Source organism: Kogia breviceps, chromosome 14 (assembly GCF_026419965.1).
Source record: "Kogia breviceps isolate mKogBre1 chromosome 14, mKogBre1 haplotype 1, whole genome shotgun sequence".
Taxonomy (NCBI): Eukaryota; Metazoa; Chordata; class Mammalia; order Artiodactyla; family Physeteridae; genus Kogia; species Kogia breviceps.
In genome coordinates this window covers 22,923,888-23,156,316 of record NC_081323.1, presented here as the reverse complement: position 1 = coordinate 23,156,316, position 232,429 = coordinate 22,923,888, and the positions used below count along the sequence as shown (strand labels likewise).

The 232,429-nt window shown below is 43.4% G+C and overlaps 3 protein-coding genes and 2 non-coding genes across 28 annotated transcripts; 2 read left to right on the top strand and 3 right to left on the bottom strand.

Moving 5' to 3' along the window:
* Positions 1 to 18,990: 18,990 nt before the first annotated feature.
* Positions 18,991 to 19,097, bottom strand: LOC131741938 (U6 spliceosomal RNA). Its single transcript, XR_009331290.1, has one exon. It is a non-coding gene; the product is annotated as a U6 spliceosomal RNA (small nuclear RNA).
* Positions 19,098 to 20,572: 1,475 nt separating this feature from the next.
* PHF20 (PHD finger protein 20) lies at positions 20,573 to 155,466 on the top strand. Of its 20 annotated transcripts, XM_067013653.1 has the most exons (21): positions 20,667 to 20,736; positions 24,726 to 24,809; positions 42,444 to 42,559; positions 60,883 to 61,054; positions 61,926 to 62,010; positions 78,167 to 78,246; positions 81,994 to 82,381; positions 86,892 to 87,005; positions 87,935 to 88,123; positions 89,031 to 89,210; positions 94,158 to 94,186; positions 94,501 to 94,570; positions 110,652 to 110,930; positions 128,730 to 128,828; positions 129,490 to 129,654; positions 130,636 to 130,814; positions 137,769 to 137,868; positions 140,795 to 140,990; positions 145,853 to 146,258; positions 148,025 to 148,208; positions 152,925 to 155,466. In XM_067013653.1, the coding sequence occupies exons 3-21, from the start codon at positions 42,477 to 42,479 to the stop codon at positions 153,065 to 153,067; spliced, it is 3,141 nt and encodes a 1,046-aa protein (XP_066869754.1). In that variant the 5' UTR covers positions 20,667 to 20,736; positions 24,726 to 24,809; positions 42,444 to 42,476; the 3' UTR covers positions 153,068 to 155,466. The 20 variants fall into 20 exon arrangements, with proteins under 20 accessions (XP_058893960.1, XP_066869767.1, XP_058893961.1 ...); XM_067013656.1 differs by lacking the exon at positions 24,726 to 24,809 and having other exon boundaries at positions 20,647 to 20,736; positions 130,639 to 130,814; XM_067013652.1 differs by lacking the exon at positions 24,726 to 24,809 and having other exon boundaries at positions 20,647 to 20,736.
* On the bottom strand, positions 138,272 to 138,378 carry LOC131741939 (U6 spliceosomal RNA). Its single transcript, XR_009331291.1, has one exon. It is a non-coding gene; the product is annotated as a U6 spliceosomal RNA (small nuclear RNA).
* Positions 155,467 to 156,929: 1,463 nt separating the features above from the next.
* On the bottom strand, positions 156,930 to 157,720 carry SCAND1 (SCAN domain containing 1). The gene has a single exon (XM_059038119.2). It carries the CDS (start codon positions 157,718 to 157,720, stop codon positions 157,181 to 157,183), a length of 540 nt encoding a protein of 179 aa, XP_058894102.1. The 3' UTR covers positions 156,930 to 157,180.
* Positions 157,721 to 157,766: 46 nt separating this feature from the next.
* Positions 157,767 to 220,927, top strand: CNBD2 (cyclic nucleotide binding domain containing 2). Of its 5 annotated transcripts, none has more exons than XM_059038020.2 (13): positions 157,767 to 158,192; positions 160,530 to 160,583; positions 174,031 to 174,168; positions 176,542 to 176,595; positions 181,339 to 181,502; positions 184,901 to 185,057; positions 185,568 to 185,719; positions 187,605 to 187,743; positions 197,950 to 198,064; positions 204,169 to 204,346; positions 206,544 to 206,664; positions 214,738 to 214,901; positions 220,582 to 220,927. In XM_059038020.2, exons 1-13 carry the CDS (start codon positions 158,055 to 158,057, stop codon positions 220,898 to 220,900), a joined length of 1,893 nt encoding a protein of 630 aa, XP_058894003.1. In that variant the 5' UTR covers positions 157,767 to 158,054; the 3' UTR covers positions 220,901 to 220,927. The 5 variants fall into 5 exon arrangements, with proteins under 5 accessions (XP_058894003.1, XP_066868623.1, XP_058894005.1 ...); XM_067012522.1 differs by having other exon boundaries at positions 174,031 to 174,072; positions 220,582 to 220,921; XM_059038022.2 differs by lacking the exon at positions 220,582 to 220,927 and adding an exon at positions 216,062 to 216,365.
* Positions 220,928 to 232,429: the final 11,502 nt, after the last annotated feature.

Genomic DNA, 232,429 nt, shown 5'->3' with positions numbered 1-232,429 from the left:
TAACCTTAATATGAAAGTTTTAAAACTTTAAACTTATCTGTATAAAAAGGACACTTAAAAGGGTTTTACTATTTTTGAGTTTAACATTCCAAGAGAATTCAGATATTATCTTAGCGGACCAAGGTTCCTGATGGGCCAGTTTCTGACCTGGACCAAACACTGTGTTTGCATGGTTTTCCCAGACAGATTCCAGCAATTCTTGAGCCACAGAGGGCACAGTGAGCTTCCCCCCAACCCTTAAGTCTCCATAACAATGAGAATCTCAATCCCATTTCATAGTAATGGAGGTAATTTTGCCACCCATATGACTTTTGTCTGATTTGAGCTGATCAAATCATGCCCCTCCCTACCCCCACTTTGTACTTGATTTTCCAATAAATCTACTTAGACATTGAATTTGGCATTTGTTTCAAATACTTGCCTGTCTACTGGCCATAATGTCAGTGGCATTGTAATGACATATCCAAAAGGAATTTGCATACATTTGTAAATGGTTAGACATTGAAAGATGAGCCGTTGCAGGGTTACATCACCAGCCACTTATTTGTCCCCCTGTCCATCCGATGAACAGAAGGATTGTGCAAGGGGCTTCCCTGGTGGCTCAGTGGTTAAGAATCTGCCTGCCAATGCAGGGGACACGGGTTTGGGCCCTGATCTGGGAAGATCCCACATTCCGTGGAGCAACTAAGCCCATGTGCCACAACTACTGAGCCTGTGCTCTAGAGCCCTCAAACCACAACTACGAGTGCATGCGCTGCAACCACTGAAGCCTGCACGCCTAGAGCCTGTGCTCCGCAACAAGAGAAGCCACTGCAACAAGAAGCCCGCGCACCATGATAAAGAGTAACCCCCACTCACTGCAACTGGAGAAATAACGTAGCAACAAAGACCCAATGCAGCCATAAATAAGTAAACACTTTTATTTATTTTTTGGCTGCACCAGGTGGCTTGCAGGATCTCAGTCTCCCAACCAGGGACTGAACCTGGGCCATGGCAGTGAAAGCCCGGAATCCTAACTACTAGGCCACGAGGGAACTCCTGCAAAATACTATTTTATTTATTTATTTATTTATTCATTCATTTATTTTTGGCTGCATTGGGTCTTTATTGCTGAACATGGGCTTTCTCTAGTTGTGGCAAGCAGGGACTACTCTTTGTTGTGGTGTGTGGGCTTCTCGTTGCGGTGGCTTCTCTTGTTGTGGAGCACAGACTGTAGGCATGCAGGCTTCAGTAGTTGTGGCTCGCGGGCTTAGTTGTTCCGCGACATATGGAATCTTCCCAGACCAGGGATCAAACCCTTGTCCCCTGCATTGGCAGGTGGATTCTTAACCACTGTGCCACCAGGGAAGTACCACAAAACACTATTTTAGATTGAAAATAAAAATAACAAAAATTCAATAAAGTATAACTTAAAATTTGAAGTACCCTTATCTGCCTGCTAATGCAGGGAACATGGGTTTGAGCCCTGGTCTGGGAAGATCCCACATGCCACGGAGCAGCTAGGCCTGTGAGCCACAACTACTGAGCCTGCATGTCTGGAGCCTGTGCTCCGCAACAAGAGAGGCTGCGATAGTGAGAGGCCCGCGCACCGCGATGAAGAGTGGCCCCCGCTTGCCACAACTAGAGAAAGCTGTTGCACAGAAACGAAGACCCAACACAGCCAAAAAAATAAATAAATAAACAAATGTGGGGTTTAAAAAAAAAGAATTTAAAATTAATCAATACAATCATAAATAGCATGTAGGTCAAATAATAAAGCATAATTAAAATTAGAAAATATTTTTAAAATAAAAGAATAAAAATAAAATACTCTTAGAGGTTTGTAGGGTTTTTTTTTTGATTGAGGTATAGTTGATTGATAATACTATATTAGTTCCACATGTTCTACATATTGATTCAAAATTTTTATAGATTATACTCCATTTATAGTTATAAAATGTTGGCTATATTTCCTGTTCTGTACAATATATCCCTGTAGCTTATTTGTTTTATACATAATAATTTGTACCTCTTAATACCCTACTCCTATCTTGCCCCTCCCCTCTTCTTTTAGAGTTCGATCTGTGAAATGTGCCATTTACTGATTCATTCTCTGTTTATTTAGTACCTGCTGAATTTTTGGCACTCAGTGGACAATTTGTGAGTACCAAATAAATAAAAAACACAGTCTCTTTCCTTCAAAAGTTTCTAGATTCGTTAGAGAACTCTTGAAGGAACAAAATTATGTTCAGGATAGTGTTTTGTATTAAGATTTTATGCAAGCTCAATGCTTTGACCATCATAGAACTAATAATAACATGTTTATATAGCTCTTCACAGTGTATAAACCATTTTTATACATTATCCCATTTATCCTCTAAATTTTGTTTGTTTACTTGAATTGGATGAAATAAATTGATGGGATCAGACTATGGTGGAAGTGATCACAGAATTTTCTGCAAAGAGCTGATTGACATAGGTCATCAGAGCAGTTAAGGAGGTTTGCTTTTTTTTTACATTTTACTATGAAAATTATCAGAGAGGTTGAGAGAATAGAACGTATGCCTACCAATTATTTTAAATTTAACATTTTTCAATATTTGCTTTACCACGTATCTATTCATCTACCTATCCCTCTTTCCATCCTTCTATCCAGCTTAATTTTTTAATTCTTTTCAAAATTACAGACATCAGTACACATCATCCCTAAACTCTTCAGCATTGCATATTTTAAACTGAGTTTAGTAGTTCACAATTCTTTTTTTTTCTTTAATGAGGTAAATTTTACCTACAGTGAAATGCAAAAATCTTAATTTTACCAATATATGAGTTTTGACAAATGCATACAAATTGGGTAATAGTAATTTTATTTAAAGTGAAGGAATGGCAGAAGCAAACTTAGAGGACCAGAGAAAGCAATATATTTTATTCCAAAATATTATGATTCGACAACCAGAGACGTGGATAAAACGTTGCAAATTAGGAGGCAGAGTATTGTTTTAAAACATCTGCCAATGGGGGCTTCCCTGGTGGCGCAATGGTTGAGAGTCTGCCTGCTAATGCTAGGGGACACGGGTTCGAGCCCTGGTCTGGGAAGATCCCACATGCCGCGGAGCAACTAGGACTGTCAGCCACAACTACTGAACCTGCGCGTCTGGAGCCTGTGCTCTGCAACAAGAGAGGCCGCAAGAGTGATAGGCCTGCGCATGGTGAGTGGCCCCTACTTGCCACAACTAGAGAAAGCCCTCGCATAGAAACAGAGAACCAACACAGCCAAAAATTAATTAATTTTTTAAAAAAAATCTGCTAACGGAAGCAAGAAGAAAGGTAATCAAACATAACATTGCAAAAGTTTTTGAATTTAAGCAAATTTAGCAATGGAGTGGAAGATCCTGCTCACAAGGCATCACAAGATGGAGATCTACCTTGAAAATGACGGATGACAAACAAAAGAAGCATCAACCCTCGGTGATTTTGAATGAAAAGCATGTGATTCTGTGATACGAGTGAATGAAAATGAATAGCCCAGAAAGGCAGCATCTCTGAAAGTGTGTCTCTAACAGACTCAAAAAGATTTTTTTTTTTTTTTGTATCAGGAAAGAACGTTCCTTAACAATCATTTTCTGGAGGAGGCCCAAAGAGACATGACTTGCACAAACATCTCCAAATAACCAGGTCCTAACTCAAGATAGAAATGAAGCATCAGAGTTGGAATATGTGCAGTATGAACATGACTTGTGTGCAGTGGTTGTAAAGGAAGCAAGAGATTTTGGTAAGAATATGGAGAAAGTGGAACCCTTAGACATTGCTAGTGGGAATGTAAAATGGTACAACTGTTGTGGAAAATAGTTTGGCAGTTCCTCAAAAAGTTAAGTATGGGGACTTCCCTGGTGGTGCAGTGGTTAAAAATATGCCTGCCAATGCAGGGGACACGGGTTTGGGCCCTGGTCTGGGAAGATCCCACATGTCACGGAGCAGCTAGGCCCATGTGCCACAACTACTGAGCCTGTGCTCTGGAGCCCACGGCCACAACTACTGAGCCTATGCACCACATCTACTGAAGCCCATGCGCCTAGAGCCCATGCTCCGCAACAAGGGAAGCCACTGCAATGAGAAGCCCTTGCACCACAATGAAGAGTAGCCCCTGCTCGCCGCAACTGGAGAAAGCCCACGGACAGCCACGAAGACCCAACATAGCCAAAAATAAAATTTAAAAAAATTTTTTTTAGAATTTTTATAGAATTAACCATATGACCCAGCAATTCCACTCCTAGGTATAAGCACAAAAGAATTGAAAATATATTTTCAGACAAATATCTGTAAACAAATGTTCATAGCAGTACTATCTATGATAGCCAAAAATGAACACAACCCAAATGTCCATCAAGTGATAAATATATAAGCTGATTGTGGTATATCCATACAATAGAATATTGGTCAGGCATGAAAAAGAATGAAGTACTGATATATGCTACAAAATAGATGAACCTCAAAAGCATTATACTAAATGAAAGAAGCCAGACACAAAATGTCACATATAATTCCATGTATAATGAAACATTCAGAATAGATAAATCCATAGAGACAGAAAGCAGACTAGTGGTTTCCAGGGGTTAGGGGGAGGCAGCAATGGGAAATGACTACTTAATGAATATGAGATTTCCTTTTGGAATAATGAAAATGTTCTGGAACTAGCTAGTGGCGATGGTTACACAACATTGTGAATGCAGGAAATGACAAAAACTGGATAGTTTAGCATGACTAATTGTTAATTTTCTTTTGTGTTATATGAATTTTACCTCAGTTTAAAAAAGAATAGAAGGAAAGAAGGAAGGAAGGAAGGGGAAAGGAGAAAGAGAGTGGTCTTCTAAGGACCTCCAGAATCTAGAGCAAGATGCTACAAGGAGATAAAAGCCCCCCAAATCCCTGCTTTCTAGAACACATCTCATGTTTCACTATTTTCAGAATATTGAAATAATTTTAAACAAATGTATATTGAATTTCTATTATGTGTCAGTCACTGAAGTAGGCACTGGGAAAACAATGGAGTGCAAAACCAGTCATGGTCCCTGTCCTCCTGAACCTTACATTCTAGCTGGAGGAGGCAGGCTTTGATCAAAAGACTGTATCAGTAAATGAAGATGTACAACTGTGACAAGTGCTACAAGAGAGGTGTCTGGTGTTATGAAAGTATATTTAGTGTGAGAAAGAGCATTTAATAGGTGGAACATTCTAGTCAAAGAATAAAATCTGCAGAAGTCCTTGTAGCAACCGGGAGTATGTATGGTGTCTTTAAGGACCTGCCAGAGGCCATGTGGCTATAGCAAAGAAGCTTGTGAAGATCCAGACCATGCAAAGCCACCTTTTAATTTTTCTTTCAGTTGTATTGAGATATAACTGACATACAGCACTGTGTAAGTTTAAGTTATACAACATAACGATTTGACTTACATACATCATGAAATGATTAGCACAGTAAGTTGAGTGAACACCTATCATCTCATATAGATACAAAGTTAAAGAAGTAAAAAAAATTTTTTCCTTGTGAGAGGATCTCGTAGGATTTGCTCTCCTAACAACTTTCATATATAACACACAACAGTGTTGATTATATTTATTATGTTATACGTTACATCCCCAGTTCTTATCTTTTTTTTTTTTTTTTTTTGGCGGTATGTGGGCCTCTCACTGTTGGGGCCCCTCCCTTTGCGGAGCGCAGGCTCGGGACCCGCAGGCTCAGCGACCATGGCTCACGGGCCCAGCCGCTCGCCGTGGCATGTGGGATCTTCCCAGACCGGGGCACGAACCCATGTCCCCTGCATCAGCAGGCGGACTCTCAACCACTGTGCCACCAGGGAAGCCCCTCCAGTTCTTATCTTTTAACTGGAGGTTTGTACCTTTTCACTGCTTTCATCCAATTCCCCTTCCCCCGAACTCCTCACCTCTGGTGACCACAAATCTGATCTCATTTCCTATGTTTGTTTGCTTGCTTGTTGTTGATGCATAATTGACCTACAACACTATGTTAGTTCCTGTTACACAATATAGTGATTCAATATTTCAATGCATTTCAAAATGTTCACCATGATAAGTCTAGTTATTACATGTTACCATACAAAGATATTACATAATTATTGACTATATCCCCCACACTGTATATTTCATACCCATGACATTTATTTTGCAACTGAAAGTTTGTACCTCTCGACCTCCTTCACTTATTTCTCTCCACCCCTGATCTCCTTCCCCTCTGGCAACCTCCTGTTTGTTCTCAGAATCTATGACTCTGTTTCTACTTTGTTATGTTTGTTCATTTGATTTTTAGATTCCATATATAAGTGAAATTATACAGGATTTGTCTTTCTCTGTCTGACTTATTTAACTTAACATAATACCCTCTAGGTCCATCCTTGTTGTTGCAAATAACATGAATTCATTCTTTTTTGTGGCTAATATCCCATTGTATATATATATACCACATCTTCTTTATCCATCTTTTTATTTATTTATTTAGGCTGCACCGGGTCTTAGTTGCAGCATGGGGGATCTTTTACTTGCAGCATATGGGCTTCTTAGTTGCAGCATGCATGTGGGATCTAGCTCCCCAACCAGGGATCAAACCCAGACCCCCTGCATTGGGAGCATGGAGTCTTAGCCAGTGGACCACCAGGGAAGTCCCTCCATTAATCTGTTGATGGGCACTTTGGTTGCTTCCATATAGCTTAGCTATTATAGATAATGCTGCAAAGAACATAGGGGTGCATGTCTCTTTTTTTTTCTTTTGGCTGCATTGTGTCTTCGTTGCTGTGCACAGGCTTTCTCTAGTTGCGGCGAGCGAGGACTACTCTCCCTTGCGGTGCACATGCTTCTCACTGAAGTGGCTTCTCTTGTTGCGGGGCATGGGCTCTAGGCATGTGGGCTTCAGTAGTTGTGGCACGTGGGCTTAGTTGCTCCACAGCATGTGGGATCTTCCCAAAACAGGGCTTAAACCTGTGTCCCCTGCATTGGCAGGAGGATTCTTAACCACTGAGCCACCAGGGAAGTCTGCATGTATCTTTTTGAATTAGTATTTTTGTTTTCTTTGTATGAGTACCCAGGAGTGGAATTGTTGGATCTGGTAGTTCTATTTTTAGTTTTTTGAGGAATCTCCACACTGTTTTCCATAGTAGTGGACCAATTTACATTCCCACCAACAGTGAACAAGTGTTCTCTTTTCTCTACATCTTTGCCAACATTTGTTGTCTTTTTATTTATTTATTTATTTATTTATTTATTTTTGGCTGAGTTGGGTCTTTGTTGCTGGGCACGGGCTTTCTCTAGTTGCAGCGAGTGGGGGCTGCTCTTCGTTGCGGTGCACAGGCTTCTCACTGCGGTGGCTTCTCTTGTTGCCAAGCACGGGCTCTACACGCATGGGCTCCAGTAGTTGTGGCTTGTGGGCTCTAGAGCGCGAGCTCAGTAGTTGTGGCACACGGGCTTAGTTGCTCCGCGGCATGTGGGATATTCCTGGACGAGGGTTCGAACCCGTGTCCCCTGCGTTGGCAGGTGGATTCTTAACCACTGCGCCACCAGGGAAGTCCCACATGTTGTCTTTTTGATGATAGCCATTCTGACAGATGTGAGGTGATATCTCATTGTCGTTTTGATTTACATTTCCATGATGATTAATGATGTTGAGCATTTTCTCATGTTCCTGTTGGCCATCTGTATGCCTTCTTTGAAAAAATGCCTTTTCAGATCCTCTACCTAGTTTTTAATCGGGGTTTTTTTTTTTGATGTTGAGTTGTATGAGTTCTTTGTATTTTAACCCCTATGGGATATATCATTTGCAAATATCTTTTCCCATTCTGTAGGTGGCCTTTTCATTTTGTTGATGGTTTCCTTCACTCTGCAAAAGCTTTTTAGTTTGATGTAGTCCCATTTGTTTGTTTTGCTTTTGTTTCCCTTGCCTGAGGAAACATATCCAAAAAAATATTACTATGACCGATGTCAAAGAGCGCACTGCCTTTGTTTTCTTCTAGAAGTTTCATGGTTTCAGGTCTTACATGTAAGTCTTTAAATATAAACAGTTTAAAAATTTTGAATTTATTTTTGAACATGGTGTGAGAGAGTAGTCCAGTTTGATTCTTTTACATGTGATTGTCCAGTTTTCCTATGCAAAGCCTTCTAAACCAGGTAAGGTGAGTCAGTTATTAGCTATTGTCTCAGCTCCAAATTCACCCTTCTGCTCTATGATTTCAGGGCTGAGACTCTGCAAACAATATTTCTCCTTTATATGCTGGCTCTCTGTTAAGCTCTTCCTTAGAGACTGCTAGAGTGATATTGCAAAGCTGGAGGAGGAAGGATAGAAGCCTCCTTCTTACTTGCTTCCTATTTCTATCCATTGCATCCCAGCAAAGTGTCATAATTCCGGCAGTGGCAGTTCCCTCCCATTACAACAGCTGAATCAGTTTGCAGTTTTTCCAGCACTTCCAGAATCAGTATAGTTAGCACTGACTGCCCAGTGCCTCCTTCACACAGGTCTTGGTCCCAGCACCTCTGAGTTCAGAAACACAAGCACCCACCAAGCTGTGCCTCCTCTTCAGAGGTCTGTTTCAGTTCTGTTTGGCACCTCCTCTAAGTTTATGTGTTTTAATAATTTCAACCTCTTCCTTTTGTTCTCTCAGCCCTAAGGGTTGTAGATGTTCCTACAATTACTACTTTCATGATAGCTCAGATTTCTCCTTTTACTTTTCAGTTATGTGGTTGACAACCCATTGTATCAAATTGTTTCTCTTCAAATAACATGTGGTCTCTACCACCCTACATGACCTTGACTGATATATAAGCATCTGATATTTACTCTTCAAGGTCCAATTCAAGTGCTACCTTCTTTGTGTGTCTTTTCCCATTATCCTCAGTTAAAATTATCCTTCCAGTTAATTCTTAATGCCTTTCTTAAGGTCTATAGGTTTTTGTTTTCATAATCATATGCCAAGTCACACACATACGCCTAATAACACCCCTCTGTGGCCCTACAATTACACTGATACATCTTCACTCAGATTAATCCTGTGGATCGAACAAATTCACTTACCAAATCTAATAGGGAAGGGTAGGTGATAGAGCAGGTGGGAACAGACACAGGCTCTCATCTGTTCCCCTACATATTATAATTCTGTGCAATTTACTTATACTCACAGTTAAGTTTGTTTCTCTAGCCTCACAGACTGCTCTGAGGGCTAAGTAAAATAATATGGGGAAGATTAAGTAAGATAATGTATGTGGAGCACTTAGCACAGTGTCTGACTCACAGGAAACATTCAATAAACATGAGCTATATTTTTGCTATTAGTTTATGATTTATCCAGCTATGTCTACCAAGACCTTCTTTTTAAGTAAAAAAAATAATGCCTAATTGCAGTTATCACACTCTCCTTTGCAGATTCCCCCTTTCTCTGTCTGTTCCAGTTAACTGGCCTCTTTGCTGTCCCTTAAGTACCTAAGGTATGTCTGTGCTTCTTAGAGCCTTGACACTCCCCTCCAAGAGAGATGCAGGTCTTGCTTCTTCCTATTTCCTTAAGGTAATAATCAGATGTTACCTTCTCAGTGAGGCCTTCCCTGACCATCCTATTTAACATGGTAGCGTGGAGGGACTTCCCTAGTGGTCCAGTGGGTAAGACTCTGCGCTCCCAATGTAGGGGGCCTGGGTTTGATCCCTGGTGGGGAAACTGGATCCCACATGCATGCCACAATTAAGAGTTTGCATGCCGCAACTAAGAAACCCACATGCCACAACGAAGATCCCGCTTGCTGCAACTAAGACCTGGCGCAGCCAAAATAAATTTTAAAATAAAATAAAATAAAATAAAATGGTAGTGGCTTCCCTGGTGGCACAGTGGTTAAGAATCCACCTGCCAATGCAGGGGATACAGGTTTGAGCCCTGGTCTGGGAAAATCCCACAGCCCATGGAGCAACTAAGCCTGTAGACCACAACTACTGAGCCTGTGCTCTAGAGCCCACGAGCCACAACTACTGAAGCCGGCGCACCTAGAGCCCATGCTCCGCAGCAAGAGAAGCCACCGCAATGAGAAGTCCATGCACCGCAACTAGAGAAAGCCCGAGTGCAGCAATGAAGACGCAACACAGCCAAAAATAAAATAAATAAATTTATTTTAAAAATTAAAATGGTAGCGTGGAGACTTCCCTGGCAGTCCAGTGGTTAAGACTCCAGGCTTCAAATGCAGGGAGTGCGGCAGGTTCCATCCCTGGTCGGGGAACTGGGATCCTGCATGCTGAGCGGTGCAGCCAAAAATAAATAAATAAATAAATAATAAAAAATAAAATGGTAGCATGCCATATTTTACTTTTCTCCATAGGACTTGTCATCATCTGACATACCATATATTTTATTTATTTATTTGTTCATTGTCTATCTCCCACCATTAGACTATTTAATTACATTAGACTATTTGAATTACAATTTCATTGTAATTCAAACTTCATGAAGTCTGAGATTTTTGTTTATTTTGTTTATTATTATATCCCCAGGGCCTGGAATAGTACCTAAGACTACCGATGGTGTGCTGGTAAATTTGCTCTTAAAAAAAAAGAAAAAGAGGGACTTCCCTGGTGGTGCCAAGGTTAAGAATCTGCCTGCCAATGTAGGGGACATGGGTTCAAGCCCTCCTCCGGGAAGATCCTGCATGCTGCAGAGCAACTAAGCCCGTGCACCACAACTACTGAGTCTGCGCTCTAGAGCCTGTGAGCCACAACTACTGAGCCCACCGCATGCCACAACTACTGAAGCCCATGTATCTAGAGCCCGTGCTCCCACAGCAAGAGAAGCCACGGCAATGAGAAGCCCATGCTCCGCAATGAAGAGTAGCCCCACTCGCCACAACTAGAGAAAGCCCGCGCGCAGCAACAGAGACCCAACGCAGCCAAAAATAAGTAAAATAAATAAATAAATTTTTTTTAGAAAAGAAGCCTGATGTATAGAGTTTGCCAATGTTCATAGTGTAAATATTTCCACTATGGCCTATTTTAATCTAGCAACTGTATATTTAATAATCAGCTCTTGCAAGCCAGTACAGGCTGGCTCCAGCATTCAGCTGTATGTCTGTGACATTGAGTGGGTTATTTAACCTGTCTTAAGTCTCAGTTTTCTCAGTGAAATATCTGTGGGATAATAATAGAACCTGCTTATAAAACTGTGGCAAAATTAAATGAGTTAATACAAGTAAAACATATAAATCAGTGCCTGACACATAGTTTAATTTTATAATTTTTATTATAATTATATTTTTATTATGTGTACTTTTCTCCATATCCCACCAACAATGCTTTTTGCTATATTTTCCAATGTTTCTAACTGATTGAACAGGTCTATCAAGTTCTATGACATTTTTTGATCCATGGCCACCTAGTTTATTGGCTATGATTTGCTGATAACCAACAAGTATAAGATTTTTGGCAACCATTTCTCAAGATGTTGACTTATTATTGTATTTCCCCCGTGTTTGTGACTATTCATTGATTTTGACCACTTGCCCATTGGCAATTCTCCTATAATGGAGTGGAATAGAGTTTCCCACTGAGGGTTTGGGGAGCAAAGAGGGGTCCAGGAAGCCTAATTGTGTATTCTACAGCACCTTCTCAATCTGTTCCAGAACTCTCAAATTGCCTGTATCTCCCTGCCTTGAAAATGTTTGTCTGTAAAGATGTTTGTGTTTTATTTCCTTTAGGAAGTTGGTCTTGATCCTGCTCACCCTTGTTAGACTAAATCAATCCCTCATTATTGCTCCTCTTAGACTATAATTCAACTTCATTGCTTATGCATTTGCCTTCACTACCAGATTGTGAGCTACTCTGTGAATATCAACTGCTTCTCCTTTATCTCTACCCCCCAGCTCCTAACATCCTGCGTGGAATGTGCTGGTCGTGTAACTACTGTTTGTTGAATTAGTTGGTGTTGCTTTGAAGATGCATGAGTACAGAGCCAAAGTGAGGAAGGATAAAAGAACTTCTCAGAAATAAAGTACATTGCCCAATGACAATTAAGTATAGAACAAGCAGGGCATGTTCTTACACAGACAGGAATTCTTCATGATTTGAAAGTGGGCTGTGTGGGCAAGTTGGAGAGTCAGAGGAGATTCCATTGGAAAGATTGATAAAGGCTAATTTGTGAAGAGGTTTCCATGCTCTGCTAAGAATAGTAGCAGTGGTGTGCTGCAGCAGACTCATACCAGCTTATGAGTAAATTAATAAGTGTCCAGGAATTTTGTGAGCCAGTTGATCTCATATTAGTAGTCTTAAATCAGCCACAGTTTGATTATTTATACTACAGATATCACAAACGTTACAAATCAAACTTTTCTTTTTTTCTCCGAGAGCTAGTTGTTCATAGGCCACTGAAAAGTTTTGGACATCACATCAAAAAGATGTTAAATCTCATAAGATTGTTATAAAGATTAAATGAGAAAATGCATATGTAAAGTACTTAGGATGCCTGGTGTAATGGAAGCACTCCAAAAATATTATTTAGCATTATCATTCATGCAAAATATTAAGCACCAGTTTTATGCTGGGTAGCATTCCATGCGCTGGGGATATAGCAATAAAGAAGACAAAGTCTCTGCACTCAAGAATTTCAAATTCTAAAGATATGAAACAGATTATTAACAGAAAAATAAATATGTAATATACTGCGTGGTGATAAGTGCTTTGAAGAAAAATAAATGAGATTAAGGGAGATAGAGAAAGACAGGATACTGTTTTATTTAGGGTGGTAGGGAAAGCTTCTATGATAAAATGATGCTTGAACAGAGATCAGAAGGAAATGAGGTGCTCAGTCTTATGGGTATCTGGGGCTAGATTTTTCCAGGCAGAGGGAACAGCAAGTATAAAACCCCAGGGAGACGTGAGATTAGTGTGTTCAAGAAAAAGCAAGGATGCTAGTGCAACTGGAGTGAGCAAAGCAGAGAGAACAGAATTTGACGTCAGAGAGTGGGAGAACACAAGAGGCAGATCAAGAATGGCTGGTAGGTAAGGATTTTGAATTTACTTTCAGTTAGAGTGGGGACAACATTATAAGGGTTTGTGCAGAGGAGTGGATGATTTGACATGTTTTTAAAGGGTCACTTTGCTTATCATTAGTATTATGTTAGAATGGCAACTTGAATAGTTTGTAGAATTGGCCAGATTGGAGAGAGTTTGAGAAAAGGGGAACTAGAGGAGTCTCAACTGAGAATTTGGTGAGTTCAGGATGAATAAGCATGAGAACTGGAGTTAAACTGTCTGTGTTTAAATTATTCTTAGCAATGTGACCTTAGATGAATAACTGAACTTCTCTGGGCCTCCATTTCTTCAACTGCAAAATGATGATAATACATAGGACCTCTCTTCATGGGTTATTGTCAATATTAAATGAAATAATTCATGTAAACGGCTTAGCACAGTGCCTGGCAAACAGTGAATGTTCAATAGATATTGTCATTATTTTTTTTTTCCAAAAGGGATAAAAATTTGAAGTAGAATAGGAAGGGGATACAGGCAAAGGTGAGTGTGGTGTGCAGGGGTAAAAGGAAAATTTGGAAACTCTATAGGAAATATATAACTTATTTCTCCATCTGGCCTTTGAAAAGTCAGAGGTTTTACCCCTGTCTTCACTGGTGGGAAGACACAGGCTCTCTAGGGCAGGGAGATTTCAAAGTGTGTAGGATCCAGCTCTGTATGTATTCATAAGATTTCAACATTTCGGGTTTTACGGCACCTTTAGTTTCTACTTTAGCCAAGTTTCTGTCTCTATTTTACCTCCTACAATTGTAGGAGTGGGAAGAGGAAGGGTGATGATTCAGCATGTAGGGTAAATAAATCTTCGAAAAGCATAAAGGCCTTAAAAATGCTTATGAAGTAGCAAGGAAAAAAAAAACACAGTGATATAGGCAAGGAAAGCAAGGGAAGTGGAATAAGGTGTGAGCGTACCTGTGATTACCCGTTTTTCCATAATTGTCATCCAATGAGTTTTTTGGAGGTACTATTTAGAGCGCGGAATTTGGAATCTAGTTTGGACTTCAGTGACTTTTTTTAGGCCCAGGGGAACTGTGAGCTGGGTTGGGTAGGGTGATGTCAAGGAGTTTTAGATTTCAAACTCACAAATGTGTAACAACTGAGAAGCAGGGGAGAGATTTTGGGTCTTCGTGAGTCAATAAGCAGGCAAGAAGGAGTCCAGAGGGGTGCGAGGGGCAGAGCATCAATTATCAATGTTCTATGGGCTTCCCTGGTGGCGCATTGGTTGAGAGTCCGCCTGCCGATGCAGGGGACACGGGTTCGTGCCCAGGTCCAGGAGGATCCCACGTGCCGAGAAGCGGCTGGGCCCGTGAGCCACGGCTGCTGAGCCTGTGCGTCCGGAGCCTGTGCTCGGCAACGGGAGAGGCCGCAGCAGTGAGAGGCCCGCATACCACAAAAAAAAAAAAAAAAAAAAAAAAAACAATTATCAATGTTCTTCACACCCCCCTACCTTTTTCAACCTCAAATGCACATAATTGTACTAATACATTCAATCACACATTTGCTTCTTGGCACAAAATTTCCATTAAGCAAGACAGCCCCACATTTTCCTCTCTTTTTTCTTTTTTGAATGTACAAGGCTGTTTATTGAAGTATTGTCTGTAAGCAACTGGAAACATTGTGAATGATCGTCAGTAAGGGAATTGTTTATTGCAACATTGTTTATAAACATTGGAAACAAAGTGAATGGTCCCTCTTTGAGTTATTCTTCCTTAGCCTCCATTCCCTGTCTCATTTCTCTATAGTCCTGAGACCATCAGACGCATAGTGGGAATTCCCTGGTGGTCCAGTGGTTAGGACTCAGCGCTCTCACTGCTGGGCCCTGGGTTCAATATCTGGTCCTGCAATAAGATCCTGCAAGCTGTATGGTGGGGCAAAAAAAAAAAAAGACACATGGTGATGACATGTGTGACATACATGGTTGTGGAAGTGGGTTGTACACATTCCTAGCTGGATAACTGGAACGTCACTCATTTCACTATCAAGAATGCATGTAAGTGAAAATAACATTATGGGAATAATCTTGAAAGCATTTCTATTTCTTAAGCTATAAATATATTGCAGATTTTAAGTGTTACAAGTAAAGATGACTTGTAACACATCTTGCAACTGTGGAGTTATATTTTGGGGGAATCTATAGTGGGTAACTTGCAATCTCTATCAAAATTATAAACGCATATACCCCTGTGGCTCAGTTTTCCCATATCAGAGAAGAGACTACAGTTCTGTCTGCACACATGTGTTGAACTATTTCTAAGTGGAACATAGTTTTTAAATTGCCAGCTGGGAACATATGTATATGTATAACTGATTCACTTTGTTGTAAAGCAGAAACTAACACACCATTGTAAAACAGTTATACTCCAATAAAGATGTTAAAAAAATAAAAAATAGGGCTTCCCTGGTGGCGCAGTGGTTGCGAGTCCGCCTGCCGATGCAGGGGACACGGGTTCGTGCCCCGGTCCGGGAGGATCCCACATGCCGTGGAGCGGCTGGGCCTGTGAGCCACGGCTTTTGAGTGTGCGCGTCCGGAGCCTCCGGAGCCTGTGCTCCGTAACGGGAGAGGCCACAATAGTGAGAGGCCCGCGTACCACAAAAAAAAAATAAAAATAAAAAAATAAAAATAAAAAAATAAATTGCCAGGGATTGGAAACAACCCAAATGTCCTTAAATAGGGGACTGATTAAGCAAGTTATAGTATATCCACACAAGAAATACTATGTAGCAGTAAAATAAAACAAGATAATGAGAAAGTTATTTTTATACCATTGTACAAAATGTACAAGGTGTCCAAAGTGTGTTTAGTGACAAAATTAAGGTGGAGAACACCATGTATCAATGCTTTCTTTTGCGTAAAAAGTTCAAAATATATTTGAACTTATATTCAGCTTTGCTTATACTCATAAAGAAATACTGAAAGGATTCATAAGAAAGTAACAGTTGGTGGTGCAGTGGTTAGGACCCAGTGCTTCTACAGCAGGGGGCATGGGTTCGATCTCTGGTGCGGGAGCGAAGGGTGAAGATCTCACATGCCGCGTGGCGTGGCAACGAGAAAAAAAAAAAAAAGGAGCGGTTACCAATGGAAACAAGATAAATGAGGAACAAAAATTTGAGGGAGACTTTGTATTGTATACCTTTTATATAATTTCTGGCATTCGAATCATGGGACAGCATGACTATTTAAAATTAAATTACAAGAAATCTGGGGAGTGAACTGGAGTCTAGCAGATTTTTAGAGACTGTTTCTTTAATTGACTTCTTTATAGCTTCCATTCCAGTAGTCCCTGGGGCTAAACTCCTCCCCCTTTCTCTTTATCTCTAAACTGGAAAAAGTTTCAACCCACAAGAAGCAAGTATTAAGTATGCTTAAATTATAGGGAACAGTGCTAGGTACTGGGACTCCCAAGGGACAAAGGAGAACAGAACATAGTCCCTGCCCTTGAAGTGGTCCAGGTGGATTTTATCACTCTCTTTAGTGGCTATAACAAGAATAAAAAACGTCCATCTCTCCCTGCTCCTACCCCCACCTTATAATCTTGCAAAATTCTGGAAACATATTGGAATTCCTACTTAATTCTCCTCCCCCTCACTTGGAGGGCAGTAAGGCTTGAGGAGCTCAGGAACTTTCCATCAGGCCCAGATTGGAGAGACCTCAGACCAGGGCAAAGACTCAACCCACTTCCCTTGGGCCCCTGGTGCCTTGTGGAGCGTCTTGGACCTCAGATGCTGCTGTGACTGTGGTTTCCGACTTCCTGAGTTCTCACACTCAGCTTGGTGCTGCAGATGTCATACCCCTGTTCCTGCTTTGGAGACTGACATGCTCAGGCTTGGTGATACTCTGAGTACATGGGATCTGTGGGTGTGAGTCACAGCCAAGGGGCTTGCTTTTCTGTTTTAGTTTTCCCCTTTTCCCTTGACAGACTGATTGTAAATGCCTTGGGGTTGCATAAGGGCCGAGTATAAAGGTTTGCTGGGTAGAGCTTGAGAAAGATCAGTTTTCTAATTGAATATCCTATCTCAGTTCTTTAATTCTGCTTTTCTTTAGCTAGGGATATTGAATACTGTAGACAATGAATCTAGTAAGAAGGCAATTGGAAAATCATATAGAACTATGCAGTTTACAGTACACTCTCACATATTATTTAACTTAATCGTGACAATTCTGTGAATGAGGGTAAATATCATTCCATTTTACAGTTGAAGAAAAGTGATGCTTAGGGAGAGAAAGGACACTTCCATGCAGGTATTGAATATCTCTGGTGCTACAGTATATTCTCGTGTGTATGTAGGGTTACATTGTGGAGCTGTCATCTTATGTGCTAGTACCACAGTTCTGAAATGGTTGGAGAGATTCTACTCTCTGGAATTGAGGCTGCTGTACATTCATTCTATCACTTGTTCACTCAATCATAACTATTAATTGAATGCCTATCTAGACAAAGAAAGGTTCTAGGTAAGAAAGAATTGGGAGGTTGAGACCAACTACTAGTGAGATGCTGGGGAGGACCTTAAGGCAGAATGATGGAAGCTGCTAAAGAGGCAGTGGTGAGACCTGGAGTTTAGACCAGAACTTTTCAAACTGGGGTTCTGTGACTAGCAGCCCAGGACTGTTCAGTTCAGAAGCAAGCAAGCCAGGTTTCCGCAGGTTTGTTTTTTTTTTAATTTGTTTATTTTATTTATTTATTTTTGGCTCCGTTGCATCTTCGTTGCTCCACGGAGGCTTTCTCTGGTTGTGGTGAGCAGGGGCTACTCTTCTTTATAATGCGCAGGCTTCTCATTGCGGTGGCTTCTCCTGTTGTGCAGCATGGGCTCTGGGCACACAGGCTTCAGTAGTTGTGGCACTCGGGCTTAGTAGTTGTGGCTCGCGGGCTCTAGAGTGCAGGCTCAGTAGTTGTGGCGCACGGGCTTAGTTGCTCTGTGGCATGTGTGATCTTCCTGGACCAGGGCTCGAACCCATGTTCCCTGCATTGGCAGGCGGATTCTTAACCACTGCGCCACCAGGGCAGCCCTCCACAGGTTTTTTAATCAGGAAAAGCTTAACTCCCAAGGTATTTTATTCATACTTGTATGAAGTTATTTTTGTCTGGCCAGCATCAGTCCTCCCCCCTCTCTTTTCATTTGGGGGGATATCCTTAGGGGCAAATCGTTTCTCTCTTCCCCTGGCAGCCTAGACTAATCCATGTGACCTGAGATTGACCAATCAACATCAGCTCCCCGCCAAGACTTTGCCTCTTGAGTGAGTGACTCAAAGACAAAGGATGTTAGGATTGAATCCCAGCTGTGATGTGTGGTGCTGCTGGCTGCAGAAGCTGCTGTTTCTTGCTTCTTGCTGGAGCTGCTCTGTGCCGCTTATTTTCCAAGGCTGCCCTCCTGTGCATGCTCTTGGGCCCCCAAACATCCTTGTAATACATGTTTCTTTTGTTTGTACTTGCAACAGTGTCCATGTTTGTACTTGCAACAGACAAAAAGAATTTTAACTTACAAATTGTGATGATTTCTTTACCAGGATGTAAACTCCTTGAGAGCAGGGCCTAAATCTCATTCTGTTCTGTGTCTTTTTTTTTTTTCTGCACTGCCAGCACATGGGATCCCATCCACCAGGGATCAAACCCGTTCCCCCTGCAGTGGAAGCACGGAGTCTTAACCACTGGACTGCCAATGAAGTCCCCTGCTCTGTGTCTTTGATGCTCAGCTCAAGCCTGGGTCTCGATATGTGCAGGTTGAATAAGTAAAGAAACATGTTATATTTGTTTGGGGCTATGGATTCGTGGCATGACTTCGGTCGCGGGGCAAAAAAATTCTCTATATGCTACAACAGCCACTAAAATCTGAGAAATTTCATGTTAGTAAACATAAACCCAGAGGATCCTGGGAAGGTCCTTTCTTCCTGTATCTGAGCCCTTAGCTGAGTTCATGTAGGTAGTTTTGGTCCTCAAATTCCAGAAGGTGTTTTTAATTTTTTAAAAAATATGGAACACTTCATTAATTTGCATGTTATCCTTGGGCAGAGGCCACACTAATCTTCTCTGTATGGTTACAACTTTTGTATATGTGTTGTCAAAGTGTGTACAGCTGAACCTTTTGTCCCTGGTTTCCTAGAAGCTCTCCCTAAGCACCGCCCTCTGCCCTGACTACATCAGCTCAGGAAATCCTCTCTTCAGCCTCCAGTCCAGATTTGAAAAGACCACTCCTATGGAGCCAGGTCATTAAAGAAGAATGTACTTATTATTTTCAATTATCATTTTTCCCCCAAATATTCTCTTTCCTTTCATTCCTACCACAGATACATAATGAGCATCCACTATTTGTCAGGTTCTGACAATTCGGTAGATACAAGATAGTTCCTAACTCTAATTTGGGGAAAAAGACAAATAAAACCAAGAGAACAAACAAATTAAATAATTACAAACTATGTTAAGTGCTCTGATGAAAATGAACAGTGATAAGGTAGAGCAATTGCCCTGTACCAGGCAGGAGATCAAGGGGAGCACTTTCTAGCTAATGTAGTCAAAGAGGACCTCACCGAAGAGATGACAAACTGAAACTTGTTAAAGGGTTAGTTTTGCAAAAAGCAACAGCCTAGTCAATGGCCCAGTGCCTGGACAGAGCTTGGAGAGAACCATAGAAATGATAGCAAGTCAATGTGGCCAGAGAAATCGCAAGGGTGATTGGAGGATGTGATTGGAGAGATTGGTTGCTTGCTCTAAGCAGAGCAGTGACATGATGACATTTACATTTAAAAAGTGCAATCTAGCTGCCCTGTTTTTCCAAAGTAAAATAAAGTCATTATTGCCTTCCTAAATAACAAATGTTAAGCATTCCTCTTTGGAACTTCCCAAGTCCCACTGGGAAAACATCTCAGACCCTTGGGGGGTGCAACTCCAACCTGGTCCCCTGAGGCAGAATACTGCTCCTCTCCACACCAGCAATTGGAATCCTTTCCTAGGAGCTAATGAAGTGAAGCGGAGTGGGGGGTGGGGGGAAATGAGTGCAAAGGCCCTGAGGCGGAAAGGAACCTGGCTTGTTTGAGGACTTGAAAGATGCTGAGAACTGAGAATGTGGGGGAGCTGAATGCGTGCCAACGTGAGAGGAAAGTTAGGTACAGACTCTGAAGAGCCTGGCACACAGTGAAGATTTAGATCTTAATCTGAAGAACAGTGGGCAACGGGCTTTGAGCAGGGGATGGCTGTGAATATAGTTGCGTTTTGAAAAGCTCCCGCTGTCTGAGTGTGAATGGATTGTAAGGGGAAAGAGTAATTGGGTGGAGAGGACAACCATCATCTAGGAGAGAGGTGATGGTGGACTAGACTGGAGTGCTGGCAACAGGATGGAGAGAAGTAGGAGGCTTCGAGATGCATTCAGGAGGCAAAATTAACAGGTGATGGATAGTATCCAGTCCTGGCCTTCGTGTGATCACAATGGATACGAGTGAGAGGGGACTTCGTGCTCCGGACCCGGGAGAAGGCCTGTTCCCGCGCGTCAGGGCAGTGGGCGTGTCCCGCCCGAGCCGTCGCCACGGTGATCGGGTGGGGCGGGGCCGAAGGCGGGGCAGCTGAGGCGCTGCGTCACTTGGTGGAGTCGATGGTGCGTGTGTGTGTGTGGGGGGCGGGGGATACGCTGGGCGCGTCCCCGGGGTCACGTGGTGCGCAGCACGCAGAGTCCTTCAGTCGGTTGGACCCGGAGCGGAGCAGCCGGAGCGGGGCTGTGAGGTGAGCTCGCGGCAAGGCGCGGCGAGGTGAAGCCGGCTGGCTGGGGCAGGGTCGGGCTGGGCCCGCGTCGCGCGCGCGCCGTACGGGCGGGGACGATGACGGACGCCACCGCTGCTCCGGTCTACTACCCGGCCCCGCTCCCCTCCTGGCCCGGCTCGCCCAGCCCGGAGGGAGGCCCGGGGACCGCTGCTGAGAGCGTGGCGGGCGTGCGAGCGGCGCCCAATCCCTAGGGCTGCCCGTAGGAGTGACGGTGGCTGCGGCCAATCAGCGACTCCCGAGGGGGCTGGGCCGCGGGGTGCGGGGCCCGGGGCGCGGAGCTGGCCGTGTTGGGGGTGGGGTGTAAGAGCTAGGGCCGGAGCCTGAGCTGTGTGGCCTTCGAGAGCTCCACCAGCAACCCCTGCCGTTGCCTTGTGCTTTGGGAACGCGTTTTCTTTTATTGACTCTTTTATATTATTCTGGGGAGCACACCTCTTTCTCAAGCGCCAGACTATGGGAGTGTCCCCTTTCTCTATAGTTTTTAGAAAATGTGGTCGGTGCACCCCCTTTCTTAAGCTCCAGCCCTGGGATGTTCTCTAAATTTCCAAAGCCTGCCCAGCTGAGGATGTATCCCTTGACCCACGACCCCCAAACTGGGAGGACACTCCCTTTTCGAGCCTCCAGTCTGAGTAAGCATCCCCTTTCAAATTTTGGGTTTCTTCCCATTAGCGAGTCTTAAATCTGGGGTCCAATAACCAAAGTTTTGGGGGTACTTATATTACGACAAAATCGAGGAAGAATTCCCTTTTCCAGGCCCCAAATCTGGCAACGTGCTTTCCAGAATTTCTTAAATTTAGGGGCCACTTCCTTTCCCTGCTCCTTCAAAATCTGGGAGTGCACCTCATTTCCAGAGTCTACCGAAAATGAGATCCAAATCCTGAAATTTTAGGATACATATTTGTATTTACACAAGGGAATTCACTGCTTTTCCAGTCACTCTATTCTTGGGGTTGCACCGTTTTTCATGAGTTCTCTAAATCCGACCACCTTATTTCCTGGGGGAGACTTTTCATATCTGAAAGAGTAGTTGTTTCCTGTGCCCTCCAGATGTACAGCATGCACTACTTTTGGTTACACAATTCTCAGGGTGCAGCAGCCTTCCTGGTGCTTGTTAAATCTGGGACGGCGCACCTTTTTTCAGAGTTCGTTCATTTCCATACGATGGTCCATGGTTCTTGAGCTTTTCTGCCATCCAAGATATTTTCTTTCCTCAGCTTCCTTCCCTCTTTGGAACCCCGTTTCCCTTTAGGTGCTCTCCCTGTCAGGGCAGTGCACCTATTTCCTCTTCCTTCCTCTAGTGAATATATCTTCAGCACCACACATTCTCTGCTTCTGTGGCCTTTTTTCTGCGCACACTTCCTAGTCTTACCTCCTGAAGTCCCCTCCCCCTAGGGGAGGATTTCCCCGCCCATCCTAAAGGGGTTGCCTGCTTGTTGTCTCCCATGTCTACTTTATCTTTTACTTTTCTGCTAACAGGAGCTCTTTTCTCTTGGCTTGCCCTATCCCCGGGCATTTTTCTGGTTTCTTTCTTTCTTTGGACACTGCTCTGCTTATTGGTGGCTGTAAAGATTTTCCCTTTTCCTCCCCTTGCTCTGGAAGTGGCTTCAAGTCCTGGGCTGCCTGACTCCCCAGCGCTGGATTTAAACTGGAAAGAATCCCTTTGCATTTCTTTGGTTATTCACAGGGCTCTTCATCCTCCTGGTGGTTTGCTTCCTATAAGATTCTGGTTAGATGGGTACTGTTTTCTCCTTTGCTTTATTTCCCTTCGTTGGAAAAAAACAAAACCAAAAAACCCTCAAGAGATTCTTTAGTCTTGCTTCCAACTCATACGCTTCCTCCCTACAGTGGCTTTTTTCCTTCCTTTTATCAAGAAAGGAGGTCATTTGGAGGAATCTCTTGGTCACTCTTTTTTTTTTTGTTGTTGTTGTTCCTGGGGGAGAAGTGGGAGATGGATATTTACCTCTCCCCGTAATCCTCTCACTTATCTGCCAAGCCTTGCCCCTAACCCCCTCCTTAAAATCTGCAAATGTCTGAGACCTCTCCTCTCCTAAGAGCCTCTCAGTAGGTTCTTTCTTTTGTATTTCCCTCTGTCTTTCCAGATCTTACTCAGGGCTTCTCAGCGGGAACGAACCAGATTAATTTCTCCACAGCTGGAATCTCAAGTGCTTATGGGATAATGACACCTCTGACCTTTCTCCCTTTCGGGAAGTACTTGAGTGTGCAGCTGTATGAGGCCTCAGTGCTGGAGAGAGTTTGAGCCCAAGAAGCTACCCTGGCAGGACAAGGCAGAAAAATACTGCATTTTCAGGACTACGTCCTTCTGAATCTCATTTGAAGATTGGATGTTTGCCAAGCACCTGCTTCTTAGGGATGCTGGGGGATTTAATGATGCTCCCAGGAACCTGTAGAAATGGGCTTGTGGTGAAGTGCTCTGAACTTGGTGTTGGAACTTGAATAAAATGAATCATTATTGTATTTTCAGAACAACTAAGCTGTTTTAAATTTCATGTGCATGAAAACGCTAGAGCTGTGTTATTTCAGGAAGTGAAGTGGATCCCACATTTATATCATGTGGTCATTAGTAAGTACCAAATTCATTAAAAAGCATTGGAGGTCTGTCTGAGCAGTACCTAATAAAATATGGTATACAGAAAGTGAACAGGTACTTTGTCTCTTATTTGCCTGTTTGGTACTCTATCTGTGTAGTGCTATATATAGTCCACCCTTAAAGTATTCTGCACCAGTGCTGCTCAAACTTGAATGTGCAAATAAATCACCTGGGGTGGGGAGTGTCTTGCTAAAATGCTGATTCTAATCCAGTAGGTTTAGGGTGGGGCCTGAGTATATTCTTTTCTAACTCCCAGGTGATGTTAATATTACTGAACTACACTTTGAGTAGTTAGGTTCTGTGTACAAAGTTAAAGATTTCTCTTTGAAAATAGGAAGGTGGTGGTTAGCTTTAAGCTGGGGCATTATTTTCTATTCTCTCTTTATCTAGACGCACACTCCTTAGAGTTTGTACAAGTCCCCTTTGGAGGACTACTATTTATATTCATTTGTAGTTATTCTAGCATTTAACTTTTAAAATCATGGCTGGAACTTCTCCAGGAGTTTGATTCCTATGTATTTTGTCAAATTTAAATGCTTAACTATTTCTTGGGACTTCCCTGGTGGTGCAGTGGTTAAGAATCTGCCTGCCAATGCAGGGGACATGGGTTCGCGCCCTGGTCTGGGAAGATCCCACATGCCGCGGAGCAACTAAACCTGTGTGGCACAACTACTGAGCCTGTGTGGCACAACTACTGAGCCTGCGTGCCACAACTACTGAGCCCATGTGCCACAACTACTGAAGCCTGCATGCCTAGAGCCCATGCTCTGTGTCAAGAGAAGCCACTGCAATGAAAAGTAGCCCCTGCACGCTGCAACTAGAGAAAGCCTGTGTGCAGCAACGAAGATCCAATGCAGCCAAAAAAAAAAAATAAACAAATCTATGTAATAAATAAATAAATAAATAAATGCGTAACTATTTCTTTTTTTTTCTTTTCTTTTTTTTTTTTTTTTTTTTGTGGTACGCGGGCCTTTCACTGTCGTGGCCTCTTCCGTTGCGGAGCACAGGCTCCGGACACGCACGCTCAGCGGCCATGGCTCACGGGCCCAGCCGCTCCGCGGCATGTGGGATCTTCCCGGACGGGGGCATGAACCCATGACCCCTGCATTGGCAGGCGGATTCTCAACCACTGCGCCACCAGGGAAGCCCTTTAACTATTTCTTGATTGAAGGTAAACATAACTCTTGACATAAAAATCATTCTAGTAAATCCCATGTAGTAATCAGCCAGCTTGCCTCTCTGGTTCCTCATCTATTACCCTACCATGGGTAGTGATTGTGAAATACTCCAAGTCAACAGGGTCACAGGTATTGGAATTTCCAAGGAGTCCTTCTTGATTTTCTAGGTCCTGGAAATGGGCCTGGGAGACGCAGGTGCCTGGACCCTGAATGGAAGCTACTGACTTGTCTTTGTATGGAGCTTCACAAAGGTGAATGCTGGTGGGAATATGACATTATTCTTTGGTGGGAATCATGGCTTATGATGCTCTCTCTCCTTTTGTATCCACATCTATTTTTAAGTCTTAGTGGGTTTTTCCTTTTTAAGTGTCTTAGGTCATCTGTACCTATTTCCCTGGCTATCACCTGTTGTGGCCTTTTTCTAACATGATCCTATTCTGGGCCCTAATCAGGACAAACCTGAATGACTAGACTATTTTGTGTCCTGGTCCTCTCCCTTCCCCCCATCCCTCACATGAGTGTCAGATAGATCCTCTTCAGTAACGGATTTGATCTGGATTTGGCTCTAGTCCCAGCTCTTCCACTCACTGTGAGACCTCAGGCAAGTTACTTAATACTACTGGACCTCATTCTCCCCATTTGTAAAGTGAGGGGCTGATTTTCTCCAAGGTCTGCCCTGCTCTGAGCCTTTGTCCGTACCTTGCTTAGAAACTCAGTGTCTGTGGGAGCTTGTAGCAGATCTGATTTCCTTCACATGCTCTTTTGGGCATGCTGCCAATCATTTCCATGTCCGAGTCACTTCTGCCACTGCCCCTTTTCTAGCCGAGGCAGCCACCTTGTCTTCACACCCAGCTTCAGCATTCTTCTGTCTCCGTGTCCTCTGCCATTTCCATGCTTTATTTCATTCAAAACCGTTTAAGCTTCTCAAAGAAGTTTTCCTTGAGTTCTCCATTCAATGTTAGCTACTTCCCTGAATCACTAAGAGGGAGTCCATAGTTGACATGCAGTTTTGTTTATTTGGAAGTTCTCTTATCTGATGTGTTTTTTTTTTTTTTTTTCCCGGTATGCAGGCCTCTCACTGTTGTGGCCTCTCCCGTTGCGGAGCACACTCCGGAGCGCAGGGTCAGTGGCCATGGCTTATGGGCCCAGCTGCTCCGCGGCATGTGGGATCCTCCCAGACCAGGGCACAAACCCCTGTCCCCTGCATCGGCAGGCGGACTCTCAACCACTGTGCCACCAGGGAAGCCCCCTCTGATGTGTATTTTAAAAATGTTTTTCCCTCCTCACCCCAGCTTTCTTTTTTGCTTTGAATTAATTTGCTTTGAAATCAATTTAATCAATTTAAAAATGAAGCAGGTAGTTTGCCTTTTGCTGGAGTTGGGGAAAGTGAATGTAATGCTTTTAGCCATCTTCTCTCAAGGTCTCAATGAAATCAGCTAGCTGGTTCTTCATCCTGGATTTTAAAGATGCTTAAACACCCTATCAAATTTGAAAGTGTATCCTAAGTTCAAACTTCATTTTTTTTTAACAAATTTATTTATTTTATTTATTTATTTTTGGCTGCCTTGGGTCTTCGTTGCTGTGTGTGGGCTTTCTCTAGTTGCGGCAAGCAGGGGCTACTCTTCCCTGCGGTGTGTGTGCTTCTTGTTGCGGTGGCTTCTCTTGCTGCGGAGCACAGGCTCTAGGCATGCAGGCTTCAGTAGTTGTGGCTCGTGGGCTCTAGAGCGCAGGCTCAGTAGTTGTGGAGCATGGGCCCAGTTGCCCTGCAGCATGTGGGATCTTCCCGGACCAGGGATCGAACCTGTGTCCCCTGCATTGGCAGGCGGATTCTTAACCACTGCGCCACCAGGGAAGTCCCCAAACTTCATTTAAAAATTACTTATAAATGCTCTTCCTTCTAGGAACACACTCAGCCACAAAACCTGACAAGAAGTTGCTAAGGACAATGATAAGAAATTTAAAGTTTAAATAACTTCATCAGTGAGTAAAGCTAACAGTTCTTTGAGAGCACCTGATTATTCTCAAGGGCAGCTGCTGATGTTGCCTGGAATCAGGGATCAAAGATGTATATAACCTCCTAATCCCCCTTCCTCATCTTTCTAGGAAGTGATGGGATGTTTACATGTTTCTTGATAAACTTTCTGTTTTTTTTTTAAATAAATATTTGTGTATTTTATTTTTGGTTGTGTTGGGTCTTCGTTGCTGTGTGCGGGCTTTCTCTAGTTGCGGCGAGCAGGGGCTACACTTCATTGCGGTGCGCAGGCTTCTCATTGCGGTGGCTTCTCTTGTTGCAGAGCACGGGCTCTAGGCTTACGGGCTTCAGTAGCTGTGGCTCAAAGGCTCTAGAGCACAGGCTCAGTAGTTGCAGAGCATGGGCTTAGTTGCTTTGCGGCATGTGGGATCTTCCCAGACCGGGGCTCGAACCCGTGTCCCCTGCATTGGCAGGCAGATTCTTAACCACTGCGCCACCAGGGAAGCCTTTTTTTTTTTTTTTTTTTGATAAACATACTTTAAACCAAAATGTGTGTTTAGTCAGAGCCTCCTTGGTTAGATTGTAAGCTTGGAGAGGGAGGATGCTGTACCTGTCTTATTCATCTCAGCAACTGACCTTTACAGGTTGTTGATTAGCTTTGGGGTAACCTGTTGAAAATTGAAACCTTGATTTGTAATAATGCTGTGACAACTTTACTAGATCTTGTGCTAGGTATCAACTTGTCCTTTGCTTTCTTTGGCCAAATAACGGAAGAGGTGAGCTTGTAGAAATCCCGTAAAATTTTAGCAGCTGGGTATGAGTCAACAAACATAAATAGGGCAGTTGTATGAAAGGGAGGTGGTTCTTGAATCAGTGGACTTAGGGGAAGGAAGAAGAGGAGGGGCCTGGGAAAGGATTTTAAATGATGGTTTTATTTGATAAGAGCTTTTCCCTTGTCAGGAACATAATCCTAAGATTTTAAAGACTGACTCCCAGGCATCTTAGATGATGTAAGAGGTCTCATCTTGTCCTAGTAGAGACCTGATTTTCAAGAGGTCTCTCTTTTTTTTTTTTAAATGATAGAGGTTTATTTATTTATTTATTTATTTATTTATGCTGTGTTGGGTCTTCGTTTCTGTACGAGGGCTTTCTCTAGTTGTGGCAAGCGGGGGCCACTCTTCATCGCGGTGCGTGGGCCTCTTACTATCGTGGCCTCTCTTGTTTGAGGAGCACAAGCTCCAGACACGCAGGCTCAGTAATTGTGGCTCAAGGGCCTAGTTGCTCCGCGGCATGTGGGATCTTCCCGGACCAGGGCTCGAACCCGTGTCCCCTGCATTAGCAGGCAGATTCTCAACCACTGCGCCACCAGGGAAGCCCCAAGAGGTCTCCTTTTCCTGTGGAAAAGGCACATGGCTAGGTGGATTGACATGCCTTCCTTGCTTATACAGGTGCTGGGATTTATAGGTTGTGGAACCCTAGCCTGGAAATGTGGGCATTTTAGTTAGCATTGTTTGGAGCACTCTATTAGGTCTTATTGAATCTTTACAATTTATCCATTATCCTCATCTAATAGACAGGAAAACTGAGATTAAGTAATTTATTTGTCCAAGGTCATTTGGCTAATGACCCAGGTTGCTTTGCCTGCAAGCCTGGTGCTTTTACATCCTCCTCTCTACAGCTGTCTTACGGTTCTCCCTCAAGGTTTGAATAAGTCACATTAGTCACAGTATCAAACAGGTGGCAGCCTGGAATGCAGGACTGAGGCACTGTTGAGAGAAGAGGTGGCCTTGCCACCTCATCTCAGATTCTGTTCCTGACCATGTAAACATCTCTTAATTGTAAAAGCCAAACTCTCCCAGCTGAGGCTGCATTTCTCCCCATCTTGAGGCCCCGGTGTGTGGCTGGTTTGGTCTGCTTGACAGTCTCTAAGTCTCATGGAGTGGTGAATGCTGTCCAAAGTGCTTTGATGAGTATGACGTCGGTCATGCTGTGACCTATTTGAGAATTATACATCTGCAATTCAGAAAGGCAAGATAGTTTAAGAGGCCACCTTTCATGTCCAGGCTGCGTGGTGTGTGGTGGTGAAGGACCAGAATTTGGAGGCAGAATGCCCGAGTTTGCGTTCTAGCATCTGCCACTCTGTTGTGGCTACATGTCACTTGGGTGCGGGGCTCAAACGTCTTGGGACCCTCCCTGTAGCACAGACATTGGACGCAGGCTTCCAGCATGGCAAGTTTCTAACATATCTGGAGCTCTGTTTTCTTTCTCAAGTATCATAACTACCTCACATCTATCATTGTAAGTATCAGTAAATGTTACCCTTTTCTCTCCATTTCCTAATCTGTAAAATGGGAATAAGAAAATCTAATTTATAAGATTATTTAAACTTGGTGAGCTGTGAAGAGTTGAGTATATGTTACCATTATTTTGTTTTATTCCTCTTACAAAATGTTTGTAAATCCCCTATGTTAACTGTGGTTTTTTATAATTGAAGTATAGTTGATTTACAATGTTGTGTTAATTTCTTCTGTACAGCAGTGATTCAGTTATACATATATATACATTTTTAAATATTATTTTCCATTATGGTTTATCGTAGACTACTGAATATAGTTCTCTGTGCTATACAGTAGGACCTTGTTGTTCAAAGGCCTTATTTTTTTCAATTTTCTAATTTTTTTGGCCGCGTCTTGTGGGATCTTAGTTCCCGGATCAGGGATCAAACCCGGGGCCCCCTAACCACTGACTGCCAGGGAATTCCCTCAAAGGCCTTACTTTTTTTTTTTTTTTTTTTTGTGGTACGCGGGCCTCTCACGGTTGTGGCCTCTCCCGTTGCGGAGCACAGGCTCCGGACGCGCAGGCTCAGTGGCCATGGCTCACGGGCCCAGCTGCTCCGCGGCGTGTGGGATCTTCCCAGACTGGGGCACGAACCCATGTCCCCTGCATCGGTAGGCGGATTCTCAACCACTCCGCCACCAGGGAAGCCCAAATGCCTTACTTTTAAACGCGGTATAAGTACAGTGGGTTTTGGAGGAGGTCCTGCTTCTCAAATCTCAGCTCTTCCTCCTAGCCAGGTCACCATCGGCAAGTTATTTGCTTTAAGCCTCCTTTCCCTCCTCTGTAAAATGGGATAATCCTGCCAACTTCTCTGCATTGTTGGGAATGAGATATTTGTCAAGGATTTAGCCTGTGGTGAAAACTCAGTAAAAGTTAGCCACTTTCTGGTGTTAATAATAAAGACCAGGAACAAAAGTTAATACTTAAAGAATAAGGTAATTAATTGACTTAAATAATTTTTATTTATCTTTAAAGCCCCATGGGCAGTGAATCAGTTGTAATTTAGGAAAATGTCTTTGGAGGTCCCATGGGGTATTGACTTTATCTCCAAATTGTTTTCCTTTGTAATATAGTGATGCCTCAATTAAGGAATCCTGTAAGAACAGTTTAGTCAGGTATATTTTAAAAAAGATTCCCTTCCCTAAAATGAACCCACACAAACCCCCTCCAGAGCTGCCTTCCGCCATTTATAGACTGGAGCCCTCCCTGTGACTGAAAACGGAGTACAGCTTTTCTTAGATTCCAGGGGCGGAATTGTGGTCTGTCTTCAGGGACCTCGTTCCCTGTGCTTTGCCTTCCTCCCCCTTCCCCGTGGAGTGATAACAGTTCCTACATTTACCTGTGGATAGCACTTTTCAAAGAGCCTCCATATGATTGTCTCCTTGAATCCCTACATCCCTTAAGGTGGGTGATACAGGTCTCTTTCCTATCTTCCTGTTTTGACAATGAGGAAGCTGAGGTTATCTCATTTAACAAGCATCTAACTGCCAAGTAAGGGTGCTGCTTGTTAGTTGCTGGGGATGCGTATGAGGAGTTAAATGCCTGAGGAGAGATAGGCTCAGAAACAGGCAATTTCAATGTAGGGTGCTGGGTTGTGGTCCAGATGGCAGGCAAGGCTGCCATGGGCGAATAATGGAGTGGGCCCTGGCCCAGTGCCCTTGGCAAGGTGCTGATGGCTGAGCCCAGTCTGAAGGACCAGGCAGAGGAAGCAGCACTGCAAGGAGTCTTGGTGTGTGGGCGGCATGAGAGCTTATTGTGTGCTAGGCTCTGTGCTAAGTAATTTTTATCTTCACAGCACCTGTATGAAGGTATGAAGTAGGTACTGGTACTATCCCCATTTTATAGATAAGGAGCCTGAGGCTCAGAAAGGAAATGACTTGTGCAAGGTTATCTGGAAAATGGTGGAGCTGGGGTCCAAACCCAGGCAGTCTCATTTTGGAGTTCTGGCTCATAACCACCATATGCCGCTGGCCCTCTGCTGAGCTTGTCTGCTCCTCTCCTTGTAAGCTCCCGTTTCTAACAACCCCCGGTTTGGTTTGGTCATAATGGATAGCTTACTGATGGCCTTGATGCTGCACTAGTAGTTTGAAGTCTGTTCTGTAGGGGAACTACTGAGCTTTTTTTTTTTTTTCTTCATTTGAGATATAATTGACATATAACCTGAAGTGTTTTAAACAGAGGAGTCTTACGATCAGATTTGTGCTTTAGAAATATTACTGTAGCAGCATTGATGAAGAGTAGCCACAGTCCAGTAATTGGCTAGTCAGATTACCTGGGTTCAGCTCCTTGTCCCAATACTTGGTAGCTTTGTCATTTGGGCAGCTTACTTTCTGAACCTTAGTTTTTGCACCTCTGAAACAGGAATAATAGTAATCCTCATTACAAACCTATGAGGTAGATGCTAAATGAGAAGATGTATATGTAAATCACTTAGAATACTGTATGTCATAAAATAAGCACTCAGAAGTCAGTTTGTAAGACAATATTGATTTGGATCTGGGGAGGGTGTGGCTGGAGGTTTTGAGCTTGAGAGTTGTTGCAGTAATCGGATTAGAACTGATGGGGACCTGAACTGGGCAACCACTGGGCAATGGGAGAAACCTAGAAGTAGGTGTGACAAAATGGTGACTGAGAGTGAGATGCAAGGGTGATGCCCATGTTTCTAGCTTGGCACATTGGCCAGTCTTGGAGTCTTAAACTGTGATGGGGAGAGAAGGAGAAGGAACTTGTGAGGATAAGATGATTAGCTCAGTGAAGTTGAGTAATGTGCCAAAGGTCATTTAGCAAATATATTCTGGAGTCAAGCCTGGGCACTAGGCCCTTTCCATTGTTTCTGGGAAGATCCACTGATTTAACCAATTCATTCTCAGTAATTCAGAATGAACCTGTTTGCTGTCTGTCTGAATTTTAATTGTGGAAGGAAAAGGTTGGCTCTTAGAGAAAGTATTTCAAGTATCTGGGAAGAGGGTAAGGGAATTTTTTGGGGGGGCCTTTTTCTTTCTTCCTGCCTCCTTACTTTCTTCCCCCTTCCCTTTGTTTCCTTCCTTACCCTCTCAAGTGTAAGAGGCTAATTCAGCTCGTTTAGTGTGACTTGGGCAAGGGCCTGAAGAGTGGTAATGGTTGGCTTTAGACCCAGTCTTCTTTCTGTGTTGTTGAGGAGAGGATAGTGTCGGAGGGGCCTTGCTCCTACTTGAGCCAACTTGTCACTTCCCTAGGACTAAAGATATGCTCTTTTATGCTCTTTGTATTGGATACTATTTGTTAATACTGCATAATAATATTGACTGTAATCCTTTGTGTCTGATGTCCTTTTTGCTAGTGCTGCTACTATTACACAGCCATTTTATCACCAGTATTGAATATTTAGTGTGTACTGTGCTAAGCACTTGACATCCGTTAGCTCGCTTATCCTCAGAATCCCAGGACGTAGGGGTTATTAATCTGCTTTTATAGATGGGCAAACAGAGGGAGGCTCAGTGATTTTTCTCATCTTCACTTAGCCAGCATTAGTGGAGCCAGGATTCACCAGGATCTGAGTCTGAAACCTGTCTGCTCCCATCCCTAAGTACTCCCTGGCCTTCCTCCAAGACAGAACTTTGGCAGAGTCCCCTTGGAAGCTTCTTCCTGTGAGATGTAGGTGTCACTGGACCTGCTGGTATTGTTTATGCTTTTCTGTAACAGTGGTGAGGGCTGCAGGGAGCATCTCTGCCTCCTGGGCTCAGGGCTGTGAGGGGAGGGGAGCTCATTCCTTCCTGAGGCACCTTGTCTCTAGGACTTCCCCTCTACCTAGAATTCTCTTCCTCTGGATCTTCACATGGTTGTCTCCTTGTCATGTATTTATTTTAAAGGTAGATTATCTACTTGTCATTTATTTATTTATTTTAAAGGTAGATTTATTTATTTGTTTATTTATTTATGGCTGCAGTGGGTCTTCACGGGCTTTCTCTAGTTGCTGCAAGCGGGGGAGTACTCTTCGTTGCCGTGCGCGGGCTCCTCATTGCGGTGGCTTCTCTTGTTGCGGAGCACGGGCTGTAGGTGCGCCGGCTTCAGTAGTTGTGGCTCGCGGACTCTAGAGTGCAGGCTCAGTAGTTGTGGCGCATGGGCTTAGTTGCTCTGAGGCATGTGGTATCTTCCCGGACCAGGGATTGAAGCTGTGTCCCCTGCATTGGCAGGCGGATTCTTAACCACTGTGCCACCAGGGAAGCCCCTCTCCTTGTCATTTAGCTCTCTGCTCAGACCTCAGCTCCTCAGAGTTCTAACAGCCTTATCTAAAGTGGTTCTGCCGTGTCACTGGCTCACATTGTTTTGTTGGGTTTTCCCCCACAGAACTTAGCCTCCCAGAAATGATCTTATTTGTATTTGTGTTTATCATGTTCCTGCCTTCCCCACTAGAGAACAGGGCCGGGTGTGTCTCATCCTCCCAGTGTCTATCTCCAGCACCTGGCACATAGCAGGCACTCAGTAAATATTTATTGAATGAAGGAGGCATAAAGATGTTTTTTTTAAAACATTTAAAAAAATTATTTATTTATTTTTGGCTGCGTTGGGTCTTTGTTGCTGCGCGTGGGCTTTCTCTACTTGTGTTCCCTAGTTGCGGCGAGCAGGGGCTACTCTTCGTCGCGGTGCGTGGGCTTCTCATTGCGATGGCTTCTCTTGTTGCGGAGCATGGTCTCTAGGCTCATGGACTTCAGTAGTTGTGGCTCGCGGGCTCTAGAGTGCAGGCTTAGTAGTCGTGGTGCACGGGCTTAGTTGCTCCGCGGCATGTGGGATCTTCCCGGACCAGGACTCGAATCCCTGTCCCCTGCATAGGCAGGAGGATTCTTAACCACTGTGCTACCAGTGAAGCCTGAGGCATAAAGATTTAAGCTGGTCTTTCACTTGCAGTGTTCCTCAGTTTGAAAGGGCACCATCACCCTTTAATGGAGGTTGAATTTCAAGCCTGGTGTAAGCACTGTTAGATTATTGTAAAGCCTGTTCTGTAGTTTCTGGTGGTTGACATTCTTTCTAGAGTTTATTTTCCCTTAACTCTGTCTAGAGCCGACTCATTGAAAGATCTTGTTCCATGCCCACCTATCACAAATTCTTTGTTACTTTGAGCCCTCAGTACCTGTCCCCGAGTACAATGCAGTTGCTGAGACAGGACCTCCAGTTACCATGGCTACAGTACTCTTAAACCTCTCCCAAATAAAATCCAGAGTCCATGTCAGTACAACATTAAATATAAATGCATTATGAATTCAGAAAATTCTGCTCCCATTTTTTGAGTACCTACTTTGTGCTAGACATATAGGGGCTTTGCAAATCTTTCTTTCTTTCTTTTTTTGGCTACTCTGCGCAGCTTGTGGGATCTTAGTTCCCTGACCAGGAATCAAACCCACACTCCCTGCAGTGGAAGTGCGGTCTTAACCCCTGGACCGCTACAGAAGTTCTGCAAATCTTTTCCTTTTAGCACCCGGGATAGGGGCCATTAATCCTCATTTGATGAGTTAAGAAAGAGAATCCAAAGATGTAGCTCATAGACTAATGTGTGGTAGTGGTTAAGAATCTGGAGCTAGGGCTTCCCTGGTGGCACAGTGGTTGAAAGTCCGCCTGCCAATGCAGAGTACGCGGGTTCGTGCCCCGGTCCGGGAAGATCCCACGTGCCGCGGAGCTGCTGGGCCTGTGAGCCATGGCCGCTGAGCCTGCGTGTCCGGAGCCTGTGCTCCGCAACGAGAGAGGCCACAACAGTGAGAGGCCCAAGTAACGCAAAAAAAGGAAAAAAAAAAAAAAAAAAAAAAAGAATGTGGAGCTGCAGGGTCTAGATTCAAATCCTGGCCCAGCCCCTTTCTATATGGGTGTCCTAGGGTGTCCCTCACTTTTCCCTGTTCCTCTCTGTTTTATCTTTACAACGAAGATAAATAATAGTACTTATCTCTGTGGTGGTTGTAAGGATTACATGACTTAACATTTGTAGAATTAGTTATTATTACTATTGTCAGTGTTTCTTATGTAGGTCTTGTTCTGCTCTCCTTTTGTAAGGTTGGTTCACATCTTCATCATTTTAGTAGCTGAGTAACATTCTTTATTTCATTTATTAGGCCTCTGTTGAGTATCAGTCATTCCTTTCCCTAATGGAGCTTAAAGTGTAGTCCTACTACATTAGGTTTTATTTAAATATTCTCTTACTATTATTATTTTTAATTTTTTTTTTTTTTTTTGGCGGTACGCGGGCCTCTCACTGTTGTGGCCTCTCCTGTTGCGGAGCACAGGCTCCGGACGCGCAGGCTCAGCGGCCATGGCTCACGGGCCCAGCCGCTCCGCAGCACGTGGGATCTTCCCGGACCAGGGATTGAACCTGTGTCCCCTGTGTTGGCAGGCGGATTCTTAACCACTGTGCCACCAGGGAAGTCCCTCTCTTATCATTAAACATGTAAGTTATATCTGGCTTCCCCAGCATCGTATGTAAAGAGCTATTGTTTTTTTCTCGTTTTCACAAATGATTTATTTTTATCCTGGACTGTATCCTTCTGATTGAAATTACTGACTCCAAGTGTAGAAGCAGTTTTACAGCTTGTTCCTTTTTTCCAGATTGAGATATAAAAAGATGGCCATGGTCAGGGCCTCAGGCAGTGGTTCAGGTTTTCCAGTTTTCTCACAGCTGGGCCATTCTTAGGTGTTGTCCTTGCTGAAAGGTTAAATATTTCTGCTTGCTATATAATGGTGTAATAATTTTGTCACAACATTTGAAAAGCACCCAATTGCTTCATCTTCCTGTATTCAAACTATGTTTATGTCTAAAGGCATGAGTATAAGCATAGCATGGACTTTGGTAAGGGAAAGAGGAAGGGCCTTCAAGAAGTGGTTTGTCTACCTCTGGGAAAATCCTGTTACCTGTGATAAGAGATATGTCTCCTGCCTTGGAGGACCTTGAAAGCAGTTAACCCCTCTGCACCTCGGTTTCCTTTCTGTACAATGGGAATATCACATTTAGTCCTAACTACTTCATTTGGCAGTTGTGTAGGTCCAGAAAATAGTGTTAAGGATGAAGGCCTTTTACATATTTAAATAATCTATTTTTAAAAAATATGAAGAAATATAAAGAAGTAATTCAAAATTAAAATCTTACCAACTAGATAATCCCTGCTGACAATTAAAGTAAAAACAAAGAAGTACATTCTTTTTTAAAATGTATTTTATTTATTTATTTATTTATGGCTGAATTGGGTCTTTGTTGCTGCGCACGGGCTTTCTCTAGTTGCGGTGAGTGGGCTTCTCATTGTGGTGGCTTCTTTTTGTTGTGGAGCACAGGCTCTAGGTGTGTGGGCTTCAGTAGTTGTGACGTGTGGACTCTAGAGCGCAGGCTCAGTAGTTGTGGCTCATGAGCTTAGTTTCTCTGTCGCATGTGAGATCTTCCTGGATCAGGGCTCGAACCCGTGTCCCTAGCGTTGGCAGGCAGATTCTTAACCACTGAGCCACCAGGGAAGCCCCAGAAGTACATTCTTAAGGTTAAAAAATTCTAACAACACAGAAGGGTAAAAAATGAGAAGTTAAATTTTCATGCTCTATTCCTTTCATTAAGGGAACTACTTAAAACAGTTATTTTCTTGCTTCCAAGAAATAATTTTATGCATATACTATAACAGATCTGTTTGCATTAAAGAGATAATACCAGACACAGGCCTCTACACCATGCCTGTTTTATTTGACAGTGTATCTTGTAGATGGCTCCATATCAGCATCTACAGATTACCATTTTTAAACAATTTAATTAATTAATTAATTAATTTTTATCTGTGTTGGGTCTTAGTTGCTGTGCGCAGGCTTTCTCTAGTTGCGGTGAGCAGGGGCTAGTCTTTCGTTGCGGTGTGCAGACTTCTTATTGCGGTGGCTTCTCTTGTCACAGAGCATGGGCTCTAGGTAACACGGGTTTTGGTAGTTGTGGCTCACGGGCTCTAGAGCGCAGGCTCAGTAGTTGTGGCGCATGGGCCTAGTTGCTCTGTGGCATGTGGGATCTTCCCGGACCAGGGCTTGAACCCATGACCCCTGCATTGGCAGGCGGATTCTTAACCACTGCACCACCAGAGAAGCCCAGCCATTTTTCCTTTTAATAGATGTACAACATTCCATTGTATATAGATGGCCATAATTCATTTAACTAGCTGTCTTTTTTGATGGACATTTTAGCTGCAGAAATTATGAAACTATATTGTTCATCCTTACAGGTAATTTGGCAGACTTTGGGGGATGTATCTTTCGGATAAGTTACTGGCAATGGGGACTGCTGGGTTGCAGGTATTTGCTTTTTGCTTTTTTTTTTTTTTCCTGTATGCGGGCCTCTCACTGTTGTGGCCTCTCCCGTTGCAGAGCACAGGCTCCGGATGCGCAGGCTCAGCAGCCATGGCTCACGGGCCCAGCCGCTCCGCGGCATGTGGGATCTTCCCAGACCGGGGCACGAACCCGTGTCCCCTGCACCGGCAGGCGGACTCTCAACCACTGCGCCATCAGGGAAGCCCTGCATTTTTGTAGATAGTGCCAAGTTGCTTCTAGAAAAGATTTTCCAACTTACGCTTTTACCAACAGTGTATAAGCATCTTTTTTTCCTCATCCCTGAAGACACTGGGTATTTTACCTTGAAATTTTTAGTCTGAGAATTGAAAAGTTGTTATTTTGATTTGCATTTCCTTTAATTTAGGGTGAGGTTATGTGGATAATATAATATCACATGCTTATTAGAGCTTTATATTATTCCCCCCTCCCCAAAACCTCCCCCTTCCCTGGAAACCTGCCAGTTCTTACACTTTGCCCATTTAAAAAAAAAAAAAATTTATTTATTTATTTTTTGCTGCGTCGAGTCTTCATTGCTGCACGCGGGCTTTCTCTAGTTGCGGCAAGCGGGGGCTACTCTTCGTAGTGGTGCGCAGGCTTCTCATTGTGATGACTTCTCTTGTTGAGGAGCACAGGCTCTAGGTGCACAGGCTGCAGTAGTTGTAGCACGCCGACTCAGTAGTTGTGGCTTGCGGGCTCTAGAGCACAGGCTCAGTAGTTGTGGTGCACAGGCTCAGGTCCTCCATGGCAAGTGGGATATTCCTGGACCAGGGATCGAACCCATGTCCCCTGCATTGGCAGGCGGATTCTTAACCACAGCACTACCAGGGAAGCCCATACGCTTTGCCCATAAGTGAGTTGTTTAACTTTTTTCGTTCTTGGTTTGTATGCGCTCTTTGTTAATAAAGGAAGTTAGCCCTTTGGTCATGTGTTGCAGTTATTTTCTTCCAGTTTGTTGTTTGTGAAAGTGCCCTTTAAACTGTATTACACAGTGTACATTGAAAGTTTTCATTGTCATTGATACAGGGGCATTGACTGCAAATACTGTATTTAAGGAAATAAACTGGGCTGTCTGTCTCCTGTGTAGCAGTGCGCACACATTGTAGGAAAACTTGTTTAAAAAAAAAATATTTTTTTGCCATGCTCCATGGCTTGTGGGATCTTAGTTCCCTACAGGGATCGAACCCATGCCCCATGCAGTGGAAGTGTGGAGTCCTAACCACTGGACCACCAGGGAATTCCCTGTAGGGAAATTTGAATGTAAAGGAGTAGTTTGAAGTTGTGCCAAGGTCTTTAAGTGGAATCATTTGTGAGTACAGATTGCATCAGATTTTTTCTCATAGTTTTTCTGGATGTCCTTACTAAACATATTTCCTTTTCCTATTCTGGAAGCTAGAGCTTTTTGGTAGAAAAAAACTAAGGTAACTAAGTAACTAGAAAAAACTAAGGTAAGTTAAAAGCTACAGAATCTTAGCCCTCTTGCCTCTTGAGAAAAATTTGTGTTTAAAACTAAATGTGAAAAAAAAAAAAAAAACAAAACTAAATGTGAAGCCATGAAGACCCAATGCAGCCAAAAATAAATAAATAAATAACATAAAGAAAAAAAATTTAAAAAAACCCCTAAATGTTAGGAGTAAAAATGTACTTCTTATGTAATCTTTTAACTTCCTGCTTCTGTCTTGAACTCTTTTTTATTCTTTAGTAGATTTGCCAAATTAAACTGAGACTTGGGCTTCCCTGGTGGCTCAGTGGTTGAGAATCCGCCTACCGATGCAGGGGACACGGGTTCGTGCCCCGGTCTGGGAAGAGCCCACATGCCGTGGAGCGGCTAGGCCTGTGAGCCATGGCTGCTGAGCCTGCGCATCCGGAGCCCGTGCTCCGCAACGGGAGAGGCCACAACAGTGAGAGGCCCTTGTACCGCCAAAAAAATAAAAAATAAAAAAAAATAAACTGAGACTTTGCAGTGATTGTCCCTCACCTTACCCTTTGTTAGAGCTCCTTCATCTCTTCTCATATTTGTGTTTGTCTTCCTGGGTGGACTGGAGCTGCAACTGAGTTGGATTTCTGATTCCTGATTTCCAGCACAGTGCCTTACTGACGGTGCTCACTAATGGTTTGTTGAATGAATTAATGTGAAATTTAAAAACAAACTCTGCCATCCCCAGAGTGGAGGGAAGATTTGGGCATGGGTCATAAAAGCCAGATTAGTCCTTAGTCTTGTTCTGTGTGATAACAGAGAGTGAAGCTTCAAATAAGTGGCTCAGGGACTTCCTGGTGGCCCAGTGGTTAAGAATGTGCCTGCCAATCCAGGGGACGCAGGTTTGATCCCTGGTCTGGGAAGATCCCGCATGCTGCGGAGCAACTAAGCCTGTGCACCACAGCTACTGAGCCTGTGCTCTGGAGCCAGCATGCCACGACTACTGAGCCTGCATCCTGAAACTACTGAAGCCCGTGTGCCTAACATGCTCTGCAACAAGAGAAGCCACCGTATGAGACGCCCGCGCACCGCAACGAAGAGTAGTCCCCGCTCGCCGCACATACATACATACATGCATAAATATATACATACATAAAAACAAATAAGTGGGTCAGAGTTACAGTGAAACAGTTTCAGTTCATGATAAGGAAGACCTTCAACAATTAGCCTCAAGAGGAATTGGTTTTCTTGAGCCATTAAGAATAATTTGCTCATTTTCATTCACTGCCTTGTTCCCACACTCCTGTATTTTAATGGAAGGTATCCTAGGGAAATTGTGTGGTAAAAGAATTGATTCAGAAATCAAGCAGACCTGGGCTTTTGTTCTGGTGCTGGTCACTTAGCACCTGAACCTTAGCCCAATTATTTTAAACCTAATTTCTTCCTTTGTGATAATAGAATTATTAGTAGCTACAAACTATTTAGTCCTTACTTTGTACCTTAAATGGATTAAGTGTTCCTTAAATGGATTATCTCATTTAGTTTTCACAACCACTGCCTGGAGATAGGTACTATTTTCACCATCCCCATTTTAGGGAGGGGAAACAAATTCAGAGGGATTAAGTAATTTACCCAAATTCATTCAGCTAACAAAGGGTGGGGCTGAGGATTAAAGGCCAAGCATTTAATCCTATTACATTACACTATATTACATGACATCTATAAAAGGGAGCTGTGTCCCTGCATGAAGTCTGATAAATACTATCTGCTCTGGTGAGTTTTCTTTTTTTTTATTGAATGAAAAAAAATATTTATTTATTTATTTTTGGCTGCATTGGGTCTTCGTTGCTTCACGTGGGCTTTTCTCTACTTGTGGCGAGCAGGGGCTACTCTTCATTGCAGTGTGCGGGCTTCTCATTGCGGTGGCTTCTCTTGTTGTGGAGCACGGGCTCTAGGTGCAGGGGCTTCAGTAGTTGTGGCACGGGGGCTCCGTAGTTGTGGTGCATGGGCTTAGTTGCTCCACAGCATGTGGGATCTTCCCCTACCAGGGCTCTAACCCGCGTCCCCTGCATTGGCAGGCGGGTTCCTAACCACTGCGCCACCAGGGAAGCCCTACTCTGGTGAGTTTTCATTGCCACTCTGTCTTAATTCTTGTCTGGCTTCACCTTTTCATATAATCTGAGAGGTGAGACTATTACTTGGTATACATGAAGTCAAAAATAAAAAGATAATTTGAGGTGGTGTTTCTCCTAAGTCAAAGTGAAGACTCTTCTACTGATTGTATTTACTTAATCAGATTTATATCTCATTTTCCTGGGGAATGTGAAGTATAGCCAGTCAAACCTCTGACTCTGCCTTTGCTAGGGTCCATATAATCCAAATACTCTTATTTGACGTAGCTTTTCAGTTTATTAGGTTTCAGATTCTTTAGTTACAGCTGTCAACCATTCCTTTCTTGGTCTGATTTGCTTTGTGTGTTCTCCAGTATCAGCCCTTCAGAGTGAGTTGTTTAGTGTAATGGATAGCTCATCCTTTACATTACATATATTTTTTCTTATGGAAAATTTTCATTATGGAAAACAATAAATTTAGGAAACTGTTTAAGAGGAAAAGATCATTTACAACCTTTTTTTTCTTCTTGTCTTTTTCTTTTAAATGCACATGAATTTTTATTTGAGCTCAAAGGGGTGTAATTTTACATCCTGGTTTTTCATGTAATATATTGCAAGAAAATGTGATGGTATTACACATTAGATATGAGGACCCACTTTTTTTTTTTTCCATTTTTAATTTTTTTGACCACACTGCACGGCTTGCGGGATCTTCATTTAAACCCGGGCCCAGGGCAGTGAAAGAAAGCTCCGAATCCTAACAACTGGATGGCCAGGGAATTCCCATGAGGTCCCACTTTTGTGATTATTCCTCATTCATCCATTGCAAAGATTGCCCTCCTGGTATGAGGCAGATACTGCCCTGGCAGTGCAGGCTGTTGGGTTCCAAAGTTCAGTGGGAGAGAATTTGCTCAGGGATATCCTTGCTCTATGGAGGTTGCCTGCTCAAGTGCCCCAAGAACTCAGAGTGGCTACATCTCCATCAGAACCACCACTAGCCCCTAAAGATAAATTTTACTCATATAGAAAATGACCACCAGTTCCAGTACCAAAAGGCTCGATAAAGAATTGGGAAAATATACCAATAAATTGTCAGAATGTACTCAAGAATGGGTAGAAATATAAATAAATAAATAAATATATAAATAGATCAAAGAATGAATAAATAGATCTTTCTTGTCCAGCCTTCCAAAAGTAGGGCCAGAAATCAGCATTCAGATTTTGTTCGCTTCCTTTGTAGCACTTAAAATTCATAGCAGTTACAGCTTGCAGTTAAGTCATTTGTCTGTTTACTGGCTACATTTTTGTTTTCCCCCAGTAGACTGGAGGCTTTGTGAGGCCAGGAACTGCGTCTCTTTTGGTCTTGATGACTGTTTTCTCAAATAATCTCTCAGCAGGTATTTGTTGCATACTTCAGCAAATGATTAAATTTAGTTCTGAGAGTGATTGTTTTTTTGGTGTTCTGAGAGGTGCCCCTTATAAGTGAATTCTTGGTAAGTAGTGTTGAGGAAGGGTCTCCTTACAGTTCCAGAGGCTACAGGATATGCTGCATAATAGAGAAGGAGGAACCAGTGGAGGACACACCTGTGTTAGGATGAGGGCAGGAGTAAAGGAGGGCGCTGACAGGGTTTCCTGGAGCTTTGTGTTTTGAATAATGCCTGTTTGTCTTTTCTGTGTAGTGAGTGTTACTCCATTCTGGGCAGACTTTGCCTAAGTTTCATAAATATTTAATTGGCTTTTTCAGGAGAATAAAGGCAGCCCCCGTTGATGACTGAAAATGACAAAGCATCCACCTAACAGACGAGGAATCAGCTTTGAAGTGGGAGCCCAGTTGGAAGCCCGGGACCGATTAAAAAACTGGTACTTTTACATTTTTCTGTTAATTAAATCCCTTCAGTAAAGGACTTTTGCCAGCACTGATAGAGGGGTAGCCAGGGCTTTTCTATAGTGTTTTCCTGCTCCCTGACTCTTGGAAGGTGAAAGGAGACTTAAGTCTAGAGCTGTGGAATGTCCTTTGTCTTTGGTGCTGGGATCCTGGTGTCAAAGGGACCATCCTGTTATATTTGTTTCCCTTCTCTGCCTGTTCATCTGAAGGAGTTATGGGAAGAAGAAGCAGGAGTGGCTGCAGAGAAGGGAAGATTAATAGTGGCAGCTCTCTTGCTCTTGGCTGCCTGTCTGAAAGATCAGGGATGGAAGAATAAAGAAAAGGGGTTAGATTGGAACAGCTTGTGTGTTATGAACAATTCCTGTTTTCTGGGTGTGTTGTTGTACCGTTGAAACTCAGTCATCACATTTTAGGGGTGATTAGATTCAGAGGCTGAGAGGTTGTAGTCCCGAATTTGTCATTGACTTGTGACCTCTGACTGGTAATTAACCACTCTGAGCATCAGCTTCCTCTATAACTGTAGGTACTAGTAATATTGACCTCACAGACTTTTTTCTGAGAATCAAATAATAGGATATGTTAGAAAAGGCCTTATAAACTGTAAAATGATGGTTGTTGTTGAGGATATCCTAGAATTTAGTCATTTGTTAATGTTTAAGGTGAAAGTGGGAGTTTCAGAACTCAAACCTTTCTGTGAATTTTCATAAGGAAGAGTATAGTGTTCTTGAGGGTTATCTCAAAATAGGCTGACCAGCTCCTGGGGTGTAGGAAGAGAAGATGGGAAGGGAAGCAGGGGAAATGCCTGGGGTAGAAAGTGTCTCTGTTGCCTTTTGGGGCTGGGAGATTTGATATAAAAATTAGAGACACTTTGAACACCTAGTTGTTTTTAGGCTGTTTGTATTTCTATAATTATTTCCCTTTTTTGGTTTCCCTCAGTAATTTTTTAAGGTAGCTTAATCAAGAGAAAGAATTGTTTTTAAATTTGGGGGAAAAAAATAAAATATAGAACAAGTTTAAAAGTACAGCTAACTATAAAATAATCTGTGTACTTATCACTCGGAATTACTGAATATTAACACTTTTATTTTACTTATATTTTAAAAAATAAACGACCTAAAACATTTCTGGTATAATGGAAGTACCTTCTCTACCCTCCCAATTCAATTCTCCTCCTTCATTCTCCTCCTTCATTCCTTAGCGGCAACGAGCGTCCTGTAGTTAGTTCTGTCCTTTCTGTCCATGTTTTACATTTTTACTGTATGTATCCATAAATAATACTAGTTAGCATCACTTTGGGTATTTAAAAAAAATTCCTATAAGTGGGCTCATTGTTTCTCTCCTGTATTTCATGTTTTTGTTATTTACCCATATTGATATGACATATTCATCCTAATTTCTTATTTATTTATTTATTTATTTTTGGCTGCGTTGGGTCTTCATTGCTGCATGAGGGCTTTCTCTAGTTGCGGAGAGGCTACTCTTCATTGCAGTGTGGTGCAGGGCTTCTCATTGCTGTGGCTTCCCTTGTGGAGCACGGGCTCTAGGCGTGTGGGCTCAGTAGTTGTGGCTCGCGGGCTCTAGAGTGCAGGCTCATTAGTCGTGGCACATGGGCTTAGTTGCGCCGTGGCATGTGCGATCTTCCCGGACCAGGGCTCAAACCTGTGTCCCCTGCATTGGCAGGTGGATTCTTAACCACTGCACCACCAGGGAGGTCCTGTGTGCAAGTTTCTATGTGGGCATAACTTTTCAACTCATTTGGGTAAATATTAAAGAGTGTGATTACTCGATCATATGGTAAGAGTATGTTTAATTCTGCAAGAAACTACCAAATTGTCTTTCAAAGTGGCTGTACCATTTAGCAATTTTACCACCTAGGAATGAGAGTTCCTGTTGTTCCACATCCTTGCCAGTATTTGGTGTTGTCAGTGTTTTGGGTTTTGGCCATTAAAATAGGTATATAGTGGTATCTCATTGTTATTTGAATTTGCGATTCTCTATTGAAATATGTCGAATATATTTTCATATACTTATTTGCCATCTGTATATTTTTTTGGTGGTGTCTGTTAAGGTCTTTTGTCCATCTTTTAATTTGTTGGTTGTTGCTTTTCTTTTTTTGTTGGTTGTATTCTTATCGTTGAGTTTTAAGAGTTCTTTGTATATTTTGGATAACAGTTCTTTATCAGATGTTTCTTTTGTAAGTATATGGGATTTAAGGCCATGAGACTGGATGAGCTTTCTAGGGCTGCACTGTCCAAAAAAGTGTCCACTAGCCACATGTAGCTATTTACATAAAATTAATTCAGTTCCTTAGTCACCCTAGGCACATTTCCAGCACTCCGTGGCTAGTGGCTACCGTATTGGAGAATGGAGACATAGAAAATTTCCACTGAGAAGGTTCCATTGGACAGTGCTAATTTAGAGAGTCAATATAGATAAAAAGGAGGATTGAGCCCTGGTGCCTTCCAGTGTCTAGATGTTAGCAGATGAAGAGGAACCAGCAAAAGAAACTGGGAAGGAGAGACAGTTGAGGCAGGAGGAAATCCATGGAGGTATCTAGAGCAGCGGTCCCCAACCTTTTTGGCACCAGGGACTGGTTTCGTGGCAGACAGTTTTTCCACAGACCCGGGTGGGGGAGGGGGCGATGGTTCAGGTGGTAATGGGAGCAATGGGGAGCGGCAGATAAAGCTTCACTCGCCAGTCCGCCACTCACCTCCTGCTGTGCAGCCCCGTTCCTAACAGGCCCTAACAGGCTGCTGACGGTAACGGGGCTGGGGAGGGGTGGGGGGGACGTGACCCCTCCTCTAGAGGACAAGTGGAAAAAGTGTTTCAAGAAGCAGGGAGTAATCACTTCAATCTTGTGGTGCTGGTAGGTCACATAAAATGAGGATTGAGTGACTGTTGACTTGGTTACATCAAGGTTGCAGATGACCTTGACAAGAATTGTTTTAATGGAGCAGTGGGGAAAAAACCCTGATTGGCATGGGTTCAAGGAAAACAGGAGAGAAGGAACTGTAGTGTGATGCAAAGTGGGAGGAAAAGTGGGAGGAATTGGCCATTGATAGGAGCAGATAGTTCATTTATTATAAGGGGAAGAGGGAAACTGGGTATATAGGTAGAGATGAAGCTTTACTTGTAGAGTTGGTGATGGGAGCCTGTGTTTTTTTTTTTTTGTATTTTTAAATTGAGGTATAATTTACAAACAGTAAAATTCACTCTTTTTAGTGTACAATTCCATGAAGTTTGCCAAACTCATACAGTCATTCATGCATGCACCACCATAATCAAAATGTAGCATTTTTATCACCCCACAAAATTGACTTGTGTTCCTTTGTAGTCAACCTCTCCTGCAGCCTCCAGCCCTTGCTACCTACTGATCCGTCCATTGTCCATTATAGTTTTGCCTTTTCCAGAATGTCGTATAAATGGAGTCATGCAATATGTAGCCTTTTAAGTTTGGCTTCTTTCACTTACAATGCATTTGAGATTCATCAATATTTTTGTATGAATCAGTAGTTCCTTTTATTGCTGAGTAGAATTAAATCGTATGGATGTACAGTTTATCTATTTACCTGTTTGAAGAAATGAATTGTTTCCAGTTTTTGGTGAATATGAATGAACATGAGTACAGGTTTTGTGAGAACATAAGTTTTCATTTCTCTTGGATAAATATCAAGATGTGATTGCTGGGTCATATGTTAAGTGTGTGTTTGACTTGATGAGAAACTGCTGAACTGTTTTCCAGTGTGGCTGTTCCATTTTGCATTTCCACCAGCAATGAATGAGAGTCTCAGTTGCTCTGTATCTTTGCCAGCCCTTAGGGATTCTTTTCTTTCCCTCTTTTTTAGTTTTTATTTTTAAAATTGAGATATAATTTACATACCATTCACTTTTTTTTTGTGGTACATGGGCCTCTCACTGCTGTGGCCTCTCCTGCTGCAGAGCATAGGCTCCGGACGCACGGGCCCAGCAGCCGTGGCTCACGGGCCCAGCCGCTCCGCGGCACGTGGGATACCCCCAGACCGGGGCATGAACCCACATCCCCTGCATTGACAGGCGGACCCCCAACCACTGTGCCACCAGGGAAGCCCCCATTCACTCTTTTAAAGGATACAAATCAGTGGTTTGTAGTATATTCACAAAGTTGTATAACCATCACCACTCTCTGATTCCAGAACATTTTCATCACCCCAAATAGAAACCTCATATCTATTAGCAGTCACTTCCCTTAGTTCTCTCCAGCCCTAGGCAACCACTAATATACTTTCTGTCTCTGTAGATTTGCCTATTTTGGGCGTTTCATAGAAACCAAATCAAATATACGTGTTCCTTTGTGACTAGCTTCTTTCACTTAACATGGTATTTTCAACATTCATTTGTGTTATAGCATATATCAACATTCTTTCTCATGGATGAATAATATTCCATTATATGGATATACCATATTTTGTTTATCCATTCATCAGTTGATAAATATTTGTATCATTTTCGCTTTTTGGCTATTGTGAATAATGCTGTTATGAGCATTTGTGTATGAATTTTAGTGTGGACCTATGTTTTCATATCTCTTGGATATCTACCTAAGAGTGAAATTGATGGGTCATAGGGTAATTAGCCTGTTTAAGCTTATGAGGAACTTGCAAACTGTTTACCACAGCAGGGAATTCTTTTTTGTTTTTTAAGTGAAATAAGTAAAATCTTCAGCTGAGATCTTGGTCTTGGGTTTGAGGAAAGAAGATAAGGTATACAATACCATTTAGAAGAGTGAAGAGGGATAGGATGTGAGAAATGTGGTAGGATTGCTGGTGCCATCAAGTGCCACTAAGGTCCACTGGAAGTTGATGGTCATGAAGTTTTTCTGATAAGCTTCAGTAAGCTTTTTACTTTAGAATAGTTTTAGATTTACAGAAAAATTCCAAAGAAAATACAGAGTTCCCATCTGTATGTGCACCCAGTATTTTTATTTTTTCTTTCTTTTTTTCTTTCTTTCCTTCCTTCCTTTCTTTCTTCTCTCTTCTCTCTCTCTGTCCGCCTCCCTCCCCACCTCTCCCTCCCTCCCTCCCCACCTCTCCCTCCCTCCCTCCCCACCTCTCCCTCCCTCCCTCCCTTCCTTCCTTCCTTTCTGGCTGCATTGGGTCTTTGTTGCTGCATGCAGGCTTTTCTCTAGTTGCAGTGAGTGGGGGCTACTCCTTGTTGCGGTGCGCGGACTTCTGATTGCAGTGGCTTCTCTTGTTGCGGAGCACGGGCTCTAGGGGCACAGGCTTCAGTAGTTGTGGCACACGGGCTCAGTAGCTGTGGCTCATGGGCTCTAGAGCACAGGCTCAGTAGTTGTGGCACACAGGCTTAGTTGCTCCGTGGCATGTAGGATCTTCCCAGACCAGGGCTTGAACCCGTGTCCCCTGCATCGGCAGGCGGATTCTTAACCACTGTGCCACCAGGGAAGTCCTGTATTAGTTTTTAGATTTTCCTTGTTTTTGATGATTTTATTTATATCAGTATGGACTCAGACATTTATTTTAGACTTTGGGTATAATCCAGTACTACTTTATTTATTTTGTTGCTCCTGTTTTTATATTAGGAGCTCGTTCATTTGGCTCTTTTGTCCTTTTGACGTACTCCCATCATAATTTTGTGTTTAACACTTCCGTATTTCTGGCACTGCAAAATATCCCAGGCTCATCTTGTGTATATTTCCTGCCCTAGTCTGAGAATCAGCTGTTTCTCCAAAGAGCCTTGGTTTCTTTTATTGGAAAATGGTATTAGCTGCTGAGATCTGGGCTCTAGATATGTCCCTTGCTACTGAGGGGTCACTTCTTCTAGGTTCTGGATGATGATGATTTTGAGTAAAAGATAAAAACAGACAAGTTATACAGAACCCAACAAGCAAAAACCTTTAGAGGCCCCTTGGAGCCTCCTTGGCTCCTCTCTTCCACTCCATCACCTAGGACATCAGCTCATCCTGTCAGATCCACCTGCAGAATCTATCCTGACTCCGACACTGGCTGCCACCTTCACCCTATTACTGTGGCCCAGGCTCCCATTCTGGATCTTGTGAGCCCCGGCAGTGGCTGCCTAACTGGTCTCCTGCATCCTTCTGGACTCCTCCTCCTCAGGCTCTTTTCCACTCAGCAGCTGGTGGTAGGCCCTGGAATTTTAAAAAAATTTTTTGATAATGATTTTTATGGCAGTTTACAGTTGTAAGACATTGAATTAAGAAGAGAGAAAAGATGCTACTCCTTAAAAATGTTTATTTTTTATTTTTTAAAATATTTCTTTCTTTAGGCTGTGCTGGGTCTTAGTTGTGTCACGTGAGATGGCATGCATGAGGAATCAAGTTCCCTGACCAGGGATCGAACCCAGGCCCCCCGCATTGGGAGCCTGGAGTCTTACCCACTGGGCCACCAGGGAAGTCCCCCAAATGTTTATTTTTAAAGAACTTTTGTAGAGCTATAGTTTATATTAGAGTACACATTTTATGTGTGTAGCTTGATGAACTTTTATACATGGATATACCTGTGTAATCACCCAGATTAAGAAATAGACATTCTGGGCACCTCAGAAGACCTTTTTTCTCATACCCAGTCACACAGCCCCCCTCACCCCCAGGGGAACCACTATTTGTGGCCATGCATTTAAAGTGAGACCCATCAGGGACTTCTCTGGTGGTCCAGCGGTTAAGACTCTGCGCTTCCAATGCAGGGGGCTTGGGTTCCATCCCTGGTCGGGGAACTAAGATCCCACATGCCGCACGGGGCTGCCAAAAAAAAAAGAAAAAGGAAAATAAAGTGAGACCCATCAGTGTGTGTGTATTCTCCAGCATAATCAGCTGCCTGGGTGCAGGAGTGGAGACTGTGGAGATTCTGATTTACCTACAGTTGGGGTTTTTCCAGGCAGGTATGATGTAGGGCCAGAGGGGCCAGGGAGTTGAGGGGTATATGCAAGGAAGTGAGATTAAAGGATAAGATTTCCAGGATGAGACTGAAACATGAGAGCAGGCAGAAGGGACAGCGTGAGCAAAAGTATTGAGAGTTCAAAGAATATGGTGTGTTCTCAGAGTCTGGAGAGGGGTCAGATCAGGAGTGGTGGGAGACTGGGCTAAAAAGGAAGATTTTAAGCAGGAGAGAGACATGGTCAGATCCCTTGTAGGAACAGAAAAGTGGTGGTATTTATTCAGTCACCAAACATTTATTGAGTGTCTCTGTATCTGGTCCTTTGCCAGTACTGGTAGAGGGGTATAGGAGTTAACCTGGATGTACTGACTATTCAATTGTGAGAAATGATCAGCTTAGAGAGGAGAGATGAATTCAAGATATTTCCTGAGTTAGAAGCGCCCGATGTTGATTAATGGAAGTGCTGAAGGGGTAGGAAAAGAGTTAAGGCATCCAAAACAGCACAGTTTTTCTGCAGCTTAATAGTCAGCCCTTTGTTTTACACTAAATACAATTTCCATCTCCATCCTCTCTCCACAAAGGCTGGAGATGGCTTATAATGTTACTTTTGTGCATAGAAGTCGTTTGCTTCTGGTGTGTGCCCTGAGCCAGGAATAGAGAGGTACATTCTGATTCTTTTTTTTTTTTTTTTTTTTTTTTTCTTGCGGTACGCGGGCCTCTCACTGTTGTGGCCTCTCCCGTTGCGGAGCATAGGCTCCGGACGCGCAGGCTCAGCCGCTCCGCGGCATGTGGGATCTTCCCAGACCGGAGCACGAACCCGCGTCCCCTGCATCGGCAGGCGGACTCTTAACCACTGCGCCACCAGAGAAGCCCATACACTCTGATTCTTGAAGTAAATGATTGCTGTATGTTTGCAGAAAGGCTCTTTACATAGGGAAGAATCTGGAAGCAGCCTGAATGTCCAACCCTTGGGGGAAAGTTTAGGCAAATTATGGGCTACAACCAGGTAGACCATTAGGTAGGTAACACAAAAGATACCTCTGTGGACCCGTGTTACTACAAGCATGTTTGCATGTGAAGTCAGATTAAGAGCAGAAGGCTCTTCACTGGGTTTAGTGAGAAGATTTGGTTACTGATCTTGGTTACACCTCTTCCTAGTCGCTCTCTTTGAGCCTCCATTTCCAGAAATGTAAAATGGGTGCAGTGATAATAACAGTTCCTTAAGCCCTCATGGGATGGTGGTAAAGATCCTGTGAGATGCCTTATGTAAAGGCAGCTTATAACCCCTAGAGTAAACTACACACATTGGTTATTAGTAGCCATGTGAGTGAATGCTGACTGGTTGGAGTAGGAAATCAGAGGGAAATTGTTATCCTTTCTGTTCCTCTTTTTCCCCCTGTAACATTTCTTCAGTTTGTATTTTTGGTGTGTATGTGGGGGGACCAAACAGATTTCTGCTAGGCACTGTCTAGCTGCTCTAACTTAAGCATGTGCACAGTGTGCGGTGTTGGGCAGCTTAATTTTGCACAGAAGCAGCCAAGACTCTGAGCAGCGAGCCTTCCTGGGACTTGAGGTCATATATTTTGGACAAGCCAACGTTGTATTTCTGTGTCAGACCTGGACTATTCTTTGCCTTTCTGGACATGCAGTTGGAGTTATTCCCTTTTATTTGGTGTGGGTTTCACTGTCCCACAGCCCTCTCCTTTCCTTGGTGGAGCCCTATAGGAGACTGGCTTATCTGGTAGTTTATAGAGTTGTGTGTCTCAAACTCAAAAAAACATAGGGACTGGTGCCTCCAACCTATGTACTATCTGTGGATCCCACTTTTAGCAGCATTGGGGCAAAATGCTACTATATTAGTTATTTATTGCTGTGTAACAATTTTTCTCAAAATTTAGTGGCCTAAAACAACACCAAATATTATCCTTTCAGTATGTGGATCAGGAATTCAGGAGCAGCCTAATGGAGGGTTCTAGGTCGAAGTCTTATGGTTGTCTTAAGCTGGTGCTAGTCGCTGGTGGGAGACTTCTGGTTGCACATGGACCTCTCCATAGGGCATCTAAAATGTTCTCGTGACACCGCACCTGGCTTCCCCTAGAGTGGGGAACCCAAGAAGCAGCAGTGTTTTGTGTGTGTGTTAAAATATACATAACATAAGGTTTACCATTTTAACCATTTTAAGTGTATAGTTCAGTGCATTCATATTGTTGTATAACCGTCACCATCACCCATCTCCAGAACTAGGTATGTATGTATGTATTTAAAGTGTAGTTGATGTACAGTATTATATGTTACAGGTGTACAATATAGTGATTCACAATTTTTAAAGGTTATGGTCCATTTGCAGTTATTATAAAATATTGGCTATATTCCCTATGTTGTCAGAACTTTTTCATCTTCCCAAATGGCAACTCTGTACATATTAAACCGTAACTCTTCATTCTCTTCCCCCTTCATTCTCTTCCCCCACAAGCCCCTAGCAACCACCATCCTACTTTTTGTTTCTATGAATTTGACTACTCTAAATCATGCAGTATTTGTCCTTTTGTGATTATTTCATTAGTATAATGTTTTCAAGGTTCATCTGTGTTTTAGGGCATATATAAGAATTTTATACTTTTTAAAGGCTGAATAATATTCCATTGTGTGAACATATCACATTTTGTTTATCCATTCATCTGTCAATGGACACTTGGATTGCTTCCACTTTTTGGCTGTTACGGATAATGCTGCTATGAACATTGATATACAGATAACTGTTTGAGTCCCTGCTTTCAATTCTTTTGGGTGTTTGCCCAGAAATGTAGAATTGCAGCACTTTTAAAATTTTTATTTGTTTTATTTTTATTTTTGCAGTACGCGGGCCTCTCACTGTTGTGGCCTCTCCCGTTGTGGAGCACAGGTTCTGGATGCGCAGGGCCAGCGGCCATGGCTCACGGGCCCAGCCGCTCCGCGGCATGTGGGATCCTCCCAGACCGGGGCACGAATCCATGCCCCCTGCATTGGCAGGCGGGCTCCTAACCACTGCGCCACCAGGGAAGCCCTGCAGCACTTTTTATAACCCAGACTTGAAGCCCTCTACCATCACTTCTGCCACATTCTATTTGTTAGAAATGAGGCCACATTCAAGGGGAGGATAATTCGTCTCTACCTTTGGAGGGAAGGAGTGTCAAATTTGCAGATGTATTTTAAAACCACTACAGCTACCTTTTGAGAGTGATCATATAATGCCAGGTTAATAGCAAACACACACTGAAATTCTTTAGTAGTACTTGATTATGTGGTGGTCATCTTGATCAGTGCATCTCAGCCTTTTTCATGTTGTTGCTCACCTGTAATCCATTTGTGGCATCTCAGCTGGGAAGCTCTAATAAAGATGGTTTAGATTATGGAAAAGCACAATAAAACATTCCTCAAGGAGACCTTGTGGACCACCAGCTGTGTGTTCACTAACACCCAGTGGTCCGTGGATTGCTATTGGGGGAATAGTCACTTAGGGCCCAGCTGCCCATCTGTACAATAGGTGTGGAATCCATAAGGTTCCTGCATAGTTCTCTACACAGAGTTGCTGTTTCTTTTCTCACCTTCAGTTTCCTGTACTTCCTTATCTTCCTTTATGCTTCTCTTCCTCTGTACCTATGCTGATTTACTTATATTATACCCTCTCCCAGAAACACTCTTCAGTCTCATTGCCTCCTTCATCACCTGGAAAATGCCTGTTCATCTTTCAAGATTGAGTCAGGTGTCTCCTTTTCACTAGTTGACTTGGCCCTCCTTCCTCAGCCTCCTTCCTCTCCCCCTCTGCCTTAGAACTAGGCTTTTGCTCCTTGGTACCCTATTCTACCTTAAGTAGTCTTCTGTAGTTGCATCTGTGATGCTTTATTACAATTATTTGTGTGTATAGTTATAGATTTATTCCTCCTGAGGATACTGCAGTAAGAGATAGATGTCTTTAGGGGTGTCTATAATATCCTGGGGAAGCAGGCCATATAAACAAGTAAACAGGAACAAATGAAATAATTACAGATTGGGTCAAATTTATTTATGAAGGAAGCAAGCAGGAAACACACAGATTGGAAGGAGAAAGGGGCTACTTGAGATAGTCAGGGATTCTGAGGCTGCAGGAGGGTAAGGCTGTTACCTGGAAAGAGTGGGCAGGGGAAAGTGAACAGACCCGGTATGGGAAGGTAGTGTATGTCTGAGGAAATGAAAGGCCCCACGTGCCTTGTAACATTGTCTTCCTGCCTCTGTTGGCTGTGTGATCACATGACTTTATAGATTTTGCTCTGTATTTCCAAACCCTGGTACACTTCCTGGCCCAGAGTAGTACTCAGAAAATGTCAGGGGAATTGATGAATTTCTCTTTCTCTAATTTTTGTCATTCTCCTTGTGTCTTTACATTTGATTGGCTACGCTGCCCTTCTGTGGCTTCTTGGTTTAGTGACCAGTTATACCACTTGCTTAAGATAAGGTCACCATAGTAACCTAATTTACTATGAAGTTTAGGTTATCTGACCTTTCCAAGTTGAATTTTATTTTATTTATTTATTTTTTGGCTGTGCTGCATGTCTTGCGGGATCTTAGTTCCCCAACCAGGGATTGAACCCAGGACATGGCAGTGAAAGCACCAAATCCTAACCACTAGACCACCAGGGAACTCCCCCAGGTTGAATTTTATTTTTATTTATTTATTTTAATTTTTTTTTTCTGCAAGTTTTTTAGTTTTTTTTAAAAGAATTAATTTATTTTATTTATTTATTTTTGGTTGCATTGGGTCTTTGTTGCTGTGCCCGGGCTTTCTCTAGTTGTGGCGAGCGGGGGCTACTCTTCGTTGTGGTGCACAGGCTTCTCATTGTGGTGGCTTCTCTTGTTGCGGAGCATGGGCTTTGGAGCGCAGGCTTAGTAGTTGTGGCACACAGGGTTAGTTGCTCTGTGGCATGTGGGATCTACCCTGACCAGGGCTTGAACCCATGTCCCCTGCATTGGCAGGTGGCTTCTTAACCACTGCATCACCAGGGAAGTCCAGTGTTTCTTTATTTACTATTTCAGCAAAAGCAAATATACTGTATATTCTTATTTTCCTCTTTTGTAACACAAAAGGTATAAGATATGCATGATTTTATAGCTTGACTTTTTAAAATTTGGAAATCTTTGTCAATTCATAGTTTGTTCTCATTTTTTTTTACAGCTGCATAATATTCTGTTTTGTGGATGTGCCAAGCAGCATATAAATCCAAGAACCATGAAGCTACTGGTTGATATCAGCCCATTAAATATTTTTCAAAACTTTTAATTTAAAAGTATTTATTTTTGCTTACACAGGTATTTCGTGACTAAATCCTTGTAAAAATTAAAAGCACAAGCAAAAGTCTCTTGGCTATTCCCAATCCCTCTCTCCTCCCCAGAGCTAAGTTTTGTTTCAGTTTGGTTTTTAATGTCTGCTCCTTTCTGGCTAGTATTTCCATTAGAAATGTGACTCCCAGCTGCAATGTTAGTTTGGAAACTAGAGTCTCATCAGTAGCTGTTAGTTACATGTTGAAGCTGGAAATTCTCTCTCCACTTTTCTGTCTATACAGATTCCATTCACATCTCCTCTTTTGTTAACGTTGTGCATCTTCTCCAGCTTCCTTTATGGTTGTTCCAGTATTTGGGTTGAACCAGTTAAAATTACTATTTTTGTCAGTAAAAAGCTGTTGATTATCAGCTGTTGCACGTGGTTCCACCATGTAGTTTTTTTTTTTAATGTAGTTTTTGTTTTTTTCTTAATTTTATTGGAGTATAGTTGATTTACAATGTTGTGTTGGTTTCAGGTGTACAGCAAAGTGATTCAGTTTTTCGTATACATATATTCATTCTTTTTTGGATTCCTTTCTCATATAGGTTATCACAGAATATTGAGTAGAGTTCCCTGGGCTATGCAGTAGGTCCTTGTTGGTTCTAGTAGTTTTTTTTAATAAAAAATTTTTATACAGTTTTTAAAGGTTATTTTCCATTTTTATTATTACAGAATATTGGTTATATTCACTGTGTTGTACAGTACATCCTTGAGCCTATCTTACACCTGGTAGTTTGTGCCTCCCACTCTCCCATCCCTGTATTTCCCCTCCCATGACCCATATCACTAGTTTGTTCGCTGTATTTGTGAGTCTGCTTCGTTTTTATTATATTCACTACTTTGTTGTATTTTTTAGATTCCACATGTAAGTGATATCATGCAGTATTTTTCTGTCTCTGTCTGACTTATTTCACTTAGCATAATGCCCTCCAAGTCCATCCGTGTTGCTGCAGATGGCAAACTTTCATTCCTTTTTTCTTTTTAAAATAAATTTACGTATTTATTTATTTATTTTTGGCTGCATTGAGTCTTCATTGCTGCACACAGGCTTTCTCTAGTTGCGGTTAGCGGGGGCTACTTTTTGTTGCAGTGCACGGGCTTCTCGTTGCAGTGGCCTCTCTTGTTGCGGAGCACGGGCTTCTAGGCATGCAGGCTTTAGTAGTTGTGGCACACAGGCTCAGTAGTTGTGGCACGCGGTCTCTAGCGTGCACTCTCAGTAGTTGTGGCGCACAAGCTTAGCTGCTCCACAGCTTGTGGGATCTTCCCGGACCAGGGCTTGAACTCGTGTCCCCTGCATTGGCAGGTGGATTCTTAAACACTGTGACACCAGGGAAGTCCCTCATTCCTTTTTTATGGTGAGTAGTAATGCATTGTATATATATATATATATACACCACATATATTCTTTATCCATTCATCTGTTTTTTTTTTTTTTTTTTTTTTCTGGTACGCGGGCCTCTCACTGCTGTGGCCTCTCCCGTTGTGGAGCACAGGCTCCAGACGCGCAGGCTCAGCGGCCATGGCTCACGGGCCCAGCCGCTCCGTTGCATGTGGGATCCTCCTGGACCAGGGCATGAACCTGTGTTCCCTGCATTGGCAGGTGAACTCTCAACCACTGCACCACCAGGGAAGCCTATAATTTTTTTAAAAAATATTTATTTATATATTTAGGTTGCACCAGGTCTTAGTTGCAGCAGGAGTGCTCCTTAGTTGTGGCATGTGAACTCTTAGTTGCGGCATGCATATGGGGTCTAGTTCCCAGACCAGGGATTGAACCCAGACCCCCTGCATTGGGAGCGTGGAATCTTACCCACTGTACCACCAGGGAAGTCCCTTTTTTTTTTTTTTTTTTTGTGGTACGCAGGCCTCTCACTGTTGCAGCCTCTCCTGTTGCAGAGCACAGGCTCCAGACTCGCAGGCTCAGCGGCCATGGCTCACGGGCCTAGCTGCTCCGCGGCATGTGGGATCTTCCTGGACCGGGGCACGAACCTGTGTCCCCTGCATCGGCAGGCGGACTCTCAACCACTGCGCCACCAGGGAAGCCCCCTCATCTATTTTTTAAAAATTAATATTTTATTTATTTATTTATTCTTTTTTTTGACTGTGCTGTGCGGCTTGCTGGATCTTAGTTCCCACACCAGGGATTGAACCTGGGGCACGGCATTGAAAGCGCTGAGTCTTAACCATTGGACTGCCAGGGAACTCCCTCCATTCCTCTGTTGATGAACACTTAGATTGCTTCAATACCTTGGCAATTGTAAATAATGCTGCTGTGAACATTGGGGTACATGTATCTTTTTGAATTAGTGTTTTTTTTTTTTTTTTTTTTTTTTTTTTTTAGATATATATGCAGTAGTGGAATCGCTGGGTCATGTGGTAGTTCCGTTTTTAATATTTTGAGAAACCTCCATACTGTTTTCCACAGTGGCTGCACCAATTTACATTCCCAGCATTAGTGTACAAGGGTTCTCTTTTCTCTACATCCTCGCTGACATTTGTTATTTGTGTTCTTTTTGATGATAGCCATTCTGACAGGTGTGAGGTGATAGCTCATTGTTATTTTGATTGGCATTTACTTGATGATTAGCCATGCTGAGCATCTTTTCATGTGCCTGTTGCCCATCTGCATTTCCTCTTTGCGAGAATGTCTATTCAGAGTAGTTTTAAAACTTAGTTGGAAAAAAAAAACAACAACGAAAAACTTAGCTGGTGTCTGCTTCTTCTCAAGGGCAGGGGCCAGAACCACATACATTTTATAATTTCTTCCAAGACCTGGAATTGACTGGCCAGATCAAAGTCACTTAACGTTCTGTTGGCTGATGAATCTGAGCTGTCCCCAAGGCAGCTGTGCAGTTGTGAGCCACCAAGCCTTACTAGGTTGATCTCTAAGATCAACTGCTTGTCTTTTCTGTGCAATGGCAGTTGGGTTTCCCCATCCACCATGAGTGACTTGTATCCTTGTCACACTTTAGAGAAGTAGGGAGAACAACCTTTTTCTTAGGAAAACTTACTGACCCCTTGGTTATTCTTAATCCTCCTGGAGAGATTTGTGTAGTCTGCAGACAGTGGGATGCCTGTGCCCTGTGAAGTTTTTGAGCAAGGGAGTAGCTTTTGGCTAGCTAAGGGCCCAGAGGTCCTTCATATTCTGAGTGTGCTCAGTGGAGTTACTAGCCTAGGATTTTGCAGTTATTTCTGTGGATCCAGACTTACCAGACTTTTAGAAGGCACTGACCAAGTGCAAATTCAAAAGAATTTGGGGTTGTACTGAGGTGCCAACTTTTTATTTTGCCAAATAAGGATATTTAAAATAAATATCTAATTATATTTTTTATATTTAATACATGCTCATGGTACAACATTCAAAACAAACAAAAGGATATATATTGAATAAAATAAGTCTCATACTTCCTCTCCAGTTCCTTAACTATCCAGTTCCCCTCCCAAGAGGCAAACCGGGTTGCTTGATCATCCTTCCAGAGATAGCCCACGCATTTAAAAACAGGTACGAATGTATTGGCTCTCTCCCCTCCCCCAAATGAATGGTAGTGCATTCAATACCCTTTCACATCTTGAGTTGTTCCCCCCGCCCCCGACTTTTCTTAGAGATCTTTAAAAATCAGTACATAGAGAGCTGCCTTATTCTTTTTAATGGCTGCATAATGTTAGTTAGTAAGGATTAAAAACAATTACCATTGTTTTAATTTCAAAAGTATATTTAAGCACCAAAAAATTAGAAAGAATGTGATCTTAGTATAAAGGAAAGTTCTATAAATAAATTTAGTTCTGTGAAAAATTAATTCTGCACATTGGTCCAAAGACCTGTTTGAAAACTATTGCTAGAGATAGTAAACCACTAAAGAAAGGGCTTTGAATAGGAGTGAGTTAGGGAGGCTTACTAGTCTCTGGTAGGCTGACTGAATGAGAGGACAAGAGGAATGCAGTTGAGATATCCATGTCCTTCTCCTCATTTTATAGGGAAGAATAGACTTAGAGAAGCCTCTTTTATGTCCTACCATCCTCTCAGTTCACGAGATCGTACAATTAGCTAGTCTGTTGTCAAGACAGCTTATATTTATGGCAGCTGTGTGTAAGTTGGATTGGAGTAGGGGGACTAGTTTCAGGGCTGTTTATTCCTTTTGTTAATATTTTTTGAGCAATTAATGTATGCATAATACCATTAGGAATTTTGAAAAGCATACCCTGTCAGTCCTGTGTGAGAAATACCCACGTGAAGTGATTGGGGCCTGAACTTGGAGAGTGACTGAAATTAGAATGGGTGGCTGAAGTCTGAGAGCTTTGGGTTTGAAGAATTGACAAGACACTAGACCTTTGGGAAGAATAGGGAGAATAGAATTCATTTGCTGAATGTTTATTGAATACCCAGTATCTGCAACCTTCTGTGGTTAGTTAACTCCAAGTGTACTGCCTTAGCAGATACTAGTGTAGGGTTGAAGAGGACACAGTGTACAGATGACACAAGGAAGCAGGCCTTTTCATTTAGGTAGCACATATTTATTAGGACAGTAGGGTACTAAGTGTTAGATGTAAGAAGAAGGAAATGGTGCATGTCCAAGTTGTAGGGAGAAAATACGAATAGGTAGAATGTGAACTTTCTCAATCTAGAATAGCATTCTGATTAATACAAGTGTATTTAAGAGAACAATTACATACTTATTTTTCTTTATTTTTAACCATTTATTTTTGGAATGAGCAATACATTTATATGGTTGAAAAATGAAAAAAGTATTAAAAGGTATACTGCAAAAGGTCTCCATCCCACTTTTGCCCCTCCCTGCCGCTATACCCAGTTCCCCTCTTGTATCAGTCAGGTTTAATGCTGGAAACAGAAACCATTCTGGGTACTTGAACCACAAAAGGATTTAACACAAAAATTGGCTACTTACAAAACTGTTGGAAGAGTTGAAGGAGTGGGACCCAAGGGGGCTGCCCTTAGAGTATAAATTTTAAGGACCCACCACTGGAGCTGTGATTTGGAAGTCAGGAATTCACTACTGCTACTGCCACCCCCACCATTGCTGCTTGACACTCAGGAAACCAGTGACTAGATATTAGACCCTTGCCACTGTAGACCAGCATGTCAGTATCACCTGGGAACTTGTTTAAAGCTCTTAGACCTTAGCTCCACCGACTGAATCAGAATCTGCATTTTAACAGGATCCTCTGGTGATTTGCATTGCATGAAAGTTTGAGAGGTCCTGCACTGGAGCACTGGGTCTGGCCGCTACAGTTGCTTCCAAATCCACAGGTCTCCATGACCTTGATTGCCAATTGTAAGGGAGTCAAGCAAATGCAGTTGTTGGTTTTCCCAACTCTCAATCTAGAAGAGTGGATTGGAGATTGAAAGAGCCCATCTAGTGAACTGACCATACTTCCACAAGTAACCAGTGTTAGTTTCTTGTGTATTCTTCTAGATGTTTTATGCATATTTAAGCGTGTATGAATATATATATTCTTTTTCATCTTGTTAAAAAAATAAGCAGTAGCTTACTTACCATACACAGTGTTCTGCACCTTGCTCTTTTCATTTAATAGTTCATCTTGGGAGAGCTTTCCATATCATGACATAGAGCCATCTTTTTAACAACTTCATAGTATTCCAATATATAGATAACAAAATTCTTAAAATTCTTAAAATTGAGACTAACACAGTCTGGGCTTGCATGGTCATTTGAATTTTTTACACATGTAAAATATAATCTGGTTGTTAAATGTTTGCTTCCTGCCTCCTTTGTGCTTGGGTCTTGTGTATATGTCATCTTGTTTAACTTGCACTACAACACAGTGTGTTGGGTATCCTTCTTCCACTTTACATGAAGGAACTCAGCCTCTGAAAGGTTAATTTAATCACAGACTAAGGAATATCCTGGATGGGATTTGAACCCCTGTTAGCCTTCATAATTTTCAATTTGACGCAATGACACAGAAGCTCTAAATGATAGGCTTTATTTAGTACTTTGAGACCTGCTCCTTTGGGAAGAGGTTTGGAAGGGTATCATTTTGATTATTTTGGGTGGGTATTAAAGGCATTTAATTTTCTTTTTTTTTCCTGACTCAGGTATCCAGCTCACATAGAAGATATTGATTACGAAGAAGGGAAAGTACTCATCCATTTCAAGCGTTGGAACCATCGTTATGATGAATGGTTCTGCTGGGACAGTCCTTATTTACGCCCTTTAGAGAAAATACAGCTGAGGAAAGAGGGCTTACATGAAGAGGAAGGATCATCTGTGAGTAACCAATCTGGGCAGTTCAGTACTGAGTGGGGTCAGCCATTAGGTACTTTATGTTCCAGCCTTAGATGTTCAGAGTGAAAGTCTATAGCAACTGGGGACCATCCTTATTTAGGCTTGTAGTGCAACTCTGAGATCCATGGCCCCTGGGGGAGGTTGTTGAAGAATCTCAGCTGTCATCTGTTTGAATGACGTGATTGATTTGACAGCTCATAAACTAACTTGGTTGAGACTGCATTGATGATGAATGGGGACTTTCTCTCTTTTACACCACTGGGTCCCTTTAGATCATTTAGTAAGCTCATCTGCCGTCTGATCATTTATTAAGCAATCATTCCATGTGGAGCATTGTGCTAGCCTCATATTAAGGTCTTTTATAAGACCTTGAAGAATATTCATTCTTCAAAATGTAGCAATGCAAACTGTGTGCTGGGAAAACAGTATGAAATATTAATGGTGAATGAGTGCCTCCTTTGTCAAAAGACCCTTTAAAAGTGTGGATGGCATTCGGTGGCATGAATGCTGCTTCCCTTAAGATGAAGTAGCCTCTCTCCTTTCAGCTTGTGTACTTGGTGTGTTCCCTGGTGGTCCTGGGCTCTTAGACTCACTTTCAGGGACAGGATAGGATTATCATTGGTGCTGTGCTATGGCTGTCCAGAGCTCTTAAAATGGAAAAAGTCTGTGTCAAGCCCTTTTGTTTTGGCTCCCAATGCTGACTGAACAGCGGAAACATCTTCCTCCATCCCAGTAACCATCTCCCCTTCCTGCCCTTGTCAATTTCAGCTTCTTTTATGAATTCTGTTACTATGTATGTCCTATGAAATTGGATTGGTAACAGGATCTTTTTTTGTTTTTTAATATCTTTTAGGAATTTCAAATAAATGAGCAGGTCCTTGCTTGCTGGTCTGATTGTCGTTTTTACCCAGCCAAAGTCACTGCTGTTAACAAGGATGGTAAGGCATTTGAGTTGTAATTGTTTTTACTCTTGACTTAGGGGTGAGTTTGTAATATTGGAGTTTGAGAGTATATTTTCAGTATGTATTTATTGCCTAGGAATCGTCTCTCTTTAAGTTAATTACTCTGTCAGGAGTTAGGAAGAAATTATAAATGGAGAGAAAGGTAGGTTAAAGAGGGGGAGTTTGGTTCTTTGCCTTCTAAAACAGTCATGGTTCATCTGTCACTCTGCTGGGAAGTGTATAGGTTCTTGCTGTCTAGGAGTTCCTAATATAATAGATGAAATAAGTCCCTAATATTCCTTTTAGTTATTTGTGAACAGCCTAGAAATGAAGCAAACAGCAAACTTTTCTTAAAAATGTGCTTTGTGGATGCAAGGTGATTGAGAGTGGTCTGTAGTATCAGTTACTAGTTGAAATTGGGGTACTGGGATTTAGAGCACTGAGCTGGAATGCCTTTGCGAGAGTTTAGAACATGTGAGGAGTCAGGACCGGGAACATGTCCCAAAGAGGCTCATTTTGCTAATACAAAGGCAAGAGAAGAGGAGGGTTATGAAGGTAATATGTGTGGTCAGCATCCTGACACACAGAGAACACACTGGTGGTTCAAGTGATACCTTTTTTCCTTTTTTTAACATTTTCTACCAAGATGTTTGTGGTATGTCCATGATTCCTTCAGTGAATGTTTAGGGCAAACAGACCTCTTAGTACCGGTGTTAGGGGTGACACTAAGGCCACATTGATTTTTCATTCAATGAAATTATTCAAGTATTTATTCAGCACTCTGCTGGACTTTGGGGTGACCAAGAAATTTTGTCTGAGAATGGGTTGAAATGGTCAAAAATGAACATACATTTGCATGTAGCAGAAATTTTAGTTCCCCTCTTGCTACATTCACCCCACCCCCAGTCCCGGCAGCTATTAGACCAGTGTGGGTTGACAAATGCAGGTTATCCTTAAACCACAGTTCTTTTACCACAGGCCTCCAAAGCAAGGTTGTATCTTGTAAGTTGTCTAGACAGTTACTGATCCTCCTGTTCATGGTTGATTAAGTCTTTTTGGATAGTCCCTTGTTTCCCTAAGTTACTTTATAAGCCAGTGTTCAAAATAAAATCCTGTTACTATTTTTCATATGTATCACTTTGACCTAAAAATTTATTTTAAAGGAAAGCTTACATGTTATTAAACTGCTTTAAATCCTTTTAGTAAAAGACATAGTTTATTATATCAAACACTCATTAAATACAATTTATAGGTCCATTTTTATTAAAATGGTGACTGATCTCACTTAATATGGGGAAAATCAAGTCAAACTCATAGAAGAAAAAGCTACAGGGATATACTGTACAGCACAGGTAATATAGCCAATATTTTTTAAAAATAAATTTATTTAATTTATTTATTTTTGGTTGCATTGGGTCTTCATTGCTGCATGTGGGCTTTCTCTAGTTGTGGCGAGTGGGGGCCACTCTTCGTTGTGGTACGTGGGCTTCTCATCATGGTGGCTTCTCCTGTTGCAGAGCACGGGCTCTAGGGGTGTGGACTTAAGTAGTTGTAGAATGTGGGCTCAGTAGTTGTGGCTTGCGGGCTCTACATGGTAGGCTCAGCAGCTGTGGCGCACAGGCTTTGTTGCTCTGCGGCGTGTGGGATCTTCCCGGACCGGGGCTTGAACCCATGTCTCCTGCACTGGCAGGTGGATTCTTAACCACTTTGCCACCAGGGAAGCCCTGGGTTTGAAATCTTTTGAAGTGATCGTTTAAGGACTAAAAGTCATTGGCCGAATTATTGGCCGTAGTTAATTAAGTTTTTTAAATGCCTGATTTTGAGATGAAATAGTAACTCTTAGGTGCTGCCTTTGGGTTAGGTTTAATCCAGGGGAGCTGGCAGTTTCTAGCTCATGATTTATTCTAGTAATTCAATTGCACGATTGGGAGGGACAATGCTGGACTCTAATTTCACTCTTTCCCTGGTGTTTTCTGCCCTGCCTCCATCCCGTCTGTAGCAGGGGCCACCATGGCTTAATGGTGCTGTGAGAAGAACCTCTGCAGGCAAGGTGGTGCCTTTATTTCCTGTAAAAGTTATTCTGTCTTTTTGGTGCTGCTAGGAGGAGGCTGGGGATATAGTGAAGTCACTTTCTATAGCTTCATCTTGGGAAGGCTTGGTCTGATTTTTCTGCCATTCTTAACCTCTTTGATGGTTTTGCTGAGGCTGAGCATTGACTGAGCAGGCTGCTGGGTAGTGGCCCTAGCCAGAGTGGAGAGCACTGGCTGCTGGTACTGGGAATCTGGCATGACTGAATCACAACCAGATAGCAACTTTTATTTTTTTATTTTTAATTTTATTTAATTATTTATTTGCAGCAATAAACTTGACATGTTCATTAATTAAACTATTACTTAAATTTAAAAAATGCATAGAAAATAAACATGTTTAAAAACTTTTTTTTTTACAACTATGTACACTTTTTACTTTTACATTCAGTCTTTCGTTGACAGCTTTCAGCACTATTATTTTTTGCACTATTAAAGTATTTTCCTTCATCCCTGTCACAGGGCGTTAACACTGATGGACTTTAGACACGTTTTTTTCTTTTATTTCTCTTTTTCTCTAAGCAGAAGCTTGGAAGAACACAAGGAAAAAAAACCCCAAAAGATCTGTTTTACATGAATAAGTTGTCAAGAAATGTCTTATTTCTAGAAAAGAAGCTTGTCATCTGTTGAGTTTTTTTTTTTGTTCGTTTGTTTGTTTGTTTGTTTGTTTTGTTTTGCGGTACATGGGCCTCTCATTGCCGTGGCCTCTCCTGTTGCGGAGCACAGGCTCCAGACGCGCAGGCTCAGCGGCCATGGCTCACGGGCCTAGCCGCTCCGCGGCATGTGGGATCCTCCCGGACCGGGGCATGAACCCGTGTCTCCTGTATAGGCAGGTGGACTCTCAACCACTGCGCCACCAGGGAAGCCGCATCTGTTGAGTTTTTCATAGCAACTTTTAGAGTTTCTTAAGGGAGTTATTTAGCACTTGGAAACTGGGGAGAGCAATGCCATGTTATTTAGCCCTTTTCATCTGTAATGATTCCTTGGTGAAGGCAGCCACACCTGGTAGCCTTGTTAGATCCTTGGTCTGTGTTAGAGAAAAGAAGGGATTCTACTTCCAGGGAATCTTTGTTTGGAAGCCATCTCTGGTGAGTTGACCTCACCTCTGCTCAGCTCCCCTTTTTTATGCCTGAGGATGTCAGAGCAGCTTGTCTGTCAGGGGGTTTGTGCCCCTGCTCTGCAAGGCATTCTTCCTGGGGGAAGCTGAAAGTAGGTTCACATTTACAACAAAATGAGGAATCATTCCTTCCTGTTGATCTGTGGTTAACTTGAGTGCGCAGGAGAATCAGGTCCCTCTTCTTTAAAATTATGCATATCCTTGGGTCACGTGCCCCCCTTGTCCCCTCCTTGTACCCCAGTTCAATCTCTTTGTTCATTGCCTAAAGTCTGCATTTAAACTGGGAGATTTTATGGAAATGGTCTTATTTCTAGAGTCTCTGGTTGAAGCAGTTACTATTTTTTGTTTTCTTCATGCTGTAACTGAACCTTCATTTGAAATGTGGGAACACTGGGACTATGAGCAGCTTTGAATAGAGAGAAAAGGACAATTTAGGCCCATACATGCAGCTGCTAGCTTGGCTCCTATCTTCTATGGGAGGAAGGAGGTTGTCTTTCAAAGTGACTTGGTAGATGATGGTAATTAGAACCACATTTTTTTTTTTTTTTTTTTTTTTTTTGTAGTACATGGGCCTCTCACTGTTGTGGCCTCTCCCTTGCGGAGCACAGACTCTGGCCGCGCAGGCTCAGCGGCCATGGCTCACGGGCCCAGCCGCTCCGCGGCATGTGGGATCTTCCCGGACCGGGGCACGAACCCATGATCCCTGCATCGGCAGGCGGACTCTCAACCACTGCGCCACCAAGGAAGCCCTAGAACCACATATTGATCCCTTGCTCTGTGACAGTCCCTTTGCTAAGCAATTTCCATATCTGATCTTATTTAGTCTTCACACAAACATGGAAAGGTTGTTGCCATCAACCCCATTCCCATTTTACAGATGAGGAACTGAGCTCACAGGAGAAACTGCTTGAAGTTACAGAGCATATAGATAAATGGTAGCCTGAGGTCTGCATGGAGGTCTGTGGTGGTACTCCAAGTTTCCTGAAACTGCAGTTCCTACAGTACCAGGCTGCTTCTCTGGAGCAGGGTTTTCCTTACACAGCAGAAGTCGTCAGGGCCAGATGCTCGCTGGCGGAGTGTGTGTGTGTACGTGCACCTGATGCGGTAGGGTGAGTGTAGATGGTCTGTACTTCCTGGAGCCCGGTGGTGTCTTGAGAGCCCTGATTGGAGACAGGCCCCGTCCCAGTCCCTGCTTGATGATTATAAGCAGTTCACTCTCCTTGCTCTGGACTCATCTGAGCAGTTAGAAATAGGAGAAGGAATTGGACTAGATGAGCATTTTTGGAAATTGTTGACTACAGAGCCTAAGCCCATTATGTAAAACTCCTAAGAGGAAGAGACTTCGGGGGAGGTTTGCCTGCAACATGCAGTTACCCATCCCTCTGCCCACCCCCTTAGGCACATCTGTGGGAGGCTCAGGACTTTGAGAAACCATGTTTGAAAACTCCTATCCATGATACTATGGAATTCTCTGACTCCTGGAGAATGAGTGGGGTAAAAAGGGCCCTGAGTCACAGTTATGGTAGATTTCAAGAGCAACAGAAATCTGTCCTTTCTAGAGTCACCTGTTTCCTTGGTCCCTGTTTCCTTGGTCCTAGAGAAGATGAGCTTTCTACACGTCTCTAGTTTTGTTCTTACTTCACTGACTTCTGTAAGGTTGTCTGATATGCTGAGTTCTTAACCCCCAGAGGGCAAAGCCAGGAAGCTTTGTTTCATCTGGTAAAGACAGGAGCTTCTTAAGGGAGCCTGAGGCAGGTGGCCTTTGTGTCAAGAATGTTCTTATTTTGGATTTTGTCATTTACATGTTTTTTGTTAGATGTTGGTTGTGGCCATGGGAGAGCTCTGTTGCCAGCCACCCTTGGGAGGATTCCGTGGGAAGACATTCTTTAAGTTATACGTGAAACCATTAAAGTAGATTTGGGGCCTCTCTCCAGAAGTGGGTCTAGACCACTGTTGTCTGTGGGATGTGTTGTTTTGTTCCCTCTGATTTATTGAAGCCCAGGTTAGACTATGTGCATGATCAAGGGAGAAAATTTCAAGATGATCCCTTGTAGTTCTTTGGAAGTAAAAAGGGTCAGGGCCAGGATATTGTTATCTAAGGACAGTGGGCCCTGAGCACTTTTGGCCATAGTTTGGGTCATTTCAGAGTGGCCAGTGGTGCTCTGGGTTTGTGGTTTGGAATTGAGGCTGAGGGACTTGGGGAATAGGCAGTGTGGGGTGGTGGGAGAAGAATTAGTCAGAGGTCAGCAGACAGGCTTGGGTTCTGCTTCTAGCTCTGTTGTAGACTTCCATGGAGGTCGGGGTCCATCCTTTCATCTGAGGCCTCCATTCTGAGCCTGCTGTCAGGAGTAAGCTTCAAAACTGACTTCAGGGCTTCCCTGGTGGCGCAGTGGTTGAGAATCCGCCTGCCGATGCAGGGGACATGGGTTCGTGCCCCGGTCCGGGAAGATCCCACATGCCACGGAGCGGCTGGGCCCGTGAGCCATGGCCGCTGAGCCTGTGCGTCCGGAGCCTGTGCTCCACAACGGGAGAGGCCACAACAGTGAGAGGCCCGCATACCACAAAAAAAAAAAAAAAAAAAAATTGACTTAAAGTAGCTGAAAATGTTGGACTTCTGGGTAGCATTTTGTCCTTCTGGATGTTTGAAATGTCTGTAAAAATGGACAGTTTTCATTTTGATGTAATTGATGATGAACTTTGTTGATAAGATAGTTGAAAGTATATAGGCTTGGGTGGCTTGTTAGCATGCTTAATATTTAAGATTTCTTGAGAATTGGGTTCTTAAGGCCCCCACCGCCAAACCCCCATCCTTAGACTGGCCAGAGCTTTGCCATGGTTGCTTGAAAAGAGACTGTTTAGAGTTCCACAGCCTTGCTTATCATCATTGCTCCTTTGCTTGCCAACACCCTCACAATAGAGGCAGGAAGACAGGAACCCAGGCCTTTGCTGCAAGTATTCATCAATCATTGCTGACGTGCCTTATGTAGAATCCTTATCATAGCCTGTCATCTCATTGCTTGCTTTAACCAACCAACTATATATACCTGTATAAGTATTATTTATATATATCTATATCTACGTGTGTGTGTATATATATATATATGTAAAACCAACTGTGTGTCCTTGTGTCTGTCTTGTTTGCTAGCTAGCTACTTTTCTGAGTTGGTGACACTTGTAACAGATAATCACTTTTATTTTGTAATTACCAGGAGTAAAACAGTAGGTAATTACTCATTGTTTACAACAGTGGTTCTCAGACTTCATTGTGTACCAGAGTCACCTCAAGGCTTTATTAAACATTTTTTTTTTTACTTTAAAAAAAATTTTATTTTATTGACATATAGTTGTGTTAGTTTCAGGTATACAGCAAGGTGATTCAGTTATACCTATATATACATTATTTTTTTCATATTCTTTTCCATTATGGTATATCACAAGATATTGAGGGCTTCCCTGGTGGCGCAGTGGTTGAGAATCCGCCTGCCGATGCAGGGGACACGGGTTCATGCCCTGGTCCGGGAAGATCCCACATGCCGCGGAGCGGCTGGGCCCGTGAGCTCTGGCCGCTGAGCCTGTGCTTCCGGAGCCTGTGCTCCGCAACGGGAGAGGCCACACAGTGAGAGGCCCGCGTACCGGAAAAAAAAAAAAAAAAAAAAAAAAAAAAAAGATATTGAATATAGTTCCCTGTGCTATACAGTAATAAAACCTTGTTATTTATCCATTCTTTTTTTTTGAATTTTTGAATTTTATTTTATTTATTTTTTATACAGCAGGTTAATAGTCATCAATTTTTAAAAAAATTTTATTTAATTAATTTATTTTTGTCTGCGTTGGGTCTTCTTTGCTGCGCGTGGGCTTTCTCTAGTTGTGGCAAGTGGGGGCTACTCTTGGTTATGGTGCACAGGCTTCTCATTGCGGTGGCTTCTCTCGTTGTGGAGCACGGGCTCTAGGCGCGCGGGCTTCAGTAGTTGTAGCGTGCGGGCTTCAGTAGTTGTAGCTCGTGGGCTCTAGAGGGCAGACTCAGTAGTTGTGGCACACGGGCTTAGTTGCTCCGCAGAATGTGGGATCTTCCCGGACCAGGTCTCGAACCCTTGTCCCCTGCTTTGGCAGGTGGATTCTTAACCACCACCAGGGAAGCACCAGTCATCAATTTTATACACATCAGTGTATACATGTCAATTCCAATTGCCCAATTCATCACACCACCACCACCACCCGCCATTTTCCCCGCTTAGTGTTCATACGTTTGTTCTCTATATCTGTGTCTCAATATTTGCCCTGCAAACCGGTTCATCGTACCATTTTTCTAGGTTCCACATATATGCGTTAATATACAACATTTGTTTTTCTCTTTCTGACTTACTTCACTTTGTATGACAGTCTCTAGATCCATCCACGTCTCAACAAATGACCCAATTTCGTTCCTTTTCATGACTGAGTAATATTCCATTGTATATATGTACCACATCTTCTTTATCCATTCGTCTGTCGATGGGCATTTAGGTTGCTTCCATGACCTGGCTATTCTAAATAGTGCTGCAGTGAACATTGGAGTGCATGTGTCTTTTTGATTTATGGTTTTCTGTGGGTATATGCCCAGTAGTGGGATTGCTGGATCATATGGTAATTCTATTTTTAGTTTTTTAAGGAACTTCCATACTGTTCTCCATAGTGGCTGTATCAATTTGCATTCCCACCAACAGTGCAACAGGGTTCCCTTTTCTCCACACCCTCTCTAGCATTCGTTGTTTGTAGATTTTCTGATGATGCCCATTCTAACTGGTGTGAGGTGATACCTCATTGTAGCTTTGATTTGCATTTCTCTAATAATTAGTGATGTTGAGCAGCTTTTCATGTGCTTCTTGGCCATCTGTGTGTCTTCTTTGGAGAAATGTCTATTTAGGTCTTCTGCCCATTTTTGTATTGGGTTGTTTGATTTTTTAATATTGAGCTGCATGAGCTGTTTATATATTTTGGAGATTAATCCTTTGTCCGTTGATTCGTTTGCAAATATTTTCTCCCATTCTGAAGGTTGTCTTTTCATCTTGTTCATGGTTTCCTTTGAAGTTTCATTAGGTCCCATTTGTTTATTTTTGTTTTTATTTCCATTACTCTAGGAGGTGGATCAAAAAAGATCTTGCTGTGATTTATGTCAAAGAGTGTTCTTCCTATGTTTTCCTCTACGAGTTTTATAGTGTCCAGTCTTACATTTAGGTTTCTAATCCATTTTGAATTTATTTTTGTGTATGGTGTTAGGGAGTGTTCTAATCTCATTCTTTTACATGTAGCTGTCTAGTTTTCCCAGCACCACTTACTGAAGAGACTGTCTTTTCTCCATTGTGTATCCTTGCCTCCTTTGTCATAGATTAGTTGACCATAGGTGTGTGGGTTTATCTCTGGGCTTTCTGTCTTGTTCCATTGATCTATATTTCTGTTTTTGTGCCAGTACCATATTGTCTTGATGACTGTAACTTTGTAGTATAGTCTGAAGTCAGGGAGGCTGATTCCTTCAGCTCTGCTTTTTTCCCTCAAGACTGCTTTGGCTATTTGGGATCTTTTGTGTCTCCATACAAATTATAAGATTTTTTGTTCGAGTTCTGTAAAAAATGCCAGGGGATTGCATTGAATAGGGATTGCATTGAATCTGTAGATTGCTTTGGATAGTGTTATCATTTTCACAGTATTGATTCTTCCAATCCAGGAACATGGTATATCTCTCCATCTATTGGTATCATCTTTAATTTCTTTCATCAGTGTCTTATAGTTTTCTTCATACAGGTCTTTTATCTCCCTAGGTAGGTTTATTCCTAGGTATTTTATTCTTTTTGTTGCAATGGTAAATGGGAGTGTTTCCTTAATTTCCCTTTCAGATTTTTCATCATTAGTATTTAGGAATGCAAGAGATTTCTGTGCATTAATTTTGTATCCTGCAACTTTACCAAATTCACTGATAAGCTCTAGTAGTTTTATGGTGGCATCTTTAGGATTCTCTATGTATAGAATCATATCATCTGCAAACAGTGACAGTTTTACTTTTTCTTTTCCAATTTGTATTCCTTTTATTTCTTTTTCTTCTCTGATTGCCGTGGCTAGGACTTCCAAAATTATGTTGAACAACAGTGGTGAGAGTGGACATCCTTCTCTTGTTCCTGATCTTAGAGGAAACGTTTTCAGTTTTTCACCGTTGAGAATGATGTTTGCTATGGGTTTGTCATATATGGCCTTTATTATGTTGAGGTAGGTTCCCTCTATGCCTACTTTATACTTTCTGGAGAGTTTTTTTTATCATAAATGGATGTTGAATTTTGCCAAAAGCCTTCTCTGCATCTGTTGAGATGATCATATGGTTTTTAATCTTCAGTTTGTTAATATGGTATATCACATTGATTGATTTGCGTATATTGAAGTATCCTTGCGTCTCTGGGATAAATCCCACTTGATCATGGTGTATGATCCTTTTAATGTGTTGTTGGATTCTGTTTGCTAGTATTTTGTTGAGGATTTTTGCATCTATATTCCTCAGTGATATTGGTCTGTAATTTTCTTTTTTTTTGTAGTATCTTTGTCTGGTTTTGGTATCAGGGTGATGGTGGCCTCATAGAATGAGTTAAGGAGTGTTCCTTCCTCCGCAGTGTTTTAGAAGATTTTGAGAAGGATGGGTGTTAGCTCTTCTCTAAATGTTTGATAGAATTCACCTGTGAAGACATCTGGTCCTGGACTTTTGTTTGTTGGAAGATTTCTAATCACAGTTTCAATTTCATTACTTGTGATTGGTCTGTTCATATTTTCTGTTTCTGCCTGGTTCAGTCTTGGAAGGTTATACCTTTCTAAGAATGTGTCCATTTCTTCCAGGTTGTCCATTTTATTGGCATAGAGTAGCTTGAAGTAGTCTCTTAGGATGCTTTGTATTTCTGCGGTGTCTGTTGTAACTTCTCCTTTTTCATTTCTAATTGTATTGATTACAGTCCTCTCTCTTTGCTATTGTTTTCTTTGTTTCTATTTCTATTTCTGCTCTGATCTTTTTTAAAAAATTAATTAATTAATTAATTTATGGCTGTGTTGGGTCTTCATTTCTGTGCGAGGGCTTTCTCTAGTTGTGGCAAGTGGGGGCAGTCTTCATAGCGGTGTGCGGGCCTCTCACTATCGTGGCCTCTCTTGTTGCGGAGCACAGGCTCCAGATGCGCAGGCTCAGTAGTTGTGGCTCACGGGCCTCGTTGCTCCGCAGCATGTGGGATCTTCCCAGACTAGGGCTCGAACCCGTGTCCCCTGCATTAGTAGGCAGATTCTCAACCACTGCGCCACCAGGGAAGCCCTCTGCTCTGATCTTTATGATTTCTTTCCTTCTGCTAACTTTGGGTTTTGTTTGTTCTTCTTTTTCTAGTTCTTAGGTGTAAGGTTAGATTGTTTATTTGAAATTTTTCTTGTTTCTTGAGGTAGGCTTCTATAGCTATAAACTTTCCTCTTAGAACTGCTTTTGCTGCATCCCATAGGTTTTGGATCGTCGTGTTTTCATTGTCATTTGTCTCTAGGTATTTTTTGATTTCCTCGTTGGTTTCTTCAGTGATCTCTTGGTTATTTAGTAACATATCGTTTAGCTTCCATGTGTTTGTGTTTTTTACGTTTTTTTCCCCTGTAATTCATTTCTAATCTCATAGCGTTGTGGTCAGAAAAGATGCTTGATATTATTTCAATTTTCTTAAATTTACTGAGGCTTGATTTCTGACCCAAGATGTGATCTATCCTGGAGAATGTTCTGTGCCCACTTGAGAAGAAAGTGTAATCTGCTGTTTTTGGATGGAATGTCCTATAAATATCAATTAAATCTATCTGGTCTATTGTGTCACTTGAAGCTTGTGTTTCCTTATTAATTTTCTCTTTGGGTGATCTGTCCCTTGGTGTAAGTGAGGTGTTAAAGTCCCCCACTATTATTGTATCACTGTCGATTTCCTCTGTTATAGCTGTTAGCAGTTGCCGTATGTATTGAGGTGCTCCTATGTTGGGTGCATATATATTTATAATTGTTATATCTTCTTCTTGGATGGATCCCTTGATCATCATTATGTAGTGTCCTTCCTTGTCTCTTGTAATATTCTTTATTTTAAAGTCTATTTTATCTGATATGAGTATTGCTACTCCAGCTTTCTTTTGATTTCCATTTGCATGGAATATCTTTTTCCATCCCCTCACTTTCAGTCTGTATGTGTCCCTAGGTCTGAAGTGGGTCTCTTGTAGACAGCATATATATGGGTCTTGTTTTTGTATCCATTCAGCCAGTGTGTGTCTTTTGGTTGGAGCATTTAATACATTCACATTTAAGGTAATTATTGATATGTATGTTCCTATGACCATTTTCTTAACTGTTGGGTTTGTTTTTGTAGGTTCTTTTCTTCTCTTGTGTTTCCCACTTAGAGAAGTTCTTTTAGCATTTGTTGTAGAGCTGGTTTGGTGGTGCTGAATTCTCTTAGCTTTTGCTTGTCTGTAAAGCTTTTGATTCTCTGTCGAATCTGAATGAGATCCTTGCCGGGTAGAGTACTCTTGGTTGTAGGTTCTTCCCTTTCATCACTTGAAGTATATCATGCCACTCCCTTCTGGCTTACAGAGTTTCTGCTGAGAAATCAGCTGTTAACCTTATGGGAGTCCCTTGTATGTTATTTGTCGTTTTTCCCTTGCTGCTTTCAATAATTTTTCTTTGTCTTTAATTTTTGCCAATTTGATTACTATGTGTCTCGGCGTGTTTCTTGTTGGGTTTATCCTGCCTGGGACTCTCTGTGCTTCCTGGACTTGGGTGGCTATTTCCTTTCCCACGTTAGGGAAGTTTTCGACTATAATCTCTTCACATATTTTCTCGGGTCCTTTCTCTCTCTCTCATCTCCTTCTGGGACACCTATAATGCGAATGTTGTTGCGTTTAATGTTGTCCCAGAGGTCTCCTAGGCCGTCTTCATTTCTTTTCATTCTTTTTTCTTTATTCTGTTCCACAGCAGTGAATTCTACCATTCTGTCTTCCAGGTCACTTATCCATTCTTCTGCCTCAGTTATTCTGCTATTGATTCCTTCTAGTGTTGTTTTCATTTCAGTTATTATATTGTTCATCTCTGTTTGTTCTTTAATTCTTCTAGGTCTTTGTTAAACATTTCTTGCATCTTCTCGATCTTTGCCTCCATTCTTTTTCCGAGGTCCTGGATCATCTTCCAGTCATTATTCTGAATTCTTTTTCTGCAAGGTTGCCTATCTCCACTTCATTTAGTTGTTTTTCTGGGGTTTCATCCTGTTGCTTCATCTGGTATATAGCCCTCTGCCTTTTCATCTTGTCTATCTTTCTGTGAATGTGGTTTTCATTCCACAGCCTGCAGGATTGTAGTTCTTGGTGCTTCTGCTGTCTGCCCTCTGGTGGATGAGGGTATCTGAGTGGCTTGTGCAAGTTTCCTGATGGGAGGGACTGGTGGTGGGTAGAGCTGGCTGTTGCTCTGGTGGGCAGAGCTCAGTAAAACTTTAATCTGCTTGACTGCTGATGGGTGGGGCTGGGTTCCCTCCCTGTTGGTTGTTTGGCCTGAGGTGACCCAACACTGGAGCCTACCTGGGCTCTTTGGTGGGGCTAATGGCCAACTCTGAGAGGGCTCACACCAAGTAGTACTTCCCAGAACTTCTGCTGCCAGTGTCCCTGTCGCTTGGTGAGCCACAGCTGCCCCCCTTCTCTGCAGGAGACCCTCCAACACTAGCAGGTAGGTCTGGTTCAGTCTCCCCTGGGGTCACTGCTCCGTCCCTGGGTCCCGATGCACACACTACTTTATATGTGCCCTCCAAGAGTGGAGTCTCTGTTTACCCTAGTCCTGTCGAAGTCTTGCAATCAAATCCCGCTAGCCTTCAAAGTCTGATTCTCCAGGAATTCCTCCTCCCGTTGTGTTCTCCAGTTTGTCAGTCACCCATCCAACAGTTATGGGATTTGATTTTATTGTGATTGTGCCCCTCCTGCCATCTCATTGTGGCTTCTCCTTTGTCTTTGATGTAGGATATCCTTTTTTTGGTGAGTTCCAGTGTCTTCCTGTTGATGATTGTTGAGCAGTTAGTTGTGATTCTGGTGTTCTCGCAAGATGGAATCTTGTTTTTTTGGCTGTGTTATGTCTTTGTTGCTGCGCACAGACTTTCTCCTAGTTGTGGCGAGCAGGGGCTGTGCTTCGTTGCGGTGTGTGGGCTTCTCATTGCAGTGTCTTCTCTTGTTGTGGAGCATGGGCTGTATGTGTGTGGACTTCAGTAGTTGTGGCTCACAGGCTATAGAGCACAGGCTTTGTAGTTGTGGCTCACGGGCTTAGCTGTTCCGTGGCATGTAGGATCTTCATGGACCAGGGCCAGAACCCATGTCGCCTGCAATGGCAGACAGATTCTTAACCACTGCGCCACCAGGGAGTTCCTCAAGAACTTATTAAAACACATTTCTGTGTCACACTCCCAGAGTTTTTGATTCAGTATATTGGGGGTGGGGCTGATAAATTGCATTTCCAGTAATTTCACAGGGTTGTTGATGCTGCTGGTCTGGTGACTACACTTTGAGAAACACTGGTTACAGTGAGCCTGGCACTGTGTGAGAAACTAGTGTCAGATGTGGTCTCTAGCCTTGGAAAGCCTGCCTTCAATTTGGGATCTGCCTTCTATATGAAGGCACCTAAATGTGAGGCTCTGCAGGCCAGGTACCAAAAGAGTCTGAGAAGTTCATAGGAGAGAGAACTCTCGAGTATCAGGGAAGTCAGGAAGCTTTTACTGGACTATTGTGGTCTTTTGAGCTGAGTGCTTAAGGATCAATGAGTGGCACATTCCAGGCAGGAAAACACTTTGTGTGGAGGTGGAAATGTCACAAGACAGTTTCAGTGGGTGGCAAGTAGCTAGTCACTTTGAGTTGGTGGGTATTGTATGCTGGCAATTTGAAATAAGGTTTGGAAAATAATTCGGCCTGAGCCAATTGCTTGGACTTTGAACACTGAAGAGGGAGGGTTTCAGTAGAGGTGGCTAGCCGTGGGCAGGGCCTTATTCAGGGGTGGAGGAGAGGGCCGGTGGGTGGGGAGAGAATGTATAAGAAGGAGGCAACCAGCCAGGAGATCTTAACTTCATCATTGCATTATTCTGCTCCCAACTCTTGGGATTTACTTTTTTTTTCTTCTATGTTGGGTAGTAAATTGGTCCTGAAAACTGACCATGTTTACTAGTGGTAAATCATTACATGATTACCAGTGGTTCATTGATAATCTTGACAAGATTAACTGTGATTAAAAAAAAAAAAAAAAAAATCCCTGGAACTAAAAAAAAAAAAAAAAAAAAATGAGAGGCATGGGTGGGTTCTAAAATGTAAAAGTTTGAAAGTGTTGGTTTGGGTACAGCTAATGAGAACTTTTGTAGTTGGATGCGTTATTTGGGGAGATAAGTTTATTTGGATTTCCAGTTTCCGTTTTTTAGCAGAGAGTGATTTTTGTTGGACTTAAAAAAAAAAAGGAACAAAACTAACGATGTAGCGGTCACCATTTAGTGCTTTGACCTAGTCTCTATTTTGAAATATTGTAATATGCAGCTAATTCATATGGATTTTGAGAGTAATATGACCTCTAAAAACATAATACCTTTAGCAGATTGTCATATTTCTTTTAAAGTTTAAAAGATATTACTACTTCTATGCCCAGAAAGTAAAGATTAAGTGATAATTATTAATAATTCACCAAGCAAAAAATAAATCTGCATTTTCCTTATATCCTATTTTTTTAAATTGTAGTTGATGTACAATATTATGTGTTATAGGTATAAATATAGTGATTCACAATTTTTAAAGGTTACACTCCATTTATAGTTCTTATAAAATATTGGCTATATTCCCTGTGTTGAATAATATATCCTTGTAGCTTATTTTATACATAATAGTTTGTACTTCTTAATCTCCTATCCCTATTTTGCCCCTCCTCTGTTTCCTTCTTCCTATGGGTAACCACTAGTTTGTTCTCTGTATCTGTGAATTTGTTTCTTTTTTGTTATATTCACTACTTTGTTATATTTTTTAGATTCCACACGTGAGATCATATAGTATTTGTCTTGTCTAATTTATTTCACTTAGCATAATACCCTCCAAGTCCATCCATGTTGCTGCAAATGTCAAAATTTCATTCTTTTTTCATGTTTGAGTAGTATTCCATTGTATATGTGTATATATATATATATATATATATATATACCACCTCTTTTATCCATCCATCTGTTGGTGGACACTTAGATTTCTTCCATATCTTGGCAATTGTAAATAATGCTGTGAACATAGGGGTGCATGTATCTTTTCGAATTAGTGCTTTTGTTTTTTTCGGATATATACCAAGGAGTGGAATTGCTGGGTCATGTGGTAATTCTATTTTTAGTATTTTGAGAAACCTCTATACTGTTTTTTCCACAGTGGCTGCACCAGTTTACATTCCCACCAAGAGTGTAACACAGTATATCTTTCCATCTTCAGTTTCTTACATCAGTGTCTTATAGTTTTCCAAGTACAGGTCTTTTACCTCCTTAGGTAGGTTTATTCCTTGGGTATCTTATTCTTTTTGATGCAACAATAAATGGGATTGTTCCCTTAATGTCTCTGATAGTTCATTGTTGGTGTTTCCTTACATTCTTAATTGTTTTACTGCTCTTTGTTCTTGGTCTAAGTCAGTGCAAGTTTTTAAGATTTAGTGAAGCACCATAAAAATGAGGGGTTTTTTGATGGATTTTGATTTGTATAGATAAAAAGATTTGTAAAGATAAAGAGGAAAAGGCAAGTGTACTATTATTATCTTGGCCATAAGTAAGACTGAATGTGATTCTTGAACAACTTTTTAATTCCCATATGTTTATTATTGTGGTTGGAGCTCCCTTGTGTTTATGCTTGGAAAGTTTTGTTGCTTTCATGAAACTGCAAGTTAAAATCATATCTTTTTGAATTTTAGGTACTTACACTGTGAAATTTTATGATGGAGTAGTTCAGACTGTCAAACATATTCATGTCAAAGCTTTTTCGAAAGATCAGGTGAGAAATGTGGTTTTATGCTTTGTGGTATGAATAATGCTAATGTTATAGTTTTGTTTCTCAAAGTTGTTACATTTGTTTATGATGACAAAATCTTTCCTTCATCTGACATGGTTTCACCAGAAAGCAATACACAAGTTTTCAGAAATTGTAAATACTTGTCTTTCTCTCTGCCTTTTTCTTTTCATACCGGTTCTTTTCAGAAGTCCCAGTACTTGAGTACCATTACCTGTTATCTGTCTTTTTCCCAAAGCGCCTGGTTGTTATTCTTTTTTCTCTCTTCCTGTGCTCTGCCCACAGAGCTGTTTCTCCTCACAGGGAACTTGCTGAGTGGTTGAAGAGATGGAGATGTTTTCTCCTCATCTGACTTTGTCCTTCAGGTCAGGACCATGGCTTGGTGGTTACGGAGCCACCATTTGGCATAGATTTGGCAAGCACTTGTGCTAGATGTGCCTGGGTTGAAATTTTTGTTTCCTTTTGTCCCTTTCACCATCCATGTACTTGTCTAAGCACGTGTCCTGAGTTTTGATACTGGAAATAGGGTGCACACAGATAGATTCTGGCCATCTAGAAGTGTTGCCTACTTTCTTCATGATTTTTTTTCCCTTTTAGTTTTTTTCATATTTGTGTCTTAATGAAATAGCTGAGGGCAAAGATTTTGATTGTAACTAATTGTTATTTACTTCTTTGGGTGGTTGTTGATATGACAGTATTTGGTAATCCTGGAACCTTCTAATAAATTCTTCTGAACATACATTTAGCAATTCCAAAGCATCATGATACATGATATTGTTAAAGATAATCTCAAAAGTGTTTTTGCTTTTCTGGTTTTCCTCTTCAGAAAATTGACAAAATTATAAAGGTTTATTTAGCCCTGAAGATGTTTTCTCTTTGATCATTTGCTTCTCAGGCATCTAAGGAGCTACACAGCACTCTAAAACATTATTTTGGCCTTCAATTTGGCAATTTTTGTGTTACGTTTGTGGAAGGAGTTAATATGATAGAGGACTGTATTAAGAACATGTCCAGAACTGTCAGATTGTATCTAGAATCTACACAAATGGAAGTCTAGGGCTCCACATAACTAACGTTCATCTGTTTCCTCTGATTGATAGTACTCATGGTGCCTTAGCTTGGGGATGGGCACCTCACCCTGTGTGGATTTGTGGGTCTTCAGTCCTCAATTCCCAGCTGCCTCTGAGTGTCTCATGTCATCTCAGACCTGGCAGGTGGTCAAGCACAGGTCCATGGCTCCTGTTTGTTTTTCTTTTCCACGAGGACATAGTGGTTTGGATAAATAACTTCTCAGCTAGGCCACTTACAAAGCAAAACTTCCTACAAATATCTGTCAGACAATTTTTAAAGCTTTTTTCATATAGTATTAGAGTAGATTTTTTTTTTGTTGTTGTTTTTTAAATAGGATTGTACTGCCCTGAGTGGTTTGATAATCTATATTTCAGGAACATTTATCTTTTTTTTTTTTTTTTTGCGGTATGCGGGCCTCTCACTGTTGTGGCCTCTCCCGTTGCGGAGCACAGGCTCTGGACGCGCAGGCTCAGCGGCCATGGCTCACGGGCCCAGTTGCTCCGCGGCATGTGGGATCTTCCCAGACCGGGGCACGAACCCGTGTCTCCTGCATCGGCAGGCGGATTCTCAATCACCGCGCCACCAGGGAAGCCCAGGAACATTTATCTTTTTTTGAAGTTATAGAAACAATATATGTTTGCTGTAGAAAATTTAGAAAGTACAGAAAAGCGCAAAGAAAGTAAAAATTGTATAATTCTATCATCTAGATGCAATTGCTCTTAACATTTTAATGTATAGCCTTCTGTATTTTTTAAAAAAGATATTTATGTATATATATTTTTCTTTTCCAAATTTGAGTCATATGTTACTGTTCTATAACTTGCTCTTTTAACAAAATAACATTTTCCCAAGTCCCTAAGTACTGTATGGGAATATAGCTTTTAATGGCTAAGTAGTATTTATAATATGTATGTAACCCTACTTTGTGTAACCAGTTTTCTAATGGTCATTTAAGGATATTTGTAAATCTGGGTACACACGTCTGATTATTTTGTTAGCAGATTTCATTTCTAGGAATTCATTCTAGTTTAAAAGTATAAACATAAGACTTTTGACCTAAATTGCCACCCTCCCTTCCTGGTAGTTGCAATTTACATTTCTGCCAGCAGTTACTGAGGAGTGCTTGTTCTCAAACCTGGCTGCTTTCAGAAAATTTGGGGGACTTGAAAAAAATATTTTCTTTTAGTTTCTAACCACAAGGATTCTCCTTGTTTATTACTTTTCCCTCTGGAACAAATTAAACTTTTACTCACTGTGTATTTAGGCAGTCCTTCCTGCTCCTGGCAAAAATCTGTGTGCCAAGTGTGTGCTTGCTGCTAGGGATCCAATATGAACATGATGTGGTGGTCTCTGCTCTTCTCTTGAGGTCTTGGAAGAAAGATACTTACACAAATAAACTTAATTGTAGTTTTGGAAACTCCAGAGCTTTCAGAGCTGGCTTTATTATGAGACAGTATACTAGGACACAAGATTTTTAAGATGAATTTTGAAAAAGTAATTTAGGAGGAAAGTAACCAAGAAGCAGTACTTTCTCCTAATGGACAAAAACTCAGTAGCTCAGGAATGCAGTAGGTGGCTTGTTCGACTGAGCACAGCCTTTACCCAGTAGAGGAAGCAAAGACCCTGTTTTTTTTTTTTTTTTTTTTTTTTTTTTTTTGTGGTACACGGGCCTCTCACTGTTGTGGCCTCTCCTGTTGTGGAGCACAGGCTCCGGGCACACAGGCTCAGCGGCCATGGCTCATGGGCCCAGCTGCTCTGCGGCATGTGGGATCTTCCCGGACTGGGGCACAAACCCGTGTCCCCTGCATTGGCAGGCGGACTCTCAACCACTGTGCCACCAGGGAAGCCCAAGACTCTGTTTTTTTGTTTTTTTTTTTTAAATTTTATTTATTTATTTGTTTATGGCTGTGTTGGGTCTTCGTTTCTGTGCGAGGGCTTTGTCTAGTTGTGGCGAGCGGGGGCCATTCTTCATCGCTGTGCGCGGGCCTCTCACTGTCGCGGCCTCTCTTGTTGTGGAGCACAGGCTCCAGACGCGCAGGCTCAGTAATTGTGGCTCACGGGCCCAGTTGCTCCGCGACACGTGGGATCCTCCCGGACCGGGGCTCGAACCCGTGTCCCCTGCATCGGCAGGCGGATTCTCAACCGCTGCGCCACCAGGGAAGCCCAAGACTCTGTTTTTGAGATGGAAAATCTTTACAGCTTTCCAGTTTGCCTCTAGTTATCAGTTTGGGTTCTTCTCTACACAGGACATCAGCATCTGCTGGCAAACTGAGCCAGCCTCTGAAAGGCCCTGGGTCAGTGTAGTCATTCTTGGGAGGAGACGGATGGGGCAGGAAGGCATCTCTGTCAAAAAGATTGCTTCCCAGAAGTCGTCCCTGGGATAGTTGTCTGTCCCTTTAATTATTTTTTCGTGACTTACTAATCAAAAGGGAGATAGCATTGTCTCAGAAGGAATTGAACATGGCTGTTATTTTCTTTAAACTTAGGACTGGTTTTCAAACCCAGAATATGGGTGTATATTTTCATTGGTGCTTTCCGTTACGTGACCTGATACATGTCCTCTTTTAATTTCTTTGTCTTCATAAGTTTACAAAAAAAAATCTGATTTTATATTTGCAAGTAATCACAAAGTGTGTTTCATCGCTATTTTGCTCATTTTAGAATATTGTGGGTAATGCTAGGCCTAAAGAAACAGAACACAAAAGTCTTTCATCATCTCCTGATAAACGAGAGAAGTTTAAAGAGCAGAGAAAAGCCACAGCCAATGTGAAGAAAGACAAAGAGGACAAAGCCTTAAAGATAGAAAAGAGACCCAAACAGCCTGATAAAGAAGGAAAGTTAATCTGTTCTGAAAAGGGGAAGGTGTCAGAGAAGAGCCTTCCCAAGAACGAGAAGGAAGATAAGGAGAACATTTCAGAAAATGATAGAGAGTATTCTGGAGATGCTCAAGTGGATAAGAAACCTGAAAATGACATTGTGAAGAGTCCACAAGAAAACTTGAGGGAGCCAAAAAGAAAGCGAGGCAGACCCCCTTCCATAGCTCCTACTGGTGAGTTTCCCAAGTGTGTAATGCCAGAGTGTTCTTCTGTGGTCCTTTGTGGTTCTTTATAACTTCTGTACTTCAAGCCTTTGTTTTTGTGACTGACTTTGAGTCAACCTGTCATCTAAAAACAAGGCATGCCCATAGAGCTGAATTTTATGGGAGGCATATATCCAGGTGAACATAAGTTTCAGAAACATGTTCTTGACTGGGCTTCTGGGGTGACATAACTCTTCACTAGATACTTCAGCTTATATGTTAAAATCTAATAAGCTAAGACCTTTTGCTTTTGCCAATTCAAATGATTTCACTCTAAGTAAGCTTACTAGAATGTAGAATCTGGAAATAGCGTTTTCATGAGCGACATGAAAGGGGAAAGGAGAAGTAAATAGGCGTGGGCATCTGGAGGAGGTGACAAGAAAGAACACTGGACCTAGGAAGGTATGGGTACAGTTGAAATTGAGATCTCTGGAGAGTGATTATGGATCAGAAATTTTCCCCATCTAAATAAAAAGCTGAGATGGCTAATTGGTAGAGTCAAGGTTAGAGGATTTAGGGAAGAATACACAATTATTTTAAAAAGTTGAAATATGGAATTCTTCTAGAATAGCCAAGAAAGAAGCAAACCCTGAATTTTTTCCTAAGGCAAACATTTCTTCTCTAGATAGAGTTGCCTGAAGAACCCCCTGGATCTCTAGACTGAACACTGCCTATGATTATCTGGCAGTGGCCTTCAGACATTCTTGTTTACACCTTCTTTACATAAATATTGAAAAACTGTGAATCCCCTAGTTTTAAAGTGATACCTGGGGACTTCCCTGGCAGTTCAGCAGTTAAGATTCCACGTTTCCACTGCGGGGGTTGCTGGTCCGATCCCCGGTTGGGGAACTAAGATCCCACACGACATGTGGTGAGGCCAAAAAAAAAAAAAAAAAAAAAAGTGATATCTATTTTTTTGTTACAAGTTTGAATAGCTGCCAAAGGTAAATTTAAAATATAAAATATGACAAAATATATTTTCATCAAAACTGTGGAACTACAGAGTTAGCTCATCTGTTGTTCCCTAATGATGCAGAATGCAAAGCCAGTCCTATCTGTCAATCTAGACAGCTACACCAGACTTAATTTCTGTGGCAGAAACTCTACCTTTATTTACTTCAAATAAATGTATTAGTACTCGTTCCCAGTAGACAGCCTTCTTACATCTTCTAATTTTAAGGTATGAAATAAGACAACAGATTGATTTCTTCCTAGATGAAATAAGGCACTTCCCCCTTCAGTGGTTATAAGTGGGTTTCACTCTCAGGATCTGAGCATGCTGGAATTGTCCCTTCGCCTAACTAGGGCCTAGACCTGTGCTGTCCGATATGGTAGCTGCTAGCCACCTGTGGTTACTGAGCACTTGAAATGTGGCTACTCTGAATTGAGATGGTCTGTAACTTGTAAAATACACAAGGGAGGGAATTCCCTGGTGGTCCAGTGGTTAGGACTCTGCTCTTTTTTGTGCCGAGGGAGGCCCTGGGTTCAGTGCCCGGTCGGGTAATTAAGATCCTGCTAGCCGTGCAGCGTGGCCAAAACAAAACAAAAAACCACACTGGTTTTCAAATAGTACAAATAAACCCCACACACACAAAAAAACCCACCCAGGAATGTAAAATATCTCAATAATTTAAAATTATTGACTACATCTTGGAATGATGTTTTGGATGTATTGGGTTAAATAAAATATATTCTTAAAATTAATTTCACTTTTTTAACTTCTTAAAGTGACAACTAAAAATTGAAAATTACCTATGTGGCTTCCATTTATGGCTCTCATATTTCTATTGGACAGCACTGGCCTCATTGGCTTTCTCAGTAGGGTTCCAAGAGAGAATTAAGCTGTAATGCCCAAGGCATCTGTGACCTCTAATGAATTGACTTCTGCAAATTGAGAATGTTACTAGAATGATAAACCACTCTTGGGAGAATTGAGAAAATAACCTTTGTGTTCTGTTTTCAAATGAGGAACCCTAATTGAGAAAGTCCGGAGGTTTTAAACCTCTGGGCAGTGTACTGTGTTAAGATGTGAGATATAATAAGCAGGCCTTTTTATTAAGTGTAGGATTTCACACCAGATAGGATCAATTTAATAGAGAACTGGAGTTTTCCAAGCTTACTGTTAACGCTTGCCTGAGGCATTCCTCCCCAGTCAGAATTTTCTGAAGCAGGATTTGGGAAAGCTAATTGTTAACAACCTTCCCAGATAATTCTTACTGTAATAAGAGTTTGGGAAACACTGAAGTTCTGTATGGTCAGCCCCAGTTTGTATGTGGTATCAAAATGAAGAAGGTTTGCCAGTATCTAATATATAGTTCAAATCCCCTTTAAAAATTGCTTGGAATAAGTTCATTGACACAGTGGAGTCTTGAGCTCTCTAGATTGTACAGACCTTATTGGAACAGGATCTGAGCTGTTTGGGGAAGGTTGTTTGTGTTTAATTTGGAATGTGTGTGATCTCTAAGTTCCCACCCTTGGAACAAAATAATGTTGGCACATTGAGAAGATTGAACACAGGAAGAGCCAAGGAATTCAGCACTCTCATCAGGTTTGCCTCCTCAGAGCTCAGCCCTGTCTCCTTTGGCCGTTTGACATGGCAGATCTGAAGCTGCTGGTCTTAGATGAGTCTTTTCTCTCCCTTCACCCTTCCCCTCCCATTTCCTTCCCTTCCTCCCTCTTCTTTCTCCTGGCTGCTTCTGTCTCTTATTTCAACCTTCATCAGACCCCCAGCCCTACCTTTGCTTCAAGCTTCCCAATTTCTTTTTTTTTTCTTTTTTTAAAAAATTAATTAATTTATTTATTTTTGGCTGCATTGGGTCTTCGTTGCTACGCACAGGCTTCCTCTACTTGCAACGAGCAGGGGCTACTGTTCATTGCAGTGTGTGGGCTTCTCATTGTGGTGGCTTCTCTTGTTGCAAAGCATGGGTTCTAGGTGTGTGGACTTCAGTAGTTGTGGCATGTGGACTCTAGAGCGCAGGCTCAGTAGTTGTGGCACACGGGCTTAGTTGCTCTGCAGCATGTGGGATCTTCCCGGACCAGGGCTCGAACCCATGTCCCCTGCATTGGCAGGCGAAGTCTTAACCACTGTGCCATCAGGGAAGTCCCCCACTATTTCTTTTCTTTTGTTTTTTTCTTTTGCCTGCCTTTTGGATTCTCACCTTTCATCATGGGGGAGAACTTTTTAAGTGTTAGGTTTAAAAATACAGTGAGGAACTTCCCTGGTGGCGCAGTGGTTAAGAATCAGCCTACCAATGCAGGGGACGTGGTTTCGATCCCTGGTCTGGGAAGATCCCACATGCCGTGGAGCAACTAAGCCCATGCACCACAACTACTGAGCCTGTGCTCTAGAGCCCACGAGCCACAACTACTGAGCCCATGCGCCACAACTGCTGAAGCCCGCGTGCCTTGAGCCCCTGCTCCGCAACAAGAGAAGCCACTGTAATGAGAAACCTGCACACCGCAATGAAGAGTAGCCCCCGCTGGCTGTAACTAGAGAAAGCCCGCGCGTAGCAACGAAGACCTAACGCAGCCAAAAATAAATAAACTTAAAATAAATAATTAAAAAAATAAAAATAAAGAGTGAGTACTATCTAAGGGTTTAGCTTCTGCACTGCTAAATTATGTCAGGGCTGGAATTTCCAGTGTTAAGCAGCCTTGCCAGGCACTCACTATCAAATAGCATAGTCTCCTGAGAATTTTCTGGAATTTTTTTTTTTTTTTTTTTTTTAGGTATGCGGGCCTCTCACTGTTGTGGCCTCTCCCGTTGCGGAGCACAGGCTCCGGACGTGCAGGCTCAACGTCCATAGCTCACGGGCCCAGCCGCTCCGCGGCATGTGGGATCTTCCCAGACCAGGGCACAAACCCGCATCCCCTGCATCGGCAGGCGGACTCTCAACCACTGCGCCACCAGGAAAGCCCTGGAATTGTTTTTAAGAGGTTGTAAATGTTGACATTCTTTTTGGTCCTTCAAAATTATGACCAATGCCAAGCTAACCAATTTAGCAAGTAGAGGTTGAAAATAATAATCAAGCCATAGTCACAGGGTACACATTTTAAGAATTAGCCTGCCTGGTGGATTTCCTGAGTATTGTATAAACCAAATTTTGATAAGAAGATTTGATTGTGATAAAAATGACTTTTCTGTTGCTTTTGTACCCTCATATTTTAAAGCAGTCACGTTGGGGTATTTAAAGAGAGGGTTTCAGGAGATAAATATATGAATAGAGCTGGGTCATAGGAGAAACCAAAAAGATTCAGGAGGTCAGTCTGCAGGGTGTCTGCGTCTCCTAAAAGGAAGTAATTTCTCACCCATTTTACTTTTTTTTTTCCCTTTTGGCTTAAGTAAGAATTCCCTTTGAGGGCCTATTTATCATGCAAGGATGTGTGGATGTTTATATATATGTTTTATTTGCATATAATATGAGGATTGGTCACTAAGAAACTACATACCTATTTTTGTGTGGTTTTATATACATTGTAGCTGTGGATTCAAACTCTCAAACTTTGCAACCAATAACATTGGAATTGAGAAGACGGAAGATATCAAAAGGAAGTGAAGTCCCATTAAAACGTCCTCGGCTTGACAAAAATTCATGTGAGTCTTCAGTTTGTGTATGTGTGGCTAGAACTTGACATCCATTGGGTTAATTCCCCTGTGTCCATCTTGTCCCCTATCCCTTATAGACGCCGATGCTTGTCCTCGATCACAGGGGCTAGTGTGAGTGGGATGTGGTTGGATCAGAGGAGTCCTGCTAGAGGAAAAATAAATCTCAGAGCACAAGCTGTGTTAATGTTGGGGTCAGTAGTGTTGTCTCTATACCCATAAACTACATCTGATATGAATTCCCCTGGAAATTTAATGGCTTGGGAAGGGATGGATTTCATATGCTGAGTGAAACTTTAAAAATACTATTTACTGATTTTACTGTATAGTACAGGGAACTATATTCAATATCTTATAATAACCTATAGTGGAAAAGAATCTGAAAAAGTATATATATATATATATATATATATATATATACGTACACACATACATATGTACATATATATGTACATACCTGAAACTGTCACTTTGCTGTACACCTGAAACTATCACAACATTATAAACCAACTACACTTCCATTAAAAAAATACTATTTATTGATTTTTTTAAAAGTACCCTGTCGGCTCCAGAAAGGATATGTGATGGCTCTAAGGCTTTGTATACCTTACTGACTTGAGAAGTTAGTATGTAGACTTTTATGTTGGAAAGCCCCAAAATAAAACTTGTCAAGATTGGGACATGACCTTGGCACATATTTTCAGATCATGAATCCTTAAATTAGGAAAATTATATCCTGGCAGAAGGACTGTGCCTTTACTTAAAACTGTAAACCAGGATAGGGTATTTCCTTTCATCATTGATCTAATATTCCAGAAGTCTCTGGTTGAAGCCCTTATAGAGGCAGCCAGTCCAGAAATTTGTAGTAGCAGAATTATTTCTTCAGGTCTCTTGACTACAACTCTCTTAATGGTTTATAGCCCAGGAAAAGTCAAAAAACTACTCGGAAAACACTGACAAAGACTTATCAAGGAGACGGTCCTCCAGGCTGTCCACTAATGGGACCCATGAGATCCTAGATCCTGACTTGGCTGTATCAGATTTGGTTGATACGGTTACTACTGATCCTTTGCAAAACACATCATCAGGTACCAAGGAGTCTGAAGAAGGTGAGTCAGAGTCTGTTCTAGAATGGTCTTGCCAACATGCTCCCTGTCTAATGAGAACCAGTCTAAATCAGTCATCGTGTACTGCCTTATACAAGTTTTAGATGGTCTTGAAATCAAGTTATTGAATTGGCTGCAGTGTTTCTTGTATTCTTCACTGAAGATTTAATAGAAAAACTTTTATTTGCATTTGTGATTGGTTTTGCTTATATATGTCTGAATGTTGGGTTGGAGGTACAGTGTTTGAAGAGCCCTGTTCCTGTCTCTGTCTTTCTGATGCCATCTCACTCCAGTCCCTCTGCCTTTTTGTTAATATTTCCAGCAGATCCTCCCTTCACTTTAGCTTCTTATTAGCCTTCATCTTTGATATGCTCACAGCCCTGGCTATGTGTGCTGGAACCTGTGAATGTATTCTTGTATGCCATGAAATGAATGGTTCCCTCTAAAAAGACCCTGGCTTTATCAGTTTTTTTAAAAAATTAATTAATTAATTTTTGCCTGCGTTGGGTTTTCGTTGCTGCGCGCAGGCTTTCTCTAGTTGCGGCAAGCGGGGGCTACTCTTCATTGTGGTGCTCAGGCTTCTCATTGCAGTGGCTTCTCGTTGTGGAGCACAGGCTCTAGGAGCACGGGCTTCAGTAGTTGTGGCTTGCAGGCTCTAAGAGCGCAGGCTCAGTAGTTGTGGCTCATGGGCTGTAGAGTGCAGGCTCAGTAGTAGTGACCCATGGGCTTAGTGGTTCCATGGCATGTGGGATCTTCCCGGACCAGGGCTCAAACCAGTGTCCCCTGCATTGGCAGGCGGATTCTTAACCACTGTGCCACAGGGAAGCCCTTTTATCAGTCTTTTGTGGGACTTTTGGTTCTCAGATTATGTACATGTATATGTTCCCCAATCTTTCTCTTTTTCTTCTAGGTCAGTTGAAATCTCCTTTGGAGGCTGGCCAGGTCTCATCTGCACTAACTTGCCACTCCATTGGGGATGGATTGGGGCCTGCAGGATTGGAGTTGAACTGCAAGTCAATGGGAGAAAACACTATGAAAACGGAACTGGCTTCTCCCCTTGCTGAGTTACAAGAGATTTCTACGGTGGCAGGTTCATATTTAGAGTTAACATAATCCTCTTATACTTTTGCTTCTCCTTTGATTGTGAACTAAAAAAAAAGGATTTTCCTAATGATTTTATTTTCACCTTTTATTAATAATATTTTCTTATTTTAATGCTGTATACATTTTAAAAATGCTATATACTTGTCATTTCTGATATTGCCAATTTGGGTTTCCTCTCTTGATTAGTATAGCTAAGGATTTACCGATTTTTGTCGATAATTTCAAAGAACTAACATTTTACTTTAGTTTTCTCTATTTGTCTTTTTTTAATGTCATTGATTTCTGTTTTGATCTTTATTGTTTTCTTCCTTTAAATGTTTCTAGAAACATAGGTCATTAATTTTAGATTTTTCTTCTTTTCCAATATGAGCATTTAAAGTTATAAAATTTTCCACTAAGCACTGCTTCAGCTACATCCTACGAATTTTGGTATGTTGTATCTTCATTTTCATTCAATTCAAAATATCTACGATTTATTTGTTGACTGTGGGTTACTTAGAAGTGTGTTGTGTGTTGTTTCATTTCCAAGTATTGGATTTTTTTTTTTTTTTTTTTTTTTTTTGCGGTACGCGGGCCTCTCACTGCTGTGGCCTCTCCTGTTGCGGAGCACAGGCTCCGGACGCGCAGGCTCAGCGGCCGTGGCTCACGGGCCCAGCCGCTCCGTGGCACGTGGGATCTTCCCAGACCGGGGCACGAACCTGCGTCCCCTGCATCGGCAGGCAGACTCTCAACCACTGCGCCACCAGGGAAGCCCTGTTTTTTTAAAAAATTGATTAATTTTTGGTTGCATTGTGTCTTCGTTGCTGCACACGGGCTTTCTCAAGTTTCGGCGAGTGGGGGCTACTCTTTGTTGCTGTGTGCGGGCTTCTCATTGCAGTGGCTTCTCTTGTTGTGGAGCATGGGCTCTAGGTGCGTGGGCTTCAGTAGCTGTGGCTTGCAGGGTCTAGAACTCAGGCTCAGTAGTTGTTGTGCATGGGCTTAGTGGTTGTAGTTGTGGCGCACAGGTTTAGTTGCTCTGCGGCATGTGGGATCTTCCTGGACCAGGACTTAAACCTGTGTGCCCTGCATTGGCAGGCAGATTCTTAACCACTGTGCCACCAGGGAAGTATTTTATAGATACCTGTTGTTACGATTTATAATGTAATTCCATTATAGTCAAAGAACATACTCTGGAGGGTTTCAGTCTTTTTTGTTTTTGTTTGTTTTTGGCTGTGCTGCACAGCATGCGAGATGTTCCCGACCAGGGATTAGACCTGGGCTGCGGCAGTGAAAGTCTGGAATCCTAACCACTAGGCCACCAGGGAACTCCTGAACTGTCCCCTTTGTAATGTGAAGTATAACTCTGGCTTTGGTGATTGTCTTTTACTTGAAGTGTACTTTGTCTGATATTACTCCGGCTTGCAAAAAAGGTATTCCAGCTTTGCTTTCTGTATGCATGGTATATCTATTTCTATCACTTTTCTTTCAATATAACTATGTCTTTAAGTTCAAAGTGTGTCTTTTATAGATAGATAGTTGGGTTTGGATTTTAACTGCAATGTTTAGTTTAGTTACATTAAATGAAATTATTGATATAGTTGCTTTCAGGTCTACCATTTCACTTTTTGTTTTCTGTTTATCCTGTGTTTTGTTCTTTTTCTTTCTTGTTTTTTCAGGTCAATTGAATTTTTTAAAATCCCATTTTAATTCATCTAGTAGCTTCTAGCTTTACTTCTTAGCATTTGTTTTAGATGTTACTCTAGGCATTATGATATATATATATATCCTTTTCATGGTTTATTTAGAGTTAATATTGAACCACCTTATGTAAAATGTTATATAATCCATTAACACCCCCTTTTTATGCTCTAGTTATGACATGAATTGTATCTATATGTGCTGTAAAGTCCACAATTTAGTATTATAATTTTTGCTCTAAACAATTTTGTATTTTAAAGAATAATACAAAAGAGATAGTGCTTTACACACGTATCTACCATATCCAGTGTTTTTCATTTCTTCTTCTTCCTCTTTTTTTTTTTTCCTGTAGTGCAGGTTTCCCGGTGACATTCTTTTGGTTTTTGTTTATTTGAATGTAACTTTATTTAATTTTCATTCTTAAAGGATATTTTCACTGGATATAGTATTGTGGGTTTACAGTTTTTTCCTTTAAGTACTTTAAAGATGTTATTCACGGTCCTCTCTTGTTTCTGAAAGGAAGTTAGTAATCATTCATATTGTTGTTTCCCTGGTTGTAATGTGTTTTCTTTCTGGCTGCTTTCAAGATTTTCTTCTTTATCTTTGGGTTTTCTTTCTGGCTGCTTTCAAGATTTTCTTCTTCTTTTCTTTTTTTTTTTCTGTGATAGGCAGGCCTTTCACTGTTGTGGCTTCTCCCGATGCGGAGCACAGGCTCCGGACGCGCAGGCTCAGCGGCCATGGCTCACCAGCCCAGCCGCTCCACAGCATGTGGGATCTTCCCAGACCGGGGCACGAACCCGTGTCCCCCACATCGGCAGGCGTGGACTCTCAACCACTGTGCCACCAGGGAAACCCAAGATTTTCTTCTTTATCTTTGGTTTTTAGAAGTTTAACTGCGACATATTTAAATTTGTTTTAGTTTTGTATTTAACCTGCTTGAGATTCACTGAGCTTGAATATGAAAATTGATTTATTTCATCAAATTTATGTTGGACCTTTAGATACTGTCCCACACAGGTCACTGGGACTCTGTTGTCTTTTTTGTTTTCATTTAGTTTCCCCCCCTCATTTTCAGATTGAAAACTTTTTGATCTGTTTTCAAATTCTTCTCTCAACTCCAATATGCTTTTAAGCCCATCCAGTGATTTTTTTTTTTTTTTTTTTTTTTTGCGGTACGCGGGCCTCTCACTGTTGTGGCCTCTCCCGTTGCAGAGCATAGGCTCCGGACGTGCAGGCTCAGCGGCCATGGCTCACGGGCCTAGCCGCTCTGCATCATGTGGGATCTTCCCTCACCGGGGCATGAACCTGTGTCCCCTGCATTGGCAGGCGGACTCTCAACCACTGCGCCACCAGGGAAAACCATGGTTTTACTTTTTAAGTTGTATTTTTCAGTTGTATTTTTTAAAATGAGGTTTAGCAGTTTTTCATAAGTTTCTTGAATATTTTTATTTATTTATTTTTGTGAATTGTCTTTTCATATTCTTTGCCCACTTCCCCTAGGATTATTTGTTTTTATTATTGATTTGCCAAGTGTCCTTTGTATATTATTATGAGTTAATTAATTTATTTTTGGCTATGTTGGGTCTTTGTTGCTGCACGTGGGCTTTCTCTAGTTGTGGCGAGTGGGGGCCACTCTTCATTGTGGTGCACAGGCTTTTCATTGCGGTGGCTTCTCTTGTTGTGGAGTGGGGCTCTAGGCAAGCAGGCCTCAGTAGGCCAGTAGACAGACTGACTGTCTCATGTCAGTTAACTTAGTGCATCTCTGGTTTGTGGAGAAGATGGAAATAAGGTAAAGTGAGGGTGGCACAGGTGAGTCTTGGGAAAGGTGATGGGAAGATTTTTTGTTGTCTTGCTTCTTTATGTTGCACATAGGATTTTCTGGGGAATAATTTTGAAACCACTGCAACTAACTGAAGCACTTGCCCATTTTCCAGGAGAGTGTATAGTAATGGTAATGGTCCAATTACCTGGATCTTGAGCTATGAGGAGTAAAAGCAGCATGGATCCCATTGCTGTTCTCTTTTGGAGTAGTCTCTAAGCTATTTGTTTTCATGACTTAAATGCCAGAGGGGAATGCAGTTGAAATTGTTCTACCTGGGTAAGCATTTGTTTATTCTGTAAAAAAGAAATTAGAATAGATGCCCTTAGAAGTTGCGATCTCAGATTAGTCTCTAAATCTGGGCCCAGCCTATTTGGTCATTCACAGATAACCAAGGCTGTTGGAAAATGGGCTGCCGTCCATTTATTCATTTCAGTCGGAATATTTAACAAGTACCTACTAAGTGCCAGACTCTCTTCTAAGCAGTGTCATTTGTGAATATTCTACATGAACCATAGAATGAACAAGAGAGAAGACCCAATAGAAGTACAGGCTTATTCAGCTAATTTTTTTTTTTTTTAACTAAATACCTGTTAGAAATGGGGTACTACCATGAGGTGTAGTGTCCCATCGTTACGTTGTTAGTTATAAAATGAATAGGAAGTTATTTGTCACTGAATTATTAAACGTTTACAGATTATTTACTTTTAAATTAACCAGGTTAATTTCAGTGTAATGCCTATAATAGTTCTTGCAAATGATTTATTTTTAAATTAACATGATCTGGTTTAGTGTAATGCTTGCAGGATTTTAGGTTTCAAACACTTGTGTTCTTCCATGTTTTCTTGAGTAGGAGAGTCATTGACCTATAGCCATTGTAGTTTGGGGAGTTGGGAGTGTCTGTGGTCTGTCATCAACCATATAGTGGTGGAACATTGGCTGAGAATTCATTGTTCTGGGGGTTAGAGAAATGAATGAGACATCTGGTCAATGTCCTTGTAGGTCTTTCTGTCCAGAGGAATAAATAAGACTGCACGTACCTACCTGCATTACAAGAGAGACAGTTAAGGTGGTGTCATGAGAAATACTTAAAACTATGGGAGAGAAAACTGACAGTGGTAATGTGTGCCTGCCACATGGAAGTTGAACTCAGGATTAGCTTGTTGAGCCCTTACTATATGCCTTGGAGCTCTGCTGTCAGTGAATGGGGCACTCTTGGTCTTAGTGTTCCTTAAATGCCCTTTGGATCAGACTATGGAGAGAGGTGATATTTAGGTTGGTGGTTTGGGGGCAGGGGTGGAAGAATATGGAACTTGCACAGGGCCTTGAAGGATGAGTATCACTTAGGTATTTGGAGATGGAGGCAGAGCAGTATCAACAGCATAATCATAGGGTGTTTTCCGAGACTATTAAGTGTGCTTTCTGACTTAATTGCAGGCTTCCTAAAGTGGGTTAAGGCTGAGCAGGTAAGTTGCTGCCAAACTGAGGTCAGTTGCTTTGAGTTGCTTTTTTGTTTATGGAGCTATTGGAAACTCTTCCTTTGCAGGATAGGGAGATAGCTATCAAATGTTCACTTGGATCTCTGTTGGTAAGGTTGCTTTCCTTCTGCTTAGCTGTTCTGTGGCCTTAAGGCATTTTAATGTATTTTTTAATAAATTGTTTGACAATAAGTTGCAGACTTTTACCCCTGAATATTTTGATGTATATTTCCTAAAAAATGAGGGCATTCTCTTATGTTACCACAATTATCAAAATCAGGACCTTATTCATACTCCACCAGGGATTTTATTGGCACCTTTTTACCTCATTTATGGAAGTGATCTTGTCTTCATTCAGCGCTTTCTTTTTTGGTAAGTTGCTTATTTATTTATTTATTTATTTATTTATTTTATGTTGGGGGTAAGAGTTAATTTATTTTCGCTGTGTTGGGTCTTCATTTGTGTGCGAGGGCTTTTTTCTCCAGTTGCGGCAAGCGGGGGCCACTCTTCATCGCGGTGCGTGGGCCTCTCACTTTTGCAGCCTCTCTTGTTGTGGAGCACAGGCTCCAGACGCACAGGCTCAGTAGTTGTGGCTCATGGGCTTAGCTGCTCTGTGGCATGTGGGATCTTCCCAGACCAGGGCGCGAACCCATGTCCCCTGCATTGGCAGGCAGATTCTCAACCACTGCGCCACCAGGGAAGCCCAGTTGCTTTTTTATATTCATAAATTTGTAGAGAAATCTAGAAAAGTACAAGAACAATGAAACTAACATTCATGTGTCCCACCACCCAGAACTGTTGGTATCTGGTCATGAGTGAGTGCCTCAGGTCCTTACTCTGGCCCGCAGTGGCCCTGCTTCTTCTGGCTACCTGTAACCTCTCCAGTTTCATCTTTCCTCAGTCTCTCTCCTTCCTGCTGCCTCTGCTCCAGCCACAGGCCTCCTTGCTATCCTGCAGGCACAACAGGTACACTCTCACCTCTGGGCTTTCATTTAGCACACTTATTATTATTACTTTTAAAATATTTTCTTGGCCGTGCCGTTGTGGCATGTGGGATCTTAGTTCCCCGACCAGGGACTGAACATGCGACCCTTGCATTGGAAGCGCAGAGTCTTAACCACTGGACCACCAGGGATATCCCTCAGCACACTTTTATTGAATACCTTTTATTCCCAGCCAGAGCAAATGGATCCATTGGAAAACTTATTTCATCAGTCAGTTAGTGGGTAACACTTATCATCAGATCATTCATTCAGCAATTGCTTGAGCATTTCTTAGGTACCAAAACTTTGGAGGGGGGTGAGAGAAAAGCTGGAAGCGTTTATGAAAACATAGCAAGATGAATAAGTTATCTCCTTGACCTCAGAGAGACACTTACTTATAAGAATGGATCGTTCTGGGGCTTCTCTGGTGGTGCAGTGGTTAAGAATCCACCTGCCAATGCAGGAGACACGGGTTCGAGCCCTGGTCTGGGAAGATCCCACATGCTGTGGAGCAACTAAACCCATGCACCACAACTACTGAGCCTGCGCTCCTAGAGCCCACGAGCCACAATTATGGAGCCCAAGTGCCACAGATACTGAAGCCTGCATGCCTAGAGCCCGTGCTCTGCAACAAGACAAGCCACGACAATGAAAACCCTGCGCACAGCAACGAAAAGTAGGCCCCACTCATCACAGCTGGAGAAAGCCTGCGCACAGCAACGAAGACGTAACACAGCCATAAATGAATGAATGAATGAATGGATTGTTCTGGATATTTCCAGTTGACTGGTGGTGAATAGCATTATTGATCGATCATTGTCCAGCTTAAGCATTTCTAAATCTGCCATAATGTTGACAACTGTTTTTCCAAACATAATTTCAAGTACGTCCTATTTTTTGATGCAGTGATTCTTTTCCAGCGTATATGATCAAATAAAGAATCTATTTTGAAAATAAAGGTGAAAAGGTATTTTAATATTTTCTAAGCACATCAGTTAATCATTAGTATTCTTCATTGAAAAACAGCATGGCAGGAACTTAAGATCATCACAGACTGTGTGCACTTAGTATGGTCATCACTTTTGAGTCATGAGACAGCAGTGAAAGGTTTTATTTAATGATTTTTAAAATTTAAATTTGATTTTTCACAATTAGAACACTAAGGAATACTAATTCTTTATAAGTACTACTTGATGAATTTTCACAACTACTCTGATGTGAAGGCAGTTAGGACCCTTATTTAAAAATTATTAGGGCTTCTCTGGTGGCGCAGTGGTTAAGAATCCGCCTGTCAATGCAGGGGACATGGGTTCGAACCCTGGCCCGGGAAGATCCCACCTGCTGTGGAGCAACTAAGTCTGCGCCACAACTACTGAGCCTGCGCTCTAGAGCCTGCAAGCCACAACTACCAAGCCCACGTGCCACAACTATTGAAACCCTTGTGCCCAGAGCCTGTGCTCCGTAGCAAGAGAAGCCACGACAGTGAGAAGCCCGTGCACCACAACGAAGAGTAGCCCCCGCTCACCGCAGCTAGAGAAAGCCCACGCACAGCAGCGAAGACCCAACACAGCCAAAAATAAATAAATAAATAAATAAAATTATTTTATGAAGAGTCATTTTACTGTTTTTTTCCCCCTGCATATTTCAAAACCAATATATGCTAGGAAAAATGAAAACTAAGTAAAAGGAAAAAAAAAGGTGAAAGTCCTCCCTTACTCTTCTCACTCTTGAAGGAACCATGGAACAGTTTGATGTGTGGTCTTCCATCCTTCCACACATGGTTCTGCACATATGCAAACATACATGTACCCATGTAGTTTTTAAAAAATAAATTTATTTAAAAAAAATTTTTTTTTTTTGGCTGCGTTGGGTCTTCGTTGCTGCGTGCAGGCTTTCTCTAGTTGTGGCGAGCAGGGGCTACTCTTCATTGCAGTGGGTGGGCTTCTCATTGTGGTGGCTTCTCTTGTTGTGGAGCACAGGCTCTAGGCGCGTGGGCTTCAGTAGTTGCAGCACGTGAGCTCAGTAATTGTGGCACATGGGCCCTAGAGCACACGGGCTTCAGTAGTTGTGGTGTGTGGGCTCAGTAGTTGTGGCTCACAGGCTCTAGAGTGCAGGCTCAGTAGCTGTGGCGCATGGGCTTAGTTGCTCTGCGGCATGTGGGATCTTCCCGGACCAGGGATCGAACCCATGTCCCCTGCATTGGCAGGCGGATTCTTAACCACTGTGCCCCAGGGAAGCCCCCCCATGTAGCTTTTTAAAAACGCAATAATAGAATCATATTCTTATATTAGTCAATGGCTTGTCATTTTAATTTATAGTATTTTTCTATGTCAGTTCATAGTTCTTTCACGATTACATATGATTTATTTTGTTGGGTGGGTATTCCATAATTTATTTAACGATCCACTGCTGAAAGACATTTAAGGTATTTCTAATTTTTCACTATTAATTCTCCCTGTTTTATAGAAGAGCCTAGTACTTGGCAAGAAGGGGTAACTTAGCCAGAGTTAGAGTAGCACATTTCCTAATAGGAGTCATTCTGACTCCCATCTTCTGACTGAATACCTAATGCCATGTGATGAGATGCTGGGTGCTATATAAATCAGGTGATGTGAACACAGTCCCTGCCTTTAGAGAGGTTGCACAGTATGTGACACAGAACTCGCAGTGCTCTCGAGGGCACTTGTTAAAGCAGAGTGTATACTCTGAGTAAGAGGCTTAGTAGGGTGGCCTACTAAGAAGAGCAGTGTGTGGTACAAGTGATGTCAGTACTCCAGGCAGTGTGGTGCCTTTGGAATTCTTTAATTTGACGGGGGAGGAAGTGTTGATCTGGAAACTGAATGGTGTTCCTTGTGTTTCTTTTGGAACATGGGCTTAGTGGTGAGTACAGGACATCCAGAAAGATTGCTGGGAGAGAGGGGGGGTTGTTGAGAACTCATTCACCAGGAATGCGTTATGTAAGTAAGCAGGAAGGAGGGCGGGATCATCCTGAGAAACATCCAGCGAGGCCCCTGGAGGCCAGGATGCTGCTGTTTTAGTCACTGTTTAGAGGTTGCTGTCCTGGGCTGGTGCCAGTCTTGGAACTTCTAACTTGGGATGGAGTCATGATCTGAGAAATTAGTGTGAAGGAGGCTCTTGGGCAGCAGGAGGAAGAGCTGGGAAGGCAACACTATCTAGTCTAGAGCAGAAGAGGGGCGTTAGCTGCATATGGAGCAGCTCTGGCATTTGAGGCAGCTCTGCCATCTTGTGGAATAAATGCTTAGTAATTTTTGTGAGGGCTGAGTGTGGATAGCCTTGGCAGGGTTGCTTTCCTCACACATAGCTATTCTGTGACCTCAAAGTATTTTTTAGATGTATTTTGAAGACATTTTTATTTTGAAATAATTTAAGACTTATAAAAAATTGCAAAAATAATAGAAAGAATTCCTGTATATGTTCAACCAGATTCCATGCTTAGTTGCTCTGCGGCATGTGGGATCTTCCTGGACCAGGGCTCACACCCATGTCCCCTGCATTGGCAGGTGGATTCTTACCCACTGTGTCACCAGGAAAGTCCCTCTATGCATTTTCATAATAACTTTTTCCCCCTCTGTAACCATGCACGGGGTCATACAGTATGTACTGGGCAACTTCCTGTTTTCATTTAACAGTGTATCTTGAGATTATCCATATCAGTATCAGTAAGTACAGAGCTACTTCATTCTTTTATTTTTATTTTTTAATTTTTTTGGAGGTACGCGGGCCTCTCACCGTTGTGGCCTCTCCCGTTGCAGAGCACAGGCTCCGGATGCGCAGGCTCAGCGGCCATGGCTCACAGGCCCAGCCGCTCCACGGCATGTGGGATTTTCCCGGACCGGGGCACGAACCTGTGTCCCCTGCATCGTCAGGCAGACTCTCAACCACTGCGCCACCAGGGAAGCCCCTACTTCATTCTTTTAAATGACTGACTAGGATTACATAGTGCAGACTTCCCATAAACGATTTAACTGTTCCTCTGTTTATGGACATTTTGTTATTTTTTTATTCTAAACATTTGATTAGACTAACTGAATATTTAAATCTGTTTACATTTCTCTTTGATTGCTTTCTGTTGCTTTACAGCTGAGAAAGTTATTCCTTCACAGACCTGAAAAAAGTTTTATTCGTTATAGAATTTCAAGTACCTGTCAAAAAGTATTAAACTACTGGGGTCATGTGGTGTCTTTGTTGACAAGAATACCAACTGCATTAGGGGTCACTACTGAGGAAACACAAGACGATGAGCCTTATCCTCTGTCTGGAGAAGTGACAGACAGCAGATCCAGGAGCAGATCCGCAGTGCTAAAGGCGGGGTGCAGTAGATAGTCATTTGTGCCAGGAGTTGATAGCATGTGGTCCCTGAGAGCCAGGGCCATCTGGATGCCTTCCTGCATTCGGAGTGAGCTGGGTCTGAGTGGAAGTAAAGACTTGGCTGAGGCAGTGAGGAATGGCAGGGAGCGGGCACAGCCTGAGCAGAGGTACAAGCTATGAGAGCATGAAGCAGTTGCTGGGGCCAGCAATTGGCTGGGGCAGCTGTTGAGGGCTCATTGTGGATTAATTAATGGGAGACGAGTTTGGAAAGCAAGATGGTGCTTAGATTGACATGGGCTTAGAATTCCAGACTGAGTATTGCCAGCCAGAGTGAATCCAACTGTGAGGTTTTGAGGTACTGGCAATGGGTATACAAAACAACTACTGAAGCCCGCATGCCGAGAGCCCGTGCTCCACAACAAGAGAAGCCACCACAATGAGAAGCCTGTGCGCCACAACAAAGAGTAGACCCCGCTTTCTGCAACTAGAGAAAGCCCACGTGCAGCAACGAAGACCCAATGCAGCCAAAAATAAATAAATAAAATAAATTTTTATAAAGGGGGGGGTTTATATAGGACATTATTTCTAAGCCAAGTTTCAGAAAATATAGTTTAAAAACCTTTTTTAGGGCTTCCGTGGTGGCGCAGTGGTTGAGAATCCACCTGCCGATGCAGGGGACACGGGTTCGTGCCCTGGTCCGGGAAGATCCCACGTGCCGCGGAGCGGCTGGGCCTGTGAGCCATGGCCGCTGGGCCTGCGTGTTTGGAGCCTGTGCTCTGCAGCGGGAGAAGCCACAACAGTGAGAGGCCTGCGTACCGCAAAAACAAACAAACAAAAAAAACCTTTTTTTATTATAAAGGTGATATGTGCTTATCATAAAAGGGAAAGTATAAAGCATTGCCCCAGCAAATAGAAAAGAGAGAGCTTCTGATCCTACTCTGTGTTATCTATTGCTGTGTGACAGTATTACCACAAACATAGTAGCTTAAGACAACATATTTATTTTCTCACAGTTTCTGTGGGTTGAGGAGTCTAGGCACAGCTTAACAGGGTTCTCTGCAAGGCTGAAATCAAGGGGTTGGCCAGAGCTGTGTTCTCATCTGAAAAATCTACTGGGGAAGGGTCTGCTTCCAGGCTCACATGGTTGTTGGCAGCATTCAGTTCCTTGCAGGCTGTCAGACTGAGAGCTACAGTTTTGTTTTTTTTTAAAATACTCTTCTTCCTCCCTCCCTTCCTCCCTCTCTTTCTTTCTTTTCTTTTTGTTTATTTATGGCTGCGTTGGGTTTTCGTTGCTGCGTGCAGGCTTTCTCTAGTTGCAGTGAGCAGGGGCTACTCTTCCTTGCAGTGCGTGGGCTTCTCTTTGCGGTGGCTTCTCTTGTTGCAGAACACGGACTCTAGGTGTGCGGACTTCAGTAGTTGCAGCTTGCGGACTCTAGACCACAGGCTCAGTGGTTGTGGCTCGTGGGCTCTAGAGAACAGGCTCAGTAGTTGTGGTGCACAGGCTTAGTTTCTCCACGGCATGTGAGATCTTCCTGGACCAGGGCTCGAACCCGTGTCCCCTGCATTGGCTGGCGGATTCTTAACCACTGCACCACCAGGGAAGTCCTGAGAGCTATAGTTTTTTAGTGGGCGCTCTCAGTTCCTTGCCACATGGGCTTCTCCATAGAATAGGTCACAACATAGCAGCTTGTTGCATCTAGCCCGCAAGGGAGAGTGCCTGCTAGTAAGATGGGTGTTACAATCTTACATAACGTAATTATGAAAGTGACATGCTGTCACCTTTGCCTGTTCTATTAGAGGCAAGTTATAGGTCCTGCCCACACTCAAGGAGAGGGGATTACACATGGGCATGAATACCAGGAGGCAGGATTATTAAGAGATGTTTTATAGTCTATTTCTACCCCCCCCCCCGAAAAAAAGAACATTCCTTAGAGTTATGCCATTATTAAAAGCAAATTCAAATTCTGTGGACCATTTTTCCCCTCATATACCAAGGTATAATAGTAATTTGGGAGAGGCAAGAGCAGAGGGTGACTTGGGATTTTGAGCCTGGGAGCCTAGGATAGAGCTCTATGCTTTGCCTCAATTCTTCCATACAAAAATCTGTTCAACATGAGGAAGAACACAGCATTTAAATGGTAATACCCATGACTACTTGCAAATACTGATTTCCATACTACTTTCTAAAACAAAAATAAATTTGTTTCAGTAGTTTACCCTCTATCCCAAGGATAATTTGATTACCCCTGGCTTTTGAACCAGGCTCTCTGGAGGATTTTTTTTTTTTTTTTTTTAATTTATTTGGCTGTGCCGGGTCTTTAGTTGTGGCACGCGGGATCTTTGGTTGAGGCATGTGAGATCTAGTTCCCTGACCAGGGATTGAATCCAGGCCCCCTGCATTGGGAGCACTGAGTCTTAACCACTGGACCACCAGGGAAGTCCCACTCCCTGGAGGATTTTATTTACATATTTTCTGCCCTTTGTCACCTAGTAACTGCTCTCATGTTGACAGAGGACCATAGTATCCCTAGAGTGGATGATGTCATTTAGCTGGTGCCATCAGTGACGTATGTTCCAAATGAACTGTCCTCCCATTGGGAAATAGACACTGTGTGTGAGACTTGGGATTTTTGTAGACTGTGGCCCAGCAGGCCCTTTTGGCAACCATTGACTCTCCTGGTTGCTTGACCGTGCTTCCATCACCATGTTTCTTTTGTCATAGGAACACCATTCTGGGGAGGAGTGTAATATAATATATAAAAGAATTGTATTCTTTCTACTGTGAAATAGTATGGGTATTATAACGTGGAAGAATAGGAAAAAAAATCAATTTTTTTTTACCTTGAAATCTCATATGCAAGATGGGTACCATTGTTTATATTCTTACAATTCTAAACAAAAAATACACTATTTTATGTTATTCTTATATATAATTTTGTTTTGTTGAAACTTTCTTTTGAGGGTTTTCTTTAGCATAGTTATGCTGTGCATATTCTATTTTAAAATTGTTACTTTTAAAATGTAAAACATTTTTACTGGTTGCATCATTTTGCTCTTCCTGTTGTGCTTTTATTAATTACCGCTAACACCTCAGTGTTTGATTAATAAAGTGGGGCAGTTAGATGTTAAATTTTGTCAGGTCGTGCCCTGGTACCTGGATCCCTGGCTGGGATTATGCATAACTCTGTTGGAAGCAAACAACTGTGAAGTCAGTGCCAACCCAGATGATGGCTAATGTTCAAGTAACCTACTGCAGTTAGTAATAGGCTTTCTCTTCCAGTACCTCATGGAAACATGTGGGAGCTTTGTGAAATAAGTATTTTTATTCCCATTTAATGATAAGGAAACTGTCTTGGAAAGGCTATCTCTCTTGTTTGAAGTAGTAGTACACTGAGATGAGTATTGTAGGAGTAAAGAATGGAGCACATTCCTCATTTCAATATTTTAGAATAAGGAATGAACAGAACTAACTGTAATACAAATAGAAAGGGACAGATACTACAAGATTTATTTTCCATGAAGTACTTATGGGAATTCAGAGAAGGCAGGATAGAACGTTTTTTGCTCAGAGACCAAAGTAAAAGCATCATACAAGTAGGTGGCCTTTGAAGGCTGAACAGGGATTGGTTTGCATGTGGCAGAGGTATGCCAGAGGCCTGCAATGGCTGAACTGATAGTTTTCATTGTGCATACAGAGGGCTCATTTGGCTGCCATATGGGAAAATTAGGATAAAATTGTGAAGTCTGGAAAATGCAATTTTTCATATCTCTAAAAAATTTCTTGGGTTCAGTTTGCAAGACCTTCATGAAAAAGGAGCAGTTACTTAAGTCTTGAGGTGTTTGATCTACTTCTTCATTTGTGAGTCTGAAGTTATATATATATATTTTTTTAATATTTGTGTTATTTATTTATTTATTTATTTTCCTTATTCTTTTGGCTGTGCCAGGTCGTTGTTGCAGTGCGCAGGCTTCTCTCTAGTTGCAGCGTGCAGGCTCCAGGGCACGTGGGCTCTGTAGTTTGCGGCACACGGGCTGTCTCGTTGAGGTGCGCAAGCTTAGTTGCCCTGCGGCATGTGGGATCTTAGTTCCCTGACCAGGGATCGAACCAGTGCTCCTTGCACTGGAAGATGGATTGTTTACCCCTGGACCACCATGGAAGTCCCTGAAGTTACAGTTAATTGTGTAGTTTATCAGATTTTGTCACAGGCTATTATCCACAATTAATTTATACCCTCTTTGCTGCTTGTCTCACCCTGATGCTTGTGTTGATTGTGTTTTCTCCACATTGCAAGGTAGGTTATATTTACGGCTTATAATCAGAAGGGCTTGCATATCAATGAGTTATATATATACTTCACTGAGTTGAGTTTATGGGGGGAATCTTACTTCCTGAACTTCCGTGGTTGAAGATTCATAATTCTCAAGCCTTTCTTATTCCTTCAGACAAAAACCAGCAACTCATTTTGTCTTATTAACATTGCCATCTTGAAAAGAGCTCTTGGTTTGGCCAGGAGCTTCATGACAGTGACACCAGGTAGTGTCTTTTCTCTTGGGGAGTTTATCTGTTTACCTGAGCCTCTGTGATCCTAGTACCACCTCTGAGGCAGGAGGCCGCCTGAGTGCCAAGCTTGTTTACCTTTGGAGGACCAGCTGTTTCCACTTTCTGCTTACCTGTGAGGAATCAAGGGTTTTGCTTTTGAGGGGGAAGAGTTTTTATCCTGCCAAACTGAACGTATTTCCTTTTGAGAGGCTTACTGGATTGGTAGACTATCTGTCTTAATCCATTTGGGCTGCTGTAACAGAATACCATAGACTGGGTGGCTTATAAACAATAGAAATGTATTTCTCACAGTTCTGGAGTCTGGGAAGTTCAAGGTCAAGGTGCCAGGAGATTGTGTCTGGTGAGAGCCAGCTTCCTAGTTCATAAACAGCTATATTCTCACAGTAACCTCACATGGAGGAACGGGCAAGGGAGAATTCTGGGGTCTCTTTTATAAGGGCGCTAGTCTTATTCACGAGAGTACTGCCTTTATGACTTAATCACTTCCCAAAGGCTCCACCTCCAAATACCATCACATTGGGAATTATGTTTCACCATATGAATTTTAGGGGTCTAGTATAGCATTGTCAGACTAGGTATATCTTTATTTCAGCAAATAGTTTGACCATATCACTTAAAAAGTCTATCTATGGACAAGGAGGAAATAGATATATGAGTGCATTGGTAATCTGCACAGGTGAAGTTCAATTGGTTCATGTAACTCTACCCAGAGTGTACATTAATTGATTGGTGTCAGCCTGAAGCTTGTTCTGAAGGCTGTCCTCAGCTCTGTCCTACAGGATCTTTATCAACAGCTTGGATAAAGACCTAAGAATATATAGGATTACAGAAACGAGTTATAAAACTCTTGGACTAAAATAATAAGATGGAGTTTATTAGGGTTAAATGTAACTTCCAGCGTATAGTTTGATAAAACTTTGGGGGGAAATGGAAATGCACTTGTGTTTTAAAAAGACAAACAGGACAAAGTTCAGGATTTTGGTGGATCAAGCTTGGTGTACTGTCCAGCACCATGTAATATAATTATTTTAAAAAATTTGGGGGAGGCTGAATTAGTGAAAGTAAGATGTCCTGAAAGGTGGGGGTAATAATCCCACTGAACGGCCATGCTAGGAATCTTGTGGTTGGTTTTGGATTTTGCATTTCCAGTAGGATGTAGACAAAACTGAATACTTACAGAGTGATGTGTCTCCCAGCCAGAGCGTATGAAGGCTGGTCAAAGCAATGTTTCACTCTGGTTGATAATTGTAATATTGGGTTGGCCAAAAAGTGCCTTTGGTTTTTAAGCAAAAATAAAAGACACATTTTTCATTTTCACCAAGAACTTTATTGAACAACGTACTCACCCTTATGTTCCACTATCTTCTGCCATTTTTCAGGCAACTTCATAATTCCATCTTCCCCAAACTTTTTATCTTTTTGAGCAAAGAACTGTTCCAGGTGCCTTTTACAGTCTTCCAGGGAATTTTTCCATTAAGAGAATTTTGTAAAGACTGAAATAAATGGAAATCCGAAGGTGCAGTGTCTGATGAATATGGTGGATGAGTCAGAACTTCCCAGCCAAGCTGTAAGTTTTTGCCTTGTCATCAAAGAAACAGGTGGTCTTGCATTATCCTGATGGAAGATTATGCGTTTTTTGTTGATTAGTTCTGGACGCTTTTCGTCGAGTGCTGCTTTCAGTTGGTCTAATTGGGGGCAGTACTTGTTGGAGTCAATCGTTTGGTTTTCCAGCAGGAACTCATAATAGAGAGGACTCCTTTCCAATCCCACCATATACACAACATCACCTTCTTTGGATGACGACCGGCCTTTGGTGTGGTTGTTGGTGGTTTATTTTGCTTGCCCCACGGTCTCTTCTGTTCCCCGTTATTGTATAGTAGGGGCCCCCAATCCCCGGGCCGCAGACTGGTACTGGTCCGAGGCCTGTTAGGAACTGGACCACACAGCAGGAGGTGAGCGTCGGGCGAGTGAGCGATCTGCTGCTCGCATTACCGCCTGAACCATCACTCCCCCCACCCCACCCCAGGTCTGTGGAAAAATTGTCTTCCAGGAAACCAGTCCCTGGTGCCAAAATGGTTGGGGGCTGCTGTTGGACAGTATCCACTTTTCATTGCCCGTCACAATTTGTTTTAAAAACGGAACGTTTTCGTTACGTTTAAGTAGAGAATCGCATGCAGAAATATTGTCAAGAAGGTTTTTTTTGCTTAACTTATGTGGAACCCAAACATCAAAGCTATGAACATAACCAAGCTGGTGCAAATGATTTTCAGCGCTTGATTTGGATCTTTTGAGTATGTCGGCTATCTCCCTCGTGGTATAACATTGATTGTTCTCAATTAATGTCTTGATTTGATTATTATCAACCTCATTTCAACTGGTTTGCCTTACCGTGGAGCACCATCCAGCGAGAAATCTCTAGCCTGAAACTTCCCAAACCACTTTTGACACGTTTGATCAGTCACAGCACCTTCTCCATACACTGCGCAAATCTTTTTTTGCGTTTTAGTTGAGTTTTTACCTTTCTTGAAATAATAAAGCATAATATGCTGAAAATGTTGCTTTTTTTTCCCATCTTCAATATTAAAAATGGCTACACAAAAATTCACCAATTTTGATAAGTTTTTTTTTAATGCATGCTGATATGACAGCTGTCACATACAATCTAACAAAATTGTTTCGTATGAAGTTAGAGACAAGTGTAACTAGAGCCATCTTACGGAAAAAAACCGAACGAAACTTTTGGCCAACCCAGTATCTGTCTCTTGCCATGTTCCATAAATGACATAAGCCTGTTTATCAAGATTATTTTATATTTGAAATAATATAAAATAATATATTTTAATAATATATTATATATATAAATTATTATTTATATATAATATTTTAATAATATATATAAAATAATATATATACTTGGCCTGTTTTGTGCCAAATCTTATAGCCCTCTCTCCAACTCTTTTGAAATGGGTGGTATTATTCCCTTATATAGATAGGAACCTGGATAATAAGAATAGTTTAAAAAAACCATACACAGGTTATTTATGCAGCTAATGAAGGGTAGAGCTGGGATTTAAAGTTGGGTTGTTTCCATTATACCATACTGCCTCTGGAATGAGCATGCAGTGAAGCTGGGAGTGATGGTGACTTCTGCCCTTCTGCTGTGAGCAGGTTAATTTCTGGAAGGCTGTTCATCGGTCCCACTTGTTCTTAAGTCCAAAATGATACTATATACACATATATACATTCTTTTCTAAATATTCTTTTTTTAAACTTCTACTGGTCTTTATTAAAAGGAAAACTATTATCTGAAAACAAAGACCCAATGTAGTCTCAGGCTAAGTCTCATTGACAGAACCCCTCAAGCTACAGCCCAGGCACCTAATCTTGGCATTAAAATGTTGTCCTTGACTCTGCCCCCTCTCTCCCCATCTCAGACTCTGGGGATTCACTTCCTACCAGGATATTCCTCTCCAGCCTGGCAAGATATCTCAGCCCCCAGGACCCCACCCTTCCTGCCAGGATGGTGTCCACAGGGTCATTCCCCTATCCCCGCCCCCTACACACCCGGTCAAGGGGACTGCTACACACGCAGGGCCGCCACACTCTCCAATCCACATGTCTTCATTGTCTTGTCAGCACCCTGGATACACTTTAAACGTCTTTAAAGTCTCCAGCCCATTAACAATAGCGTCACTACAACAATAAGGCAGACGGAATCTCCTCTGAGCTCAGTGTGGTGGCTGGTGTCCAAAGCTCCTAAAATCCGAGACTTAGGTTCTCCCACCCCACGTCACTCCCTGGGGCATAAGAAATACTACTCATCCCTCAGGCCTCAGCTCAAAGGTTTCTTCTCTGAGAAGCCTGCCTGGCACTCGACAGGCCGAGCTGGGCGCCCTCTCCTGGGGTCCCCGTGCCCCCTCAGTCTGGGCAGAGATGACACCTGGAGTCGGCGAGTGTGCCCGCCCCGGCCCCTTCCAGGGCCAGGGGCTCCTCAGGTGCAGGAGGGAAGTTGAAGTGCGCAGTTATGGCGTCCATGTGCTGGGCCTGCGCGGGATTCGGCGCCTGCTCCTCAGATGGGGGGAAGACTTTAACTCCATGAAGATAGGAGTCCCCCAGTGGCCCATAGGCCTCTTCCCGGCGCTTCCCAATGCCTAAATATTCTTTTCCATTCTAGTTTATCCCAGGATATTGAACAAAATGTTAACTGTATAGAAATAAGAGCCGATATTTATCAAACACTTATTATGTGCCAGATGTTTTTCTAGAATCTTTGCACGTAATTCATTTAATTCTTACAACTCAGTGAAGTAGTTACTGTCATTTCTATCTCCATTCTGCGCATGAGGAAACTGAGGAGGCAGGAGGAGTCATTAGAGGAGCCAGGATATGAACCAGGCTGTCCAGCTGCAGAACCCACACTTTTAACCACCATCCTGTCTTTGCCTTACGCAAATGGCCCGTGTGTGTACACAAGGGTGCAAACGTTTTAAATAGAAAGAGTGGCAATTCTTCATGGAATTGGTTCAAAGTTCTCGTTATTTTTAACTTTTTTTTTTTTTAATTCAAAGGTATTTGTATTTTGGCATTCTTCTTTTCTATTATAAATAAGTTGATCACAAACGGGGCTTCAAACACAAGCCAAAGGATGGCTGAGTTTACTGTAGCTGAACTTGACTGCTGAAGTCCTCAGGTGATAGTAGTCAGGGTTGATGCTCTCTGACCACCTTAGCTTTGTTCACACAGTGGTAAGTGGAGTTTTCTGCAGTGATTTTTTGAAACATTGTCATATGGAAAATGAACTATTAGGTTCGACCATATGAAATGGCCAATATCTAACCTACAAAAATGGCAAATTCATATGGTTCAACTTAATAGGCCGAAGGGGAGGGAATTCCACAGAAACTGTTCGTATTTTAAGAAAGAATTTTAGGATGTATTGGAGGTTTGAATTTCTTCACTGACTTTTGTTTTTCCTGTACAACTATTTGTATGAGAAGTATGTATTCTATTTCATTTCATGTTACTTTTTCTTAACTGTATCTGATTTGAACCTCTTTGTTATGTCTGTTGTCATGGATAGAAAGTGATTTAAGGCATTATGCTTTGGGATGTGTGTGTGTATATAATTTGTTACTTGTTTAAATGCCTATGTAACAGAATCCATCAGATCATCAAACCTACCAGTTTTATTTACGTATGTATGTATGTATGTATGTATGTGTGTATGGCTGTGTTGGGTCTTCGTTGCTGCATGCAGGCTTTCTCTCACTGCAGCGAGCGGGGGCTACTCTTCATTGTGGTGTGCAGGCTTCGTATTGCAGTGGCTTCTCCTGTTGCGGAGCACGGGCTCTAGGTGTGCGGGCTCAGTAGTTGTGGCTCATGGTCTCTAGAACGCAGGCTCAGTAGTTGTGGCGCACGGACTTAGTTGCTCTGTGGTATGTGGGATCTTCCCGGACCAGGGCTCGGACCCATGTCCCCTGCATTGGCAGGTGGATTCATAACCACTGTGCCACCAGAGAAGTCCCAAGCCTACCAGTTTTGTAATCATACCCTAGTGCTGACTTTGAAATGTAGAGGATGATTCAGATTGAGTTTTAATAATTTTTTAAATTCCTTCTGATTATGGAATGGTACTTGAAAAAGAAATCATAATATTTACCAAAAGTTCAGCATGCTCTTCGCTTCTAATGGAAATTGTGTCATTGCATTTAGGAAAAATTTGATTCACTCAAGAAAGTTCCGTCCATTCAGGATATTCTTGGGTGACTTAATCTGTATAGTAGGAGTGATTTGAGTTTAAGGTGATTGCTCTCATTAGGGTGAGGGCATTGTGAAGGGAGTCTTCAATAAGCTGAATTTCTAACACTCATGAATTCCTTGTGACAGCATTACTTTTTGTCATTGATTCATGACAGACCATTGCCTTCAGTTTATTTGGTTTGGGGAGAGGGTGTCAGACTTTTTTTTGTCTCTTTGAATTTGATCATTGAGTTCTCCGAGTTCTCCACATGCCTTCCAGCTCCAGTCAGTTGTTTGTCTTTTTTTCCTCCTCTTTTCTGAATCCTCTTGATCAGAGTACACGGTAGTGAAATCTCAAAAGCTCAATACTAAAAGCTTTGTAATAGTTACTCTCCTTGTGCAAAAACCATTGTAAGATCCTTTCAGTTTCATAAAGAGGTCCCACCAGAATATTCTCTAGTCTTGTCTACACAAAGGTATCGGGATGGTAGAAAGTCTGAATCTGGTCCAGCCTATGAATAACAAGTGCTAGGTTGGATCCCTGATTTTTTTTTTTTTTTTAGGATTTTCCCTTGTTCTTCTGAAACCCTGAGAACTTGTGTGGCTGCTTTAAAAAAGAAAAAAAAAAAAAGTTGATCTCTTCTTTCAAAAGATGAATCACAGTTGAGTGTTATTTACCCTGAAGTTACACCATTCTTTCAAACAGCAGTAGTCATTGATGTCTCCGTCTACATATGCATGCTGCTCTTTCACTCTCTGTTGCCATGTGTTGTGTTAATGCATGTATTGTAATAGTTCGAATAAGCATGAGGGATCTTTGTTTGTTTGTTTTTTTTTTCAGTAACAAATACTTGTAAGAAAACAGATGATTTTGTGACATCTAAAGCACCAGCTGTCGACCTAGATCACAAGTTTAGGTGCAAGGTTGTGGATTGTTTAAAATTTTTCCGCAAAGCCAAACTGTTGCACTATCACATGAAGTATTTCCACGGAATGGAGAAGTCACCAGAGCCAGAGGAGAACTCAGGAAAGAGGCATGTCCAGACGAGGGGCTCTTCAGCTTCAGACAAGGCCAGCCAGGAGAGCCTGACCAGGAAGCGGGTCTCGGCCAGTTCCCCAAGTAAGCATTTTGGTACTGGGTTGTATCTGTATCATGAAGGACTGATACAGAAAGCGGGTGTTAGGTTGGTCTGGTCCAGTTGAATCCCTCAAAATTGAAAATGACAAGTGATCCTCAGGAATTGCCTTGTGGAGTTGTAGCTTTCTTGGAGGAAGTAGAAATACTTGACGCTCATTCTTACCTCCACCTCTTGCTGCTCAAGTTACCTTGAGAAAGTCACTTAGCCTCTGAAGGTCTTGGTACTCTTGGTATGGAGTGGGAACAGTCAAGGAAAGGGAGCTCTGTTAGAAGCCAGCAGAACTAGTGCTCAGAACGGTATGGGTGCAGTCATCCCATCCCTGCTAACAGAACAGAAGAACTAAGAGGTGATGTGGGATTCTCCTTCTGGGTCCAATTTCGTCATAATTGCAACCGAAGATATTTTCTAACAACACTGTTTATTTTACACAGTAACTACAGTGGTGGTAGTAAGGGTTACCATAAAATCTCATGTTCACATCTTATTCTAAAACTTACAGAAATTGAAAACTTACATGTTTCTTGGGAATTTCAGAATAATTAATGAGTTTCCAGTAAATTCTACAAGCTTCCCAGCTTCATTTTACCTGAAATTGTAACATCACTATATATTTTTTGTCTTGAACTTCTCTGTTAAAATACATAGGCATTAGATGGTATATGGAACTCCTGGGACATCTGACAGTGTTCCCAAGGGAGTACAGAGTCGGGTTTCAAACAGCAGGTCAGGGCCATGCAGACTAAGGTGATCTCTGACCCTGTGAGAGGTCAGTTCTTAGCCAGGCTGTGAAGACATAATGTGTCAAGTGGCAGTTTCTTAGTCATATGTGCTGCATTATCCATTAGAAATATAATGTGAGTCAGCCTGTAACTTTTTCTTGTAGCCACATTTTAAAACGTAAAAAGAAACAGGTGGAACTTCTTTCTTTTTAAAAAAAATATTTATTTATTTGGCTGAATTGGGTCTTATTTGCAGCATGCAGGATCTTTGTTGTGGCACGTGGGCTTCTCTTTAGTTGTGGTGTGTGGGCTCTGGAGCTCGCAGGCTCAGTGGTTGCAGTACATGGGCTCTCTAGTTGTGGCGTGTGGGCTTAGTTGGCCCGCAGCATGTGGGATCTTAGTTCCCCCACCAGGAAACGAACCCATGTCCCCTGCATTGGCAGGTGGATTCTTTACCACTGGACCACCAGGGAAGTCCCTGAAATTTCGTTTAATAAATTTTGTTAACTCAAAATATCCAAAATACTATCATTTCAGCATGTAATCAGCATAGAAATTACTATTTAATAAGCTATTATGGATTCTTTTTCTTGTATTAAGCCTTTAAAATCCAGTATTTTGGGACTTCCCTGGTGATACAGTGGTTAAGAATCCACCTGCCAATGCAGGGTCATGGGTTCAAGCCCTGGTCTGGGAAGATCCCACATGCCGTGGAGCAACTAAGCCCGTGCACCACAACTACCGAGCCTGTGCTCTAGGACCTGTGAGCCACAACTACTGAGCCCGCGTGCCACAACTGCTGTAGCACATGCGCTTGGAGCCCGTGCTCCACAACAAGAGAAGCCACCACAATGAGAAGCCCACGCACTGCAGCGAAGAGTAGCCCCTGCTAACCACAACTAGAGAAAGCCCACCCGCAGCAATGAAGACCCAACGCAGCCAAAAATAAACAAATAAAATAAATTTTAAAAAAAATCCAGTGTGTGTTTTACATTTACTGAACATTTCAGTTCAGACTAACCACATTTCAGGTGCTAGTAGCTGCATATGGCTGGTGGCCACAGAATTGGCCCATGCAGCTCGATTACTAGCTGTAGGCAGTCTAGCTGTGCACTTGGCGAGCCCAAGTATTGAGCTAAAAGGAGCTGCCTGAGGAAGGCCAGCTGGCCAGTAACCCAGGAGGGGCTCCCCATGTGGGCTGCAGGGCATGGCAGCACTCTCCACCTTAGTGACTTCACCAGAGTCCTGCTCAGGTACCCACCAGTGGATGGATATCTCTCAAAGCTGGGTGGTCTGAATCAGATAGCAGTAGACGATGCTCAATGCCAGGTGCCAGTTATTTATTTAAAACGAAGCCAACAGCTATTAAAACTCCTCTGTCTAGCTTAGACCTTGTTTATTGAGCATTGGAGCAGAGCACTGGAGTTAGAAATGCCTCAGGCTAAGATAGATTGACTTGTTCATTCAATGACTATTTATCGAATGCCTCTCTTCTGGGGAATAAAAAAGAAACCTAGGTCTCATTCTGCCTGATGCTCTTGGTTGTGGGTATTCCTGGCACAAAGAAGAAAGGACAGGCTCAGTTGTTAGATGGGAGCATCCTCTTGCCTGGGCAGTGCTTGTTTTATTAGGGCCACTGATTCCTTAGGGATGTTAATAAAGTCTTACTGGCCAGTCCCACTGGCTTTGGTGGCCATTCTGTGTCCTTTAGATAAGTTTATATCTCTCTGCCATTGAATAAATACATGGTTCATTCTGGGGGCAAGCTTATTTCTGAGAACTTGAGAGAGACCTGTCAGTGAGATCCTTTCCTCCCCTCCATGTGTCACCTGGCCCAGGTCTCACCTGGAGCAGTGGCCAACTCAGCTGCTTGGGAGTCACTGGGTGACTTGTTAAAAGTACAGATTTATTGGACCCTGCTTTACAGCATTCCAATTCAGTGGCTCTAAGTTTAGAATCTATAGTTTTTGTACATGCCCCCCCCAATATAAAAGTGACATACGATTGCTGTAAAATCCATACAAAAGAATACTAAGGGGAAAAGCCTCCCTCCCACTAGTAGCCCCACCTCCCTTGCAGATATAACTATTTTTAACAAACTCTTTTATAACTTTTCAGATATTTTCTGTGTGTATCCAAACTGCACATTTCTATTATGTCTAATAGAAAATATCTTTTTATACAGTTGGTATCATATGCAGCTTGCTTTTTTCATTAAAGATACCTTGGCCTTCATTTCATGTCAGTATAGATACATGGCTCTACCTCATTTTGACAGTGGCCATTATTTCATTGTATGGGTGTACTGGACTTTAAACATTTTCCTACAAAAAATTATGATTCACCGATTTTTTCACTCTTACCAAGTGCTAAAGCAAAGTAAACCTTCCTGAAGATTACTTTGCTCTGTGTACAAATAAATTCATGCAGTAAGTTCCTGGAGGTGGGGTTTGCTTGGGAAAAGGGTATGCATTTTAAATTTCTGATAGATGATGCCAAATCACCCTTCAAAGAGCTTGTCCCAGTTTGTAATCTCCCACCAACTGGTTATGCACATCAGTTTCTTTACAATCTTATCCGTATTATCAAATTTTAAATTATTGCTCATCTGATAGGTAAAAAATATTGTAGTGACTTTATTTTAGTCTTTTATTTTACAAATTCTGGAATATCTTAAATATATAGAAAAGTACACAGGATTATATATAGCAAACATGTATGTATCCAAACCCCACCTACACTTAAAAAATGTTAACATCTTGCCGTATTTCCTTCAGATTTTTTTTTTTTTTTTTTTTTTTTTGCGGTACGCGGGCCTCTCACTGCTGTGGCCTCTCCCGTTGCGGAGCACAGGCTCCGGACACGCAGGCCTAGCGGCCATGGCTCACGGGCCTAGTTGCTCCGCGGCATGTGGGATCCTCCCGGACCAGGGCACGAACCCGTGTCTCCTGCATCGGCAGGCGGATTCTCAACCACTGCGCCACCAGGGAAGCCCCAGATTTTTTTTTAAGGGAAACAAAACACTAGGATGAGGTACAAAACCCCTGAATTGCTTTTCCTTTCTTTCCCTTTATGCTTTCCCAAATACATGCATATATGTTGAGAAATAATGTATAGTATTTGTAAAAAATTTTTACTAGAGTAGAGTTGATTAACAATGTTGTGTTAGTTTCTGCTGTACAGTAAAGTGACTCAGTTATACATATACATATATCCACTCTTTTAGATTCTTTCCCCATATAGAACATTACAGAGTACTGAGTAGAGTTCCCTGTGCTATACAGTAGGTCCTTATTAGTCATCTATTTTATATAAAGTAGTATGTATATGTCAATCCCAGTCTCCCAGTTTATCCCTCCTCTCCATATAGTATTTTCGAGTGTTATTAACATTTATATTGGTAAATGATAGAGTATTTTAAAAATATGTATAAATAGTACCATATTATACTTAACTCTTTTGGAACTTGCTGCGTTTTGTTTAGCATTATGTTCTTCTTCATCCTGGTTGAAACCTGTAGGTGGATCTCACTGATTCTTCAGCTGGTGTATTGTGGGGTTTGGGGCATGCCCATCCCCCCTTGTAGGTGTAACTTTTTTTTTTTAAACAATAGTTAAGTATGCCAGAGTTTCTTTAACCCCTTCCTACTCAGGGTCATTTTGAGGTTTCTAGTTTTTTACTTTTAGAGATGATGCTTCAGGGACTGCCTGTGTACGCATCCCCTGTGCGTGAACATTTCTTTTGAGTATTTACCTAGAAGAGGAATTGCTAGATGGAAGGGTTTTAGTTAATGTACCAGAATGTACTTGAAAATGGTGGTTCTGAATTCAACATTCCTGTCAGCTCTGTGATTTGTCTATATCCCCACCAGCCTTTGGTATTATCTGACATAAGTTTGCCCAGTCTTAGGAATTTGAAGTGATTATCTCCTTGTTTTTCTCAAGGAGAAAAACGTTTGTTTTGTACTTTTTAGATGAGAGTCGGAATTGTTACAAACTTCCCCTGTTTCTGCTGGGCTCCCACCACAGCGCCATTTTTGGACAGCCTGAGAGAGGAAACCGTGATGTGAGGGATTTGGTCTGCTCTGAGGACAGTTCTCTCTGAGCCCCTCTCTCTGTGGATTGGCCTGGCTTGCTGGTTAGCTCTGGTCAGCTGACCTCTGACTGTAGTCTGCACCCTTCCCTCCTCCTTCCCTTTTCAGTGCTGTGGTGGAAGGAAGGAAGGAGCAGTGGTCGGAGAGCCTGAAGGTCTGAGTTTGAGACCCAGCTCTGCCACTCAAAGTTCTCTGGTATTGATTAAATCCCTCATCTTCTAGTATGTAACATGGAGGTTAAACTACTTGCCCCCCCCCCCCAAAACGCTGGGAAGGTCTTTATGTTAGGCATTTAAAATTCTTTTGAAATATGCACACATGTTCAAAGCATCAGTGTTCTTAAGAGCCCTAAATTGGAAACAGCTCAAGTGTTTATTCACAGTAAATAAATGTGTGAAGAATAAATCGAGTAAATAAATTGTGGTGTCCTGATACAGTGGAATACTATACAGCAGTGAGTGAATGAGCTTCAGCTGTACCCATCAACATCTCACAAATATAATGTTGAGCCAAAGAAGCTAACATAAACTCATATATGTGGTATGGTAGATATGTATATAAAGTTCAAAAACAGATTAAAATGAATCTGTTATGTTTGAGGTCAGTACAGTGGTTATCCACTGTACTGGATGGATGAATGACTGAAAGTGGGGCAGGAAGGAGACTCCTGGGGTGCTGGGGTTCTGTTTCCTTATCCGAATGGTGATTATAACAGATGATCATGGTAATTGTCTGAGGAGGCACCTTGCCCTGAGTACAGGGTGGGTGTTCCCGCACAAGAGGGTGTGCAGACCTCTTGTTTGGTTTTGGAATTCCTGATTAACTATACTTGCGGGTCTTGATTTGTATTGAGTAATATGAGCAGGCTTGGAGTCAGCACACCTGAATTTGAATCTAGCCTCCACTGGTTGCTTCCTCTGTGACCTTGGGCAAAGAACTGTGAGCTTCAGTTTCTCCATCTGTGAAATGGGGATACCTACCTATCTCAGAACTTTGTTACATTAAATGACCTAATGTAAAATGCTTAGCACAATGTCTGGCCTACAGTATACTCTTAATAAATACTAGATCTTTCTTAGTGAAAACATTAACCCAGGCAGTCAGAGAGCTGAGTTCTAAACTCAGCTGACCTCTGATAAGCTGCAAAACCGATAGACAAGGTGTTGCCATTTTGATAAAATGAAGAAAGCTGAGTGAGTGATTTTCTATTTTTATGTACTGCATTTGGGTCTCATACCAATATACTGACATGGGATTTCTAAAATTCTCTCTCAATACAGAAGGATCCCTTTCACTGGGGTTTGGAAGTCCCTTGGTGAATTGGGGAAATTTGCCTGCCAGGTTTTCTGCTATGGGAATACTCACCAGGCTGGCAGGGGTGGACAGTTATAAAATGCTTTAGGGGGAACAGAAGGGTATTTTAAATCCCTGTGTTTTAACTTGTTACCCCCCTGCTGGTCCTTTGTAAAACTGGTCAATTTGGTGGCAGAGTGTACCACACAGGCCTCTCACTCATGTTGGGGTATAGCCTGGTCATTCCTGTACCCTCTCAGATGGAGAGCAGGTTTGTGCAGCCAGGAAGGGACATTTCCCCCCCTACACCCCCATGTCAGGTGGACACAGACCACGCAGACGATATCACAGCTCTCCCAGGCTTGATTGCTGAGATTGCCAGCAGTTCCCAGGCTGAAGCAAACTAGACCATTCATCTTGCTGTGCTCTAGCTGGGAAATTAAAAACCTGGCCACTCGTCCTGCCTCTGCCACTAACCAGCAGGAGCCTCTGTTGTCACCATCTGTGAACTGGGGTCAGTAGACATGTTCAGCCTTCATCTCATTGCTGGATATCAATGAGAGCAAACACAGAGGCATATTCAGCATATTCCATAGGCCCCAGCCCTCCAGAAGGCACCCCCTGTTCCAGGCATTGCCCTCACTTTTTTCACATCAGAGTCTCCTTCCATTCCTCCTGGTTTTGCTGGGTACTTGATTAATCTGATGACTAAATTTCTTAAGATTTGAAAGAATAAAACCAGCTAAACAGATCATCTGTTCTCTCAGCACATCTAGTTTTCACCTCAGCTTCTAAGAAAGCTCTTATCTTTAGGGGTGGAATTTCAGACAGTGGGGGGAGTTCAACTGGGGAGATGTTTCAAGGTGAGACTCTGACACCAGGCAGCTTGTGTCCTAGTTCACAGGCAGTGTGAACTTGACGCTATGCTTAAGTGAAAATCAAAATATTACAGAATGTGTGCTGCTTGGGACAGCACAATTACTGTACTGTAATTGGGGACAGTTATTTGGGGACAATTACTGTAAAAAAGTACTCCCTTTGGGCTTCCCTGGTGGCGCAGTGGTTGAGAATCCGCCTGCCGATGCAGGGGACGCGGGTTCGTGCCCCGGTCCGGGAGGATCCCACGTGCCGCGGAGCGGCTGGGCCCGTGAGCCATGGCCGCTGAGCCTGCGCGTCCGGAGCCTGCGCTCCGCAACGGGAGAGGCCATACCAGTGAGAGGCCCGCGTACCACAAAAAACAAACAAAAAAAAACAAACAAAAAGTACTCCCTTTATGCCAAGTACTCTGATTATGGGAACTTGGGTTCTAATAGATTTCTCAGATGGAGATTTCTGGGGCTTCTGGTCCAGTAGGATCAGAAAATGCTCTGCAGAGATTTATTTTTTGGTCTGTCCCCCCCAACCATTTTCCTGCTGGTAAAGTTAGGCAGGAGAAGCAGTTCTGGTCTGAAGTCCACAGACTCTATCTTAGTAGCAATTCTGCTCCTGTTCACTTGTGATCTGAGCTCTTCACAGATCGGATTTCCTCCTTTCCAAAATGATGATGTAGGACTAGGTATGAATGAGGCAGGGCTCTTACATGTGGGGAGAAAAGCACATAAACAGTTACAGTGAGAACTACTAAGTTCTATGTAAAGAACGTGTGAAGTGTCGTGGGAACACAGATTCAGATTTTGCCGGAAGAGCAGGGGCTGGGATGTCGAGAGGAGGAGGTGACATTTGAGTTAGGCCTTAAAGTGTGAGGGTAGATAGGGGGTGAACCAGAAGGCAGGGGAATAGGAAAGGGATCCCTATGCTGGGAACAAGCAGAACAAAGTTCAGAGGCATTGAGAGGAACAAACTGTCATGGTTGTCTGTCCCTAAGGTACCCCTTCTGACTCTGGCCTTCAGATGTTTCCTCTTCCCTCAGCCAGGCCTTTAGTCACATAAGTTAATTTGAAACGTCAGTTTAGATTTGCTTTTCCAAATGAGGTTTCATAGAATACCAGAATCCATTTAGTAAATTCTCTTCCAGGGGTGAGCTTAGGCTTCCTTGGTGCTTGTGTTTGATTCTGCATAGGTGAGTTCAGTCCTGAGTAGAGGTTTGCTGCAGAAAGAATATTTGAGGATCAAAGGGAGGCTCACCTGTGCTCATTACCTATTGTTACATCCATTTCATTCGTATTACCACTCTGGGTAAACCTTGGCTTTAGGCCGAAAGGAGCCTTGGAGCACCAGAGTGGACAATTCTTTGTATCTTTTCTTGTGGTTCTAGACTGGCCTTCTCACAGAACCGTTCCCTCTCCCCTTAAAGGGAAGGGAGAGGGCCTCCCTGGTGGCGCAGTGGTTGAGAGTCCGCCTGCCGATGCAGGGGACATGAGTTCGTGCCCCGGTCTGGGAGGATCCCGCATGCCGCAGAGCGGCTGGGCCCGTGAGCCATGGCCGCTGAGCCTGCGCGTCCGGAACCTGTGCTCCACAACGGGAGAGGCCACAACAGTGAGAGGCCCGCGTACCGCAAAAAAAAAAAAAAAAAAAAAAAAGGGAAGGGAGAAATAGGAGCTTAATTAGGATATAGATTATGGTGCCTTAAAGAGAATACCAAAGAAGGTGGCTTAAAACAGAGGTTTATTTCTGTCTTTGGTCAAACTGCAGGCTCTCCACAGTGGCTCTGCTGTGGCTCTGAGCAGGTGTCCAGGGCCAGCTTCCTCCTCAGTGCCCCACCAGCCCAAGGTGTTGCTCTCTCTGTGTGGACCAAGATCGCTCACCACCTTGCCTGTCTTTCAGCAGCTGCGAAGGGAAAGGCGAGGCATGCCTTTTTCTTTTAAGGGCACAGCCCGGAAGTGCCACACATCACTTCTGTTCGTATCCCATATGCCAGAACATCTGTACGTGGCCACACCTCACTCAGGGGAAGCTGGAAAGTGTACTCTTTTCCCTTTGGGAGAAGTGGGTATTGGAGAATGCATGGCAGTCTCTGCCATATGAGCCAAGGTAGAAAAAGGCAGGGCTTGAGGGAGGGGTTTATTGGAGGGCCCCTTTGGGCCAGTGTCTGGGTGGGATCCATGGTGGGGGACTAATTGGAGATGAGGCTGGAAAGATAGACAAGGTGAGGGACTTCCCTGGTGGTGCAGTGGTTAAGACTCCATGCTCCCAGTGCAGGGGGCCCGAGTTCGATCCCTGGTCGGGAACTAGATCCCACATGCATGCCACAACTAAGGAGCCCACACACCACAACTAAGGAGCTGGCGAGCTGCAACTGAGGAGCCCACATGCTGCAACTAAGGAGCTGGCGAGCTGCAACTAAGGAGCCCACCTACCACAACTAAGGAGCCCACATGCTGCAGCTGAGGAGCCCGAGAGCTGCAACTAAGACTTGGCGCAACCAAATAAATAAATATTTTAAAAAAGAAAGAAAGAAAGACAAACAAAGTGAAACGATTGTGTTAGGCCACGAGACCGTTTCCTCTGATAGGTGGTGAAAATCCCTCCCAAGATCATACCCATGCCTGCTCTGCCCTTGAGTTGCCCTCCCCTTGTATAGGTCAGAACAGACTCTGGTCACTGCTTGTCCCTGGCACGTGGCAGTGCTCGTGGTGTATAAGCAGTTCTCCCATAGGAGAGGGTGATGTCATTTTTTTCCTCTTCCCTCCTGGAAGCAGCAGTCTGATGTCCTTCTGCTATCATAACATAGTGATCTGAGGGAGAAATAGGGAGCAGGCTGTATAGAGGGAGCAAGAAGGGCTCTGGTATTTCTCCTGATGGGCACCTGCAGCCTGAGGAGAGGACAAGTGGCCATCTGGAAGAGCTTTGCCCTCCTCAGGTGACAAGCTGCTCTCTGATCCAGAGCCCTGATGGAAGTTGCTCTTTGTCCAGCCAAGTCTGGGCATTCAGGAAGAAGCTCTGTAGCCAAGTGTGTGTTCTGTGGGTCATGGAACAATTGGTCAAGCTCTTCAGAGAGAGAGCTGACCACAGACGAGTACCACCTTCCAGGGAGAGAGTATCGCAAACGAGATAAGAACAGCTAATTTTGTGCTGGGCACTGTTCCAAGTCCTTTACTTGTCTTGTCTTGTGTAATCCTCAAAAAAAAAAAACCCTGTGAAGCAGGTACTATTGTGAGGACTTTATGGATTAGAAACTGAGGTGCTGATGAGATGGATTAACTTGAACCAGTATAGACACATCTAGCATGTAGTGGAGCCACAATTTGAATCTAGTTGCAGAACACATACTCTCACTTTTAGGCTCTGCTTTCTTTTAGGATTCCACGGAAGGATGCCCTGGCCCTGGGCCCTGGGCTTTGGAGTGGGGAATAGGAGTGCCTCCCTGTAGGAGACTTCTGTGCACATGGGTAATCCGAACGAGTGAGTGAGTTCTGCCTCTTGTCACCTGTCTGCCCCTGTTGCTCAGGGACTCACCTGGGTTAGCTTAGTCCCTGCTGGGCAGTTCTCCCTGTGAGCTCTGTCACCTATGGCCACATGTGACTTTACAGTCTTCAGCCAGAAGCCAGGATGAGCCTATGAATGCTTTCTCTCTTCCCTCTGTGTTTAGAGAACACAGGTTTCTATAGAACAATTTCCTAGAATATCTCTTCTTTTTATCCTCAGGGCTTACTCCTCTAATTGAAGCCTCAGGAGTGGACTCTTTAAAGCTTAATATGACCATATTTCTGACCAGCTGCAGCACTTGGGATGCTTTTAGTTACAAGTAACAGGAAACCCAATTCAATTTGATTCCACAATAAAGGGGATGTGTTAGTTCACGTAATAGGGAAGTCTATGGGAGGTATACTGCTCCAGGCCTGTTGGTTGTCTTATCGTCTCACCTCTCAGTGCTGTTTTCAGGTTAAACCCTTGTGGTCAGAGGATGGAAGCCAGTATCATTTAAGACTCCATGCTGCTTTATTCAAATCTAACAAGAAAGTAAGAGCATACCCTTTTAATAAACTTTGGACCAGAGTCCCGAGTTCGGGTTGGATTACTCCATTCCTGTCCCTGCCTTATGAACCAGTTGGCCCAGGCTCAGATTGTCTAAGTCTATGACTGTGACAAGGGGCATGGGATTACTTTTATAAATTTAAGTGAGTGTGAAGTCAGTCCTGTCCAAATCCCTTAGATGCTGCACAGTGAAGGAGGGGTAGAAGAGATGCTGGGAGATATCCACGATTTCGGCTACACCCAGCAAAATCTGCACAGCCAGGGAAAGGGTGGTGGTGGTGTTGAACTGTAGAGCAGATCCATGCCCTGTGCTCATTTCCTGTATCAGGGACAGTGCACAGGGCCCACAACATGGCCCAGGTCCTCAGACCCATAGGTCTGAGTTCATCTTTTCTATACACCAATTTATATGATCTTGCAGCTTCTCTGAGTTTCACTTCCTCCTCTGTAAAGTGGTAATCATGTTAAGGTAGATGTATTTTATGCAAAATTGAAGTCGATCAGTTTGAAGTTGTATGATATAAAAAGGGTTATGTATAAAATTTGAATTAATACAAATCCTACCAAATTGACAAAATTCATCACCCACATGATTTCAAAGCTGGTAGGCCAATGAAAGTGTGTTCATTATGCCTTTATTTTCTGGAAATATTAGTCATGTGAGTTTGAGTAACGTAGGGTCTTCGGGAATCTTTTGTATGGAATGAACTTCACCATCCTTTTGTTAACTGCCTGTTGGGTTCCCTAAAGGTTGTGATGCTGTTTTACAAAATGTGAAATGCAAAAAGATTGTTGTTGGAGAAGCCCAAAGGAACTACCATACTAGGTGATGACTGGGTATGCCCTGGCATTTGGCAATTTATATCCTGCATCTGGACCTTTCTGTCTCAAGGATCCAGAACCTAGGTGATATCTCTTCAGCCAGTTCTGCTAGTGATTGGGTTAATGCTGTTGGCATTTCAGTAAGCTAATGGAGACAGTTACTTTAGTTTGAAGGTCATTAAAACCTGAGTTTATAAATCAAAAACTGGATTGGGCAATTGTTGCTATATGTGTGTGGGTGAAGGTACATCAGATCCCATCAATCATTTGCTCAAATCCTTCCAGTGAAGTTATTCATAGTAAAGGCCAATTTCCTTGTGAAGCATAAAGATTCATTTCTTCTGTTCCAATTTATATTTTATTTCCTTTTCTTGTCTTATTGTACTAGATAGGATGTCCAGTACCATGTTGAAAAGAAGTATTGATAGGATACATCCTTGCCTTGTTCCTGATCTTAAGAGAAAGCATCCAGTTCTCACCATTAAATATGAAGTTAGTTGTGGGTTTTCTATAGATGTCCTTTATGAAATTGAGGATGTTTTCCTCTGTTCCTAGTTTTCTGATAATTTTTATCATGAGTGAGTGTTCGATTTTGTCAAATGCTTGTTCTGCATCAATTGATACTATACATAGAAAATCCTAAAGATGCCACCAGAAAACTACTAGAACTAATCAATGAATTTAGTAAGGTTTCAGGATACAAAATTAATGCACAGAAATCTCTTGCATTCCTATACACTAACAACGAAAAATCAGAAAGAAAAATTAAGGAAACAGTCCCATTTACCATTGCAACAAAAAGAATAAAAATACCTAGGAATAAACCTACCTAAGGAGGCAAAAGACTTGTACTTGGACAACTATAAAACATTGATGAAAGAAATCAAAGATCATATAAACAGACGGAGAAATATACTATGTTCTTGGATTGGAAGAATCAATATTGTGAAAATGACTATACTTCCCAAAGCAATCTACTGATTCAATGCAATCCGTGTCGAACTACCAATGAATGGCATTCTTCACAGAATTAGAACAAAAAAGTTTACAATTTGTATGGAAACACAAAAGACCCGGAATAACCAAAGCAATCTTGAGAAAGAAAGACGGAGCTGGAGGACTGAGGCTCCCCAACTTCAAACTATACTACAAAGACAGTATGGCACTGGCACAAAAACAGAAATATAGATCAATGGTACAGGATAGAAAGCCCAGAGATAAACCCGTGCACATATGGTCACCTAATTTATGACAAAGGAGGCAAGAACATACAATGGAGAAAAGACAGCCTCTTCAATAAGTGGTGCTGGGAAAACTGGATAGCGACATGTAAAAGAATGAAATTAGAAGGCTCCCTAATACCATACACAAAAATAAACTCAAAATGGATTAAAGACCTAAATGTAAGGCTGGACACTATAAAACTCTTAGAGGAAAACATGGGAAAAACACTCTTTGACATGAACCACAGCAAGATCTATCTTTTTTGACCCACCTCCTAGAGTAATGAAAAAAAACCAAAAATAAACAAATGGGACCTAATGAAACTTAAAAGCTTTTGCACAGCAAAGGAAACCATAAACAAGATGAAAAGACAGCCCTCAGAATGGAAGAAAATATTTGCAAACGGAGCAACGGACAAAGGATTAATCTCCAAAATATACAAACAGCTCATGGAGCTCAATATCCAAAAACAAACAACCCAATTAAAAAATGGACCTAAGACCTAAATAGACATTTCACCAAAGAAGGCATACAGATGGCCAAGAGGCACATGGAAAGATGCTTAACATTATTAGAGAAATGCAAATCAAAACTACAGTGAGGTATCACCTCACACCATTCAGAATGGCCATCATCAAAAAGTCTACAAACAATAAATGCTGGAGAAGGTGTGGAGAAAAGGGAACCCTTTTGCACTGTTGGTGAGAATGTAAATTACAGCCACTATGGAGAACAGTATGGAGGTTCCTTACAAAACTAAAAATAGAACTACCATATGACCCAATAGTCCCACTACTGGACATATACCCTATATCAGTTGATGTATTATTTTTCTTTTTTAGCCTGTTGATATGATGGATTACATTAATTGATTATCAAATGTTGAACCCACCTTCCTTGTATACCTGGAATGAATCCCAGTTGGTTGTGATATATAATTCTTTTTGTACATTGTTGGATTCAACTTGCTAATATTTTTGCATTTGTGTTCATGAGAGATAATGGTCTGTAGTTTTCCTTTCTGTAATATCTTTATCTGATTTTGGTATTAGAGTAATGCTGGCCGTGTAGAATGAGTTAGGAAGTGTTCCCTGTGCCTATTTCTTGAACACTGAAGGCCTTCCTGTCTTAGAATCTTTGCATTTTGCTGTCCCCGGCCTGGAAGACTCTTCTCCCAGATTTCTGCATGTTTTGTTCTCTCACTCCTTTCAGGTCTTTGCTCAGATGTCCTTTTCTCAGCGAGGCATTCTCTGACCATAGACTGTTAAAATTGCAAATCTCCCCTTCCCTCATCCCTTCTGTCCCCCTTCCCTGCTTTATTTTTTCCATAGCACTAATCACCTCCTAGAATACTATATGACTTACTTGCTTTCTGCCCCCACCCACTAGAATGTAGTTCTGTGAGGTTAAGGGTTTTTGTCTTTTTTTTGTTCATTGCCTTATCCCTCCTCCCTAGAATGCTGTTTGGAACATGGTGGATGCTCAAATATTTGTTAAATAAATGAATTTAAACCATGACTGAGGGCTTCCCTGGCAGCACAGTGGTTAAGAATCCACATGCTAATGCGGGGAACATGGGTTCGAGCCCTGGTCCGAGAGGATCCCACATGCCGCGGAGCAGCTGGCCCCATGCGCCACAGCTGCTGAGCCTGTGCTCTGGAGCCCGTGAGCCACAACTGCTGAGCCCGCATGCTATAGCTGCTGAGCCCGCATGCTACAACTACTGAAGCCCGCAAGCCTGGAGCCCGTGCTCCGCAACAGGAGAGGCCGCAGTGATGAGAGGCCTGCGCACAGCAACGAGGGGTGGCCCACACTTGCTGCAACTAGAGAAAGCCTGCGAGCAGCAGCGAAGACCCAACACAGCCAAAAATAAAATAAATAAACTAAAAAAACAAACAACAAAAAAACATGACTGATAATGTGGTTGTAGCCAAGCGAATGTGCAGAAATGAGTTGTTCTGCTTCTATTCCTGAGGAAGACTGTTTCCAGGATCAGAGGAAAAGTAAATATTGTTGATAGCTTTTGTGAATGAAATTTAGGAGGCATTTAACCATGTTTTGTTTATCAACTGCATGACTTTGGCTTAGTCACCTTATTTCTTTGGGCTCTGGTTTCTTAATCGTAGAAAGAGTACTTCTGTAAAGTAGACTAAGCTCTTTTCTAGAGTTCTTGTTTGTTGAACTTTGTTTCCCATTTGCAGAGTATTTTAACACGAAGGGAGCTTAGAGACCCTTAAGTCCTGTGTTCTTTCTTTCTTTATTTTTTTAAATTTTATTTATTTATTTTTGGCTGTGTTGGGTCTTCATTTCTGTGCGAGGGCTTTCTCTAGTTATGGCGAGCCAGGGCCACTCTTCATCGCGGTGCGCGGGCCTCTCACTATTGCGGCCTCTCTTGTTGCGGAGCACAGGCTCCAGACGCGCAGGCTCAGTAGTTGTGGCTCACAGGTCTAGTTACTCCGCGGCATGTGGGATCTTCCCAGACCAGGGCTTGAACCCGTGTCCCCTGCATTAGCAGGCAGATTCTTAACCACTGCGCCACCAGGGAAGCCCAAGTCCTGTGTTCTTTAGCCAGTAGATTAACTTCTACCTGTAGAGCCAGGCTTGCCAGCTGGAGGATGCAGTCCATCGTCCTCTCGTACAATTCCTCGATACCTGTTTGGGAGAGGGGCCTCGGAGGTCGTGCTGACTTGGTGCTGGAGAGCCAGATGAACCTGTTTTTAAATGTCTGTATGATCTCAAGCAGGTGTCATCACCTCACCAAGTTCCAATTTCCTCATCTGTGAAACTGGAATGATATACACCGGTGGTTGTTAGGGTCAAATGAGATGTTTGTGATATTTGCACACAGGTGCTCAGTTAAAATCAGTTGAACCTGACTGCTTATCCTACCCCACACTTGCTTTGTGATCCATCTTGATTCTACATCAGAATCACTTGGAGAGTGTTTTTTAAAAACCCTGATGCCCTTGAAAACGTTACGCTAAGTGAAAGAAGCCAGGCACAAAAGGTCACTTATTGTATGTATATGAAATGTCCGGAATGGATAAATTCATAGAGACAGATGCAGATTGGTGGTTGCCAAGGCTTGAGGGGTTGGGGAGAATCTGCTTAATGGTAAGTGGTTTTACTTCAGAGTGATGGGAATGTTTTGGAACTGGGGTAGAGCTGGTTGCACAGTATTGTGAATGTACTACATGCCGCTGGATTGCTCTTTTCTTTTTCCCTCCCTCTCTTCCTTCCTACCTACCTACAGGTTTATTGAAGCTTAATTGTTGTTCAGTGGACTGCACATATTTAAATTGTATAATTTGATGAGATTTGGCATGTATATATACCCAGCCATTACCACAATAAAATGGTAAACATATCCATTACCTCCTAAACTTTCCTTATGCCCCTTTAAAATTCCTCCTTTTTACTCCTCCCCCCTCTCATCCCCAGGTAGTCTCTATTCTGCTTTCTATTATATAGATTAGTTTTCATTTTCTAGAATTTTATATAAATGGGATCATGCAGTATGCATTAGATTTTATATGGCTCCTTTTACTCAGCATACTTATTTTGAGGTTCACTTACATTGCTGCATATTATTCATAGTTTATACTTTTATTGTTGGAGGTATTCCATTGTATGGATACACCACAGATTATTTGTCCATTCACCTGGTGATGGACATTTGGGTGATTTTCATTTTGGGAGGTTACAACTAAAGCTGCTGTGGGCATTCATATACAAGTCTCTGTGTGGACATAAGTTATCCTTTCTCTTGAGTAAATATCTAGGAGTGGAATGGCTAGGTCACAGGATATGTGTATGCTTAAACATATCTTAACACCTAAAAAGTAAGGCATGATCAATTATTTGAAATGCTATGTATGTTTGATAAGATAGAAGAAACAACTGGATTTTTGCAATGGTTAGGCTATTATTAACTTGAAAACTACAGTCTCAGTTGAGTGGTAGGTGGGAAGCTTTTCAGAGGGGAATTAGGAAAACTGAATTGAGAAGTTTGGCAGGGAATATTGATAACTTAAGAAGTTTTGCTGTGAAAAGTAGCAGAGAATGAAGTTGTGGTTTTTGGAAGATGTGAATTATTCCTTTTTAAGTGGATAATTTTATATTATATGAATTGTACTTCAATTATTAAGAAGAAGAAGAAGAATCAAGCAAACAAAATCCTGATGTTCAGGTTTCACCTCAAGCCAGTTAAATCAGAATCTTTGTGGGTGGGACCCGGGCATCCACTTTCTAAAAATCTCCCTTGGTGATTGCAATATGTAGCCAGTGTTCAGGAGTAGTGATCTAAGTGGGGTTGGCAGATTTTTTCTGTAAAGGGCCAGACAATAAATATTTCAGCTTTGAAGGCCATAAGGTCTCTGTCTTTACTCCTCAGATCTGCCATTGAAGTGTGGCAGCAGCCATGGTCAACATGTAACAAATGAGCATAGTGTATTTTCAATAAAACTTATTTATAATAACAGGCAGTGGGCCAGAGTTTGCCAGCCTCTGGTCTAAAGGCTTGATGATAGAGAAGGGGCTGCAGAGCTCTGAGGAGGATGGAAGGTGACCTCCCAGGCAGAACCAGACCTGGAACTCTGTTCTACTGACCATTTTGGTTCTTCACATTGTGCATGCTTGCTTACTTAAGCATAAACATCCCGGCATTGAAAACAAAATGTTAGAATGCCAGTACTTACACTTGTATTTAATTCTAGCTGCAAAAGACAAGGAGAAGAATAAAGAGAAGAAATTCAAAGAGTTTGTGAGGGTGAAGCCAAAGAAGAAAAAGAAAAAGAAAAAGAAAACCAAACCTGGTAAATTTTCCCCTGGGGCGTTTCACTTGGATTTCCTTACTGTAGGTAGGGAGGGGTTGCTTCTCCCCAGTCTTGGCCTCTGAGGAGAGGAAGGGCCAGCAGGCCTTTAATGGAGCCTGTGGGCTCGGCTCACGCCAGGTGCTACAAGGCCACAGTGGCATTTAGAAAAGCCCTCCCTCTTGCTGTGTTGGCCAGCGTGCTCTGTCACAATGGAAGTGCCATTGTAGGAGAGGATATGCAGGTGAATGACTGTATTTGTCTGCACACACAACTCTTAAATACACATCTCTGAACCCTTTCAAGAAAGGATTCATTTCTTAAAAAATGTGTGTCTAGCCCCAGCAAAAATGCTGATTTTTAAGAAAATGAGTGTTCCAGTCTTGGGAGCTAAAGGGATGCCACATTTTATTCTCAAAGTGGTTCTGGCTTAGAAAAGCAGTCTTATTAGAAAAAGGGGAGAAGGGTGATGGTGGGGAAGAAGCTTTTTGTTTTGAGGTTCTTGGAGGTAGCTAGAAGTATTAATTCCTAAATCTGTTCTAGCTGAATTGCTTCTGAGCATTTGAGCTCTTTGAACAGTGGAGCTGTTGGTTGGATGGGGTTGATTCTGGAATGCCCTAGTGATGTCTGAGGGTGCTAATTTCTTCCTGATCTTGTTCTTCAGAATGCCCCTGCAGTGAGGAGATCAGTGATGCCTCACAGGAGCCTTCTCCACCCAAGGCATTTGCTGTCACCAGGTGTGGGTCCTCACACAAGCCCGGGGTCCATATGAGCCCGCAGCTCCATGGCTCAGAATCTGGAAACCACAAAGGGAAAGTGAAAATGTCCGGTAAGGAGGCTCTGCTGGCTTGATCATTTGTACAGCACGGCAGTCTGAGAAGGCTGGATTTATGTTGATGTTGTAATCTACTCTCAGGCCTTCTGCAAGTAGTCTGTTAGGTCTTTTAAACAAGAAGTACATCAAATAAATAGGCCATTAGCTATACCTTCCCAGAACTTCCCTTCTCTCCAACTTTGGTCTTAGTAGAATGTCTCTTAGGTACCTCTAAGCCAGTGTGTCTATAACCAAATCCATTATCCCCCAACTCCTTGCACACCTGCCCCTCCCGGAGGTTCCTCCATTTCTTGTTGGTGGCCTCTGCATCTAACCTGGTTGCTTGGGGAAATCTGAGTCAACCTTGAAGTTTTCCCTTCTTTAGCAACTTATAGGGTGATTGTGAGTTTAAAAGTAGTTAATAAGTATATGGAAAGTATTTAGAACAGTGTCTGGTATAGAATAAGTGATCAGTAAAAGTTAGTTGTAATAACCACTAGTCAGGTACCAAGATCTAGTGATTCTGGTTCTGATTATCCCTGGAATCTGCCCCTTCCTCATGCCCCACAGTTTACAGAGTTTTAAAAGTGGCTGTGGATACAGACTGGGCTGTAAGCCAGGTCATGGCTGGGTCGGGTGAGGTCAAGGAACACATTTGAGTCGTTTGGGATGATGATCTGTGTGGCTCATGTGGAGTTGCAGTTTCTCTGCCAGTGAACTCTGTGACTGTGACCTTGAGCAGCCATTTACCTTGGGCTTCACTGTCAGGAAAATGAGGAAATGGAGTTCAGTTCGCTGCCAGGCAGCACATATCATTCGGGCTGTTAGTAGATGACAGGCCTGAGGAACAGATTGGAGTTTGCGTTTCCCCGTTCTGTGAAAGTTCACAGAAGAGAAGGTCTGTAAGTTCATTTCTACTCTTGACAATCTAGGGGTTTTTAAAAATTTTATAACTATAATTTTAAAAAGGGACTTTTGTTTTCCCTTTCCTCTCAGAAGAAGATAATGTGAGTGACTCCTCCTCCGAGAGCTTTCTTTGGAGCGATGAGGAGTATGGCCAAGACGTTGATGTGACCACTAACCCAGATGAGGAACTTGATGGGGAGGACCGGTACGATTTTGAAGTGGTCCGCTGCATCTGTGAGGTTCAGGAGGAAAATGACTTCATGATTCAGGTAGGTGGAGCTTCCAGGAGACACAGGTATAGAGGAACATAAACTGGTCCTTGGAGGGAATTTTGAGGGAATACAGTCTGAGGCCAACAAAAATAATGTCATGTCAGAAGCCCCAGATAGGCAGTACCGTCAGCAGCAGATTGAGCTTCGCTTACTGGCTCTGCTTCCTCTGCATCTCAGGCTGGTATAAATAGCCTATGACTAGAATAAGAGAGGACTTGAGGGATCACTGAGTCTAAACCTCTTATGCTCTGCTTGGGCCAGCTGGACCCACAAATGGGAAGGGCCTTGCCTGTGGTCACACAGTGAGGAGTTGAACAGTAGGGACCCAAATCTCTGGAGGGGCAGTTTGATCTTCCTGTGGATCCATATCTTCTCTCTCAGGTAAATTTTCTTTATGGACTACAGAGATGGAGGCCAGTTTTATAACTTGTCTGTTTCTTATTCTTCATCTTCTTGGCATTTGTATTTGTCATCTCCATTTCTGGGATGTGCCTGTTGGGGGGCCTCCCTGCCTGCTTGGGGAGACTATCACTGGCCAGCACCTGCTTGCCTCTGGCCCTTCTCTTGCTCTTAATCACAGTTATGGTGGAGGTGGCTGCTGCCTGGCTGACTCCAGGGAACCTGAGTTTTTTAAGTAAGTCATGTTTATGTTGGTTAGAATTCTTCTGGGAGTTTCTTTCTTTTTTTTTTTAATAGCCTTCATGGCAACTTCTGGGAATTCAAGGTAGATGAATGGTCTCGAATAGCTCCTGATATTTATGACCTTTAGTATGCATTAGGTCAGTGGTTTTCAAATCAGTTTTTCAGCATCAGGGCCCCTTTCCCTAATGGACTCTTTTCACAGAACCCCCAAATGTGTAACAGATAAAAGCAGAAGTTTTGGAAGTTCAAAATGAATAATTTTCACTTTTAAGTTCAAAAATGTGAATGGCTGGCTGGCCTCTTCCCATGGGGTCTAATATTCACGTGGGGTTGTGAGTGGTAGTTGCCAACTTGGAGCATTTCAGTGGCTCAGTTGTTTTCCTTTTTTTTTGAGACAAGCCTTTGAACATGGCCATTGTATGGGGACTTTTCCTAAACAGCATGCTGTGTAGTCACTTTGGTTAATCAGAGATGGGAAGAAAAGCTTTGTTCTGAGGACTGCGTAATACTAAGTTAGCCTAGCAGTACAGAATTATGTGTGCTGGTGGGCTCTGTTGTCTTAACATTTAAGCTTGGAGTGTGCATTTTTTGTTTTGTTTTGTTTTCTAAAATAGTCCCATTTTATAAAACACACCCATTTGTAGAATCTCTGAAGCTCAGTGGAATATAATTCAAAAACTTATGTAACATGAAAAACCATTTGTTTGTTTTTTCCCCTCCAGTAGAATTTTTTTTTTAAGTTTGGCTTTAAAAGTATGTTGAAGGGCTTCCCTGGTGGTGCAGTGGTTAAGAATCTGCCTGCCAGTGCAGGGGACACAGGTTCGAGCCCTGCTCCGGGAAGATCCCACATGCCATGGAGCAACTAAACCCGTGAGCCACAACTACTGAGCCTGCGCTCTAGAGCCCGCGAGCCAAAGCTGCTGAGCCCATGTGCCACGACTGCTGAAGTCTGCGTGCCTAGAGCCCGTGCTCCGCAACAAGAGAAGCCACCACAATGAGAAGGCTGTGCACTGCAACGAAGAGTAGCCCCGCTCGCTGCAACTAGTGAAAGCCAACGCACAGCAACAAAGACCCAATGCGGCCAAAATAAATAAATAAATAAATAAAATAAAAGTATGTTGAAGATCGTTAGTTTTCATCCTGTCTCTCTGGGCGTGTGCTCAGTTCTGGGCCTTGGAAGCCTGATCTGGTCCTCATTTGTCCTTAGAAATCATTAGTGGGTGAGTAATGAAGGCCTCTCCTGGCAAGGCTCTTGCAGCTAATCAGTATAAGAGATGCAGTTCTGACCCACCATGGTACTTTCTCCATTGACTATTCTGTAAGTGGCAAGGATCATGGGGCGTTTGGGGGGGGTAGAGCTTGAAGTGCCATTTTGTGCTGTGAGGAAACTAAGTTTGAAAAAATTGAGACCACACCAGTTGTTACATTGCAGAGTCAGGAACTGAATTCCATCGCCTGCTTCCCAGGCTCCACATGACCTTCCCCGCAGCTCAGCTCAGCACTGTGGCTTCCTGTCTGGCATTGTGGTGGTGACGAGCTCACTTCAGAACATCTTGGGTTTTGTTGTAGAAGACTCTTCTTTGCTGTCCACTTGTTGTCCAGCTGGCTTTGTGTTACAGAGGGACAGTTTCTGACTATACCTGTCATTGTGAGCAGGGTACCTTTTTCCACTCAGTAACTTTAGCAAAACGCATAAAGTTAGAGGGAGCTAACTGGAACAATACAGTTTAAAGTTTTAAAATGTATTCGTCTAGTTTTAAATATATTCATCATTTAGGAAAGTTCAAATCATTTTTTTCTTAAAATAAATTTTAAACTTACATTGATAATTTGCACCACCCTAGAAAACATTTAGAATTTGTTCCCTAGAAGATCAGAGAAATAGTTTTCTTTGATCATTTTCGTTATTTGGTAGCAGTGTTGCTCATGTATATTATTATTTGATTTTATTTACCAGTGCTAATTTAAATCATTGGAAGGATAAAATCCTACTTAGTAATCATGAATGTTTGAGAAATCTGGGTACCACACACAAAAAAATGAGCATCAGGAAACCCATTTAATATTTAAATTATTTTAATTGCTCTAAGGCAGGTTTTGGCAAACTTTTTCTTAAAGGACCAGAAAATAAATATTTTAGGCTTTGGGCCATGTGATCTCTGTCACAACTACTCAACTCTGCCCCAAGCAGTCAGAGGTAATGCAAAAAAATGAATGACCATGGTTATGTTCATATTATACTTTATTTACCAAAATAGGACTCAAGCTGAATTTGGCCTGTGGGCTGTAGTTTGCTGACCTTTGCCCTAGAGCAACAAAAATGTAACATTAGGTGCTAGACCCCAGTGAAAATTGTGTAGCGGCTTTAATAAGAAGCCCATTTTAAAAACTTTATTTGCTTTCCCTGGAGGCAGCCCTTGTCATCTTCTTGCGTATCACTCCAGAAACATTCAGTGGCTAAACAAGCGACATCAAATATATTCTCTCCATTTTTTTTCTTTCTTTTTGTGATAAAATATACATAACATAAAATTTACCATCTTAACCATTTAAAAATATATGTGGCATTAAGTGAACTGGCATTGAGTACATTTACATTGCTGTGCAACCATCTTTTTTTTTAACACAATGTTATTTTAATACATAGTGTTTTCAGTATCTTTTTTTCATTTAATAATATATGTTGAAGACCATTCCATTTTCAGATCTAAAAAAGCTTCCCCATTCTTTTTAATGGTTGCATAATGGATGGATCATCATTTATTTAACTCTTCCCTTGTTGATGGACATTTGGATTGTTTCTAATCTTAGCAGTGATGTAATAAATAATTTTGTGTAAGTATATCTGTGAGACCAAGTTTTGAAAGTAAAATTCCAGGACCAAAGTAGGCGTGCATTTATTATTTTGACAAATACTGGTGTCATAGCAATATTCTATAAACTTTCCCTGATGTACTAAAGAACGGTCTTACCAGCACCCTTGTCAGTACAGAGTACTATCAGACTTCTTTATCTTTGCTCTTCAGATAAGTGAAAAAACAATCTACTAGTATAGCCAGTTTGTAATTTATTTTAATATACTTAAAAATATTTATGATTGTGATTTTCTGCATTTCCAAGAACTACAAAGAAGAAAACAAGGATTACCCAGATGATTTTTACCCAGGGATAAATCACTGTTGTTATTTTAGAAGACATACATACACATGCATATATAAATGAAAATTATACTCTATAAACAGTTATTCATGAGAATAACACTTGTGTGATGAAAGTAGTAAATGTTTATTATAAAAACTTCAGGCAATACATAAAGGTATGAAGAGTTAATTGATATTTACATGTCATCCCAGAATCTAGAAATACTAATGTGTATGCATATTATTAGGCTGGTTTCATTTCACATTAATTTATATTCAATTTCCCTTACATTACTTTATTCTTATAATGGTTGCTTTGAACATCTTTTTATTTAAGATGTGTTTTTTTCCTTTGACCTGCCTGTTCATGTCCTTTATTCAGTTTTCTGTTGGATGGTTGGTTGTTTTCTTACCCATTTGCATAAGCTTTTTAAAATTTATTTATTTATTTGGCTGCACTGGATCTTAGTTGCAGCACACGGGATCTTTGTTGCTGCGTGCAGGATTTTCGTTGCCTCGTGTGGGATCTTTAATTGCGGTGTGTGGAATCTTTAGTTGCGGTGTGCGGGATCTTTAGTTGTGGCACTCTGGATCTTTTAGTTGTGGCATGTGGGATCTAGTTCCTGGACCAGGGATCGAACCTGGTCCCCTTGCATTGGGAGCATGGAGTCATAACCACTGGACCACCAGGGAAGTCCCTGTGTAAGCTTTTTGTAGATAATGTTCTTGTATCAGCTGTGAGAACAGTTACAAATATTTGTACCCACTTTGTTATCTGTCTTTTGGCTTGTCTTATAGTTTTTTTTGTTTTTGTGAGGTCATATATATCAAACATTTCTTTAATGGCTTCTGAGATTTGAATAGCAGTTGCTTCCTCATTGGAAGTTCATAAAAGTTTATAGAAAAGTCAATAAAATAATTTTTCATGGTTTCTTCTGGTACTTTTTTTTTTTTTTTTTTTTTGTGGTACGCGGGCCTCTCACTGTGTGGCCTCTCCCATTGCAGAGCACAGGCTCTGGACGTGCAGACTCAGCGGCCATGGCTCACAGGCCTAGCTGCTCCGCAGCATGTGGGATCTTCCCGGACCGGGGCACGAACCCATGTCCCCTGCATCAGCAGGCGGACTCTAAACCACTGCACCACCAGAGAAGCCCTCTTCTGGTACTTTTGAGGTTTCAATTATTTATTAAAAACCTTATAAATATTTGATCCGCCTGGAATTTATCCTGGTATAAGGTGAAGGCTCTCACTAACCAGTTGTCCCAACACCATGCCTTCTTATTGAAACGCCACCTTTATTTACTCTATTTCCATATGTAGTTTGGATCTCATTCTGGATTCTCTCTTTCATTGATCTCTCTGTCTATATATTTACTTGTACAATTCTATTTTAATTATTATACCTTTATAATATTTTTAAAATATCTGGTAGGGCTAGTACCCCCTTTTGTTCTTTTTAATTTCCTGGCTATTAGAATCAGCTTCTATATAGTTCCAGAGCTATTAATTTATTATTTTGTTGGCATTACATTATTTTCATATATTAATCCAAGGAGATCTGCCATCCTTATGAAAATGACTCTTGTTATCCAGGAATAAAGTACTTACCATTCATTGACTTCAGTCTCCATGTCCTTCAAATATTTAAAAATTTTCTTTACACAGACCTTGCATGTTTTTATTCTTAGTCTCAGATTTATTCTTAGATATTTTATCTTTTCTGTTATTGTTCTTGTTCACTTCTAAATTTAAACTTTTGGGGAATTCCCTAGCGATCCAGTACTTAGGACTCGGTGCTCTCACTGCTGGAGGGCGGGGCCCTGGGTTCAGTCCCTGGTCCGAGAACTAAGATCCCTCAAGCCGCGTGGCACAGCTGCCCCCCCCACCAAAAAAATTTAAACTTTTATTTAAAAAATTTTTTCACTGCACCACACGGCATGCGGGATCTTAGTTCCCCAACCAGGGATTGAACCCACGCCCCCTGCAGTGGAAGTGCAGAGTCTTAACCACTGGACCTCCAGGGAAGTTCCAATTTAAACTTTTTAAAAATGGATAATGTATATTAGCCAGACCCACATGAAAAACGTTATTTTGAAATTTTCAACTTAGGTGTTTTTGATTCAATTTTGGTGTATCCTAGTTCTTAAGACACGAAGTCTTTGGTGAGAGACACTTTCATTCTTAATTATTAGTCTGTTTTCTGCTACTAACTGCCTTTGTTGTCTCACAGCCTTTTCTTTCCCTCCCAGTGCTGCTCTCATTCTCTGCTCCTTTCTTTCCCTCTCTGCCTCTTGCCCCTTCTCTCTTTCCCCCTTCCCCAGGGAAGGCAGTGGAACCTAAGGGTTAAAAGAACTAGCCTTGCAGTCAGCCAGGCTTGTGTTCTGATCCACTGTTGCATCTTCTCAGCTGTGTGACCGTTGGTAAGGTTTAGAAAGAACAAATGCAAAGTGCTAGCATATGTTGAGTCCAGGAGGCATCAGAGTGAGTTAGCCTACCCATTCCTAGCAGTAGTAGGCTCTTAATACATAAAAGTTGAGTGCTGGGCTCTACTATATGAACTTTGACATGTGACCCATTGATTCCTCACAAACAACCCCACACGGTTGGTAGGAACAGTATCCTGTTTTGCAGATGGGGAAACTGAAGCCCAGGGTGGAGAAGTGACCTGTGCAAGGTCACACAGCTAATGAATGTCTGAGCCAGAATTCAAACTCAGGTTTTTGTCTTTCTAAGTTAACCTCCCTCTGAGAACTTAAACAGTTTTTCCTCTCTCTTTATAAAGTGATCAGAAAAGTGAAAGCCTCTAGAAATGGGAGGGAAAATAGTCATTTTTCTGAGATCAGTGCTGCTTAATTTAAATGTTCTTCATCTGTGCTGTCCAGTATGGTAGCCACTAGCCTCAGACGGCTGTTGAGTGAGCACTTAACATGTGGCTAGTGGGACTAAGGAACTGAATTTTAAACTTAGTTTGTTAACTTAAATGTTAAAAGCACAGGTGGCTAGTGGCTGCTCTGGAAGAGTGGTTGCAGCTCAACTCGCACTCCCTCCTCCTCCTCTCCCTCCCTCCTCCTTCCGCCTCCACTGCCCCTTTCCCCCTACAGGTGGGTCTTATTTTTGGATGGAGGATTCCTTCTGAGTTTAATTTTTATTGCTTCTTTAATTCTAACAGTGTGAAGAGTGCCAGTGCTGGCAGCATGGGGTCTGCATGGGATTACTGGAAGAAAATGTGCCTGAGAAATACACCTGTTATGTTTGCCAAGACCCTCCAGGTAGAGATTTCTGGAGTCAGGGATATTAACAATATGTAGCCTTTTCCTTAGCACAGCTGGCGGTGAAGCAGCCTGAGTGTCTGTGGTCTTGAGACTCATTTCTTCAGCATCGGCTAGACTCTGCCTCCTCCTCGCCTTTGTTGCTAGCTCACCTGGTGGCCAGCTGTCCTGAACTTGGCAGTAAGAGAGCACGTATGAAGAGGTTCACCTAGTGGAAGGCCTGGCCTTGAGCTAGAATTTTGTTGTGGGTGTGTGTGGGGGGGGGATAAAAATCATACAACATGAGCTCTACCCTCTTAACAAATTTTTAAGTGTACAGCACAGTATTCTTTATAAACTATTAGCACAATGTTGTATAGCAGATCTCTAGAACTTTTTCATCTTGTACAACTGAAACTCTGTATAAACTGTAGAATGCTGTACTGATTTGCATGTCATCCTTGTGTAGGGGCCATGCTAATCTTTTCTCTGTTGTTCTAGTTTTAGAATATGTGCTGCCAGAGCAAGCACCTTTTCCTTTTCTTGAGAGTTCATGAGGTTGTGGGCTCTGTCCTTGGCTTTTCAGGGCTGTTGAAGGGTTGGAAACCGGCCTCTGCTCCCTCTGGTGGCATCTGCCTTACATTGCATCGTTGACACCTGGAAGGGAGATACACGCCCTTGAGGGGAGGGGAAAGGTGTGTTTGCGAAGAGCCTGTCTGCCACCCAGAGCAGTGAATTAATTCCTTAGGATCCGTTCATTTCATTGTTCCTTGACAGCAGGGCTGGCCTGTGGCTCTTGGGTTCCCCTTTCCAGAAATCTCAGGGGTGGAGTATAAATCTGTGGTTCTTGTCTTGCTGTCAGTGGGATGTGACATCGTCACCATTCGTCACCTGTAAGGTTGCTCCCCTTGGGACCAGTCCCATGATCCCCTCACAGCTAGACAACGCTGGAGAGCCTCTGCTTCCGTTATTCCTTTTTGTCCTATGAGGTGGGCCTGGTAGGAGCTCCTATTCCTATTTTTGCTTATGAAATGAATGACTCTCCTAATCTCATGAAGCAGATTGGAATTAGAACTGACTTGTGGGACCAAGTCTCTTGATTTTGCTGGTTGTATAGGAAGGGACTGGGCTACCACAGTTCATTTTCCAGCAAGTAGGTCCCCCCGGGGCCTGATAACCTCTATTGTGACACTGTGCCTTCTTGTGCTAGATTAGTCTATAGACAGAGAGCAATCTGCCTCTGTTTTTTCCTTTATCCCAAGGAAAGAATATGGTCAGAAGATTAGTCCGTAAGTCATAGAATATAATTGATGGGCAGGATCTCAGAGACCACTTAGTGTAGTCTTGACATTTAACAGGCAAGCAACAGGCCCAGAAGGGAAATGATTGGCCTAAGATCACTCAGACAGTTAGTGCTAGATAGGAGATGACAACTGGTGTCTCTGACCTTTGTCTTGTAAAACTGGTAGTGCTGCTTTGAATCCTGCTGCTCAGGCTACCTCTGTGGCAGCTGCCTCTGAGATTCCACACATAATCCCCAGGGCTCCTTTAGGGCACTGTTTAAAAATCTCTTTTGTCTACTTTATTGTCTCTCACTCTTTCCGTCCACTTTTCTCTTTTTAGACATCGTATACACCATCTTTATCAATCCCTATGCACTTTCTGAACTTTTATAACTAAATTGCCAAGACTGGGAATAGATTTCTTGAATTGAGCGCCCAGTGACTGTCACATTTATTGACTATGTTTGATTCTGCAGTCTTGGACCAGAAGTTTAATCTAACAGATCTATTCTTTAATGGTTACTTAAAGGTATTGTTAACAGAGTGGAGGTGCATCCCCACCATGTGTCTTTGAAAAGCCAGAAAGAGTGCAAGGACCTTGATAGGGTTTACCCGGGTTATTTTAGGGTCTTTATAGCCATTGAGAGGTGAACAAGAGTCTGATTGGAAGCTGTTCCCTGGGCTTTTACAGCAGGAAACACTGTGCCAAGTCATGTGTGGTTGTGTTTCCAGTCCTTCCTTAGGACCCCTGTGATGAACAGGACCGCTGAAGCTGTTTGGTTCAACTGTCATTGTTACAGATGGGAAATGGAGGTCCAGAGAAGGGAGTGGGGGGCTGACCATTCATTTAGTTAGGCGGTAGGTGACAGTTGGAGGGGCACTTGGGGCTTCTTTCCATTTGATAAATCCATTCAAGATGGCTTTTGCCAGACACTGAGGATATAACCATGAACAAAACAATTCCTATTCTTCTGGCTTTTAGTGGGATTTGGACCAGCAACAGATGTCAAAATAAGTCATCTAAACAAGAACATGTTAGGTAGGGATGAATGCTTTGAGGGGGCAAAAGCCCTCAGATCGGGAATGACTAGGAGGCACGGAAGAGGCTTTCGTACTTTGGGAGGTAACCAATGGCCTCTCTGAGGAGGTGGTAAGGAGCCAGTCCTGCAAAGGCCTTGGGGAATAGTGCTCCACACAAGGGTAGGGGTGCTAGAGCAGAGACCCTAAGACCAGAAAGAGCTTGAATGTGTTCCCAGAAAGGGTGGGGCAAGGAGGGCAGGAAGGAGCCTGGGCGTGCCGGCCTCATTAAATCAGTCGGGGCTTTGGGTTTTCTTCTGTGCACGATAGGAAGTCATCAAAGGTTTTAAGTGGGAGAGGGAATGATGTGATTTAACTTTAACAAGATATCCAAGTTCCCACTCTACCTCTGGCCAGTTGCAGAGATCAGGAAATTTATATACTTTTCTCACTACCTTATCCCCAACACCTAGTAGAGAGCCCAGCATATAGTAGCTGCCAAATAAATGTATACTGGATGAATGAATGAACAAAATGAACACACCAGTCCATCTTTCCAATAGTTTGTGTGATAATTGTGCAATGATGAAATGGTCTGGGTTTCCTTCAGACCGAGGATTAACTAACTCTCATTGTCACTGCTTTAGGTCAGAGGCCTGGCTTCAAGTACTGGTATGACAAGGAGTGGTTGAGCAGGGGACATATGCATGGCCTGGCATTTTTAGAAGAGAACTATTCCCACCAGAATGCCAAGAAGATTGTGGCCACCCACCAGCTTCTCGGCGATGTGCAGAGAGTGATCGAGGTTCTGCATGGCCTGCAGCTCAAGATGAGCATCTTGCAGTAAGTGTGGCACCTGCAGCTTTGGGGATGAGTCTGATTTGGCGTGGGCAGAGGGCCCAATAAATATGAGAAATTGGAAAGCCACAAAATCAGTGATAAGATGGATAAGTTGGAGACTTTTATTTAAAATTCTCAGTTACATGATAAACATTCTTTTTTAAAAAATTAACTCTATTGAGGTATAATTTACATATAATTAAGTTCACCCATTTTAAGTGTTCATTGAGTTTTGGCAAATGTATATACAAACACTACTGTAATCAAGATATGGCGTGTGGGGACTTGCCTGGCGGTCCAGTGGTTAAGACACCACACTTCCAGTGTAGGGGGTTCAGGTTCGAACCCTGGTCGGGGAACTAAGATCCCATGTGCCACATGGTGCAGCCAAAAAATAAAATAAAATAAAATGCCTTAGAAAAAAAAAGAAAAAGAAATGGTGTATTTATAGTTTGTTTTATCTTTTTTTTGGTACCGCTCTGAGTTGTTTTTTTCTATTTTGGCTGCGCTCGGTCTTTGTTGTGGGCTTCTCTAGTTGCAGAGCATGGGTTCAGTTGCCCCGCGGCATGTGGGATCTTAGTTCCCAGACCAGGGATTGAACCCACGTCCCCTGCTTTGGAAGGCAGATTCTTAACCACTGGACGACCAGGGAAGTCCCTGTTCTGAGTTTTTGGGTTTTGTTATTTAAACTGTGGTAAGATATACATAATATAAAGTTTGCTGTCTTAACCGTTTTTAAGTGTACAGTTCAGTAGTGTTAAGTACATTCACTCTGTCGCAACCAATCTCCAGAACTCCTTGTGTGGAGCAAAACAAACTCTGTACCCATTAAGCAACTTCTCTCCATTTCCCCTCCCCTAGCCGCTGACAGCCACCCTTCTACTTTCTGTCTCTGTGAATTTGACTGCTCTGGGTACTTCATATAAATGGGATTCTACAGTATTTGTCTTTTTTTTTTTTTTTGCGGTATGCGGGCCTCTCACTGCTACGGCCTCTCCCGCTGTGGAGCACAGGCTCCGGACGCACAGGCCCAGCGGCCATGGCTCACGGGCCTAGCGGCTCCGCGGCATGTGGGATCCTCCCGGACCAGGGCACGAACCCGTGTCTCCTGCATCGGCAGGCGGATTCTCAACCACTGCGCCACCAGGGAAGCCCTATTTGTCTTTTTATGACCGGCTCATTTCACTTAGCATAATGTCCTTAAGGTTTGTCTATGTTGTAAGTTGTATCAGAATTTCTTTCCTTTTTAAGGCTAAATAATATTCCATTATATGTAATACCACATTTCGTTTATCCATTCATCTTAAACATCGTGGGTTTTTTTTTTTTTTGACCACACCTCACGGCTTACGGGATCTCAGTTCCCCGACCAGGGGTTGAACCTGGACCGCAGACTGTAGCAGTGAAAGCCTGGAATCCTAACCACTAGGCTACCAGGGAACTCCCATCCTAAACATTCTTGATTGGTAAACAAAGTAAAATTGACATGGCAAGGAGAGGTTAAGCAGGGCACATTCAGCAAGGGTATATGTTGATTTGGGTAAAAACCAAGCTGCTATAACAAAACCGAAAAAATAAAGGCTAAACAAAATGGAATTTTCTTTCTCACATAAGGCATGGTCCAGAGGTAGGCAGGGGTCCAGGCCAGGTAGGTGGCCTTTGTCCAAGATTCCAGCTATGGACATGGGGACTTGGGTTCCTTCTGTCTTATTGCTCTGGCATTCCATTAGGGTTAATCTCATCTGCGTGGTCCAAGCAGATGCATCTGTACCTCAACTCTGCTCTGACCCCCAGGAGGGGGAGCAAGTGGTTTCATGGACACACCTAACTGCAAGAGGCTAGTAGCCAGGTGGCCGTGTGCCCTGAACAAACTCAGGAGTGAGGGTGGAGGTGGGTGTAAGAGAAGGAAAGGATGGTTACTTGGGGAATTAACTGTTACTGTGACGGTATCTGTTGAGGTGAACTGAATCAAATGACCCTGTTTGGGATGTCTTAGACTAGGTATTCCCTCACATTTTATAAAATCAGAAAATTTTCCTCCATATAAGCCAAGTGAATTTCTTCTTAACGAGATGCCAGAAATTGACTGAGACAGGTGGAAGGTGAGGGCAAACCTCAGATGATGCTTCTGATTGTAAATGTTGCTATGTTTCTTTTCATTTGAGGATTCAGTCAGATGGTGTTCTCTTTCTTCTCACTGAAATACCAGTGGTCCAGCCCTGTCCCATATTCCAGAACCTTGTTCGTTCTGAATCCCCATTTAGAGCCTTCATCTTTAATTTTTTAATATAAATTTATTTATTTTTGGCTGTGTTGGGTCTTCGCTGCTGTGCACGGGCTTTCTCTAGTTGTGGCGAGCGGGGGCTACCCTTTGTTGCTGTGCGTGGGCTTCTCATTGCGGAGCACGGGCTCTAGGCACGCGGGCTTCAGAAGTTGTGGCACGTGGGCTCCAGTAGTTGCGGCACGTGGGCTCAGTAGTTGTGGTTCACAGGCTCTAGAGCACAGGCTCAGTAGTTGTGGCACACGGGCTTAGTTGCTCTGCGGCACGTGGGATCTTCCCGGACCAGGGATCGAACCCGTGTCCCCTGCATTGGTAGGCAGATTCTCAACCACTACTCCACCAGGGAATCCCCTAGATCCTTCATCTTTATAGCAGTGACTTTGTACTGGAATTAAATCTGACTTCTCCAGGAAGTTCAGGAGGGAGTATAGGGAGGTCTTGTTAGTCATTATATATGGAGAAAAGAACCTGGGAGACAGGGAGGTCGTCCCAGTATGTCTCTGTACACCTAGATAGTCTCTGCTATCACAGGCTCTGGGTCTTCGTTCTCAGAAATTTTGTTCCTAAGTGACCTGGTGGATTCCTTTTCAAAGGCAAACAGTAAAACTGGGAATAACTTCAAATGTTGTCATTTCAAAAGTAACATGCATGGCTGTGCATACCTTCTTCATTATTGGCGGGGCTTACAAAGAAAGGCCAGGGTCATCCTTGTGTAATAGCTGGGGCTTCAGATCTTAGCTGGGAGGGTGAAAATTGTAGGAGGGAGGAAGCAAAGACTTTTGTGATTTTTGTGCAAGAACAGGTCCATACTGTGGCCTCTATGCTCCAAGTTAACAGATTTCAGGCTACAGTAGACCTGAAAGTGAACAAGGACTCCCATTTCCTCTGATGCAATTATGATTTCAGAGGCGTGTCTGGGGTCCTAGGTTCCTGGTACAGGCTGTGATACCCTGTTGGAAGTGGTCAGGGACCCAGACTGCCTCGATGCTGGTGGTTTCCTCTCCTTCCCCAGTGGATCGGAGTGGTATTGGGGATTGCTAGGGTGGGAGAGCCGAGAAAGGATAGTTGTAGCCCCTTGTGAGCAGAATTTTAGGTTCTGTAAAGATCATTCCATGCTGTCCTATTTATGGCCTATTCCCTTTCTGCAGGAAGCCTTCAGGAAAGAGTCGGGGGTTGTGGGGGGTATCTTTATGTGGGAGTTGCTGCTGAGTTCCTGCTGATCTGGTTTTAGTGTTTCTCAGTTGGGACTGGTGAAGGTTATGTTTACAATTATACCATGAGATAATTCTCTGTATGTGTGGAACTGTACCGAGCATTATAGGATATTTAGCATCTCTGAATTCAGTGAACTGAATGCTGAGGTCACATATTTGACAATCAGTAGTCATTGTGACAGTTGGAAAGGCTCCCACACATTTCTGCACATCTGTGAACCAAATGTGAGTAGTACCCGTTCATCCTCCCACTTGCTTGCAAACACCCCTGCCAGCTAGGAACTGCTGGTAGCTGGTGGGCCTTACTCGGGAAGCCCAGTTTTTCTTCCTCCATCCTTTTCTCTTTTCCTTTCTTTCTTCATTTCATTTAATGATCCAAGGTTATAATGGAAGTTCTGGGTGGTAAACAAGAGTCAAAAAGGTGAAGTTTATCTCGAGTCGTGGCTTTTAAACTTAAATATATATCCCACAGTAAGAAATACATTTTATATCACTCACATGTACAAAACTGAAACTAAAATTTCACAAAACACCTACTCTTACTTAGAATGGTGCATTCTGGTATTTTCTGTTCTGTTTTTCCTTTTTTACAATTGATTATGATCCAGTAAATTAAAGACCTTCTGTTGGGTCAAACCTCAGATGGTGAATGATTGTGGGAAACTCTGAAGTCATACACAGAGTTTTATGTACACGTATATATGTAGCAAGAGCTTTCAGATTCTCAGAAGTGTCTGTGGCCCAAAAAGGGAGCAGAATCCTTTGTTCTTTAATAACAGATTTTCCTCTTTGGAATGGTGCGAACAGAAGATTTTGTTATTAATGGCCTATGCCTAGATGACTTCTGGTTACCACCTCCCTCCAGGGTCACCACTGGATTTGTGTAATTGAGTGCCATTGCATGCCAGGAGTATCGTGGCTGTTTATTAATAAGGTTATTTTTAGTAAGTCACATTTGAAGAGCACTTTACTGCCAACAAAGTACTGTACTTCCATTCAGATTAATTCACTTCATCTATAGCAAATTCAGTGGTTGCTGGCAGACAGGTAGATGTAACCATCTGCCAGATTTGCTGAGGAGGAAACGGGAATGAGGCTGGCTGAGTGACTCGGCCCAGCTGCACTGCTAATCAGCGGCTGAGCTGAAATGCAGTCAGGTCTTCTGACTCCCAAGTCCGGTCCCACTCACTGTGAGTGATACAGCAGAAGCTTGCCTGGAAGCGGTCTCCTCAGAGGCTGCTGATTTACATTCCCTCTTGTGTGGCAAATAGTGGCTTGTACCAGTTGGCCCAGGTCTTGCCCCCTATTGCAAAGCCCCTGCAGTGGTCCCAGGTACTCCGAAGCCCTCTCCGTGTTTGCCCTCCCAACAGAAGCCGGGAGCATCCTGATCTGCAGCTGTGGTGTCAGCCTTGGAAACAGCATCTGGCGGAGGGGAGATCTCATTCCAAACATATCCATGTCACTGAAGCCAAGAGCAGGGAGGAAGCCCCAAGCTATAGAACTTTGAACGGGGCGGTGGAGAAGCCTCTGCCCCTGCCCTTGCCCCGGTCTGTGGAGGAGTCATATATCACCAGCGAGCACTGCTACCAGAAGCCCCGCACCTACTACCCCGCTGTGGAACAGAAGCTGGTGGTGGAGACCCGGCGCTCTGCCCTTGACGATGCAGTCAACCCCCTCCACGAGAATGGTGACGATTCCCTCTCTCCGCGCCTGGGCTGGCCTCTAGAACAAGACAGGAGCAGAGGGGACAGTGACCCCAAACCCAGCTCCCCAAAGGTATGGGGCTCGCTTGTACTGGTTCTTAATTCGGTGTTTGAGTGCTTGTACCTTCTCCTCCTCGGGCTAAATGTTCTGTGGAAGATGTTTATTATAGAGTTGTATTTACTCTAAAATTGTATATAAATTTGCTTACCATAGATGTTTTTTGGTCTGTTAAAATGAGTACAAAGTCAAGAGAGCCCACTTAAACCCCAAAGATCATTGGCTCTAGGAAATGTCCGCAAAGTGGCGGAGTCGGGGGCGGGCTGTGGAGAGGTGGGAGGTAGCAGGGGAAAGGGGTTGACTGGAGCTTGATAAATGGAAGTAAGTTAGGAAAGTGCGTTTTTTTCTTCAATGCAATTTATAGTTGCCCGTGGGTGCTAATCCTTCGCACGAGCAAAGAATGAGTCAGGCGTTTTGTTAGGCATAAGGTTTTCAGTACAATTCTATGCTGGCTTTACTTTTCACTTTGCAGCCCTGACATAGGAACAGTCCATTTTGTCAAAATATTTGCTGGTTTCATCAGTTTTCCCAAGAGACAGTCTCAGTTTCTTGTTATTCAAGTCATTTTCTTCTGGAGCCCCCTGTGTTCTCTTGCCAGTGTTCACTGGTCTCATTCTGCCCTGTCCTCAGTTGTCAGTGAGGATTTGTGTGATTTGAGAGCTTCTCCACCCTTGTCATACTTACTTTCACAGACTTCATTTTGTGGGATGGTATCACCAGCATAAGTCCATTGCTGCATCTTGCCGAGGGGGAGCACCCTAGGTTAGAAGCCCCTCAAGGGTGGGCATTATACCTGGTTCAGCCTGTATCCTTGCCAGGGTCTCAACAGTGCTGGATGAGGCTGGTGAGGACATAGTCTTTGGAGACAGACCCAGTTTCAAGTCTGAGCTCAGCCACTTGCTGTGTGATTCTGGGCAGGTCACTTCACCTCCTCAGACGCGTCTCCTTACCCCCTGTCGAGTGGAGCCAGTGGCAGTGCCCTCTCAGTTATGTGCAGCGTATCTGTGAAAAGCTCTCAGAACATGGCTTTGCACATAGTCACCCCTAAATAAATGTTAAGTAGAACCTATTTCATTTCAAGTAAGTGAATGAAAGGTTGTGGTCACAAACCCCAGAAAAGGTTTGTGATCGTGCAGACTAGGCAAATTGCCTAGAGGTGTCTGGCACATCATGAAAAAATCAGGAAATACTGGGCCTAAACAAGACAGCTGGGGTTAAAAATCTCTCATTGATAGCAGGCTGACCATAGGCCGGCACTGTGTTTTATAAACATCCTATTTCATCCTCATGAACCTTTAAAGTAGGATTTACTAGTAGGATTTACTACTTCCTTCTTTCCCATGAGGGAACAGAGGCCCAGAGAGGTGAAGTAACTCATCCAGATACATGCGTTCAGCAAGACATGGAGCTAGGACTTAAAGGTAGTTTGTCTGACATCCACATACTAACCCTTGTCTACACTCGCCCTGCTGTATTCTGATCTCAGGTTTCTGGAAGCCTTTCTGTGAGGCCTGCTTCAGGCCTAGGGCATTGGGCCATTCTTTGGGAAGCAGCTGTGGGATCCTCTGAGCCAGAGGTCTGTGCTGCCCTGAGGCGGTGGTTATTGGTACAGCAGGCACGCTTCTGCCCAGTGCCCAAGAGGCGAGGAACGGGGCAGGGAGGTAGATAGCTGGGATATTCAAACTGCAACTGGGATTTCAAATGGTTGTGGACACTGGCTGGTTGGAAAAGGGGTTGGGAGCTGTCTCCATGCAGTAACGTCAGTGTTGTCACATCCCCAGGTGAGGGAGTATGTCTCCAGAAAGGTCCTACCTGAGGAAGCCCCCGCTCGGAAGCTGCTGGACAGAGGCGGAGAGGGGCTGCTGAGCTCCCAGCACCAGTGGCAGTTTAACCTGCTGACGCATGTGGAGTCTCTTCAGGACGAAGTCACGCATAGGATGGACTCCATTGAGAAGGAGCTGGACGGTAGGGCTCCCTTCTTGGCTCCCTGCACTTGGCAGGCACTGTGGGCCCGCCGGGATGAGCTGCTTTCTGAACCCCCTGATCTGGCTCTCCAGGTGCAGCTGTGCTCTTGCCTCCTCTCTGTCAGTCTCACCACCTTCATTCTCCCCTCAAGATGGCAGAGCCTTACTTCTAGTATTGATCGGGCACTTCTAAGGTTTGTGCGGTGTCAGGGGTCCTGCCTCACCTTCCCAGTCCCTTCTGCCAAGGAGAGTGTGCAGAAGAGCAGCTGGACTCTGCCTGCGGGTAATGTGTGATCTGAGCCCATCTTTACTAAGCCAGTTCTGTGGGGAATTGAAACTTTGACCTATTTGAGCTTTTAGGGTGTCTGAGGATTGATCTGAAAACACCTTTTGTTTCAGCCTTTCTTAAAATCTAATATGAAGCCTTCTCTTTATCAGTAGAGATTTAAGAACTTGACTAAGTCATTTACATAGCCCCTGGGTATTTGTTCCAGATGTTAGTGGTAACAAATGGGCTTGGAGGACTGAACTCTTGATCCCCAGGATGTTGTCCGTTTGCTTTTTGAAGACAAACTTCCTTCTTGATTGTTTGTTGTCTTATTCTCTTATTTCCTAATTATTTGTTTTCATCCTTAGAAAGGAGACTGATTAAGAAATAAATGTTCTGTTTGAGGATTCTGAGGACAGCCAGGCTGTTATTACTGTAATTGGGGATGAAATCACTCGGAAGAAAAATGCCATGTGTTATGTTAGCGAGGGTCACAAGGTGTGGCTGAGGCCGGGCCAGGGGAGGAGAGCTGCTGTGAGGGGAAGTGATAACAGGAAGGCTTCCTGGAGCTCCTGGGACTGAAGCGGAGCCTTGAAGAGAGTGATGTTTTCTGCTACAAGGCGGGGGTGACTGAGGGTGATGATAAGAGGACTGGCTCGACTGGGAAAGGGTTTGGCCCTGTTGGAGGACAGTTCATGCTTTCTTTCCTGCCCCGGAGGCAAACCTGCGGAACCGGGAATGGGAGGCCAGTCCAGGGTCCATTGTGAGGGCATTTCTGGAATGCGGAGTGTTTCTGTCTCTCTTTCACTCCTGAAAGGTTTCCTTGGGCTCCTTAGAACTGTAGCTGATGCCAGGTCTGTGAAAAACCCTGCTATTAGAAAGCTGAAAGGGGATCGAGTGCCAGACTGCAAATTGTAGAGTTTCAGACAGTGGCGGTAGAATTAATTGGCTCTGGGTCCCTGAGAAGAGGCTTAGCACCATGGAAACAGGGCGAAGGTTCAGTTGTTGCCAAAGGAACCTGCCCCTAGGGGAGAAGTCAGAGCCTTTCTTTCTTCCTTCTTTCCTCCCTCCCTTCCTCCCTCCCTTCCTCCCTCCCTTCCTCCCTCCCTTCCTCCCTCCCTTCCTCCCTCCCTTCCTCCCTCCCTTCCTCCCTCCCTTCCTCCCTCCCTTCCTCCCTCCCTTCCTCCCTCCCTTCCTCCCTCCCTTCCTCCCTCCCTTCCTCCCTCCCTTCCTCCCTCCCTTCCTCCCTCCCTTCCTCCCATTTTATTTTTGGCTGCGTTGGGTCTTAGTTGCGGCATGCGAGATCTTTTGTTGCAGTGTGCGGGCTTCTCTCTCTCTCGAGCTGTGGCACATGGGCTCCAGAGCGCGTGGGCTCTGTAGTTTGTGGCACGTGGGCTTAGTTGCCCCGAGACATGTGGGATCTTAGTTCCCCGACCAGGGATCAAACCCACATCCCCTGCACTGGAAGGCAGATTCTTTAACTGGATCACCAGGGAAGTCCCAAGCTTGGGCTGCTCCACCCTGAGTTCACTGAGTGGTCAGTGTGGCCAGGAGATAAGCCTGGGCTCCCTTCTCTGGCCTTCCAGGGGACTCTTGTGTCCTGCTCATCTGGGGCCACATATTCTGTTCTTGTTCTGATATTCCAGGCCCCGAGAGGTACTGGAAGCATGAAAATCAATTATAAAGTTTAAAGGTTTTATTCAGGTAAACAGAGTTTGCATTGTATTTAATTAAGATTCATCATTTTATTTCTGCTATCTTCATTTCATCTAAATACCATCAAGATAAACTGAGCTTTTATAGGAATTTGGATACAGTATTCCTTTTTAAAAAGTCTGATAACCTATTGTATTGACTTTTAAAAATGTCATTGTTTCAGTATTAACCATTTAATAACTTATGTAGTTGTGTGAACAGTCTTATAAAACTGAAAGATAAAAGATATTTAATGACCATGAAAATACTGAATCTTTTAGCATTAGAAAGATTTTTTTTTTTTTTTAATGTTACCTTAGTGAGCATTGGCCTCTATCTAGATGGTCTGGGGGAGTATATCTGAAATGAAACTTTACCTTTATAACCTTTTGCCTTGCTTGGAATCATGATACTGTCCAGAAGCTGTTGAGCTTCCTTAAAAGAGAAACTTGGGGTGATGGTGCAGCACCTGGTGTGGAGAGAAGGCTGGCTTGCTGGATGCTGGGGTCCAGAGGAGGTGCTGTTGGCTCCCACAGTTCTGGGTCTGGTCTTCTTCATTCCTGCTAGAGAGAAGACTTCCTTCCACCTTAGGGGCTCCAAACACTCCTCTTAACCAAGCTCAGAGACTGTGAGTGGCCTGGACTCTTCTAGTCTGCACACTGACTGATGGCTTTTTCTCCCTGTGCGTGCCTGCTGGTCACCATGGTGCTGGGGCACGTCTTGGGTGAGCCCGAACCAGATCTGAGGTAGTTCCAGTAGCTTTAAGAGGGGCTTCTCAGCAATTGTAAGATCATCTTGCCAAGGACAGACTGACTGACATTTTCTCTTGGAATCAACCCAGCCAGCCTTGACTGCCTTAGACTCACCCAGATGGGTTCTTATGGCATTAACTTTGAGTCTTTTCTCCATTTACTCTTTTTTTTAACAAAAGATTTACTTATGCATGCATGCCAGGTCTTTGGGATCTTCGTTGCTGCATGTGGGATCTAGTTCCCTGATCAGGGATCAAACCTGGGTCCCCTGCGTTGGGAGCGTGGAGTCTTAACCACTGGACCACTGGGGAAGTCCCACCTCCATTTACGCTTGTGCTCTTTAGCTGAGCAGTTCCTGTCTCTCTCTAGTCTGTGGACTTCTTTTTCTTTTTCTTTCTTTTTTTTTTTTTAAATAAGACTTACTGTTGTATTGAAACTGGTCACTATGGAGTTTTTCTTGCTCAGGAGGTCACTGGTCACTGTCATTTAACTTGGATCCTTTACTCTTGGTTTTCAAGTTCCGTCTGAGAAGTCAGTTTTATATTTCTTATTTTCAAGTCCTTGTACTTGTTGGGATCAGGAGGAGGGAAGGTTCCTCCTCCTTGGAACCCCCAAGTACCAACAAGAAATCTGATGGAGGAAGGTGAAGTCTGAGGAGCCCGAGCGCTCAGTGGGACATATCGCTGGATTGTTCCTGCATTCTCTTACTGCCTCTGTTGAGAACCTACTATGTACCATGCATAGTTGAGTGTTAGGGATATATAATGGTGAGTAAGGCAGACTCTGCCTCTGCTCTCATGAAGCTTGATCTTATGTTAGAGACAGATATTAATTAAATCATCCCGTTATGTTTAATTACAAACCAGAATAAGTGCTCCAAAGGAGAGCAAGTGATAGCATAGCACCTGTGACACAAGGACCAGATTCAGATTGTAGAGTTGGGGAGGCTTCCCTGAGAAGTAACTTGCAGGGAACAAAGGATTTAGAAAGGTGGGAAGGAAGATGGAGGGCTGGTCTGAGGAGGGCAGAGGATTGTGTATGAGGCTGCAGGCTGCTTGAGGAACCGGCACTGCATGGTCTTCCTCTTTCTGCACTCTGGCTCCAGGGTCCAGATGGTGCTCAGTAGAGGTTGGTGCACAGACTAGAAAGGCTAGGGGCAGGCCGGGGTAAGCACAGGGCCTACCTGGAGGGGCTGGCTCTTGTCAGAGGTGCAGGGCTCCGGAATGGCCCCTCCCCAAATGCCAGAGCTTAAAGGAGTGGCTTGGGGAAGATCAAATATCTTTCTATAGAGAAATTTCTGCTCTCAGAAGCAAGACAGCTTTTTAGATATTGAACTAATAATTGTATTCAAGTTTGTTAGTACCTGGACATTTTACATTAAGTACTTAGAAAATAAAATCAGAGTGTTCTGTGCTACTGATGATAGGAGTCAATATGAAGCAGATCAGAATTTAGGGAGACAAAAGTAGACCTTTTCAAGTCCCTTTAGATTCTCATTTTTCTTAACAGAAGGCTAAAACACCAGGCTTTCTGATTTTCAACATGGGAAAGCCTTCTAAAGATGGGGCGGTAACACTGAGAAAGGTGGGTCCTTCCAAGCCAGCTAGACTATAGAGCTGCATGAATGCAGTAGTCACTAGCTATGTGTGGCTATATAAATTAATTAAAATGGAATAAAATTTAAATTCAGTTCCTCAGTTGCACTAGCCACGTTTTAAGTACTCAGTAGCTACATATGGCTAGTGGCTATATTAGACAACACAGACATAGCCCATTTCCATCATTGCAGAAAGTTTTGTTGGACTGCACTGCTCTACAGCATTTGAGCTTTGACCTATGAGTAATACTTTGCAGAGAGGGTGATGAGTCAGTGTTGCCTGAAATGGCCCTCCCTCCCCGCCCCCCACGAGTGGTTAGGTGGGATAAAGTGCTGAAATTCTTGCTGACATTCTTGCAGATCAAGTGTTGAGAACTCACCAGGTCCTCTCTCTTCTGCCTACAGTGTTGGAGAGCTGGCTGGACTACACTGGGGAGCTGGAGCCCCCGGAGCCTCTGGCCAGGCTTCCGCAGCTCAAGCATTGCATCAAGCAGCTGCTGACGGACCTGGGCAAGGTGCAACAGATCGCACTCTGCTGCTCAACATGAAACTGGGCACCCCACACTAATGGGGGCACAATCCTGGGGCACCTGCAGGAGGAGCTTCACATATTTAAATAAATAAACCTAGCATGCCGAATGCACGTGACACCGACTGACTTCAGGGATCTGGGCAGGGGTGTGATGGACTTGGACAAAGAGGCCATTTTGGCTGCTGGAAGGGAGGGCACTCTGATCTCGAAGCCTACCAAGAAGGTAGCAAATAGACTCTTGGGATTGCCTTCTTCTGTGCACATTGTTGAATGGAGAGTGAGTCTTTTTGCACAAACTTCACTTGAAATCGTGCCACTGATGATAAATGGAATGAGAGCCAAAAAAGTTTAGTCGGAAACAGTTGTAAATTCAACTTGCAGCTTATTTAATTGACTTTTCTGTCAGGTTGGGGCACATGCCAAGCCTTCTGGTTTTCTGCCTGGCATGGATTTAGGCAGCAGGCATCATTTTCGTTTTTCCAGCTTCGTGGGAATGTCGTGACTTCACCATTCTGTGGAGGTTGGGAAGAGCAGAGGCCTTGGCTGCCCTGCCTTCTTAGAACTCTTCACTTTCTCACCACCTGTCTTGCATGACTTCATGGTACCGGGGACAAGTTTTGTATGCTTTCACCCCAGAATTGGCTGGGTTGTGTCTTTTGTAGCAGAACCCATACAGCCTGTGGAAGAACTAGAATCTCACTGTAATAAGAATCTAGGAGGAATTCCAAACTGAAACAGGCAGGGTCTGGAACCCAAAGGACAGCATTTTCTACCCACTTCTTGACAGCTTACCAGTTCTATTTAATGTCCAAAAAATGGTTCCCCCAAATTTGAACTCTCACTGTAAAGATTTGTTACAAAGAATGTGGTTTGGGGAATTACCTTACTTTGTATTGTTGTAAACAAACCAGATTCTACATCTGCTGCCGCTTTTCTCCTTCCCGGAAGGGTATATGTTCAGTAGTTGGCATTTTCGGAATTGTTTTAATATACTTTAACACTTTAAATTTCCTGTTTGTATTATTTTGTGAGATCAAGGTGATTATGCTGCTTAAGGTCCAGGTACAGTTTGTACCTTTTGAGACAATATTTGTTACTCTTCCAGGTTACGGTTCCACGTGTAATTGTTTTGTTTTTCCTTACTAGGCAAAATTAAAGAAAATGTTCCATGCTTTGAGGAGTGACCCATTTTACCGTTTAGTTTTCCTGTCACTAAAGGCAAAAAATCAAAGCACATCTATCCATTAACACTCACAAGTTAATTATGGGTTTATGAATCTGTAATGTTATATGCTGCAAATATTTACTATGTAAACGTGAAGTAGCGAATATCTCAATAGCAATGACAGTATCTCCGGTGACCTTTGGGATGGTTAGGCTTTAAGGTACAGGTCATCGCGGTCACAAAGCCCTCTGTACCAAGATCTGTTTCAGGGTATGCTTTGTCTAGTAATTTAACTCACCATTTGATACAAAATGAATTTAGGACAAGTTGACCTGCTGTAGCTCATCCGTCAGAGGGAATACATGTGGCTATGACATCTGTAATAAAGCTGACACAATTCCTCTGTAAGAGGTTGTTTTCCATTGCTAATGTTGGTGTTTCTGGTGTGGGAAAAAACGCTCAAGGAGTATGCATGGCATCTGTGTTTTGCATAATTTATCAGACAGCCACATTGTAAGAACTGTGTGAAGCTTGTCTGAAAGGGGAAGAAACAGGATGATTTTCTGTAGCCACAACTGTGAGGTATGGTGACTTATTAGATTACTGATTTTTCTTTCCTGAAAACACATTTGAGCATAACTTCTGGGGAAGCTGTAACTTTAAGGGAGTCAATTTCATGTCTTTTTCAAGATGAAAGAAGAAACTGAGTTACCCTAATTTTGCCAAGTGGCCATTATTGGGTTTACTGTATGCTTTTTGTAAAGGAAATAATCCCATTTCACTCATTGTGACCTTTGTCCTTAGGGAAGCAGGGGGTGACTCCAAGTTCTGATAACCCCAGTGTGCTTCCCTAATTTAAAGCCATGTTGAGGGGCTCCATCCCCAATTCTTGGGTCAAGTTGAATTAACCCCAGGCTGGAGCACTGGAAACTGTTATTTGCAATTATTACTGTTACCATTTAGAAATGTACACTACCTACGTTTCCTTTTGAGAAAAAACTATCCACCTATAAAAAAAAATTGCCTTGACAAAAACAGTTCTGGTTTGACTAATCATTTTGTTTAAGTGATGAGTGTATGCAAGGTGGACCCTTGATGAGCCAACATTGCACTGTGGATACATATCTATGTTTACGCGCTATTAGAACAGAAGGCGCTGTATATAGAAATGTTGCTTTGAAGCAATATTTGCAAAACATGCAAACTTCTGTATCTGTATTTGGAAAAAATAAAACAGGTTTTTGTTGCTACGTTTCAGTCATTTGTTATAGTTATCTACACTATTTTTTAATATAAATTTATTTTTCTTTTTATATTTATTTTTAGCTGCACTGGGTCTTCGTTGCTGCGTGCAGGCTTTCTAGTTGTGGGAAGCGGGGGCTACTCTTCATTGCGGTGCACGGGCTTCTCATTGCAGTGGCTTCTCTTGTTGCAGAGCATGGGCTCTAGGCATGCAGGCTTCAGTAGTTGTGGCACACAGGCTCAGTAGTTGTGGCTCACGGGCTCCAGAGTGCAGGCTCAGTAGCTGTGGCGCACGGGCTTAGTTGCTCCGTGGCAGGTGGGATCTTCCCGGACCAGGGCTTGAACCTGTCTCTCCTGCATTGGCAGGCAGATTCTTATTAACCACTGCACCACCAGGGAAGTCCCATCTACCCTGTTTTTAATGTGCATTAATTTTCTATAAACATTACCTTTTAAAGGAAGTCTGCTTTTACATTCTAAATAGATGTATCGTCTGCAGGGAGGCAGATGCAGGCTTAAATCCAAAATCCCAAGGAAGTATGCAAAATACTTTTGAATTCATTTAAGTGTCTTTAATATTCAAAAGTAAAATGCCCCACACCACCCACTAGCCCAGTCTGGCTCATGCTTTGTGATGTGAGCTGCAGGACTATTCAATTTTTGATTGTTGAAAGCAGTGCAGAGAGAATAGGTCTGGCCTTCCTTATATTAAAAGATGGCACCCACTGCAATTAGGACCCTTCTGAGGGCAAGCCAAACGGCCTATGAACCCCAATCAGCTTCTTCCTGGGTGTGCGGAAGACTCAAGGAATGGAGTAGGCTCTAAGGTTATACTGCAGAGCTTCCCTATTACTTGCCACACTGCTTCTTCCCTTCCTAAACAATTATGCTTATTAAAAAAGTTAAGGGAGGCAGTTGGAGAGACATTAAAGTGAGTAGCAATCCATTAGTTCACACCAGATATGCTCCTTAAATATTTCAAGAGACTTAATATTTGGTAAGAAAGGTGAGTATGGAGGCTTAAACCAGAGCTCACAAAGAAGAACTAGCCTATCTCCGTGAACACCTGCACTAAACACTAAAATAGCCCTGTAACTTGGGCCTTTGGGGAAGTTTGTGCCCAAAGGGCAGGCTGATGGAGCAAGTTGGTGGCAGCATTGGTATAGCAGTAGCCAGTTAAATAAGCACCTAGTAGAGCCAGCTATTTGCCGGCACGACCCACCGCCATCTACAAGACAACAGATCACTGTCATCTGTCCTCTTAGGTAGGAAAACAAGCTCAAATTCTAGCTAGTGAGAGGTAGGGGCGACGATGGAACACAGGCTGCTGGAGCCCTCATTACACAAACTCCACAAAACAAAGTAAACCCAGGTGGGGCGCTGGGGAACGCGCCGGAAAAAAATTTCCCAGATGTGGCGGCCCAGGCCTAACCAACACATAATGATCCCACAAAAGCCAACAATGGCCAAGTGAATGAGAAACAAAGGCTTTATTCTCATGGGTTCCCAACTTGGTTTCGCCACCAGCCAGAAAGGAGGTTGGAAATAGGCTCGGGAAAATAAGCACGGTAAAGGACGAAGGAAAAGGACACACGAGACTGCAGGAACTGCCAAAACACGTTTTTCATGAACGCGTATTGGGGAGCCAGGCTCAGGGCCTCGGATCTGATCATGGCTCTAGTCCAGAGAGCGCCCGGGCCGGGCCGCCCGCAGCTCTGCCGCTCAGCCGGTGATGCGCACGTCCGCGCGGCGGCGAAGCCGCCGCGCCCGCGCTGCCTCAGGCAGGATGGCGAGCAGCTGCTCCTGCACCAGCATCTCCACGATCTGCTCCTTCGTACGGATGTCGGGCCGCAGCCACTGGCGGGAGAGCTCCCGCAGCTGTCGGAACGCCTCCCGAGGGCCTGCCGCGTCCTGGTAGCGGAACTGCCGGAATCGCTGGCGGAACGTCTCCGGGCCGGGCCGGGAGCCGCCAGAGCCTGGGGGGGATCGCGGAGCGGCTTCGGCAAACGGCGCGGAGGCGAGGGGTGCGGGTCCGAGAGGCAGCTCCAGGGCGGCGGCGGCCGCCGCGGGAGACGTAGGATTCGCTTCGGGGACCGCGGCGTTGAGGCTGGACGACTCGGCGGCAGGCGGTGGGGTCTCAGGAGTCGAGGAGGAGCCCGTGGAATTATGCTCCGGGCTTGAGCTCAGGCCGGCCCCTTCCTCTTTCCCCGACAGCGGCGCGAGGCTCTCGGTTACTGCCAAGCTCAGCTCACTCGCCGCCATGACTCCAGCTCTGGACGTCACTCTTTGTCCGGCAGCTGTGGGCGCAGCACTGCGTCTACAAGGGGGCGGGGTGAAGAGGGAGACGTTTCCGCTAAAGGGCGGAGCCCGCGCGACCCTGAGGGAGAGGGGCGTTGGGGGCCCCAAGCCTACCAGCGCCAGCAAAGCGCCTGGGCGGCCGGAAGTGGGCGTCCCGGCTGGTTTCTCTATGGTGAGCTCGGCGCGCGAGCGTCCGGAAGGGTGAGTCCGGGCTCCCGGAGGCGGCGCCCCCTCGCGTTCCTGAGTCCCGCCAGGAGGCTGTGGCTACCTCAGGCCCGCCGGCCAGTCGTAGCGTGCAATGGCTGGCTCCGGCTGGTGGCGCCTCCGAGCACCTGTTCGAGGAGGAGGAGAAGTCGCAGAGTCGGAGGAGGAGCCGGAGGAGGGGTCGGAGGAGGAGTCGGTGCCGGAGCCGCCGCTCAAGCCCAAGGGCTTGCAGGTGACCTGAGTCTGCCCCTGCGTGCGCGCCTCCTTACTTGACCCTGATTAGAATGATGGCGAACCAGTGGCTCCCGGGGGCTGGCGCCCGGCAGGAGGAGGGCCCAACTCGGGAAAGTTCTCTCGCTCACTCAAAAGAGGAGGGCAGGACATCCGCCTTGTGGCGAGGATGACGCAAGATAACGTGTGTAAGATCTTCAACACACGTAGAAAAAGTTGCCCTTTTCATGGCACAAAGTAAATGCTCAAGAAATTTTTGCCATTACGATTTTTGTTTTTTTTTGGCGCGGCCTCTGAAACCAAGGGACAGGTGGCTCTGTGGGTTTTGCTTTTAATTTCAGGATTACTAAATAGAATAAATGCGTAGCCTCATATAGTGGCCACTAGCCCCATATGCTTACTGAGCCCTTGACATGTGGCTAGTGGGAATTGGGATGTGATGTAATGTAAAATACAGCCAGGACTTAGTATAAAAAAAATGTAAAATATCTCAATAATTTTTTATATTGGTTACATGTTGGATTGGTAGTATTTTGCATATATTGGGTCAAATAAAATATATCATTAAAATTAATTTCACGTGTGTCATTTACTTTTAAATGTGGCTACTAGAAAATTTTACATTACGTATATCGTTTTCATTATACATACGTTGAACGGTAAAACTGTGCTACCCTATTGGAGTCAGGCTGCCTTGGTGGAATCCCTGAAAGGTTTATTTGCCTTAGGCCAGTTACTGAGAGGATTAAATAGTGAAGACTTTGGAAAGAAAGGGCTTTTTAAATGGTTGTCTTATTAAGTAAATTGCTGTCTCTGAGCTACAGTTTAATTATCTGTAAAATGTGGATGTACTAGAACTAACCTCATTAGTAGTTATGAGAATTCAGTGAGATGATGCAGGTAAAAGCATGTAGCTCTGACAGCCCTTTGGTAAGTGATATTCTTTTTGACAACAGGCTCACGAATATGTTTTGTATGTATTTTACAGACTGGGAAACTAAGGGAGAGACAGGGGTCCCTTATGAAGATTTTGTATAACCCTTGCAGTACCTTTGATTTCTATGCAGAATGAGTGGGCCTCTTTAACAGCCATCAACACACCAGTGGCCCTGATATAAAACTTGCCTCCCCCATAGGATGTGCTCTTGGAAATGGGTTGAAGTAGATCCTCACAGAACAGTTTCCACAGCCTGAAAACCTTGAAGGTCATCACAATGGGTCTTTAATGTTTTTAGTTAGTAATATGTAAAAATTGAGAGATTGCATGTGCAAATCTGGATTTCCAGTTTTTCTTGAAAAAGTGGACAGGCTGGCTTCACTGGACCCACCCACATTCCTGCCAGTTAACAGCTGGAGCTGAGTCTCCTTCCTTTAGACAGATACTCTGTTCCAGTCAGGCTCAATCCCCACCCACCATTCCCTATTGTTCTCTGAAATAGAATGTTGTTTCATACATTAACATTCAAAAGAGTTCATTTACTATTGCTCTCAGGTTGTCGTTTTCCTTAGAGCCAATAGTTTTCCCTATTTTCTTTTCAAAGGTGGGAAAACAGGGCCCTAGAGTTTGTCACACCTACCAGCTTCAAACCTTTCCTTACTCTGCCAGGCCCCTTGGCAGTTGGGTTTGCTGCCCTGAGTGAACCAACAGTCCTATTTCCTGTGTGGTAATAGGCAGTCGGTATCCAGGGCTAAGGGAGCCCACCAAACCCTGCTGTAAGGTTGAGGGGTCCTGGAAGTCTTCACTTAGGAGGGGACCTTTAAGCCTAGACTCAGGAAGAAAAAGGGTGGAGTTAGGGGCATTCCAGGTAGAAGGCACTGTCTGTACCAAGGCACAGAGTAAATGGGAGCAAAGCTTTGTGGAAACTGCAGGCTGAGGTGAGGTCTGGGGAAGGGATAAGAGCTGAGGTTGGAAGGTCAATTAGAGGTTAAATCATAAAGAGCCTAGAATTCCATGTTGAAAAATTGAATCCTTGTCCTCTTGCAGAAGGGAACAAACCCTTGTGGTACTGGGAATCACGAGTGTTAGGGCTCTAGCCCATTTCTTCCATCCCTACTGGAATCACAGAACATTAGAGATAGGAGACATCTTAGAGTTCTACTAGAATTGTAGAATGTTAGAATGGAAGGGACCTCAGAGATTAAATCCAAAATCAGTTTCAGTTATAAGCCCCCAAAATCTATTTTTAAAAAAATAATACCTCTTCCTAGAAGAAGGATGCACTTACATACTTCTGCATACAATTTCAGGTAATTTCAGATAGCCTTGAACCCATCCGGAGGGCTCTGGTTAAGTTTAAAATATATATTTATGTGCATTCCATTTTCCTGAATTTTGCAGGTTAAGAAATCAAGATACCAAGAGGCAAAGGATCGGTCCAAAATCAAAAACCTAGTAAGTGTTTCCAGGAGGACAAAATTCTTTTGACTTCCTGGTCCAATGCTCTTATCATATTAGACATTTTTATTAGCACTAGGTTGGGAGCTCCCATGGGAATGGATGATAAATCATTCATCTCATATCACTTAGCTTCCAACACAAGGCCTGACTCCCAGCTGACACTCAGTAAATGTTGATTAAAGAGGACAAGCAGTGGATTGCAGACCATGCCTGTGAAAAGAGAGCTCCAATAATGATTTCCAGACTCTTTCAGACAGAGATTTTGTTGTCTTTTGATGGCACACTGTTGGGGGTTGTGGAACAGAAGCCTAGATACTTTTTTAAAAAAAGCTTTTTCTTTGGAAATAATCATAGATGCACAGAAAATTTCAAAAAGAGTGCAGACTTCAGTTAGTTTTTCCCAGTGGTAACATAACTATAGTACAATTTTTTTTTATAGTACAATATTAAAACCAGGGAACTGACCTTGATATAATCCACAGAGTTTATTTCGTTTTCACCAGTTTTATATGCACTTATTTGTGTATGTATGTAGGCCTATGCAATTTTGTCACATGTAAATTAGTGCAACGATACCACCATAAATACCTAGAAATGTTTGATCATCACAAAGGTCCCTCATGCTGCTGCTTTATAATTACACCCATTCCTTTCCCATACGCCGTATCCCCAACCGCAGGTAACACTAATCTATTATTCTCCATCTCTTTAATTTTTTTTATTTCAAAAATGTTGTATAAACGGAATCATTTAGTATGTAACTTTTGGGGATTGGCCTTTTTTTTTTTTTTTTTTTTTTTCGATATACGGGCCTCTCACCGCTGTGGCTTCTCCCGTTGTGGAGCGCAGGCTCCGGACGCGCAGGCACAGCGGCCATGGCTCACGGGCCCAGCCGCTTCGCGGCACGTGGGATCCTCCCGGACCGAGGCACGAACCCGTGTCCTCTGCATCGGCAGGCACACTCAACCACTGCGCCACCAGGGAAGCTCAGGATTGGCATTTTTTTTTTACTCAGAATAATTCCCTGGAGATTCTTCCAGGTTTTTGTGTGTATCAATAGTTTGTTCATTTTCATTGCTGAGTCATAATCCATGGTGTGGATGTACCATGGTGTGTTTAACCAGTCACCCGTTGAAGGACATTTGAGTTATTTCTAATTTGGGGCTATCACAAATAAACCTGCTATGAATTCTTTTATAATATGGCCTTAGGTAAGTCATATACTCTTTCTGAGCCTGGGGATAATAACTACCACACAGAATGGCTGTGAAGAGTCAATGAGAGAATATATGTAAAAGAACTAGTACCAGGGCTTCCCTGGTGGCGCAGTGGTTAAGAATCCGCCTGCCAATGCAGGGGACACGGGTTCGAACCCTGGTCCAGGAAGTTCCCACATGTGGTGGAGCAACTAAGCCCATGCGCCACAACTACTGAGCCTGTGCTCTAGAGCCCGTGAGCCACAACTACTGAGCCCACGTGCCACAACTATTGAAGCCCTTGTGCCTAGAGCTCATGCTTCGCAACAAGAGAAGCCACCACAATGGGAAGCCCGCGCACTGCAACGAAGAGTAGCCCCTGCTCACCACAACTAGAGAAAAGTCTGCATGCAGCAACGAAGACCCAGTGCAGCCAAAAATAAATAAAATAAAATTACTTAATTAAAAAAAAAAAAAAACAAACTAGTACCAGGTCTGGTATTATTTAGATGTTCTTTACCTCCTTACATCAATGTTTTATAATTTTCAGCATACAGAACCTGCAAATATTTTGTTATACCTAAGTATTTCATGTTTTTAGTGCTACTATAAATGGTATTGTTTAAAAATTTTTGATTTTTAATTGTTTGATAGTATATAAACATACAGTTGAATTTTGTTTAGTAACTTGTGTCCTTCATTAATCCAGGAAACTCAGCCCCGCTGGGGTTGTTTCTTCAAATTTTTACTACCCTTACTCCCCAAATCCACTTGGCATTATTTGCTTTTCAGATTCTTAAGTTGGTTGCTGTTTGTATTTTGTCCAGAGTTTTTAGTTGTAACGGATGAGGGAGAGAGGCTGTAATGGGATTACTCCATCTTGGTTGCCACTGGAATTCATTATTTATTCTGATACTCAAATTATCTCAGATTTGACCAGTGGGAGCCCCTTCAGGCTGACTTCTGTGTCCTTTTGATTCGTCTCCATCCTTTTTTGAGTATTTTCTTACTTTCTAGCATATCTTGTACCTCCTCTGTCTCAGCTCGGGATTCAGTCATTTCTCCAAGAAACCCTTGTTCTTTTAGTGGAGAATGGTGTTTAGAAACCAAGATTTGGGCAGTGGGTTTGTTCATTGCTGTTGGAATGGTCACTGCTCCTAGATTCTCTCATGGACAGAGGGAGGGTGTATATGTATGTATATACGGTAAGTGCACATACATTTATATCTGTTTATTTCTACATCTATCTATATATATTGAAATCCATGAGTTCACACCAACACATTCAACCGCAGTCCAACACCGCAGGGTTTATTCTAGTTTTCTCTCTTTCTATACATTTAATTCCCTTCTTTGACAGAGAGAAACCTGGCTCTCATGATCTTCGTTAACCAGCCCTCCTGAATGTAACCAGTCTCCTGTTGTTGCACAGAACCCTGTCCCCCACCACCATGCCCTCACCCCAGTCCCCTCACCCTGCTCAGGGCTCCAGCACCTTGTGCTACCCCACCACAGCCTCCCTCTACCCCCAGACAGATGCCTGCTATGCCTGGCCTCAACTAATGGCTTCTAAACAGAATCATTCAGGAAGGGTGGGGGAAGGGGAATGAAACCGTACCTCGAAACCTCACACCTTAGATGGAACTCAAACCCAGTTGCACCTCAGATTTGATTTGACCCACAATCTCTGGCTTAGGAGGGTACTCGAACCCACAGTCTCCCAGCTGAAGGCACACACCTGGGCTCAGAACGTAATGAAGCTCATGTCCTTTACGTCTCAGTGCAGAAGGAATTCAACAAGAGGCAAAGTGATAGGCAGGAAGTAGATTCATTAATATAGGATGGTTGTGAGGGATACAAGTGGGCAAGGAAGAGGGCTCTGCCCCAAGAATTAAGTGGGCTACGTTTTTATAATCAAAGGAAAAATGAGGACGGGTAGAAGACCACCTTTGTCCTCTTCCTTTGTAAATACATAGCAGGAAAACGGGGCACAAGAGGATGGCTGTGTCCCAGGTCTTGGGTGAGTTCCTGGGACAGGCCACCAAGTGAGGGTCCTTGGCCTCACACAGGAAAGAATTCAAGAGCGAGCCATAGTAAAGTGACAGCAGAGACACACATTCCATAGGCAGAATGCGGTTCGTCTTAAAAGGCGAGAGCGGCCCTGGGAGAAACACTCCACAGAGTGTGGGCCATCTCAGAAGGTAAGAGTGGCCCAGAAATATGGGGTGGTTAGTTTTTATGGTCTGGGTAATTTCATAGGCTAACAAATGGGAGGATTATTCCAACTATTTGGGGGAAAGGGTAAGGATTTCCAGGAATTGGGCCACTGCCCACTTTTTGGCATTTTTATGGTTAGCCTTAGAACTGTCATGGTGCCTGTGGGCGTGTCATTTAGCATACACTAACGTAATACAATGAGTGTGTAATGAGGCTCAAGGTCTAGTGGAAGTTGAATCTTCCACCATCTTGGGCCTAATTGGTTCTAACCAGTTTTTGTCGTATCCTCAACAGCTATGTCATTCTTTTCAAGGTTGTGCCCTGCCCCCTTCCCTCCTGTCTCAGCAACATACTTTTTTTTTAAAGCTTAAAAAACAATTGTGGTAAAATACACAAAAACAATTTACCATTTTAACCGTCTTTAAGTGTACAGTTCAGTGACATTAAGTACATTCACATTGTCCTGTAACTGTCACTACCATTCATCTCCAGCACATTTTTATCTTCTCCAGCTGAAGCTCTGAACCCATTAAACAATGACTCCACATTCCTGCCTCCTTCCAGCCCCTGGTAACCACCATTCTACTGTCTCTATGAATTTGACTCTTGTAGGTACCTCATACAATATTTGTGCTTTTGTGTCTTAATTTAGTTAATATTTTCAAGGCCTATCCACATTGTAGCATGTATCAGAATTTCCTTCCTTTTTAAGGCCAATTTTCCACTATATATATGGCACATTTTGTTTGTTTATCTATTCATTTGTCAATGGACATTTGGGTTCTTTCTCCCTTTCGTTTTTGGTTTTTTAAAATAAATAAATTTATTTATTTATTTTTGGCTGCATTGGGTCGTCGTTGCTGCGCCTGGGCTTTTCTCTAGTTGCGGTGAGCGAGGGCTACTCTTTCTGGCGGCGCGCGGGCTTCTCACTGCGGTGGCTTCTTTTGTTGTGGAGCACGGGCTCTAGGTGCACGGGCTTCAGTAGTTATGGCTCAGGGGCTCTAGAGCGCAGGCTCAGTAGCTGTGGCACACAGGCTTAGCTGCTCCGCGGCAGGTGGGATCTTCCCGGACCAGGGCTCGAACCCGTGTCCCCTGCATTGGCAGGTGGATTCTTAACCACTGTGCCACCAGGGAAGTCCCTGTTTCTCCCTTTTGACTATTGTTTATAAAGCTGCTATGGACCATGGTGTACAGAAACCTCTTTTGAGTCCCTGCTGTCAATTCCTTTGAGTATATACTTGTTACCCGAAAAACTGGGTTTGCCTCTTGGTGCGTATCGAGCCAAAAGACACAACCAAGCCAAAAATCTGGAGAAGGAAGGATTTATTGTTACTTACAGTAAGTAAGGAGACCACTGGGGATCTTTCCCAAAGCAGTGTCTCCCCAAACAGCAAAATCGGGCAAGTTTTAAACCAAGGTCACATGCATATTCATGAAGGGGTTTGGGCGGTCAACAGAGTCCAAGCTTTAGTTGATTGAAGTCACGAGGGTCAGAAAAGGTCAACATCATCATCCCTCAGGTTCTAGTTGATGTAATGGTAGAGCGTTTCAGGCCAATCTGTACCACTGAAACAGAATTGGGAATCTTTACAACTGATTTATAATCTTTGCTATTGTTACATCTTGTGCCTAATACTGAGTCCTGTTCAAGGACAAGCCTGTGGCCAGGCTTAGATCACAAAATGTCTTAGGTCAACAATGACGTCTCTTCGCAAGAGGGAAGAGATATGGGAACATAAGTATGTGTATAACTGATTCACTTTGTTGTAAAGCAGAAACTAACACACCATTGTAAAGCAATTATACTCCAATAAAGATGTTAAAAAAAAATGACGTCTCTTAAGTCAAGAAAGCCATGCCTGGTTCTCTTTCTCTGGGGACCCCCTACCCTATCTTCTTATATACCCAGAAGTGGAATTGCTGGGTCATATGGTAATACTATGTTTAATTTTTTGAGGAACCACCTTATGTTTTCCACAGCAGCTCCACCATTTTATATCCCCACTAACAATGCACACAGGTTCCAATTTCTCCTCATCCTTGCCAACACTTGTTATTTTGCATTATTTTTTTAAATGTGAGATGTTAAATAGAAAATTTTAAGATAAGTTACCAGTGATCAAGAAATTCAGATTTTCAACAGATTTAGTAATCCTATAATTTCATTTAGACACACCATACTGCATACATCATTCCAGGGGGCCAGCTGTGCTCATGGTGAAGAGGAAGCAGGTTCCTCTTGCTAATGAGGTGGTTTGGATAAAAAGCCCCAGGCTATTTCATTTGTGTGTGTGTGTGTGTGTGTGTGTGTGTGTGTGTGTGTGTGTGTGTGTGTGTGTGTATGTGTGTGTGTGTGTGTGTGTGTTTAATTTTTTATTATGAAGTCTAAGAGGCTTGCTCTGGTCTCTCTACTGACTATTAACTTCTTTTTGATAACCTTTTTTATCATATATGTTTGATCTTGGGATGAAGGTCTGTTTTATCTTTTGATGTTTTGATGAGCTGAAGAAGATAACTGGTCTAGGGTGCTCAATCTAACCCTTTGTATGTAATTATGTTTGTAACTAACTTGTTATTAGTAAGTCTCATTCTTGATAAACCAGTGTAAATTCAGTAGCCTAGATACTTCATCTTTTTGCCTTTTTCTCCTTTCCCTGACTTCTATTCACTTGCAACCCTCCTAGTTCCCAGTTTCAATGAACCTGTTTTTACTGTGGTGCTCTATCAGTAGCTCTGTGTTCCTTATTGTACTGCACTGATTTTGTTTTATTACTTAAAAACTGATTCAGTCATTGAATAGGTGAGATGTATATACATATAGATAGACAGATAGATAGCACAAAAGTAAAAAAAAGTGTAATTGGGACTTCCCTGGTGGTGCAGTGGTTAAGAATCTGCCCGCCAATGCAGGGGACACGTGTTCAATCCCTTGTCCGGGAAGATCCCACATGCCTCAGAGCAACTAAACCTGTGTGCCACAACTACTGAACTGGCACGTCACAACTACTGAAGGCTGAGTGCCCTAGAGCCTGCGTTCCACAACAAGAGAAGCCTGTGCACCGCAGCGAAGAGTAGCCCCCGCTTGCCGCAACTAGAGAAAGCCCTTGCGCAGAAACGAAGACCCAATGCAGCCCAAATAAATAAACAAGTAAATAAATAAATAAAGTAAATTAGAAAGTTCACACTGACCTTTAAAAAAAAGATAATTGTTATACTTCTGCTTTTCTTCATCCTTTCCTATCCAGTTTTAATTATTATTGTTAGTTCCCTTTATATCTTTAAATGTGCTTAGACATCTGTTTCTAGGTTTATCAGGTATCTTAAGATTTACAGCTATAAAAGTTGAAGAAACCCATGTGCTTAACCCTCCCACTTTCTTGCCCTCTGTGTCTCCATACTTGTTAGCTATATTATTTCTTGGTTCCCTTTTAATTGTTAATTTCCAGCTCCTTCACTTGCTTTTTGCAATCTTATCCTCTGTACTCAGCAAGGCTCCCTTCCTTGTTGATGTTTTTGAAATTACCTTTACTTCTGAGGTGGTTTTTTTTTTTTATACTTTCTTCCCTGAGCTCTGCCAGTGCCATCTCCTCCAGTTGCTTCATCATCTCTTCTTTGAACTATAGCATCCTTGCTTTGATCTCTTGATTTAAAATTCATTAAGCCCTCTGAGTCCTTTGTTGTTCATGATTATCATCTGTTTCATGTTAATTCTTTTTATTTTGGTGAGTGCCTTTTATCTAACATTTGTTTTCCTTGTTCCCAGCCTCCCCCCTCCCACTTTTCTGTAATATATTTATATAAGTCTGGTGCTATTTATTTTTTTACTATAACTCCCCTTCAAGTGAAGTGAGTTCTTCCTGGTCAAGCTATTTGTTGGAGTTGTGCATGGAGAGGGGACTAGAGTAGAATTCCAGGCTGGCAGGAAGTCCTTTAAGGTCATTAGCGAAGCTCCTTAGGACAAGGGTTTTGTGTAAGTGAATTGTTTTAGTTTTTTCCTCTTCCGGGCAGATGGAGCTTGGCAGCTGCAGCGTTGCAAAGATGGCATGTCTGTGTGTTTCCCTGGTCCATGCACTGCTTCTCCTTGGTGCCAGTGGTACCAGGGAGGCTCCCAGAGCCAGCCCTTACATCACAGTCCCATTGTTCAACAGAAGGTGTTGTTGGTTCTACCTTCAAGGTGCATGACCTTCTCTGGAGGACTCAGAGTGCTGCCAGCTCTCTTCCCCTGAGACCTCAGTCCCAGGCCTTCTCTATTGACTTGAACCCTCTGTGTCTTCTCGGCACTTGCCGTTTCTTTTTTTTTTTTTTTTTTTCCTGTACGCGGGCCTCTCACTGTCGTGGCCTCTCCCGTTGCGGAGCACAGGCTCCGGACGCGCAGGCTCAGCGGCCATGGCTCACGGGCCCAGCCGCTCCGCGGCACATGGGATCCTCCCGGACCGGGTAACGAACCGACGTTCCCTGCATCGGCAGGCGGACTCTCAACCACTGTGCCACCAGGGAAGCCCGCCGTTTCTTCATTGACACGATGGGTTCCTACTCTGAACACCTTTGCCAGAGGGCTTGTTCTGCCACTGGATTGCTCAGCCCAGAAATGCTGGCGAGTGAATGCCTTTAGGAGCAGCCCTCAACCAATGGGACAGCCCTGAGGGGTAGGGGAGCAAAATTTCCCACCCCAAAATGTGTCTCTTTGGCATTAAGATTAATTTAACCTGATTATTTTTAAGAAACAGAAACCTCAGGAAGTCTTTCTTTTTACCTCCCCCTTAGCTGCCTAGAGAATTTAGATTAAGGGCCTGGAATAGAGCTAATGCCAGAGATACCTGCAGAGAATATGAGCTGAGTGTGGTAGGGGAAACGTACAGGACCTTAGTGATCAGAGTCCATTGTGTGTCCCATTGTCTCTGCATGACCCAGGAAACATTTGTTTACCAAATATTTGTTTTTTTCTATCTCCATGTAAAATTGCCTTCCTCTCCTTTGAAGTCCCAAACCACAACTCCCAACATCCTCTTTCGTTTTTATCTGACGAAGCTGAAATTTAAGGTGAGGATTTTGGCCATTTTGGCAAATTACTCAGTTTTCCCAGGTCTCTCCCAAGTATATATGTTATTAAACTTTTGTTTGATTTTCTCCTGTTAATCTGTCTTATGTCAAATTTAATTCTTAGACCAGCCAGAAGAACCTAAAAGGGTACAGAAAAGGAAAATTTCTTCCTCCCTGACAGAGGCATGCTAAGCCCGTTGGAGCCCCAAATGCCAACAAGAATGATGTAATGTGTGTGCCTCTCTCAGAAATTGTTTTTTGTTTTTTTTTCTGTAGTACGCGGGCCTCTCACTGTTGTGGCCTCTCCCGTTGCGGAGCAAAGGCTCCGGACGCGCAGGCTCAGCAGCCATGGCTCACGGGCCCAGCCGCTCAGCGGCATGTGGGATCTTCCCGGACCGGGGCACGAACCCGTGTCCCCTGCATCGGCAGGCGGACTCTCAACCACTGTGCCACCAGGGAAGCCCTATTTAAGATTTTTAAAACAATATTCATAAGTGAAATGAATCTCTAGCTTTCTCTTTTTATGGTACCTTTATCAAGTTTTAGTATCAGTATTCTCCTTGCTTAATAAATAGAATTTGATAGTTTTCCTTCTTTTTATGCTCTGGAACAGTTTAAGAAACATCAGGGTTATCGGACATTGCCTGTGAAAACTTCAGGACCTGGTACTCTTTTCTTTTTTGGTAGTAGTGGTGGTGAGAAAGCTCTTTTACAACTTTCTCTATTTCTCCTATGAAAATTAGTCTATTAGATGTTTTCTGTTTGGGTCACTTTGGTAAATTATTTTTTCCTGGAAAATGACTCATGAAATCCCAGCATTTAAGTGTCGACAACTAATTCAAAAACTTTTGAAAACTCTGTCAAGACTTGCCAGCAGGCTAGATATGGCCTGTAGACTACCATTTTGCAAGCCCTGATTATAGTCAGAGGATTTTAGACCTGAAAGAGGCCATATAGATCCTATACCAGGGGTTGCAAATAGGTAACATGCTCACAGGTAACACAGTTGTGTGAGGTGAGGACTTTGGTGAATTGGAGAGCCCATTGCCCAACTAAAGATAAGGAAGTTAAGTTTTCACAGTATTTTAACCAAAACACCATGTGGGTCAAATAAAGCAGTCTGCAAGCTCAGTTTGGCCCATGAGTGGCTGGTTCATGGCCTCTGCCAGTTTAACCCCACTTCCTGCCATACCTCCTAGGCGTCTCACTTTCCAGCCACATCTTATGCTCCCTGAACAAGCCCTGCCCTTTCTTCATGTATCTTTATAGCTTTATTCTAGTGAGACGACCACAGCTGGCAACAGATGAAGTTGGGAGCGTCTACTTTTGAGGTTCCATCACGTTTTTGGTTCTACCTGCCGGCATCCTCTAATGCCCCTCATTAGCCTGGTCCTCTCCATGCCACTTGGATCCTGAGGCAGCTCAGGGGCAACTCAGGGGACTGATGGGACACCCCCCCTGTCCATATCTACCTCCTACTGTCTCTTTTGCTTTCCCCACATCCAGTAGTCGTTTCTCTCTGAAACCCTCTAAACATTTGTAGAGGACCTTCTTACATTTTCTTCCTCAAGACTGGGTCTGGGGTTGGGGAGGCAAAAACTCCACACTGCTTCTCTCTCTCTCTCTCTTTTTCGGAAACATTTTCTTCCTCTGTTTCTTCCTGAGTTCTTTACATCTTTTCTCCAGGTAAGGGGGGGAAAAACCAGTTCTATCTCTTCTCACCTCTGTAAGTGATTAGTGTCTCACCCCAGGAGTGGTGGCCTTTGAATTTAGTAATTCAGAGCCTGAGTATTTCTTCCCAGCTGTCCAGCTGTCCTCACTGTGTTCAGTACCCTTCCATTTGGCTATCAGTTTGGGGGGGCTTAGCTGGATAAGAATGGCACATCAGGCGGTAACTTGAAATCACAGTTTTTCACTGAGGAGTCTAGTACGAGAGCAAGTGGGGATTATCCGCTGCCATCTTTGGTCTAGTAGAAAAAAGTACTTTATAACCTATATGCTTCACTTTTGGAAGGACCTCAGTCAGAGTCATTGAGTTCCAGTCACCGAGTACCTTGTAACACTTGGCACCCCATTTGATTGAGGACTTCCAGTTTGCTGAGTGTTCCTGATTTGCTGGTTTAACAAGATTTATAGGATAGTGCCCGGCACCTACACTCCAGGGTCATCTCCAATTTCTAAGCCTCAGAGTGGCCCCCAGGCTGAGGTTTTGGATGTCCCCACGCCAAGCCCAGAAGCCTCCTACTTTCTTTAAGCTGGCCCTGTGACTCTGGCAGTCCTTTAGCTACTTTGAGCCTTAGCCTCATGCAGGGAGTGGGTGTGAAGTCCCTCACCTTACAATAGTTGTGAGGATTAACTAAGATAATACCTATGAGTGTGCACTGAATGTTAGATTCCCAGATTCCAGTTACTTCCCACCGCCCTCTCTTCCTTCCAGACCCTTCCAGTGTGACATAAGGAGGTTCTGAGAATAGATTCTTTAGAACGAGGCTTCCAGCCACTGTTGGTTGGGGATGAGGAATGGAGAGAAGCTCTCACCTTGTCACGGAGGGAAACTTTGTTTCTAGTATAACTGGATTCTTGGGGAAAGACTTGTGGTCCTACCCTTGAAGAGCAAAGGGGCTGTTGTGCCATTTGCCAACTCAGGAACCATGAAGAGATACACGGTGTCCCGTTCCTGGCAGATCCTGAAGAAGGAATTGGTGAGGAGTGTCAAGGGCCCCCGGAGGGAACAGTGGAAGACTGAACAAACAGGTACTTTGAGGAAAGGAGAGGCAGGTGTAGGAGGCGGCCTCGGATAAACATGGCCACCCTGTTCCTTTTGGAGTCACAAAGGAAAGACTGAATTCTGACCCCTGCCCTGTAACCTACTCTGCCCTTGGCATTGGCTACACTTTGAGCCCCTGAGAACTGCTCTGTACTCACCCTTCTTGCTATTAGGAGAGTCAGAGAGAATGAGGCCCAGCATCAGGGTAGAGTAATAGGTTAAACTTACGGACTCTGGAGCCCGACTTCCTGGGTTTAAATCCCTATCACCTATTAGTCATGTGGCTAATATTAGTATTAGGCAATTAGGCCTAATTAGGCCCCTTCTTGATTTGCTGTGCCTGTTTTCTCTTCTGAAAAGGGTGATGATAACAGTACCTACTGCATTGATTTATTATTGAGGATTAAATAAGTCAATACATATAATAGGCTTAGAACAGAGCCTGACAATGGCAAATTGTATTCAATAAATATTAATTTTATTAATAAAGCTTTCCCCCATATTTCCTTTAGATATATAATTTTAAAAAAATATTATAGTTACAGGTAAAGCGCCTCACCTTCCCACTCACTTTCTCCTCACTGGCAACCACTTTCCTGAGATTGATATATACCCTTCCTGTCTATGTTTTAAAATTTTTATTATATCTGTGTGTAGCCATAAGAACCTGCAGTATGCGGCACATTTTTAAAAATGGTATCATAAATGGCATCTCATTTCACCTTTTTTCCACTCAAAATTATGTGAGTTTTACCCCCATTGACACACACTCTAGTGCCACGTCCACTCCTGTGACTCTACCCGATGTATTTTTCTTATTTGTCCCTAAGACGTCTTTTACAGCTTGTTATTATGAACCAGGAGCCAATCAAGGTTCATATTTTGCATTTGTTTGTATGTCTCTCTTTTTTTTAAATAAATATATTTAATTAATTTATTTGGCTGTATTGGGTCTTTGTTGCTGTGCGTGGGCTTTCTCTAGTTGCGGCGAGAGAGGGCTACTCTTCGTTGTGGTGTGTGGGCTTCTCGTTGTGGTGGCTTCTCTTGTAGAGCACGGGCTCTAGGTGTGCAGACTCAGTAGTTGTGGCGCACGAGCTTAGTTGCTCCGCGGCATGTGGGATCTTCCCGGACCAGGGTTCGAACCTGTGTCCCCTGCGTTGGCAGGCGGATTCTTAACCACTGCGCCACCAGGGAAGCCCTTGCAACTGAGTTTTTGAAGAAACTGGGTTAGATGACTTGTAGATTGTTTTACATTCTGGATTTGTCTCTTTGGTGTTGAACTTGTTTCCCTGTCCCTTATATTTACTTGGCAGGTAGAGAGTGACTGCCCTTACTCCTCAATTCATATTGGGATGGAGAGGCTGATTTGTTCTCAGCTCCATTTCCAAATTCCCAGGGAAAAGATAGGATGGCTTATCTTGGATTAGGTGTTATATTAGTTTTCTTTTGACTGCTGTACCACAATTTAGTGGCTTAAAAACAACACACATTGGGACTTCCCTGGTGGTCCAGTGGTTAAGACTCCGTGTTTCCAGTGTAGGGGGCACGGGTTCGATCCCTGGTTGGGGAATTAATATCCTGCATGCTGCTCGGTGCAGACAAAAAATAAATTAAAACGAACAAACACACACACATTATCTTCTGGAGGCTAGATATCTGACACGGGTTAAAATCCAGGTGTTAGCAGGGCTGTGTTCCTTTCTCAAGGGTGGAGGGAAGAATTCATTTCCTTGACTTTCTGTCTTCTACAGGCCACCCACATTCCTTGGCTCGTGGCCCTTTCTCTGCCTTCAAAGCCAGCATTGTTGCATCTCTCTGACCATTCTTCCCTCAGATGCATCTGATTCCATTATGCAGGCTCTTCACATCACCCCCCACTGCGTGCATTTACTTGTGCACATTATTTTCTGGACCGAAGTGAAGGGCTTGACAGTTAACTAAAGCTGTGCTGGTGAATGTTTCAACAGGCTCCTGGGGAGGGAGATGCCCCCATTTGTAGTAGTTGCCAGTTTCTGTGGCATAAATACTCCCACCATGGCCAATTTCAGGCTACCAATATGATTTCAACAGGCTTGAAAACTTCCTAAAGATGTAACTGTGGTTCCAGCAACAACACTGCATTTAATCCTATTACATTTCACCTTGTTCAGCACTATCCAGCCTGCTGTTGACTGTTGAAAACAGATGGTTTCCACAGATCTTGTTTGTTTTGTTTCCACAGGGGCTGTACCGGCTCACCATGGATATCATGATGATGAACCGAGTGTGTAGAATGTTCCGCCAAGGCCTCAGGGGACTTCGGGAATATCAGATCATTGAGACTGCTCACAGAAAGCACCCTATCTTCTCTTTCTGGGATGTAAGCTGCTGGGCTTAACAGGTTTATACATGGTTTAAAGGGGTCCAATAAATAGCACCTCACTTCCCAGCCCAAGTTCTAAATCAACTGAGAGAGAAGACAAAGGGTAAAGCAGATGGGAGACTGAGCTGTCACTTTTATTTATGACAAAACTTACATTGGAGGAGCTGACGGGTGTCATCAAGCCAGAGGGTTACCCAATACTAAACCCCAGAGTTGGACAGCCTTATCGATGACCCCAGTCACAGGCAGTGCTGGACCAAGGCAGGCAGGGTCTCCTGCCCTACACTCACAGCAGGGAAGGGCAGAGCAGAATGTGGGCTTGGAGGGACGGAGAAGGGGATGACCATGCCCGGTGTCTCCTTCCAAATTCACCAAAGAGTTTAAGTCACTCCTTCTCAGTGTGAAAGGAGAGGGGCTAGTAGTGTTCTGCTAGTACAACTCCCTCCACGTAGAGAGAAACATCAAGACTGGGGGAGAAAACATCTCCATTCCAAGGGTGGTCAAAACAGCCAGAAGAAATCCAGGAGCCACAATGGAGCCAGGATTTCCCGAATACCTACCAACTGTTCATCTTCTCTGCCTTCTTTCCTGTCCCCTCCACCTAGACAAGAAGGGAACATTTGCAGGGCCTCTCTGGTGACCTTGCTTTCTCGATTTTCTGGAAGGTCCCAATTTCAAATATTTTATCCCAGTGGTAGATCCTGAGCCCCTTTTTAGCTCAGAAAAGTTGATCACCATTCTGTTAACTTGTTCTGGGTCCCCAAGGGTGTCTCCATTACTATCCAGGGCTCCAAAGTTTCCCCAGCCAATACCATGACAAACCCTGCTCAGATCCTATTGTGCCAGCCGCGCCTCCCCACTGCATCCAGCGATTGCCTCCAAAATATTTCCCAGAATGATTCTGAAGCCTGGCAGCCAAGGAGAGGGGCGTGGAGGGGTGGTGATGGGGAAAGGAAGGTGTCTTAGGTTGGTTTTTAAGGGACCAGCAGGTAATGTAACTGTGTATATGTGGCTGAGTTTAAGACGAAGCAGGGAGTAGGCACCTGGGGGCAGCTTGAGGGGAAGGGCTTGCCCCATCTAAAGACATTCAAATTCATATATTTTTAAGACATTTTGGTGGTCAAAGCAAACAAATCTGCTGCCAGATTCTGCCCTGTTATTGGGCCATGAGATGAGAAGGGTTGGAGCAGGAGCAGCGTAACCTCAGGAAGGACCTTCTGACTCAGGGTGTCACGCAGCGGTGAAGCGAAGGGCCCCGGAGGCCAGGAGTCTGTGGTTACCCGAAGACTTGGGTTGGTGCCCGGGCAGCTGGAAGCTGAAGACCAGAGTCAGTCAGGATGGCCTTGAGCAGAGCAGAAGCCTCTCAGGGACAGCCTATGGGGTCATGTGGCTTCCGGGCAGGGAGCCGGGGGTGGGGGTTGGGGCATGGTGTCGGGCAGAGAGAGCCGTAGACTGGTTTTCAGTGGAGTATGTGAATCCAGATCTTTCTGAACATCACGTCCTTCTTTCATTGGCCTCTCTGAGAAGCACCACATGGATGTATAAACTATAAATGGAGGGAGGGGACAGGGAACCGAGTGGGCTCTGGGGAAGGATGTGAGGTGTGCCCAGAGAGATGAATGGGGGGGTCCTGGTTTGCCCCAGGATGCTGTTCAGGGCCTTGTTTGTCCCTTTCCTCCCCTGCTACTCCCCTGTACATATCGTTTTCCTCTCTCTCTGCCCCTTTCTCTACCCTTTCCACATCCTCTCTGCATCTGTTAGGAAATAGGATTGAATTAGTTCATCCCTAAGACCTCCTATACCTCTTCTTCCTGGCCATCCTTCAGATGAGGACCATTTCCTCACTGCATGATTTTCGGGCAACTTCCTTCACCCACTTCAGGTCCTCAGTGGATCTGCTCAGTAATACCTGGTTTGTCCTGATGACGAAATAGAATAAGATAAGCCATGCCTGGCTCGTTATAGGCACTTAATGAAGGATGGCTTCATTTGTTCCTTCCTTTTTATCCCTCTTTTCTGTTCTTTTTTTTCTCTATACTTTCCTTTTTGTTTTTTGCTTTTTTTCCCCTCTTCCTTTTCTCTCTCCATCCTTCTTCTCTTTATCCTCCTTCCCCTCTCCGCACCCCCGTCTTTCTCTGCCTCCATAATAATACATTGTCAATGCTGGGCCCAAGTCTTGTGTGGAGCTGGGGCTTTTGAGCAGAGGTGGACATGAGAGGCCCAGCTGGTAGGAGGTTTCCCAAGGCTTCCTGCCTAACACAGTGGCCCAGGTACGCAGAAGGGTTTCAGTGCAAAATTCTAGAAACAGTCTTGCTGATTCTCCTTCCTCTCCGCAGCCCCCCTTCCGTTTTTTTTTTTTTTTCCCCCCAGGAAAAGAAACAAGGCCGAATCACATTTGATACTATGGACTTCATTGCAGAGTCGGTATGTATAGACAGCTCTGACCTTGCTGCTGGGAATTTTTTTTTTTTTTTCTTGCATCATAGCCTGTAAGAAGCCCTGGGCTGGGTATCAGGAGAGCTGGGTTCAGACCAGGTTCTGCCTCCAACCCAGTGTGCCACCCTGAGCTAGCCACTTAGTTTCCTCACCTATAAAATAGCTGATCTTGGTGATCCCTTTCAGTTCTGGCATCCCAACACTGCGAGCCTCCCCCCCCACCCCCGCACCCAGCCGAACCCCAGACCCATTGTTGCTTTATAGCTGAGCAGAACCAGCACGGGAGATCGCCTGTGCTTGGACCAGTGGGAAAACCGTAGAAGGCAAAGGAGAGGATGTGAGAGCCCCAGACAGATGGGGCAATAATCAGGGTGGTGGGAAAAGCACTGGCCTGTGTGTGAATTCTGGCTCTGCCCGAAACTTTCTGATAGATGCCGGGCACATCTGTCTCTCACCTGTGCTCAGGTGGCCATTCTGAGAAGGGAATGCCTTCATGTCATTTGTACTATGTGATTTGTTCTCCAAATTTCAAGCATTATTATCTTCCTGGCTTCTCCCCACCAAATCCTGGATATTAAATTAAAATTTAAAATTTAATTTAAATTTTAAAGGGGCTTCCTTATTTATAGGGAAGGTCTGAAGTTCTCACCAATGTAGACCTGACTTGACCCTGGCCTGGAGCAGCCATGCTGGTTTTTCTCTAAGAAAAGCAGGGAGAACAGAGCTTTATAACTGGTACCAGGACCACCTGTGCCACCCTGCTGCCTCCTCCTCCTTTGGAACCAAGGTGTGGCTTCTGTTGACTGCCTTCCCTGGGCATAATCGAATTTCTCATGCCCCGTTCTATATGAAGCACAGTAAGGTCCTCCACATTCTGAGTTTTCTTCCGTTTTCGAGACCAGCCAGTGCCTGACACTGTGCATTGAAGGTTATCCAAGTTTTGCCCTTCAGACAGGAGAAACTAGGGGTCTCTCTGAGAGCCACAGAGCTCTGGAGATGGAGGCAATTCTGTGTATAGCAACAAAAGGAGAGAGGCGAGTACAGAGGAAAAGTCCATCACATAGGCAAGGCCTCTCTGCCTTTTGAATGAGTTATCACTGGCTCTGTCTCCAGCACAGAGATGGAGAGTAGAGACCCGATTTAAAAACCTGCCCTTTGAGTGACTGCGAATGGGTACCAGGTTTCTTTTTAGGGTGATTAAAAGGTTCTAAAACCCACTGTGGTGATGTACTACTCTGTGAATACACTAAAAATTGATCTGTACACTTTAAATGGTGAAATCATATGTTAAGTGAATTACATCTCGATCAAGCTGATACACACACTCACACACATTTATATATATATAAGCTGTCTCTCAGACAACACTGGAAAACTCAACTTCTATATGGTCTACTAATGCTAACCTTCTCAGAAAGAATCCTAAGAATTTTAGAGGCTTAGAATCATAGACTCATTTATTATAGCATTTGTGAGACATTGGAAACAATGGGTACATTTCTAAAACATGGTTTAAAAAAAATATTGAGTGAAAAAAAGGCAAGTTGCATAAACGATGTCAGCAGTCTAACATTTATGCAAATAAAAATAAAAATTCTATACACATTCTGTGGGCACACGTATAAGTATATAATAATATATATGAATGGTTAACTCTGGTGGTGGAGAGCAGGTCTGGGTTACTGGTGACATGGTACAAGGGGATTTTAACTATATATATTGTTCTGATTTTTAATGGAAAATAGTCATGTATTATGTTATTTTCAAAAATTTTATTTATGCATAAGAAAAAGGCAGGAAACAAGAATGCCGCATGTAAATGACTAGTTCTGGGTGGTAGGATTTTATGGGCAGCCCCTCTTATTTTCCTTTATCCTTCTTGTATGCTAGATGAACACAATGAGGAGATGGCTGGTCTGAAGTGAGTGAGGGTGACAGCGCTGAGAAATGGTGTATGAGAAACAGGCAGGGCTCTGTTTGAATACTATTCCCTTTTCCCCATTCCAGATATTTTTATGAGCTCCTAAGGTAGGCCTAGATCTGTGTCTGGTGGTGGGGAATACAGTCAGCTGTCTGTATCCGCAGGTTCCACATCCGTGGATTCAACTGACCATGGATAGAAAATATTCAGCAAAGAAAAATTCCAGAAAGTTCCAAAAAGCAAAACTTGAATACTGCTTGCAGACAGCAGCTATTTATTGTATTCGCAACTATTTACATAGTATGTACATTGCGTTAGGTATTATAAGTAATCTAGGGATGATTTAAAGTGTACAGGAGGATGTGCAAATACTACACCATTTTAGGTAAGGGACTTGAGCATCTGCAGATTTTGGTATTGGCAGGGGTCCCAGAACCAATCCTTCCTCCCCACCTTGTGGATACTGAAGGACAAGGATGACTGTGCTAGGTTGTATAACATTTGCACCTTCCCTTATGGAGCTAATTAGGAGTTAAGGTGATGAAACTTACCCAGGAAGTTAATAACAAACTGTCAACTTCTGTAGGAATCCACAGAAGGGAGTCTCAAGGGTTTGGGGTGATAAGAAGGATTTCCTGAAGGAATTAGGGCCCTAAGTGGGCCTGAAAAATAAGTTTGGTTCATAGAAGCCAGAGGCATCTGTTTTGCCCTAAATAGACCCTATGATTGATAGAAATACTAGTGGGTTATTGATAGTAAGAGAAAGGAGAAAGATTGGATTCAGACCATAAAAAAGACCAGCACTTCCATAGCCCTTGCTCTGTGCCATGCATATAGTAAGCCCTTCACACGTATTAACCCTGCTATTTGTACATGTAGTTTCTGTTATCATCAGGTAGGGAAACAGGGGCTCCGGGAGAAGAGCCTTGTGCCAGGACACACAAATGGGAAGTCGCAGGACAAAGTTCAAACGCAGGCACCTGGCAGCAGAGCCTGTGTGCTTTTAACCACGGTGCTACACTGCCTTTCCGAGGGAATATGCTAGGCTTCAGATCTGTCGTTGTGAAGATCAGAATTCTGCCTCATGTCCCACTTTCCTTTTGCTTCTCTGAGAGTTAACTGTTATGTAAGACTGCCGGTATTCATTCCTTCCTTCCGTAAATATGTATTTTGTTGAGTGTCCACTACAGATGAGACATTATTCTAGAGTGGGAAACAAGGTAGACAAGGCCACTATCGTGTTTATATTGGGGCTTATATTCTATTTTTTTTTTTTTATTTTTTTATTTTTTTTGTGGTACGTGGGCCTCTCACTGTTGCGGCCTCTCCCATCGCTGAGCACAGGCTCCGGATGCGCAGGCTCAGCGGCCATGGCTCACGGGCCCAGCCGCTCCGCGGCATGTGGGATCTTCCCGGACCGGGGCACGAGCCCGTGTCCCCTGCATCGGCAGGCGGACTCTCAACCACTGCGCCACCAGGGAAGCCCGGGGCTTATATTCTAGAGCACCTTTTTCCGATGGAACTTTCTGTGACAATGGAAACGTTTAGTAGTCTGCATTATCCAGAACAGTAGCCAGCAGACACATGTAGCTACTGAACACTTGTCGTCAGTGTGACTGAGGGGCTGATTTTTTAATCTAATTTAATTTAAATTTAAGTAGCCACATGTGGCTGTTGGCTGCCATAGTGGACAGTGCACAGTGCAGTTCTACACGTGTGTGTGTGTGTGTGTGTGTGTGTGTGTGTGTGTGTGTGTGTGTGTGTAGGGTGGGGGAATGACAGATGATATCCACATTAACAAAAAAAGAATAAGTTCATTTCAGAAAGTATTAAATGCTTTGAAGAGAATGATTCAGAGCTCACGGAGTGCTGGGAAGGGGGCCTGCTATTTTAGCTCCGATGATGCAGAAGGAGCTCCCTGAGGATGTGGCACCATATGAGCTGAGAGCAGAATGAGGAGGAGGAAGCGGCAGCCATGTCCATGTGAAAACCCAGGGGAAGCACATGCCGGGCAGAGGAAACAACAGCCCAAGCAAAGATCTAAAGACAGAAGTGAGCTTGGAACGCGCAAGAGATGGGTAGAAGGCTAGAGGCTAGAGAATGAGGGGAGAGGCAGGAGGAGAGGTAGGAGGGCAGAGTGGGCAGTGTAGGCAGGTAGGGAGTCAGACCATGTGGGGCCCCAGGCTGTGGTAGGAGTTAACATTTTCTCCTAAGTGCAACAGGCATGCAGTGCGGGGTGTTAACAGCTCACAGGGCCATCTCCCCCGCAGGTAGGAGTGGTGAGCGAATGGGTAGATCTGCCCGCCCCCTGGTCCGCGAGACCTGGCTCCTGAGGGTTAGCTAAGAGTCTCTGTGGGCTCTCTTTGTTCTTTAGGCTCCCGGAGCATGCTGAGGTATAGGCTGAGGCAGGGGAGGTCTCCCCTGACCGAAGTGTGTCAAAGGGCCCTTGGAGCCCAGGGAGCCCCATTATTGACTTGGGGGTGTGGTCAATGAACAGCAGAGGTAGTATGATCAGTAGTTAGGGATACAGGCCCTTGGCATGTAACAAATCTAGGTAATAGTCCTGCCTGAGTGTCTTCATCTGTCAAAGGGGATAATAATCGTGCCTTGCTTCTTTAGGTAAAGATTCAATGAGACGGTGTGTATAAGTTGCCTATCCCAACGCCTGGCACACAGGAAGCACTCATTACATATCAGCCACTATTGTATGAGGAGTGGGAAAGTGGGAAAGCAGGGGTGTGGGGAGTTGCCTGCTAGCCCCTGGGGGAAACTGCTGGGTCCTCTGTGTCACTTTGGCTCTCTCTTTCCAGGGTCACTTCCCTCCAAGGGCCATTCAGATCACGCAGAAGAAGCCCGCCTGGAGGGCAGAGCACGAGATCCAGTCCCTCTGCAACCTCCTGCAGGTTCTGGATAGTTACCGGAACTACTCGGCGCCCCTGCAGCTGCTCCTGGCCAAGGTCATGCGCTTTGAACGGTCAGTGAGGGGCATATCCCTTGGCCCCTGGGCTGGGGCTGGGCTGGGCAAGAAGGGCCCGGCTGCGAAGGCCACGGCGGGCCTACCAGCCCCTCTGCGGGGTGTCAGCCGTGAGAAACCGTCCGTCACTTCACCGTGGTGCTCACCGTTATGACTGCAGCCCACTGTGTCTCAGCCATTCACTGAGAATCTACCCAGAATTAAGGAGTCACTGAGTCTGGAGAGGATCTGGTTCGAACCTCAGAAAGGATGTAATCTAATTCCCTCATTTTTCAAATGAGGAAACTAAGGTTCGGGGGGGAAATAAGTCATCCTAGTTCACCCAGAAAATAAGTAGCAGAGCCGAGACTCAAATCCAGGCCCTAAAAGCCAGAAGGGATGACAGATGAGGTACTACATCCAGGTAGGAACAACTAGGGCAAGAGTCTGTGAACTTGGGTGAGAAAAAATATTATATCTGTATTTTCATTAACATCTGAAGTTTATAATTTCCTTCAGTCATGAATGTAGGTAACAAACCACTGCATACTATTTATTTATGTGGCTGTGTCGGGTCTTAGTTGCGGCATGCAGGATCTTTCGTTGCAGGGCGCAGGCTTCTCTCTAGTTGTGGCATGCGGGCTTAGTTGACCTGTGGCATGTGGGATCTTAGTTCCCTGACCAGGGGTCTAACCCACATCCCCTGCATTGGGAGGTGGATTCTTAACCACTGGACCACCTGGGAAGTCCCTGTATAATTTTTTTTATAAATAAAAAAATACAGGTATTATGACATATTCAAGTTGCTGCAGATTTCTCAAAAGATAATTTATATTTATCACATCTTTGAAATGATGGTAGTTATTAGATCTGCTGCTGGCTCTTGTTTTTCAGTGCCTTAATAAAGAGGCACATATATTGCTATATCACAGACTTGGTTTTTTCTTAACTGTAATTCTAATGTATATTATTTTATACATTTAAAACATTGTTCTGTGAAGCCTTCACCAGATTGTCAATTGGTCCGTGACACACACAAAAAAGGACCTTGTAAATCCCTTGTAGTAGAGAAGCCTAAGAGGTACATGTGAAAATAGTGATTTTCAGGACATTTCAGTGGCCTCAGGGGGGCAGCCTAGCAGAATATTTGAGGTAAGACCTGTCTTGAAAATCTAAGATGTAAGGTCACTATAGGTTTGTGCCCTATCTTCCTTCATAGTGGTCACAGTCTAAGACATAACCACAACTAACTACGGATTACGGATGACACTTTATGACCCATGAAGGGTCTGTTTCACAGGTAATAAGCCAGGAGGAGGTAACCTTCCAGCTATCTTGGCCAAGGGAATTTCACAGAAGAGGTGGCATTTGAACAGGTAGATTTGACAAGTGGAGGTGTAGACGGGACGTTCCAGGCAGAGGGAACCATCTACTTTGTTCTAGCCCAGTAAAGAAGAGAGGGAGTCACTACTGTCTTAAAGTAAGATTCTATAGCAGGCAGAATGGCATCACAGAAAGAAAAAGAGTCATAGGCTTAGAAGCTCTGGAATTTAATGCCCCATCTGCTGTGTGACCTCAGGCAAGCCACTTAACCTTTCTGCGCCTAGTATCCCCATGAGTGATATAAAGATAATAATATGAATTTTACAGGCTTTTTGTGAACATCAAGAGGTGGTAATTGTTAAAGCCCTCTGCTAGTTGCTGATTACTATTTCTGGGACTGAGAATTAGTAGATTAGATAGAATTCTTCCACTCGCAATGGACAGAAAACCCAGCCTAAGGGAATGCATTGGTGGCTCATGTATCTGAAAGTCCTGGGATAGTTCTCCAGCTTCAGGCTCAGCTGGATTCAGGGGCTCAGTGTCACCAGGACCCACCTTTGTGTCTGTCTCTCTCCATCTCTTGACACTTCATTTGCATAAGCAGCTTATGCAAATGCAGATGCAAAGGAGAGTGTCTGAGACTCTCCCTTCGTGGTGGCAAGCCGGCTGCTACAGCCACAGCTCCAAACTTCTAGCTTTCCAGGTTCAGTCCATTGGGAAGGAGAGAAGACCTCTTCCCAGTCAAGTCAGAGCCTTGGGATTAGTTCTTTCTGAGCCAGGGTGATCTCACTTGAATCACCAGTGGGTTAGTGATGTTCCGATTGTCTAAGAGTCAAGAAAAGGTGTTTCCCCCAAAGTAAAATCAGGGTGCAGTTGGTGGAAAAAGGTGACCAGATGCTTGGCAGAGAAAACAACAGATATCTGCTGTATGAGATATCTCTTCACTCCCAAAATGTAGGTTATGATCTCTGAGGGTCTACCCTGGAATGAAGGCTGGCCTGTGTTCTCTCGTCCCCAAAGTCTTATTTCCTGGCTGAATATGCTTGCCTTCTCCCATCTAGTCATTGTCATCTGGGCTGTCGCCTCTTTCCTCTATTGATAAAGCCTCTGGTTTGTACACTGTCCTGTCAGATGGAGCTTACTGTTCTTTCTTTGAATATGCCAGGCCTCCAGCCATCTCTGTGCTTTTGGACATGGTGGTCCCTCTACCTACAACACTCTTCCATCTCTCTGGCCACCTGGATGACTCCAGCCACCATCCTAGAGCCTTCTCTGGCCTTCCGAAACTGGGTTAAGTGCCCTTTCTCTCTGCTTCCGAATTAGCCTGTGCCTTACCTCTTTTAAAGCGTTTTTAAACCTTATTTACTTCTTGTACTTAACCATAATTTTGAGAACAGAATTTGTATTTTTTTATCACTACACCTGTTGGACACCATTGATATTTGTCTAACTTACTGAATGAATGAAGGAAATGAATAAATACTAAAAGAAGTGAGATTTGATTTGAACTTGCATTTGAAATACAGAAACTATCCTCCTCTGAGCTTAAGAACTGTTAGTTTGCTCTGAACCTGGGTACCTCTGCCCTAAAGGTTCCCGGTTGGATAGTGAGCTATTAGGGATCATAATAAGATCATTTATCCATCTCTTTCAAGGTATGCTCATCTGCATTTTACAGACAAGAGTAACTGAGGCTCAGAGAGGGGATATGAGTTGCCTAGTGTCCCACAGCTAAGGGCAAAACCAGGATTTGGATCCTGGTCTGACTCTAAAGCCAGTGCTCACAATCATTTAGCTACTCGTCCATTGCTTCCAGCATTTGTTCATTCATTTATTCAACAACTGTTCATTGCCTAAGCAGGCTGACAAAGGCTCTGCTCTCCGGCAGCTTCCTCTAATGGAGGTGGGCAGCTGGACAAATGTTAGTGAAGGGGTCAAGCTTGATGGGGATGGGGCTGGGCTGTTCTGAGGTCCCTTCTAGTCCCAGTCTGTGCTTTCATACTCCAGAGCAGAGAGCACGGCCCTTCCAGATCTCCTCCCGCTAGGGACTAGACTCTGTGTTGCTACCAGATCAACTGGCCATGGTCTTTTCCCAGGTTTGGCAGCAGGCGTGTGATCGTCAGGAAGGGCCAGAGGGGCAACAGCTTTTATTTTATCTACCTGGGCACGGTGGCCGTGACCGAGGACGAAGATGGCAGCAGTGCCTTCCTGGACCCCCACCCGACGTTGCTGCAAAAGGGCAGCTGTTTTGGGGTAAGCGCGGGGGACGGGTCTGCGTTCCTGGGGTGGGGTTCGGGGTGTGACAGGACTCCTTCTACAACCTCTAGGCCAGGCCCAGTCCTGCCTTTCACTCTGTGCAAGTCACTGCCCTGTTGTGGGTCACAGAGCCCTTACCTGTCAAATGCCGATTGAGTTGGAGACAGTGATGTCCAAGTCCCACCACTTCCCCTGTGATGTTTAAGGAGTCTGTTCCCTCTATAAACCCCTAGAGAGGCAGTGACTCCTCAGCAAGGCCTCTCCAGCTTCCTTTCTCTGCCCTGGTCAAGCCAGTTGCCTGTCTTTTCACAGGCAGCATATTAAGAGGGTGGGGCGTGGGCCCATAAAAGCAGGGAGTGAGCAGGGGCACAGGACGGTCCAGGGACCCTGCAGTCTGGGGAGGAGAGATTTCTCAGGGGAGATGGAAGCAGGGAAGAGGTGGTCAGGGCTGCGGGCAGAACGCCAGGGGTGACCTCTCACTTGCCTTTGCCCCTGTCTACCCAACAGGAAATGGGCTTTCTAACTTCTTCAGTGAAGAGGGCCACTGTGGTCTGTATGGAAGAAACAGAGTTCTTGGTTGTTGACAGAGAGGATTTCCTTGCTAATAAACTGGACCAAGAAGTTAAAAAGGATGCTCAGCATCGGTTTGAATTTTTTAGGTAACTCCACCAGCCAGCATCTTCCCCCTGTGTGTCTATTAGGTGCCTTTGTCCTAGACCCAGTGGGGAACACTAGGTGCTGTTCTCTCTGCTTGGAATGCTCTTTGGTACCCACCTCCCACCCAGCTTCTCGGTCTAGCAAACTCCTAATGTACCTTCAGGTCGCAGTTCAAATACCCCTTCCTTATGGGATAGTAACAACAGGATAGCTAACATGCATTGAGCACTTGCTGGGCCAGGCAGGATGCTCAGCCCTTTGTACCACCCATTATATCTAATCTCACATTCAACCCATGATGTTCTTTCTCTTTTTCTCCCCAGTTTACAGTGAGGGAAGCAAGGCTCAGGATGGTGATGTGTCCAGAATGCCTGACTCAGAGTCTCTGGGCTTCACCACCCCGCCGCACTAACCAAGCCCACCTACCCTCACTCCAGAATAGAGAGGGTGCCCCCTCAGTGCTTCTACCCTGAGTTTCCTTAAAGCCCCATCCAAACTGTAGTTCTTGATCATATAATACTTTCTTTACAGTTTATTTGTGCCATCAGACGGTAAGCAGCACAGTGGCAAGGGCAGACCTGCCTTTTTCACCACCATCATCCCTGTGTTACCACAGTGCCAGGCACATGCAGGCGCTCCTTTAATTATCTTTAGTTACTTGCCTTGAGGAAAAGAGTGCAAATCTAATGGAGCATCTGCACTGGCACTGAGAATACAGGTTGTAGGGTTGCAGGGCCATAGAGAAGCGTGTTGAGCAGAGGGGTGGGCTGGAACTGAGAGAAAGCCATCTGCATGAAGAGGCTGCGGTTCTGAGGGGAGGGGCAGTTCATTTTTTTATACAGTGGAAGAAAAATAGGACCGTGTTCTAATCTCAGCTCTTAGGATTATCCACCATGGGACCCTAGATAGGTCACTTCACTTCTCTGGGCCTTAGTCTCCTGCGCAGTAAAATGGGGATGACAATTCCTCTCTCCCGAGGTCATTGTAAGAATCAAATGAGGTGATCGTGGGAAGTGCATGGCTCAGTCTTGGCCCAGGAGGTGCTCCTTCTGTGGTGGCCCTGCTTTCCTCCTGTGTTTCCAGACCCTTCTCCTCCTTGGGCAGAGCACTGACCCTGTTCCCCTGTGAGGCCCTGGACAGAACTCGGTGCCCCCCCTCACCTAGGTTGAGGCCTGAATCACCCGAGTTCAGGGCTCATAATCTGTTGGAGCTGAGAAGATCTAAGATGATTTTTGTTGGCAGCCCCGTGGGGCCACCTGCGAGGGAAGGGAAGCCCACGATCAGCGGTTTATGAGGTTCAAGATCAGCGGAAGGGGTGGTCACTGCCGGGTGGGCCTTTCACCACAGGGCACAAACAGGCCAAAAGAGGAGAGTCCAGACTTCCCCCATTCCCAGGCCCAGGGCTGAGGATTTGAAGCTAATAGGCTGGAGGAGACAGGGGTTGGAATGAGCTACCCAAACCAAAGGTAGGGCCCGGACTGCTGGGCTGGGGGACAGGATAGCCAGTGAGCTGAAGTGAGGAACTCTTGGGTGCTCCTTGGAATGGGAGTAGCTCAGTGGTAACAAGGTTGGCAGGGGATTCAGCCAGGAGAAGCTCCTGGAGGGAGGAGCGGGAGTGAAAGAAGCAGAGCTCCAATCACCCCAGGTGCGTCTGAGGAGCAGTGAGGGGAGCAGCTGAAGGGCAGGGCCTTGAGAAGAGGGCAGGGGAGCAAAGGACAAGTGACAGGAGACCGGCTGCAGGCTAGGCTAGCGAGCAGGGTGGGTGTGAAATCTTCTGCCTCAGGCCTTTGCAAGAGCAGGAGAACATATTCCTTTTCTGGCAATTGCTAAGTGCTGAGCCCCCTTGGTGATGGAGGGCGATGAAGTCTAACAGGCTTTTCCCCTCAGGAAGATGGATCTGTTTCACTCCTGGTCCGATGAGAAGCTCTGGAAGCTTGTAATCCTGGGGAAGATAGAGAAGTTCTCATATGGGCAGCTGATCTCAGAGGACTTTGTAGAATCGTCCTCCATCATGTTTGTGTGTAAGGTAAGAGGTCTGTGGTAGGGTGGTGAAGCTGGGAAGAGCGTGCCTAATCTAATGTCCTGTAGCCAGGTGACTGGCAGAGCCTTGGCCTTCAACACGTCTTTTTCTGAGCGCCCATGTCCTACTTAAAAACACAAAAGAGTGTCCATCGACAGGTGAATGGATAAAGAAGATGTGGCACATATATACAATGGAATAGTACTCAGCCATAAAGAGAAACAAAACTGAGTTGTTTGTAGTGAGGTAGATGGACCTAGAGACTGTCATACAGAGTGAAGTAAGTCAGAAAGAGAAAAATAAATACCGTATGCTAACACATATGTATGGAATCTAAAAAAAAAAAATGATGAACCTAGGGGCAGGACAGGAATAAAGAGGCAGATGTAGAGAATGGACTTGAGGATACGGGGAGGGGGAAGGGTAAGCTGGGAAGAAGTGAGAGAGTGGCATGGACATATATACACTACCAAATGTAAAGTGGGAAGCAGCTGCATAGCACAGGGAGATCAGCTTGGTGTTTTGTGACCACCTAGAGGGGTGGGATAGGGAGGGTGGGAGGGTGACGCAGGAGGGAGGGGATATGGTATGCATATAGCTGATCCACTTTGTTATACAGCAGAAACTAACACACCATTGTAAAGCAATTATACTCCAATAAAGATGTTAAAAAAAAAAAAAGACAAAGGACACACTTTGGCCTCCCTCCCTCAGAGGGTTGCTGTGAACGTTAAGATATAGCTGTTATATTACAAAGAGGGCAGGTGTGGGGAGGGTACCCCCTCCTTCAGCTCATATACATGTTTATTTACAAACAGATACATATTTAAATTATGCATTTGGCTCTTGAATTTTAATGATGCCAGGTCACTTATTTATTTATTTTTTAATTATTTCTTTTTGGCTGCATTGGGTCTTCGTTGCTGCGCACGGGCTTTCTCTACTTGCAGCAAGCAGGGGCTACTCTTCGTTGCGGTGCGCGGGCTTCTCATTGTGGTGGCTTTTCCTGTTGTGGAGCACGGGCTCTAGGTGCGTGGGCTTCAGTAGCTGTGGCACTCGGGGTCAGTAGTTGTGGCTCGCGGGCTCTAGAGCTCAGGCTCAGTAGTTGTGGCGCACGGGCTTAGTTGCTCTGTGGCATGTGGGATCTTCCTGGAGCAGGGCTCGAACCCGTGTCCCCTGCATTGGCAGGCGGATTCTTATTTTTTTTTTTTTAAATTTATTTTTTTTAACATCTTTATTGGAGTATAACTGTTTTACAATAGTGTGTTAGTTTTTCCTTTACAACAAAGTGAATCAGTTATACATATACATATGTTCCCATATCTCTTCCCTCTTGTGTCACCCTCTCTCCCACCCTCCCTATCCCACCCCTCTAGGTGGTCACAAAGCACAGAGGTGATCTCCTTGTGCTATGCAGCAGCTTCCCACTAGCTATCTAATTTACATTTGGTAGTGTATATATATGCGGATTCTTAACCACTGTGCCACCAGGGAAGTCTCCAGATCACTTTTTATAATTATAATCTCTAAATTGTAAAAGTGATACTACCACATTATACAACTTTCCAGGAAGAGGGACAAATGAGCTCATTACCACAGAATAGATTCCCCAAATTGAAATTGCTTAGCATCACCATTTTTATGACTCTTGGAACAAACTGCTTTTCACAAGGAGGGATCCACTTTCTCTAGCTCCCAGCAACATACAGCTTTGCCAGTGCCACCAACCTCTGCCGTCATTCTTTCAAAAAATTTAATATGTGGCAATTACTACCTCGTTGAGGATTTAACATGTTTTTTTCTGATTACTAGTGAGATTAATCATGTTTGTTTACTATCTAAATTTTGTGTTTTGTGAATTGCTTTATGTCCTTTGCCTCCTGCTCTGTTGGTTGATAATGAAAAGAAAATTTAAGGAGGTTGATATTGTCATTATTCCCATTTTACAGAGTTGGAAAGGAAGGTTAAGTGGCTTGTTCAAGGTCACACAGTTGATGAGGGGCAGAGGCAGGGTTCGACCCAGGTCTGTCTGACCCCAAAGCTCTTCTTCCCAGAAGCTGGGACTTGGGATTTGAGTTGACCTTTCCATCAATTGTTGACCCTGCTCAAATCCTAAGTAGTTCATCATCATCATCATCATCATCATCATAAGAGTCACTATTTATTTTGAGGCTCTTTGCTCCTGTGCTAGGAGTTCTACTAACATCATTAATCTTTTTTTGTTTATTTTGGAATAGGTAGTACTTCACATGGTTCAAAATTCAAAACGTTCACAGGAGTGATGTCTCCCTCCCCCCTCTCTCTCCCAGAGTATCCCTGCCCAGAGACCACCACCAGCACCAGTTTCTCATGTCTCTGTCCTCCACACGTTCTCTGTCTTTACAGGCAAATACGTGTGTATGTTTTTTCCTTTTTTTTTTTTTCATAAGTGGTGTCATCCTATACAGACTGTTCTGCACTTTGCTCTTTCATTTAAGAGTATTTATGGGCTTCCCTGGTGGCTCAGTGGTTGAGAGTCCGCCTGTCGATGCAGGGGACACGGGTTCGTGCCCCGGTCCGGGAGGATCCCACATGCTGCGGAGCGGCTGGGCCCGTGAGCCATGGCCGCTGGGCCTGTGCGTCCGGAGCCTGTGCTCCGCAACGGGAGATGCCACGGCAATGAGAGGCCTGCGTACCGCAAAAAAAAAAAAAAAAAAAAAAAAAAAAGAGTATTTCTGTAGGTTGTTCCATATCAGTACATAAAGAACTCATTCATTTTCTTTTACCACTCATGAGTATTTTACTGCATGGTTGTGCTTTATTTTTTTATATATTTATTGGAGTGTAATTGCTTTACAATGTTGTGTTAGTTTCCGCTGTACAGCAAAGTAAATCAGCTATATGTAGACATATATCCCCATATCCCCTCCCTCTTGTGTCTCCCTCCCACCCTCCCTATCCCACCCCTCTAGGTGGTCACAAAGCACCGAGCTGATCTCCCTGTGCTGTGTAGCTGCTTCCCACTAGCTATCTATTTTACATTTGGTAGTGTATATATGTCAATGCTACGCTCTCACTTTGTCCCCGCTTCCCCTTCCCCCTCGGTGTCCTCAAGACCGTTCTCTATGTCTGCGTCTTTATTCCTGCCCTGCCACTAGGTTCATCAGTACTGTTTCTTTAGATTCCATAGGTATGGTTGTACTTTAACCAGTTCCCTAATCGACGGATATTTAGTTTACCTCAACGTTTGCTATTTTAAACAGTGCTTTGATGAATAACTGTGTACCTAGTACCATTCTACCATAAATCTTCACCGTAGCTCTACCAGGAAGATATTATTATTCCAAGTTTACAGATGAAGAAGTTGAAGCTAAGATGCCTTAAGAAAGGCCACCTAGCTAGTAAGTGGCAGAGCCAGAATTCTGCCCCCAAACTCCCATATTTAATGTCTCCTGTATACCTGTTGCCTACAGTTAAGCCACCACAGACATTTGCCAAGTTTTTGCCAAGATCATGACACAGTGGCTGAGGCTCTGGAGGGATACAAAGGTGGAAAAGATTGGTTCTCTGGGGCTTCCCTGGTGGTGCAGTGGTTAAGAATCCACCTGCTAATGCAGGGGACACGGGTTCGAGCCCTGGTCCAGGAAGATCCCACATGCCACGGAGCTGCTAAGCCCGTGCACCACAACTACTGAGCCTGTGCTCTAGAGCCCGTGAACCACAACTACTGAGCCCGAGTGCCACAACTACTGAAGCCCGTGTGCCTAGAGCCTGTGCTCTGCAACAAGAGAAGCCACCACAATGAGAAGCCCACACACCACAACAAAGAGTAGCCCCCACTTGCCACAACTAGAGGAAAGCCCACGCGCAGCAATGAAGACCCAACGCAGCCAAAAATAAAATAAATCTATATATTTAAAAAAAAGAGAAAAGATTGGTTCTCTCTCCTTACATATCTTCTCCACTAGATTCTGAGTGTAGACAAAGTTGTCAATGCCAACTACTAAGTGATTAGTACAAACTCTGTGAATTACAAGAATTCAGGATGAGGAACTCTTTAAAGGCTGAAGGCTCCAAGGAGGGCTTCCTGGAGGAGGTGAAGTGGGAGATGAGTATTGAAGTATTGGGACCTTAGACAAAAGTGTGGGGCAAGATTGGTTGTGTGCTGGAGCTGGCTCTTCCTGGCCTGAGAGAGCTGATTGTTAAGTTGTCAGGAATTTTGCAAGTCAGTACACATGATAATTATTAAAAATTAAATTATATAAACCTACAATTAAATATTGAAAACAAGGGTAATAAATACTGAAAACATATCATTTCCTGGATTTATTGCATTTTACTATTATCTATGCTCTTGAAGTTACTTTTGCCCATCGTATCCATATGGTGGAAATCTCTACCATTGTGCACATCTCTTCTCAGTTCCACATGCAGTGACTTCCCATTGGTAGCTGAAAATCGACCATGGTGGGAGTATGTGCACACACAATGGAAATAGGCAGACGCTCTAAGTCAGGTCTTGATTTATGGCTTTGCTGATTGTCTTAAGAAAGCTATAGAGAAAATGTTTATAATGCAGATTAAATTTCAAAGTGGACTGGGTCTGTAGCTATTACATTGTAAAGAGCAAAAAATTAAGGAAATGTTTTCCAGTATTTAAAAATGACTCATCATAGATTCATCATAGAAGTTATATAATTGATGAACAGGTGAAGTTCCGATAGACATAGTGTTAAAGCTAAAAGAGGTTTCAATTCAATGAATATAATTTATAAGAGGGTGAGAAATAGTTTACCAGTAGAGTACAAGTCAGACTTAATAATATTAAATTTATAGATTGGGATGCAAATTCATTTGTTAAATTATGGTTGAATTGTGACTATAGACTAGCCACTGATAAGAGTTCAGCCAAAGTCAATAAAAGCATTCTGTGAGAATCGATTGGCTATAAGGAATTTCCAATAAGAGTGTGGTAGGGCTTCCTGGGCTTCCCTGGTGGCGCAGTGGTTGAGAGTCCACCTGCCGATGCAGGGAACACGGGTTCGTGCCCCAGTCCGGGAAGATCCCACGTGCCGCAGAGCGGCTGGGCCTGTGAGCCGTGGCCGCTGGGCCTGCGCGTCCGGAGCCTGTGCTCCGCGACGGGAGAGGCCACGGCAGTGAGGGGCCCGCGTACCGCAAAAAAAAAAATAATAATAATAAAATAAAAGAGTGTGGTATATTTTATTATTTATAAATTGTGTGTAACACACCTTTCATAACAGTAAAATGTATAGATGTACATACATTTTACCCAAGAGCCGGTTGTTTCAGCATCACCAGGGATGTGTTTGTGTTGTGATTTTTGGGTTCAGTCCCAGAGAACAGTCAAGTCTAGCTAATGCAAGCAGGAAGGGATTTACTGCGGGATGTTAAATGGCTAACAGATTTACTGGTGAGGGGAGACCTGAAGAAACAGGCTCTACACTGAAAATGACTCCCAAACGACTCCAAATCAGAGTCCAGAACTGGACTGTCACTGGTGCTGCTGCTCCTGCCAAGTTCAGGAAGCCACCGTCTCCACTAGCAAAGTGGATGTCCCACAGTTCCAAAACCAAGCCTTGGCCAGGTGTACTGGATTGGTGGAACCCAAATCACATCCAGAGCCTTAGCTTCAAGGTACCTTGGGAAATGTAGTGTTTGGTTTCCAGCCTCTACACACTAACACTAAAAGGGGATTGGATGCACAGGATCTGACCCAGAGGAGGGCGAGGATGAGGATGAGGTCCTTGCCAGTGGAGGGGGGAAGAGTTTGATAACTTTGGAGAATCCTGACGGTCATGTGAGGAGAGGTGGGAGAAAGCCTACAAGAGAAACTGGTGGTGGAGAGCCCTGAAGGCCAAGCTGAATAATTTGCCATTCTTTCTCCCCCGATATCTGCTTCCTCTTTCCTAAAATATTGGAGTGATTGCCTCCAAAGCCAAGAATGCCATGTGTCCGCAAATTTAACTCTAAGCTCTTTTGATACTGTATAACCAGAAAAGATGGGGGAGATGAGCAGTGAGGGATATAAATTCAAGATTTTCTTTACTCAGCCTGATGGTTACATCCTGACCAGCAGAAGGTTCTTAATCTGGTTTAGCCTTCATTTCTTTATCTGTAAAATGGGACTATGTGCTTCCTTCATAAAGTCTGTGAGGATGAGATTAGCTCAGCAACATGCTCACTCACCTCAGTCACCCTCTAATCCAGTGGTTCTCAAAGTGTTGTCGCTGGACCAGCAGCGACACCTGGGAACTCATTAGAAATGCAAATTCTCGGGCCCACCCAAGAGCTATTAAACCCAAAACTCTGGGAGAAGGGGCTCAGTAATCTGTGTTCTGACAACACTGACATCTGCTTCCGGGTCATTCTGATGTGCACTAAAGCTGGAGGACCCCTGATCTAAGGGAAGAGTTTTCAAATTTTGGTAAGCATAACAAACTCCTAGAGTGCTTCTGAAAATGGCAGAGTCCTGCCTCACCCCAGAAATTCTGCTTCATTCACTCTGGAAATCTGCATCTGAATAAGCGTCACAGGTGAATTCTAATGCTCGAACTTCATTCTGAGAAAAATAATACAGATGACACAAAGTGACAGCAGATAGAGAGCCTCTTGCCTAGAAGATGAGTTGGTTTATCCCTTATCGTGTTTTCCTAAAACCTCATTTAATTGTTAATGTGAAGATTCTACATAAAAGTTCTGATTTCTGGCTTCTTTTGAATATTCAGAAGATCAGGCAATACCAGGCTATATTCTGGTGTGGCCCCTATGGCTGGAGTTGAAGTGCACCTGCCACCTCTAAAGGGACTGCTTGCTCTTTTTTTAATTTCCCACCTGACCAGCTGCTTAAATGTTCATCTGCTAAAAACAGTTGTCCCGACTCCTGTAGTTTACTGATATTGCCACTAGAGGGAGAAATCAGCATCGGGTGGCTGTGCGTCCTTGGGATCACGGCAAAGTTGGAGAACATGATTTCCCCTAGCACTGCAAACATAATTAATGCCCATAATCAACTCATTTTGAATAGTTTATCATTTGGGAACACATGGTGACATTGTTTTTTCCACAGATACAGATGCGATTAAAGACCCATGAGAGTCTTTCCAGAGAGAACTGCTCATGTGTGTTTCTCCAGTATCTGCAGTTCCTGGTGGATAAATGTTTGTTGAATGAATGTTGAATAAAGCTCCTGGCACAACGCCTGGAATATGATAAGGGCTTATTAAATGTTTGATCTCTTCTTCTCCTTCCTGTTCGGCAGTAATCTATCTTGAACCTTAACCCTTTATAATGTGTCTTTTCGAATTCCTACTAAAAAAGTTTAAGATTTTATAAAGTATGAAATACATAAGAAAAATGACATATCTTTCTTGCCTCTCAGATTAGAAAAGATTAAAAGGGTTGTGAAAACCCAGTTGTCAATGTACTACAAAGATGTATTACAACAGGTTCTGTTATGCACTGTTGGACAGAGTGTAAACTTATCTAACATTTCCAGGGGCTTCCCTGGTGGCTCAGTGGTTAAGAGTCTGCCTGCCAACTCAGGTACACTGGTTCAGGCCCTGGTGCAGGAAGATCCCACATGCCACGGAGCAACTAAGCCCGTGTGCCGCAGCTACTGAAGCCCACATGCCTAGAGCCCATGCTCTGCAACAAGAGAAGCCACCACAATGAGAAGCCCGTGCACCACAGCAAAGAGTAGCCCCTGATCACCGCAGCTAGAGAAAGCCCACATGTAGCAACGAATACCAATGCACTAAAAAATAAATAAATAAAATAAGTAAATTATTTTTAAAAAAAACAACTTATCTAACATTTCTGGAGGGCTGTTTGGAAATATGTATCAAAATTTAAAACATGCATAATACCTTTAAGAATGAATCCCTAGGAGATAGTCAAACATAGGTATTATATTAGGATAAACTGGATTAAGCCACAATTTTTTTTTTTGGTACGCGGGCCTCTCACTGTTGTGGCCTCTCCCATTGCGGAGCACAGGCTCCAGACGCGCACGCTCAGCGGCCACGGCTCACGGGCCCAGCCACTCCGCGGCATGTGGGATCCTCCCGGACCGGGGCACGAACCCATGTCCCCTGCATCGGCAGGCGGATTCTCAACCACTGCGCCACCAGAGAAGCCCCACAATTATTTTTAAAATCCTCAGATCTCAGTGGATTGACAAAGATATATTCCTTCCTCCCACTACCTGATCATAGCAGGTCAGCAGGAAGCCTTACTCCTCATGGTCACATGGAGACATGGGCCCCTCTTGACCCATGATTCCATGATCAATAGAACAGGAGAAGGTAATATTGAGGGTCAAGTGATGGCTTTTATTTATTTTTTTATTTAGGCCTCACTGAGTGGCTTGCAGGATCTCAGTTCCCCAACCAGGGATCGAACCCAGGGCCCCCACAGTGAGAGCACCAAGTCCTAATCACTGGACCACCAGGGAATTCCCTGGCTTTTAAAGTTTCTACCCAGGATTATCACAAGTCACTTTGCTAAGGAAAATGGCCGAAGTGGTAAGAAGGCCATGCCTAATTCAAAGGGTAGAAATGTATAATCCTGCCATGTGCCTGGAAGGAGAACTGAAGTACTTGCCTTAATGACCACTATGGGTGTTAAGATGTAAGTACAAGGTTATCAGTTAAAAGTTGCTGTCCACTGCAGGTCACAGTATTAATAGTCTAGAATTAAGCAATCCAGGGCTAGAACAGCTGTCCTAGGAAGTCATCAAGAACCCAGACCCCTTCTAGCTTCTCCCTTCATCGTCCACAGTTTATGGCTTTCATCCTAATGGTGACAGTATGGCTGTTCCACTTCCAGCCATCACATCTGAGTTTCAGGCAGAAGGTAGGAAGGATAACCATAGCTTTCCTTGGAGATTTATCCATCAGTCTTCCACTTATATCTCATTAGCCAGAATTGAGTCACTGCCAGCCCCACTGTAGGAGAGTTTGGGAAGGTGGTGAGTTTTTTTTAACTGGGGATTTTGTTGTCCTGAACGAAATCAGAGTTATATATAATACTGGCAAATTAGAAACAACTAAATATTAATCTTCAAAAATGTTTTCCTGAGGTGTAACATATATGCAATAAGGACGTCAAATCTAAACTTTTACAGCTTGATGAATTTTTACATATGTATACCCTTGTGTAAGCATCACCCAAATCAAGATAGAGAACATTTTCAGTACCTCAGAGGCTCCCTTATGTCCTTTCCCAGACAAAATGCCCCCACACAGGTAACCAGTCTTCTGACTTCTGTCACTACAGATTACTTTTGCCTATTCTTTAACTTTGTGTAAATGGAATCGTATCGTATGTGCTCCTTGTGTCTGACTTCTTTTGCTCAACTGAGTATTTATTTTTAATTTTATGTAAATTATGGCATACGTAGAATAATATGCAATCATTAAAAGCAATAGCATAGAACCATATTGCTTGGCATAAAAAGATACCCTTGATATATTATTGAGCTTTCAAAAAGGTTACAAGAGTCTGTTTTACATAAAAGGACTTATTTATGAAAAATTGTATTTATACATCTTATATGCTTAGAGAGAAGAGTTTGAAATAATATTCACCGAAGTGTTATGCTTGTTATTTCTGGGTGTTAGGATTAACATAGTTTTAACTTTCTCTATGTTCTTCTTTGTTTGATTTGAATATTTTTTAAACTTTTAGTTTTGGAATGATTTTAAATTTACAGAAAATTTGTAAGAACAGTACAAAGAATTCCTGTATAACCCTAACCTGGCTTCAACAATTATTAACATTTTGTCACATTTGCTTTTATATATATGTATATTTTTTTCTTGCCTGAATCATTTGAGTCAAGTATCATTCATCATATTCATTTACCCCTATATACTTAATACTTAAGTGATTATTTTCTAAGATCAGAAATTAACCACAGAATAATTTTTGAAATCTAGGAATTTAACATTGATATAATATATAATCTATAGTCCATAATCAATTTCACCAATTGTCCCAATAACATCCTCAATGGTGATTTTTTGTTTTTTTAGTTCTCATGCCTCTTTAGCTATTTGAATTTTTTATGATGAGTAGATAACATTTTCATTTTAAAAAAGGACCTGAAACCACTTGCATTAAGCAAGTAAAACAAAAGAGAGCTTATCTTTAAAGCCTAGCCTACCTGGAGCTGGGGTTGACCCTTCTGCTTGTGTCTCTTGACGTGTCCAGGGCAGCTGTGAAGTACTGCAGTTGATAGACCTTGCGACCTCGCCCTTCTACCACAAGTGGATCTGGCAGCACCTGCAGCTGATAGACGACAGACCTCCAAACACCCACCTCAAGGGTAAGCCGACATCCACATCTGGCAGCCTGCAGCACGGCAGGGGGTGCCTGATCCTGTGGGTTCTCAGTGCCTTGTCCACAAAATCTTAGAAATCTAGAGCTGGAAAGTCCTGGCAGGATAGACCTCCTTCTTCTACCAGCTGTGGAAACCTGGTCCACGTGGCCCTCTGAGGTGAGGCTCCTGCCCACCCCTGCAGCCAATTTCAGCCTTTCCCCTTTGCTTCAGGTTCTCCCAGGGAGAGGGGTGGAAAAAAGAGAGCTTGGAGCTAGACAGAGCCAGGTTTGAATACCACTGATTAGCAGGGTGATTTTGGTGAGTACTCAAGCCTCTGGGCCTGGTGTCTTGGGGTCTGTCGTTGGTGTCGTGGTTAAGAGCATAGGCCCAGGGCCAAGCTATGTTTGAATTCAGGGTCCTTCTCTTGCTAGCTGTGTGGATACTGGGCAAGTGATTCCCTGTCCCTGCACACTGATGCCCTTAGAGTCTGTAAAATATGACTCATGGTCCCTGCCTCATAGGCTTGTTATAAAATTAAGCAAATGAATATATAATGCTCTTAGAACACTACCTAGATGCATTAGTATATAGTAGATGTTCACTGTCATTATCACACAGGTTACTAGGAGCGCTGAATCAGATCATGTGTGCACAGGGCCTGGGAGGTGCTCAGTAAATTTCAGCTCTCTTCTCATGTCAATTCTTTTTTTCTCTCTTTTCCATTGCTAATCCACCAGAGAAAAAGCTGCATCCCACACATTCCCCCCCTCCATTTATTTATTTTTTACTGTGGCAAAATACACATAATGTAAAATTTATTATATTAACCATTTTTAAGCACACAGTTCAGTGGTATTAAATACATTCTTTTTCTTCCCTGCCTTCTTTTGGACTATTTTGTATGATTCCATTTCATTTTCTCTGTTAGCTTATTAGCTCTAACTCTTTGTCCTTTTACTTTAGTAGTTGCTTTACAGTTTGTTGAACATACCTTTAACTTATCACAGGCTACCTTCAAGTGATATTATGCCACTTCACATACAGGATCAGAACCTTACGACAATATACTTCCATTTCTCCCTTCTCAGATTTTGGGCTATTGTCAAATATTCTACCTTCACATATGTTAAAAACCTTACAATACACAGTTGTCACTTTTGCTTTAAACAATTATCTTTTAAATATATTTAAATAATAAGAACAAAAGTATTTTATATTTACCTATGTGGTACCATTCCTGATGTTCTTCATGACTTTGTATAGGTCCAGATTTCCATTGTACAATTTCCTTTGCCCATAGTATTTCCTTTAACATTTCTTTCAGCTTTTCTATGTCTAAAAATGATTTTGTCTTAATTTTTAAAAGAAATTTTTTGTTGGGTATAGAATTCAAGGTTAACAGGGTTTTTTGTTTGTTTTTGCTCAATATTTTAAAGATTTGCATTAAAGTCTGTCTTCTGGCTTGCATTGTTTCCAATAAGAAGTCTGCCAACCTTCTTATCTTTGTATAATCTCTTTGCATAACTTTGTATATCCTTTGTACGTAATAATGCCTTTTTGCTATGGCTGTTCTCTTTTCTTCCAGTTTTATTGAAATATAATTGACATACAGCATTGTGTAAGTTTAAGGTATACAGCACAATGATTTGACTTAAATACATCATGAAATGATTACCACAGTAAGTTTAGTGAACATCTATCATTTCACATAGATACAAAAGAAAAAAGAAAAAAATTTTTTCTTGTGATAACTCTTAGGATTTACTCTCTTAATAGCTTTCGTATATAACATAGAGCAGGGTTAATTATATTTATCATGTTGTATATTATATCTTTATTACTTAGTATTTATCTTATAAGTAGATGTTTGTACCTTTTAAAAATTTTTTAAAAAATTTTTATTTATTTATTTTTGGCTGCGTTGGGTCTTTGTTGCTGCCCGTGGGCTTCCTCTAGTTGCGGCAAGTGGGGGCTACTCTTTGTTGCGGTGTGTGGGCTTCTCATTGCGGTGGCTTCTCTTGTTGCAGAGAATGGGCTCTAGGCATGTGGGCTTCTGTAGTTGTGGCACACGGGCTCAATAGTTATGGCTCACAGGATCTAGAGCACAGGCTCAGTAGCTGTGGCGCACGGGCTTAGTTGCTCCGTGGCATGTGGGATCTTCCCGGACCAGGGCTTGAACCTATGTCCCCTGAATTGGCAGGCGGATTCTTAACCACTGCACCACCAGGGAAGCCCCAGATGTTTGTACCTTTTGACCACCTTCATCCAATTCCCCCTCTGCCCTACCCCCTGCCTCTTGTAACCACAAATCTGATCTTTTTCTATGAGCTTGTTTATTTTTGAAGGGTAATTGACCCACAACACTATGTTAGTTCCTGGTGCGCAACATAATGATTCGATATTTCTGTACATGGTAGAGTGATCACAACTGCTCTGCCCTGGTTGGCTTAAAATTTTTCTCTTTATCAGTAGTTTTAAGCAATTTGGTCACACTGTGCCTTCACAAAATTTTTGTCATGTTTCTGTGATTGGGGTTCATTTAGTTTTTTGGATCTTTGGGTTTATATTTTTCATCAGATTTGGAATGTTTTGACCATTATTAAAAAAATTTTTTTTTCTATCTTTCCTTCTTTCTCCTCCACTTTGAGGACTCCAATCACATGTATATTGGACTACTTGAAGTTGTTTCACTGATGCTCTATTAATTTTTTGTTGTCTTTTTTCTCTCATTTTTGATCATTTTTATTGCTATGTCTCCAAGTTCAGTAGTCTTTCTTCTGCATTGTCTAATCTGCTATTAATCCCGTCCATGTATTTTTCATTTCAGACCTTGCAGTTTTCATATCTAGAAGTTTGATTTGGGTCTCTTGTTTTTCTTAAATAATTTCCATGTCTCTGCTTAATATATACACAATTTCCTCTTTGGAATACAATTATAATAACTATTTTAATGTCCTTGCATACTAATTCTGTTATCTGTGTCATTTCTGGGTCAGTTTCAGTTTATTGTTTTTTTCTCTTTATATGGTTCATATTTTCCTACTTCTTTGCATGGTTGGTAAGTTTTCACAGAATGCTAGAAACTGTGAATTTTGGGTGCTACATATTTAAAAATTCCTGTAAATATTTTTGAGATTTGTTCTGGGATGCAGGTAAGTTACTTGGAAATATTTTGATCTTTTAAAGACTAGCATTTAGGCTTTGGTAGGTAAAATCAGAGCAGTGTTTAATCTAGAGCTAATTTTGCCCCATTCATGAGACAAAGCCATTCTGAATATTCCACAGGTGCCCATGACTTGTGAGGCTTTCTATTCTAGCTATTGAGAATAGGAACTATTTCTGGTCGTGTGTGAACTCTGATTATTTATCCCTCTAAACATTTTGGGTGGTTCTTTCCCCAGCCTTGGGTAGTATTTTTGTATCTATTACTGAATAACAAATTATCCCAAAACTTAGTGACTTAAAACAATATTTATTATCTCTCAGTTTCTGTGGGTCAGAAATCTGAGCATGGCTTAGCCAGCTGCCTCTGGTTCAAGTTCTATAGTGAGGTTGCAGCTGTCTGTCAGGGTTGTGGTCTCATCTGAAGACTCACTTGAGAGGGACCCACTTCCAAGTTCACTTACGTGGCTATTCGCATACCTTGGTCCCTCACCTTGTGGGTGTCTCTACAGGGCTGTTTTATGACATGGCAGCTTGCTTCCCCAGGAGTGAGAGAGAGCAACACAGAGTATACCCAAGGCAGAAGCCACAATCTTTTAAACCTAACCTCAGAAGTGATATCCCATCACTTCTGCTATATTCTATTTATTAGAATCAAATCCAACCCACACTTAATGGGAGGACAGTACACAAATGTGTGGCCATCAGGAGGTGGGAATCACTGAGGGCCATCTTAGTGGCTGCCTAACCACTGGTGGTTTCCTAACATCATTCATGTATTGCTCAGTACTCAGCTGAGACCAAAGGGGACCCTCGGAAGATCTTCAGAGTTCTCTCTTTGTGCAACTCTCTCCTCTCTGGGACTCTGCTCTGTGAACTCCAGCTGCCTTGTCTTCCCTGGACTCACTTCTGTCTCATTAATTCAGAGAGATTGCTGGGCTCCTCCTGGGTTTCCCTTTCCCACACCATTGCCCAGAAGGTCTCCAGGTGGTCAGCTGGGGCAATAGTAGGGCTCAGCCCATTTGTTTTCTATCTTGCAGGGATAATGGTTCTTCATGGCCTGATGCCCAGTGTCATGAAAGCCACTTTTTTCATGTATTTAGCCCAGTATTTTATTAGTTTCAGGTGGGAGAGTAGTCCCTGTTACTCTGGCTGGAAGCAGAAGTCTAGATCTATGGTTCTTAATAGCTGAGTTTTATTCTCTTGTATGGATATACCACAATTAAACCAGTTACCTTTTACAGATACTTTGGGTTATTTCCAATTTTTCGCTATTACCCTACTGTGGTGAATTTACTGGTGTGTTTATCTTTGCATACTTGTGCACAAAAGCATATTGGATAAATTCTTAGAATTACAGGATCAAGTAATTGGTCCAGTGTGTACTGGCTATGCACATTTAAAATGTTAATAAGTATTGCTAAAATGCCTTCTAAATAGGTTGTACTTAGGGCTTTTTTATATATGCTTTGTTTTTCTAGGCCTATTCCTTGTGTAGTTTGAGTTTATTTCTATTAACATTAATTTTAATACTAACACTGGAGAGGTTTTTTTTTGGTCGTGCTGCACAGCCTGTGGGATCTCCATTCCCCAACCAGGGGTTGTACCCAGATCACGGCAGTGAGAGCCCAGGATCTTAACCACTAGGCCACCAGGGAACTCCCAGAAGATCTATTTTTTAAATAAATATCATTAAGGTTTCATTTTCATACAATAAAAGACACACATTTAAAGTGTGTAGTTCAATGAATTTTAACAAATTTATATCTGTTGTAACCACTACAATCAAGTTATAGAACATTTCCATCACCCCCAAAAGTTCCCTTGTGCCCCTTCCCAGTCAATCCCTATCCTTCACCCCTGGCCCTGGGCAACCACTGATCTGCTTTCCATCACTATAGGTTACATTTGTCTTTCCTAGGGTTTCATGTAAATGGAGTCATATAGTATGTACTCTTTTGTATCTGGTTCCTTTCACTCAGCATAGTGTTTCTGAGTGGTATTCTCTTGGAGATCTTTTTATTAAAAAAAAAATTTTATTTATTTATTTTTTGGGGCTGTGTTGGGTCTTCGTTGCTGTGCGTGGGCTTTCTCTAGTTGCGGTGAGCAGGGGCTACTTATTGCGGTGGCTTCTCTTGTTGCGGAGCACAGGCTCTAGGTGCATGGGCTTCAGCAGCTGTGGCGCATGTGCTTCAGTAGTTGTGGCTCGTGGGCTCTAGAGCGCAGGCTCAGTAGTTGTGGCGCATGGGCTTAGTTGCTTCGTGGCATGTGGGATCTTCCTGGACCAGGGCTCGAACCCATGTCCTCTGCATTGGCAGGCGGATTCTTAACCACTGCGCCACCAGGGAAGCCCCATCTTGGAGGTCTTTTTAATAATGCTCACAGAGGACCTATTATGTTCCAGGCACTGTGTTAGGCATAGCACATACTTTATTTGTAATGCTTACAATAGTACTAAGAGGATTCCAGGAGATTGAGACTTGTCCAAGGTTCCATGGCTGGTCACCCATTTATTTTTTTTATTTTTTTATTTTAATTTTTTTGGTCACCCATTTATTTTTTATTGCTGCTCCTGCCCCCAGTCCCGGTTTGAAAGCCCAGATGAATGTGATATGTTAATGGAAAGACATGAGCTTTGTATCAGAAACACCTGAGTTCAAATACAAGCTTCAGCCCTTTCCTGGGTGTTAAACTCTGCTTCTCATTTTCTCTCTTAAATAAGGCTAATGACATTTGTCTAGATGTAATGGATGTACAGGCTCTTGCTCAGGACCTGGCACAGAGGGACAATAGTGGAAACCACAGTGTTTTTCTTTCCTGTTTTTCTTAATTCCCCCGTGCATCAGACTAGCCACACAGGAGATTGTGATATACCTCCAGACACCTCCAGCACAACCCTCATGTATGCAAAGACCCATTAATGTGTTTTCCTGTGCTTTCTCTAACAGATGTGTCTCCTGTGGAGAGATTTAAGGAATTCCAGATCAGATCATATCCTGTACAGGATTTTAGTTTTCTGAAACTTCTGCATCTCCGGAAAGCCCAGGAGCAACAGGGATCCAGCTTCAGTAGGAAGATTAAAACCTCAGGAAATTCTCTCCCAAAGACCTTGGGCTCAAAGATCAAGTAAGCTTTGCCCTTGACAGATAGAAGGGTCCAGATTCTGGTTGAAAAGGGGGATATAACTTACCGGGCAGAATGTCAGGGATGCTGGAGAGGGGGCGGAGATAGCAATCACAGCTTGACCCCAAAGGTTGGGATGTGTGCAGAAGGCAGCCTGCAGAGGTCCTAGGTTTGATATGGGGACTGCCTTCCCTGCCTCCAGCTCACAGGGCCCCTTTAGGTGGTGGCTGCTTCCTTTCTCAGGGAACCCATCTGAAGAAGAAGGGGCAGGACACAGTTTTTTTGTGGGTTTTTTGTGTGTGTGTGTGTGTGGTACGCGGGCCTGTCACTGCTGTGGCCTCTCCTGTTGCGGAGCACAGGCTCCGGACGCATAGGCTCAGTGGCCATGGCTCACGGGTCCAGCCGCTCCGCGGCATGTGGGATCCTCCCGGACCGGGGCACGAACCCGTGTCCCCTGCATCGGCAGGCGGATTCTCAACCACTGCGCCACCAGTGAAGCCCAGGACATAGTTTTTGGTGATGACATTCTGTCTGTATATCACTGGGCCTTTTTGACTCTGAGCTTCTTTTTTTTTTAAACATCTTTATTGGAGTTTAATTGCTTTACAATGGTGTGTTGGTTTCTGCTGTATAACAAAGTGAATCAGCTATACATACACATACATCCCCATATCTCCTTGACTCTGAGCTTCTTAAGAAAAGTCTGCTCATTTAAGGGAGGCAGTAGATAAGTGCTTTGGAGTCAGTCCAATCTGGGTTCGAATCCTGGCTTGGCCACTTATTTTAGCTCTGTGTCCCTGTGCAAGGGACGTGACCTCTCTAAGCCTCAGTTTCCTGGTCTGTAGCTAACAGCATCTAAGTCTCAGGTTTACTGTAAGCCAGCAGTTAAATGAGATAATGATAATTATAGCTAACACTTATGGAAATGACTGTGCCTGGTACTGGATTATCTAATTTAGTTCTCCCAACAACCCTACAAGGTAAGTACTGCTATTATCACTCACATCTTTCAGGTGAGAAAACCAAGGTACAGGGAGAGATTAAGTTACTTATTCCAGGTCACACAGATAGAAAGTGGCAGAGTCAGGATTCAAACCTGAGCAGCTTGTTAGTGCTCCATCTTGCTATCTGGTATGATCGTCATGACAGAAACAAGGTGGATGCACAATGAAGGCTGTGCTTTTTGCCTTTCCTGGAGAGGAAGGGACACTCAGTGGGCACTGGCCTAGAGGCAGCTCAGTGCCCACCCCATTCATTACGTATGAAGTAAAAGTATCATACTAATAATGGCATCAGTGTCACAATCTCCCTGGTGCCCCATACCACGTCACTGGAATCCTTTGCCTGTTAACATTTCCAGCCGGCTTGCCTCCATAATGAGCACCCCGTGGTTGCTTTGTTGTTTTTACCTCTGATGGATACTCCTTCCAAATGATCCAGTGTTTGAAATCCCAATCCTAGTTCTTCTGAAGGTAGAGATGGAACAGACTTAGTTTCTCTGCTGTAAATAGTGAGGAAAAAGGGGACAGGCTGTCCCCACAGTAAAAAATAAAAGACATATGCTGGGCATGTCCTGGGAGGCAAGAATGGAAGCCTACCTTGTGTATATGTTGGGTGAGTTCAGCTATGTTCTCAGCTGATGAATAATCTTTTCCCTGACTCTAATCCAGATAGCATACTTTGTCTCTTCCTTCTACCTAGCCTGAGACCAAAGAAAGCACAACAGGATTGCCTGTGTCAAAATCACTCCAACGTGAACACAGTACCGAGTCTACAGATCACTCAGGGAAACCCGTTTTTGTAAACAAACCGATGAAGCCATCTCTTCTCTGCCTGCCTGTCAAGAAGAGCCCCAACCTCTGCTGTGTCCCCAGGGGGACAGAGCTTACTCTTTCTCAAAGTAGTCTGTTCCATTTTTAGACAGCTCTGACTTAGAAATCCCTTCCTTGTGCTGAGCATTAAGTCAGCCAGCCTGGACTTCTCACCCATCAGGCCTGGCTCAGGTGCATGTCTTCTCCCTATTAAACCTCTCCACATCCTGACAGTCGGTCTGTCCCGGGGCTTGATTTTCTGTTTTCTCACCACCTGGGAGAAGGGAGGGGCGATCTCAATATGCAGTTGAGTGGGGGCTGCTTATCCAGGGCTTCATGAACTGGCTGTGTTACAAATGAGTTCTCTTTAACAAGGTGTCAAATTTCAGATCCAGGTGTCCTCATTTCATCAAGTGTCCCATGATTGATACGAAGTATGGTGATCTCCCCAAGGAGGCTGCAGTGGGGGCCTACATGAAGATCCACACCGTGGAGCAAGGAGAAGTCTTGGTAAGTGTGCAGAGAGCCTTGTTCACAATAGAGTGTGTAACACGAAGGGCTGGGGGTGCTAAGTAATGAGAGTAAATGTTTAAAATCATCCTGTTCTAAATTCGGTGATATTAAGGAATATTGTTGATTTTTGAAAGATATAATAATGCTATTGTGGTTATGTTTTTTAAAGAGTCCTTATGGGACTTCCCTGGCGGTCCAGTGGTTAAGACTGCACTTCCATTGCAGGCGACATGGGTTCTATCCCTGGTTGGGGAACTGAGATCCCACATGCCACGCAGGGCAGCCATAAATAAATAATAAAGAGTCCTTATATTTAGGAGATACATATCCAAATATTTACAGATAAAATGATATGACATCTGGGACTTGCTTTAAAATAATCCAGGAACAAGGCAAGGATGTCCCTTCTCATTACTCCTATTCAACATTGTTTTGGAAGTCCTAGCTAGTGCATTAAGAAAAGGAAGTTAAACACATACAGATTGGGAAGGAAAAAATATAGCTGTCTTTGCAGATGACATGATTGTCTATATAGACAATTCTAAAGAATCAAAAACAACAACAACAACAAAAAAGAACAAATAAAACTTCCTGGAGCTCATAAATGATTATAGCAAGGTCACGGGGTATAAGGCAATGAACAATTGTAATTTGAAATAAAAAATACCATGTCATTTACAATAGTAACAAAAAATGAAATACTTAGGTATAAATCTAAAAAATACGTTCAGGATCTATATGCAGAAAACTATATAACTATAATGAAAAAATTCAAAGAAGATTTAAATAAATGGAGAAATATTCTATGTTCATGGATTGGAAGACTCAGTATTGTTAACATGTCAGTTTATCCCAACTTGATGTATAGATTCAATGCAATCCCAATCACAATCCCAGCAAGTTATTTTGTGGATATTGAAAAACTGATGCTAAAATTTATATAGAAAGGTGAATATAAACAAACTGATAAATCCATACAATGAAATATTATTTGGCAATAAAAAGAAATTAGTTAGGAAACCATGAAAAGACATGGCAAAATTAAGTGAATATTTCTTTTTTTTTGGCTGCACCAAGTATGGCTTGTGGGATCTTAGTTCCCCAACCAGGGACTGAACCCGGCCGCAGCAGTGAAAGCCCAGAATCCTAACCACTGGACAACCAGGGAATTCCCTAAGTGAATATTTCTAAGGGAAAGAAGCCAGTATGAAAAGATTAAGTATTGTATGATTCTAATTATGTGACATTTTGGAAAAGGCAAAAATATGGAGATAGTAAAACAGTCACCAGAGGTTTGGAATTCAGGGGGAGGGATAAATAAGTAAAGCACGGGGGATTTTTAGGGCAATAAAATTACTCTGTAATTACTGTAATGGTGGATACAAAACATTAAGCATTTGTCAAAACCCATAGAACTTTACCGTACAGAGTGAACCTTAATGTATGCAATTTGTAACAGCAACAAAAATCATTTAGGAGATGGGGAGGGGGATCCCCCAGGAAGAAATGCAGACTGAGGAGAGAATCTAACAATATTACAAATCTATGAAACAACTTCAGTGAAGAGGATGGGAGAGAAAGGTGCTGACCTAAGTAACGTTGGAGATGAGTGGAGTCTCTAAGACTGAAAACAAAAGGAACTACACATGAGCATTGTACTCTATGACAAAGTGTTTTCCATGGGTGTGTGGATTAACAATTCTGATGCTGCTATACGTGTATACTGAAATGTATCAATTTTTTTTTTTTTTTTTTTTTTTTTTTTTTTTGCGGTACGCGGGCCTCACTGTTGTGGCCTCTCTCGTTGCGGAGCACAGGCTCCGGACGCGCAGGCTCAGCGGCCATGGCTCACGGGCCCAGCCGCTCCGCGGCATGTGGGATCCTCCCAGACCAGGGCACGAACCCGTGTCCCCTGCATTGGCAGGCAGACTCTCAACCACTGCGCCACCAGGGAAGCCCCTGAAATGTATCAATTAAGTAAATGAATGGCAGAGGGTAGGAGCCAGGTTTTTCACCATTGGAATGGAAATATACAGATATGCAAGGGGAGGAGGCTAGGATGATCCATGTGGTAATGGGTTAGAGTTGTAGACGTCATGTGAACTTATGTCTATCGTAATATAGATACAGATGGTTCCATAAAGAAATATTTATAGTTATATGTATAAACATATATCTTTTGCTCTGTTAGCCGACAGGGCCTAAAAGAAATGACACACCAGTAGCAATGAGCACACATAGCGCCCAGATCTTGGTTCCTAATACCATTCTTCAAAAGAAACAAGGGCTCTTTGGTTGAGTCTAGAACCAGGACAAGATATCTACGAGTGAGCATGGAGCCTTTTGTAGTGCCAGGAAGTAAGGATGTGCTGGGGAGAAAATCCCTACATTGATGGGAGTGGGCATATCAAAGGAACACAGGGGCCAACTGAAAGAGCTCCCAGTGGCCAAAGCTGGAACAATCTGAACAACTAAATAAAGTAGTACTGGATTATAACCCGAAGTACAAATAAACATCTGTAAGTACATACTGATATAATGCATAAATAATGAATAAATTAATAAACAGGGGAGAAAAGACAAATCTCCCAAGCAGAAGAATTCCAAATAATTTATGTAAACACTCTGCCCTAAAAGAGAGGGTATATAACTCACCGCTCCTTAGGTGTGGGCTGCACATAGTGACTTCCTTCCAAAGAGTACATGATAGAAAGGAGGAAAAAAAGAGTAATTTCACAGAGGAAAAACCATTGAGTGAGCAATGCTTCCTCACTCAGGTGATCAAGGCCAAGATCAACAGTAATAAATCATGCTGATACTATGTCCCCTTAATAAGAGATGATAAAAGTGGGATGTGGTGTGATGAAAATGGCACGCTGCGGTCCTCTTCCCAATAACCCATAACCCCAGTCTAATCGTGAGAAAAATCAGACAAATTCTAATAGTGGGCGACCCAAGAAATACCTGACCGGTACTCCTCAAAACTGTCAAGATCATCATGAACAAGGTAAGTCTGAGAAAGTGCCACAGCCAAGAGGAGCCTAAAGGGACATGACAGTTAAATGTAACGCTGTGTCCTGGATTGGACTGTGGAAGAGAAAAAGGAAATCTAAATAACTCATTGGCTTCAGTTATTGATTATGTATCCATATTGGTTCATTAATTGTACCAAAGGTATCACAGTTAATAAGAGATCTTAACAGGAAACCGAGGGCAGGATATATGGGAACTCTGTACTATCTTCTCAATTTTTCTGTTAAGTCTAAAACTGTTCTAAAGAAAAGTCTATTCATGAAGTCATTACAGTGACTGTGACTATGAACTTGTATATTTTCCTCAGTGGTCGATATGCATCTCTATAGTAGGGATTGTCTCAGAACCCTGCACAGAGACTGTCAGTTATTAAAATTTCAATAAATATATGTCCATGAATAAAGAGAGTTCCATTACTCATGGAAATCTGGTAAATGTATGTCAGGAGCTCACAGAGCCAGAATCTGAATCTGAAAGTGTTGAATAATATGAAAAACTAAAGGACATACAAAAGGAAAAAAAAAAGTCTATTAAAAAGTAATCATCGGGCTTCCCTGGTGGCGCAGTAGTTGAGAGTCCACCTGCCGATTCAGGGGACACGGATTCGTGCCCCGGTGTGGGAGGATCCCACATGCCGTGGAGCGGCTGGGCCTGTGAGCCATGGCCGCTGAGCTTGCGCGTCCGGAGCCTGTGCTCTGCAACGGGAGAGGCCCTAACAGTGAGAGGCCCGCGTACCGCCAAAAAAAAAAAGTAATTATCCACGGGACTTCCCCGGTGGTGCAGTGGTTAAGAATCCGCCTGCCAATGCAGGGGACATGGGTTTGATCCCTGGTCCAGGAAGATCCCACATGCTGCAGAGCAGCTAAGCCCGTGTGCCATAACTACTGAGCCTGCGCTCTAGAGCCCGCTCGCCAGAACTAGAGAAAGTGTGCTCACAGCAACGAAGACCCAATGCAGCCAAAAATAAATAAATAAAATTTTTTAAAAAGTAATTATCCAGGGACATCCCTGGTTGTCCAGTGGTTAAGACCTCGCCTTCCAATGCAGGGGCTGCAGGTTCGATCCACGGGGAGCTAAGATCCCACATGCCTCGCAGCCAAAAAACCAAAACATTAAACAGAAGCAATATGGTAACAAATTCAGTAAAGACTTTAAAAATGGTTCCCTTAAAAAAAAATCTTGAAAAAAAAAGTAATTATCCAATAGTGGAGGGAGGATGTATGGGTGAAACAAGCTTGGCCATGAGTTGACCACTGTGGGAGCTGGGCCATAGGTGCTGGAGCTGGGGGGACGGGTGAGCTGTACGGGGAGGGCACAAAGCCTTCTGGTGGGTAGCGATGCACCTCTGTCTTCCTGGAGGTGAGGGGGCTGTCTTCTGATGTATGGTCATCGTTGTTTCCGTGAATCTCCAGGGTCCTCACCCCGTGCTGTGCTGAGCTGAGCACTGAGCTCTTAGTGCTCCTGCTCTGGCCTGTGCGGCACCCCCACCCCCACCCCGGGCAGGGAGGTCAGCCCAGCACTGTCTGGAGCCCCAGGCCCTAGCACAACCCTCGGTCAATACCGAGTGAATATTTCCGAGCTTTTCAGCAGCTCTTCCTTTTGCTCAGTAAAAGGAGCTCCGACCCCTGCTTACCCATCCCCCCAAGAACAAACAGAAATCAGCTTCCTTGCCACATGGTGGCCTCTTAGGTATTTAAAGAATGCTGTTTTGTTTTTCATTCAGCATCTGTGCCCCGTTAATTATTTTCTTATGCAGGGAAAACATTTCTCCATTCCTTCAGTCTTCATGTGATACAGTTTCCAGCCTTCTCACTTCCGTTTCCCTGCAGTTTCAGTGTCTCAGAGTGGGGTGCTCAGGACTGGACTCAGGCCACCTGAGGCCAGGCACCTGCCGTGCATGCAGCCTCGTGGGGTGCCCGCGGAGGAGCCGGGATGCCTGGCACCCTGGGTGCATGGAGAAGCCACAGGGCAGACGAGGCGTTGCCCACTCTGGTAGAGGGTGACAGGAGCGGGAGGCTGTGGAAGATGGAACAAGAGGGACTTGGGACTTGATTCTCTAAGCAATCCTGGAGGGCTCGGAGCAAGGCCCTGACTGCCTCATTCACCACACAGGACCCAGGGCAGAGAAACTCCCACCCCCAAATATTCATTAACGTGATCCTGTTGAAGAAAATGCCTGTGATGTGCCTTTGGTAAAATTCTGTTCTCCCTGCTTTCAAGGCCCTGGCTTCATTTGCAGGAGAATGAATGGTAACAGCTGTGACTGTATTCACCTACCAGGAGGTAGAAGATCCCATTTTCCTTTGGAGGCAGGAGTGTAGAGCTGAGTCAGCACTGGAAACAGCAGAGCTTGGGGCCTGGAGTAAAGACACCCAGCTTTTGAGCCAGGGGGTGTAGGGGAACCAGCTTCTCCAGGGAACAGGCAGGCTGAGGCCTCAGACATGGTCAAGACTGGGCAGAGCAGCAGGGAGATGGCAGATGGGCCACCTCATATCTTTCAATTTTTGCTTCTAATTAGCTTGCTGTGTGGCCTTGGGCAAATCACTTTACCTCTCTGAATCTGTACCCTCATCAGAAAATGAGGACATTCACCTGGGTGAGCTGCCGACTCTAATGTTCTATGATTCCGTTGGAGCATTCACTCAGCAGATATTTCTTGAGAATCTATCATACTCCAAGCATGGCCCAAGGTGCCAGTGTGGGCGAGTAAACTGACATTATTCTTGCCCTTATGGGACTAATGAGCTAGTCTGGAGACAGACAATAGACAGATAAAGCAGCAAACACACAGAAAGTTTTAAATTGCTGTTGGGAATGGAACAGAAAGCTGCGTTGAAGGGGGTGGTCTTCCTAAACGGAGTGGTCAGGGAAGGCTGCTCGCGGAGGCAGCAGCGATGTTTAAGCTGGGACCTGAATGACAAAAGGAATAAACTACAGACAACCTCGGGGGAAGAGCGTTCCAGACAGAGAAACAGCAGGTTGAGCCTGAGGCGAGAAGCAGCTTGGCATGTTGAGGGGACTGGAAGGGAGGGCAGCACGGCTGGAACAGAGTAAACGAGGCAGGAGCCTCACAAGGGTGAGATAGCCAAAGCCTCGGCGGCCACAATGAAGAGTTCTGCTTTATCCTGGGCGCTTTGGGAAGCCACTTGAAGACCTGACTCCGGCTGGAACGTGTGGGGTGGAGTGGAGGTGGATGACAGTGCCTGCCGACAGTGCTGCCCTCATTGAGGCCCTGGACAGATTGCTGGTTCAAATCCCGGCTCCACCACTTTCTGTCTTGTTACCTTGGGCAGGTTAGTTAACTTTGTGCCTCAGTTTCCTCAGAGTGTAGTGGTTAAAAGCATGGACTCTAAAGGCAGGCCCATCCGAGTTCAAATCCTAGCTTTATTGCTTCCGTGCTGTATGATGTTGGACACGTTTCTTAACCTCATCAGCATCCTCTGTAAAATGATGATCATAAAAGGACTCACCTCATGGGGTTCTAGTGAGGGTTCCATGAGCTAACACACCCCAAAGCTACAAGAGGGCCTGGGATTTAGTGAAGGCTCCTTAAGCATTAGCCGGTGCTGTCATCGCCGTCATCATCATCATCGTCATTGTTACTGTAATTATAAGACACATGACCGTTGACAAGTCAGTTTCCTTTTGTGAGCCTTATTTTCCACATCTGAGGCTGATAATCCCTATATCCCCGGGTGGTTGTGAGGATTACGTCTACACACAGGTTTCTCCCGCACAGTAGGCGCTGACTAAAGAGCAGCCATCTGGCTCCTGTGCAAGGCCTGGCGCTGGTCAGAAGGGCGTTTCCGCCCATCGCACTGAGCACAACTAAAGTGTGAGGAGCTTCACGGCTCCCAGAGCATCCTCACACACACCATCTTGCTTGGACCTTCAACAACTTCATAAGAAAGATAACACATCTCCATGCCAGTCTCACCGAGGAGAGACAAGGCCAGGGCTCAGAGTAGATGGTCATTCTTCAAGGTCTGGAACCCAAATGGCGGTCGTGTGGGTGAGGGCGGGGAAGGGGAAGCTGTTCCAAACCCTACTTCACATCTCCTTTCAAACTGAGAATCCTTCAGAGACATGCAGGGCAGGTGTTTTCACCTCTGTTTCCCAGGTGAGCAAACAGTGGCCCAGGGACGTATAACTTTGCCCAAAGTCGCATGACAAGTAAACATATGGATCTTTCCTCTGAAGCTAGGATTATTCTCAATCCCACACGGCCTCCACAGAGCAGAGCTCTTGGTTTATGGCTGATGTCTTCTCAAGCCCAAGAGAGCTGGACATTGTAGGCTCTGGACCATTGACCTCCCCTCCCCTCCTTGCCTGAGTCTTAATAGCCGAGAGGCTGAGTGAGCCCTGGATTGGGGTTTCAGCAGCAAGACTCTGGTCCCGGCTTTGCCCCATCTCAGAGTGTCTCCTTACAAGGGGGGTTACACTCTGTAAAGCTGTGCCCGTTGATCTCCATCTCCCTTCCAGATATAGCTGAGTAGGAATCCATGCCAGGGAGCCCAAGGAGCAACGGGAGCCACACAGGGACTGCCAGTGGCCCCAGAGCCCATGAAGGACGGAAGTAACTAAGGCAACACACGCTTATGAAGGAAGCCCTGGAGGAAAGGGTGTGGGAGGGTGTGACAGCTGTAAAAGGGAAGATGTAGAAGAGGAGGATGAGCTGTCTGTCATAGTCCTAAGGAAGAGAAAACGGGCTGGCCTGGCACAAAGAAGAGTCGAGACTGGACACCGGGGAAAGCTTGTAAAACGCTGTCGCCCGGCAGGCGACTGTGCAAGTGCGACTCTTGCAGAGCCTGCTGCCCGTGGGCAGGACGACTGACAAAGCGCCTTGAGGTCTCTTCTAATGCGAGGAGCCCGAGGACTTTGATGTCGTTAGCAAAGAGAGTTCTGGACTTCTCCCCGTCACTTGCTGAATGACCCCAGATGGATTCACCTCCTGTTCGGGGCCTTGTTTTGCCTACCCTGAAAAATCTGCTTGTACAAGTGGATGGTCTTGAACTTTCTGGGACTTCTTTTTTCTAGGGCCTTCACCAGATCCTCCTCCCGGAGAGCCAGCATGACACTCGGCCCTTGATCCTGGTGAGCCTGGGAGCTGAGGTGATACGGGTTAGGAAAGAGAAGTTTTGCGAACTGATCGACAGTAAGACAATAGAAAAATTGTCGAAGTTGGAGATCAAGTACCCCAGGTCAGTGCTGGAAATGTGCGTACCTCCCACCAGATCAAATGAACAAATTTTTTGCTTCTTATTTTGGTAAAAGGAAGAAAAAAGTGATCATACCTCAAGCTGACACTGGTGGAATGAAACTGATAATTGTTGGTACACTCGAAATTGGCTCAATCCTTTTGATAATAATTTTAGATAATAATGTTTCAAGGGCCACCAAACTGTTCCTACCCTTTGAAGCAATGGTCTACCTGTGAATTTATCTGTATGTAACTAATTATAGGGAAAGCTACATACACTTAAGATGTTCATAGCCGCCATATTAATAGAAAAACAACCACCTTTACCCACATGTGTTACACCAGGGGGATAGTTTAGAAAACTGTGGCACTTTCCCTTGATAGAAAGTAACTTTTATTTAAAAATCATAAGTAAATGAGTGATAAAATGCTACAAGAAAAGGATAGGGTACAAACTTGTATATATACATACGATGACTCTGCCTTTGTAAAACACATGAGAAAAATCTAGAAAGAAAATGAGCAAAAATGATAATATCTGTGGTATTGCCCAATTTGTAAGTCATTCTCTCTGGAAGGTCAGACCAAAAGGGACTTTCTGGTTATAGTTATATATTCATCTGATGTTTAATTGGTTTTGCAGTGAGTATGCATTTCTTTTATAATGAGGGAAAAAAAAGATATACTCTTTGAAGTTGTTGTCAGGGTAGGACATTCCAAGTAGGGTTTTTTCCCTTTATTCTCCAAATGTTTGTTAATGATGATATATTACTTTTATAACTAAAAAAAATTTATCTTGAAAGATTTGATAAAAAAGATTTCTTTTTATATTTCCCTAGTTTCCAAATTCTCCAGAGTGAATACTTTTATAGTGTGAAAAAAACCCTAATTTTTAGGTAAAAAATAATTTATTGTCTGGACCACTGGTCACAAAACTGTTTTGATCTAACACCGCTATTGCTAAAGAATGTTTGAGTGTATACCCCCTAGAATATATATGTAATATAAATAATATATGTTATTTAATTTATTTTTATTTATTATGTCCATATATTGCTATACGAATATATCATATATATTATAAACATGCAACAAATAGATCTTTAGAAAGAATAAGACAAAGATAAATATAAATGAAGTCCTACTGTTTTCTTCACACAGCCCAGTGGATCTCATTCACCTCCCTGGCTGACACCCTCACCCCCACTTTGGGATCCCCAGCCGAGACTCCTGTAGCCGAATTACCGCTGGTCCCCTGCCTCGGTCTCTCCCTGCCAGATCCTTTCTGCATACTTTGCTCTTGCTAAAACCCAAATCTGGCCATGTTAAACTCCTGCTTAAAACCTTTCAGTGGTATCTCACTGCCTGTAGGATCCAGTGCAGATTCAATGCCACGTAAATGGCCCTTCATTTTCTGACCCTTCAACTCCCCTGCAGCACCTCCTGCCACCTCTAACCCACTCCAGCAACCCAGGCAGATTGCCTCCTGGACCTGCACATACTTGCCTTTGCCAGTGCAGGCCCTCTGCCTGCAATGCCATCCCTCAATCCTGCTCCTCTCCCCTTTATTTTCTGATAAATTTCTTCTCATTCTTTAAGATTCATCTCCTCCAGAAAACCTTTCATGACTGACCCCAGGCTGGGCTAAGTACCCCTTTCTGTGTACTCATAATCCTCCCTACGTAGCTCTCACAGTGGCCATACCACGTTATATCACAGCTGTTTAGAGTTGTGTAGTTTTCGCACAGTTCTTTCCCCACCACTTGGTTAATTGCTTCGTGAACACAGGGATTGGGCTTTATCCACCTTTCATCTCTAGCACCTGTACAGTACCTGGCACATGGTAGGTGCGTGATAAACGTTGGGTGAGTGAATGAATAAATGGGACACACTCATTAGGGAAAACTGGAAAATGCTGAACATTTAAGAAGGTGAAGACCTTCTTAAATGCATTTGCATTCCTCCAGCAATCTCAATTTGCATTTTATGTATTTCCTTTCAGTATTTTTTTTTACTGCATGGCTGTGTACCAAATAGGTATTTATCATTCAGGCACACAAAACTTCATGATGGAGATCATACCGACTGTACAATTTTGCATCCTCCTTCCTTTTCCTTTTCTTGTGGTGATGCTGTGATCAGACATCGTTTTGTGGGCAGGTGTGGGAAGCAAGTGATTCCTGTGGTTGAGAAAGAGGAGGTATGAAGTCAAGCAAATCTGTAGAGTTGCTTTAGCCGTGTCCAATAAGCACATGAAAGAATTTGACATAGGATCCATATGACCTTGGATAAGTCATTTTCCCTCCTCTAGGTTTCAGATTCCAATCTACAAAACAAGAATATTAGACTAGAACAGTGTTTCCCGAAGTATGGATTATATTCACAGGAGGCTTACAAGATGACTTTAGGTGGTATGCGGATTGTAAACAGCTATGTATTTATTCTAGTGTGAACTAGAAAAACATGACTAGCTCACTAAACCCATGATTTGACAAACTTGTTGCTTAGAACAAAGCCAAAGTAAATACTTAAGTAAAAGAAACTAAGTAGAATTTTAAAAAATCATTAATAAAAGAACAGATGATATGTAGCTGTGGTCCAAATTGGGGCAGTTTTGTGAAAAAAAAAAAAAGTTGGGAAACACTCATGGTTCCTTGCAGTTCAGCGGTGCCCCAAGTCTCTGATTCCTGCGTACTACCAACATAAAAAATAGCTATTTAGAAAATAGCTACTCAGAAAAGGATTTAAGGAGCCTTAGCTTCTCACATAACATCTGGTACATGATGGGTGTCAGTTAATGTTGGTTGAATTGAAATTCAGAGATTTATGTAGACTTGAGGGTGGCAGATGTTTGGGCACCCAGCATCTGTGCTGCTCAGTCAGCACTTGGCTGCAATAGTCTGCAATGCTGACGGATAGAATTCTCGCTTATTCATTAAATGTTGAACTCATGGTTTTCTAGACTGCTAAAGCAGGCAGAAAATATAAGCATTATCTAGCTCAAATCCTCCATGTTTTAATTGAGGACTGTGAGGCCCAGGAAAGGGGATGTGACATCCTGAAGATCACACAGTCATTTGGTGAGACACCTGTCCTGTGGATGCTATGGGCTAGATTATCTGAAACCTCTCCACCATGTAGAATATGAACAGCTGAGTTCACAGGAAAGAAGGGAAATCTCCAAGGGCCCACATGAAGAGCAGCCTAAAACCGAAGCACAGAGTGTGATCTAGTGCTGGATTGCCGGGCAGGCATGGGGTGGGGTTGTGGCTGAGGGCACCATGGGCTGAAGTGTTGCATTCTGCAAGGACAGACGACGCTTTCAGTTCAAGCGAGGCAGAGAGTGGAACTGGAATTGCTGCATGAAGCTGAGGACTTTACTCTTCTTTTTTTTTTCTTTGTGGTACGCGGGCCTCTCACTGCCGTGGCACAGACTCAGTGGCCGTGGCTCACGGGCCCAGCTGCTCCGCGGCATGTGGGATCTTCCCGGACAGGGGCACGAACCCACGTCCCCTGCATCGGCAGGCGGACTCTCAACCACTGCGCCACCAGGGAAGCCCTAAGCTGAGGACTTTAGAAGAGCTGCCCCGTTTAGTGAAAGACTAGACTAGAAATCAGTGTGACCATCAGCATCAGGAGGTTATGTGGAGTCTTGTCTGTCTTAACTTGGACTCTGGAGCAAAAAAAAAAAAAAAAAAAAGATCCCTTAAGAATGTGTAAGCACGTGCTTGCCCCCTCATAGGTTTTGATGAGTTCCTTAGCCCCACTGAGGCTTAGTTTCCATGTTTGTGTGAAATAGGGTGGTCCTGAGGATCAAATGAGTTAACAAGTGTAAAGTGCCTGGTCATGGTAAGTGTGAAGCAGAGTTAGATATTGTTATTTATTATGTAAGAACTTGCGAGTTAACGGGACTTTTTAGTTGGAGACTATCCAGTGGTGTGCTGGGAAACGTTCAACAAGCAGCTCTCTGGGAGGTGGGAGGTAACCTGATTGGAAGTGTTTGCTGGTTTCTGTGGTGCACATACTACCGCCGTGGCCGGTTTTGAGCTACCAACCTGATGTCATCGAGCATGGAGTTGCTCTCGTGAGCTGGTAGGAGCTGATGCTGGCAATGCTGAGACCACCAGGACTAACTTGTAGCCCATTCTGACCTCTAGATTTTATATTAAGTTGATCTCTATGAATCAAAGTTGATTTTGTCCTGGTCAATATAATCTACCCAGAAGAATGCTCTAATGTGTTAGTGATTTATCAGAGTTGCCTCCTTAGGTGAGAGTACAGGTGAGTCAGTGGAAGTTGAGTGTGCCCTTTCCTTGCTGAGGTCTCAGAAGGAAATAAACCAATGAGTCCTGAGCCCATTCCACCCTGCCCCACTTTCCTCACCCTCCTGTGCTATGAGGGAAGGGGGCAGAGTAGAGCCAGGGCACCAAGACCAGTCCAAGGTAGCTACCAATAGACTTTCTATCTCTATAGAGTGGCCTTGTTTGGACATTTCAGATAAATGGAACCATGTATAACGTAGTGTTTTCAAGGTTCATTCATGTTTCAGCATGTATCAGTACTTCATTCATTTTTATTGTCAAATAATATTCCAGTGCATGGGTTTACCACTCTTTTATTTACCCATTCATCAGCTGATGGACAGTTGGGTTGTTTCCACTTTTTGGCTATTATGAATAATGCTGCTATGAACATTCTTGTTCAAGTTTTTATGTGGACATATGTTTTTATTTCTCTTGGGTATATACCTAGGAGTGGAATCCTTGGGTCATAAGTTAACTGTTTAACCTTTTGAGGAACTGACAGACTGATTTTTCAAAGTGGCTGCATCATTTTACATTCCTGGCAGCAATGTATTGGAACCCTCGCTCCAATGTCTCCACATCTGCATTAACACTTATTATTATTTGTCTTTTTAATTATCATCATCCTAGTGGGCATAAGTGGTATCTTGTGTGGCTTTGGCTTACATTTCCCTGATGGCTAATGAGCACATATGTAATTAAAAAATTTTCAGTAGCCACATTGTAAGAAATCAAAAGAAATGGGTGAAATTAATTGTAATAATATATTTTATTGAATGCAGTATATCTAAAATGTTATCATTTCAACATGTAATCAACATGAAAATTACTGAGATATTCTGCATTCTTTTTTTGGTTGTTCTAAGTCTTTGAAATCTGGTGTGTTTTTTTTTTTTTTTTTTTTTTGCGGTACGCGGGCCTCTCACTGTTGTGGCCTCTCCCGTCGCGGAGCGCAGGCTCCGGACGCGCAGGCGCAGCGGCCATGGCTCACGGGCCCAGCCGCTCCGCGGCACGTGGGATCCTCCCGGACCGGGGCACGAACCCGCGTCCCCTGCATCAGCAGGCAGACTCTCAACCACTGCGCCACCGGGGAAGCCCTGGTGTGTGTTTTACACTCAGAGCACACCTCTACTTCAGATTCATCACACTTCAGGGGCTCAGTAGCCCCATGGGGCTCGTGGCCACCACATGGAATAGTGCAGGTCTAGGTGATGAAGGTGTGGAAAGGTAAAGGAGGGAGAGGGAAGAGTCTGGGAAAAGGCGCGGAGGTGGGACAGGGCTCAGTGTGTTTAGGGACCGGCAGGAGGCAGGGCTGGGGGGGCAGGGGCACAGGGAGGAGCTCGTGTGGGAGCCTCAGCACCTGTGCCTTGCCTTCAGCGATGAAGATGTGTGCCAGAAGTTCCTCGAGGAGAACAGCTGGAATGTCTTCCGGAAGGACCTGGTGCGGCTGCTTGTGGAGCCTCGCCAGTGTCCACCATTCACCCCAGTCCAGCCCAAGAAGAAAGGGATCTACAGGCCCAAGGCTGTGATACTGGATTTGTGTAGCTTAGACAAGAAGACTAAACCTCGTCATCCCATTTTTGTGGCACCCCAGAAACACCTGCCCCCGTTGAGGATTGTCCAAGCCATTATAGCACCCCGGTACAAAATCCAAGAACTCCTGCCTCAGTATAAGAATGCAGGGGTCCTTGTTTAGAATCAATAAAAGATGACTGGTAACTGGGTTGGGTTGACCCTCGTGTTTCCTGAATAACCACCATGGGAGTTGCGGGGCTTACAGTGGGGGATCCTGGGGGCTGAGCCATGGGTCCGGAGAGGTATTTGGGGCAGCACCTGGGGCACTGTCTCTCTGGACACTTGTGGGACTGAGTAAGGGATGGTTGGGAGGCCGGGTGGGGACGGGTTAATCACTGGAGGTGGCCTCAGAGTGGGAGGGTCTTATCTGAGGAGACAGATGGGAGGCACAGAGGCAAGATGGGGTTGCAAACTCAAATGCCTTGCAAGGCCGGCAGGTCGTCTAAAGGAGTGTAGCAGAAGGACTGGGGAGGCGGCCTGGAGCGGTGGGGACTGGTGCACATTCCCCATCCAGGTGGAGCCGCTGCTCCGTAGATCCAGTCAGTCGAGGCCATGCCAGGAAGTGATGCAGGCCCAGTAGCTGCCAATCTTTAGATTTTTCAGGAGAACCCAGAAACGCAATGTTTTAGATGATTCCTACCGGTTTTCAAATGTGAGCAACGAACTCAAATTGTTTTTGAAATACTGTGTTAGGCAAACAAAACACATAGGCAGGCTGCGTTGGGCCCACAGGCTGCTCGTTTGCCAGTAGCTTGTCAAGCAGCTCCGTCAGAATGACAGGATGTTGCCAGAGACTGGAGTGAGGCGTGACCGTGGGAGGAGGTACAAGGAGCCAGAGACAGATGTGCAGCGTGACAGGAGCCGGCGTCCCGGGTCAAGGATGAGGAAGGAGCGAGCAGCCTGAGAGAGGATGCAGACCAGAGACAAGGAGGCGGTCGGTGGGACCTAAGGAGCTCTCCTTGGTCCCTCCGGCGGGGCCTGGAAGCCATCCGTCACTGGCCTGGGCCGGCTCTCCTTGTTGGTAGTGCTGAGCCTAGAACTCAGGGTTCCCGTCTCACTCCAGCCTCGGCACCACAGACCCGGGACCAAGTCACCTCTCTCCCTGGGGAAACCCATGGTTTAGCTTTGAGAGCACTGAGGGGCCTGGTAGAGGCCATGGCAGCACAAGAGCCCAGCCTGGCGGTGCCAGGAGAGACAGGAGCCCTCCCCCACCAGTACCCCCCCCCCCACATACCACCCCCGTGAGGAGCGGACTCGGAGGAACACCGGGCACTGAGCCGGCATCAGGAACTCTGGAGAGCCTGCTTCTGTCCCATGGGACCCCCCTTGAGTGCCTTGAGTGCTTCACCTGCCCTCTGGTTTCCCCAGTGGCAAAATGTACGTGTTGGACAAGATCAGTGGTTTTCATGAGTGAGAGGTGAGGACAGTTTGAAAAGCACATTCAACATTATACTTTTGTTTGTCGAATCTAGAAGAAAGCTGTTTTCATGTTACACAACAAAGAAGGAGGAGTAAGGAATTTGTCTCTAGGAAGGGCGTGTGGATGTAAGAGAGGAGGGAAGCAGTGGACTTCATCATCTCGACTTCCCTGATAGCTCCAGAGGGTCGAGGAGCCTGGGATGTCTGCAGCAGTCCTGGAAGGGCTGCCTGTGTCCTACAAGGACAGGGTGGCGTGGTTTGGGGACCACGTAAGTTGGGGTGTCTGACTATATTTAGAGATCTCTTTGCGTGTAGGTCTGTGGCTCCAAGATGATGGTGTGGACATTTTGTTCATTCGTTTGAAATGTATTTATTAAGTACTTGCTCTGTAGCAGATCCAAAGGAGGATAAGAGGCAGTCTGCATTCCCTCTTATTCTGTAGGCCAAGGGTCAGCAAACTCTTTCTATAGAAGGCCAAATAATAAATATTTTTGGTTTTATAGGCCTTATGGTCTCTGTTGTAACTACTCAACTCTGCATGGGGAAAGCAGCTTTAGTGTTCCAATAAAGCTTTATTTGCAAAAACAAGTGGCAGGTGGGCTTCCCTGGTGGCCCGGTGGTTAAGAATCCACCTGCGAATGCAGGGGACATGGGTTCGAGCCCTGGTTGGGGAAGATCCTACATGCCACGGCGCACTAAGCCTGTGCACCACAACTACTGAGCCTGCGCTCTAGAGCCCACGAGCCACAACTACTGAGCCCACGTGCCATAACTACTGAGCCCACATGCCACAACTACTGAGCCCACATGCCTAGAGCCCATGCTCCGCAACAAGAGAAGCCACCGCAATGAGAAGCCCGCACATCATAACGAAGAGTAGCCCCGGCTCGCCGCAACTAGAGAAAGCCCGCACACAACAACAAAGACCCAACTCAGCCAAAAATAAATAAATAAATTTATTAAAAAAAACAAAACAAAACAGGTGGCAGGCTAGATTTGGCCTGTGCGCCATTGTTTGCTGACAACCCCCCCCACCGCCCCCACCCCACCCCACCCCCACCCCCGCTCTAGGCAATAAGGAGCCCTTGAAGGTTCTTTTCGTTTTTGTTTTCTTTTGTTTTTTCTGCGGTACGCTGGCCTCTCACCGCTGTGGCCTCTCCTGTTGCGGAGCACAGGCTCTGGACGCGCAGGCTCAGCGGCCATGGCTCACGGGCCCAGCCGCTCCGCGGCATGTGGGATCCTCCCGGACCGGAGCACGAACCCTTGTCCCCTGCATCGGCAGGCAGACTCTCAACCACTGCGCCACCAGGGAAGCCCTGAAGGTTCTTGAATAGACCTGACATGACCAGAGAAGGGGTGGGAAGCTTTTTATTGAGCATTTATTCTATGACAGACATCTTGCTAAGCATCTGAATGGAGTCTAATAACTTGGGCTAAGATCCTAGGTCTGCCACTTAATGGCTGTTGAGGATTAAAAGAGGTGGTACATGAACAGCAAGGGGGAGGATTTTATTCACCAGGACCGCTGCATCCAGCTTCCTGGGAAGTGAGAGAAAAATCTTCCAGCGTAGGAGGCAGAGTCTAGGGGAGCAGTGGGTGAGAAATTAGACTAGAAGAGCAGCCTGGGAGCAAGGGCACCATATGTAGGGGGAGAGGCTGTGAGGGCTGGGGCTTTGGGAAGTCTTGAGGGGAACAGAGAAAGAGCAAAGCTTTTTCTGAAGCTACTATGTAACAGAGAACTTGAGAATGAGAAATGCCCAAAGAGGTCTTCAAAGAGCTTTTCTGTGCACTGAGAATGTGTTTCTCCTTTGGCATTTTCTTGAGAAACCAAGTAAACATTTGAATAGCTCCTTTTGTTTTTTTTTTTGAATAGCTCTTATTTATGATTTTATGCAATAGTGCTGTTTCTTTGAGTTCAGTTACCAAGCAGACAATGGGCAGCATTAGGCCCTAGTTATGTTCGGTTACACATGTAAAGCCCCTGGTACATAGTATTTGCTCAATACACGTTAGATGTTATTAGTACCTTTTTTTAAAAAAATTAATTTATTTTATTTTTGGCTGCCTTGGGTTTTCATTGCTGCACGCAGGCTTTCTCTAGTTGTGGTGAGCGGGGGCTACTCTTCATTGCGGTGTGCAGGCTTCTCATTGCGGTGGTTTCTCTTGTTGCAGAGCATGGGCTCTAGGTGCGTGGGTTTCAGTAATTGTGGCGCACGGACTCAGTAGCTGTGGTTCATGGGCTCTAGAGTGCAGGCTCAGTAGTTGTGGTGCATGGGCTTAGTTGCTCCGTGGCATGTGGGATCTTTCCAGACCAGGGCTTGAACCCGTGTCCCCTGCATTGGCAGGCAGATTCTTAACCACTGCGCCACCAGGGAAGTCCTATTAGTACCTTTTTGATCAAGATCAATTTGGCCATCCAGAGACTCTCCCCCCTTCAGTGAAATAGGAAGCCAAGGCTTTGGAAGGCTAAGTCTTCATAATCAATGATAAAGACCATCTCCGAGAGATCTGGGATAGGAGGGTGCTGGCTGTCATCTCACCCAAACCCTACACTCTAAGTGAAATGGTTAATGTCAATATTAAGGGGCAGCGCTGGAGGGAGAGAGCAGAGGCAGGTCACCAAAGCATTAACATGCACTGTGGGCAAGGGTGCTTTTCGAAGGAAGGAAGAACGGGTGGGACAGTGTGGGAAGGGGTGTGTGAGAACCTCCCAGCCTCCAGGCTGTGAGCTTCAGAATCCCTCCCCTTCCTCATACACTCTGCAACAAACAGCAGCAGATCAGAATCAGGCAAGGAGGAGGACACATCGGATTTATTTGGGAGAAAAGCTCATTCAGAAGGAACCAGTATGACACCCCTTGATACAAGTGTTAGTAATAAATATATTTTCAGTGCTACAGAGGTTCTTACTGCCCACCAGGCACAGATCCAAGGGTCAGGAAGCCCATAGTGACCCATCACAAGGGAGTAGGGCCCGGCTCAGGTACGAGCGCTCCCTGTGTGCCCACATTGTGTGAGGCACTCTGTAGAGGCTATCACTTATCCTGAAAATACTTTCTGGCAACTAACCAGGTGGCATTGTCCCCATTTGACAGATGAAGAGCCTGAGGCCCAGAGAGGCAAAGGCCTGGTCTAAGCTCATTCGCTACCAGGTGGTTGCTCCAAGAAATCCAAGAGCTTTCACTGCACCCCATCACCCTCCCAGGCAGGGAGCATCTCAGAGTGTGCACTGTGACACCACCCTCACTCAACTATCCCAAATGAGCCACCTGTTTTCGAAATAAATTCTGTACACACAATCCTGGAACTGTGCTGGAGAGAATATATTCACCCTCTAGGATGATTTTCCATATGTAAATAAGCCTAGTCATATTGGAGAGGCACACCCAGGCCACTCAAGCCAAAAATACTGCCTCCAGCATTGATAGTTTCCACTGTTTGGGGAAAATGAAAAAACCCATTTGAGAAACACAGGAGATATTGCCAGCATTTGTTATAGGAAGTGTTTAAGATTCCCTCCTTGGGGTTGGAAGCAAAAAGCATTCTTTAAATCCTCTATTCCTTTTATATAACTCATGGAAAAATCCTACCTTCCTGTTACAGAAGGTCTAAGGGGTGCGATGGGTAACTTCACAACCTCCGTCGCATGCACTAGAGGCTATTTTGCTGTGATGCTTTTCTGTCATTTGGGGTTTTAAGGGGTTTAACCACAAGGGTGCTGAGTTGCAGAATTTGTAGTCACAGGTTCAGAGCTGACAATGAAGACAAGTAATTTCTAGGTGGCTGAGAAGCAGCACCAAAGCTGGAACGAGGGTTTTTCATGGCTTCTAAAGGCTGTGGGCTTTAGCCCTGGGGACACAGCCTGTGCATATTGGGAGGGTGGCACTTCTGGACAAGAGCTGTGTGACTTTCAGCCAGGCTCCTTCCCTTTCTGGGGAACAATGACTACCGTCATTGTTAAAATTGGCAGGGTCTGGTAGGTGTTCTTCAGCCTCCCTCCAACCCCAACAGAAAATCAGAATCAAGAAGAAAATGAATTATGGAGACCCTTGGTGAAGTGTGAAAATGAACAGCAGGTGAGATAATAGTACTGTATTAATGCTAAATGTCCTGATGTTGGTAATTTTACTGTGGTTATGTAAGAGAATCTCCTTGTCCTTAGGAAATACACACTGAGGTCCTTAGTTCTTCAACTTACTTTCAAATGATTTAGAAATATATTGTGTGTATATTTAGAAGAGCAAAGCATATATAGCAAAATGATAACTGGCGAATCTGGGTGAACGGTACTTAGGAGTTTTTTGAACCATTCTTTTTAAAAAAAATTTATTTATTTTATTTACTTATTTTTGGCTGTGTTGGGTCTTCGTTGCTGTGCACGGGCTTTCTCTAGTTGCAGTGAGCGGGGAGTACTCTCTGTTGTGGTGCATGGGATTCTCATCCCGGTGGCTTCTTTTGTTGCAAAGCACAGGCTCTAGGCACACAGGCTTCAGTAGCTGCAGCACACAGGCTCAGTAGTTGTTGCTCACGGGCTTAGTTGCTCTGTGGCATGTGGGATCTTCCCAGACCAGGGCTCAAACCCGTGTCCCCGGCATTGGCAGGCGGATTCTCAACCAGTGCGCCACCAGGGAAGTCCCTGAGCCATTCTTGTAATTTTTTATTTTTCCAGTTTAAAAGCAGTCACTGTTTATTAACTGACCAGATTACAAAAATAATCATGGTAGATACCGTAGTTCATCCTTCATACTTGTAACTTAAAAAAAATTATTTTAAATTGTATAATACACATAAAACTTACCCTCGGGCTTCCCTGGTGGCGCAGTGGTTGAGAGTCCGCCTGCCGATGCAGGGGACGCGGGTTCGCGTCCTCGCAGCCATTTTTAAGTGTATGTTTTTAAGTTCAGTGGCATTAAGTACATTCACACTGTTGTTCAGCCATCTCCACAGCCATCTCCAGATCTCTTGTCATCTTGTCAAAGTGAACCTGTGTGCCCATTAAACAATGACTCCTCACTCCCCACGCCCCTCTGCCAGCTCTTGGCAACCACTGTTCTACTTTGTCTATGAATCTGACTACCTTACATACCTTAAATAAGTGGAATTATACAATATTTGTCTTTTTGTAGATGTCTTATTTAGCATAATGCTCTCAAGAATCATCCATGTTGTAGCATGCATCAGAATTTCCTCTTTTTTTTCTTCAGAATTTCCTTCTTTTTAAGGCTAAATAAAATTCCATTGTATGTACAATACATACCACACTTTGTTAATCCCTTCATCTGCTGATGGACATTTAGGTTGCTTCCACCTTTTGGCTATTGTGAATAATGCTGCTATGAACATGGACGTACAAATATCTTTGAGACCCTGCTTTCAATTCTTTTGGTGGAATTGCTGGATCATACGGTAATTCCATTTTTAATATTTTGAGGAGCTGCCATACTGTTTTCCACACTGGCTGCAGTATTCTTGCAATTTTAGTGTGAAATCATTTCAAAATAAAAATTACAACTCTAATTAACTTTATAATTGACTTTGTAATTAGGTAATAATTTATTTTAAAACCTGGTGAGAAGCTCCCTGATATCCAGGGCAAAAGGGGGAAAATGCTATTTCACTAGAAATGACAATTAAAATGAAGAAGAAAATGGAAGAAGTCAATATGGATTTGTATCAATATGAGCATTAGCCCTGATGATTGTAAAATCTTAGCTTTGAGCTCTCTGACAGCGAGGCAAAAAAAGAAACATAGTATTTCCTTATTTGAAAGGAAGAATCTGCTCAGTCCCTAAGGAGAGTAACAAATTTTTTTCTCACCCAAGGAGGGTAGGGAAGTTTGTCTTCACTCCCTTCTTTCAAATGTGCCTCCTACCCATTTTACTGTGAGCTACCTTCTCCCAGGGTACTTTAAATTACGGGCCTGGAGGACCGGTGTGGAAGGGGAGAGACAGCACATGGAAAGGAAGCCCTCTGGAATGTGGAGTTCCGGAGTTTGGAGCTGGCGTCAACTGGCTCAGCAACCGGGTCTGGTGTCCCTGAAGTTATTGGCCTCGTGACCTTCTTTCTGAAATGAAGAGTGCTACAAGGGAGTGTAGGGGGAGAAGAAATGCCAGGTGCAAAGGGTAATTCATATGGAGTCAGAGGGCAATCAGCCTTGTGAAGGACAAGCCTAGCTACAAGTGTTTGTTAGTAGTAACATCTAAAGGATAACCAAGATTGCTTAACTCTTTAAGGCCTGTTTATTTCCCCAGCCTGTTTATTGTTTCCTTATTTTCCTTGTTTATCAGAAAAGTCTCATTTCTATTTTTGGTGCAACAAAATCCCCACTGCTAGTTCATTCCCTCCATATCAGTGGAGGAAGGGAAAAAAAAAAAAAAATATTAGGAGCCTGTTTCTACTTGGCTCTGGACTTCTTAGCCTCGGGTCCCTTCTGGCACCACAAAGTTAGTATCTAGAATGCTTGACTGCCAGTAAGGGCTGTTCCCCCCCTTGCTCCCTTATCACGTTTATCACATACAAAGAGGTGGACTCATGGTCTTTAAGTCTTAACAACACTGATCATCTATGATTTTAATGGTTAGAAACTGAAACCATATCTTTTCCTGAGAGCTGGTTTTTATCTTGAAAGATACTGTCAGAAAGTCCTTCATCCGGTCATAACTTAAAACTCATGCTACTGTTCAAGATTTTTTCTTGTTTTGTGTGGAGATGGAGAGGAATTGCTCACTGCTCTTCTGGAAGCCTCTTCCCCCTAAAGCCAGACCTTCTCCTGTCCTTCTGTCTGATTTTACCGACATCACAAGGCAAAAGGAGCAGGAGCTCTGGATTTAGGCTGCTCTGCTTCCGACCAGCTGTGTGACAGCAGGCAAGTGGCTGCTCTTTGCCTCAGTTTCCCCATCTGTAACATGGGAATAATAAAAGCATCTGTTTCATAAAGTCATGAAGATTAACTTAAATCGTCCATTTAAAACACTAAATTCAGAGTTTGACCCTCAGAAAGCAAAAACCTGGGGTGGGAGATAAAAGGGGACCCAGGGACCAAAGGATACAGACAGTAGGTCTGTGAGACTTGCGGACCAACTGGGAGGCCAGCCCTGCCCACAGAGTTGAAATAGAAGAGTCCCACATATGGACATTTCTCAGTTTAGCAGATCACAGCAGCTGGGCGATTTGCACATGTAAAAAGCTCTCACCGGTGAATCATTCTGCATTTGCACATTGCTCTATTATCATACACATCTTATCAGCTTCGATGATTACCAGCTCATGCGGTCCTCTGCCTTTTTGAGAGGAGAGCCCTGGAGCCTGCTGGCTGCCTATCTCCTCCTCCTTCCTTTATGCCAGTGCTTGTCTTTTGTCCCTTAGCTGCCAGGCTCCTGGCATCTCCATTAGATAGGGAAGCATATGGGAACTGGAAGGACTGAACTAAAATCTAGATGAATTCAACCAGTATATCTCCAATTAGCAGACATGCTGTGGGGGGAGGGAGCTGTTCAGGGCTTAGAGATACAGCACCAAACCAAACCAAAGTCCTCGGCATCAAGGAGCTTACACTCTGGGTCAGTGGTTAAAGAACACAAGAAAAATCAGGGTAACTGGGGGATGGAGGTGGTTTAGAGGTTACTACGTTGTAAAGGATAGTCAGGGAAGGCTTCTCTAAGACCGTGATATTGTTGAGTACAGGAAGTGAGGGGATGAGCCATGCAGATATCGGGGCAAGAATGTTCTAGGCAGAGAGATAGCACATTCAAGCATAACAGCAAGAAGGCTGGTGTGGCTGGAATGGAGTCAAGAGAGAGAGAAATTGAAAGAGGGCAAGGGCAGAGAGGGACTGGAGGCCAGCTCATGATCATGTGAAGGGAACCTTTGGAAAGTTCTTAGCAGAGGAGTGATATGATCTGGCTACAGACTTGGGGTTTAAGCATGAGGGTGGCATGGGGAGACGGTGGTGGGGGACAGTTGGGAAGCCAGTGCCATAATCCAAGTAGGAGATTACGGTGGCTCAGATCACCATATTGATTGTGGTGGTGTCTCGATGGGGCTGATCGCGGACATATTTCAATGGTAGGATCGATCAGGGTTTGCTAAAGGACTGAATGTCAGGAATGAGAGAGAGGAACTAAGGATAACTCCAAAGATTTTGGTTTGAGCAAGTGGAAGGATGGAGTAGCCATTCCCTGAGACAGAGAAGACTGTAGGAGAAGTACATTTAGGGGCGAATATCAGGAGTGTGGTTTTTAACAGTTTAAAAAGAAAAAAAAAAAAGGATTTAAGGATGATGTGATAACACACGTAAAGCAGTTGGAACACCACCCGGCACTTCATGCACGCTCATGCAAGGTTAGTATTATCCCCATTTTCACACTGCTGGTTTGGTAGAAGAGCCAGAATTCACACCTGGGTCTGTTTGGCTCCAAACCTCGGTTTGTTTCTCTTCTTAAACATCCTCAGTCTTGCATGATCCCTTGACCTTAAGGTTTCATGTTGATACTGTCAGAAAGTTCTTCCTCCTGTTTAACGGTAGTCTGTCCTATTGCAGTTAGAGCCTGACCTTTTGTTCGGGACTCTTGGGTTATGTCAAGTGAGGCGAGCAAGATCCTGTTTTGCGTGGTGAAGCAGGAGGCACCCGTGAGCTATTTGCCTCTTCAAGGGTTATTGGTAGCACCGTGAAATTTAAATTCCCTTTTCATAGGTTTTCATCACAAGAAAGGTCATTTAAAACTTCACTGGCATCAAGTAATTCCTAAAACATGCTTTTAAAAATATAGACAGGCAGGTAATAGGTAGGTAGGTAGATATTTATCTATATAGATATAAATATTAGAAAAAGTCTAAAATTTTTTTTTTCATAATCCCAAATTTTAAATGTATATAATGAGAATTGAAACATTTCCACTATTTCACCCATCTAATCTCATCTCCCAAGGATAACCTGAATAACGGTTTGGTACGTAACCTTCTCACATTTCACATACTCATACCCATTTCCTTATTTATTATTTTAACAAAAAAAAAAAAAAAAAAAAGGAAGAAGCTATACCAGCTCAGTCCAATAGAAATTTCTGCAATGATGACAATGTTCTATCATACATGTCCACCAGCCATATATGGCTACTGGGCACTTGAAATGTGGCTAATGTGACTAAGGACTGAATTTTAAATTTTAAGTAATTTAAATAGCTATAGGTAGGTAGTGGCCACCATAATGGACAGCACAGTGTTATACATTTTGGTTTTTTTACTTAACAGAGTATCATGGGCATTTCTTTTTTGTTTAATTTTATAAATTTTGAAATCATCTCACAGAAAAGTTGCAGTTACAATACAAAATAGCCACTTGAGAGTAAGCTGGGACCGGATGCATCAGCACATCCAAATAACTTAGTGTTTATTTCCTCAAACAAGGACATTCTCTTATGTAACCACAGCCATCAAAATCAGGAAATTATCATTGACACGTTACAGCCATCGACTCCTCAGGGCCCATCCACATGTTGCCAGTTGTCCCAATAACATCCTTTATAGCAAAGGATCCAGTTCACGATCGTGCAGTACACTTAGTTGGCATGCCTCTTTGGTTTCCTTCTATCTGATATAGTTCTCAACCTTTCTTTGACATTCATGACCTTGATACTTTTGAAGACTATAGACCAGTTATTTTGTAGAGGGTTCTTTCTACAAGAAAGGGCCTGTTTGATGTTTTCTCATGGTTCGATTTAGGTTATGCATCTTGGGCAGGAAATCCCAGAAGTGATGCTGTGTTCTTCCCATTGGATGTTATCAGGTGGCGCAAGATTTCAATTTGTCCCATTACTGGTGGTAGCTTATTATTGGATTAAAATGGTGTCTCTACTGTAAAGTTACCCTTGTTGTTTATTTCCTTTTCATTTTAAAATGTACGTATGTATGTTGTGGTTAAAAAAACGCCACATAACATGAAATTTACCATCTTAACCATTTCTACGTGTATAGTTCAAGAGCGTTGAATATATTCACATTGTGAGAGAGATCTCCAGAACTTTTTCCATCCTGCAAATCTGAAACTCTGTACCCACTAAACAACTCCCCTTTCCCCCTCCCCCCAGCCCCTGGTAAGCACCCTTCTACTTTCTGTCTCTATGAACTTGACAACTTTTGATACCTCATATAAGCAGAATCATACAGTCTTTGTCTTTTTGTGACTGGCTTATTTCACTTAGCACAATGTCCTCAAGGTTCATCCCAGTTGTAG

What these genes read in the sequence shown, in the direction of transcription:
- PHF20 (XM_067013652.1), top strand. Translation starts at nt 42,477, where the DNA reads ATGACAAAGCATCCACCTAACAGACGAGGAATCAGCTTTGAAGTGGGA. An exon ending in ATGAAGAGGAAGGATCATCT is followed by an intron (nt 61,055 to 61,925) that starts GTGAGTAACCAA and finishes AATATCTTTTAG; the next exon opens with GAATTTCAAATAAATGAGCA. An exon ending in AGAGATTTCTACGGTGGCAG is followed by an intron (nt 89,211 to 94,157) that starts GTTCATATTTAG and finishes ACTTAATTGCAG; the next exon opens with GCTTCCTAAAGTGGGTTAAG.
- SCAND1 (XM_059038119.2), bottom strand. Translation starts at nt 157,720, where the DNA reads ATGGCGGCGAGTGAGCTGAGCTTGGCAGTAACCGAGAGCCTCGCGCCG.
- CNBD2 (XM_059038020.2), top strand. Translation starts at nt 158,055, where the DNA reads ATGGCTGGCTCCGGCTGGTGGCGCCTCCGAGCACCTGTTCGAGGAGGA. An exon ending in CCATCATGTTTGTGTGTAAG is followed by an intron (nt 187,744 to 197,949) that starts GTAAGAGGTCTG and finishes TGACGTGTCCAG; the next exon opens with GGCAGCTGTGAAGTACTGCA. An exon ending in ACCTTGGGCTCAAAGATCAA is followed by an intron (nt 204,347 to 206,543) that starts GTAAGCTTTGCC and finishes GTCAAATTTCAG; the next exon opens with ATCCAGGTGTCCTCATTTCA.